The sequence below is a fragment of the Sciurus vulgaris genome (assembly GCF_902686455.1).
Source record: "Sciurus vulgaris genome assembly, chromosome: 3".
Classification (NCBI taxonomy): domain Eukaryota; kingdom Metazoa; phylum Chordata; class Mammalia; order Rodentia; family Sciuridae; genus Sciurus; species Sciurus vulgaris.
The window spans coordinates 24,031,414-24,317,573 of record NC_136463.1 but is presented as its reverse complement, the minus strand read 5'-3'; the positions used below and the strand labels follow the sequence as shown (position 1 = coordinate 24,317,573).

At 43.9% G+C, this 286,160-nt stretch overlaps 9 protein-coding genes and 1 pseudogene across 30 annotated transcripts in view; 4 read left to right on the top strand and 6 right to left on the bottom strand.

Annotated features, from left to right (window-relative positions):
* Positions 1–55,558, bottom strand: part of PLXDC1 (plexin domain containing 1) — a 65,619-nt gene extending 10,061 nt beyond the window's left edge. Inside the window, 12 exon segments of the mRNA XM_079132031.1 lie at positions 1,187–1,231; positions 1,234–1,321; positions 2,466–2,526; positions 6,186–6,267; positions 9,779–9,874; positions 21,708–21,807; positions 22,706–22,824; positions 23,367–23,489; positions 24,118–24,187; positions 24,465–24,608; positions 46,119–46,297; positions 55,339–55,558. Of these exon segments, the coding sequence (XP_078988157.1) occupies positions 1,187–1,231; positions 1,234–1,321; positions 2,466–2,526; positions 6,186–6,267; positions 9,779–9,874; positions 21,708–21,807; positions 22,706–22,824; positions 23,367–23,489; positions 24,118–24,187; positions 24,465–24,608; positions 46,119–46,297; positions 55,339–55,414 (1,183 nt within the window). The 5' untranslated portion in view covers positions 55,415–55,558.
* Positions 55,559–58,805: 3,247 nt separating this feature from the next.
* ARL5C (ARF like GTPase 5C) lies at positions 58,806–65,771 on the bottom strand. Of its 3 annotated transcripts, XM_079132008.1 has the most exons (6): positions 65,149–65,579; positions 64,507–64,567; positions 63,026–63,173; positions 62,260–62,343; positions 61,720–61,871; positions 58,806–59,619 (listed from the first exon to the last, which is right to left on the bottom strand). In XM_079132008.1, exons 1-6 carry the CDS (start codon positions 65,192–65,194, stop codon positions 59,571–59,573), a joined length of 540 nt encoding a protein of 179 aa, XP_078988134.1. In that variant the 5' UTR covers positions 65,195–65,579; the 3' UTR covers positions 58,806–59,570. The 3 variants fall into 3 exon arrangements, with proteins under 3 accessions (XP_078988134.1, XP_078988132.1, XP_078988133.1); XM_079132006.1 differs by having other exon boundaries at positions 58,806–61,871; XM_079132007.1 differs by lacking the exons at positions 64,507–64,567; positions 65,149–65,579 and adding an exon at positions 65,612–65,771 and having other exon boundaries at positions 58,806–61,871.
* A 1,888-nt stretch (positions 65,772–67,659) lies between these two features.
* CACNB1 (calcium voltage-gated channel auxiliary subunit beta 1) lies at positions 67,660–89,905 on the bottom strand. 4 transcript variants are annotated; one of them, XM_079131150.1, is made up of 14 exons: positions 89,589–89,905; positions 87,114–87,200; positions 84,007–84,126; positions 81,387–81,509; positions 80,698–80,834; positions 80,408–80,484; positions 79,088–79,107; positions 78,747–78,827; positions 78,266–78,324; positions 78,037–78,146; positions 77,741–77,892; positions 74,251–74,346; positions 73,627–73,812; positions 67,660–71,919 (listed from the first exon to the last, which is right to left on the bottom strand). In XM_079131150.1, exons 1-14 carry the CDS (start codon positions 89,670–89,672, stop codon positions 71,455–71,457), a joined length of 1,797 nt encoding a protein of 598 aa, XP_078987276.1. In that variant the 5' UTR covers positions 89,673–89,905; the 3' UTR covers positions 67,660–71,454. The 4 variants fall into 4 exon arrangements, with proteins under 4 accessions (XP_078987276.1, XP_078987277.1, XP_078987275.1 ...); XM_079131149.1 differs by lacking the exon at positions 79,088–79,107 and adding an exon at positions 79,873–80,027 and having other exon boundaries at positions 69,755–71,919; positions 89,589–89,904; XM_079131151.1 differs by lacking the exons at positions 79,088–79,107; positions 87,114–87,200; positions 89,589–89,905 and adding exons at positions 79,873–80,027; positions 85,723–85,821 and having other exon boundaries at positions 69,752–71,919.
* Positions 89,906–92,645: 2,740 nt separating this feature from the next.
* RPL19 (ribosomal protein L19) lies at positions 92,646–97,589 on the top strand. Its single transcript, XM_079134713.1, has 6 exons — positions 92,646–92,776; positions 93,682–93,788; positions 94,976–95,098; positions 96,310–96,430; positions 96,767–96,877; positions 97,399–97,589. Exons 1-6 carry the CDS (start codon positions 92,772–92,774, stop codon positions 97,520–97,522), a joined length of 591 nt encoding a protein of 196 aa, XP_078990839.1. The 5' UTR covers positions 92,646–92,771; the 3' UTR covers positions 97,523–97,589.
* A 5,180-nt stretch (positions 97,590–102,769) lies between these two features.
* Positions 102,770–116,483, bottom strand: STAC2 (SH3 and cysteine rich domain 2). 3 transcript variants are annotated; one of them, XM_079132047.1, is made up of 11 exons: positions 116,010–116,483; positions 109,129–109,435; positions 108,550–108,647; positions 108,293–108,383; positions 107,025–107,137; positions 106,857–106,929; positions 106,699–106,760; positions 106,312–106,409; positions 105,599–105,650; positions 105,145–105,282; positions 102,770–104,572 (listed from the first exon to the last, which is right to left on the bottom strand). In XM_079132047.1, exons 1-11 carry the CDS (start codon positions 116,097–116,099, stop codon positions 104,468–104,470), a joined length of 1,227 nt encoding a protein of 408 aa, XP_078988173.1. In that variant the 5' UTR covers positions 116,100–116,483; the 3' UTR covers positions 102,770–104,467. The 3 variants fall into 3 exon arrangements, 2 of the variants coding, with proteins under 2 accessions (XP_078988173.1, XP_078988174.1); XR_013762593.1 differs by lacking the exon at positions 105,599–105,650; XM_079132048.1 differs by lacking the exon at positions 116,010–116,483 and having other exon boundaries at positions 109,331–109,429.
* Positions 116,484–126,501: 10,018 nt separating this feature from the next.
* LOC306655683 (transcription factor CP2-like protein 1) lies at positions 126,502–134,559 on the top strand (annotated as a pseudogene). The gene is made up of 11 exons (XR_013767010.1): positions 126,502–126,505; positions 126,953–127,150; positions 128,061–128,222; positions 128,933–129,004; positions 129,128–129,201; positions 129,857–130,124; positions 130,592–130,842; positions 131,480–131,495; positions 132,036–132,248; positions 132,577–132,661; positions 133,696–134,559. The product of XR_013767010.1 is annotated as a transcription factor CP2-like protein 1 (transcript).
* A 3,010-nt stretch (positions 134,560–137,569) lies between these two features.
* Positions 137,570–245,297, bottom strand: FBXL20 (F-box and leucine rich repeat protein 20). 11 transcript variants are annotated; one of them, XM_079132024.1, is made up of 16 exons: positions 244,033–245,297; positions 205,949–206,073; positions 189,919–189,980; positions 174,274–174,328; positions 170,835–170,909; positions 168,763–168,857; positions 166,976–167,044; positions 161,344–161,439; positions 159,363–159,489; positions 157,290–157,364; positions 153,456–153,586; positions 151,091–151,151; positions 150,160–150,204; positions 147,923–147,979; positions 146,644–146,856; positions 137,570–145,229 (listed from the first exon to the last, which is right to left on the bottom strand). In XM_079132024.1, exons 3-16 carry the CDS (start codon positions 189,978–189,980, stop codon positions 145,122–145,124), a joined length of 1,269 nt encoding a protein of 422 aa, XP_078988150.1. In that variant the 5' UTR covers positions 205,949–206,073; positions 244,033–245,297; the 3' UTR covers positions 137,570–145,121. The 11 variants fall into 11 exon arrangements, with proteins under 11 accessions (XP_078988150.1, XP_078988151.1, XP_078988152.1 ...); XM_079132025.1 differs by lacking the exon at positions 244,033–245,297 and adding an exon at positions 243,220–243,467; XM_079132026.1 differs by lacking the exon at positions 244,033–245,297 and adding an exon at positions 207,118–207,452.
* Positions 220,515–221,589, top strand: LOC306658511 (cytochrome c oxidase subunit 7C, mitochondrial-like). Its single transcript, XM_079135565.1, has one exon. The coding sequence runs from the start codon at positions 221,397–221,399 to the stop codon at positions 221,586–221,588; it is 192 nt and encodes a 63-aa protein (XP_078991691.1). The 5' UTR covers positions 220,515–221,396; the 3' UTR covers position 221,589.
* LOC306658512 (DNA-directed RNA polymerases I, II, and III subunit RPABC4) lies at positions 221,588–221,955 on the top strand. The gene has a single exon (XM_079135566.1). The coding sequence runs from the start codon at positions 221,663–221,665 to the stop codon at positions 221,837–221,839; it is 177 nt and encodes a 58-aa protein (XP_078991692.1). The 5' UTR covers positions 221,588–221,662; the 3' UTR covers positions 221,840–221,955.
* Positions 245,298–245,433: 136 nt separating the features above from the next.
* On the bottom strand, positions 245,434–277,934 carry MED1 (mediator complex subunit 1). Of its 4 annotated transcripts, none has more exons than XM_079132012.1 (18): positions 277,693–277,934; positions 273,904–274,010; positions 269,546–269,624; positions 266,596–266,650; positions 266,358–266,490; positions 265,679–265,707; positions 262,522–262,593; positions 260,836–260,910; positions 259,522–259,595; positions 259,064–259,153; positions 257,678–257,789; positions 257,054–257,178; positions 256,638–256,756; positions 255,395–255,596; positions 253,411–253,506; positions 253,193–253,298; positions 251,691–251,831; positions 245,434–246,330 (listed from the first exon to the last, which is right to left on the bottom strand). In XM_079132012.1, the coding sequence occupies exons 1-18, from the start codon at positions 277,715–277,717 to the stop codon at positions 246,249–246,251; spliced, it is 1,722 nt and encodes a 573-aa protein (XP_078988138.1). In that variant the 5' UTR covers positions 277,718–277,934; the 3' UTR covers positions 245,434–246,248. The 4 variants fall into 4 exon arrangements, with proteins under 4 accessions (XP_078988138.1, XP_078988135.1, XP_078988136.1 ...); XM_079132011.1 differs by lacking the exon at positions 245,434–246,330 and adding an exon at positions 251,236–251,496; XM_079132009.1 differs by having other exon boundaries at positions 245,434–251,831.
* Positions 277,935–286,160: the final 8,226 nt, after the last annotated feature.

The window sequence follows — 286,160 nt, the reverse complement described above, 5'->3', positions numbered from 1 at the left end:
TTTTAGGACGACTGAATATTAATTTGTGCATGACTTTAGCAACCTACCCTCACATAGCCAGTCCCCCAAGATATTAACTCTTTCTCTCATGTCTATTCTCCTCTATGACTACCGCTCTGGCTAGGAGACCCTGACTAGTTCTCCAGTTCACTGGGTAATGTTTAGAAAGCAGTGGGCACTTCATGTAGGCCGGAATAGGACCTACTTTGCCCCTTATAAACTATTTCCTTACTATAAAAAGGATCGTGGCTAAATATTTTAAAATATTAACTCTTTTCTTCTTTCTTCCTTTCTGCTATTCCTTCCAAGCAGGTTGTTTGGCTTAGATGAGGCTGTAAGAGCTCATAATCTTTCAGTCTTTCCTTAAGGGAAAGGACTTTCAAATCTGGATGAGATGTATTGGAAAAGGTAAGAGAGGAATTCTCAGAGATAAGCAAATAATCCTGGAGGAGTTTGAGAGAAACTAAAAGATCTGGGGGCTCCTGTACTTGGAGGAGGTGGCACAGGGCCTCCAGGGGGCGGGAGCAGAACTACCCATGACCTCTGGCAGTTTCAGCCAGAGGCCTCAAGATAGCAAAGAAGCCCCGGGACTGTCAGGTAGGAATAGGCAGGATGAACCCCCGATGGAGGACATCAGAGGCCCACTGGGAGCCTCTGCTGGAGCAGGGAACAAGGCCAGAAGAGCTGAGGAGAAATTACCACTGCGTCTGCCAATTAGGGCCTGAGAGCCAGAAGTAAAGTTAAGTTACAGAAAAATCAGGCAACCTTTCTCTCACCTCTTAGTGTATGGACTTAAATTCAAACCTGCTGCAAGAATGAGACCTCCCAGCACCTTGAGGATTACTATCAAGATTAACTGAGGTTAAAAAAAAGAAAAAGATTAACAGAGGTGACAAATAGAATATACCTGGCACTGGGCCGGGACATTAATTCTCTCCTCTCCACAGTGAATTCCATCCCATTGCTCTGATGCCGGCCAGCATGGTGGTTAGAACCCGGGAGTGGTGCATTCTAAGCCCGCCTCTGCTGCTCACCAGCAAGCCAGCTAAGCTCTCTGGGCTTTAGTCCAGCTGTAAGAGGGCAGGCCAAGCCTGTCCCATGAGATGGTCCCTATGAGGGCCAGCAAGTTCTCCAGGCAATGGTTCTTCCCAGGTCCCTCCCCAGCCTACCTCAGCTCCCGCCTTACCTTCCGTGGTGAGGCTGTCAATGAAGAGGGAGGAGGAGGTGGTGTGAGGTCACCATCCAAGGGGCGCAAGGAGCTGTCAGGGGAGGCCGAGTAGTGGTCCTCATCCTGGAAGTCCTCGCATGTGCTGCCCTCTGCCTAAAAGAGAGACCCAGCCCTGCTGCCTGGCTAGAGTTGGGCCCTTAATACATTTAAACTTTCCACTAGTTGGGAAGCTGAGATGAAGGGTCGCTTGAGCCCAGGAGTTCAGGTCAGCCAGGGCAATCTAGGAGACTCCAGTTCACAAAAGAAGGAAAAGAAAAGAAAACAAACAAACAAACAAAAAAAACCCTTTATTTATCCTAAAATTGATTTATTTACAGGGCAATATATCTATCAGTCAGCTGCTTCAAATTCTTACTCATGCAAGGAGCTGAGATGCCAATCTTGAATAAATAGAGCAAATCTGAATATTCAGCACAGCCAACATCAGAAAGTGGAGGTTGGACAGTTTTTTTTTTTTTTTAATAAAGGCCAGAAAAAGACGTTAACATGCGACCCAGACTAATAAAAGAGGCCGAGGGGGTTCATGTTTTAAATGCTGATCCAGCACCTAGTAGCTGTGCGAGGCAGCCAGCTCATTCCATTACCCCCTCTGATCAAGAGGGGACTGGCCTCCAGCTTCAAGGTCAAGTTAAATAAGAGCAAGTGTAGGAGCAGCACAGCACAGTGCTTACCCTGCAAAAGGAGAAAAGAGGAGGGCTGCAAAGAAATTCTTGGAGAGAACTCTGTGCTAGCCCAGGATGAGAACAGGATGCTCCCCACCAAGAATCAGTGGTGAGTATGCTGGAAGTTCTAGCAATGAGAAGGAACCTGTAAGAGATTCTACATGGGTGGGGCCTAGAAAGACCCCTCCACACCCCCAGGATGATCGCCTCCCTCAAAAGCCAGAGGCCTAGAGCCTCGGCAGGTGCAGGTCAGCAGGTGCACAGCCTCTGGAGGAGCCAGCTGGGCTGAGGCCATGCTTCTGCAGGGACCAAAAGAGTTCCTGAGGAGCTGCTGCTCAAAGCCAGTCACCAGACGTGTTGTCTTAGGGACACACAGAGCCTTCTAAAACCTTCCAATGTGGTCTAATTAATTGGTTCAGAGTAATCTGGAAAACAAATCTTAGCAGGAGGAGGGAATAAAGGCAGCATGGGCTAAAGACCTGGAGAAGAGCTACCTGGGGAGGGGCCTGCTGGCAGACCTCCTTCCCCTCGCTGGCGCAGGGGCCACGCCACAGCAGATCACACCTGGTTCTCACCTCTTGGGCACAGCCGTAGGCCAACCACTCCTGACGATAGCGGTCAAAGCCACTAGAGCACCTGCAAGGGAACCAAAATGTTAGAGAGGTGAGGGGACCAGCAGAGAAGCCCTCCACTTTCATGTCCTCTATTCAGTACGTCTCTGATGACAGTGAGGAGAGGCTCAACTCACGGGCTGGGGTGGTCAAGCTCCCCAGGTACAGGGGAAGATGTTTGTGTATCCCCACCTTTCTTATGACCAGCTCTCAGGGATCAAGACCACATCTGCCCAGATGTGTGTGTCTGCTGGGATGCATGACCTCTAATGACTTTAAGTCTGTTTGTTACCACGGCATGGCTGGAACTGGAGGAATTCACGCTCATTCACCAGGCTCCCCATCATTCAGCAGCCTCCACTCAGAAGCAGAGGCTGGGCCAAAGGTGGGCATCAGCAGAGCTGGACAACATCTCCCTGTGTGAGCATTACAGGGCAGAAATGAGGGTTCTGCCAGAGGCTGGGAGTTATTAAAAACTGGCTGACAAGGGTCTCTGGAGAGGACACTGTGCAGCTCAGCTGGGCCGGAAGAGACCAAGTTTCTCCCTAGGGAAAGGGTGGGGGCACAAGGATGAACCAGAGAATGTTCTCCACGGCCTCAGGCTCAAATTTCCATTCTTCACTCTTTGGTGCCAGGGGAAGCCAGCAAACCCTACTTGAGTTCAGGGACATTTGCACCGGCAGAATAATATCCTGAACCACCAGGGCAGAAAAAGAATTCCCAGGACCTTAACTCCACATCAGCAGCCCCTGCGCATTAGGCCAGAGATGAGGTTTTCGGAGGACCTCCAGTCTTTCCTTCCAGAGAGGACTCCGTATGTTCCAAGCTGCTTCTCCTGAGCAGGGGTGGCTGCACTGCACCAGCCACAGGCTCCTTCTCTCAGGCCCTCCAGGACCACAACTTGGGGGATGGAGGATAAGGGCAGTTATTAGAACCTGGGGACTAAAGTTTCTTTTAGATCAGGCCAACTGATTCTTTCAAGGATTAAGCCTCCATTGTAGGTCTAAGGTTTAGAATGCGACCTACATTCTAACACAGACTCAAAGAAGGGCATGAGAAATGGCCATTCACTGGGTGTCTCTTGAACATCAGGTGCTGCCCCAGACACGGGGCATCTCTCCCATGCACCATCTCCTGGGACCCTCACAATGATGATGCAAGGACTATGACCATTATTTCCTAAGCTAATCCAGGACCTGAGGTCACCCTTAGACTCCAGATGGGCCTTGGGGGCTATTTTAGGATGATAAAAAGATACCTTCCATGGTAAGTGAAATCGTCTAAATCAGATCCAGCCACGAGCCAGGAGGGGGGAGCCCAGGAGGCTGCAGAGGGCTGAGCAGGTGAAGGAGAGGGGAGAGGAGAACCTGGGGATCCCCACTCTACCAGTCCTGTCCTCTTCCTCCATAGGAACCTGGGGTCAGCTCTCATTTGGAGCCAAGGATCTAAAGAGCTGGTAGGAAGGGCACGCATTAGAGTGAGCCCGGGGGTGTCTGGGGATGGATGGTTTGTGGCCCATGTGACCCTCATGCTCTCTAATGGAGTCTCTCTGTGCTGGACTGACTTAACCCCAGCAGGGCAGAGTCCACACCCAGAGCCTGTCCTTCCCCGCCTGACTGGCCGGTTCTGCTGAGGCAGGCCTCCCGGTCACGTCATGCTCTCTGAGTCTGGGCGTGGCCGCTAAATGGGGCTGTGGTGATACAAGGGTTTTGCTTTCGTCTGGCCCACTTTGCAGTTCCCATGGCTCAGTTTGTGCTGAGTCACGCGGTGGCAGCCAGCCCCAGGATCCCAGGGCTCTTCTCAGGTCATCTAGAGCGTCTCCCCGTCATGGAGACAGCGGTTCACTTTGAAAGCGCACAAGACGAAACACTCCAAAAATCAGACTCCTGGGATTCTGGTCCCAGCGGATCAGATTCTGTGGATTGTGGTCGGAGGAGGAGGGAATCTGGTTTTTAACAAGCCCTCCAGGTGATTCTGAAAGACTCGGTGGGCAGAGGACTCTGCCAAGCTCCTGTTCGGAACCAACCAGTTAGTTGACCAGCCTCATCTCCACAAATTCTGAGGCTGAAATTGCCTTTCCTGCCAAGACCCCTGGGTGCTTTGTAAAAATGCTGTTTGGCACTTGGGGAGTTTAAATAACAGTGTTTCCCTCACCCACATCCCCCCGATTCACATAATGCCACCCCATTTTACAGGGTAAACACACTGATGGCCCAGGAGAATGCACGAAGGTCCAGCTGGTGGGAAGAGCACCTGAGAGGCCTGATAAGCCCACCTCTTCCCCTGCGAGTGGAGCCATCCTGTCCCCGAGCATAGCAGGCTGACTGCGGAGGCCAGGGCTTCTATTTCTGCTCAGGGATGTTGGAAAGGAGCAGAGGGAACGCTGACAGCTGCATGGCAGCTGCATAGGAACTCGGAGACTGTAATTTTGCCATTTTCAAGATTGCCTTCAATAATAAAATTATGGCATTTGCAGGCAAATGGATGAAATTGGAGAATATCATGTTAAGTGAGATAAGCCAATCTCAAAAAACCAAAAGAGGAATGATCTCACTGATAAGCGGATGATGACACTTAATGCGGGGTGGGAGGGGGACAAGAATGGAGGAAGGAGGGACTGTATAGAGGGAAAAGAGGGGTGGGAGGGGTGGGGGAAGGAAAAAAAAATAATGGAATGAATCAAACATCATTACTCTATGTAAACTTATGAATATACAAATGGTATGCTGTTACTCCATGTACAAAGAGAAACAACATGTATCCCATTTGTTTACAATAAAAATAAATTAAAAAAAAAAAAAAAAAGATTGCCTTCAAGGCTCTCGGGGTTCCTAGGGCTTCCCACTCATACGAGAGCCCTGGTCCCCACAGGAATCCTTTTTCCCCCTCCTGCCATTTATTTATCTTGGACAGGAGATCAGAGCTTGAATTATAAATCTAATCTGCAAGGAAGTGATTTTAGAATAAGGAGTAGAAGATAAGTTGGGTTGAAGGACTTCAGCTCTGAAACTGGATCTCACCCAGAATTTTCTGTGCTTCCAAACTCAAGCATGCAGTGGTGTAGCCTCCCTCAACTTTCTGTGGATGCCCACAGTGTCACACCCCTGGTTTTCAGGAAACACTGTTGCAACCCAAGAAAGACTTGAGGTGGTGTTTTGGGGTCACAGGGCTCTCATCCAGAGGCAGTGGGTCTTCAGCTCATGGCCTGTCTCTGAGCTTGGAGTTCTCACACTTGTTTGTAGATGAGGCACTATGTTAAAATGCTGGCTCCTGGGTCCCCTTCCAGAGACCCCAGGATTCTGCATGCTTCACAGGAGATCTCAGTGACCCTGGGATGACCACAGCTGAGGCCTACTCTTTGAGAAGTCCTGCTCTAGAACCAACACCCTCACACCCTTCCTGGGTGTGAGGAGGTGTTTATAGCAGCTGGAATCCCTAAATGGTCTTCCAGAAGCTTAGCGTCACCCCAGGCCTCACCCTGCCACACGAACACCTTGGTCAGGTACAAGCCTCAGGGAGAAACTCTCTCCTGAGACATTCTTGTCCTGATGGTCAGAGAGGCACTGAGCAGAGAGCCTCCTGCTGGCAGACAGGCCCTGCGGCCTGAGGCAAGAGTGGGGCTTTGCCTCTGTTCTTCCTCCATGGTCCGCTTATGAGATTCAGTACATGACCCTGGGCACAAACCTCTGCAGGACATGGCACCAGCTGCAGTTGAAGGTCAGGTCTGAGGACATGCAGGTGTCACAGCTCCGATGCTGCAAGCAAGCTGCAAGAGAGGAGGCAGTGGAGGCTGAGCATCAGGACAATTCCACGGGCTTTATAGAGTCCAACTCCTGAGTTTTGGGTCCTTCCAGAACAACGGAGTCCCTGACTTAACAGGGACGCTCAAGGTCATTATTGCTATCCTCACTTCAGTCCAGCCCGTCTCCCTTCTTTCCTTCCCTCCTTCCATAACCCAGGAGGTCAGGTCCTGAGCTGGTGCTGGGGGCTCTACAGCAAGACCTAATCCCTGCCTTGAGGCTTACAGTCATAAGAGCAGACAGACGCTAAACAGACACACAAACAAAAACAACTACAAGTTGCATGTGGTGGTGCCTCCTTTTAATCCCAGCAACTCAGGAGGCTGAAGCAGGAGAATCACAAGTTTGAGGCCAGCCTCAGCAACTTAGTGAGACCCTGTCTCCAAATAAAAAATAAAAAGGGCTGGGTATGTGGTTCAGTGGTAAAGAGCCCCTGGGCTCAATTCCCAGTACCAAAACAAACAAAAAACATTACTGAGTGTTTACTGGTGCTGGGCAGTCCTGGATGATGGAGACCCAGTGATGAGCAGAAAAAGAGGAGATGCCCACAAATGGATAGACAAGTCTGCCTCAGGGCTTCTGTGGTGAGAGGGGCTGAAGAAAAAGTAGAACAGGACAGGAAGGCAGGAGAGTGGGGATGGGAGCTGCTTAGGGAGGCTAATGCAGGCCCTGGAGGGGAGAGCCTTTGGGCAGAGGATGAGCAGGGAGGGAGGGAGTGGGCAACTCTCCCAGGGGAGGAAAAGTTCAGGCAGAAGCGTCTGGTGTGCATGGCCCGGGGTGGTCCCAGGGCAGACAGAACCCCTAAGAGGCTGCACAGAGGAGAGATGCCAAAGCAGCAAAGAATAAGGAGAGAGCCGCTGCTGGGGCCAGCCCAGGGCAGAGAAGGAGCAGTGCAGGCTGCTGGAGGGCACATGGGGACCCTTCTTTCACTGCTCAGCCAGAGGAGCAGAGACGCCTGGGGAGCAGGGGGCCGGGGGCTGGATTCTAAGTTCTTCGCTTGCAACTGAATGCTGCCTGCTCCAGAGGGCCAGACCACCTCTGAGGGGCAAATAACTGGCACAAAGCCCAGAAGAGCTGCATGTAGTGCAAGGGCTCATCTTAGGAGTGGCCAGCAGACACCTTGGTAGCCACAAGAAGTAACTATGGAAAAATGACCACTCATTCGATAAACATTCCTTGCGTTTCTTCCTCTGTGCATTGTCATGAGATGACACCACAGCCTATCAATTAGGGAACCATTTGCTTCCATGGAGTTCTGGCAAGATGGCATTTAGGAACCAGTTCTTGGTGAATAGGCAAGAGGCTGTTGTGGGCACAGTGAAACCACCTTCAGTGGCTCTATGGGAGGGACAGGCAGTTGGCAGCACTGTGTCCATTTGTCTACCATGGTGGATGGAAAGCCAGGAGCAGGAAATAAGCAGGTACTGCCCTGCGGTGGGGCGGGGCAGCGTGCTCTCTATTTCCCTCCCTGGTGTACCCAAGGGGCCTAGAGTGCCCAGCATGTGCTATGTAGAATCCACAAGGATGTGCTCTTCTTATTCCCATTTTACAGAGGAAGGAACTGAGGCCTGGAGAGAGCCATGAAGCTTAAAGTGGCAGGTCTGGGTCTGAGCCAGGGTCTGTGTGGACCTAGAGCCAGAACCCAGCCTCTCAGTTCCCCAGTGGGTCCCTCCTGCCTCTGCCCCCAGCCTCACCCCAGGCTACTTTTCCATGACTGTCTCCTAGAAGAGGAGCCAGGAGGGACCCACCATGGAGTATGATGGCTTAAAGATAAGCCATCCACATTTTTGGAAGTATCTGGGATAAGAACACAGTGCCACACCCAAAATGTAATGGAGAAGCTGAGGGATGAAGAGTTTTCTCCCAACAAAGCCAGCTGGCCTCCTACATGGGCAGCCACACAGGAGTCTATGGCCTTGCCATTCTCGGTGACTCTGGAGGTCCCTGAACGACTCTAGCCACACTGGCCATGACGAAACCCTCTGGAGCCTTGTGGGATGTTCACAATGCCTATTGACCTGCATCTCATTTCTGATGTCCTGTATGCTATTAAATGCTGAATTCACTGGCGTCCTGCAGTGGCTTAACTAAACAGTCTCAGAAATGCATTCCCACACCAGGCACGGTGGTACGTGCCTGAAATCTCGGCACCTTGGAAGGCTGAGGCAGAAGGATCGTGAGTTCAAAGCCAGGCTCAGCAACTTATGAAGACCCTGGGGCTGGGATGTGGTTCAGTGGTTAAGCAACTGGGTTCGATCCCTGTTACCAAAAAAAAAAAAAAAAAAAAAAAAGGCATTCCTAGGCCAGCTTATGACTTCCACCTAGGCAGTTAACCCTGGCCTTGGATGTCCTTGCTCTTCACTGCAGCTTAATCCAAGTTTTAGGACTTGAAGTTTGTCCTTACCAGTCCCTGAGGAGTCCCTGAGGAATCCCTGTTTCTCAGGCCCAGGACTCCTGCCTCCTTAGAAAGTGACTGGGTTGGTGGGTGGGTCTGTGACCCACAAAGTATCTTAGCCCTGGGACTCCCTGGTGTCTGGGTCCTTTCCCTTTTCCAGGGGAAGATACCGGCTGAGCCCAGGCTGAGACATGGCCTGGCATTCAGGACCAACCCTTCCTCCTTCTCCTTTTCTTTTTCTATCCCCTGCCCCCAGGAAGGAGGAGGAAGGAGGAGAAAGGGAAGCAAGAAATGTCACGGAAGGCAGGCAGGCCATGGCTTCAGAAGGAAGCTGGGAGGAACGCTGAGACGAGAGAGGGAATTAAAAGCCTCTTAAGAATATCAGAATATGGGGCTGGGGACATAGCTCAGTTGGTAGAGTGCTTGCCTGCATGCACAAGGCCCTGCGTTCAACCCCCAGCACCACTGGGGATAAAAAAACAAAAAACAAAAGAGGAAGTGCTGTCCTCCTTCCTTCAGCCCCTCAGCTGCCCTGACCACATCCCAAAGAGCACCAAAAGCTAGTCCTAAGGGGTCCACAGTGTCAGGGGGCCTTGGTCACGTGTGTCTTCAACTCTAAGTGAGCAAGTTTTTGGAGGGCTTCTGCCTAAATCTTTTTACTGCCTTCTGCCCAGGGACTCCAGCATCACTTCCTCTAAGGAAATTTTAATGACAAACCATGGATTGTTCAGTTTCTGGGTTATTTTTCTTTGGGGCTATCTAAGCATTCTCAGGGGTATATCCCTCTGGGGTTTCAATTATACATAAATAACAATAGCTGTCATATACCAGGCGAAACACACTCCAGGCCTGGGAGTTACCAGTGAATGTCAGAGCTGTCATTTCTGGTTCTAGTCCTTACCACAGCTCTGGGAGGGAGGTGTTGGGGCCAGGTTACAGAGGAGAAAGGGAGGCCCAGAGAAGTTAGGTGACTGTAACCCCAGAGCTCAGTGGTGGGTCTGGCCATGAACCCTGTCTGTTAACTTTGAAGCAGGTTCCAAGATGGTGGAATGCCCCCGTCCGTGGGAATAACCCCCACTCACTTGGCAATGGGGTGAACTCCACGGCCGACGTGCTGGTGATCTTGCTGGAGTCCAGCTCCACCCGGTGGTATTCAAAGATCGTCCTTCGACGTGATTCTGAAACAGAGGCAAAGCCTGTTGTCAGAAGCCTGTCACAGCCAGAGGGCTTAGTATGCAGCCACTGAGGGAGGAAGTCAACCCACCAACGTGGGAGAGACAAGAGGACAGGAGCTGACCTTGAGAGGAGAGCCTTCTGTCACATGCAGGTTAAACTACCACCACAGAGGCTTGGCTGCTCCTGGGGTGAGAAGATGGGGACTCTTCTGCTGCTACGTGCCTCTGGGCCATCACAGTGCCGTTCCCTGATCCACAATGTTCTTTCACCCTTATCTCCTTGTCTAGCTCACTCATGCAGATCCTGCTTCCTCTGAGTGGCACCTCTTGGCCAGTTCCCTCCTGTTCCCACTCAGGCCATGTGTCCTCTTCCCACTGTACTCACCATGTCGTACAGACCTTCCAGGTATTAGATTGTGAGCCTCTGGTCCTGCACCTGACCCACAGTGAGTGCTCTGCTAAAGTCTCGCTCCACTTCGCTGACTCCTCTCTCTTCCTGGATGGAGGCCTGAGCAAGGTTCAGGGCCTGGAGCCACTCTTAAGTCCTACCTTGATCCCTGCAGAAACTTCCCTCAGTACTTCAGAGTCAGAAGACCCAAGTTCTGATTTGAGTTCTGCTCCTGACTTGCTAGCTAACCTTGGGTAAGTCAGTGGAGCCTCAGTTTCTTGTCTGTGAAGTAGGAAGATGGAGCTACTTGCCACACACCTTTGGGAGGAAGAAACTGGAACTGTAGATGAAAATATTTGCCTTAAAATGGCCATCTTAAATGAGCTGATATTTCCCACAATGCTACCATGTCAACTCAAGAACCAGGATTTGGAGTTGGTTTCCTCTGATTCTACAAGGCAGGCAGCCAGCAGCTGAACTTCCCCACAAGGAGAAAGGGCACTTAGTGTGTGGTCTTTCCAATGCCCTTCCTCTTTCTGGAAACAACATTCCTTTCAGGGAAACTGTGCCCAGCGCACTGGAGGTGCTGTCTTCCATGATCCGACCTCACAGTGATTGGTTCAGGGCTGGGTGACAGATTTGAGATGAACCAATCAGAAATCTTCCCTGAGACTTTTTTCAACTAACCAAGCCCATGAATGAGAGTGTTTACAGTCATCTTATGGGGAATAAAGCCATTTTATGAAAAGAAACAGGAAGTACTAGTGATGTTCCAAGACTTTCCCTGGCCCCTATCTTCCCAGACGTTCAGCCCTTCATTTAGTTCTTCTGAGTACTTCAGTATTTCCCAATGCACTCTACTTCCTGGTTAAGCTAGTTTGGATTGGGTTTTTAGTATTAGAAGCCCAGAGTAAGTAGGGAAATGTTCCTCACTCAACTCTAGATGGTTTCTAAATTTCCCAAAGGAACAGGAGAGCTACCATGTAAGGGAGGGCATCTAGTGCAAGTGCTGGGTGCCCTATTCCTCACCCTTCCTCCTGTAGGAAGAATATAGGGGAGCATCCACTGTTTAGCAGAATATCTCAGCTGTATGACATCACTTACTTATCCTCAATCTCAGAATAGTTCCCTCCTACTTAACCCAGGATTGAACCCCCGTAGGTCTGAAGCCAAAGTTCACTCTTTCCCCATCACACCACAGTGCCCTGTTGAAGGTCCTGGTGGACCCTGGGCCCTTGAAGCATTCAAGTCTGTACAACATCATTCTAACCAATGAGAAGGAAACTGCTCTGGCATTGGTGCTAGCAAAGGTCCCCAGAACTAAATAGAGACCTGAGCTTGAAATGTTGGTACTGCCCATCCCACTTTTCTAGGGGAATCCATCTGATACCCATGAATTGGTTACAGCTCTGAGCTAGATAGGAAGGGGAAGGGAGTTGGGAGAACTGATTGAGACATGGAGGAAGAGAAGCCCTGCACTAAGAATGACTTCAAAGGAAGGGGGAATGTCGGGGTTACTGTGACCAGGCAGATAGCTCTGTCCTTACCATCTGGGTGACCTTGGATGAGGGACATAGGCTTCATGAACTGCACCCAGAAATGAGACTAGTCATCTTCTACATGGGGTTGTTTTGAAAATTAGGCTACTTATATACATAAAGCACCTGGACCCCAAGAGCCACTTAATACATGAGTCCCTCTTTCCTCTCAATCCCAGCTCATGTGTGTGTGTATGTGTGTGTGTGAGAGTGTGTGTGTGTGTGTTTGTTACTGGAGATGGAACCCAGGGCCTCATACATGCTACACAAATGTTTACCATTGAGCTACAGCCTCAACCCTCATGAAATTTTATTTTTGAAACAGGGTCTCGCTATGTTGCTGAGGCTGGCCTTGAACTTGCAGTCCTTCTGCCTCCGCCTCCTGGGTAGCTGGGATTATAGAGCATGCGCCACCATGCCTGCTTTTTTGCTTTTCATGTAGCTGAGAATTCAGGGCACTTCCAGCAACTCCTAACCCTTAAACTCCTCCCTAAACAAAGTTTAATTTATAAACTTGAACATGGAGAGAAAGGATACCTCATTTCTTTCCCTTCCCCCGCACCTCTCTCTCAGCATGCTTCCTGTCTAAGACTCTAGTGGGCCCTGCAGCCCCACCACTGTGGAGGTTGCTGTGGACAGAGTGGAGATCCTCCATAGAGGTGTCTGACCATGACCTTCTGGACAACCTGGGTCCCCCCACTTCACTCTCTCAGCCTCAAATGCCCAGTCCTGTGGTCCTCTCCGTTTCCTTCGGCTGGCTCCAAGGCCCAGGCTGCTTGCTTCTGTCCCTGGGGCTGCCACCTCTTCCCTGGCTTCCCTTATTTCTTCCTGGGCCAGAGTAGATGCTGTTCCTTGCTTTTCTCCTTACTAGAGAATAAGGCAATAAGAAGAGCGGGGGACATCAAAGTGCTGAATGGGCTTGGGGGTGCTGGGGGTTGGGGTGGATAGCCCATGCTCCTCTGAGGGCTGCTCCCTGCCCCCACCCTCACATACTGACTCTCCTGAGGAGGCAGTGGGAGGACCTTGTCCTGGTCCTTCCTTTCCTGTCACAGAGGATGACTTCTCCAACCCTGAGGCACCCTCCCTGCATGGACTCCTAAATTGGAGCTAGCTGATTTGTGTTGAGATCCAAGCCTCCCCCTGCTTTTTTCTTCCCTGCTTCCCTGCCAGGCAGACCCAGGCATGGGGGTCCAGGTGGACTTGGTAGGTACCCACCAGGGGAGCCCTGCCCAGGTATGGGCTCCATCAGAGAGGAGATGGGCCCAGCTCTAGAGACTCAGACTTGTCAGGTTGAGAACTGCCAGAGAGCTAAGAAGTCACATGGTCCTGCTATCCACTTCACAGATGGGGAAACTGAGGTTCAGATAGATTAATCCATGGACTGATAAAATTTGGTATAATACATTATAATTTACCACACCTATCCACAGCCTTAAATGGGAAATATCTATAATAAATAAATGAGAAAACTTGCACAATAGCCCAGCATCATTGTGTACCATATTCACTTGCTCATTTAGCACACAGGTATGGGCACCTGCTCTGTCCTGGGGGGTCCTGCTAAGTCCTGAGCACTCAGTGACACAAAAGACAGACCTGGCACTGGCCACCCTGGGGCTCCTATCAGGAAGTTACCTGGATCTGAATCGTCCCATTTGCCCTCATGACATTCTAGGGTACACAGACAAGAAGTCACCAATCTCCCCATTTTACAAGGAAGAGGTGAAATCAAGGAAGGGACATTATCTGCCCAAAGCCACACAATTTTTTTTTTCCCCCACAGGCCAACTTAAAACTCAGGCCTCCATGCCAGGGCAGCTCCAGAATGTCATCAAAGACATCTGCAGAGGAATGTTCAATAGCACCTGGGGCCAGGTGGGGAAGGGGCTGAGGAGTCCCCACTTACAGCTCTGGCCAATTTCCATGGTGTAAATACTCCCACTAGTGCTGATTTCAAGCGGCCCATTTGGTGCTACTGACATGGTGTTGGGCAGAGAGGTGTCCAATCAGCTTATGCCCACCTCATTGCTTAGAGCATTCCTATTTGTGTTTCTAAGTCAGGCGGAAACATTTACTTATCTGTCTTTAAAAATAAGTAATTAAGGGGTGGGGATGTGGCTCAGTGGTTAGATGCTCCGAGTTCAATCCCCAGTACAAAAAAAAAATTAAGCCAACATCCAAAGGATTGAATGATTGTGTGTTTATTTTCCTCCTAAACCCTAGGAGGAAAGCCTTGGGGATGTCAGTCAGCAACTGCCAGCTATCTACACAGCTTCTGTGGTCCTAAGAGGAGAGAGCCCCGCTCAAGAGTTGAGGGGAGGGCTGGGGAAGTGCTCAGTGGTGGAGCACTTGCCTAGCATGCGTGAGGCACTGGGTTCGATCCTCAGCACCACATACAAAACTTAATAAAGTTATTATTTTTAAAATCCACTTAAAAAAAAAGAGTTGAGGGAAGTGAGGCACACACATGCCCCCTCCGTGAACACTCAGACACACAAGCATACGCACAACACACAGATTTGTTTTCCCAGGGCTCGTGATGAAACCCAGGGCCTTGCACATGCTAGGCAAGGGCTCCTCCTGCTGAATCACATCTCCAGTCCCACATAGAATTTTTATTTTTATTTTTGATACAAGAAAGACCCCTTGCCAAGTAAGAGCGGGATTTGACAGAGACTGAGGTGAGGAGGGCAGGTTATTGTAATTCATGTGTTCTGTGGGGCACCAAAGTCCCCCTGTGCTACATGGCACCCCCTGTGTGACACTCATGAGAAGGGGTCTGGGAACCTCTCTAAGGAGGACGAGAATGTTTTAGGCCAGCTTTTGGAGCTCCGTCCCCATCCACTACTCACAGGAGCCATCTTTCTTTCTGAAAAAAATCACCCCTTTCAGGTATCAAATTTGATGGGATAAAAAAAAAAAAAAAGGAATAGGAAACTCAGGTCTCCCAATTCTGCCTTCCAAGGGGCTTGGCTGTGGCCTCTGGAGTCCAACGGCAACCTTTCTTCCTTTTTCTCCCTCCCCAAGTCTGAAGGCTCAGCTGGATGGCCATGCCCTCCTTGAAGACTTCCTCCACCCTCAGGCAGTCGGCAGCCCCTCCTCTGAGCTTCACCACCCACTGTGCAATGTCCAGTGTCACCTATCACCTTGCTTGGTCAGTATTTCCTTTCCTGCCTGCCCCTCTCCCTACCACACTCTGAGCTCCTGAAGGATAGCGGGCGCATGGTATTTATCTGGGCACCCCTGCCCAAAACGCCAGGCCTTGTACTTAACAGAGCTTCAAGAAATGACTGTGTATGTATGAATGGGATACAGTCATGCGAACCTCAACAACTATTACAGCACTGGCCACAGTCCCAAGGAAGCACACCCTTCCTCCCCTGCCCACCACAGATTGTGGCCCTTCTAAAAGGGCAGTCCCCAGATGGCCACAGAAAACCAGACAGACCTCTTCCTCTGTTAGAGCCCAAAGAGGGAGCAGAGCTGGCTTTCAGGAGTCTCCTGCAGGGAGGGCGGGAGGCGGGAATGGGAGGCACAAAGGGACTCTGCACATAGGGAGACCTGAACTTGTCAAGGAAGCTGAGTTCAAGGACAGAGACAGGAGCAGCAGCCAGGGAGGGCAGGGCTCTGGGGAAACCTCCCACCAGGAACTAGGGTGGGGCAGGGGCAGAACTAGGGATGTGCCCCAAGCAAGGGTGCAGCCGAAGATGGCCAGATGTCCTCCAAAACCAAACACAGCCCTACCAGGGCCTGGAAGAGTGGTGGCAGGGAGGGGGATACAAGTGAGTGTGTGGAAATCTCCAGCTGAAAATACTGGCTTCCTCCAGCTGCCTGCTTGCACTGGTTGGAGTGCATGGCTTTGGTAATACTTTATTTTTGTAAACAGGATCCTTAATTTCCCTGCCTATTTGACTTTGGATCGTTTCACCAACATCTGGGGCTTGCCCAAGAACAATGACATCCATCTGCATTGCCAGTTGATGCTTTCCAGAACCAGCATGGGGGCTGTCCCAAAGCCATTTCTGGCAGTTTGGGACGTTCTGTTTTATCTCTGCTCTCAGTCGTTCAAGACATAGAAGACGCTGTTGTCCCATCAAGACATGTTAATGGCTAAAAAAAAAAAAAAAAAAAGAGGAAGTTTATGTGTCCTATTTTATTTCTACATCAGCTATTATGGAGAAGCATTGGTTCAGTCAGAAGAACCTAGGACACTGAGAGGTCCAGCCACCAACATCCCCCCAGAACAGGAGGTTGTGGTATAAAAAGAAATGTAAAATGAGGGGTCCCAACACAGCCTTCTTTCATTCATTCCTTTGCTCATCTAATTATTCATTCAGTAATCACGACTTGAGCCCTAGAAGGATCCCCAAGGGCCTTTCAGCCCTTGGGAAGGCAGGAGGGTTCCTCCTAGCATCAAAGCAAAATAAAAAAGGGACAGAGAAAGAAGAGACTAGACTCAGGAGCAGAGGAGTGGGGCAACCGGCAGAGAAAAGGGCAAGAGGGGAGGAAGACCCCAGGCAGATTCAAAACCTCCAAGAAGCCAGGTGGTGGCACACCTCTAATCCCAGTGACTGGGGTTGGCAGAGGGAGTGCTAGGCAGAAGGATTGCAAGTTCAAGGTCAGCCTCCGCAATTTAGTGAGGCCCTAAGCAACTTAGTCTCCAACTAAAAAATAAAATGGGCTGGGAATGTTGCTCAGTGGTTAAGCACCCCTGGGTTCGATCTTTAGTACAAAACAAACAAACAAACAAAAAAACTCCTAGGAAGAGCACTTTGAGGGATCCTTTATCAGGACAGATGAGAAGAGGAAATGAGCCAGATCTGGTGACCACAAGCCTTTCTCCCCCTCACATACTCCTTGGCTGGTCCCCCTCCCTTCTGCAGCCAGCCGGCACTGCCACCTCCCCCACTGACGGCCTGGAATGGAGGCACCCGCAGACCTCTGACACACATCTGGTCTTAAGTCTGCCTTGGAAAGGAAAGTTCTGGAAAAGGAGGTGGACCAGCGTGTTAGGGCCGTCCGAGGCCATTCTGGGGCCAGCCAAAAGGCAGGTTGCAATTTGGAGCCCTGGCTTAATCAAATCCTCACTAACCAACTCCACTAATTCAGAATCTCTGTCAGTTTAGACATTGGCTACCCTCAAGTTGTTATTATAGAGTTCAGGAAATAAAGAGTTTCTTAAGCCAATGAGTAGAGGAAATTCTACTGACTTCTGGTGGTTCCGCTGGGCATAGTGTCTAGGCCACCCCGGATGTTCTGAGCACCTCCACAAACAGATGCTGCTAACGGCACATGGCTTTTGTCTTCATCAAAGTCTGTTTTGCAGACTGCTCAAAATACGCACAAAGTTTATGTAAGGAAGTACTCGCAAGAAAAACTCTGGTTGTTCTCAGCATCTTCTTCTCTCAACCCCAGAAGGGAGACTTGGAGGCTTCAACCTCACTAGCAAAGGGTTGGGAGGGAAAGGCTTAGTGTTTGGGCCCCACACAGGTCTTGAAAAGTGGGGAGTCAAAACCCAGTCCTCACATCGTCCCAGGCAGGGAAGAGTCATGCTTGGGGACGAGAACAGAGATGCCACCCATTCTGGGCTTGGACAGTGGAAACACCCGTGGAGATAACAGGGTCTGCAGACCAGAGGGCTCTTCCTGAACATCTCATTCGAGCCGTAGTTATTTGGGGCTTACAGTTATTTGCAGCTCAACTTAAACCAAACTAATCCCCTACTTGCAGGGCTGAATATCAGACTCAGAGCCATCTGGCCTCTTAGCCACAGAAAATTCTTCATTCCCAAAAGCAGAGGTTTCGTTTTATTTCACAGAGGCCTGTTTTATTTTTATTTTTGCAGTGTTGGGGGTGGAAATGGAGCCTTCCACACACTACGTGGCCCATTTAAAAATCCAGTGAAGGCCAGAGATAGAGAGTATCCCAGAAAAACACACGAATGGGAATGTGTCCCACTTGCGTCTCACGATTCCACATACGGTTTGAAGAACTCCCAGACCCCCTAAAGGCTATGCTCACTCCCTGTACTAAACTCCGACAGAAAGGAATGTGATTTCCACAATGTGCCCAAACACATGTGGCATCAGGCGCCTGTTCTCACACTGAGTCACATCAGGGCCGAGGACAGGGTCTCTGCTATGCCATTCCTTAACAGGACAGCCCCTAGGGTTGGGGGTTCACAGCTCACAGGGGAGAAGGCAGCTGAGCGGGGCAGTGGGAGTCACTGTATCAACAGTGCAGGTGGAGGGCCTGCAGGGCAGAAGAGGAAGCAAAACTTCTGCCTGGAGGAGGCACCATGCGGCCAGACCACGATGGGTAAGATTTGGCCAAGAAAGGGTTAGGTGGAAAATATTTTCCACAAGGGAACTGTGTCACAAAGATGTGGCCAGCCCTGAACATGCTTGGAGAACACAGGGAACACGCACCAGGCTGCCTGGGAAGAGTGTGGCAGGTAAAGGGAGGGTTTGGAAGTGAGCCATATGCTGTGCCAGCTGTGCAGGCCCTTGGACGCCATACTGAGGATTTCTGTATTGATCCTGTAGGCAACAGGGAGCCAGAGAATGACATGATCAGATGTGGTAGCCGCACGAGTAGGGGATGGAAGGGAGGGAGACTGGAGGCAGAAGCCCTGGGGAAGGATATAGGGGTCAGGTGCCAGGCAGGTAGACCCAACAGCCCCTGGGGACACAGACTCAGCTGCTCCTCCAGAGCCCCGGGGCGGGGGTCCCTCCTGCCTCGGTTGCCTCCTCTGTTATTTCAGGTGGGCTGTGCTTCCTCCCTCTGCCCTCCAGCCCTGAGCACCCCCTCCGGGCTTGCTCTAAAATAGGCTTTTATTTCTGAATCATGGAGGAGTCTCAGATGCAGACCCCTGGGGACCTGACTTCCTCTACCTCACCCTCATTCAACAGCTTGATCCAACGCACACTTCCTGAGACAGCCTCGCACAAAGTCCCAAGGGAGATACAGATGAAACAGACCAGCGCCTGCCCACATTGGATTCCGCCATGTACACAGGACGAGGGGAGGGAAAGAAAGAAAGCCCAGACACAGAACTGTCCCCAGAGCCAGCCGGTGTACACATAAGGCTGTGGTTATCTGCGAGAGCCAAGAAAGAGTTCCTTCCTCTGGGTGGGATGGGGGCAGGTCAGATTAAGAAAACCTCAGTGGTGGGACTGGGGTTGTGGCTCAGTGGTAGAGCACTCGCCTAGCATGTATGAGGCACTATGTCCGATTCTCAGCACTGCATATAATAAATGAATAAAAATAAAGGTCTATCAATATCTAAAAAGAAAGAAAGAAAGGAAGCCTCAGTGGTGGACTCCAGGATTTAAATTGAACATCTGGGGTTGTGTTCTTCCTTTCATAGCTGTGTGGCCACAGGCAAGTTGATCCACCTCTGAGCATCTGAGTCCTCATTCAGAATAACACAAATGTACAGACATTACTCACCATATGGGGGGGGTGAGATTTAATGAGGTGCTGTAAAATTCGGAACCTGGCGATTATAACCAGCGTGTAGGAAGACTCTAAAATGATCTCCTGGTATTATACCTTCACATTCATGGTCCCATGCCCCAGTGTGGGTTGAACCTAGTGACCTGCTTCTGACTAGTAAAATGTGGCAAAAATAATTAATACTCAGTTATCTCGATTGCCTCTTCTGCTGTCTGATTTGCCTGTTCTGGTGGAAACTTGCTTCCATGTTGTGAGCCATCCTGAGGCGCGTCACAAGGCAAGGGACCAAGAGGCCTCCTTGTGGAACCGAGTCCTGCCAACGACATGTGCGGGCTCCTGGAAGCAGATTCCTGCCCCCTGCCCCTCCATCACTGGAAACTTGGCTAACACTCTGCAGCCTGTGAAAGACCTTGAAGAGGACGACCCAGATGAATCATGCTTTGCTTCTTGATTCACAGAAACCAAGACAGTATATTTGTTGTTTTAATTCACTAAATTTGGGGACAATTTGTTACACACTGTAGCTACTTACTACAATCAGGGTAATCTGGAGACTGTCACAACTGGTTGTCCAGGTGCTAAGCAACCTGTGTGGGTGGATGCTCACCGCAGTGATGGGGCTGATCCTGCAGCCCCGGTATTCACTTTATAGAGCTCTGGGGGTTCAGAGAGTTCTCATCTAACCTTTTCTGTACATCTTTTTGTGTCTTTTTAATTTCAGACCAGATACATTTATTCATGAAAAGAATATACAATTTTGCCGAGGGTCCCAGCTACTTGGGAGACTGAGGCAAGAATATTGCTTGAGCCTGGGAGTTGGAGACCAGCCTGGGCAACACAGGGAGACCCTGTCTCAAAATCAATGAAGAAAGAAAGAAACTACGTATAATTTTCTAAATGAAGATGAAAAACATTAGCAAATATCAGAAGAGTCGTTTGTAGAAATGGCAACAGTCTCAAGGGGGGAGTTCATAGGAAGGAACTCTGGGAAACGCTGTCTCTATGGCCTCTGATTTTTTTTTTGCCACTAACCACAAAAGCCACGTGAAAGTGCTGTGATTGTGGCTTCGGACCTGTGACACACCAGTGTCACCTGCTGCTACTCCTGCACCACTTGCTACAATCCCAGGTGCTGCCAGACTGTGAAACATGAAGGCCAGCAGCAGGGAAGTCACTCTAACACAGGACCCACAGTCCCTACGTGCCAGACGCTGAGCCTGGCACCACGCACACTGCCACCTTCATCCTCCCAGGAACTGTGGGAGTCAAAGTGCCACTCTCCTACCCCGACTACACAGATGGAACAGGACACAGAGAGGTCAGTGACTTGCCGGGGGTCACACACAGCTGGATAGTTGGACTCCAGCCCCGGCTTCTGGCTCTGAGCGGAGACACTGTGCTGACGGCCTTGCATATAGAAGGTGCTGGATAAAGCCCTACAACAGAAGCCCTGGTCCTTGAGGGGCAGAGGCTGTCGGAGGCTGAACGCCTCAGGCAGGACTTCCTTTCTCTGTGTCTGTCTCATCTGAGCCCAGTGGGCTTGACTGGCTTCCACCAATTCAGGCAAGCCAGGACGTTTCTGCTGGAAGCTCTAGATTCCACGGACTGGTGGTGCTCCCTCTACAAGAGGGAGCCTGGGTGGCTCCTAGGCTCATCCTCATCCAGCCTGGGGTGGCAGGCTGGAGTTCAGAATGTCCCCAGCCTCACCAGGCACAAGTGGGAGGGAGAAGAGCAGCAAGGGCTTCTCCCCAGACCTGCCTGGGTTCCTGCTGGTCACACAGTGAGGCTTTGGCACATCCAGCTCAGCAAAAGAGGCCAGGCCAGAAAGTCTCTGGGTCAAGGGTCATGAAGCAGAGGGTGGCAAGCCAGCAGCCTCCTTGGCTGAACCAAGACCCTTGTGGAAGCTGGCTTGGGGGTCTGGAGTAGGAGAGAAAGAGCTGTGATTCCTGGAGCTGTCAGCACAGGAGGCGGGCCCGGGAGGAAGCACCTTTTCAGTTACTACCCCATTTTACAGATGAGGCAACTGAGACTGGAGGGAAGATGTGTTTTACCAAAGGTCAGAATTCACTGTGGCATGACTGAGGCTGGATTCCCTGTTCCCTGAATGGCCCTTGAATCGCCTGGGTTGGAAGCCATTCTAGTTGTGCTCTGGGAGGCTCAAAAAACCCTCCCCTGGTGCCTTTGGGGATTTCCCAAATGGAACAGATGCAGAGGGGAAGGCTTTGGCTCTCCTTCCCCTCATCCAGACCAGTGCCTCCCACTGGACATTTGGTTGGAAAAAATGGTTCTTCTGCTATAACAGAGAAGTGCTGGAGCTCACTGTGCCCCTTCCTTCCTCAGCTGCCACGTCTCTACCATCCCCTACTCCTCCCAACGCCAGCCCCTGCAGCCTGACTTCCATCTGAGCTGGGTCCCACCTGCCCAGGTCTCTGCTGGTTCCCTGGGGACTCACCTGGTACGTCCAGGGATGGGTTGACAATCATGAAGGCATCTGACAGGCCTGCTTTGACGGGGTGCTGGGAGGAGCTGATTTCCAGGACGGACATGGGGATCTGCAGCAGAGAGAAGGGGCTCCATATACCCCCTAAACTCTCTTGGGCCAGACTGATTTTCCCCTCTGAGCTCCAGAGGGCTCTGCCTGCCCAGTGTCACCTCTTGGAGGACTCAAAGTCACCTCAAACCCAAACTCCCATCCAAATTCCAGGTCTTGCCCACATTACCTCCAGTCTGTTTCTCCACCTCAGTGAATGGCACCTCTGTGCAGCCGGAAACCAGCAGTCACCCTCTACCCTTCCTTCCTTTTCTTTTCTCCCTCATAATCCATCTCCCAATTCTATTTAAAAAAATTCCAGTGGCTGTCAAATCTGTCCAGTTCTATCTGTCTCTCTTCCCCAACCTTCCCTTACCTCTCCCCTGAGTCCACTCCCACTTCCTGAGCCCCCAGTGACCTGCTCCCTGCTCTGAAGCCAGAGTAGCCATTTTCAAAGGCATGTCTGGTTGTTTCTCTGCCTCATCCTGCCCCTCTCTTTCCCCTCCAAGGCTTGGTGCCAGCTCTGCTCTGTCCTGCCACAGGACCTCTGCACATGCCTGTCTCTCCCCTGACTATGCTTCTCTCTCTTCTTTAACTCCCATTCATCCTGCAGACCTCAGCTCTCTTCCTCAGGGAAATCTTTGGCCTCTGACAACATGAAGAGCTCCATGACAGGCTCTGCTAGCACTAGGCAACTCTACTCAGGAGCACTTGTCACCGTAGTGATTCTGCATTTGTCCCTGTAATTATTGTCTATCTCTCAACTATGGCTACTGCTCCACAAGGACAGGGCCCCAGGTAGGGCCCTCAGCTGGCTTATTAGCATCAATATGCCTGACACACTGCAGACTCCCTACAAATATTTGCTGGATGAAAGAAAGGCTGGAGATCCAGTTGCCTCTGCAGCTGGGCCTACTCACCTCTTTGTAGCCGAAGACAATGCGGCCGTCACGGTGCAGAGCTGCCTGGAAGGTGAAGCTGCCCCGGTCCTCCCGGCCTTGGAGGTAGACATGGTCCCACTGAACAACAAAGACTGTTCCTGAGGAGAAGAGCAGAGACCTGGCTGGACAGCCAGAGTGGAACTGGGCACAGGTTTTCTCCATTCTGGATGATGGGGGCAGTTTGCAAATTTGAGAAGGCCAAAGCTGGGCAGCCCATGGACATCAGCCTGGCTTCTAGGCTGTGGAGCCAGAAGCTTCAGCTCCCAGATCCTGCTTATCTCTTACCCCATGTGGGTGGGGCCCTTCCTTCCTGTCATCCTGACCCCTTGAGATGAAAAGGAAAGAGGAGATGTCTGTTCACCTGGGGTGGTGGGATGACAGTGAGAACCATCCAGGCCCCTGACATTGATTTCACCTCTACTAAGAGCAGGCACCTGTATTTTGTCATCCCACCAGACTTTGCAAGCAGCTGCATTTTTGTCCCCATCTTCCACATGAGGAACAGAAAGCTGAGGTGGCTGTCTGGCTGTGGGATGGTGGGCAAGGCCCTTATCCTCTCTGAGCCTAGGGCTCCTCCAAAGCTGGTGGACCAAGAGATCCCTGGAGCTTGGTGACTTACACTCTGAGATCTGCCTCTCACCATTGTCGAAGTAAGATACTGTGGAATTGTTGGAGTAGCCAGGGTTGAAATTGGCCATCAGGGGGGCCACGTACTGGGTAGCTGTGAGCATCCGATGGATCACATCGCCCATGAAGATGAAGCCTAGGGTGGGAGAGGTACAGAGGGGTTGCCAGAGATGGCCTCCAGGGGCTAATCCTGGGAGTCTTTTCCCCAAGGCTGGAAGACAGCCTCAGACCCCTATGTCCCATCCCCACCTGATTGCTCTGGGTCTGGTGTGTATAGAGTGGAAGGCCCCTAGTCCAAAGAAGTTTCTCCCTGTGCCTCCAGCTAGACACATAGTGTAAGAAAAGGAGGTGACTCCCACCTCCCCCCATCCCTAGGGAAGTGGGACACAGAACTGAAGTGCAAGGGAATCAAAAATGGGCTCCTCCAAGCAACAGGGAGACCGGTCCTAGGAACCCAGACTTTCAATGTGGAATGTAGTCTCCTCTTCCTCTCTCTCTGACTCAGAGACACAGGGACTGCCGGGGCCCAGAGGGACACACACACACACACACACACACACACACACACACACACACACAAAAGCAGTTTAGTTGATATGAAGGGGTTGGTCTGAGAGTCCTGATCTCCTTCCTAAGAATGGGGCACCCCAGACAGCAAACCTGGGTCCTCTCCAGTCCCTCTCTCAACCCTCTCTCCACTGAGACCCCTGCATTCAGCCTAAGATGGCCAAACCCTCCCCAGGGCCCTGCTGACTTTGCCTTACCTCCAGTTGCTATGGTAATCTGCCGCAGAGGATGTCCGTAGAAAGGGAAATCGAAGGACAACACCACTCTCTGCAGGAGACAGGAGAGAGTCAACATGGGCCAAGCCACAGGCCAAGGGTGGGATTCCCACACGTTCCCATGCTTGTCTGGACAGAGTTGGGGGAAGGTATGGCCAGGGCAGGCCCTAGGACTGAAGGCATGTACCCCCACTCTGGCTGAGACCATGAGATCCCCTAAGACGTCCCCCCTCCGATCATAGACCTCAGGTCACCCCCATGCCTACTGCCAGGTCCCCACAGTGCAGTCTCCCACCCAGACACACACACCGGGTACACTGGTCACTCACCGAAGCCTGCCGGTGGGTATTGGAAAGGATCCTGTGGACCTTCACTTGGTTCTGGTTGGCCTCACCCACATCCACCCACAGTTCCCGACTGCGGGGCTCACTGGGGCCATAGACCCGGGACACATAGTAGCTGTGGTTGTCCTCCTGCAGGTGCCCAAGACAAAATCACAGAAGGCATAAGGCATCAGGCAGGCCAGGAACCACCCTCTGCTCCTTCCCACTCAGTCTACAGGAAGCTGACCTTGATCTCGGGGAGGTGCTAGTCTGATGGTGGAGATGCGACATACATAAACAGAACACCCACACACAGGCCCTCAAGCAGAGTAATGCAGAACCCACTCTGGGGTCACCAGGGTTGGGTTTTTTTTTTTTTTTTTTTTTTTTGATACCAGGGATTGAAAAGGAACACTTAACCACTGAACCCTATCCCCAGCCCTTTTTTATATTTTACCTAGAGACAGAGTCTTGCTGAGTTACTTAGGGTATCAAACGTGGAACAAGGCAGATCACAGGGGGCTCCCACGTGGGAGCATCCCGGGCCATGGGGTTTAAAGGAGGCTGGAGAAATGGTTGACAGAAGAGTGGAAGATCCAGGGAGCAGAGGGATGTCATTGCACTTCTGGAGCTGGCCCAACAGCACCTACCTACGAGGCCAGGTGGCCAGGAGGCAGGGCGGGCAGGTTCCATTGGCAGCCACTGCAGAGATGCCCTGGGAGTCATGGGTCATTAATCAGGCTGCCCAGCAGCAGTGGCTGCAGACACAGCAGAGCAAACAATGTTGTTCCTGCCAAGCTGCCAGCTGCCCAGCCGGCTCTTGCCCCGGGTCCAGCAGGGACCAGGGGCTCCTGCATTCTTCACCTGCTGGGAGGCAGACTCTGCTCTTCTGCCAGGTGTCACACTTGGGCACCTGGGTCAGGTGGGCTGGGGAAGATGATGAAGAGACGTGGGGTGCAGTGGTGTGTTCCCACTGCCTCTGCGCCGCTCCCCCTCCTGCTTCCAGAGGGCCGACCCCTGCACCAACCCGAGCATGCAGTCAAGCTTCTCTAGAATGCTCTTGACGTCACATCACTCTGCTCTCAGCTACGCGGGGTCTCTGAAGACACTGCCCTTTGGGGTAAAATGCAAACCTCTGGGCCTGGCATGTGAGGTGTCAGCATGAGCCAGCCCCCTTCTCTGTGGCTTCACTTCCCTCACGCCCCATGCACCCCTGGGCACCCACCCACCCACCAGATCAGACTCCCTTGACAGTCTCAGGCCACCAGTGGTCGCTCTTGCCTTTGCAGAGGAAGAATCACTGCCCTTGTCTTCTCTCAGCGGATTCCTGTTTCTTCAATGCTCAGCTCTTATTGACCTTCTGACCCTATCTGCCCAGGGAGGACCTCCAACTCTTTCAAATGGCCCTCATTACCTTTGGTGATCACGGGTGACTGGTGTCTACTATTTTCAAGAGTCGCATGGGCCCAGGCTTTTTGGGTTGATGGATTTTACCCACAGAGCCACCACTCTGGGGTGAGGGCAAGTGCCCATGCCTGGGATGCTGCTTCCTATTGCTACCACCGCTGCCAACCCTGGGATTCTGGGAGGGTACCCAGAGGAAGATGCTCTCCAGCTCTGCCCACGGCACCAAAGCCACCATGCTTATGCCCAGAGCTCTCAGCCTCCCTGCAGAAACAGCAACTTCTGCCCCCTCCCTCTTCATCCCCGCTGCCCAGGGCTCATTCTCTCCCATTTCCACCAATCTCTGGTGGGCAGCCCCAGCTCAATCAAAAACAAAGCAAAGGAAAAAAAAAAAAAAAGCAAAGCAAAACAAAAACTACCAAAAATCACCCACCAAGACACAAAGGTCCATGCTCACCATGCAAAGGCAGGAGTACAAAAGTGGGTTTGTTGGTGCCCAACCTGCCTCCTGGGATTTCCAAGAGAGCCGTTTTTTTTTTTTTTTTTTTAATCATATTTGTCCTCAAAGCAAAAAATATATAGAGGGCCCTGGACAACACTATGCGTCTGACAGTCTGCAAACCCCCAGCTTTGAAGCTTTGACAACATGTCATAGTTGTGACTTCAGCTCACCTCCCCACCCCAGCCCACAGATCAAATAAAAATGTAATCTATGGAGCAGGGGATTAGCTCAGTGGTAGAGCACTTGCCTAGCATGTGTGAAACCCAGCACCACACACATAAAAAGTACTTTATTAGGGGACACCCGTTAGCCTAAAATTTTGAAGAAATGTAATCTCTTAAATGTCTGTTTCTGATGGGCACGGTGGCACATGCCTGTAACCTAGCAACTTACTGAGGCCCTAAGTAACTTAGTGAAACCCTGACTCAAAATAAAAAGATTAAAAAGGGCCAAGGTTGTGGCTCAGTGGTAAAGTGCCAAAGTACCCCTGGGTTTAATCACCAGTACTAATCAAAGCAAAACAAAACAAAACAAAAACATAATTGACAGAAGAAGAACCAATGGGTGAGACAAGTGTTAGTGAACACTGGTAATCCCAGTGACTCTGGAGGCTGAGGCAAGGTGGATTGCAAGTTGAAGATCAAACTCGGCAAGTGAACAAGATAAAAAATATCTCTCTCAAAATAAAAAATAAAAAGGTCTGGGATTGTAGCTCAGTGGTAAAGCACCCTTGGGTACAATTACCAGGAACCCCCTTCTTCCCCCCCAAAAAACAAAAAAACAAATAAATGTCTTTTTCTGCCTTAATTATGAGCCCCTGACATACTGGGATGGGTAAGGTCACCTCTGTGCCAATTACTCAAAGTTCTCACATGCTCAGCGCTCAAGAAGTATGTACCAGGTAAACTGAGACCTTGTGCCAGAAGCCTGGGCTCTTCCTTTTGCCTTCTGAGAGAAAAGGAGACTGGGATCAGGGAAGGACCAATGTCCTGCAACTGAAGTCTGGGAGGCAAATCTGCCTCCTTAAATCCTGGGCTGCTCTTCTGTGATGCATGGGTGAGGGAGAAACAAGTGGCCCTATTTAGTGAAGCCAGCATCTAGGTAGCACTTTAGTCCTTTTGCATGCTGTAGTGGGTTTAAATTGTGTTCCCCCAAAAGATACATCCAAGTCCTAAGCCCCAGTACCTGTGACTGTGGCCATTTTTGGAAATAGAGTAAAATCAAGTAAAGATGTGGTCACACCAGGTTTGGGTGGAATCTCAGTCCAACAAATGATGTCTTAATTTATAAAAATTAAAATTAAAAAAAGAGGGTGATTTGGACACAGTCGCAGACACACAGGGAAGAAGGACGCATGATGGCAGTTTACAAACCACAAAACCCTGAGGATTGCCAGGAACCACCAGAAGCCAGGAAAGTACAGGAAGGGTTTTCCTCTGGCCTTCAGAGGTAGCATGGTTTTGCTGACGTCTTGATTTCTCACTTCCACCCTTCCGAATAAATTTCTGATGTTTAAACCCCCAAATTTGGGGTAACTTGTTATGGCGGCCCTGCAGAACTAATACACATGCCTAGTTGTGTGTGCTGCTGAGGCTCACTTGGGACAACCTGCAGTTTTTCCCTCACTGCATGTCACTCCCCTGCTTAGAACATTCTGTGGCTCCCAAGCTGCACTCAGATCAAAGGTCACACCTCTTACCACAATCTACAAGGTTCTGGGGACACTCTGGTCACTGCCTATCCAACATCCATTCCCTTTTCTTCTTTACTAACAGAAAATTGATTTTTTGTAGCAAGCAGCCATGCAGCCAGCAAAAAACCCTTTGAAGGCATACTGGAAGGATGCCTCTTAAGTCCCTTGATTCAACTGTGACGTACAAACATAAATCCTTCCTGATCCCTCCCGATGCAGTAGGTCTGGCCCCTACCAGCACCTACTCCTCTCTCCCTGCTCTCCACGCTCCAGGCCTCAGTTCCAGGAATCACCAAGCCCTGGACTGCCCCAAGGCCTTGGTGCCTCCCGTCCTTGAAACCTCTTCCCCAACCCTGTTCAGAAACTGAGTCCTCCTCGTCACCCAGGCCTCAGCTCAGGGGTCACTTCCTCAGGGGGCCTCCCCATGTCCCTGGTAACTCTCCTCACCCCCTGAGCCTCTTAACATCTTAACCTTTCACATCTTGCCTATTTGTGATGACTGACTTGGCTTTTTTACTGGTCATCTCCATGTCTGCCTGTCCCATAGATGAAGTTCATTAAGAGCAGGGTCCATCTTCACCCAGGGTGCTTCAGCACAGGGCAGGTGCTTGGCTGGAGGATTTGCTGAGCAAAGAATAGTCATGAAGTCTAGGTCCCTGGAAAGCCTACTCATCCTTTGCTTGCTTTATTGCTACTACCAGGTGTTCTGCTTGTGACAGAATCATGTTACCAAGCGGCAGGAGGCAGCAGATGGGAGCAGGTGCTGTTCAGGTCCCCTGCTGGAAGCCAGCTGGACTCAGTTCCCACCTGGGAGTGTGCACGGGCCAGTGTTGAAGAGGCTACTTCAAGGCTGGAAGTGGGACTGGCTGTAGTCCTCCTGCTTCCTGGACTTGCAGGGTAGGAACTTCCCCAAACCTCCAGACACCCAGGTGCTGGGACAGGCGCCATGTTCTACTGCAGCAAAGCTCGAATAAACGCTGACACATCTCCTGCTACCTCCCCCAAGACAGCACAGGGAAGGAATATGGGCAATGCACCCAGCCTACCCGTTGCTTTGAGTCTTCTATGTCACACGAGGACAAATCGTCTGGTTCACAGCCCCTGTTTTTGCTGCTCCACCGAGGAGCCATGTGCCACCGTGTTCCCTCTCTAATGTCTGGGGGATCCTTGGGTTCATTTTGTAATGGCACCGCTTAGCTGATGCCAAGTTTGCATCCCTTTGGACTCAAGGAGCTGCCGCCTCTCTGAGCCCACTTGCTGTTACCAGTGACTCACTAGTACCAGCTGGGTGAGTTCTAACCAAAAAGGTTTATTTTGGCTTGTGGTCTGGTCAAAAGTTGACAGGCTGCTCCCAATGATGGCCATCTTGCTGGCTGAGTCCCAAAGTGATTTAGGGCATCGCAAGGCAAGTACAGGGGGTAGGTGCGCGCGCGCGCGCGCGTGTGTGTGTGTGTGTGTGTGTGTGTGTGTGTTTGTGTGCGTGTCCATAGTCTCTGCTCTCTCTCCCTCTTATAAAGCCAGCAGTATTCATTCATGGGGGCTCCGCCCTGGTGGCCTTCTCTACTCCTAATCACTTCCCAGAGGCCCTGCTCCTTCATAGTCGGATTTGGTTACGGCTCTCTTAATACCTCACAGTGGGGATTAAATTTTCAACACATGAAGCCTTCAGGGACACCCTCAAATCTTATCCAAACCACAGGTTGAGATTCTTTCCGATGGTCAGCAGAACCCAGGGAGATCAAGGGCCTCTATATCCAAAGACCCCTGCTCAGGCCAGCCAGAGTGAGGCCAAGACTGCTCTAGGCTTCACAATTGCCAAGTGCCAGGCAGGCATGGTGGTGCCTGCCTGTAATTCCAGCTACTTGGGAGACTGACTCAAGAGGATCACAAGTTCAAGACCAACCTAGGCAATTTAGTGAGACCCTTCTCAAGAGAAAAAATAAAAAGGACTGGGGGTATAGCTCAGGGGTAGAGCACCCCTGGGTTCAACTCCTAGTACCAAATAAACAAAAAAGTGCCATGCATAACTGGCCTACCAGGGGAGGGCTGCCTTGGGGCAACACCATGCAGAATCCACCTCAGGTCCCAAACACTCCCAGACCACCTCTTCCAGCCCAAAGTGATTTTGGTCACCCCAGGACAGTGCAGCGAGGAGCTGTATCTATTCAGAGCACTGGCCAAGGGACACTACATGGTGATGGGCGTGGGGGTGGGGACAAACTGCAGATGGAAGGAGAGGTGACTTGGAGACAGGTCACTCCTGGGCATAGTCAAGGACCAAGCCACTGGGGGAAGTGTGGTTTGGGAGGGAGGAGAAGCAAAGCTGGCCTTTGCTAGGCCAGCAGTGAGCCAGGCATTTTACAGTCCCTACTACCTGCAGCCCTGGGAGGTGAGCACTAATATTATTTCCATTTTCTAAGTGGGAAAACTGAGATCATATAACTGTCTGAAACCATGTCAATGTCATTTAAAGACAATGACCTTTGCTCTGTCCACTGTCTCTCAGGTCTTTAAGCAAGTGCCCCACTGGAATGCGACTTAGGCCACTTATCATACATGGGTTAAAATCTCTCACACCAGGAGGACAACTGTGGGTCCTTTATGAAGGAGGGGATTCAGGGACCATGGTGCAGTCATCTCCACACCCTGGTACCTGGTTCGGGATCTGCTTGTTAAATGAGATGAATGACGAGGATCCCAAAGCCAATGGATCCAAAGCCATTTTGAGAATGCACAGTGTGGGCCCAACAGGTGCAGCTTCCTCATCCAGCTCTGATGTCAGATGAGACGAAAGTCACTTGGGAGGAACCAGCTGCCTCCTCTTGGAATCCAAGTCACCGAGCGCGTTCCCATAGCTGGGACATTCTGAACAGGAGGGCAGCTCCAATTCTGTGAGCTCTTCTCTGAGGAAGTGACACCAGCAGAGAGATGCTTTCAGTGACAAAGAATAGGAAGCCCAGCTGGACCCAGCTTTGGCAGTGAGCTAGACCAAACAACCCAGAGCCCAGTGCTGGGCAGCACGTGTGGCACATGGATGACTCTCATGTCATCAGGGTGCCATCTTGAGTGTGACTGCCCTATGGTCCAAAGAGGGCTGCCTGTGGAAGCCAAGGCAGCCTGCCTCCTTGTTCAGGTGGAAAAGGAGAAACCCCTCACCCCTCTCAGTCACTTCCAGAGGGGTCAGCATGTGATCAACCCACATCTCCCAGGACCTGGGGAATCACAGTTCAGTTAGGAAAGAGGGGTGGAAGTAGGGTAAGCAAACCCCATGGTCATGATTAGAGTTGATTGGGAATGTGGCTTAGGGATAGTCAAGGCCAAGTTCTGCCAGTCTTTCTTCTCTGCCTCTCTCAACATGGGGTTCCTTCTAAGCCTAACTGACACATATCTTGGTCCATAGCAAGATGGGGAGAGTACACAGCTCCCCAGTCACTGAAGAAACCAGTGTACCTCGGGATGGCTGGGCCTGGGTCACCTGTCCCCTCTGTACTAATACCTACTGCCTTGGAAGCACCATAACTGAACAGCATCAGCCTCTCACCAGTGGGTGAACTGGATGGTGGTGCACACTCGTAATCCCAGTGACTCAGGAGGCAACGGCAGGAGGAGCCAAGTTCGAGGCCAGCCTCAGCAATTAGTGAGATTCTGCCTCAAAATAAAAAATAAAAAAGACTGGGAATGCCTTTCACTTTCTGGAGGCAAAGCTGTACAAAGGCTTGATTATCTGGCCAGTGTCCTCCAATCTGTCCCATGCCCAGGGAGATAAAATTCTGCCAACCACTCAGGGCTTGTGGAATAAAAGGTAAGAGACTTGGGTGGGAGTGGGGGCCTCATCAGTTGTCTCTGTCCAAGTTCTTTATGAAACTAGACTGTATTCAGGTTTCTCAATGATGCAATGACCAATGATGAAATTAAAACTGACCCCATTTACCTAGGGCTTTCTGAAACCAATCCTCTCAGTCTAGAATTTCTGATGCTCCTGGGAGATCAGTGTTGTATGAAGCCCTGCTCACAAAGATTCCTAGGTGGGCATCATATTTTAAAGGGTGTCCTAGGCCAGACATGTTTTACACAAGGACATCTGCTCCCCACCCACAGGTTCTGTGGAGTGACTGCACCCACCATGTCCGCCACAGGCTCCTGTGCTGCCTCAGCCAGGCTGATTGGACACAGGTGATCACATGATTCAAAGACAACCATCTATTGGAAGCCTACTTATGCATCCTGAGCCAATCGGATCCCTTTTCAGGGAGGGTAAACTCGAGCCACCGAGAGAGAAGCTAGATGCTTTAAAGCTGAGCTTCAAAGGCCATGGACACTTAGGAGCTGAAACTGCTGTCAGCTGAATCTACTGACTACCAAAGACTGTGGTCCCCAGAGGGGAGAGAGGATACCTTAGGAGCATCTTGGCTGAATGGATGAAAAGAGATGAGAACTGAGGGGAACCTGGCGAGGTAGGTGTGGCTACATGACTCTAGGTCTGACCAATGGAAGACGAGCAGAACCATGGCCCTTAATAGGAACGGGGTTTCTTCCCCTTGCCTGGGTGGAATGCAGATGTGATGGTGGGAGCTGAAACAGCCATCCTAGACTGCAAAATGGAAGGCACATGTTGCAAGGAGCTGAGCCACGAGACAGGAAACTGGGTCCCCAACACCATGAGACATTCTGTCCACCATTACATGTTAGACAATACGTCTCACACTTACATGTGAGCGTAGAATAGATTTCTCTTGTGTCTAAGTGCCTTGTCAATTGGGCACTTGTTACAACAGCCGAAACTTGTATCCTAATTAATACAAAGCCTTACTTGGCCTCTTCAGGTCAGTAAATCCCAGGGCTCATTCACCATAATGCATATCGTTGTGTCCTTTAAAAGGATGTAGATGCGGAGTGTGTTGGTGCACACCTGTAATCCCAGCTATTTGGGAGGCTGAGGCAGGAGGATCGCAAGTTCCACTGCCAGCCTAGGCAACCTAGTGTGACCTCATATTAAAACAAAATTAAAAGGGCTTGGAATGTAGCCCAGTGGTAGAGCACTTTCCTAGCATGTGGAAGGTCCTGGGTTCCATCCCCAGCACTTAAAAAAAAAAAAGAAGAAAAGAAAAGATGTAGAGGCTGTGCCTGGCAATGACCCTGCCTGAGGGAGTCCCAGCATCCACAGTCCATGACCACACATGACCTGCTGTCTTTACTACAGCTCTAGGCATAGCTACTGGAGGCTAGAAGCCTTGGTTAGAAGACTTGATAGGATGATCTCACATTAAATAGAGGGTCAGCACATGGGCATGGTGGTGCACACTTGTAATCCCAGTGGTTCAGGAGGCTGAGGCAGGAGGATCACAAGTTCAAAGCCAGTCTCAGAAACTTAGCAAGGCCTTAAGCAACTTAGCAAGACCCTGTCTCAAAATAAAAAAATAAAAAATAAAAAGGGCTGCGGATATGGTTCAGTGGTTAAGCATCTCTGGGTTCAATTCCTGGTATGAAAAAAAAAGGAGGGTCAGCACAAGCCAGACCCCTTGGCAAGTCCACCAAGGGAAAGTGGGTTTCTGCAACACGTGGTCAACAGTCCATGCTCACTCAAGGAGGCAGCAGACTGTGAATTTCAAACAACTCTGTCTGTACGATCCTTTCCTCCAACTAATCTTTCATGGCAGCACAACGAATTACAGCCAGCTTGGGGGAAAGAAAAAAGGTCTGAGGCCAGTCTGCTGTACTACCTCCTTCTCCACCACCTCCTCCCCACAGCAGCCCATGGAGCACCTCGGGAGCCCCTTGGTTTCTGTGGAGGACAATTTGCAAAACATGGCTCTAGGATCAAGTGCATGGGCTTTGGAGTCAAGTTCAAAAACTGGCTCCATTGCATAATAATTGGTACCAAGCATAACCCTCTCTCCGAGCTTCAGCCCTCTCATCAGGAATCTTCTTGCAGCGTTCCTGAAAGGATTAGATGAAACATATCAACATAAAGCTCTTAACCCACTGCCTGGCCCACAGTAGGCGTTTGGTAAGTGGAAACTATTACAATGATTTTGTTGGACCTTTCCAGAAAACATCTTGATTGTGGAAGCGGCCTCTTCAAAACAATTCCCTCTCTATCCTGAACGGCTGTCTGCTGGTACAGTGTCTCTTCTGCCTCAATTATTCGTGCCCGGAGGCTTGCCAGGCATTTGGTTTCTGACAGTGGGGCTGCATTTACCTTGGCTGAGTTCAAGACGTTTCTGAACAGGAGTTCTGGCTGAGCTGTCACAATCAGCCCATCACCTGCAGCCAACTGGCAGGTGGGGATGCTGGGGCAAGTGACCAAGAGTGTCCTGCAGGGCTGGCTGGAGAGCTTGGCCAGACAATCTTGTCAGGGTGGTACGGCAAGCAGCTGGGTCCAACCCAGGAAGTGCTACTGAGATGTCTAGGGGGAAGGGACATCCCAATCCCTGCTGTCACAGTTCCATGAGGTCTTACAAAACCAATGGGAATGAATGTGTTCTAGATCTCTGCTCCCCAAAGTATGCCTCAGGACCAGCAGCATCAGCGTTATTCAGGAGCTTGTTAGAAATGCAGACTTCTGGGCCACCCCAAACCTACTGAATCAGGATCTGCATCTGAAGAAGATTCCCAGGACTGTTACACAGAGAGAAGTCGGAGATCTAAAAGTATACTGTGAGCCAGGTGTGGTGGCACACACCCAGGGCCTCCATGTGCAATCCCAGCGCTTTGGGAGGCTGGGATTGCCAGTTCAAGGCCAGCTGCAGCAATTTAGCAAAACCCTGTCTCCAAAGAAGAACTGAAAAGGACTGGGTTGTAATTCAGTGGTAGTCCCTGGGTTCAATCTCCAGCACCACAAAAATTAATTAATTGATTAAAATCGAAGTACAGGGTGCAGCAAAACATCACTTATTTTTGTTCCTGAAGGAAATGGTGGTGAAGAGTTCAGACTCTGAATGCAGAACGACCTGGGTTCTGTCCAGACTCTGGCACTCATTAGCTCTGTGACCTTGGAAAGGCAACTTCACCTCTAGATGAAAAGGCAGTAAAGAGGTAGTTGTGTGGGTTCAATGTGAAGTTACAGAACGAAGCTGGCACTCAGGAAGCTCTCCTTGAACATCACCGGTTGGTATTATTTTCTCAGCTCTGAAGCTCATATTGAAATGTGGTCCCCAGTGTAAGAGTGTTGAGAGTGGGACCTTGAAGAGGGGCTTAGGTCATTAGGAGGGATCAATACGCTTCTCATTAATTATTGGCTAACACAAGAGGCTGTGTCACATTCTGAAGTGAGGCTGCCCCTCATATTTTCTCTCTTCTACACCCAGCTGCTGGCCCTTCTGTTTTGTTCTGTTCTTTATTGAGGAGCAGGGGTGTACTGAGGATTGAACCCAGGGGCTTCACTAAGTCACTTAGAGCCTTGCTAAGTTGCTGAGGCTGGCTTTGAACTCACAAACCTCCTGCCTCAGCCTCCCAAGCCCCTGGGATCACAGGCACATGCTGCCATTCCCAGCTGCCCTTCTAGTCTTTTGCCATGTTATGACGCAGCACCATGAGACCCTCACCAAATGTGGCCACCTGCCCTTGGACTTTCAGCCTCCAACTTTGTGAACTAAATAAGCCTCTACTCTTTGTTAATTACTGGTATTCTGTTATAGCAACGAAAAATGGACCTAGACATCACATCGTAACATCCAGCTGCCCTCTGGAGATGTTGGAACCTCGGGCTGCAATGAACCTGCACAGAGTACTCATCATCACAGAATTGCAGGAAGTGAGTCACCTGGTATAACCTGGGTTGGAAGGACCCAACTAGACAAAGAGGCTCTTGATTCCCTGGGGTAGGACAGTATCAGGGTGGGCGAGGCTGACAGATTTGGATTAGGCTTGGAAGAAGGGCAGCCTGGTTGGCTTTCCAGCCCAAGCACGCCTTAATGCCCTAAACACTCAGGGAGGTGCTGGTGCTGATTCAACACATGGGCTTTGAGGGGTATCAGCCCACCAGAGGGTTTGACAGTATAACCATGTACTCTGTAACCACAGAGAATTCCACAACAAGGAAAATCAAAAACTGCCCCCGATGCCTCATCTGGTCCTGTGTTGGCATATTTCCTTCTGGTGTTTTCACATGTATGTAATTTTCCATAGTTATGATCCCTCTGGTCATCCAGGTTTTTTGTTTGGTTGGTTTGGTTTGGGTACTGGGGATTGAACTGAGGGGCACTCAACCACTGAGCCACATCTCCAGCCTTTTTTTGGGTTTTATTTAGAGACAAGGCCTCCCTGAGTTGCTTAGTGCCTTGCCATTGCTGAGGTTGGCATTGTACTTGCGATCCTCCTGCCTCAGCTTCCTGAGCCACTGGAATTACAGGCCTGTACCACTGCTTCCGGCTGGTCATCCAGTTTTGTGAACTGGATATGACTGTCATGTTTAATGACATTAAAGGAGATTTTGATAGTGAATATGGTATTTGGAACCACGATCTGTAATGGTTTCATGAGAGTCCCCTCAGAGGAGAGTGTAACTATTTCCTTTTAACTGGGCATTTATGTGGCTTCCAATTTTCATGCTCTTAAATGTGATGAGTTTGGCCAGACAATCCTGGATGATTTCCTCTACTTGAAATCCTTTGCTATAAGGTAATTCTTCTCAAACTGGAGCGTCCTAGGAATTACCAGGGAATCAGATCTGCTTCTGTGGGTCTGAGAGTCTGCATCTCCCATCGGCTCCCAGGTGCTGCCAGTGCTGTGGGTCCCTCACCATCCGAGGGGAGAGGAAGGATGGTGACTGAGGTTTCAGGCCAGGGAATTCCCTTTTGTTACTATAATCCTACTTTTGTACTTTCAGGTAAGGTCTGGGAGGGATCTTTCTGGTTAACCTTCTGAACCATTTAGCTTGTTGGCTTTTTATAACAATTTTATGAAGCATTATTGCTCCCAATTTGTAGATGAGAAAATTGATTCAGAGTGATGATTTGGCAATGATGTGCTATAACAAAATACCTTAGACGGGGTAATTTATAAACAACAGAAATGTATTTCTCATAGTTCCTGAGGCCAGGAAGTCCAAGATCAAGGCATCGGGGGGTCCAGTGTCTGGTGAGGGCTTCATAGATGGCATTTTGTTGCTGTAGTTTTCCATGGTGGAAGGGGCAAGCACGCATCCTCAGAGCTCTTTAATAAGGGCACTGATCCCATTCATCACCCTTGTGACCTAATCACCCCTCAAGCCACCACCACCACATATTATTGTATTGGGGATTCCACTTCAACATATGAAATTGGGAAGGGACACAAACATTCAGACTATAGCAGATGCACCCGATCTTCCCTGGGACCAGTAACCAACTGTCCCAGTTTGCCTGGAGCTTACGGGTGTCCCAGGTGAAGGAAACTGGATATTCAGTGCTAAAACCAAGACTGTCCTGGGAGAACCAGGATGTGGTTGTTACCACAGACCAGAGCCTAATTCAGCCAGCTAGTGTTTATCATTCCCAACCCTTGCCAGGCCCTTCACGTACATGACCATACAACATCTTTGCAATAGCAAAGATGAAAGTCAGCTCAGAGGGTTGAGGAATTTTCCCAAGACAAACAACCCAATTTAAAACTGGGCAATGACCCCCCCCCCCAAAAAAAAAAAAGGCTGGCATAGGACTTTAATAGACATTTCTCCAAAAAAGGTATACAAATGGTCAATGAGCACAGGGAGTCTCAACATCATTAGTTAGTAGGGCAATGCAAAGCAAAACCACTCACTCCCACGTGGATGGCTGTAACAAAAAAAAAAAAAGGAGCCGGGCATGGTGGTGCACACCTGTAATCCCAGCAGCTCAGGAGGCTGAGACTGGAGGATTGAGTGTACAAAGAAGCCTCAGCAACAGCAAGGTGCTAAGCAACTCAGTGAGACCCTGTCTCTAAATAAAATACAAAATAGGTCTGGGGATGTGACTCAGTGGCAGAGTGCCCCTGAGTTGAATCCCTGGTACCCCTCTCCAAAAACAAGTAGACAAGTAACAAGTGTTGGCAAAGATATAGAGAAATTGGAACCCTCAGCCATAACTGGTGGGAAGGGAAAATGGTTCAGTTGCTCTGGAACACAGAGTGGCAACTCCTCAAAAAGTTAGACACGTAGGCCAGGCGTGATGATGCAACCTGGGAGGCTAAGGCAGGAGGATAGCAAGTTCAAGGCCAGCCTCAGCACCTTAGCGAGACCCTAAGCAACTTAGTGAGACCCTGTCTCAAAATAAAAAAATGAAACAGGCAGGGGATGTGGCTCAGTGGTTAAGCATCCTTGGGTTCAATCCCTGGTACCCACCCCCTCCAAAAAAAGTTAGACATACAATAATCTTATGACCCAGCAGTTCCTCTCCTAAGTACATACCCCAAAGAATTGATAACAGGTACTCAAAAAATAAGCTTCCACATATGTTCACAGCACACTATTCACTATTCACAATAGCCAAAGGTGGAAACAGGCCAAATGTCCATCAATAAATGAATGGATAAATAAATTATGGCATATCCATACAGTGGAATATTATTTAGCCATAAAATGGATGAACCTCAAAAACATTATGCTAAGGGAAAGAAACCACATAGACACAAAAGGCGTGGACACAAACTGTATGATTTGTATGTCATACACATAGGTATTGCTTATTTGAACACTGGGAATTCTGCTTCAACATAGGGATATTGGGAAAACATGAACATTCAGACAGGCAAATCCATAGAAATAGAATACAGATTGGCAGTTGCCAGGGCAGGGTGTGGGGGAGAAAACTGTTTAATGGACACAGGGTTCCTTTTGGGGTGATGAAAATATTTTGGAATCAGATGGAGATGGTGGCTGCACATTTTGAATGTTTTAAAGGCCACCAGATTGTTCATTTCAAAAGGGTTCATTTTAAGCCAGATACAGTGACCCATGCTAATGTCCCAGCACCAGGGAGGCTGAAGCAGGAGGATGGCTTGCGCCCACGAGTTCAAAGCTAGCTAGAACAACATAGTGAGACTCTGTCCCAAAATAAAATATAAAATTTAATTTTTTAAACATAAATCTCACTTGCAAAAGAAAGAGAAAGAAAGGAAGGAGCTCAAGGAAAATGGAAAAGAGTCAAGAAGAGGGACTAAGAGGGAGATACACCCGGGGCTGAGGAGCCAGGCAGGTGGAGTGGGGTGGGGAGACCACCTGGACTGTGAGCCACCTGGAGCCCCACATTTTGTTCTTGAGCCTCAACGAGGCAGATCAGCACTGACCACCCCTATTTGGGAAACTGGGAACTGGCAAGGGCTCACAAGAGTCCCAAGGCCACGCAGCTGGTATGTGTCAGGGCCAAGAGTAAGGGCCAGGACTGCCAGACTTTCCACAGCGCTGGAGACGAGACGTCTGGACTCCCTTCCTTCTCACAAAACCTCTTATCTTCTCTCTCCAAGTGTAGCTCATGACTTTTCTCTCCCTCCTCCTGCCGTGCGCATTCCCAGAGGTCTCCTGTCCGGGTCCCCCCTCATCCCTTGCTCTGTGTGCACTGGCATGAGGCAGCATTGCTTGCTGTCTGTCCCTGCTTCCCAGGCTCTGCAATCAACTGGGGGGCCAGGGTGGGGGGGTGTCCTGAAGGCCTCCCATGGGGAACTGCCTCTTTTGGAAGGTTGCAGAAACCAGGCAGGCACCACATCCACTTGTCTGTCTCTGCCCAACTGTCCTGGATGACAGGGTGCCTGCCTCACCACCAGTCCCTCGGCATTCCAGGCCTGCCATGATGATGCATGAGCTCAGAAGTTTTGCCTGAGCCAGAGAGGAGAGAGAATTTCTGGAAGCTGGGCCAGGGAACTATTGGGGTGAGAGGAGGAGATCTCTTCTATGATAGAGTGAAAATGGGGGACACTTTGAAATCTGAATGTTCTCTAGCTTGGTTCCTCCTAAAGCCTGGTTCTAGACATGATCCATGGAACCAAGAAAGCCTGGGAGTCGGCCTTGGAAATCCCGGGGCTGGAAGAGAAACTTCATTCAAGGCTTCCTTTCTCTTAAATAAACTGCAGTACGTCGGGGTCTCTGACTTTGCACAATGGCTTCCCCAACCACTAAAAGAAAAAAAAAAAAAAAATCCCAGGGTTCCCAGAGTCTAGGGACTAGACTGGACTAGGTGGAAAATCTCTGGAAATCCTGGACAAGAATCCTATTTCCACTGAGATGTGGTGAAGAGTGGGAGTAAATGTAGGGAGTAAATGGTGGCTCAGAGCCACCAGCTCATCCTGAGGATGGAGTGCAGGCTGAATATCTCAAAGCCTTTAAAGCAAGAGCTTCTGAGTTAGAAGAAGCTTTGTGATAAGGTGGCCAGGCAAGAGTCCTGGGCACAGGGGCTGAGCAGCGGCGCTGGGATAGAGGGGCCAAAACTACAGCTCACAGCCAGGAAGGTATTCTGAGGTGCTCCTGGGTAGGTGTGGGAAAGGTGTTGGGGTTTGTATCTGGAACGTCCCCCAAAGGCTTGTTGAAGGCTTGGTCCCCAGTGCAGCAATGTTCAGAGGCGAGGCTTTGGGGAAGTGATGGAATCATCACTAACCTCGTCAACGGATTATAGCTGAATGGACTACGGGGAAGAGGTGGGATCTAGTTGAAGGGAGTAGGTCCTTGAGGATTAGATCTTGCCTCTGACCCCTTCTCTCTCTCTGTCTTCTGCTTCCTGACTGCCATGAAGTAAGTAGCTTTTGCCATGATGTTCTGCCTCACCACAGCCTGAAAGCAATGAAGACGGCCAATCATGGACTAAAACTCTGAAACTGAGAGCCAAAATAAATCTTTGCTCCTTTACACTATTTTTCTCAGGTACTTTGTCATAGTGATGAAAAACTGACTAACACATAAGGCAAAGGGAACAGGAGCCCCTTCAGATGGCCCCAGAGCAAAAGTACCTAGAGTCTGGTTGCTGTGGCACAAACCAAGCTGTGAGACAGATGGTTGGTGGAAGTGTTTTTCTGTTGAAATCCAAGAAAACTCTGGAACAGACAAAAGCGAACTTGCTGTACTATCCTCTTCCCACACCCTGGCCTTGTCTTGCCCACCCTTTGCCACCAAGCCATGATGTAAAGCAGATTTCCTTAGGCCACAGGGCTGCTGAGCTCCCAGAGATGCAGGAGAAGCAGGAGTCTCTGCGAGCCTTCACTGGGCTCCACTGAGGCTGAGGCTGCCTGTTCCCCAGACTGGGGGTGAGGACTGGCCGAGCCAGGGGGTCATCAGCATCCTTGGTTGACACTGCTTTGGGCAAGGCCTAAGGGCTCATGGTGGGGCAGGGAATGCATGCAAGCCCCCTGGGGACCCTGGCACAGGGTCACCCAGTCACATAAGCTCCGTTGTGTATAAACACCAATGTTCTCTTATGGTCTTGAGGAAGAATCCAAGAGTCAGTAGAGCAGAGGTCCTCAGAGGCCACAGAGTCCAACAGCCCACCCCAGGCACCACTCTTCTCTTCAACAACCACATCTTTGGAGACCTCTGGGGATGGAGAAGTCTGATCCCTCCTTCCCTTGTTCCCTCGGAGGAGCACCTGCCCTGGGCCAGGCACTGACTGTGGTGACGGAGGTGACAGAGCAGCTCGAGGTGCTTATGTCGGTGGGGAAGACAGCCGACATAAACAAGTCAGTAGATAATTCAGCACAGGAGGTGATAAGTGACATGGAGGAAAATCAATTCTACTTTTTCTGCCCCAGTTGCAGCCCTGTGGCAATTAGAAAACAGGCACACTGGGCTAGGGGAGCAATCAGGGGCAGGGTGAGGGCCCAGCATGGGTGAGGCCCTGGGCGCAACGAAATAAAGATGGAGAGGGAGGGAAGAAAAAGAGAGAGAAAAAAAGAAAACAGCCACACCTCGAGGCTTCTCTATAGCCAGCTAGTACCCCAAAAGCCTCCCACCGTTCCTTCTAGGACAAGGGTTCAAGTCTCTTCACCATCTTGTCCATCTCCTCTGGTTTCTAGATAGCTGCCTGAAAGGGGCCACAAGCCCCTCAGCCATGGTCCGGCTGAGAAATAGCCTACAGGGTCCCCAGAGCCCTGACCCGGCCCCCCAGGTTTCCATGGGGTTCTATTAACGCAGCTGCTGCCCGCCTCTGTCCTTGGCAGCCACTTCATGCACCTGAATCACCCCAGTCATGGGCACTGAGCAGCCCCAAGTCTTCCCTCAGGAATTTTCTAAACCGCCTCACTCCCAACTTACTCTCCCCACAAGTGCCAGGGTTGGTATTTATCCAGTAGTTTCATCTGGCCTGAGGCTAATATTCCAGCTCAGTGGGGAGGTCTTCTGTCTCCTGATGTGAGTCAGAACTCTCTCTTCCAGACAGGCTACCTCTGAAAGTCTGATCCTGCATCTCTCAGGCAAAGCAGGGGACAACAAGAAAGGCAGAGGAGGAGTCTCCTCCTAGGTGGCCTTGCTCTTGAGTGTGGACTCTTGGTGTGCAGCTGCGGAGGGGTCATGAAGCCCAGGTGGAAGTTGCCTGTTCAAGTACCAGCCATGTGGCTCTTGAGAAAGCCCGGTGTTCTGGCCATCCATCTGCCAACTAATTGGTTTGAAATCTTACAGATTAAGCATTCTGGTCTATAGAAAATCATCAGAATTCAGAGGGGAAACTTTACTTTATTTTTTGCAGTGCCGGAGGTTGAACCCAGAGCCTCACACGTGCTAGGCAAGGGCTTTACCACTGAAACACACCCCCAGCCTCACATAGGGGACTTTCAAAGAAACAAATTTCCAGGCTCTATCTCATATTTCTGAACAGTTCTGTCCAGGGTGGAGCCCGAGAATGTGTTGCTGTTTCTTAAGCCCCTGTGTTATTGACTCCATACGGGCTCTTAATGAACCCACTGCCTTTTCTGAATGCCAGCTAGCAATTGCTTCCAGAAAGCTGCCACTCTGTGACTCTCTTCTGGAAGGTCCTCTTTGTAGACTGGGACATAGCCCATCGTGTCTGATCCTGAATAGGCGTTGATAATTTACCCAATGACACAACAAAGCTGTAAGGTGGGAAATGAGAGGTCAGAAATCTCCCACCTCAGGGATCACTCTGGCCTGGCTGTCAATTCCATCATTCCACCATGCCTGTCCTGTTTCTTGGTTCTTCAGGATCCAGAAAACGGGGCAGGGAGTGGGAATGTGTCCTCTGAGGTCCCACCTCAAGGCCAGTACTGGGGTGAGGTAAGTGAGGTGTTTACCTCAGGTGCAATATTCAAGATGATGTTAGAAAACTCAAGAATCAAGATAAGGAACATTTTGATATGACATTTTAAAAATCAAAATTACTGACAAAAACTGATGGTACTTTGATGAGCAAAATATCAAAATTTTAAATAGAAATAGGACCAGTCATGGTGTCAAAACATTTGAGAGCCCAAGGTAGAAGGAAAAAAACAGTAACAGAAGCAATACAGAGAACAGAAAATAAAAATCTCATAACTTTTTAAATATTCTCAGAGAAGATATTTCATCCATGACATAAGAACAAGAAGCTTTCTTAAGAGACGCTAATCTGAAAATAATAGAACTCTTAGAAATTAAAACTATGATAGTAGGAAAAAAATCAATACTTTATGGAAAAAAAGGTTGAAAATGATCGTTCAGAACATGGAACGATAATGATAACAAGCAAACTAACCAATAAACAATAAAAATAAATGCAAAGGAGAAGAAGAGAGGAATATTCAAGAATGATATCCAGAAACTGATGTCTAAACAGGAGGAACTGTAGAAAAAAGGCAATATGGGAAGGGAAAAAAACTATCAAAGAAAGAAAGCAGAAAAAATTTCCAGAACAGACTGAGATGGTCCATCAATGTCCAGGTTGGTGAAGGAGAGTCAAAGTGGGCAGTCCCCACACTTTTTCAGAAGGCTGGGGTTAGGGGGACACCCTGAAAGCTTCCCAAGGTTGATACAAAGATCAGGAACAAGAATAACATCAAATCTCTTCACAGTAACATCAGAAGCAAGAAGGCAATGGCAAGCCAGGTGTGGTGGTGCATGCTGGTAAATTCCAGAAGCTTGGGAGACTGAGGTAGGAGGGCTGTAAGTTCGAAGCCAGCCTCAGCAATTTAGGGAGGTCATAAGCAACTCAGTGAGACCCTATCTCTATTTAAAATTTTTAAAAAGGGCTGGGATGTGGCTCAGTGGTTAAGTGCCCCTGAGTTCAATCACTAGTACCAAAAAAAAGACAATGGTGAGATGCTCTCAAACTTGAAATAGAAAATTATTTTTAATCTAGAAGTCTATATTCAGCAAAACCATCGATCAAGTGAGCAGACAGGATAAAGGCATTTTCAGACCTGCAAGTTCTCAAGAGAATTTTTTTTCCTCCTGTGCAACCTCTCTCAGGAAGTTAAACAGCCAAGGGGGGTGAAGCTGGAAAGAGAAGACACACGGTCAAGGAGACCCCCCCCCCCCCCAACGGGGAATCTGACATAGGAGAGAGACAAAGGAGAAAAGGAGGCCTGGGGATGGTAGGTAGGCAGGTGAACAGCCCACCCAGGTCAGAGCAGACTCCAGGAAAGAAAAGAGGTTTCCAGGGGCATAAAAGAACCGACGAGTTTGACCACGCGGAGAATTTACATTTGAAGTCAAGGGAGACTGGGTGAGAAGACACAGCTGCTTGGCAAGCACAGAAGACTAAGGGGGTGGGAAAATGAAAAGGTACAAGGACTTTACTCTGCTTGGATCAGGTGAGAACTGGATTCAAATGATAATGACAAGACAGAAGTGAACAGAAAGATCCTAGAGGGAGCACAGCAAAGCTGGGGGCACTGGAAGAACATAAAAGTCAAATCTCCAAGTGGACGCCTGCAGGGCAGCTGAGAAGGCACCTGCTGAGGACATCAGCGGCAGCGGCTCGAGGGTGGGGCTGGCAGGACTGCTGCATTTGTTTTATGCTTGCAGCACTATTCTCTTTCTTTCTTTTGAACAGGGGTCTGGTGCTGCCCAGGCCAGCCCTGAACTCTTGGGCTTAAATGATCCTCCTGCCTCAGCTCCTGTTTGAACTTTTTGACTGTCTACAGATTTTTCTTCAAGAAAATTGTTCTTAAAACATAAAATAAAGAAGTTTATACTGATAATCACATCTTCTCAATGATTATTTATTTCTTTATTGGTACTGGGGATTGAACCCAGGGGTGTTTAACCACTGAGACACATCCCCAGCCCTTTTTATTTTTTATTTTGAGACAGGGTCTCACTAAGTTGCTTGGGGCCTGGCCGAGTTCCTGAGGCTGGCCTTCAACTTGCAAATCCTCCTGCCTCAGCCTCCTGAGCAGCTGGGATTATGGGCGTGCACCACTTCTCATTTCAGATTTCATTTATCCTGGGCCTCCACGCTCTTCGCTGCGTTGGCACACTCACGCTCTCACCCTCACACTATCACAGACACCCACAGCGCCAGACGCACCCTACACAGACATCATACTCAAACCTCCCTGCCAGGCACGTGCAAACACACCCTGCTGACACACATGTTCCCAGAAACTGGTGATTTATAGATTTGCTGGAGGACGCAGATGCCTAGTCAGTCTCCCAGAGAGCTGCTAGAGGGGCTTGCTCACTGCACCCTGCCCAGCACTGACTCAGGCCAGCGGGTTTTGTCCTGGAGCTGTAGCCTAACTGCAGGGTATCCTGTCCTTAGGTCAAACAGACCACATCTCTGCAGCCATTAACCTTTGGGGGCCCACAGTCTGCAGATGGTGCAGAAACAAGGGTAGGAAAAACCTGAACTGGCAGCTGGGATGTAACTATTAATGCCACCTTGGGCTTTTTCTTCCCTGGGTGGTGAAAGAATCCAATGTCGGGAACCCTGTGATCAGGCTGTGCACCCTGGAGCAAGTCGCTTGGCTTCCCTGGGTCCTGGAGGAGTAGGCAGCCCATCAGGCTCCGAGATGCTGTGACTTCCTGACACAGTCTGAGCTCTGCTTCCATCTCCCCTGGGCTCCGCCTGCACTCCAATCTCCAGGGCTGATTCCAGAGGAGATGCATGTTGCCCGTCCGACCACCGCACACGGGGCTCCTGAAGGGGCCCGTGCGCACTTCGCTCCCGCCCCACCTTCATCCAGCACTCACCACCACCCTGGTCCTGTTATCCGGCAGCGTGTCGATAGCCAGGGTGCCCCCACCCAGGTCCTGGCTCAGCTGGGTCCGGTCCGGCCCCGGCACCTGCCTGGGGCTTTCTTGAGCTCTCTGATTCCAGCCCTGGGTGGTCCCCTTGGCAGCCCATCCAGAACCTCGGCCTTCATCGTGACCTGGGGAAGACACAGAAAACTGAGTGTCAGCAGGGCGGGTAAAGACCCCACGGGACCAACCCGCTTCTGTAGAGGCCTCGACATCATGCTATTGTTGACTCTGGGGACACTTGAGTACCAGGGCAGGAGATACCCAACACGTCCTGAGAGCCCTGTGCCTAGTACCGTGCCAAGCAGCTCTGCACACGCTGCTTTTAACCCTCCTGTTAGTGCTCCAACATAGATACAACTGGGGCATTGTGCAGACAGGAATCAGAGGCTACAGGTCACATAACGGGTTAGACATGGTAAGTTAGGTTCAAACCCAAGTTGATCTGCCTCCATCCGGTGACTATTCTCAACCTCAGTTCACCCTGGAATCATCTGGGGAGCTTTAAAACTCTGGATGTCCAGGTCCTACCCTAGAGGCTGACGTAATTGGTCTATAGTGTAGACCGGGCATTAGATCTCTGAAAAGACCCGCAGGTAAAATTTAGAGAATTAGGGGAAATTTAGAGGTCTTAAAGAACTCTGTAACAAGCTGATCACAGTACCATATGTCTATAATCCCAGAGGCACGGGAGGCTGAGGTAGGAGGACCACAAGTTCAAGGCCAGCCTCTGCAACTTAGTGAGACCCTGACTGAAAAGAGAAAAATAAAAGAACAGGGGACGTAGTTCAGTTGTTCAGTGGTAGAGCACCCCTGGATTCAATTCCCTGTACCAGAAAAAGCAAACAAGCAAAAACCTCTGCAATAAGGGTGAGAACCACAGCTCTGAAATCCAAACCAGGTGCTTATTTATCTGCCAAAATTGCCACATAATCCTATCTCCCAGGGGAGCAGGGGACTAGAAGCAAGAGAGCAGAGATCTTTCAGGTCAGGGATTCCTAACCTTAGTACTATTGATATCTTTTTTTTTTCTTTTAATTTTTAAAATTGTAGGGAAATACATATAAGAATTACCATTGTAAGTATATCATCACCTCTATCCATCCCCAGAACGCTTTGCATCTGTTAAACAAACTCTGGGCCCCATCCTCTTGTGTCCCCAGTCCCTGGCAAGTATCCTACTCCAGTCTCTCTCCGATTTTGACTACTCCAAGTATCTCACGTGGAGGCAGGAAGGTGGGTCTCCCGCGGACAGAGAGGATAAGAGCCTTTGGATAGGGCAGGAGGGGAGGGGGACAGGGGTCTGAAGGACATCTCTGACCCCCCACTCACTGCCAGCAGTAACCACAGTGCCTTCTTCTGAGGTTGGGTGCTTGTCCCCATTACCCACAGCTGCAACCCCAGAGCCCTTCCTTAGTTACCCCTGCCTTTACCCCTCTTCTGCCCACCGCCTTTGGGGGGTTCTGCTTCTTCTCTGTTACGCTAATAAATCCTGTTACTATGCTCTCACCCTTGTGTCCATGGATTTTATTCCTTGAATTTGTGAGATAAAGAACCCACTTGCCTAGATATCGTTACAATATAAGTGGAATCCTAAATATTTGTCTTGCTGTGTTCAGCCTATTTTACTTTAGCATAATGTCTTCTACTTCCTTCCATGTTGTAGTGTATAACAGGAATCTTTCTTTCTTTTCTTTTCTTTTCGTTTTGTTTTTTTTTTTTTTTTTTTTTTTTGGTACTATGGTTTGAACCCAGGCGCACTTAAACACTGAGTCACATTTCTAGCCCTTTTAAAAATTTTTTTATTTTGAGACAGGGTCTCACTAAGTTGCTTAAGTCCTTGCTAAATTGCTGAGGCTGGCCTTGAACATGCGGTCCTCCTGCCTCAGCCTCCAGAGCTGCTGGGACTATAGGCATGCAGTACCATGCCTGGTGATTTTCTTTTTTAATGCTGAATAATATTCCATGCTATGCATATACCACATTTTGCTCCTCCATTCTCTGTCAATGACAGCTAGATAATTTGCATATTTTCGATACTATGAGTAATGCCGATGTGATCACAGGTGTATAGATACCTTTGAGATGCCGTTTTCAACTCTTTTGAGTAATACCCAGAAGTAGAATTGCTGGGTCACATGGTAATTCTATTTTTAATTTTTGGAGGAACTCCCCTACGGTTTTCCATTGCTGAGCTGTTTTATATTCCCACCGACAGCACACAAGGTTTTTATTCTCTCCACATTCCTGCCAAGGCTTGCTATTTTCTGCTTTGTTTTTGTTTTTTTGGTAGCAGCCATTCTGATGGATATAGTTTTGATTTGCATTTCTTTAATGACAAGTGAAGTTAAGTGTCATTTTGTGTGCTTACTGGCTATTTATATATCTTCTTAGGAGAAATGTCTATTTAAGTCTTTTGCCCTTTTTGGCAGAGTGGGGTACTGGGGATTGAACTCAGGGACACTCAGCCACTGAGCCACATCCCCGGCTCTATTTTTTATTTTATTTAGAGACAGGATCTCACTGAATTGCTTAGGGCCTCACTGTTGAGGCTGGCTTTGAACTCGCAATCCTCTTGCCTCAGCCTCCCAAGTCGCTGGGATTACAGGTGTGCGTCACTGCACCCAGTATTGCCCATTTTTAAATTGAGTTGCTTTGAGTCGTTGGTTGGAGTGGATAATTCTTTGTGGGGAGCTCTCCTGTACTTTCTTGACTATTTAGCAGTATCCTTGGCCTCTATCTCCTAGGTGTCAGTAGGACCTTCCCCTACCCCTAAGCTAAGACAATTGAAAATGTCTCCAAACATTGCAAATATCTCCTGGGAAACAAAAGTACCCCTCCTCCCCAGTGAAAACCACGGTTTTTCAGCCTCACGCTCCCTTCAAACACTGGGCAAGTCACTGTCCCGTTCAACAAAGGGCTTAGATACCATCTGGAATAGCGGACAGGTTTTGCCTCAAATGCCCTCTCCAGTGATTAGTGACAACCAGGAGCACTCTAATTGAGAAGAATTCTGAGGCTTCATTTGTGTTGCGCAGGAAAGACTGTCACCACCAATTAGAACCGTCAGTCACGGGCACAGGATTAGCAAGTGGCCGCACACAGGCAGCCGTTCCGAGACTCCACTTTCTCTCCCATTCCCTCTAGGTTGTTAAATTAATTCTAAATGACACAAAAAGCATCTTTTTCCATTTTGGAGAGATTTGCATCCCCCGAGTTGTGCCTCATATTGTCATTCTAATGATCACACCTTCCCTGGGTAAGACTTGGACTACCAGACGGATGGATATGAGAGTCCAGACCGCTGACCTTCAGCAATCTCAGGCCTGGTCTGTGTCAGATGCCCTCCTCCTCTGCTGCCTCACCCACCCCTCTTCCCAGAGCTCCTGGATGCGGCTCTCACCCTCCAGGAACCCCCAGTGGTGTGACTTCGCACCTATCTCTCTGGGAGACTCGAGTCGAGTCCCGGGACTCTCTCCACCTTCCTCAAGCAGTACCTCCCAAACAGTAAGTGCTCAAGCACTGCACACTCAAGGACATGATGCTGGGGATAACTTGAGAGAGGCAGCAAGGACAGAGTTTGAGACAAGGCTTGGCCAACACCAGGCCTGGCGCTGGGGCCAGGACACTGCTGTGGGGCTCTGGTTTGTCATTAGACATTTTATCCAATTAAGTCATTCTTGGCTGCTGGTGCTGCTGGCCCCTTGCCGGGCCCCTCTCACTTCTCTCTCCCTAATCACATCCAGATGCTCCTGGAGAATGTTGGGAGAGGGGCAGTCCCAGGACCCTTCCCTGGAGGCCCTCTGGCTGTCCACAGATGCCCAGAGCCTGGCTCTAGGACGGTGGCCGGCCCACCTCCCCTGCACCAGGGCGGCCTGCCCCGTGGACGGGGCCCACAGCTGCCTCAGAGATGGAACTATTTGTGCAGCCTGGCTCCTCCAGTCCTCCTGCAAGCAGCCCTGGGGCCTGGGCAGGAGCCAGAACTGGACAGAGCAAGTGGAGGAGCTCGGCTAGCTTGGAGGGGGCGCTGAAGACCTGCAGCTGCCACCCACCTGACTGCACTGGAGGGAGGGCGCTGGGTGGCGAGGCCTGAGGCCTGGGCAGAGCGAGCGATGGGGAGCCCTACAGGGAGCAGACAGGGAGGCTGTGGCACCTCGGACCTGTCACTTTACCTCTGTAGGCTGCAGCTTCCCCACTGTCAAAAGAGGACAACAAAGGTGCCCGTGGCCCAGGCTGCCGTGAGCATCAGGGGAGCAACAGGAAGTGAGGGTTTGAGCTCAGGGTCGGGGCACATGGTCCATGCCAGACATCCAGGAGCCCTGCCCTCCCCTGGCCTGGACTCCGCCCCCAGGTGTCTCCTCCCAGCAACACCACATCTGTCTCCCGTTCTCCTCTCAGTGGGCTGGGACAGGACGTCGCCCCTCAACTCATGAGAGGAGCCAAAGCAGCTGGCTGCTCACGTGCGTGTGCAGGGGCCACGTGCCTGTGTGCACACCCATGTAGACTGGCCCGAACGCCTTGGCCTCCCTGCCAGGTGGCCACACACATGTGGAAAACTACCTGGCCCTTGAGTGCTCCTGGCCCCACCTTCTGCCTCCCCAGTACCCATTCCATGCCCATGGGTGAGAGTTCCACTGTGCGCAATGTCAAGAAGCTTCTAGAACACACGCTGCCCATTCGCCCATGCATTCACTCACGGCCCCAGGTAGTGTACAGTCTAACCGATGCCATGATAACAGTAACGATGACAATCGTCGCTGAGGTTTAGACTTCTCCACCCACACTATCCAAGGGCTTTAAACACATTCACTCATTTAATCCCCACACCAACCCCATGAGGTAGGTGCTAGTACTAGACGCATTTCCTAAGTGGGGAAACCAAGTCACAAAGATGTTAAGATTTGAAGCAGGCAGGCTGTCTCCAGAATCTGTTCAGAACCACACAGAGCGTAATAAGAAGCCAGCAGCAACTCTCCGGCTAGGGTGTTCCCTAGGGTACAAGGGCAGCCGAGGGCAAGACTGGCACATGGGCTGGGTTCCTGAAGGGTCCCACCCTGGGTGCCATCAGGCCTACCTTGCCCTGGGGGACCACATCCCCTGGGACACAGAGGTAAGGTCTGGGGTGCTGCCCCTGTACCAGTACCCCAGCACTACCCCATTCCAGGGCACAGGGCCATAAGGCTGACTCCAGGAGGCCAGGTTAGACCACCCAGAGCCTGGGCCAGACCATACTCAGCCCACTCAGCACCTAAGCTTGCCCTTGCAGCCCCAGGGCCACCACCCAGTCCCAGCCACCAAGACCTCTCTCCTGATATTTACTTCAGACTCCACCCTAGAGTTAGTATCCCACACTCCAGCTAGAACAAACCGTCCAGAGGACAAACTCAATTCCTTCTCTCCTGCTTCCTACTCGCCACGTCCCTCCAGCTGATTTGAGGTCTTTTGTAACTGGGTCCCTGCGTGCCCTCCCCTGACCGACCCCCCAGCAGGACCCAGCCCTGATGCTTCTGGCCACAGGGATCCACACAAGCAGTGTTCCCAGCCAGGACCATGCTGCCCCACGAACCAGCCTTCCTGCCGACCAGCCCCTGCTCATTCTTCAAGTCTTACAAGAGGCTACTTCTTCCCAGAGCCTCCCCAGCACCTCTTCCCTTCACCCCAGATGCCTGGCCACACACGTGGTCAGTGAGCTCACAGGGACGATGGGAAGGGAGGAGGCAGCAATTGAGATGCCCTGAGTACCTGAGAGTCACAGGATGGAGAAGACCTTTTCCCTGGGACACAGCCCCACTGAGAACCCACACTGTCGTATCACAGCAGTAAACAAGTAAAGGCTGGGATTCAGATGAGCTCGAGGCTGACTCTGACTGTGACACTTACTGACCATGACACTGGACAAATTATTAAATCTTTTTTTTTTTTTTTTTTTTTTGGTAGCAGGAATTGAACTCAGGTCACTGAGCCACATCCCCAGCCCAATTTTGTATTTTATTTAGAGAAAGGGTCTCACTGAGTTGCTTAGTGTCTTGCTTTTTTTGAGGCTGCCTTTGATCCTCCTGCCTCAGCCTCCGCAGCTGCTGGGATTAAAGGCATGTGCCACCGAGCCCATCCAAATTACTAAATCTAAGACTCAGTTGGCACATCTGTAAGATGGGGATGAGGAAATCTTCACTCCACAGGTTGTTTTGAGTCTTTAACAGAATAATATACACAAAGCACCAGGAGGGTCCTAGGCCCCATCCCCAGCCCTGCCCCCTTCAAAGGGGACCAAATTTCCAGGGGCCTGGAAAAGGCTCTAGATGCTAAACTAAATCTTGCACCCTGGTTACAAAGTCCCCAACCACGCCCTGAGAGGACCCTCACCTGGGGAGAAGGATGGAGGCACAGGAAATGGCAGGGAGGGCCACTAGGCAGAAGAGAGAAAGGAAATCAGGACTTAGCTCCCTGGGAGTTCCCTCCAGGGGCAAGTTCAGAGCCTGTGACCACCTCTGATTCATGTGCTCACTCAGTTCATCCAACACACATTTACTGAGCCCCTACTCAGTACCAGGACTATGCCAGGTGCTGGGCAGACACAGTCACAGAGCCCCCAGGTCCTTGGCGGTGAGGGGCCTCTTGAGCTGATTGAGACCCGGCTGAGGAGCAGCTGAGGGGCAGCATCCTGGAAGGTGTTCAGAGGGGACCTGGGGAGGACAGGAGATGTGCAGGTGGGGGAAAGTCCCCAGTGGGTAGGGAAAAAAAAAGTCCCTGTGGGCAGGAAGGAAGGTGGAAGCAGATCAGGGCCAAATGGGTTACTAGGAACAGCATGGTCCAAACCCCCTTTTTAGAGAAGGAGAAACCAAGGCTCAGAGAAAGGAGGAAGTCATCGAGTCATAGGACCGTGCTGGACCTGGCCTCCGTCCTGCAGGGCTCTCAGGCGTGGATACCAGTTGCAGCTGCCTCTTCCTTCCATGCCTGTTATAGGCACCTCTGGTTCCAACTGAGGTCAGACCCTTGGTGTCCCCCAACTCCACTGTACACCCCGAAGCCATGTTCCTGTCAGTCCTTCTGCTAGTCTGCCTCTCCTGGTCTCCCCTGCTGCTTGATTCCACCTCTGGTCACTGATCTCTCCTGCTCCAGCTGTAATGGCAGATCAAGTGTCAAGGTTCTACCAAACAAACCAGCCACAGTGAGGGCTCCCAGCAGCCCAGAGACCCCAGAGCCCTGGGGCTGGCTGGCTGGTCCCCTTTGGGTTCTACTCCTGGCTGCCGCTTCAGGGGACAAAAGTGCTCCATTGGGAGGCTCTCTTTAGAACCTCTCCAGAATGTCCCACGCCTACATCTCCCCTGCCCAGAAGACAGCCCCTGCCTCTGTACAAGCCCTCCCTCAAATCCAGCCTGGCCCACCGACAGCGCTGGACCAGGAGTCAACAGCGGCTCCCCGCGCTTCGTGGGTCTAAACTTAATCTCTCCAGCTGCAGAGAAAGTCCACTTTTCTCAGCTGAATTCATCAAAGTCCAGAAGACAGGTATCCTCTCCTTAGAGAAGTGATTCAAGTCCCTGCTGTCCCTCCTCCTGCCCCCCGCCCCCATTGTCTGCCACCCCAACCCAATTTTGAAGAGATAGTACTCAGCCAGGCTTGCATCTGGTCACTCTGATCACCTCGTAGTCCCTTCTCAACCATCTCCGTGGTCCTCACAACCCAGGCAGAGGGTTCAGATCCAATTTATCAACCTGATCACACACTGAGCTCAGAAGACTGTGCCAGGCAGGGACTGCAGAGGACCTCAGAAACTAACCTGTCCAATCCCTTCCTGTTTATAAGGGTTAAAATGTGTGTTTATGTATGTGTGCATGTGCGTGTGTGTGTGTGTGTGTGTGTGTGTGTGTGTGAGACCTATACACATCCAAGAAGCAAAGACCATGATAAAAGAGAAAAAAGATCCTTCATAATCCCACAATCAAGACTCAAGGATTTTGTCAACTGACTCACTTTATAAGTGCAGAAGTAGGCACAAAGAGGGAAAGTAAGTCACCCAAAGTCACACAGCAAGTGACACCATAGGACTAGAAGCCAAGTCTCTAGCCATGCTTTGTGTGGTTCTGCTCCAGCAGCCTCTGGACACTTCCACTGCCCCCTCTCCCACTTCCACTATATCCTTCCTTCTCAAAAGGAATCCAGGGTCAGCTACATACTGGGTCCATGAAGTCCAGAATACTGTCACTGACACTTCTGTGCCTGCTGCTTTGGCACCCCTGAGGCACAGCTGCCAAAATACAGCATCCATGGACAGCCCCTTCCCTCACACCATCTGACAGGTACTAGGCCAGGGAGGCATAGATCTCTTCTCAGTTTTCTCTGCCAAGGGAGCTTGGCTGCAAATTACACATCTCCTCAACCACAGAGAAAGTCTGGGTGCATGAGGAGAAAGGAGGACATAAATTATATGTTGAAAGGTGGGCCTCATTTACAACATGAGGGATTCAAAGTAGAGTCCAGAAAGAACTTCCAGGTGGGAGAAATGATTTGGGGAAACTGATAAAGGGGGAAGAGGAGTGTGTAAATGGGAGCATCTCCCCCTATCTAGAACCAGAGCAGTTGAAGGCCAAAGGCGAGGAGGACAGAACAGAGCAGGAGGGACAGGGGGCCTCAAGGCTAGGGGCTGGAGGAGAGGCAAGTTGATTCTTCCTGGTCCCCTGCCTCCCTACTGATACCACACAGGTAGGGGAAAGCAAGTTAGGCTGTCACCACCTTTGCCCAGGGAGAGAGTCCGGGTCCCCTCCCTCCCCTGGGCGGCTCCCACCCAGTCGCCTAACGGGACTCAGACTCAGCCTGGGTCAGCGGGGAGGAGGCGGAGAAGAGCAGGGAAGGCAGCGCTGGGGAGGAGCCTCCCGGCCCCTCATCGGGAGCCTGGAGTGACAGGGGCCCCTTGGAACTCTCTCCAGGTCCCCTCTAGGGCCACAGACCTCTGCCTCCCGGAGTCGCCTCTCCCGGGGTCCCTCGGGCGTGTTCCAGGAGGGAAGCGGTCGGGCATCACCGTCTGGTGCCTCCACCCTCGCTCACGCACCCTCTGCGTTGGGAAAGTGGGGTCCCGTCCACCTGCCCCCAGCCCCAGCCCCTGGCCTCCCGCGGACGGTGCCCTCAGCGGCGTCGCCCGCCCGCCTGCCCGCCGGCCACCTGGGGCCAGTCCTACCTGCCGCGGGCTGGAGGCTCAGCGCCTGGGCAGCCTCCCTGAGCGCCAGCACCAGGAGCCAGAGCTCGCCCCGCATGGTGGTGGCGGGACCCGCTCGGCAGGCTCGCGGCGGCCGCTGGCGAGGAGCGGGCCGAGCGGGGACGCGCGGTCCGGCGGGCGGCGGGAGCGGCAGGAGCGCGAGCGGCGGCCAGCGAGCAGAGCCGCGGCGCTGCGGCCTCCGGGGACCCGGAGCCGCGGGGCGGGGAGAGGGCGGGGCGGGGCGCCGCGCCGGGAGCCTCCCAGCCTCCCAGCCTCCCGGGCCTCGCAGCCTCCCAGCCTCCCAGTCTCCTCAAGGCTCGGAAGCTACTTGGGAGTCAAAGGGCGAGGGGACCGGCGGGGACCCTGGACTGGGGGATCCCCCAGGCACCTTCAGTCGCCCTGCACCCCCACTTGGCTCCTGTCTCCTTTCCTCGCCCTTGGTCCCCCAGGGAAAGCCGGGAGAGAAACCCAAGAAGCGCCCATGCCATGGCCATGGGCTCCTGCCACCCGCCTCCTCCAGGCAGCGCGACTTTCTGAGCTGCTCCTCGGAGTCTGTAGGTTTCCTACGTTTTACTCAAGCGCACCCCTCGCACATCTCCCCTGGTAGCCGAGAACCCCAGCCTCTCCCCTAACAGAGGCCCGGGTCCCACTCCCCTGGCGCGGCTCCCCATCTTGCCCCTCCACACCCCATTTCCAGCACGGGTTTGCCCTCCAGCCCAGCAAACAGGGGGAGCAGGGACCTGGCTCATCCCTACCCTGAAATAATCTGCACCCCTGTCCCCAAGAAGGCAACTGAGGCACGCGCCGCTCTGGAGGCCGCTCAGGCCAGACCCAGTCAATGTTCAGAGCCAGCAGCTCCAGAGCGGGCAACTGTCCGTCCCATTGCCACCACACACGCGGCTATGGAGAGATTTTTTCTCTTTTCTTTCAGGACAGAATAAAAATACCCGCAATTTAGGAGATTTAATAGACAGCAGCGAATCAGGTCAGGACACGAAGGTGTCTCTGACCTACTTCGTGGGAGGGCAAGGAGCTGGGGACCCAAGACGGGCGAGGGGCCAGGGGCTCCTTGACTGCCACAGGTCTGGGGGCTAGGAACAGGAAGATTGCAGAGAGGAAGACTGGACATTGAGGTCCATGGGGGAAGAGCCCCTAAAAGGAGGGATTCAGCTGGGGACAGGAGAAGGAACAGTATGGGCTGGAGGAAGCAGATAGGCTGAACCTGAGGAAGGAAACAGGAATTAAAGACTCCTTAAATCTCTCAGAATCCCAATTCCTCCCAATTCCTCAGGACCCAAGATCCCAGAGACGACCTCTCCTCCAACCCTAAACCCTCTCTCCACTTACAATAGAAGAAAGCAAACCTGCCTGCCTGTGAGTTCTTCTTGATGTCTAACTTAAATCCTAACTTGACTGCCGCTCATAAGAATCAGATAGGTTGCTCTTTCCAGCTGCGGCTTCCTACTGCCCTCGAGTGGCCACGTAAGGAGCAGCTACGTGGTATTTATTTTGTGGTTCCCTTTGCATTTTCCGGCCCTCTCAGGCTCTGTGCCACGCGAGGGTCCATCTCTGCTCGCCCCTACCTCCCCGGAAGCTGGAGTGCGGGGTCCCAGGATGGACTTCCAGCCCCCGCCCCGGTGTCTCCGTACATGCGAGGATCTCGAGTGCCCGCGGTCTGTCTTATAAGGTCCCTGATGAAGGCTCAGGGAGAAACAGCAACTTCAGAGGTGTTGGAAGCAAACGACGTGTTCGTGTTTTAAACTCAAGCTTCTAGAACTTGAGCGTACATCAGTCACCTGGGGCGCTTATTAAAACAGAGTTCTGGCCTCCAGCCCCAAGTTCCTAATCACCGGGATGAGAAGAAGCCCGGGGATCTACATTTCTAATGGGTACCCAGGCGCTGTTGCTGTGTCTTGGAACATTAGGAAAGTCGCTGATCTAGAGGTTCCCACTTCCCCCACCGCTCCCCGACTGCCCCAAAGAGAGGTGGCGAAGGTAACACGGACATAAAGGGCGTGGAAGAGCCACGAAGCAGTTTTGAGGAAAACGTGAACCTGGGGGGGGAAAAAAAAAAAAGCAAAGCCCCAGGGGGCACCCGGATTTGAACCGGGGACCTCTTGATCTGCAGTCAAATGCTCTACCACTGAGCTATACCCCCTCTGCTGGCGAAGCAGCGCGGAAGGCTTCTTAATGCTAGCCTTGCGCAAGCGCAGTCGCTCATTTTCAGCAATATCCGGCGTTTACCAAAAAAGTGAAATAAAATCCCCGATTATTTTCTTGGAAGCAGAGGATGTGTTGTCTGAAGCTCTGAGCTAAAGATTCCTACTGATGGTATAATAAAATGTAATCAGAGGGTTGCAGCGGAACACGTTCGAGATCCTTCAAGATCCCTCATTTGGGGGGCATTCCTCTGGGGGCGTTCCTCTAGGCCGGAACCCCATTCTCCGGCCCCGCAGGAGTCCCCATACTGCTTCTCCGCGTCTCTTTCTCCCTCCCACACATTTCCGCGGCGTCCCCGGGCCTTTCTTCCCCAGCCCGAGCCCGGCCCGCTTCCTGGCGGAGAGGGGTTGGGGTCACTTGCGCCCGGGATGTGCTGCCTGCGCCCTGCTACACGTGAGAGGACTGACCCATATGACCTCCCGGGCTCGACGTGAGCAACGCGCCCCTCTCGCACTGCCTTCCACCCGTGGACATACACAGTAAGCGACCGGCAAGGTCAATTACTTCCTCACCTGCCTGAAAAAGACGGGGTAACCCCCCAGGGATTCGGCGGCTTTCCCGCCTAAAAACTAATGCAGTTCCTCTCAGTGAGCGGGGAAACAAAATACAAAAAGGAAACCCGGAGAGGGGGCACCCGGATTTGAACCGGGGACCTCTTGATCTGCAGTCAAATGCTCTACCACTGAGCTATACCCCCACCTCGTAAAGCTCTCTCATTAAAATGAATTTCTATGGAATAAGAACGTGGCAGGATTCATTTTCTCCTTCAGCTTTGGTCTAGGAGTTCTGTCAAGGATAACACAAAAGAAAAATATATAATATATACAATGAGGACGACTTAGAATTCCTGAGTTCTTTCTCCAATCAAATCTTGCAAAGATCACAAGATTAAAACCTACTTGTCACCAGGACCATTCCAGGTCTTCTAGGGAAATAGCACTGCTCCCTGAACTCAGAAGGGCAGTAGGGTCTCTCTCCTGTATCCAGCTTTACCTAGAGAAGGCTCCTGGACTTTTCCAAACCTGGGAATCCCTCCTCCTCTTCTCCATGGATCAGAATCAAACCAGGCCCTAGGCCCAGCCAAGAGCTCCCAGTTCTGGTTCATCAGGTACCAGTACCCTCCAGCCTGGTGGTGGAGTGCTGGGCCAAGAAGCCAGTCTCCTGGCCAGATAGACCCTTGGGGCAGGCTCCCAAGCCCCCATTTCCAAGTTGGATTTTCCTGAGAGTTTTGCAGAAAAAGTATGTGAACAGTTTTCAATGATATTTATTATTCCTTTATAAAAATATCAGTGCAATATAAAAAAAAAATCATCACACAAAAACAAACCAAATAAGCAGGTTCCATAGGAATCTGGGACAATTGAGAGGACTGGGGTTCACATTGGAAGAACACTGAGAATGAAGGGAATACCACTGGGTGGCTTAAAGCCTCAAAACTGGACAGAGTCAGCATCCCAGAAGAAATGGGAAGGTAAGGGTTGAGTGGGAAGTTCTTTCCCCTCCCAGGTTTTGGCCCTTCTCTCCTGCCTCCCAGCTAACCTCTTCATCCTTCTGGAATCTCCTTTGCTCCAAGGGAATGGGACAAAAATGAGAGACTGCCCAGAAAGCTGGGGAGGGTGGATACTTTAGAGAAATGAGAAGCAATTTCAAGGACCTCTTACTTCCCACGTGTTTCCTATAGAGAGGTCAAGGGCTGAGAGGGAGAGCGCTCCATTTTCTAATCCCCCAGCACATCATAGCTTCCTTGGTGTCTCCAAGAAGGACATCTGCATCCATGGAGTGAGGGGCAGTTTTTTCACCTGTCCTGTCTGTATCAACCCAGAGCCTGCAGTACAGCTCAGTGAGGGCTTGGGTAGACGGTGGCAATCTCACTGTCCACAACTGGCCCTGCTCCCACCAGAGAATCAGAGAAAAGTAAACTGGCCATTTGAGTTTTCCACCCATGTTGACCATGCAGAACCCCCAAAGTTTCTGGTTGGCCTCAGGCTCCGACATCATTTGGCAGTGGCCTGAGACTGCATCCACTGGAGCCCTGCCAGCAGCCTGCAGGGAGGAGAAACAGGGCAAGGATCAGCATTTCCCATAAAGATGATGGCCAGCAAGCCCAAGGCCTCTGCCCAGAGCAGAGGGAGAGAGTAGCCAAAGTTACATCAATTCATTTAGTCCACAAACTGACTTGAGCTCTTGAAATGCATCAAGTCTGCCAGGGGGCTGGAATGATTCTTGAGAAGCCACCCTGCCCTCTGAGGCTTACAGCATACAAGAGGACATAGAGAATAAGCGAATGGTCCAGCAAATAATTCCACAGCTACATACTGTGACTAAGGTTAAGAAGATATACAGAAGGTTCTGGTAAGTCTCCCATGTCCCCTTCCACCTGCTCTGTCACTAGGGGACATGGCAGAGTGACTTCAAAGGTCTGAGAAGAGGTTCCATATGCAAGTTTTCCTGTGATATAGTAAGCAACTCCAGAGCAAGGGTGGAGGCTTGGCCATCTCTGTGTCATCCCCAGTCCTCACCTGTCACAGAGCGTGACATGGGGGGTACTTAGGAAATGTTGGCTGCATTGAACTGACTGTGAGCTGGAGGGAGGGGAGGGTCCTCCTGACCCAGAAGAGGCAGGTACACTCCCAGAAATGTGTGAGCCCTTGCCTTGACTTGCCTGAAGTCTCCCCTTTTTCAAAACAATGAAAGATGTCTACAAGGTTGAGGGTATAGCTCAGTAGTAGAGTGCTTGCCCAGCATGTCCAAGGCCCTGGGTTCAGTCCCCAGCACCACAGAACAAAATAAACAACAAAAAAAGGTGTCTGCGTCTCCAGCCTGCTACCATTCCACTCGAGAGGGAGAGGAAAGGGAATTCTCTAGGCCCAAGGCAGAGCCCTTGCTAGGTGGCCTAGTCCACAATGCAGGTGTGTGCTCAAGAGCTACCTTCTCAGGAGCCCCTTCCTAAAGACCTCATTTAAAACTGCAACATTCAACTGGGGACACATGGTGACACTTGCCTGTAGTCACCAGCTTTGGGGGAGGCTGAGGCAGGATGACTGCTTGAACCCAGGAGCTCAAATCCAGCCTCCACAACAAATTGAGATCCCATCTCAAAAATTAACATTGTGGCTGGATGTGGTGGCACACACTTTTAATTCTAGCAACTTGGGAGGCTGAGGCAGGAGGATTATAAGTTCAAGACCAACCTTAGCAATTAGTGAGGCCCAAATAAGAAATAAAAAGAACTGGGGATGTAACTCAATGGTTAAGTGCCTCAGGGTTCAATCCCCTGTACTGCCCCCCACCAAAAAATCACAACATTCCTTCCACATACTTCCAGTCTCCCTTTCCTACTCCCCCTGCTTAACATTTATCACTTTTAACTTCTATACAGGTTCAGTTTTTTTGTTTGTTTGTTTGTTTGGCTTATTGTCTGTCTCCCCCACTGGAATGTAGCTCCATGAAGGCAGGAGTTTTTGTCTATTTTGTTTTTTGCTGTTTCACCAATACCCAAAACACTACCTGGCATGAAGTAGGTATTTGATAAAAATCTGTTAATGGAGTGGTGTCATGTACTCTTTGCAGAAACTCAAGGATAATGGCACATGCCTGTAATCCCAGTGGCTTGGGAGGCTGAGGTAGGAGGATCACAAATTCAAAGCCAACCTCAGCAACTTAGGGAAGCCCTAAGCAACTTAGAAAGACCGGGTCCCTAAATAAAACATATGAAGGGCTGAGGATGTGGCTAAGTGATTAAGTGCCCCTGGGCTCAGTCCCCTAAGTCTTTGTCCCCTGGGTTCAATCCCCTAAGTCTTTGTCCCCTAGGTCTTTCCATGACTGTCCCCTTCTCTTCATTTGGGTCTTGTTTGGGTCTCAGCTCAAAAACTACATCTCTAGGAGAGGCCATCCCTGACCACCAGAGCTAAGTCAGACCCAGCTTGCCCTTGTGCTGATGTGGAGGGTTACCTGTGCATTAGGAAGCCCTGGAGAGCAGGGACTCAGCTTACCCACCAACCCGATTTCAACAATTCAACCCCTTTCATCTGATTTGGCCCAGTAGCCAACTGTGAGCCAGATTCTGACAGGAGAGAGACAGGAGTGGGGTTCTGATGGCCCCTGTCCATTGGTGGATCAGATCCAGGTCTGGCAGCCACTAACCCTTCCCCAGTCAGAGCACAGCAGCCTTGTATGTGCCACGGATGGTCTCTGATGGCACTGAGAGTGAGGAACTGGGAGATCTCCACGGTGGTCATGGAATCCTTCACATCCTGCTTGTTGGCAAAGATCAGCACTGAAGCATCTCGAAGTGCCTGAGAAAGAAGAGCCATACCACTGTCAATCAGCCAGCCTCCTTCCTCTGCCCATTGGTCCTCCCCACTCCTGCCCTAGCCTCCCAGGCAGGCCTCACTCCAACAGCAGCAACCACAATCAACGACAGAAAACTCATGGGATGCCTCCAACCAACTCCCTAATCCTTACAACAACCTCATGGGGTAGGAATCCGTGAGTGAGAAGAGGGGATGGACCTTGAACCAGCAACTTTGACTTCTATAATCAATTCTGAGCGCACTGTCATCCTTCTTCAATAAACTAGCCCTCCCCGCACTGCTGGGATAACAATGAGGGTGTCAGGAATGGACCTCAGAGAAGCTGAGTGACTAGTCTGATGACGCACAGCTAGAACCACAGGAAGCTTACCTCATGGGCCAGCATCTTGTACAGCTCCTCCCGAGTGGTCGACAGCCGATCCCGGTCTGTGCTGTCAATCACAAGGATGACGAACTGGCCAGCAGAGGGGAGCCTTAAGTAGTGGGCTTTCTCTTTGTGAAAGTATTTCCTGCCCACATGCCAACTCCATAGAAAAGGAACTCAGCCTCAAGATCAGCCTCAAGATCTCACCAACCTGGTCCCATTTTAATTGCCTTTTCTATCCAGACAGAGGAAGTGCAGAGCACACCTGATTGTGCGCCAGAGGCTGTGCTAAGCCCTGAGTGCTCAGGACTCCATTTAGGCCTCACCACAATACTGTGGACTTGGTGCTGTTATTACCTCCTTCATACAAGGGAGGGTAACCTCAGTGAGGTTAGGGATCTTGCCCTTGGCCACACAGTTGGTGAGTGGCAGTACTGAAATTCCAACTGCTGTCTCACTCCAGAAATTAAACCACTGAACTCTACTTCTGCTGAGTGAGAAAGTAGGGCCTGGAGAGACTAAGGGCTCATGCCATCCAGTGCATCAGACTGAAAACTGCCAGAAGCAGACAGGGAGGATTAAAAACAAATCTCGACAGGCACTGTACTGGGTTAAGTATTTGACCTACATGCCTTAGCTCTTGTCTGGTTATTATTTAATTTCACTGCCACTCAAAGAGATCATTATTAGGCCACTTCACAGATGGGGGAACCAAGGTTAAGAGTGGGTGACTGGCTAACATCACACATCCCAGCCCTGGTGTCCTCCTCACCTCCGTGTTGGAGTAGTATGTACTCCAGGTGGAGCGCAGAGCCTCCTGTCCCCCGATGTCCCACATGAGGAAGTGGGTCTTCCGAAGAACAATCTCCTCCACATTGCTGCCGATGGTGGGACACGTGTGAACCACCTCATTGGTCAAACTAAGGAGGTAGGAGAAGGTTCTAAGACCTCCGTCCAGCCCCCTCCCAGATCTGGTCACCAGCTCTGGTCCACCCCCTGAGCAGCTGAGTCTAACTAAGAACTCCAACCCAGGTGGGCCAAGCACCTGCCAGGGCAAGGGAAAACGAAAACAGAATGAGGCCAAGTGTTGCCCAGGCTTAGGCCCCAGAGAGGATCAGTACTTTGGAGGCTCCATCTCAGTAGAGATGTGGGAAATTTCCCACATTAGAACCATCTCCTCAAATTTTAATAGGCAGTTGATTCACCTAGGAGTCTTGTCAAAATGCAGATTTAATCCAGTAGGTTGGGGCTGCCCAGGCCTTTGCATTTCTAACAAGCTCCCAGATGATGCTCCCGCTTCCAATCTGTGGACCACACTTAGAATCTCAAGGACTGAGAAAAATGAGATAGATACAAGTGAGGGTCATCAGAGAGATGAGATGTCTTGTTTAAGCAACATACACAGAAAACACCCTCATTTTTATCCGTGAAGAATGCTTCTGAAAGGTGACCAGGAAGTTGCAAGAGTGGTTGCCTGGGAGGAAGAAAATCGAGACCTCTCACTAGAGGGAAACTTACTTCTCGCTGTGTACTCTTTTGCTATTTTAATTTTTCTTGTCTGATTTTTTTTTTTTTTTTTTTTTTTTTTTTTTGTTCTGGGGACAAAAGCATATACATGCATGCATAGGGCCTCGCTAAATTGCTGATGCTGACCTGAAATTTGGGATCCTCCTGCCTCAGCCTTTGGAGTCCCTGGGATTACAGGCATTTTCTCCTCTAATTTTTTTAAATTTATATTTATTACTTTTTCAGGGGAAAACTTATCCTGTGTAAATAAAGTACTTTGGCGGCTCCATCTGGGTAGAGATGTTGTCCAGACCGTGAACACTGGGAAAGTTCCCACCTGTGGCTTTTGGCTCAGTTAAGACTTAGTGTGCAGGCTTTGCCACACCAGGACCTACAGAGCCTAACCAGATCCAAAGTTGGCCACCTAGAGCTGACAGTTGGTTTTGGGTTTCAAATGGGAGGTCAAAGCTAACAGATAAATGTAAGGTGCAGCACTGAGAAAAGAGGGACCTGCCACCAGGGGGGCAGACGGCAGGAGGCAATGGGGATTGAGGCTGCCCATACAGTGCAGGATCCGAATGTCAGGCCCACCGTCTCTACCAGGAAGGTCACACCAGTGGCCCTCATCACTACTTTCAGTTACTGGAGAGCCAGGGAACCAAAGAAAGGGCTCTGATGATTGGTCCAAATGCCTGTCAGTCTGGTGGGAGGCCCAGCCCTTTCTCTCCCCACCCGAAAGTCACTTACAACTGGTAGAGAATGGTGGTCTTTCCTGCATTGTCCAGGCCCACGATGATGACCTTGTGCTCTGGAGGCATCCGGGGAAGATCAGAGTCAGAGCCAAACCCGATGTCCAAGGGACTGTGTGCTCCCAGCAGGCCCCCCAGAAAGACCAGTGTTCCTAGCGGGCTGAGGGACCTCTGCCCATCACACCACTTCTACTTCCCGACCGGCCGGGAGGACCCCTGCACCACTCCCGGACAGTGGCAAAGAGAACTGAGCCCCACCTCCCTCTAGATTTCTAGAAGCGATTGCCTGAAGGATCCGGGTGCTCTGGGCTTGCCAAGAGAAGGGGTCTGGAGAAAGAGCTAAGCACTAATTGCAGGAAACCGGTAGCTGCACCCCCAGCCCTGCCGCCCGAGCGGTTTAGCGGGGAGGAAGGAGGCTCGCCCGGCTCTGCAGCACACCCGGGGGCGCACGCAAGCGCGGAGCCCCCAGAGAAACCGGCTGGGAGGATAGAGAAGACCGTGGAGCAGGCAAGGAGCGCCCACGCAGGACTCTAGTAATTCGAGGTCCCCCAGCACGTCTGCCCAGATGACCTCCGATCGAGGAAGCCCCAGGAGACCACAGGATCAAAGCGGTCGCTGGGATGCCCTATGTACCCCTTACCCTGGTTCCCAAAGATGCCCATCAACTTGGCGATCAGCTGTCCCATGGCACGTCCCTAGCTGGGTAGGTGCAAGACTCAGGGGCCACGGGGGCCAGAGTCTAACCCAGGGGTTCCGAACCCCGCCCCCGGGGGAGGGCCCGACAGACTGAGCCTGTGTGAACCGGGAAAACCCCACCTCGCAGGTGGGACCTGGGAAAACCCTGGGACTTCATTCCTCACGTGCCCAATGGACATTACAGTGACGATGAGCTGAGGTGCAAAGAACAATGGAGTCCCAGATTGCACTCTCCCCTTAGCCCTGAGAAAACTGAAGTTCTTTGTGTGTTCTACTCCCAGTCTGCAAATCAAGGGAGTCTAAGCACCGTGGTACCCCCAAACGATCCTAGCTCTCCCTCCTCTACCCGAAAGAGCAAAACCCTAAACTGAAGCAAAACCCCGAGGCGTCCGAACTTTTGCACCTACCGGTGGGACAAAGGATCCTCTCTGAGCTGGGAGACCATTCCAGCCTTTGGTCTTCTCTAGTTGTTTTGCTAGTGAGAGCCTTGTGGGCCCACTCCCCACAAGAGTGGACTCCCAAGGGAAAAGGCAGGGTCGCCCCTCCTCTTGAAGGTCCCTCCTTCTAGGTAACATCTGGGGAGAAATCCGGGCTTCTACAATGCACTGACACACCACATACTCCGCAGTTGATCCGAATAGTGGGTGTCTAGAGTCAAAGATGGAGCAAGAAGAAAAGATTCCCCAGCTAGAGACCCTGCAGTGAGTCCCAGATATTAAGACCCAGCAGAGAGGAAAAATTCTTTTTGTTTGTCTAGGTTTTTCTTTCAGTTTTATTTTTGAGACAGGGTCTTCCAGGGCTCAAGTGATCCTCCTGCCTCAGCCTCCAAAGCAGAGAATGTGAGCCTAGAGAGAACCAGGAGATCAAGCAGGAGAAAAGGGGAGATATTCTTGTTTGTGAATTTCCTTCTTTGCATAAACTTGGAAAAAACCAGAAACCAAAAAGAGAAGTGGGAAAGACAAGTCAACACATCAGAGTGCCTGCTTCTTCCACCCTACTTTCCCTGTCCCCCAGCCCCAGTGTGGCTCCCCTCCACTGATGTAGCAACTCTTCAACTGGCCAGTTCCTGCCTCCCCTTTCCAGGGCATCCTCCTCACAGCTCTAGTAGCCTCCTAAGAGCACAGCTCGGGATCTGTCACTCCCAACTCAGCCTTCAATGGCTCTCTAATGCCCTCTGGATCCAGATCAACTACTAACCTGTCATTCAAGAGCTTCCAGCAACAGCCCCACCTACCTTTGCAGGTTTACCTCCTGGGTTCTGCATCCAGTGGTCCTTGCCCATAGATGTCCAGCTTTTTCCCATGGTGCCCTTGCTCCTGCATTCCTTCCACATGAATGCCTTACACCTCCTCAGAAAGGGAAATGCCTGGAACTCATTAGCTGTCTTGCTATAAATGCCACCTATTCCCAAGCTCCCACCTCGTGAAACCTCTTTCCACACTGGGGCTATAGAATGGCCAAACTGCTTCACCCCTTGTGAGCCCTAGAGCCTGGGTTTTCAATCTTGTTCATCAGTGTTTGCCCCACTCCCTACCTGGATCAGTACCTGGCATACAGTTAGGAATGTGTGGTCATGGGGCTGGGGTTGTGGCTGCTTGATAGAGCTCTGCCTGGCATGTGTGAGGCGCTGGGTTCAATTCTCAGCATCACATATAAATAAATAAAAAAGGTCCATCACCAACTAAAATAAATAAATAAATAGGAATGTGTGACCATCAGGTTGACTTGGGATAAGTTAAGCTACAGCCTGAGAAAGTGCGCTTGGAGTATTAAAAAAGGAATATGGGGCCTGATGTGTGGCACACACCTGTAATCCCAATGTCTCAGGTGACTGAGGCAGGAGCATCACAATTTCAAAGCCAGCCTCCACAACTTATTGAGGCTCTGTCTCAAAATTAAAAAAAAAAAAAAAAAAAAAATTTTTTTAAAGGGCTGAGGATGTGGCTCAGTGGTTAAGTACCCCTGGCTCACTAAATAAAGACTTTCAACTCACCCAGCTTGGTGCCTAGAGTTAGAAGGCTGAAGAAGTGACCTTTGAGCAGATTAGGGCTGATTTCATTTCAGCCCTAGGAAAGAAGAGAGCTGGGTCTGGGGCTGGTAGGGGCCAGGAGGTTGCTGGAGGAAGCTACAGTGCTTTCAGTGATTCTACCATGTTTCCTGGGAACCTTAAAGTGCCTTCCAACCACATACACACACACATACCCAATTGCAGAATCGAAAGTGACACTGCAAACTGGGAGCACATTCAATAAACAGACAAGAGCTGCACTGGGAGGCCCAGGACCTGGCTCTCAGGAGGCATTCATTCATTCACTCATTCATCATTTTATTTCACAAATATAAGTCAAATACAACCAAGCGGCCAAGTCACCCAGCCTGGGTCTCCATGGACCCTTGAGTCTGGAGAGGGAGATAAACACACACACACACACACACACACACACACACACACACACACACACTCTGAGAGATAGCAAAGTGGGCCCTCTTCTCTTCTCCTAGGAAATAATTATTGGAGCTAACACAAGATATCTCTCTGGCATATTAGGCTGGGTCAACTCCCTTGTCCCTGGATGGCAGTGACTTCAGTTCAGCTCCCTTTATTTTACAACAGTGGGATCCTTAGTTCACACCTAGCACTGGTAGCAGAATCCACCACAAAATGTAAGCAACTAGCCAGGGAAGCAGATAAAGGAATGGTGCCAGGTTTGAAGGGTCCCCAATGCCTCAGTTCCTGAGGCTGTGGGGTGATCGAAGCAGCAGAGCCTGCTGACGACATGGCTGTTGAAATCCTCACATGTTGACAACCGCATGTGCTGACTGAGCAGCCAGCTTTGGTTAAGGGCTTGTGGTTACCAAGAAACAAGAATCTCTCCCCATCTCTTAGTATCTCCAATTAGAAATGTCCTTGTCTGCAACTTCTGAGCAAAGGTAACTTTAGGCAGAAGACACATGGGGAGGAGACAGAAACACTCAGACCCCTGCTTCCTTCTCCTCCCCAACTCCCTAGCCCCAATCCTTGTAGAAGCTGGTGCATCCTGGGGCAAAGGAATTAGCATCAGACTTGGGGGTCACGGGCTCCGTAGAACTTGAAATCCAAATGTCAATTTGATTCCTTTGCTCTATGGCTGTGTAATTACATACTAATAGCTTAGCCTCTCTGAGTTTTATCTGGAAACTGGAGTTAATCCCTGCCCTTGATTCAAAACGCCAAACCTCTCTGTAGAGCTCCAGCTCATTGTGCTCAGCTGTCTTCTCTTCTCCCCTCGAATGTCCCACAGAGAACCTTTAACCCCTTTATGCAAAGCTGGACTCATCACTTCTGCTTAAATCTGTTTTTTTTCACCTGCTTCGTTTGTCTAGGAAGACTACCATCCACCATCACCCTAGATGCCTCTTCCTCACTGGCTACCTCTACATGCTCTTCAAGAGCTCTGGATTCTAACTGCTAGATGTCACTGTGGTCTAAGGCAAAGCCTCCTTTCCATCTGTAGTGTCCAGCTGTTTCCAAGTAAGACCCTCCAATTCCTGCTCCAACCAGAGCAATCCTGTCATTGCTGCATATAATCCTTCAATCTCTGAGCACCAGCTTCAGGACAAAAAAACAAACCTTTTGGCGTTCAGCCGATTAAACCCATGAGTGGCCTACCACTGAGCGACATCCCCAGTGCCTTCCCCATTTTTTAGATAGGGTCTCATTACGTTGCCCAGGCTAGCCTTGAACTTGTGATTCTCCGGCCCAAGTAACTGGGATTACAGGTGTTCATCACCATGTCCAGCAAAAACTAAACTCCTTAACATGACTCAAGGCCTACTATGACCCGCTCCCATCAACCCCTCTTTGGCCACCACTTCACCGACATGCTTTGTTAGTGAAGTGCCAAAAACTTGTCATGCATGTTCCCTGGTTCCTCTGCCTTGAACATTCTCCTACTTATCTACCCCCACTTTGCTTCTAATCTCCAAGCAAGCCTCGCCTCCTCTAGGAAGACTTCCTGGATTTCCCCAGGTTAAGAAGGACCCTCTTCCAGATTCCCACATTACCAGTGCTTCCCACGACAAACAGCTCAGTGTTCAGTACTGAAATTGCCTGTGGCTCTCGCTTCAACTTGCCCCTGGTACCTAGGAGGTGCCTAATAAATGTATGTTCAGCGAATAAACACAGGAACAAATGATCGATCCCATGGGAAGGTGGTGGGAAGAGTACCAAGCTGGAGGCAGAGACCTGGCTCTCAACTTTGCCATCAACTCTTTGGGGTGCTCCAGTCAGCCACCTGACATCTGGGTCTGCCAGTTCCTCTTTGATCTGCCAACTTATCTGAAGGTTTTCCGGTGTCTGTTTCCTTCCACACACATATACACACACTTTGGGCTTCAGGAGCTCTGGTTCCCCGGAGTCACCAACCTCAGAAACAAGAACCAGGAGGGTGAGAGAACTTGCAGGTGCTACGTGAGGTAGGATATAGGTGATGGTAGTAATGGCTGGGCATTGTGGAGCCACAAGTTCAGTCCCCCTCCCTGAGATTCGGGGGGTCAGTGAGGCCACAAGAGTGGAACAAGCATGTGTCTTTAAGACTTTGCACTGAACTACACCCCGGGTTGCCATTTCCCCTGGCTCTGCATGAAGGGAGACAGGTAAGGTGCGGGCTTAAGACTGGCCCCCGCCGGTGTCAGGCTTGAACGTACTTCAGAAAGCCACAAAACCAAGCACTGTCTCTCCTGAGTCACCAACCCAGAGCACAGCTTCTTCCTGCACCTCTCTCCCCTTAACTCTTCGCTCTGGCAGCAGCTCTCTGTGCAGAGGCGGCTAGGCTGACCACTGTGTGGCGGGAACAAAGAAGCAGGCTGGAAGCTGGCCGCAAAGGACTGGACGGCGGTTTTTTATGTGGCAAAATACTTCTCCTAGAAGAGTACAGACAAGTAGACAGACAGATGGGGCACAGGACACCAGACAGGGAGAGGGAAAGATTGGGCAGTGGTGTCTTCTAACCAGTAAGTGGAAGCTGCACCCCACCCCCTGGTGGGGGCACGACAACATTGGCACAGGAGGTGGCGAGACAGGCCTGAGGTGCCCATCCCTGAGGTGGGCAGCCGGGCAGGGCCCAGTCCTCGTTGGCACAATCGGCTCTCTCTGGCCCAGCTGGGATGCTGGGGAGGGGCAGGGCTGCTAGGCTGTGGGGGATGCTGAGGCAGAGGGTACCCCAGGGGCTACCAAGGCCTCTCCTGGGAGAAATGGACACCAATGAAGGACAGGATCACAAGAGGCAAATATAGAGAAGCAGCAGCAGCCAAGCCCCCCAGGGAAGATCTGAGGTCCCCAGGTAACCAGGCAACCCCAGGATGGTGGTCACTTCTTGGACACCAACCCGTAGGGCCTCTCTCCTGGGGCCTCAGGATGAAGGTGAAGGAGCAGTTTTTTGGTTTAGAATGAGGTGGACCAGTGTTCCATGGTCTCCACACCCAATGGCATGGAGTTGGGGGGCTCAGATGCAGAGGGCCCCCTTCTTCTGATGGCAGCAGGCAGGGGATGTTGTAGGCAAAGCTCATTCCTGGGGTAGGTGAGAGCTGAGGCATGGAGGTGGGGGCGGGTAGCAGCATGTCGGGTCACCCACTCCTCAGGATTCTAGGATTCCAGGCCCCAGCATTGCCAGGGCCAAGAGGGCAGCTGATGCCTGTCAGTTTCCACCCAGACCCCTCCCCTCAAGGTGAGCTCCCTTCAGGTTTTCAAGCTATACCTTTCACCTACCAGACAATGCTGCCAGGAAGTGGGCAGGCCGGTGGGCATGGTGAGGGACCCTGGATCTGGGGTTTGGGGAAGAGAGCCCCATGGGGAAGATTCTGTGTCCTCCCTCTCCAAGAAAAATGCCCAACTCTCCAAATACCCCAGTTATGGAAAAAGAAGGGTCGCCCTATTTAGGACCTTCACTTTGAACCCGGAGTAGAAAGTTAAGGAAGTGCACCTTTTCTCTGGGAGAAGAGCCCCCTAAGATGGGGGAAAGGGGACACTTCAGAAAGGTGGGTATCCCCCATCCATCTACAGCAGGTAGGGATAAGCCTACAGCTGGGGCTCAAGGGCCTCTCAGGAGCTGGGATGATACCACCAAAGAAACCCCAAACATTGAGCCAAGGCATCTGAATGGAGGGAGACAGCGCCCCCCGGAGGCAGGACACGTCTCAGGTGATGAGCCCCTTTGTCCCTCCCCTCCCCTGGGCTCAGAGCCCTTCCTCTCACTGTGCGGCCCCTGTCCTCTCAGCGGATGTAGACGCCTCGCCCCCAGCCCTCCAGCTCATTCTTGTTGCGCCCCAGAACCGGACCCCCGCCCTCTGCGCAGTAGCGGGCCTTATTCCGGCCCCGGTTCCTGTTGTCAGTGAGCTCCTCTTCATACTCTTCTTCCTCATCCTCCCAGGAACCCTGCCGGGCTGGTGGGGTGCCGCCCCCTGCAGGGTCTCCAGGCCCTGGCCCCTCTGAGGGGTCAGTCTCCATGTCCACACACGAGTCTCCCAGCTCCGTGTAGGCAGAGTTTCGGCTGCCGGGGGTGTCGGCATCAAACGTGTCTTGGCGGGACAGTGCCCGCAAGGTGCCTGCCCGGCCTGGTGGGTGGCTGCTGGGGTAAAGGCCAGGGGGCTGGCCCAGCTCCCCCGGGTACTCGTGCACGCTGGCGTGCTCCCCGGTGGCCCGTTCCAGTGGCTGGTCCCCGGAAGCAAGGTAGGGTCCCTGGTTAGCAGACAGACGGCACACACCATGCAGATCAGGCAGGGGTGAGAAAAACACAACAAAGCAAGGCAGGTTAGCGAGGACACCAAGGCACCCAGCCTGGATGAAAGAGGTCGCTGGTTTTGGGAGAGGGGCACTGGATAGGGAAAATGGCTCTAAAGCCCAGTGGACAGGCCTCGGTGCATCTGCTCCTCTATTAGGACAGGATGCCCAGCTTCATCAGACCTCAGATGCATGAATTCTCCTGGTAACCATGGTAGGGAGCCCCTGAACAATTAGTCACCACTTCCTCAATGCATGTTATTAATGTCGCCTTGGGGTTAATCATCATTAACAGCTCATTAGTACTGCCACTCAGTGGTTGATTGGGTTAGTCAATGTCTCCAGTTTTCCAAATACAGTAAGAGATTTCAGCTCAAACTCACTGACCCCAGCTTCTTTAGCCCACATCAAACCTCAATCATAGACTTTCAAACCCCACGCTGCTTCTCCCATTCCCTACGAGGTTGATGGGATTCCTTCTCTACCCACAAGGACTCAAAGCAGCCAGCTGGGGAAGGTTGATGGGCCTCCTCCTCCAATGGAGACCATCAGATGGTCCAACATCCTAATCACCAAATGCCACATGAAGGTGAGCTGGTGGCCACTGCCACCACAGAGGTTGCTGGGTGGGGTTCAAGTCCTTCCCCTGCCACCACCTCAAGCTGTGTGACCCTGAGCAAAATGATTTCCCTCTCTGTAGCTGTTTCTTGGTTGCAGTGTGTTGGGAATTAGACTACAGCAGCAGTTTCCAACCTGTTTCCTGAAGTTGTAGGGTGGGGTAGGGAGAGCATAGAAGTGCTTCCAGGATCCCTAGGGAAGTGATGGGGAGGGCAGGGCCCTGGCTGCCTCTGAACTGAACAAGGATGCCTCATCTATATACTCGGCTTCCCACCAAGATTCGGTGCGGCTGTGGCTGAAAACAAATTTGAAAAGCAGCAGTCTAGAATGACTTCATGAATTTTCTCTGATGCTAACCTAGACCCATATACTTAATGGTGTATACTTAATGGTCTCAGAGATGGGCTGTGGCTCCCGTGGGAAGGAGAGGCTGGAAGGAGCACCCATAGGACAGCCTTTCCCGGACTCTGTTTAACTGGGAGAAGAACAGAGGAAGGCACAGCATCAACTCACAGAAGATGCTCCGTTCTTGGTCCCTCCTAGGGGCGTCCTGGAGTTAGGGCTCCAGGGGAAAGGCAGGCTCTCTGGATTTAAAGACCCCTGCTCTATGGGTTTCCCTGAGTCTAAGGGCCCCTGTCACTTTGGGGTCTAAAATGGGTGTGGAGTCCAGTAAATGAGTAGATCAGTCTTCCTCTTATTTTCTTCCTAGTCCCTGTTCCTATAAGCGGCCCCATTGGGCCTTACATCCAATGGGCAGCAGATTTAGACTTAGTTTTGGAACCAGGCCCAGGGAGGCAGCACCAGCCAACCCCAGTCCCACCAAAAACCACAGACACCAGAAGCTGCCGCTCACCACATTTTTTACAAAATGAAGCTCTTCCCTTCCTTCCCCACGTTCCCTGCACTCCAGGGTCAGAGGGAAGATGGGCGGAGCACCCGCTACATAGCGTGCTCCTGCTGCTGGGGCACTGCGCCGCCGCCCCGCTGCGAGGCCTCCAGCCCGCCCCAGAAGCTGAGGTTTCTCCTGAGGGAGGTGAGCACCTGTACCTGGAGGTTGGAGACGGGGGCAGGGCTGGCAGCCAGGGCTGCGGTAGCCATGGTGCGGTTCAGCAGCGGATTGGGTGGTGTGCTGCTGGGCGGGTGTGTGGCCTTCCAATACGCTTCCAAATACTCGGCCAGGTGCTCGCAGGCATCCTCCAATTGGTTCTCGTCCAGGATGATGTCAAACATTTCCTGTGAAGGTGGGGTTAGGGGCGGGGCTGGGATGAGCGGGGCGTGGCCAAAGGGTTGAGGGTGTGGCCTGGGTGCAGTGGGTGGAGCCAAGGGGGTTGAAGGATAAGGTTAAAAAAGGTCTCTGGCTGTACAGGAAGGGAAGGAGAACGCTCAGATGTACAAATTGGCAGAACAGCAAGAGGTCTGATAATCCAACTCAGCCCAACTCCCTCATTCTAGAGATAAGACAACCTAAGCTGGAAGAGGGGGCTTGGTTCCCCACGGAGAAGGGGTGCTTTCAGCCCACTCTGTCCAGCCCTCTTTCCTCCCAGACACGTCTGGACCTACAGACCTGGCCCAGGTGTTCCCAGTCACTCTGTCTCCAGTGCAGGCCAGAGGAAACCAGGTAAACCCAAATGCCCTCTCCCTCCCTTCCTTTCCCGAGGTTTGAGCGCTTACAGGGGGACACTGTGCCAGCTTCTCCGAGGCTGCTATTTGGACATTGAGGTGTTTGGACTGAGACTTCCCTCGGGATTTGATGAGCCTCTGAAGTACCTGGTTTAGAGAGAGGAGGAGGAGGAGTTACAGGGGCCCAGGCAATGCACCAGGTTAAAGAGGCACGTTCCGGTCCGAGTCAGTGTCAGGATGTCGGAATGTTCCATGTCACTCAGCCTTGAGCACCTCTGCAGAAATGACCTCACCAGCCCTACGTCCACCCTATTCAATGCTCAGGCTTTCTGGGTCTCATGACAACCTCTCCTTGAGAGCTACATGAAAGGTAGTGATACTATTTCCCCACCCCTCTACCCTGGTCTAACCTGCTGATTCTCCCAGCTCACTCCCTTCCCCTAACCCATGTTAGCAACAGCTGACATCCTTTGGAGGGTGCTTGCTAGGTACCAGCACTGTTCTATGCCTGTTGTGGGGGTAGAGGAGGCAGGGTCTCACTATGTTGTCCAGGCTGGCCTTGTCCTCCTGCCTCAGCCTCCCAAACAGCTGAGACGACAGGCACATACAACATCAGTCGGCTGTTCAGTGCTTTTTAGGTGATCAATTTAGTTCTGACAATAGCACTATGAGATAGCTATTCTTATTATTGTCATCCCAATAATAATGATAGTGATAATAAAATGAAAAACCTAAATCTAGTTATGAGAAAACATCCAACAAATCCCAACTGAGGGGCAGTCTACAAAACAGTTGACCTGTTTCCTCCAAAATGCCAGGGTCGTGAAAAGAAAAGAAAGGCTGAATAAAACAGACCTACAACTAAATGCAACAGGTGATCCCAGCTTGATTCCTGGATTAGGAAAAAGGTTGCCTTATTAAAGGGCATTATTGGGCCAACTGGTGAAAGATAAATATGAACTGCATTTTAGGTAACATTTCTAAAATTTTATAATTATGTTATGACTATGTAAGATGATGTTCTTGCTCTTAAATACATGCTGAAGCATATAAAATAAAGGCATACAATCTTTTTGGTTTGTGTGCTGGGGATTGAATCCAGGCCTTCACATATGCTATGCATGCACTCTATTAAAAAATAAAATTGGGCTGAGGGTGGAGCTCAGTGATAGAGCACTGGACTAGCATGCATAAGGCTCTGAGGTTGAGTCCCAGTACGACAAAAAAAAAAAAAGTTTCAATTAAATATAAAGACTAGACATGTGACTCGATGGTAGAGTGCATATTCCACATTCAAGAGACCCAGGCTTTAACCTCTAGCATCCCTCTCCAAAAATATTAAATTTAAAAAATTAGAGAATCTGAAAAAAAATTAAATTGTGCACTTGAAATGGCTAAATAAGTGCTGGGGATATAGCTCAACAGTAAGAACACTTGCCTAGCATGCACAATGCACAAGGCCCTGGGTTTGATTTCTAACACTTAAATAAATAAATAAAAATAAAATAAATGACTGAATGAAATAACATGAATTCTTTTTTTGTTGTTTGGGTTTTTTGTTTGTTGTTTGTTTTGGTACTGGGAATTGAACCCAGGAGCACATTCCTAGCTCTTTTTATATTTTATGTTGCGATAAGGTCTTAATAAGTTGCTTAGGACCTTGCTAAATTGCTGAGGCTGACCTCGAACTTATAATCCTCCTGTCTCAGCCTCCCAAGTTGGTGGGATTCCAGGCATGCACTACCATGTCCAGCTAATATGAATTCTGTCCTAATTAAAGCTGTTAAAATTTTAGTGAATTTTTGGTTGTATGTGGAGAAAGACATGAGGCTTTAAGTAACTTAGTGAAACCCTGTCTCAATAAAAATAAAGAAGAGTTAGGGAGTGTAGCTCAGAGGTAGAATGCCCCTGGGTTAAATCTCTAGTACCACTAAAAATGTTTTTAAAAATTAGTGAATTTGAGTGAAGGTATTCAAAGAACAGGAGTTCCTTGAACTTTTGTTGCAATACTTCGGTCAAGTTGAGATTATTTGAAAATAAAACATTGGGGAGAAGGTGCTGGGGATTAAACCCAGGGCCTTGTGCATGCTAGGCAAGCACCCTACCACTGAGTTACATCCCCAGCCCCAACAAAACTTTTTTTAAAAAAATAAAACAGATATACTGGGTACCACATATTTTGCCTGTTGTGACGAATGCATTTATTTAATCTTCACAACAATTATCTGAGCATGCCTATGTAGCAGATAAGGAAACTAGGGCACAGAGATGTTAGGTGACTTGCCAAAGGAACACAGTGCTGGTAAATGACAGCCTGGGTAGGAAATGCAGACAGTCTGGCTCCTGAGTCCCCACTCTTAACCTCAGTGGGCAAAATGAAAGCCTTTGTTACTTTCTAGGTCACAAAGTGTTTTTGCATCCATTATCTCATTTGATCCTTTCAACTTTCCCCTCCCTCAAATACTTAAATCCCATCACCTTATATCTCATTAGAAACTTAAGGACTCATAAAGGCCAAGTAACTGGCCCAGGATGCTCAGCTTATAAGAAGCTATCATGGAGCAATAATAGTTACCACCGCTGGCTGCCATCAGGAACCAAACAGTATGTGCTGGGCTCTTTACATCAATTAGCTCAGCCCTCTCAGAAATAACACTAGAGGAGCTGGGGATATAGCTCGGTTGGTGGAGTACTTGCCTCACATGCATAAGACCCTAGTTCAATCCCCAGCACCACAAAAAAAAAAAAAAGAAAGAAAGAAAGAAAGAAAAGAAATAACACAAGAGAGGCTAAGGGTAGCTCAAAGGAACAGCATATGCTTAGCATGTGTCAGGCCCTTAGTTTGATCCCAGGCAACAAATATAATAACACCACAGAGAGTATAACCCCATTTCGTAGGTGAAGAAATTGAGGTTCAGAGACTAAATAATTCCCCCCAGATCCCAAACTTAATAAAAACAACAAACCAACAATAAGTGTATCAACCAACCAGCACAAGGATTTGAACCTTGTGCCATCTTCGAACTTTAAACCCTTTGCCTAAACTCTTTTCCATGTTTCTCAAATCCCTACTAACATCTGGAAAGGAAAGTTCATGGAGCCACAACCTGACAAAAAAGTAAACCATCTTTCCAACCAATATTCTCTACCAAAGTCTGAATGAGGACAGTATAGCAGAAAAAGGCTCATATCAAAGACAGGAAAGACCCCACAACTGTCAAGAAGCTGAGTGACACTGGGACAAAAAAAACCCGATTTCTTTCAGTTTTCTGGTACAATCACAGTAGGCTAACCAAAGTGGAGACTGGGGATTGGCCTACATGACCCTAATAATATTAATCATAGCTAACACATGATGAGGTGTATTGTAGCAGACCCTCTGCAGTGCTGTCCTGCATCTTGGTAAGCATCTTCACGATATCTGCATGATAGTCTCATACAGAAACCAAAGCTCACGGGGATTAAGTCACCCAGGTAGTAAGGAGCAGAAGAGTTCCAAGCAGCCCAGCTTTGGAACACTCCTTATAAACCACGCACCCACCTTGGGAGAGGTGATCTTGATGTAAACAATGATGGGGGCCAGCGAGGTCTTGGAGAGCTGGGCCGGGTGGTTGATAGTGTCAGCATCCAGAGCCACCAACTGAAGAGTCCTGGCCAGCTCGAAGATCCGCTCGATCTCACTCTGCACCTCAGCTTGGGGGCACGGAGGCATGGGGAGGGGGAATGTAAGGCAGCCCCCAGGAAGTAGTGGGCGCCTCTGGTCTTTCCACCCACCACCCCTCACCCTATCCGAGCGCAGCCCTGAAGTGGGGAGTAAGGAAGACAGGCCCAGCTCACCCAGGCTGGAGCGTGTGTTGGAGCGCTCAATGATGATGTGCTTGCTGGGGTTGTTGAGAACGGAGCGCTTAGCTAGGGAAATGTCAGCCGTCACCCGTGTGATAGAGATCCTAGGGACAGGGAGGAGGAGGGAGTCAGGGACCCTCAGTCCAAGAGTCCCAAGACACCCTTCTCCTCCCAGCAGCAGAGAGCCATGGTGGGTGTAGGGAGATGGCTCCCAGCGTCTTACCTGCCATCAAATCGATGCTTTAAGAAGTCAAATAAAGCTTTCTGCATCATGTCTGTAACCTGGGGTTGGGTGTTTGGAGGGAGGAGGGAAGAGAAGTTAGGCATTTAAAGCCACTCAGGAGGTTGGGCTGGTGGGCATTTTACTTTCTTTTCAAATTCCTGAGATGAAGGGACCTCTGTGGAGGGGTCCCTTTTGGGTCTGAGGGGCCTCCCATGCAGTCTCTGATTCCAAAAGTCCTTCCAGGTAGGGCTCTGGGAGGGCTCTTCAGGAGTTTCTTCGGGGAACTAGGCCCTTCTGAATGGGTCTCCCCTGGGTCAGGCCCCTCTGGAGTTTTTCTCTGAAGGTCTGTCGCCCTCTAGAGATGACACCCTGGGGATCTGGGCCACCCTTCTGGGGGATCTCTCTGTAGTCTGAAGTTATTCCTATGGTGTTTCTCTGGAGGTTTGGGCTCCTCCGGGCCCACTCCCTCTAGGGTTCCTACCTCATAGCCCTTGAGCGACGGTCCCACCAGGATGATGGGCCTCATGGAAGGCACCACGTCATAAGGGGGCACATGCTCTGTCTGAGGGAAGCAGGGAGGGGAAATCCCAGAGTGGAGATGATATCAGAACCGCTCTTCCAGCCTCCAAGCTTCCCCCATGCATCCTTTCCTCCCCCTGGTCCCAGAGCCCAGATGTGGGGATCAGGGTGAGGATGGGTAGGGATGGCCATGGAGAACCAGGAAGGGTGGGGAAAGGGAGGCAGATATGGGAATGGGTGTTAGAAGGTCCCCCAGCTCATCCCAAGTGTGGGAGAGGGGACACAGAAAGCTGTGATACTCACCGACTTCTGCTTCTGTTTGGCTGGGTCCAGAGATTGCCAGGAGGGGGGAGGGGAAGAAAGAGGGGAGGGCACCCAGGCAGGGGCAGAGGGCAAGGAAGGAGCCAGGACAAGAGAGGGAGGGAGAGCGGGCAGACGAGGAGAGATAACAGGGCATGCGTGTTAGTGACAGACAGAGCCAGAGAGAGGGGACAGGTCCCCATGCCAAGGGGGAGCCAGAGGTAGCCCTGAACCAGGGTTGGAGCAGGACTGACAGACAGTCCAGTGAACTTGGTAATGATCAGACCCCCCCTTTCTGAGTCTTGGAAAAGAACTGGAGAAAATGACAGTCCCTAATTTGGTGCCCACCTCCTGTCCCCAGTGCATATCAACCTGTCCGTTTTAAGGGTTCCCTTGACTGTCTTGCTCTGCTGTCAGTGACCCCTTCATGTGCCCACCAATGGAAGTAGAAAAGGGCAAAGAAGGAATGCCATTCCATTTTCCTCTCAGAAGCCAGAGTGGAGGCATTCCATTGGTAATGAGGGCAAAGGTCAGGATTCATTACCACCAGACCCTGCTTCCTCAGGGTAGGCAGTCTTCCAAGGGCAAGAATCAACCCTTCCTGGGGGTGGGCCAGAGTGGGGCTGTGTGTGGAAAGGGATGTGCCCATTCCACACACCCCTCCAGCTCCACAGGAAGCTCTGAGCCCACAGGACAGGCTAACACCACATCTGGACCCACTCCAGCCCCCTCTCCCTGCCAAAAGCTGGGCCCTGACCATCCCCTCTTAAGAACCCAGCAAGAATTACCTTCTTAAAGAAGGGGATGCGTTTGCCATGGGGTGGCGGGGTGGTGACACTGCTAACACTAGTCTTGGCAGAGCTGCTCTGCTCACCAAGCTCTGCCTCCTCCTCCTCTAACTCTAGGGGGTCTAGTTCAAAGGCAAAGTTAGTCATTTCATTACCTGGACAGGAGTCAGAAGAGAGGGAGGAAGGAGGTGAGAGAAGAGGAATGAGATGGACGTGGAGACACAGTACAGAACACAGGGATGGGGATGGGGAAAAAAGAAAGAAGAAGAGGTGAATGGAACAGGGTTGGAGAAATGAATGGGGGCAGGGGCGGGGAGGGGCAGGTAGAGAGATGGAGCTACCAAAGAAAGGGGAGAGGAGAGACAAGACAGGCCCAGCTTGCATGGTACCCTATCGTTCATAGAGGGGGTGCTACTGCATGTGTTTTGGGGACTAAGAATTGGGGTGCCCCTACTACAGGGAAAAGAGGTCCAGACAGTGGGGAGACCACCCTCCAGGAGCTCCCCCCAACCCCAGGGCCGGCAGCATCTCTTACCACTGGCAGGGGGTGTGGGGCGGCGGGTGCCAGTCACCACGTCTCCCAGACTGGAACTGGAGTTGTCACCTGATTTGCTGCATGGGCAGGGAGGCAAACAGAGCTGGTGAGCAAAGGGGTAGGCGTGGGCATGGGGGAGTCTTGTCCTGTACAAGCTGCACCCTCTGGAGTTCTCCAGTCCCCATGGTGACGGCTCTGTGCCCTCGGGGTCAGAGTCAGCCCTGAGGCCCAGTCCTGGCCGATGGCCTCTTCTGGAACCCGGTGGGCAGTGCCCGCCCCCTGCCAGATACCTGGAGCTGAGTCGGTTCTGGCGAAGCTTCTGTTCCTGAAGCAGGCGCAGGCTGTCCAGTTTGACAGGGCTGGGGATAAAGCCAACCTCGCAGCCTTCCTTCACCAGCCGCCCGATCCACCAGTCATTATTGTATTTCTGAAAACAACAGCAGGTAGGGTGGGGGAGAGCAAAAGGGGAACTGGAGGTGCGAGCCAGCAGTCACCCTTCGTGGGAACCCCCAGATTTGCCTACCCTACTGGAGAATGGCACCCCTAAAGGTGCCCACCCGACTCCAGCCTCTGAAGATAGCCCTCCAAGTCTCAAGATAACTCTGAGACTAGCATTCTCTCTGGTCATGGGCTACCCTTCCCTTGGAGAGGAGGTGAGAGTCCCCCACTTCCTGCATCCCTGGGGACCACCCTGCTGCAGACAGACAGTAGAAGTAAATGCGCACTCAAGGCCCTGACACACTGCTGCTCTAGTTAGAGACCTCATGATAAATCAGCCTCGTGACCTAAGTATTTGGTCACCCATTTGCCAATGAAAAATTAGATGCTCAGAAAGGTGGAGAAATTTATCTAAGATCACACAGCAGATTCAGCCCAGCTCTGCTCAACTCAGAGGCTTTTTCCCCCACTGGTGCTCTGGCTGCTCCTCTCCTGGTACCCGATCCCTGCCCTCTCACCAGATGCCGAGCACTCTCCCCACCTCCTTGATGTGTAAGAAGTCCTTAGGCTCAAAGGTGATGGCCACTCCCTGCACAGGTACCTCATCCCCTGGAGATGGATTGTAGCCGACATTTGTTCTCACAGCAAATGCCACTGGCTTGGTCTAGAGGAAACACACAGGTGAGGGTCACCAGAGGGTTAAACTATACTGTGCTATACAACTTCCTGCCAGGAGTAGGGATTACACAGATGTTTGCTTTGTGACTTGTTCATTAAAACATATACTGGATCAGGAGGCTGAGGCAGGAACATTGCGAATTCAAAGCTAGCCTAAGCAAAAGCAAGGTGCTAAGCAACTCACTGAGACCTGTCTCTAAATAAAATACAAAATAGGGCTGGGATGTGGTTCAGTGGTCGAGTGCCCCTGAGTTCAATCCCCAGTACCCCACTCCCACAAAAAAGAGTATACTGGAAGAGCCAGGCATGGCAGCGCACACCTATAATCCCCGCAACTTGGGAGGCTAAGGTAGGAAGATCACAAGTTTGAGGCCAGCCTCAGCAACTTAGTGAGACCCTGTCTCAAAAAAAAAAAAAAAAAAAAAAAAAATTAAAAAGGGTTGGGATAAAGCTCAGTGGTAAAGCACCCCTAGGTTCAATCCCTAGTACCAACCAACCAACCAACAAACAAACAAATTGGGGCTGGGGTTGTAGCTCAAGGGTAGAGCGCTTGCCTAGCACGTGTGAGGCAATGGGTTCAATCCTCAGCACCACATAAAAATAAATAAATAAATAAAACAAAAGTATTGTGTCCATCTACAACTAATAAAACACACACACACACACACACACACACACACACACACACACACACACACTGGATGGTTTATTATGTATGCTAACTTTTAAAATAAAAGAAGGGCAAGGCCAGGCTTGGTGGTGCATGCCTGCAATCCCAGCAACTCAGCAGGCTGAGGCAGGAGAATGGTAGGTTCAAGGCACACCTTAGTAAATGAACAAAACTCTGTTTCAAAAGAAAAAACAAAAAGGGCTGAGACTGTAGCTCAGTGGTAAAGTGTCCCTGAGTTTAATCCCCAAGACCACAAAATAATAATAATAGTAATAATAGTAATGACAGTCACTACTGTTTAGTATACCTGGTACTGTTACAGGTTTCACATGCATTATCTCATTTATTCATCACAAAATTCCTATGAATTACTGTTATTATCTTCATTTAATTAATTAATTAATTTTTATATGTATGTCTTTCATCACTAGAAAAAGAATCGCAGGATTTTCCCTCCTATGTGTTTTCACTTTGCTTCTTTGTGGTCCAGGATGTCAGCTGAGGTTGTCAGAACAATGAAATCAAACTGATGAAAGCAGATCATGCTGCCGTTGTTCTCTTTTCCTCTCTTCTCTTTTTGAGACAGTTCTGCAACATTGCCCAAGTTGGCCTCTAATTCCTGGGTTCAAATGATCCTCAGCCTCAGCCTCCTGAGTAGCCAGGACTAGAGACACACATCACTGTGCCATTTTTCTAGATCTTTGAGCCACACACTGAATCTGAGGCCGACCACTCCACGCTTGTTTAACCTGCTGGGTGGGGGTTCACAATCTTCCTAGCTCCTTGACCATCGATAATTTTAAATCTCCAATGTAACCTCACTTCACCACCACAATTAGAAACCAGAGGATGACCTTGAAGTAGGACCTAATAAGAACCTAGCATTTCCTTCTTCCCAACATTGTTGATGTTCCCAAGAGCATTAACCAGGACATTTATGTGCACCACTGTGGCAGCAAACCAACACGGCAAAAAGACTTATCTTCATTTTAATGAATAAGGGAACTGAAATTCAGAAAAGAAGTGGCTAGTTTAATATCCACAGCAATTAAGAGTCGGGGTGGAAGCCAGACACAGTGATGCACATCTGTTATCCCAGCCACTTGGGAAGCTAAGGCAGGAGGATCACAAGTTTGAGGTCAATGTCCTTGACTTAGTGAGACCCCATCTCAAAATACAAAATAAAAAGGGCTGGGGGTGTAGCTCAATGGTAAAGTACCTCTGGGTTAAATCTCCAGTACCCCCCCGCCCCCCACAAAAAAAAAAAAGTCAGGCTGAGATTCCAGCTCAAGAAGTTTGATTCCAGGAAGTAGACATTTTTTCTTTTCCTTCCTTTCTTTCATTCATTCATTCATTCATTCATTCATTCATTCATTCATTGTGTAGTACTGGGAATCAAACCGAAGGACACTCTACCAGTGAACTGCATCCCCAAGCCCCCCACCCCCACTTTTTTAAAAAGAAGGATCACACTAAGTTGCTGAGGCTGGTCTTGAATTTGTAATTCGCCTGCCTCAGACTTCCAAGTTGCTAGGGCTACACATGTGAGCCACCATGCCCAGTAGAAGCAGATATTTTCAGCACTTGTCAAGTTCCTATCACATGTGGGAACATTATCAGGCGCTTCTCATACTGTATAAGGAGGCAGGTATTATACCCACATCATACAGGGGAAGAACCAAGGCATGTTGAGGTTTCAGGACACATAGCCGGAAGTGACCAGGCTAAGACTTGATCCAGGGTCTGTCCAGGCTCTCTGAGACCCCGGCGTGGGAGAAATCATGCCACAGCCCCTCCCCTCATCTTTGCTCACCTTGGCTTTCTCAAGCTGAGCTAATGCCTGGCGCTCTGCCTCCTTCCTCAAGGCTTCCCGGTCCTCTTCCAGAGACACGTCAGAGTCTGACGGGCGGCTGGTGTAGGACTCTGCTGAGCCCTGAAAGCAGACGGGGCTGGTTCAGGGCCAATGCACTCTCCCCTCACCCTGGGGACCAGAAGGCCTGAAGGTACCACCCATCATGGAGGTCTGAGGCCCAGTAGGATGCCACAAGCCTACAGGGTAGTATGAGGTGGAAGATGCCAAGGTTTACAGGCCCATGGGAAGAACGTGGCCCTAGAAAGAGTGACAGCAGCAAGCAGAGGGTTAAGGCATGTCCAAGGACAGCTGCTTGGAGTCCTGGGAGGGGTGGGAACCTGATAGGGGCACAGCACAAGGGAGAAATGCCAGGGGCTGAGTCTCCACTCCCTGCTCCTCCTTTCCTGCCCTGCCCCCAGCATCACTGCCCGAGGAGAATCAGCAGAAGCCCAGTGGCCTTCCTTCCAGGGACTGCAGCCACCAGTTGAGGCCTGGCTTTCTGCACTGTTGCCAGTGGGCAGCCTGCTCAGCATGATGGGGTCAACAGCATTTTTGCTATCTTCTGCTCAAGAGTAGGTGAAGACAGGACTCCCACCTCGTGGCCCTCTACCTCTAGCTGGCACTGTCTGAATCAGGCCACCCCACTCAAAGCTGACTCTCAATCTTGCATAAGATACAAAACAGAACCCGAGATTTCAGGGGTGGCACAGGCAGAAGTGGCAAGTTAAAGAGAAGAATATGAGACAGATGCTTTCCTATCCAGGTCCCAGGGTTAAGGCAGGCTCAGAAGTCTGGGAGTGCCAGGAAGCTAGCTTTGACCACTCTGACCAACCCGGGGCACTAGGGATTCCTCTAGGGGTGCACACCTATGTGTGAGACACATGTAGCCCATACAGACCTCACAGCCCAGGTCATGAGCATGCTGATTCATGAGTGCACCACAAGTGCTAGGGCAAGTGTGTTTGGGAAGGTGTGTCTATGGCATGTGCATAACCAAATGCACCCAGGAGGCCATGCCAGGTCTGTGTCCCTGTAGGTGGGAGGCATGTGAGAATAGGAGACAGGACTATGGACTTGAGTGTGACTTCTGGAATGGTGCAATGGGAGAGAATGTGAAGGAGCAGGACTGCAGAGAGATGAGGGACTTTTCCTGAGGGCATGAAAGGTCACTTGGCTGGGAATGTCCATTGGCTTGGTATGGAGGGGACCCAGGAAAGAATGAAGAAAAAGTCCTATATCTCCCCAGAAATCCCTGGTCATACAGGTGCCCACCCCTTTTCCCAGTCAAATCATAAAAATGGGAGATTTGCAGGGGAAAGAGTAGCCTGGGTGTGGAGAGGCACTACAAAGCGGCTAGGAAAGAAACACAAGCCAGGGAGAGGGAAAAGCGGCTTAGCCACCATTCCATCCCTCCTGATGGGAGCACTCAACGAAGGAGACAGACACCTAGAGAGGCAGAGAAACAGAAGCAGATAGACAGGCAGAGAGGTACTCACTGACCCAAGGCACCTGCAGACACAAACGCACACACCCACATACACACGTACGCACATCCCAGAAATGGCAGGAGATGGCAAACAGTGAGGAGGCAAGGAGACTGGCTGGCGTGGAGGCCCTCTACCAGTTTTCCTGAAGGGCTATCCTACCCACCCACTACCTCACCCCATCCCAGCTCACCACCACAAGGGTCCGGCTGGGCGCCTCCATCCCGGCGCCCTCGGTGCCCGGCCCCACTGGCTTAAGGGGTGGCCCAATGTGCCCGTCCCCCCAGGGGGCTCAGGTTACAAGCAGAGTTGCTACATGTGCAAACTGCTAGGGTATATTTAGCTCAGAGATGTGGCAAGGACTGCCCCCCCACTCCTGCCACCTCCTGGGGTCAGAGCTGGGAGCTAAGAGGAGGAAGTATTGGAGGCTGGGGTCTGACCCCCTTGGTTGACCAAATACTGAAGTAACCAAGCTCTTATCTTCCAAGAGAGGCAACAAAAGCACACCATTGTTCTTTCCAGTCCTGGCCCTGGCCCTGGCCCAGTTCTGCAACAGGAGGGATGAGGGAGTGATTGAAGAAAGGACTTTCTGTCTGTGTACTTAGGAGATGCTTGGACAAAGGCCTCCCTTCTGAATCTCCCAAATCAGGCCTGAGCCCATATATGTCAAGTGTAGAGACAGGAGAATCAAAAAGAAGGGTCTCACTCCAATCTTTCCACTACCCTCTTGTTCCTGGCCCAAAGCAAACTCACCTCCAAGGAACTCCTCCTCCCTACAGTCTTCTGCCCTCATGTGCCCTGCCTATCATCTTTTTAATGCACTCCTTTCCTTGTCTGATTCCAAGCCCCTCTCGCCTGTTTTGGGTACCAGGCTTTATTGAGATACTCAGTAGTCATAGCAACCACACGCCTCCCTCACTGCCTCTCTTGAGCCCAGGATGGCCCGGGGTTGAGAATTAGAAAAGAGGAGAGTGGCAGCTTCTGGACTGAGCACAGGAGACCCAGCAAGTTTTTCTCAGTTATCCCCTTCAGTCACAGGTGCTGGGCCACAGTCCTCTCTAGAAACAAACACCTCCCGCCTATCCCCATCACACTTTCTCTGAATGTTAAAGAGAGCCACGATTGGATGTGGGGAGCTCGTTTCTGACCCACACCTCAACAAGGCTCCAAGGACTCAAATGCCCTAGCTTTTCATTTCCTAGCACCTGCCTCCACCCCACCCTGTCACAGATTCTGGGGGAGGACATGGAAGCAGACAGCCGGCAGGGGGAGTGGGTGACAGCCCGAAGCAAGCTAGAAGGAGGCAGGCCAGGCTGTCCCTGAATGAGATGACGCAGGCAGGCAGGCAGCAGGGGCTGGTGCCTGGTGCTGGGGGAGGGGCTGGGCGGGGGCGTGGGCTGAGGCAGTGGGTGCAGCTGCCAGCATATCCAGGAGAGGTCATGAGGAGTCGGGGTGTTGGGGTGGTTCCAGGCAGGTGACAAATGACACGGGGAAGGGTGCCTAGAGAAAGCCGCAGACCAGCTCACCAATGCTGGCCTCCACCAGTCAGCCACCTCCCTCCTCTCAGCCCAGCTTCCCCATTACCTGGCGGACAAAGCTGTTGGATGTTGTATCTGAGGAAGTGCTCCCATCAGAGCGTTTGAACCGTCCTTTCCTCTTGCTGTATTTGCCCTGGAGAGGCCAGGAAGGAACAAGAGTGGAATCAGAAAAGGACCTTTCCCAACCCTCAACCCACAAGATCCACAGCTACTGCCAAGTCTTGGGAATATCGGTCTCTGATCCGCACAGCCCCACCCCCACTCCCCTGTATCTTCTTCTGGAGGTGGTACAGCCCGAGGGGAGAAAAGGTCTCCCATCCCGCTGAGAGAGCCCAGAGCACAGTCATGCCTAGGGAATAGTGCAAGGAGCCTGGGGGCACACACAGAAACCCCCAAAACAACCTAGAAGCTGGGGAAGGGGAGGCCTGAAAAGCAGGAGGCTCATTAGGCAGCAAAGCTAATTAAGATGCTGGGCAGGCTGCAGAGGCCTCCAGGGAAGGGAGAGGCTGCCTGCAGTGCTGGGGGGGCGGAGGAGAGAGCAGGGGAAGTTCCTTCCCACACCCCCTCAGCTGGAGCTGAGGGGTCTGAGTGTGCCAATGGCCTCCAGAGAGAAGAGGGATCACTGATCCAGGGCCCAGCTTGGCTTCTCCCGTGAACCCAACTCTTCTCTTCCCCCAGAGTGGGGAGGAGATGGCAGCTCTGAGCTCCTGGAGGCCCAGAGCTAGATTTCTGGGAACCATATTTTTAAACATCCAACCCCAACTGTGGCTTGCCTTCATGGGAGCCCATATTGCTCCCCACTCCCATCTCTGCCCTGGCGGGTCTTTCTCTCAGCTCCTCTCCTCACAATCAATGGCCATAACTGCTCCCCAAAGGGGCAAGAGGGATCCACTCTACCCTTCAGCTGCCACTGCCCATGTCCCATACTCATGGTACCAAAGTGACTACATCAGTCTGAAGGCTCCTTGGCTCCTCCCCAAGGCAAGCCTAGGACACAGTCCCACAGGTCCCAGGGGTAGTAGGCTGGTGGCCTCATTGACTGAGCTGGTGACCTGGGTGGAACATGTATAGTCAGGCAGCCAGACATTCAGGTTAAGTCTTCAGGTATCTCCAGCCTCCTAAGAGGGAGTTGCTTCTTCACCCTCCCCCAACTCAACATAAACACTCAGCCCCAGTCCAATCCAGAATGGGCAGAATGATGGAGGGCTCAGACCTCCAAGTCCCTGCCCCCAGACTCCAACCCAGACTTTCTTAAGCCAAAGAACCTAGATAAGCCAAGACCAGACTGCAGCTCTGGCTCTGGGGACCTGGGTACAAGAAAGATGGATGATGGGAGAGGACACCTGGGGAACCCTTCCAGGATCCTCCCTCCCCTCCTCTTCTTTCAAACTGGACATATACCCAAAGTAGTTTTGCAGTTCCCTACAAACCTAAGAAGATTCCACAGTGAACCCCAGACTTTCACGCTACCACCACCATCTCAGGCTGGGCAAAGGGAGTGGCGCTCAGAGAGACAGGGGACAGCTGAAAGGAAGGCCCTAGTCAGCTGCCTCCCAGGCTCCAAGGGGCCTGGGGTGGAGGATAGAGGTATTTTTAGGTCTGACCTGACCCCCCTACACACCCATCAACCACATTACCGTGGTGGTTACAGTTGCTCCAGGATGACCACAGCAATACAAGAGTTAATGCCATCCTTGGGGAAGGACATGTCCTAGAGAAATGCCCTGGTATGACCACCCAGACTATGCTGGTCACTCTATGGGAATTCACCACTCCCAAGATTGTCCCTCCCTAGGAGTATTACAGGGGCATGGGAAAAGTGTGCCAGTGGATGGGGCAACAGATCCCCTCCCCCAGTTAAAAGCTTCCTCCCCTCCAGGAGAGTGAGTTGGCATCCTTCCAACTTTCCAAACTTTGGAGGCATTTTCGGGGCTACGGAGGAGGGATAAGCCAACGTGGGTGTCAGGGAGAGGGGAACTGGTCCAATATACAGATGGAGTGAGGTGGCTGGAGGGGGCCCTGGGCCAGGGATGGACCCTTCTACACCCTAGAGGACCAGGGTCTGAGGCTTGGAAGGCCTGTTGGCACCGCCCTCTGACCATCGCCTCGGCCATCTCCCAGTGCCACCTCCGCCCCACCCACACCCGCCCGGCTCCCCCAAACGTGCTCTGCGTCGCCCCCTTTGCCTGGTTCGATCTCCAGCCTCCCTCAACCTCCCCTTCTCAAGGCCCAGATCCCCCAACCAACACCCCCACCTCAGCCACTGAAGCCGGTACCCGAGCAGCAGGGACCGTGACGCGGGGGAGAGGAGGCGAGGGTGACAGGCAGCCCACCCGCCCCCTCCCAGCACCGCAGCCCAACTCCGGGCCAATCATTAACCCGCAAGAATGAGGGGGAGGGGGCCCGAGCACCCCTCTCCCCTAAGCGCCGGGCTTATGACCCTTTCCTTCCGGGGTCCCTCCAGCCGACCCCAAGGACCGCGGGTGCGGCCCTCTTCCCTCGGGCCGGCTCCACACCTCACCTGTGGGCTGGGATCGAAGACCTCCATGGGAATCTCCTGGGAGGGTGGGTAAGGGCCCCGGGACATGCTGCTCTTCTGGACCATGGAGAGGAGCCTCCCCTCCGGCCGCCGGCCCGGCCCAGCCGGGCGCCCTCAGTGCATGGGAGAGGCCGTCGGAGCCGAGGGGAGAGCAGCGCAGCGCAGCGCAGCCAGCACCGGCGCCAGCCACCCAGCCGGGCCTTCGGCCGTCCGCTCGATGGCTAGCCTGGCTCCCCGCTCGGGCTCTCTCCTCTACCTCAGCCGCCGCCGCCGCCTCCGCCCCTGAAGGCTCAGCATCTCCCCCCGCCCCCTCTGCTCCCCCGCCCCTCCCTTGCTCCCTCCCTCCGCCCTCCGGCCCCGCCCCTCGCAGCCGCTCCGCCTGCTCCACTCAGACAATGGGAGGGCAGCGGCGGGGGTGAGCCCTCCGCACTCTGGAGGTCGACTGCTGTCCTTCGATTGGCCTAGGGTGAAGGCCGCTCTTGGGGGGCGAGAGGGAAACCGGCCTGGGATGTGGGAGGTGTGTATGTGGCGGAGAGGAGGGGTTACCAGCGTTTGCCAAACGATAATGGAAGCGAAGCGCAGGTTGGCATGGCTGGCAGCGCCTCCTTTTCTGTCTTGAACCATTCTGCCAACGGGTCTCCCCTACCCTCTACGGCTTGGGCCACCAGAACTTCCCGGTCCCGGTGATCTGGGGACCTGACTTTAATTCCTTTCTCCCCAGTATGGGGCCCAGGACTCTGAACCAAGCAAAGTGGCCCTTCCCTTTCCGACCTGGCCCTGGGGCTGTTGGTACCTGGGATCAGGGAATTGTCCAGCGGGAGATCCCAAGAGACAGCAAGAAGAAATCCCAAGGACCAATGAATGTTAATGAACTTATCAGCCCCTAGGCTCTCCCAGGCTTTTCCAGTAAGCAGAAATGAAACTTGGTGAACTCTCTGTTCCCTAGAAGAGAAAGGAAAGAGGAGAAAGAAATAAAGATGAGCAAGGAGATCCTGGCCAACATAGGCCTTGTGACCTTTGACCCAGAGTTGCTCTCCTTTTATCCTTTTTTTAAAATCTATTTTTTAGATGTTGATGGACCTTTATTTTATTCATTTATTTTTATGTGGTGCTGAGAATCAAACCCCAGTTTGCTCTACCACTGAGCCACAAACCCAGTCCTTCCCTTTATCCTTGAATGGGAATAAATATGCAAGGCCTGGACCCCACCCATCCTAACTGGTGAAGAGGAGCAGGGGATTCTGACACCTCAGTGCCAGTTTGGTTCAGGCTCTGTCTCCTTATGTGGCCCAGAACAAATCACAACACGTCTCTGAGTCTTGTTTCCTCTCTTTTAAAATGAGGTTTCTTTTTTTTTTTTAATTAAAATATTTTTTATTTTTACAAACACATTTTAATTCACTGTACACAAATGGGGTACAACTTTTAATTTCTATGGTTGTACACAATGTAGATTCACACCATTCATGTAAGCATACATATATGTAGGGTAATACTGTTTCATTCTACTGTTTTTCCATCCTCTCCCCCTCCCACCCCTTTTTCCTCTACACCATCCAAAGTTCCTTCATTCTTCTCTTCCCCTCATCACCCGCATATTGTTATGCACTTATCAGAGAATATTCGGCCTTTGGTTTTTTGGGCTTGGCCTAGTTCACTTAGCATGATATAAGATGAGGTTTCTGATACTGTGGAGCTTTGTCACCCGGGATTATTGGGTGTCTGGAGATGCTGTTAAGGTGCCAGTCATGACAGGAGAACCCATTTCTTCCCTACTCCATACCTCTTCTGTTCCATAGAGAGAAATAGACCATAGACTTGCCTACGTCAAGTGTCCCTAAAATAAGACTAGTTTGCAATGTTGTGCTAGAGGGAAGGCTGTGTAATATGCTGACTTTAACAAATGAACGGCCACTTATTTCTTTGATCACATCACCTTAGGGGAGGGAGAACAGTAAATGAGGATGTAGACCAGTAGTACTATTGTTCCATGCACACCTCCAACCCTGGGCAGGGTTCCACCTGCTCGCTGCGGACAAGAGAGCCTGGCATAACAGGGAAGGCATGGGCTTTGCAATCAGAACTTGTGTTTTAAATGTTACCTTGACTATAAAATGATGGAAAAAAAAATGTGTGTTGTGACGCAGTAGCATAAAGGTTGGTTTTATTTCTCCTTTTAATCGTCGATGTATTTAGCAGCCACGTAAAGTTCAGAAGAAAGATTGATCAGCTTGAACCAAGCAAAAAAGAGTTGGGAGCCAGAATTCTTGAGTTCAGAACACTCTCCTCAGTTTTTTGTTTAGGATATCCAGAGCCATTGGACACCTCCAAACTTGGCAGTCATTCACTCAGCCAACGCGGTACTTCTCAGGTGTGCACTACTTGCAAGGGCTCGGTGCCTGCTGCAGTACACAACAGTGTGCGCCAAACAAGTCTTGTTCCAGCCCTAAGGTATTTACTGTCTTAATGTCTTTCTTTGCAAACTTGATCTCACGTGAATTCACAACTGGACAACAGGAATACAGAGATATGGTCCATTTTACAGAGGAAAAACTGAGGCACCCACAGAAAAAGGACCGGCAGTGCCACAAACAAATAAGTCTTTTAGTCATCTATTCAGCGATCCAGGGGAATAAGGATAAGAAATTGCCTTTGACAATCTGTCATCACTATTGTCTCTAGCTTCATTCCTAATTTTCCCTCTTCTACTAAAATATCCTTCCACAGAAACCTGGACGCGTGTAAAGAAAAGGCTACTCAAGCAAGAAAAAAAAAAAAAAGAAAAAAAGAAAACTTAAAAACCCCCCCCCCCCGCCCACGCCGCACGCCGCACGCCGCACGCCCAACACGACTTCCGGCCGCTTGGTATTCACGTGATCTAAAACTCTTACTGCGCATGTCTACTAGGAAGTTGGACTGTACCACTTTTCCCCACGGACGATGTATATTATCTATGTTTTAAAGTTTAAAACCGATTCTTAATATTAGACTTTTATTATTCCAGGTCTTTATTAAGGATATAAGTGGGCCTGAGGTGACAGAAGATGAAGTGACTGGGCAGGAATGCGAACAAAAGTGGAGTGGCGTTTGGGCTCTCCCCTGTACAGATAATGGGACAAACCAGGTCAGGGCGAGTTCTTTCCTTTCGCTGTCGCAGCCGCAGCCATGAGGTGAGGGCGCGCAGCTCTCTGGTTTGAGCTGACGTCGTTTGGCTGGGTCCTCTAGCCCTGGGTACTGCAGCCCCGGGTGGGGAAGAGGAGATGGAGGCAGCTCTGAAGCTGCGGGTCCAGGAGCTCGGTGTGGACCGGAGCCCACTAGGCCGAGGTCCCTAGAGGATGGGGGTGGGGGAGCGTCTTAGGAAGAGCCGGGAAAGGGCTATCCCCGGCCCTAGGCCCCACATGTGTGGCGACCCACGCGAGTATGGCGAGGGTGGTCGAGGGAACTAGGCAGTGACACTCTTGCTGAGCGTACCTGAAGCCAAGCGGATCCCTTCTACCATGTGACGTGGGATAAGCCTTGGGCAAGCCCTAGGCCTCCCACTTCTCAGTGAGGCTAGGCCCCTTGATGCTTGTCGCCCCGTTTTCTGTTTACAAGAGGAACCTCTGAGGATGGCTGAACGTAGCTTACTACTGTGAGAAATCTAGGGAATGTGCCCAGAAAGTAAAGGAATATGTCAGCATTCCTAGGTACGCGGTCTGCGTTACAGTCAGGTCCCCTTGATCCCAGATACTGAACTTAAAATGCTTTTTACAACATTCCAGGTTTGTCCTTAACAGTCACAGGGAGGCAAAGAGAGGTTAAGTCATAGTTTGGACGTAAATTTCCTCCCGGGGTGGCCACTTGAACCACGCATGGCTTTAACACAGATCTTGATTTGGTGAAGAATGTTATTTGGAGTATGTGTGGGCGGCAGAGTCTTGAAGGGGTTGGGTTTGCCCTTAATAGTAAATGTATGTATTCCATCTACTTTATTGTATTTCATGATATTAAAAAACTTTGGAGGACGGATCTTTGGAGTCTCATTTTTGCTGAGAAATGACTGCCATAGCCTGATAATGTTTACTGTATGCCCTAGTATGCTCAGGCTGCAGAAGAGGCTTGCCTCCAGCGTCCTCCGCTGTGGGAAAAAGAAGGTCTGGTTGGACCCCAATGAGACCAATGAAATCGCCAATGCCAACTCTCGTGAGTATTTGGGCTCTCCCTCCCTTTCCCACACCTTTTCCTTGTTCTGCATCAGGTTAATGTTAGCCCTTTACAAACCTAGGGGACCTATAAAATGGAGGACTGGAAAGTATGGAGATACCAGAGGGTCACCTTAATGCCATTTGCCTGAAGGAAGTTGGTGGAACCATCCAATATTACATTAATAAACTATTTTTGAAGCAGATAGTCTGTTTTATAGCCACATGGAGCTTTCTGTAAAGGAAACAATAGTACTCTAACATTGAGGATTAGAGAGATGATGAAAAGGAGTACAATTGGGAAGACCTGAGGCCTCAAACTTAGAATAGATCTGTTATATGATTATTCATGGCAGTTAAACAGGTGAAAGTACTGCAGGTTACCTGCACACTTCCACACATCAGGGACCCTTTTTTTTTTTTTTTCGTGCTAGGGATTTGAACCCAGGTCTTATGCTTGCAAGGCAAGCACTCTACCAACTGAGCTATCTCCCCAGCCCAGGGACATTCTTTTTAGTTTGCTGTGGAACATTTAAAAGGTAGAAATGTTTTTTAAGAGTAAGAAATAGGGGCTGGGGAGATAGCTCAGTTGGTAGAGTGCCTGCCTTGTAAGCACAAGGCTCTGGGTTCGATCCCCAGCACCCAAAAAAAAAAGTAAGAAATAGGAGCTGGGGATATAGCTCAGTTGGTAGAGTGCTTGCCTCGCAAGCACAAGGCCCTGGGTTCAATCGCCAGCACCGCATTAAAAAAAAAGAAAAAAAAAATAGAGTAAGAAATAACCTGAGTTCAATGGTGCACATCTATAATCCCAGCAACTCCAGAGGCTGAAGCAGGAGGATCACAGATTTGAAGGCAGCCCCAATAACTTAGCAAGGCTCTAAATTAAAAAAAATAAATAAGGGCTGGGGATGTTTGGTGGTTACATGAGTTCAATCCCTGATGATGGTGAGTATCTGGGTTCAATTCCTGGTACCAAAAAAAAAAAAAAACACCAACAAAATCTGGGATGTAGTCTCTGTGATAGAGTTCTTGCCTAGCGTGCAGGAGATCTTGGATTCAGTCTCCTTTATTACCAAAAAATAAACATTCCAGTGTTTCCACCACTGAGCCAGCCATCTGAGCAGTGTCCTCACCTCCCTGCCAAGTCCACCCCACTCCCCCATAACCAGGTGCTTTGTGCTTTTCCAGGTCAGCAGATCCGGAAGCTGATCAAAGATGGGCTAATCATCCGCAAACCAGTGACTGTCCATTCCCGGGCTCGATGCCGGAAAAATACATTGGCTCGCCGGAAGGGCAGGCATATGGGCATAGGTAAGTATAGTCTTCCCTTTTCTCTACAACTTAAGAAATGATAGGTTCAGGGCTGGGGGTGTAGCTCAGTAGTAGAGAGCTTGCCTAGCATGTTGGGAGCCTTCAGTTTAGTATCCAGCACTGCAAATAAACAAATAAGATGCTGAAATCTAGACTAAAATACATTTAGACTCTTTTTCATATTCTGTCTCATATTTGCCTTTTTCTTATTGCATGATTTTTATTCTGGGTTTTACCTGTGTGCAAATAAGCAAGTTGACACTAGCATTGGAGTTGAGAGTTGATTGTATTCTTGATAGAAAGAGGTCACATTGAGTCCCTACCCTATGCCAAAGGTTCTTCTGGGCATTTGAAAAACCATAAAACCTCTTTGTAGTGTCAGGATGTTTTGTTTGGTGAGTTGTTTTGTACTAGGAATTGAACACAGGGGTGCTTTGACCACTGAGCCATATCCCCAGTCCTTTTTTTTTTTTTTTTTTTTTTAAAGACAGGGCCTTGCTAAGTTGCCGAGGCTACCTTCAAACATGTGATCCTCTTGCCTCAGCTTCCTGAGCCTCTGGGATTCCAGATGTGCACAATCAGTCCGTTTCCAGTTTGGTGTCAGGATGATTTAAGGAGATGAAATCAACTTCCAGCATAATGCTCAGGACATACCCTTTCATAGCCATGTTCTGCATGAAGTGAATGGGGAGTGATTAGCCTGTTCACGTTTCCTTTTTGAAAAATGAGTAAATAAGCCAGGTGTGGTGATGCATGCCCATAATCCCAGCTACTCAGGAGGCTGAGGCAGGAAGATCACAAGTTCAAGGCCAGCCTCAGCAACTTAGCAAGACTGTCTCAAAATAAAAAGGGCTGGGGCTCAGTGGTTAAGCAACCCCTGGGTTCAATCCCCAATACAACACTCCCCCGCCACTTTTTTTTTTTTTTTTTTAAACTAAATGATGGGGTTGGAAGGATAACTTAGTGGTAGAGTACAGGCATAAGATGCGTGAGTCCCTAGGTTCAGTTTACCAGTACCACCAGAAAACTTTATTGCTAAATGAAAGAAATTAATATTTAGAATTATGTGTAAGATGGAAGTATTACTATTTAAAATGAAATTGTGAGAATTGAAATAAAACCCCGTCGGCTGGCTCTCGTAACCAACTTGAAGCACGTTGAGCTTTGATGGGCCTAGGTAATGTCTGATTCCTAACTCATCTTACCCGTAGGTAAGCGAAAGGGCACAGCTAATGCTCGAATGCCGGAGAAGGTAACCTGGATGAGGAGGATGCGGATTCTGCGTAGGCTGCTCAGGAGATACCGTGAATCTAAGAAGATTGACCGTCACATGTAAGCTCCTCTGTTTGACCTAAGCCCCATTTGCCATTTGATGGTTTATTCTTTGAAAGAGTAGAATTTGTTGTAGTGAAAAGAAAAGCAGAGTTCTCACAGAGTGAGAGGGAGTCTGATAGTAAGTTTTCCCCTGATCTGTTTTTCTTTGTTCTCCCATATGCCATCGGAATAACCCAAGAATTGAATTTATTTTCCATACAAGCTCTTCTGTCTCGGAACTGCACAAAAATGTTGGTTTGGGGAAAGTAGCCCCTGCAGCAATAGAAAGGAGAAAAGGAACTCCACAAACTAATAGGGACCAACTTCTGAACCTTCTGCTCCCCAACCCTGCAGGTATCACAGCCTGTACCTGAAGGTAAAGGGGAATGTGTTCAAAAACAAGCGGATTCTCATGGAACACATCCACAAGTTGAAGGCAGATAAGGCCCGCAAGAAGCTCCTGGCGTAAGTTTCTTCAAGAATTAACCTTAGGCTGAGTGTGGTGGCACATGCCTGTAATCCCAGTGACTCAGGAGGATCACAAATTCAAGGCCAACCTTGGCAACTTAGCAAGGCCCTGTCTCAAAATTAAAAACAAAAAGGACCTTAGGGATGTAGCTTAGTATTAAAGCACCCCCCAGTACCAAAAAGAAGAATTGCCCCTAGTATCATAGGGGCAGATTTTATGACCTTCATTGTAAGGATTTTTCTGAGATAAAATGTGCTGATGACTGACTCTTAACTCACATGCAGGAATACAGCTATTGCCTTAGAGGTGTGGGCTCCTTCATTCTGTACATACCCATACCACCTGTCCATGATTGTTGGGGACGTAGGTTTATCGAAGCAAGGGTTCTTGGGGGCCCCAGCAACTTGTTTCTCAGGCTTACTAGCTCAAAAAGTTTAGAAGTCTGAGACTGTGCTTCTGTCTCCCCAGCATCTTGTTTTTCCAAAACTGACACATCTTTTTTCTTTACCCTTACCAGTGACCAGGCTGAGGCCCGCAGGTCTAAGACCAAGGAGGCACGCAAGCGCCGTGAGGAACGCCTACAGGCCAAGAAGGAAGAGATCATCAAGACTCTGTCCAAGGAGGAAGAGACCAAGAAATAAAGCTCCCCTCTTGTGTCTGTACATAGTGGTCTCAGTCCTTGAAATAAAAACAAGCTTTATCTGTTTACTCTGCTTCATGTGAAGTTTTTAGCTGTTCAGTAAATCTTCACAATTTGGATCCACAGTAGAGCCTAGAATGTGGGCCATTTCCTCAAGTCAAACTTAAACCCCCTCCATCCATGAGAGTTACTTTAGTGGCATATAGGGTCAACTTAGAAGAAAGTCTCAAAACTACCCTTTAACTCAGGATGCTGAGGCTGGAGAATTGCAAATTCAAGACCAACCTTAAAGACTTTGCAACATCCTGTCTCAAAATAAAATGGCTGGGGATATGGTTAAGTGACCTTGGGTTCAATACATGGAACCAAAAGAACACAACTGTTAGCTAAACGTGACATGGTACATGCCAGTTGATCTCAGCAACTTGAGGCTCTAAGCAACCTAGTGAGACCCTGTCGAAAAGGGTGGGTATAAGCTTAAAAGGACGGGATGCAGACCTCAATGGATTCAGAGAAGCTTTTATTCATTCGCGGACTTAGGCACTGCCAGGGCACATTTTCCGGTTGGGAAAATGACCATCAGTTACAGAGGGGGGTTTGGTTTTATAGGGTACAATGAGGATATAATTATTGGAAGCTGTGCACATGCAGCTTTGACCGTCAGGGACTAGTTGTACAGGTTAAAGCCAGACCCCGAGGGATGAGTACTCAATTCCTGCCCATTGTTATTTGCTATGCTTCTGTTTAGGACTAATTGGCCATGGTGGTAGGTCAAGGTCAGTATCTATCTGCCCCTTTCCTTTAGGGCCCATAGTTATCAGGAAAGAATTTGCTGGGAGGTTAAGTGATGAGAGGAATAAACCAATCAGGGTGGGTAGAGTGGCTAGAAGAATTTAGGATTTATTGAGGGTTTGGTGCTTAGGAGACAGATGTCTAGTGGAAGGAGTCAGTCAGACAATACAGGGATGGGGATGGGAGGTTATAGAGTGCAGTTAAGAGCTCTGGGTTGGAGAAGACGGAGAAAGTTGGGCAACTTGGGCCATCTCCTTACTATTCCTGGTTACCTACCTCCCCTCACCTCCTGAGAAGCTCTTGTCTTGGGTAACACTTAAGGGCATCACCCTTTAGGGACTATATGGGGCAGATGGGAAAAAGCAGCATGCAAATGGGAAAGGCAGGGTTCTTCAGCTCTGTCTCCGGTGTTCTCATTATTGAGTTAGGGCAAGGCAGGATCAGAAATGCCCAGATCTCCCCGCTCCCGCCACCACCACCCATGCGCGCCAGAACCTGCGGCAAAGGGAACACTGATTTCTGGACTCCCATGTTCACTGTACCAGCCTGTGCATGCTTTATCCCTGGGCACTTGCTCTAAGCCTTTGCCATTCTAAGAGGAGAGGCTGAGACCTAGAAAGGGAAGGGTCTTGGCCAAGTCCCCAGCTTGGTGTGAGAACATCTTCCCAGGCCTGAACCAGAGAGGAAGGTTGTTGGAAACCACCCCAAACCAACTCCTCTTCAGAAGTAGAGGACAGGATCCCAGGAAGAGAATGATGTAACCCAGGAACTGGTTCTGCCCTGGACCAGAAGATGGTGCTGTTGCCTCGCAGGATGCTGTGGGTGTAGGCTGAGGGCTCATGGGTTTTCGGTTGATTCTCTGGTTGGGTGTTTTGGAAGGTGGAGGGGGAAGGAACTGATTGGGTAGAGGAGGCTACCTCTTGGGGAACCTTGAGTTTCATCCCTTTTTTTCTCCTGCATGCTAGGGAAGGAAGTGCTCTACCATTGACCTCCAGTCCCACCTCACTTCTTTCTGAACCTCACCCTAGTCCTGGATGTAACCTTTTTCCACCATGATCTTCCAAACCCTTCTCAGAAAACCTCAAGGGGGAAAGAACCCCTGCAATAACCATCTCTTCCAGATCCTGAAGCCTTGTGGAAAAAATACAACTTTAAGTTGGGCGTGGTGTCACATGCCCATAATCCCATAATTCCAGCAATTTGGGAGGTTGAGGCAGGAGGATCATGAGTTCAAAACCAGCCTCAGGGGACCAGGGCTGCAGCTCAGTGGTGGAGTGCTTGCCTCCCACGTGCAAGGCACTGGGTTCTATCCTCAGCACCACATAAAATAAAATAAAAAGATATTGTGTCTATCTACAACTAAAACATTTAAAAAAAAAAAAAAGAAAAAAAAACAGCCTTAGAAAGGCCCTAGACAATTTAGCGAGACCCTGTCTCAAAATAAAAAATAAACAGGCTTGGGATGTGGCTCAGTGGTTAAACATCCCTGGATTTGATTCCTGGTACCAAAAAAAAAAAAGTTTTAATATGTCTTGGCAGCAGAACACAGTGGTTCATGCCCATGGCTATAATCCTGACAGCAGAACACAGTGGCACATGCCTATAGTCCCAGCAATTCAGGAGGCTGAAGCAAGAGGATTACAAGTTTGAGACAAACCTCAGCAATTTAGCAAGGACCTAGGCAACTCAGAAAGACCCTGTCTCAAAAATTAAAAAATAAAAAGTGCTGGGTATGTAGCTCAGCGATGGAGTGTCTTTCTAGCATGTGCAAGGTCTGGGTTTGATGCCAAGCTTCTTGATCCCCAGATGGTATGCTTTCTCACAAGAGCATACCACTGTCCCCATCATATAATTTTGTATACTTTTTCAAGGGGTTAATGGACCCCCAGGTATGAACTCCCTGAGCAAGCCCAAACTCTTTTTTTTTTTTTTCCCAGTCCTGGACATTGAACCTAGGGACACTCTATTACTGAACCACATCCCCAGTTCTTATTATTCTTTATTTTTGAGACAAAGTCTTGCTAAATTGCTAAAGCTGGTCTCAAACTTGTGATTCTCCTCCCTCGGCTTGAGTCACTGGGATTACAGGTGTTCACCACTGTGTCTGGCTTCAACCCCTCATTTTCTAGATGAGGAAACTGAGACCCAGAGGAGCCATTAACTCCCCACAACCTCAGCATTGCCCAAACCCTAGCTCTGCTTCTAATTTCAGCTCTGCAGTCTCCAGCGTGGGAGGCTGTCATTCAGAGTAGGATCTGCAGAGGCACAGAGTATAGCACAGAGTATAGGAGCAGGTAAAGGGGGATAAGGAGGCTTTGGCCTCCTTCTTGGTGCTGTCTCTGAGGCTAAGGTAGGAACAACCTAGGATGGCTCCTGCGAAACACAGGAGGGTCAAGGCTGGAAAAGTATATGGCCTTCCTTGTACTTTCAGCAGGTCCCCCAGCTGGCCTAGGCTGAAGAAGGTGTAGGGGCCACAGAGAGAGGGCCACTAGATGGGTGGGATTGCATGGAGGGGCTTGTCCTATGTCTTCCTCTACCTCTAGTATTCACCTCTCTGCCCTTTTAGGCCTCCCTGTCTCTGACTGAGACACTCACCACTTTCTGCCACTCCCTTGCATCCAGGTAACCATTACCTAAACCCAGATTAAGCTCAGGCAGAGGTGGGGGGAGGAAGGGTACATGTAGATCAGAGACTGCCAAGCCAAATAGTGGCTGACACTGCCAATGGTTTCCTGGGCATCCTCTGTCCCAGGCCAATGGTGCTGCTGGTCCAGAACCTCAAGAGGAGGCACAGAGGAGGGCAGAGGCTATGGTGGGGACACCAGCTGTTCCCAGCCCCTAGGCTGTGAGCATGCTGTCAGAGACTCAGCCACCCGAAAAAGCTGCTGTGTTCAGCAGTGCTGCAAACAGGCTGGGAGGAGGGGGTCCACACCAGCTGCCTGCTGGTGGCTGACACTCCGTGTACAGAAAGCTAGACTGCATGGTACTCACTATCGAACCCCTGGTCCAGCATCCCAGAGTATTTTTGTTTCCATCTTGATGATTTAGAACATTGAGGGACTCCGTAGGAAGGAGAAAGAGCTAAACGGGAGGAAAGACATCTTTTCTTTTCTTTTTTCAGTGCAGGGCCTCAGGCTTGCTAGGCAAATACTCTTATCACTGAGCCACATCTCCAGCCCCTAAAGACATGTTTTCTAGGAAGGTCTTGACCACTGATTTGCTGGTTGACCCTGGACAAATTATTAGCCTACTCGGGACCTCGGTTTCTCCATGTATGAAAAGGGCAGGATTGAACTGTGCAATCTGTATGCGCTTGGATAAACTACTTACCATCTCTACGCCTCAGTGTCCTCATCTGTGGAAAGGGGACAGCACTGCCTTACTTGATGGGTCACCAAGAGAATTAGATAAGATTTTCCGGGCAGGCTCCCCTGCGTGCCTAAGTGATTCCTCTCTCTTTAAGCCTTCTAACTCGTAGTATGACCCCTTTTTCTACTCCTAAGGCAAGGGATCCTAAGAAGGGAGAGGGCTGCCCTCCCTTCCCTGACTTCTTACTTCTAGAACCTTCCCTGGGTGAAACTACCCAAAGAAAGCTCAAGGAGGGGACCCAAGGTCTGGTGTTACCGGTCATCCTAGCTCAGGGGGCGGGAGGAGCTGTGGTTCAAATCCAGGTGGAGGAAGGTTGCTGTCAGAAGGGGCAGCCCCCACCCTTCTGCAGCCTGGAGTACCCGCATTGCCCTGGCACCCCAGCAGCCTGCCTCTTGCTAGCTAGCGCTAGCCTCCGCCTAAAAATAGCCCTGGACGTATTCGCCACGGCCGTGACGCTGCCGGGCAGGCAGCTGGGAAGGAGGCCGCTCCGCCAGAGCTGGTGGGCGGCGGGCCGGCTGCTCCGGGAGGGGCGCACCGCCATCAGCCCTGGTACCAGGCTCGGGATGATGAAGGCGCTGCTGAGTCATCTCAGGGACCCAATGTCCGTGACTGTCCCCGTCGCCAGAGTCTTTGTCTCGGTCTTGAGGGCTGCGGGGCAAGGCTGATTTCGATGCGTGATGAGCCCTCTCAGGCCAGGGTAGGTGGGTCACGAGGGCATCTCTGAGTGGGAAGCGCATCCTGGAGGTCCTGATGGTCCTGACGCGGCGAGGTGTACTTCTGCCCCTGCGCGACTCAGGTGCGCAGCTAACCGGAAGGTGACCACGCCCCACCCTCTCCCTCCAGCTTGCCCAAACCTCAGTTTCTCCCCTCCTCCGGCCCCTTCCGCATCCTTTTCTTCTTTCGGCTCTCCCAGACCCGCCCTTTTGGGGCTGTCTGCGCGCAGGGAAGCGAGGAGGCCTGGCTCTGCCCTGTTAGTGCCAGCCCCAACGCCCTCCGCTCAGAGGCCGAGGACTTCTTCCACCTTCAGGTCCCACCCCAACTCCCTGTCCCTTTCCTTTCTGTCTCAATCAGACACCCAGAGCAGACAGGCTGGGACAAGAAACATTTACTTAGGGCCCTGGGGCTCAGCAATGCCCCAGCAGACCCATCATGCAGCCTCGTGTACAGTGGGCATCGGGCCCGCCCCTGGGGTACTGCTGGGGGGGGCCTCGTGGCAGCAAACAGGGCAGTGTGGCTTGAGCCCCCTCTGCAGGGGGAAGAGTGGGACAGGGTCCACTGGGTAGGAAAATCTGTGTCCCTCTCACTGCATGGAGAGTGTGACTGTGCCCAGGATGGGGGGTGGCATTGGCTGGGGCAACCAAGGACACAAGAGGAGGCTCTGAGCTTGGGGGAAGGGGCTGGCACCAGAAAAAAAACAACAACAAAAAAAAAAAAAAAAAAAAACAGCCTGCAAAGGGGAGATCCTCTGTATATGCCGGGTCCATCCCAGGGGTTCCTACTCCCTTCCTTTCCTGGTGGCCAAACAGGACCTTTTTTTTTTTTTTTTTTTTTTTTTTTTGGTACCAGGGATTGAACTCAGGGGCACTCGACCACTGAGCCACATTCCAGCCTTATTTTGTATTTTACTTAGAGACAGGATCTTACTGAGTTGCTTAGCACCTCACTTTTGCAGAGGCTGGCTTTGAACTCATGATCCTCCTGCCTCAGCTTCCCAAGCCACTGGGATTACAGGCGTGCCCCACCTCACCCAGTCAAGACAGTCTTTCTTGTCTATCTCTTAACCTTTCTTCCTCCTAGGGTTCTGTGTCTAAGACAAGGGAGCAGACACAGGCAGAAAAGGGACTTCTAAAACACCAGCCCCGTGCCCTGCAAAGCCTTAGGGAAAGGGGGTAAGGAAGGTCAGCCCTGAGGGTGGGGCTCCTGCAGGAACGGGAACTGACAATCCCAGGTTTCTCTGACTGGTGACTGGGGCTTTTGGAGTCCTGTCAGTGAAGTGGGGTGTATTGACCAAGCATGAGCCAGTCTTGTTCTCAGTTGTTTTTGTGTCCAGACTGCTCTTGGGCACCCTCTTCCTGTAGACATATGTAGGCTGAGGCGACTTTGTGGTGATTGTCCTACTTGAGGGGACAGTCTCAGATTTGTCACACACTTCCTAGACCTCAGCCCTCCCCCACTCTGTTGCTTGGGTTTCAAGTAATGGGAGAAATTCCTGCAGAACTTTCCTGAGAATTGACTGAGTGACAGTTGGCAAGACTAAGAAGTGGACTCAGGGCCCTCCCATGGCCCTGGATCCCCTCTCAACCCAGATAGAGGGCTGAGGGATCCAGAAAAATCCCTTCCTGAGGCCCCACCCCACTGGCAAAGGGGCAGACACAACATAGACCCAAGCAAAGACTCCGTGAGCAGAGGGGGGTCTGGCATGCAAAGGCGGTGTAGGCAAGTGGAGACTCCCTGGAGATGCAGCAGGGGATTCCCCAGGGACCTTCCCCAGGGCAAGACTCAGTGTGGCAACTGGACTGGGGGTACCAGGGCACTGGGTGGACCTACCTGCAGCTTCCTCATTTCTTCCCACTTTCTCCTCCCCACTCCCAAGTCCAGGAAGATCAACCCACTCAGGGCACCCCACCCAAGATATAAAACCCTCCTCAGTGTAGAAGGCTCCTAAGCTGTGGTGGGTGGAGCCTAGGAGAGGGACAGAGGGAGAAAGGATGTGGCCAGGGCACCTGCTCCCCTCCCCAGCCAGAAGCAAGGGCCAGGGGTGACATCTGGGTTCTCTTGGCTCCTGTCAGATCTCGGTCAAGGCATCAGCTGGCACCAAGCCCCGCTTCTTGCCGCTGCTGACGCGGATGAAGCCATCAGCATCCTTGCTTCTGCCCACACCCACACAGATCTGAGCGGGAGACACAGAGCTGAGGCCTGGCACCACCTGCAGCCCTGTCCCCAGTCCTGCTGATGTCCCCAGGGGACCCACCCGGGGGGATGATGGGACTAGTGTCAGATGTGGATGAAGCCTGAGCTGAGCTGATGGGAGCAGATCCCATGAGGGTACAGGCTTAGCTGCAAGATCAGGACCCAGAGGATACCAGGCAGCACTTCCACACTGACCCTGGAGATCAGTTGGTCCAGTGCCCCATTCCACCACCATTTCACAGAAGAGGTAATCAAGGTTACCCAGCAAGCCAGAGGCTGTCAGCATTCAAACCTGAGCCTCTGGACTTCTAGTCCAGTGCTCCTGCATTATCCCAACTGCCTCTAATGTCATTCAGGCCCCTGCCTCTGTTGGCCACCAGCCCGAATTCCACAACAGAGGATGATGGGAAGACCTTGCCACCCCTTCACGTCTAACCTGCTTTCCCTCCTGCTGCCAGGCTGCAAGCATCCTCCTCCAGGGCACTCAGCCCTGCCCTGTCACCTCTCTCCCACACTCCCTGCAGGGCCCAGGTCAGGACCCCAGAGGCTCACCTGGTTCTCCTTGAGGCTCATGTAACCCTGTTCCTTGTTCCCAGAGAAGGGCTGGCAGCAACGCCAAACATTCTCGCCTGGCCTCACCCGCTGCACAAAATTGGCTGGGAAGAAGCCAACCCGGTCACCAATCTTGCCCTGTGGATGAGGTTGGCATTGAGCCCCAGCACAAGCCCCGACTCAAACTGATTTCTCCAGACCCAGTTCCCACTCAGAGCTAGTGCCATCACCCTCCAGATCTGGGGCTCTCTTTTTATTCCAACCCCCAGCTGCATGGCTTCTGGGCCTGGAAGGGCATGAGGTAGGCGGAGGGACAAAGCTGAAGAGGAGAGGGTCAAACTCATGGCAAGGCCCAAAGTTTGGTCCTGGGCTTGGCTTGGGTCAGTGATTGGAGGAAGGGAGGTCTTCCCAGTGAGGATGAGGGCTCCCTCCATGCCCCACCCTGCCAAGTCACCTTCCACCAGTCCTCATTAGAGTCATCCACCAGCATGATGCGATCTCCAGGCCTGAGGAGGAGAGACTGGGGCAGCACATGGGGTGCCTGGACACCCTGCACGTCCATCTCAACTGAGAACAGTTTTTGGTTTTTTTTTTTTTTTTTTTTCAGTGCTGGGGATTGAACCCAGGGCCTTGTACTTGCAAGGCAAGCACTCTGCCAACTGAGCTATCTCCCCAGCACCAGCTTTTTTGTTTTTTATTTTTCCTTTGGAACCAGGGATTGAACCCAGGGGTGCTTAACCACCAAGCCACATCCCCAGCCTGTTTCTTAAATATTTTATTTAGAGACAGGGTCTCACTAAGTTGCTGAGAATGGTCTTGAACTTGGAATCCTCCTGTCTCAGCCTCCCGAGCCGCTGGGATTACAAGTGTGCACCATGCCTGGCTTAAGAGCGGCTTTTGATACCCTCAGAGGACACTGTAACCTGGTACAGCAGGCTCTCTCCAAGACAGCCCAGAACGGGGGCAGGAGACAGGACATTGCACCAATCACTCTTGGACCCCAGGTAGCTTCAGTTCCTGTCTGGGCTCAACAGCCTCAAGTATACAAGGAGAAGGTTCTTGAAGGTCCCCCTCATCCTTGTGTTCCAGGCTCAGCGAGGTGGGGAGCGGTCCTGAGACGGGAGCCCTGCCTCTGCCCAGTAGGGCTGGACCACAGAGAGGACTTACTGCAGAGCCAGGTCATTGTTCTCCTGGGGCAGAAACTTGTAGAGTGCAACATAGGAGTGCATGGCCCCCACATCCTTCCGCAGGGGGACCTTGGGGGCCTGTGGGAAAAGCTCCGGGTCAGCGATGGGTGGGCGACACCCTTGCTTCCCCCACTCCCCACTTACTCTGGGGACTGTGATATGCGACCCAGTGGGTCCTGGGTCAGTGATCAGGAGAAGATCCTCCTGCCTGCTCTGCAGGCAGTCCCCCTGCCTCTGTGCCTTTCCTCCTGACACTGCCTGATCCTGGGGACTGAGGACAAGTGCGGGAGTAGTGACTCCCCCACTCACCCTGTTCCCACCCACCTGTGGACCAAAGCCAAGGAGGCGCCATGCAGCATGAGCTCACCTGCTGTCCAGGGCTCCTGTCCTCTGGTCCTGACCCTTCATTCTCCGCTGGGGCTGTGAATACTGGAGATGCCAGGGTGGGCCCGGGTGTGAGGTGTCTGCAGCGGCCCCCCCCCATTGCACCCACTCCTGCCCTGGTTCCTTCCCACCCTCACTCACCACTGTCACCAGGCCCCTCCTCTGAGCTGCGGATGCTGCCTTCCCCATCTTCAGTCAGTTCATCCCTCTCACTCTAGGGACAGGGAAAGGGGTGGGCTCAGTCCCTGGGCCCACTGTCACACTCAGACGCCCCTTCCCCTGAGGCTCCCCTTGAGCACACAGCATTACCAAGCTCCGTGTGGGGGACTCGGACGTGCTGCTGAAGCTGGAGCGGTTCATCAGTGCCAGGGAGGTGCCATAGCGCAGGGTCTCGTACACCGGGTCCACCTTCCCACTGGTCCCTGCCAAGCATCCACCCTCAAGGCCTGGCATCCAGCTCATGGCCTTGCTCTGTCCTGCAGCCTGCCTCTCCAGCCCTGGCTGCCTGGCCGGGACTAGCCACTCAGCATGCTCCAGGCTGAGCTCCCTTCTTCCCCTCACCTGCCCCTTCCTGGCCTTTGCCATCCCAGGGGCAGCTACCACGGTTATCCCATGGTGTCTTCCCGTGGGTCCATGCAGACATCTGGACTTTCCTTGATTGTTCACAGACCTTGCAGCCCTGCAGTCACTTCACACCTCATGCCACCTCCCAGCATCCCTAGCATCTGACCATGTCTCTCCATCTCTACTGCCTGCAGCCTGGTTCAGACTACTAAACTCCTGGCAATTGTCTCGGCCTCCCGCTTCCGCCCCAGCCCCTCCAACCCTTACAGCAGCCAGAAAGTTCCTGAAAAAAAATAGTTAATTATTTCTCTTAGAGGAAATCCAAAAGACTACTCTAAATTGGACTTCAAGGCCCGGAACCCATAGTCTCATTAGAGTCCAGTCTTCTGCTCTCACTCCTGGCCCCCGTTACCTTGTCTTGGTTTTGGCTTTTTTTTTTTTTTTTTCTTTTTTTCTTTTAGCAGTGCTGTGCATCAAAACCCAGGACCTCATACATGCTGGGCAGGCAAGTGTTCTACCACTAAGATACATTTCCCGCTCTTTTTATTTTTTCTTTTCAGATAGGGTCTAGTTAAGTTGCCAAGACTGGCCTTGAATTTGTTATCCTCCTGCCTCCAGAGTTGCTGGGATTACAAGCCTGCACCACTGCACTGGCTCCTATCCTTCTTGTTTAAGATACTCAATCACCCAAGTGGGAACTGATTAATGATTTGTGAGACTGTCTATTTAATTTCTATCTCTCTCCTTTGTTAGACCATAAACCCTATCTTTTCCAGTGCTGTGTCTCATGTCTAACACAGTGCCTGGTACTTAATAGTTGCTCAATAAAGTGACTGAAGGCTAGATGAATGAATGAATGAAGCCTACATCAGGACAAGAACATCTAGAGAAGGAAGTGGTAAGAGTGCCAAGAATTGGCAGTGCCAATGTGACTCAGGTGCCCGTCTGAGAGATGTGTGGATTTGTCATCACACCACTAGAGGCAGGGGCCATGGGATGGAAGGGACACTCACCAGTGGGTGGGGACTCTCTGCTCATGGCACAAGCTGGTGGTGGCTCATGCACCAGGAGTGGGGAGCTGAAGTTGCGCCGGAAGGAGGTGGACTGTGCCAAGAGGAGGCAGAGAAAAGGTATGGGAAGGTTACAGCCCATGGAGAACTTGGCCCTTCCTGAGCCCAGGGACCCTTCCACAGAAGGAAGCAGCCTTGAGGGGTTCATTCACCCACCCTGCAGGGCAGTCCCAGGGGCACCACACATGATCCCCACTCACCGTCTTGCCTGGGCATTGCTGGTGGGAGATCTCCTCAGAGCACCAGAGGTGGACGCTGACTTTGCACATCTTACATCGCAAGGCCTGCTTAGAGTTTCCTAGGAAGAATTTGGGTTCAGCAAGGGAAGTTGGTCAAGAGGTGACATTCCCATGGACAAGGGGGCAGGGCATGGGGAGCAGCCACAGGGCGCAGCATCTGGGGTGTAGAGTGGCACTGGAGTGGAGGTGTCAGTGAAGACAGTACCCGACCAACCCCACCACACGGATTTTGGGGCCTCTGGAAGCTAGAAGAGATGGTTATTTCAGTTACTCTTTTTGTACCTGGATGTGTATGTGTGTGTGTGTGGGGGGGGCGGTGTGTGTGTACCTGGGGATGGAACCCAGGGCCCCCTGTCTTGTAGGGAGCTCTCCACCACTGAGCTAAAGCCCTGTCCCTGGGGATGCTTACATCTGCCCAGGGAGAGGCATTAGTATACAGGAGTCCCGCACAGCTGGAGCACACCAGCAGGCAGTTCCATGGCCCACTCCCCTAAGCCCACCCAGCCCCTCCCCCATCGGCTTCAGGGCCCAGGCACCTACCCACGATGAGCTGATGGCACAGCTCACAAGGGCTGGCTCGCTTGAAGACATGCTCCTGGAAGCTGTGCAGCCTCACTGGTTTGAGTGCTGCCAGGGGGCGTGGGATTTGGCACGGGGAGGGTGCTGGGGTGGGCAGGCCCCTGTCGGTGGATGCAGGTGGTGGGGAAGGAGGGGGTAGTGGGGTTGGGGGTGTCAGCAGCACCTCAGTCGGGCACTTGAGCTCGGAACCGGAGCGCAGAAAGAAGTTCTCCACGCTCTTACTTCGGAGGATGGTCTTGAGGGAGAGCGAGCGCTTGAACCGCTGGAGCTGGGAAAGAGGAAGCTGTGGGTGGGAGGCTGGAGGAGGCAGCCCCTGCTAGGGTCCCTTTCAGGGTGTCTCCTGCTGCAGCAGTGGAGGCTGAGGGCCAGGGATGGAAAACAAGCACTAAGAGAGGCTCCTGAGCTCCAGTCCTCCTCAGGAGCCAGACAGGGTCCTCTATGAAGCTTTATGGGAGTTCTGGCGGAGCAGGTATATAATCAGGAACAGTGGTAGATGATCAGATGGCCAGGGAGTCACTGCTGGTCTCCCCAACTGAGGCTAGTCCATAAGGCTGGCCCAGTATTGCCATATTTTCCACTTTTTGGGAAAAACCTAGGCTGTCATGTGAAATTGGACAGAAATGATTTGAAAGAGTTTTCCGTTTTTCTTTTCATCGTTCTTTTTAATAGTCACAATATTTTATCACATGGATGTACCCTTTACTCCGGTTAAAAAACAAAAACAAAACCAAGAAACTCTTTGGGGGTCAAGCAAAATACACAGGTTCCTCAGTTTTCCACCTGTGTTCTCCAGCAGGCTGAGGAGAGGAGAGACTGATTCTCCCTTGAACACATCTCTTCAGCCAATTCCTCAGCCACCCCATCCCTGCCTCAGTCCTGGCTCAGTTCAGACTGGGAAGGTACAACTCTAGTCTGGCTCAGGACCTCAGCACTCCGCCTTGTGTCCACCCATACCCCACTCAGTACAGGGAATCCTTGACCCTGACAAAGACTGTCCATGGCCCCTCAGGGCGGTCCAAAGCCTTCACCATGAGACTGTCCTGCAACTTGGGCAAACCCATCCTTCCCACCCATGCCTTCCAGCTGCAGCCCAGGTGTACAAGGATTCTCAAACTCATCCATGCTTTAGGCCTCAGGACTTTGATGTATTTGTCATCTTCTCTGCCTTATCCAGTTAACACCCTCTTTATTTTTTCAAAACCCTTCCAAGGCCGCTTGTCCTCCTGGGGAAGCCAGATCTGCAGGAATTGCATTCCCACTGCACCTGCGACAGTACGGACACATCACAGCTCTGGTCAGGTTGCTGTCACCTAGTTCTCACCCCCTCAGGGGTCAAGCCCTTGAGGGCAGGCACTGTCACCTCGAATGCCCCCGCAGGGCCTCATCACATAGTGGGTGGTCAGCCAGTGTGCCTCATTTGAATACATGATGAGCAAGTGACTGGGATCTTTTTTTTTTTTTTTTTGGTGGTGCTGGGGATTTGAACCCAGGGCCTTGTGCTTGCAAGGCAAGCACTCTACCAACTGAGCTATATCCCCAGCAGCCCGTGACTGGGATCTTAAGTGGAGCCCATGTTTGTAGTGCAGGGTCCATTCTGCAGTGAGGCCAGAGTTCCTTCCCCTGCTCAACAGAACACACCTTCATTGCGTCTGCCCAGAGCAAGATCTGGAGACCTCTCTACCCAAAGCCTTGCCTGCTCCCATCCTGTTGAAAGCCACCTTACCACTGCCCAATCCTTTCCACCAGCAATGAAAAAGGGGGCCATAGGCCTGACTCCAGACAGGAAGACTTGGCCAGGGTTCCCAGCTGGCATGCCAGGCAGCCTGTGTGCTGTGGCTGCCTGCCTGCCTGGCAACTGTGCCAAAGGGATGGAAGTGATGGCCCCTCCATCCTCCAGGAGGCCAGCCCGCAGCAAGACAGAGTGGGAAGCAGAGGGAGATGTTTGGGCACAAGGCTGGTCCTGGTGTGCCAGCTGGGAGTCCAGAGCCCAGGGATGTCTGGCACACTGAATTGCTTAGCTCCTTCCAAACCTAACTTCCTGGACAGCACTGTGGACTTCTTTGTGCATCTATGAGAAGTTCGGCCCCAGGCCCCTGGTGCCTGGGCATTGGAGCAGAGGTGGAAGGCCAGAGAGATAATGAATTAGAATACAATACACAGCCTAGGTCAGGTTGTGGGCCATCCGGGTCTAAGTGTGGCTCTGTTGGCCCTGATGGGCCTCAAGAAGCAGATGAAGCTTCTACTGTTCTGTCCAGGGACCTCAGGCATAGAATACATGGAGGCAAAACTAGGAGATGTGCTGGGAATAAAACAAAACTAGAGCTGGGCGTGGCACATGCCCATAGTACCAGCAGCTCCGGAGGCTGCGGCAGGAGGAGTGCAAGTTCAAAGCCAGCCTCAGCAGCTTAGTGAAACCCTGTCTCAAAATAAAAAAAGGAAAAGGGCTGCAGATGGGGGTCAGTGGCTAAGTGCTGCTGGGTTCAATCCCTGGTACCAGGGGAAAAAAAATCGACACCTGCTGCCTGAAGGCAGTCACTTTACTTCCTTTCTCTGAGCCTCAGTTTCTTCCCAACCAAGAGGAGACTAGACACACTTTGGGCAATACAAAATTCAGGGGCCAAACCAACCCACTGACCCAGAAACTTGCCTACAAGGGGCTGCTACTCTCGGATCACTGGAATCAAGGTAGCACTTATTTATGCAGCATCTCATTAATCCTGATGCTACCCTCTGAGGTAGTGACAATTTTTGTCCCTCTTTCAGATAAGGAACTAAGGCTCAATGGGGTTAAATCACTTGCCTGTAAGTCCTCACCTGGTGAGTAGCAGAGTCAGGACCTAACCGTGGCTCTGTGCAGAGCCCTAGTGCCCAGGAGCATCCTGCTTCTCTGGGTCCTACCTTGGCTCCCAAACCTGCCCTCAGCTGTGCGATGGGCTTATCCACCAGGTCAACTAAGGAATTTAGGGGTAGATGGGACCTGAAGACCTAGCTACCTAGAGCAGTCCCCACCCATCATACTGTAATGCTCTGGCCACATCCTGTCTGAACACTGTCTCACTGTTGGTCACCTCCTGGGATAGGAAGTACAACCTCTCTTGGGACAGTTGCTCCATCTTTGGGCAGCTGCAATCACTGGAAAGTGCTTCCCTATATAGAGCTGAAACCTGCTCCCTGTAACTTCTGCCTATCAGCCCTTTCTCCTTCCTTGGCTCCAGCAAGAGCTACTCCCTTTTAGATACATAAGCCCTTACGATACATGAAGTCATCGATCATTTTCCCCTTCTCAAAACCGTGAGCCTGTGGGGTGAGATTTCAAGTTCCCACTCTCCTGCCTGTGTCCTTTCCTGATACTCCCCACTCCAGTCTCAGTGCCAACAGTCACCTCTGCAGGGTACCAGGGGCCTCTGGAACACAATGTTCCCCAGCACTAGGGCAGCCTGGACTTTGCCACTGACTCCCTGACACCATTGTAGGCCACAGATCCCAGGAGGGTAGAGAAGTAGGAAGGAACAACATGCCACCTGGGGTGGTTGGCAGGTGCCAAAGGCTGTGACCAGAGGGCAAGATGGAGACACCTTTGCCAAATGGCTTGATGCCCATCTACTCCAGACATTTGGCTTGGCTACTCAGACCTCATTTTGACTTTACTAGACCAGGTGATCCCGCTCCTGGGACTCCCAGCTTCTGCAAGAACCTTGCCCCATCTTCCCATCAGCAATTTCTCCCCACTCTGGCACTGGGGATTGAAGCTAGGGATGCTCTACCACCAAGTCCCATCCCTAGATCTTTTTTTTTTTTTTTTTTTTTTTTTTTTTTTTTTTTTTTTTTTGCAGTACCAGGGATTGAATCCAGGCCCTCGTGCTTACAAGATTGAACCCAGGGCCTTGTGCTTACAAGGCAAGCACTCTACTAACTGAGCTATCTCCCCAGCCCCCTAGCTCTTTTTGAGACAAGGTCTCATTAAGTTACTGAGGCTGGCCTAAAATTTGTGATCCTCCTGCCTCAGCCTTCCAAGTTCCCAGGACTATAGGTAAGTGTCACCATGCCTGCCTCCCAATAGCTATCTTTTTTTGTGGTTTCACTGCCCTGGGACCCATTCCTCAGCATGCGGAAAGTTGCCACGTACCCTGGCAAGTCGGACCACCCAGATTCTATTTTCACTCAGTGCATCTGGACTTGTCTGGCTTGGAGTCTGAATTATAAGATCTGTTCTTCTGAACCCCCTCCCAGAGTCATGGCCTGACCTGCCTCTTTCCTTCCCCACCTGACCCCTTCCTTGAGGCCCCTTCTTTCCTCAATTTCTCACAGCATTTCCTGAAAAGGTAGGCAGGTAGCTGGCAGTGGGTGATGGTAGACACGGAACAAGCTGGTTCAGATGGCAGAGCTGGCACAGAGGGATCCTCCCAGGGATGGCACACCAAAGGGGGATGAATAGCAGACCTAGTGTGTCAGGGTGAGATGGGGTCCCAGAGAGGAGGTCAGCCCTTTAAGAGGCTCCCTGAATAGGTACAGGGCTGAGACTCAGGCTTCGGGTAAACAGAAGGTTGGACTCCACTGGCAAGAAATGTCCAGGGGGCACCAGACTGATGAGAAAGCCTGGAATGTTGGCTTCGCTGCCTGAAGAGTACCAGGTCCCCTGTTGTACCTGCCTCACACTGAATTGGGTGGGCTGCTGCCAGCTCCCTTTTCTTCCATCTCCCCATCTCCACAGTCTCAAAACACAAACTTCTTTGCGTCAGGTGAGCTAGGGGTTGAAGAGAGGTTGCAAGGTCCCTGAGTTCTCTCTCTGCCATGTGGAAGAGCCCCTGATCCCTCACAGCCCAGCTGTTGCCACTTCTGAGCCCTTCTTAAGGCTGAATAGGGGAAAAGATCAGGGCTTCAATTGAACTGGCACAGAAAAGCCAGGTCAGATGCGGAATCTCTCTCCTCTGCCCCTTGGACCTCCCTGGCTCACACCCAGGGTGATGACATTGGAGGGTCCTTGGGCTGGGAGGCAGGGTGGTAGAGATCTGCCAGGCCCTAACCTCCCCCTCCTCACACAGCTGAGCTTGCAGCATGCTGGATTGCTGAGGCAGCACTGCCCAGGCTCGACCTGCCCTGGGGAGCTCCTGAGGTGGGGGTTGGACAGACAGGCCTTGGCATGGGAAGCCTTGGGAGGGAGGTCCCTGGGAAGCAAGCAGAGGACCATTTATGTCTGCCAGGGTGATTAGAGGGCAGCTGAGTAGGTCGGGGAGTTGGAACTCAGGTGGGGCTCTGACCTGGGACTCAGCCTAACAGAAGCTGGCACAAATATTCCAAGAAACATTCTCCCACCCCGCCACCTCATTCCTTTCCCTGGATAGACTTAGATTTCAAAGGCAGACTTAACTTTGTGGTCCCAGAGGCAAGAGGCTCATTTTCAGGAGGCAGGAGAAGGTCAGGTGTGCATCTGAACATTTGGCTATGGATACCCCTTGGGTCCCCTAGTCCAGGGATGGGGAGCTACCTGGGGTACCTCAGTGAGACTCCACCCTATTCACCATCATCCCTTCACTCTCTTGATGACTTTGACCTTGAATTAACCTCCTATTCTGAGGGGTGGTCAAGATGGGGTGAGGAGGAAGAGGGACAGTGGGAAGAGTCACAGATTAGCTAGTGATATCAGGAAGCCCAAGACCCACCCATTTCTGGTCTTCACTGTACCCCTTCTCCTCAGGTAACCAGAGCAGGATGGAAACAAAACACCAGGTGCAAGGGAGAGGGAATGAGGCCTTGACCTGAAGTCTGGGGAGGGACAGGGGGCACCCTGGGCACAGCGCCTGGCTCCCTCCCCATCCCCAGGCCCGCTCAGGTTGCTTCCTGCAGAATTTCTTGAGCACCTAGAATTTGGGGAGGGAGCAGACAGATTAGAGGTGAGGAGGTTGAAAGTGAGGGATGGCCTTCCCCCACCCCTTTGAGTGCCAGGAATCTGGGCTCCGCCTGCCTTCACTGGGGAATAATTTATTCATTGTGACTCTCGCAGGAGTAACAATCATACACAATTAGGGTTAATTATGACATTCATTAATTACAAAGACTTCTTTTGCTTCAGCCCGCCCCCATCCCTTAGGCCCAGTCCCGGGGTGGGAGGTGAGGTTGCTTCTCTTGCAGTTCCTGGAGACGCGACATTCAGGGGGGTCCTGTCTGCAATGGACATCTGAGCTGCCGCAGCCCCCAGCGCGGTCTCGGAAGATGCGCATCCCGGGTTGCGGTCTCTGGTCCCCGAGTCTAACCCGGCTGGGAGAGGGGAATGAATGCAAGATTGCTGTGGGGCAGAGAGAGACGCCCAGAGACTCATATAAACCCGTAGAGGGACACCGAGAAAAACCGGGAGATTCGCACCGAGACGACACCAATATACACACAGACAGTTGTAGAGATATTTCAGAGAGATACGGGCAAAGAGAGACAAGACTGAACTGCAGACAGACCTGGCCGCCACGGGAGGGGGTGCGCCTCGCACGCACACACGCGCGCGCACACTGGCCGCACGGCTACACACCGCTACACACTCCCTGCGCCTTCGCTGCGCCGATTCCCTCCAACAATGCCGAGTTACAACCTCCCAGGAGCTAGCGAGAGCGCGGCCGCTCATCTCGAGCGCACTGGCGCGTCCTGGTCGTGTGACTGGGGACTCCTTGAGTCCCCTCTTCTCAAACCCACTCCTCCCCGCGTGTGGCGGCGTGCAGTCTTAGGATCACGCGGGCCAGGGTAGCTACGTTGACCCCAAAGCGCCCGAACCCACGGAGAGGAGCGCGCGGTGAGGAGGGCGCCCGGGCTAGGGGTACCGCGGCGGGGTCCAGGCCTCGCGCCCCCTGAATTACCTTGGTTTCCTGGAGGGTGGAGACGGTTCCCGCAGGGGTGTGGGTGGCCGCGTCATCCGGCTCGTTCTCCTTCTCGCTCATTTCGGTCATGGTTAGGGGACAGGGGCAGAGAGGGTGCTGAGACCCGACGGCAGGCCAGCCGGGCGTAGGCTGTGGGTGGCAGGCGTCTCTCTGGGACTCTGAAGCCCTTCTCCAGAGACTGTCCCCCAATGAACCCCGGGAAAAACCCTCCCAGGCAAAGCAGCCCCCCACCCCCGGGCGCGGACGGAGAAAGTTGCCGGGGCGGCGGGGGAGGGGGAGGCAGTTACACCCAGCAGAGGAAGCGGGACGACCCCAGTGGCGAGGACCGAGGGTCTGCAGAGGATGCTGCTCGCAGCGAAGGGAGGAGGGAAGTGGGGATGCAAGAATGAGTCGAACGAGGGAGAGATGGAGCTGTCCGAGTCCGGCCCGCTCCGCTGTCCTATGCGCCCGCCCCCCATCCCCCACCCCTCCCCCCGCCGGCCCCAGCCGGGCACCCGGAGGCCCCTCCGCCCAGTCCTCGCCTCCCAACTTTGATTTAGGAGGTCGCTTGGTCCCTCCCCCTTCTCTCCGCCACTCCCCCGCGCCGCTATGCAAATCAAGCTTCTCAGCTATTGGTTGCCTTGGTGGCCAGGAGGGCGAGCTGGGTGGAGTGTTGGGGGGGCTCGACACGATGGGGTGGAGCTTGACATCCTGGGGAGGGGCTTGAAGGGTAAAGAAGTACAGGAGGTAGTTTTACACTGAAAAACCTGGGATGGGGGCGTGACAAGATTGAAGGAAGTCTGGAATGATCATAGTAGTCTGGATGGGGTTGCAGAAATAGAAATGAGTTGGAGCTGCAGCAAGATGGCTGAGCATGAGATCGAAGTAAGGACTTCCTGATAGCGCAGATCAGAAGATGCACTGGTGAAGGAAGACTGAGGATCCGTCCTCCTCATTAACTGGGTCCCTCTCTCCCCTGGAGAGGCTGTTTTCAAATATACATACCCCTGGACCATGACTAGAGGTTTTCTGAAGCAGAGAAAAGACCGCTTAATGGGCCAAAAGCTAGGCCAGACAATCCTTGTGGATGGAGAGCTAGACAACTATAAGCCTTTCCAGTCTTGGTGTCTGGACTTCAGCAGGGAAGGGTTCTCTCAGTCCTCATACCTAAAGTCCCCAAACCTCTCTAAGGGGCATCCTCCTAAGATCCCACCAAGACTGGGGTTAGATCAGGAATAGGGACCATGGGGGAAGTGGTCTTCATTTTCCAAAGCATCCATTCCCTGCTTAGTCTGAAGATGTTTCCAGGGTACACTGATTCCCCGGGACGATCTTCCCAAGTACTCCCTCACCTCCAGCCCTGCTTTTATTCTGCCCCTTCCACTAATAGGTCCAGCTTCATCTCTTGGCCTGTCCAAGAGAGAGACAGTTGGTGTTGCAGGTATCCCTTCCCTCGGTGTGGGTGGAGAGGCTTCTGGGTTGAAGTCTGCCTCCCCTTCTGCCGAGGATGGCAAGAGGAGGGATAGTACTCAGTGGTCCTGCCTTTATACAACCCCTGAAGAACAGGTGCTGACTGCTTCTCCACCCTCAGTCATCCGCTTGATGACTGTCCTCTCAAGGATGAGCTCACCATTGGAGTATTGCTAAGGGTACTGCCTCTAGGAATAGAGGGGTTTTCGGTTTTTGTTTTTTTGTCTTTAGCATAAGTGGGACAAGGGCGGATGTGAGGGTTTGCGGCTATGGGGGATTGGTCCCCTCCCCCTTCAGATCCACCGCATCTGCAGACTCCCTCTGATTTTCACCTTCCCTGAAAGGAGCTGGGGTGGAGCCCATGAACCCTGAGCTCATTCCTCAAACCAGTCTCCCCAGAGGCCCACTCAGTACCAGCCTCCTAAGAATCTCACCCCTCCTTGCCCTGCTCAGGCCAGCCTGACTTCTCCTTCCTGGGCAGCTCAGCTTACAGTGCTTGGAGCACCTAAGATGGGGTCATCAGGCTGTGTCCCAGGCTGAAACAATCAGGGGCTTTTCTTGGTCTGGAGACTTCCTGTGGAGATACCCCTCTCCCCCATCCCAAAGAGATGGGGTTTGGGGTTCCTCTGGATCCAATCCCTGTAGAGTCACTGAGGGTGTGTGCTGAGGCAGGTAATAAAATCCTTTAGAGCCTTGATTCCTTTATCTGCAAGATGGTAGCTGCACCATTGTAACCTCGTTGCTGGAGCATGCTGGCAGCTTGCAGGATGGCACTCAGCCCAGCCAAGACAGCCACGGAGAGTTCTTTTTTTTTTTTTTTTTTTTCTTTTTCCTTCCCCCTTTTCTTTTGGGAAATTTGTACCTTCCCATTACTTTCTGTGAGGCAGGAAGAAGAAAAATGACTTCCTTCCCTCACTTTTCTTGACTATTTGGAACCTAGCATTCCATGGAAGAACCTATGGAGAAGAGGCTATCCATGGACAGAATTCCCAGGGGAACCAGGGGTAACAGCAACCAAAGAAAGCCAGGGAAGTTGGTGGGCCCTGGGTCCATCTGGTCTGAGCATTAGAAGTCTGAGGTGGGGCCAACATGGAGAAGGCAGGGGGCTGGATCCTATGACCTCTGGATGTCCTTCCTGGCTGCAGCCTTTGTGTTTCAGAGCAGTCTTTCATGAACTAAGTCTGAGTCATTGCTCTCAGTGCCGACGACTCCCACTGCAGTGGCTCAGAGATGGCAGCAGCAGTCTGGCCCGCTTCTCCTGGGGAGGGAGGACCCCGTCCTCTCTCAGGTTGGGAGGGTAGAAATGAGGTGTAGGCTAAGAGAGGACCAGGCACTCCACGAGGGGAAAGGGCAGTCACACTGCACAAGGGCTTGCTCAGAAATGGGCAAAGGACTATTTGCCTTTTACTAGGAGAGCTGAGCCAGTGAGAATGTTCACTGAGCTTGGGGTGCCAAGAGACAGAGGGATGGACCAGATGACCTCAAGGCTGAGTGGGGTGCAGTATCCCGCACAATGTCTTCACCTGAGTTCTTCACCTCTTTTTCCTATTTTATGACCTTGGGCAGAGTGTTCATCTCTGGAGGGACTTTGGTTTTCTTCTGTTCAGATTGGCAGAGCTGGATTAGAGTATGTGGAAATAAGAGGTGGATTAAAATAGGGGCAAAGCTGCACAGTGGCGTGGGCCTGTAGTCCCTGCTACTCTGGTGGCCCAGGCAGGAGAACTGCTTGAACCCAGGAGGTTTAAACCAGTCTGGACAACATAGTGAGACCCTGTTTCAAAAACAAAAACAAAAATGGGGTTGGGGGTGGGGGCTGGTGCACAGTGAAGCAGGCCTGTGATCCCAGTGACTTGGGAGGCTGAGAGAGGAGGATTGCAAGTTCAAAGCCAGACTCAGCAACTTAGTGAAAACCTAAGCAAATTAATGAGACCCTGTCTCAAAATAAATAAATAAAAAGGGCTGGAGATACAGCTCAGTGCTTAAGTGTCCCTGGGTTAAATCTCCAGTTCCAGAGGTGGGGGGGGGCAATAAGGGTATATCTCTTAGTGTTCTTTTGATATCAAATGAGTGAATATATGTAAACAGCTGGACCCAGTAGGAATACAATAAATGGATTTTTATTTATTTATTTGTTTATTTATTTATTTATTTTGCCAAGGATTGAACCCTGTGCCTCACATGTGCTAGGCAAGAGCTCTACCACTGAGCCACAACCCCAGCAATAAATGGATATTATTATTGCTGTTTCTGGGGATGCTTAACTTTGTGGCTGAGCTTAAGGGAATCATGAACTCCTTGAAGCTGGGTAAGGTTTTAGGAGATAATAAACATTTTCTGGGAGAAAGAGCAGAAAATGGACAGCAGGTGGTTTACCTGTCTCTTAGAGTTCAGAGCTTTCATCTGCTTTTCAGAGAATCCGAGATCCCCAAAAGATTAAGAACTACTGGTCTGAATGACCTTTAGGGGCTGTCCCTCTACTCCAAGTGCTTGAGATTCTCTAACGTGAAGAACTGCTTCTCCTTCTCTTGAGGACTGACATCTTTTCTCCCAGAAACTCCTCCAAGCCCAACTGCTCCCTGCTAGACCTCTGTTCCATGGGTCATCAAGGTCAGCCCTAGCTGAAGGAAGAGTGGCTAGCTTCAGCACCGGGCATCCAGGGTGCAGTAGTCAGCCCTGGCTGTGAGCAGAGCCTGGGTTCACATCTTCCCGAGCTCACAGGGCGGGAGGCAGAGGGCACAGTGAGAGTCCTGGCCTCATCCCTGTCTTCTCTACCAGTCCCACTGGCCCTCCTGGGGCCCCAGAGGCAGACACTACTCTAATGAGCTAAGGCCCATGGCAGGCAGCTGTAATTATGATTTTATGGAAATACAGAAGGCTCTTACGCAAGTGCCTGACACACTTCCCAGCGGTGGCATCTGGGACAGCCAGGTCCCCAGGGGCTGGAGGGAGGCCCCCACCCCCTGCTGCCACCAGCCCCTGGCACTCAGGTTGCTGGCATACAGCCGCCCTCCTACTGCCTGTGGCACTGTCCCTGACACACCCTGGGTGAGCTGTTCCCTCTCTCTGCCTGGGGCTTCCTGGAGGGGAACAACATGGACTTTGGTGTGTGCACCCTCCTCCCCTGAACCTCACGGCCCCCACGCCCACCACAAAGTCCAGGCTCCCCAGGAGACCTCTTCTTGTGTGAGACAACAATGGTGTCGTGGATGTTTCCTTCTGTTCAATGAAAAAAATCTCTCTCTCCAGGGAAGATGACGTCCCCTCTTTTCTGTTTTTTTTCTCCTTGAGGTGGGATAGGACTGACAGTAGTCAGTGGGTCATGGTCCTCACTGCCCTTCCTGCCCCGCATGCCTCTGAGAGTGTTCAAAACCCTTCTTTCCTTCTCTAGTCCATTCCCCCACCCACCCACAAAGTACTTGTTACCAAGGTAACAGTTATGTCATCAATTTGGGGTGAGCAAGCTGACAGAGCTAGTTAAGGAGGGATGATTAGGGGTCAGAATTTTGGAGAGATGAGCATTGTGGGTCCTCAGAGTCTCCAAAGAGGATCGTTTTCTGGAAAAAAGGCTGGCACAGACTGGGTGGGGCTGCCACCGAGGAAGGACAGTGAGGAGGGTGGATGAAGTGTGGGCACAGCTGGGCCTGGTGTAAGAGGCGAGGGTGTCCCTGGCTTACTGTGGGAAGAAGTGCAAGTATCCTGGGAGGCATCAGGGTAGAGGATGGGCCTGCCTTCACCTCCTCCCTCAGGGCTGGCTCCTTGGAAAATGGTCTCTGGCTGGCAAGATCTGGGCCCAACTGTGGCTCAGCAAGCCTGGGGCCCATACTGGCCCCTACAGACCACACAGGAATCAGCTCTAGATGTCCTCCACGTGAGTCCAGGCGTTTGAGGGTCTACATTAAGACATCCAAGATATGAGGTCCTATCACATACTTGGAGTGGTTCTGGGCACCAGGGATGATTGGTACCTATATTCAAGGTCCTCCTGTAAATCCTGACCCAGGAAGTACTGTGATATAGAAACCTCTTTGAGTCAACCTGGGGTATACTTCAAAAGTGGCTGTCAGGGGCTGGGGTTATAGCTCAGTTGGTAGAGTGCTTGCCTCGCATGCATAAAGCCCTGGGTTCAATCCCCAGCACCACAAAAAAGAGGCTGTCAAATGGACTAGAAGGAAGAGGGGACTAGAATATTCTAGAACAGAGGGAAGAGCCTGGATGAATGATCTCACCCATTGGGCCAGGAAGCTGGGTTTTCCTGTACAAATAGAATTCTCAAACATACTCACTGGAACCCAGCTGGAACAATCTAGAGGTACCATGGGCTAGGGAGTGGGGAGAAGGCAAAGTGGTTCACTGAGAATTTGAAAGGAATTTAAAGACATGACTCTAGCTCAGTGGTAGAGCACCTACTTAGCATGAGTTTGTGGCCCTGGGTTCCACCCTCAACAGTGCAGAAAGCAAGCAAGACATAACTCTATAGTAAACATTTATGCAAGCCTTACATTTGACTCCATATTGGTTTTTCTAACAAAATATTATTTAAGCACTAACCATTATGTGCCATTGCTGGCCTAGAAGACAGGCCATGCTCGCTCAGGGGCTTCCTTAGCGCAGTTTGAGAATGGTGCTGAGAGCCATTGGGGGCCATGGAGGGCTCTCTACAGAGGAGCGACTCAGCCATTCCTGTCTCAGGGAGACCCCAGCGCCTCCTAAGAACAGTGCACCGCACACACAGTAATAGGCTCCTAGTGCTGCTGTGGCCAAGGCTGCACCATGGGGATGGATTAGATGCAGCATGGTACCTTGGCTTGGGTAATTATGTAGATGGTAGGTGTGCAGGACAGTGAGGTGGCTCGGGCTCCAGTCCACTCCCTGCTAGCTTGGGACCTTGGACAAGTTACACAGCCCTTTCCTTATCTGTAAGTGAGATCTATCCTAGCTCTCAAGGTAGTTGAAAATGTACAGTGGGGAGCTGGACCCAGTGGCGCATGCCTGTAATCCCGGTGACTTAGGAGGCTGAAGCAGGAGGATCCCAAGTTCAAGGCCAGCCTCAGCAACTTCATGAGACCCTGTCTCAAAATAAAAAATAAAAAGGGCTGGGGAGGTGGCTCAGTGGTTAAGTGCCCCTGGGTTCAATCCCTGGTACAGTGTGACAGGAGCTCCTCCAGTGGATGGTTCAACCCAAATCCTCAGGGCAGGCTCCTCTGCTTGTGGGACTCCCCCTTCCTGCACACTCCACGGGCTGCTCAACCCAAGGGAGTCCCAACTCAAGCTGGATGCCTGTTCAGAGTCCATGGCCTTTAGGATAAGACACAAATCCTGTTTCCTACCCATCTACCATGTCATCTGTCACAACCACAGCAGCCCAGCCACATCTCTCATGTAACTCATCCACAGGGCCCAGAGACCAGAAGTAGGGGTACCCAGGAAAGAAGCTGCCCCAGAGGCTGCCTCTTTGGGTGTTGTTGAATGAGTGAATGAATAAGCGAGAAATGTTTTTTCTCTCAGTCTCTCTTTCTTTGGAGGAGAGGTAGACCTCCCCTTCCAGCTTTTCAGATTAGACTATTGCCTGGGACTTGTTTTAAAATCCCATGGTGTACGGGCAACATCCCCAGGCCTTCTTATTATTTTATTTGATTTGATTTGAAACAGGGTGGTTGGCTTCAAACTTGTAATCCTCCTGCCTCAGCCTCCCAGGCATGAGCCACCCAATCCAGCATGAAGCAAGAGTATTTTAATATAGAGACCAGCCTCCACAACTGAGCTAGTCCCTGGGTCAAAAATAAATAAATAAATAAATAAAAATACATACGTAAATGAAAAAGGCCAGGGATGTGTCAGAGTGGTAAAAGCACCACTGGGTTGAAGAAAAAATAGTATTTGCCACACAAGATAGAACGTTTGCAAGGCACTCTGAAGTCATACTGAGCACTGAAGAACTGTTTATTAACTAGACAGACCTTCTACATGTGTTATTTTACGTAAATAAAACTATACTTTATCCGGTGCCACTGACAGCAATTGGGAGGCTGAAGACGGAAGACTGAAAGTTCGAGGCCAGCCTCGGCAAGTTAGTAAGATCCTTTCTCAAAATAAAATCAAATAAAAGGGCTGGGGACACAACTCAGCGATAGAGTGCCCCTGGGTTCAGTCCCCAGTATCACAAAAAGAAACAACAAATTTTTTTTTTTGTTTTCCGTACTGGGGATGGTTGAATCGAGGCCTGATTGAACCAAGTGGCTAAGTAGGTGCTCTCCCACTTGCCCCCAGTCCAAACCCGTACTTTTTTATTTTTATTTTTTTAATTAAAAAAATTTTTTTTAGTTGCAGAAGGACACAATACCTTTATTTTATTTAATTTTATGTGGTGTTGAGGCTAGAACCCAGGGCCTCACACATGCTAGGCAAGCACTTCACCACTGAGCCACAACCACAACCCCCGCAAAACGTGTACTTTTAAGTGTTAAATAACCTATAATGTATCAGGCGCTAGGAAAAAGATAACGCATCTCCAGAGAGCTCCATTAACGTCTCTATCCATGGCAGAGAGGCTCACATTGTCCCTCTTATAGTTACAGCATGAGGCTCAGAAAGCCAAGCCCACACAGTTGTGCATGAACTCACAGCGTGTGTCGTGGAAAACATGCGCTTAACGCCAGCGCTGGTGCAGCTTAGTCCCTACCCTCAAGGCATCCCCACTCTGGTGGGAAAACAGACATTACACAAAGCAGACAGAATGAACTGCACATCTATAACTTCCACAACAGGATTCGGTACTACCATGAAGCACAGCGACAGGGCGTGGAGAAAGCAAGCGCCACGAGGCTGAGATGTAGGCAGCAAGTTAGAGACAGGAGCGGAGCCTTCCGGAGCAGACACTTCCCGGGGATGCCGGGCGGCGAGGAGTAGGTGGAGGGTTTGAGCAAGGCCCGCGCGCCGTCTGCCTCCAGAGGGCGCTAGTGAGCGCCACGGTGCCCTGTGGATCTCCACACACTGGGAGCCTCAGAACCACTGACTGGGAGGAGGGGCTGCAGACATTTGCATACACAGACATGCAAACCACAAGGTGATTGCCATAGGGTATTGTCAGCGCGCGCGCGCGCGCGTGTGTATGTGTGTGTGTGTGTGTGTGTGTGTGTGTGTGTGTGTGTGTGTGTGTGTGTGTGTGTGTTTTCCCCCACCTCATTGTGTCCGAAAAATCCCACGTGACTTTTTTCCTTTTAATTAATCCTTCCCCACGTGCTCTTCTCCACTCCTTTCTTCATCATTTTGAATGGAACTCGGAGCCCAGTCCTTCTGGCCTCCATTGTGGGGAAGCAACAGGTATCTGAGCTCAGGAGAGGGCAGGACTCCTGGGCACACGGTAGCACTCAGGATCATTTTGTTGAATGAATGGATGAATAAGAAATGCTTCCCTGTTTTTTGTTTGTTTTTGGTACTGGGGATTGAGCCCAGGGGCACTTTACCTCTGAGCCCTTTTTATTTTTTTTATTTTAAGACAGGATCTTGCTACATTGCTTTATGCCTTGCTGAATTGCTGAGACTGGCCTTGAACTTGAGATCCTTTTGCCTCAGAATCCAGAGAGACGGGAATTACAGGTGTGGCCCACCAGGCCTGGCTCTCAACTGTTTATCTGTGAGTGTAGACCTCTTTCTCTATGGTTCTCTAGATTGGAATGTTGCCTGGGACACAAAACAAAACAAAACACTTTGGTGAGAGGAAAAGGACGTTGAAGTGTTATTTTTCATCACTTTTTACAGATAAAAAAGTCACTGTGGTCCTGGGGCTGTAGCTTATTGGTAAAGTGTGCTCTCAGCATGCTGGAAGCCCTGGCTTTGATTTTCAGCATCCAAAAACAAAACCAAAAAAGTTACTTTGTAGTCTTAGGGGTCCCCCTAAAAGCGTGTCATTAGGATGGAGTTAGGTCAAGGCCTAGAAAATGATAGAATATTTCATTAGAAATATTCTAATGAATATTAGAGTCCATTAAAAAAGAAAAGCAGGACTTAAAATAAATCCAAAATTTCTGATCAACCATTAACATTTTTAAATTGTAACTTTACCTTAAAAATTAAAATTAGAGCTAGGAACGGTGGTACACACTTGTAATCCCAGCAGCTTGGGAGGCTGAGGCAGGAGGATTACAAGTTCAAAGCCAGTCTCAGCAACATAGTGAGGCCATAAACAATTTAACAAGACCCTGTCTCTAAATAAATCATTTATTTATTTATTTATTTATTTATTTATTTATTTATTTATTTCTACATACCAGGGATTGAACTCAAGGGCACTCAACCACTCAGTCACATCCCCAGCCTTTTCTATATTTTATTTAGAGACAGGGTCTCACTGTGTTACTTAGGGCCACACTAAGTTGCTGAGGCTGGCTTTGAACTCATGATTCTCCTGCGTCAGTCTCTGGAGCCTCTGGGATTACAGGAATGGGCTACCATGCTTGGCATCTAAATAAAATATATTTGAAAGGACTGAGGATGTGGTTCAGTGGTTAAGTGCTCCTGGGTTTAATCTCCAGTACCAAACCAAACCAAACCAAATTAAAATTAGAGCCAGGCATGGTGGTGCATGCCTGTAATCCCAGCAGTTCCAAAAGTCAAGGTGAAAGGATTGCAAATTCAAGACCAACCTCAGAAACCTGGCAAGACCCTATCTTAAAATGAAAAATAAAAAATAAAAAGGGCTGGGGATGCAGCTCAGTGGTTAAGTATTTGCCTAGAATGCCCATAGCCCTGTGCTCAACCCCCAATAACCCCAAAAATTTATTAGAAAAAAATTGCATCAAAAATCATCCTTAGGGCTGGAGTTGTGCCCCAGTGGTAGAGCACTTGCCTAGCATATGTGAGGCACTAGGTTCGATTCTAAGCACCACATACGAATAAATGAATAAAATAAAGATCTATCCATATCTAAAACAAACTTTTAAAAAATTGTCCTTAAAATGATCTGTGTGAGTGGAGTTTCTGAAATTGTCATGTCTGTACCCCAGAATTAGGCTCTGGTAAGGACATGGGTATCCTTGACTCCACAGGATTTTCTTGAATCCTCACTGCCACATGAACAGGGATGGAGGCCTTGCCCCTGTTTTACAGGTGAGAAACTATATTCAGAAATATAAAGAGTTAGCCAGGTGCAGTGGCACACACCTGTGGCTCAGCTAGCTGAGGCAGGAGGATCAAAAGTTTGGGGCTGGCCTCTGCAACTAAGGGAGGCCCTAAGCAATTTAGTGAGACCCTGTCTCTAAATAAAAAGATAAAAAGGGCTGGGGATGGGGCTCAGTGGTTAAGTGTCCCTTGGTCCAATTTCTAGTAAGAAAGGAAGGAAAGAAAAAAAGGGGGCGGGGGGAGAGAAGGGAGGGAAGGGGGAAGGGAGTGAGGGAGGAAGAAAGGGAGGGAGGGAAGGAAGGAAGGACGGGCAGTCTGGGCAGTGCCCCTGCCTCACTTTGCTTGCACCCTTCCAGGGTCTGAGCCTCCTCTGGCCGAAGGATGGGTGCTTAGACCCCATGCTGTGCCTGACCAGAGTGCAGAGCAAAATGAGTGGGATGGGGGCTGCAAGCAGTCCAGCATCCTCTACCTGGTGCCCAGGTTTTTCCCCTCGACAGAGGGCCAAGGAGAGCTGGGAATAGGCAGTGACACTAGATGGGGAGACCCTGAGACAGGTGGGAGGAGGGTGCCACAGAGACTGAGACAATATAGAAGCTTTGGAGAGGGCCCAGGTACCAGGAGACAGAGGTGCCAGCCCAGGGGTCTGGTAACCTCTTTGGCTTTTTCTGGGAAGAGGCTCCCAGAATATAGAACTTAGATAGCTAGGGTCACATGAGAGCAGGCCATGTTTTTGTAGCCCTGTCTCTGCTCTCCCCAAGGGCCTTGGTGGCAAAGGAGGCTGGGCTGTCTGTGCACAGTGAGAACAGGGGCTGGCTGTATTTGTCCATAAACCCAGTCGGTTCCATGCCCCAGGACAGGGAAGGAGCAGAGACCAGTCCCACTGTAGCTTCTGGGCAATCCCCTCTTCTGAGCACCCACTTCCAGTATTTCCACAACGAGCTGGACTGTGTTCTGTAAACTCTAGTACCCAGTGAAGGACAAATGTCCTGTCACCACTGTGCCTGTGTGTGTGTGTGAGATCAGGTAGCGGGGGAGCAGGGAGGACAGTGGGTTCATATGATGCTGTGTATTGCTTGTCCTGTCTGGTAGAGTGGACAGGTCCCTCTTGTGGGGTCATGTGAAGGTCCAGGTCCAGGAGCCTCCAGGATTCTTGTGTATCTTATGGATCTGGGGGCAATCTTGAAGCTTGAGGGTGCCCCTCATTTTCTTGGCCTCTTGGGGACAGTAGGGGAGCAAGTGTCCATCTTATGACTTTGTTTTGCTGTACTACCATCTCCTCTTTCAGTTAATGGTGGTGGGGAGCTATGGGGACATCAGCTCTTGATTCTCTCCAACTTGGGCTGTCCCAGCAGACCCTGACTTTCCCAGAACCTCTGGTGCCTAGTCAGGAAATAGCCCCAGCCTGTGCCCTACCCTCTCACGGGTTTGTGTATAAAGGCTGAGGCTGAGGCCCAGTGGGTCCAGCCCAACGCTGTGCTGATCTGCTACCCAACTGGCCTTATTCCCTTCCTAAGATGCTGTTCTGACACAACCAGCCAGAGTACCTATGGCCCAGTCCTCAGGAACTGTACCTGGGACTCTCCAACAGATCCCTGTCCCCTCTGAAGTCCCTTGTCAAACATTGGGGCAGATATGTAAGGCAATCCATTTCAAGCCAAGGGGAACAGTCTTCCTGCTCTTGAACTTTTTTGGAGGTAGGGAAGTGGTCACATGTCCTGGCATTGGTTTGTTCTATAATCCTAGCTACTCAGGAGACTGATGCACGAGCATCACAAGTTTGAGGCCATCTTAGGGCAACTTGGCAAGATCCTGTCTCAAAATAAAAAATAAAGAGGGTCGGAGATGTAACTTAGTGGGAGAGCACTTGTTTAGTATGTGGGTGGCTGGGGTGGGTATTTTAATCCCCAGAGCTGGAAAAAAAAAAAAAATGCCACTGGAGTTTTGTAGGTCCTGGGGCATCCCAAACACACTGACCACCCAGGATGTTGCTCTCAGGCATTTGCTGGGTACCAGGCAAGCCTTGGGGTTGCAAACCAAGTAATTAACAGCAGCCATTCAGTGAAACATCTGGAATTAGCATCTTCACGGAGGTCTCCTGGAGGCCAGGGCACTGGAGAGGGCCCTCAGACCTTGCTGCCGCTTGGGCACTGCTGCAGGAAGCAGTGTTCCTTGGAGGGAAGGGCTGGCAATAGTCAGGATGGACAGGGCAGAAAGCTGGCAGTGCCCTCCTCTCCTTGGCAAGGAGCCCCTGCCCTTGTCTTCCTGGAAATAGGAAGAACTTCCCAACATGCCCAGTGGGGAGCCACCCTGCCCCCCCCACCCCCCCCCCGTTCTAGTGTGTGCTCTGTGCGCCACCTTGGCAGCCATGAAGCAGCAGCAGGAGGACTGCCTCACCTACGTGGACCAGGGTATGCTGGCCAGGGGAACGGAAGGGGAAGAAAGATCCAGAAGCAGGGCCCAGTGTGGGCTGGAGGGCATAGATATTACTCTGCCCCTCAGTGGGACTCATGCAGTCCCTTAATCTCCCCCAGGCCAGCCCCATGAGGTGTGGGTGTTCTATACCCCCAAACTGGATGATGCTGCTCAGTGCCTCCGGCTGCTCAAGGTAGGTAGCCCCCTCCCCAGAACTGGCAAAGGCTGGGCATGACTGTCTCTCCAAACAGAAAGCCAGTGCCGTCACTGTGATGTTGTCGAGTAGAACACCCTGGACTCTATTATTTAATTTGACCCTTACAATGGTTCAGTGGGTAGGAATCGTTGAGGAAACAGGCACAGAGAGGTTGAGTAGTTTCTGAAGGACACAGAGCCAGTAAGTAGCCAAACTGACATTTAGAAATACATTTACAGTGTTATCCGTACACATGAGTTTTTCTCACCAATTTAGACTGCATCCTCTGCCAGACAACGTTCTGAGCTAGGGATTCGGCAGCTCCTTCCTCAGGAGGCCTGCATTCTACTAAGATAAACAAGAAATTACATGCATCATACACAATGGCAAACAGTAATACATTCTGCAAAGAAAGGGATAGAGTTAGGAAGGGTGGGAAGGCACTACCTCTTCCACTTTGCAGACAAGGAAGCAGAGGCTTAGGGTCTCTAGGGACCTTTCTGATTTCCCAGTTTATGAGTGTCTGGGGATTTGAGGTCCCAATGTCTTCTGGCAATGAAAGTGGGAAGGTTGGTCTACCCAGGCGAGAGGACCTGCTTCTAAATGCCCTGGCCCCCTGTGACCTGTGGGCCTCACCCTCCTGTGACCACAGAGTATGGTGCTTGTGTTCCATGATGGGCGCCTGCAGTACCCAGAGCAGCAGCAATGGGGTGCATGGAGGCAAAGCCAGCCTGGGGACTGCATCCTGAATATCAGTGAGGAGAGAGGGGCTGGGGGGCCTTTTAGACCACTTGCTGGTTTGGCCTGTATCTTGCTGGCTGCCTGCCACCCTACATCTGCAGATGTGCCACTGTCTGTGGGAGTGATACCAAGTGCTGCCATCCCAACTGGGACCCAACCAAGAGAGCTTCTCTCTGCAGGTGAGCCCGACACTGGGCTGGGAGGAGGCTGGAGGTGAGATGGGAGTACAGATGCGGGTGGGAGCAGCAAAGGTGGGAAAAGGTGAGCTCAGGTGGAGGTGAGGGGACAGTAATAATGAATTACTGCTATAAAGTGCTTTGAAGAAAATTTGTGTTGGAGTCATGGGTAGGCTGGTTAGGTGGGCTGAGTTCACGAACGGGTGGGGAGCGACTGCCTTGCAAGCCCCGACTGGACTCTGAAAGTACTTGAATGCCAGGACTAGAAGTTCACTTCCCCTCCTATAACCATGGGTGTCACTGGAGGATTTTGAACAAGGGAAAGAACCTAATAAAGTGAGGCTTTAAGAATAGCCACTGGTTGAGAAAGGGAAGTTGCTGGGATGACTGACAGGGGACCCTCAGGGTTAAGAGTGGAAGCGCTCCAATGTGTGGGACCTGGAATTATCATGCTTTCTTCTCTACCCCAGGGAATTTCCTCAGTCCTGAGTTCACATCTCAGAAGAAAGGTGTCCCTTTCTGCCTCCAGATCAACAGCTTCAAGTCCATGGACAAGGGGCATCTGACAGAGCACCTGCATTTGGCTGGTTGCTTCATCAAAGTGTTCAAGGTATGGGCAGCCTGGGCCCTTTCCCCACCCCTGGCCCCACCTTGCTGTGGACTGTCATCATTCCATGCTTCTTCTTTGGGATTGTCTCCTTTTTTGTACACAGAGGGATGGGTTTAAGGTAGGCAGGGAAAAAAGGGCCTCTGAGGCTTTCTTATCACCCTTCTGGAGCCCAAAGGAGCTGACCAGAAACTGAAAACTGACCAGGAGAAACAAACCCTGCCTGAGAGAGACAACTACTGGAGCCCACAAGGGCATGGTCTTCTTGGAGGTGCATGTTGGGTAGCAAACGGGGGTATACAGTGGGGCTACTGAAGCCCCAAGGGCTGCGACTGCTCCAGGACTCCACAGCCAAGGGGTTTGCTGTTTCCTGTGGGCAGCCTCCACCCTGGGAGCTGCAAAAGGTTTCCAGGAGCTGATACTTCCAGACCACCCATCCATGGCAAACCTCCTCAGGGAGCACCTGGCTTACCTGTGACTGTTTCTCCAGCCCAGCTCCTCCCAAGACTGGTTATGGTTTACTTTTCCTTTGTGCCGAAGCTCTCAGTTAACTTGCTGGAACCTCCCTCCAGCGCGGGAGCCAAGTGTCCCTTGTCGGTTTTTTATTTTTTTCATATTGGGGCATGAACCCCAGACCTCACATATATTAGGCAAATGCACTACTGCTGAGCTACACTCCCAGCCCTTGCTAAGTTGATGAGGCTGGCCTTGAACTTGTGATCCTCCTGCCTCAATCTTGTTAGCTCTCAAGAGACACCTGAAGGGAGGTGAGCAAAGGCTACCACTTGCTCTGTGTGCCCACAGTGTTCACCCTTGCCAGAGTTCACTGCAGGGCCTCAACCTCCCACTCTGACCTTGGTATGGTGGGATGTGGGGTGTGAAGAAAAGCACTCTTTGGTCAGGCATGGGGGGAGGGCAGGGCTGGGGGTACAACTGATGCTTGGTGAGGAATGAGAGGCAGGCCTCGTGGGACACTTGGCCATGCTATTCTGCAAAGGCCCTGAACCTTCGTTCCTCACAGGCATTGTTTTTAACCACCATTCACTCTAGGCACCTTGGGAGTCTTTCCTTTCCAACACCCAACCACCTCTTTTTTGTTTCTAAGATGTTTTTCAGATGGATTTGTTTAGATGTTGATAGACCTTTATTTTCCCAGTGCCTCACACATGCCAGGCATGTTCTTTACCACTGAGCCGTAACCTCAGCCCCAGCAAAGCCCTCTTGAGGCTTCATCTCACTCTCTAGGACAGGATAGCTCTGCTCCCTGGTGGCCTCATTTGGTATGGCCACAGGATATAATTGACCAGATAGAACCTGGCAGGAGCCTCTGATTTGTGAGCCTCCAAGGGGAAGGCTGATTCCCCTCCACCTTTCTTTCAGCCATGGGTCTCCAGGTGTCACCTGGGTAGCCCTCTTTATGCCTCAGGACCTGAACCCTGGCGCCTCCATCTCAGAGACACAGAGGGGGTTGCATTGGCAACAGTTCTCTAGCTATTGCCAGATGCTGGCCAACTTCATTGGTGAAGCTTGCATCTGGAAGGGATCAAGGGTGGGACACACAGGCAGAAGGCCTGTCTTTGTCTTGACTTACTGTATGTCCTTCAATTAACTTTTATTAAAGGCAGTGTTTCCTGGCACTGTGTTAGGCTCCCTTGGCATGTAATAGCCCAAATATATACCACCCAGGGATATACAGCTAGCAAAGCGGCAGAACTGAGATTTGAACTGAAGACTGACTTCTATGTCTAGGTCTACTAGGGCTATTTGTAGAATAATGGACCGTGTTCCTTGCCTCCCACACTTAATCACAGGCCTCATTCTGTAATCTGGCCCAGTCTGACCCTGCAGGCACTGATCTGTTGAAGCTTACCCGCCAGGACCTTATCCAGATCTGCTGGCTTCTGATGAGATCTGCCTTTTCAATACTCTTAGAGCTGGATACTGACAAAAAGGGACCCTTTCCCACTACAGTGGTCCTTACCATCTCAGTTAGCAGGTGTGTTCCATACAGTGTTTGAATCTGATGGCAACTTAAAGACCACTTTTCTGCTTTCTTTTTACAGAGAATCTCAGGCCCAAGGAGGATAGTGACCAGTTCAAGGTCATAGAGCAAGATTGTCAGGCTGGGTTGAAAAGTTAAGCTTTAGGGCTAGGGGTGTTGCTCATGGGTGGAGAGCATGCGTAGCGTGTACAAGGCTGTGGGTTCAATGCCCAGCACTGCACCCCACAACAAACAGGTTAGGCTCCTGGGACCTTTCTGTGGCCATCCCACTGGCAACACTCCATTTCTGAGGACAGAAATGGGGTTTTCCTAATTTTTTCTCTCCCTACCCCCACTGTCAGCATTAAGTGCCCAAAGAACTGCTTAGTGACCTCCTTCCCTAGGGGCCTGGGAGGAGACTGGGTTCTTCCTCAAGGATGGAGGCTAGAAGTGGGAATTAAGTTCAAGTATGAAGGGCTAATACAGTTTTCCTGGCCTAGGCCCATGTCCATCCATCACTAGATGACTTTGTATGTAGCTCAGGATCCTCTAGGCAAGACAAGGTTCCTAAGAACCCTGACCAGGTGAGGTTCAAGTCTCTCTCCAGGTGTGGTTGCATGAAACCTCTCTGGTCTGATCACCTTTTCTTGGCATTACCCTGCCTTCCATGACCAGATTAGTTCTCTCCCCTTCCAGGATGTCTCCATGGGTTTATTACACCATGTTCTACTCCTACCCCATTCAGTTCCTGTCATTCCATTAGCATCTGCGGTTTAGTCACTCATTTGTCACACCTCTTTTAACAGGAAGCTCCTATCAGTCTATGCTATCCCAAAGGCGAGAAAGGAAAGCTCTTTTTCTTCCTTACTCTTTCTCTTCTTTACTACAGAAAGCTGTCACCTCAGCTCTTCCTTCCTCCAGGGGTAGCCATTTTCCTGGCATGCCCAGTATCCTCTAGGTTGGTCTCTTGCCTGCATCCCCAATGATCCTGCTTCTGTGCTGCCTGCCTCCCCCAACACCCCTCCGCAAGCTTTTACCAAGAGATCTCTCTGGATGAATTCAGTGCTCTGGAGCTAATGGGGAAACTTGATGAGTTCTTGGTCCTTCCAGCCCTTCAGATCCCCCATCTTTTTCCACCAGGGTCCTGGGGATACCCTCACTCTCCTCAGTGACCAGGTGAAAGAGCAGGTCGTTTCACAAGTCCCCATGTGGCCCTATTCACACCTCTGCCTCAGGCCCAGCTTCTTTTTATTTTTTTCCTGGTTTATTCTGTTTGATTCTAAGAACAGAAGTGTCTTCCTGACCCTGTTTCCCTTACAGGTGGTTCAGAACCTGAAGGATGAGTCATACTTTATGGCTGTAGTGAAGAAACATAAGGTTAAGAGGGAGAGGAGTGTCTGTCATAGATTAAGAAGATTGTTATGCACATATTCTCTTAGTTGAGATCAGAGGGAATAATAAGGCCCCCATTTTTCTCCACCCCTCTCCGCAACAACCACACCAGGCAGATGAGCATGTTTGCTGGACATACCTGGTAGTGCAGCTCTGACCAGTCTGCTTGTGGTCTGGTCATTCAAATGCCTGTGTTATTTGCTTCCTACCTTGGCAGTGCTGCAGACAAGGGAGGCCACGAAGTGGATCTGAAGTGGAATTGTTAGAACACCTGGTTATGGTGGATACACTGCAGCCTGCTTGGAGGGTGGGGACCTGCCTCATCCCAGTGGTACTCTTTTTACTGCTTTCAGTGCAGAATCCAGGTGGCTACTATTTGGTTCTGACCTGAACAGATTTGATGTCAGCCTGGTTGTGAGTGCATCAGAAGCCTTGTTAAAATGTTCAGCTGATTCCCCAGGGTCCCAGTGAGGAGCCAAACCATCTTGTACCTTAACACCTGGCAGGAGGCAATAGAGTCTCTTCATTAGTGTAAAGGCATCATACCCTGTCACTCAAGTCAAACCTCCTTCTCCTTTACCAGCCTCCCACCTCTAAGGCAATATAGTTTCTAGCTTCACTCCTTTCTCCTCAGGAGCAATGGTTGGAACCCTGGACAAGCTTCTCTTGCCCATTCTTCTGAGCTGGTCACATGAGGAGCAAAAAAACTGGCAACATGCATAAGGTGCTTTGCAGGGAGCAGTGTTGGTTGCTGAACACTATGTTAATTTGTTTAAAATTTTACTCACTCATCTCTTTTATGAAAGCTTTAGATTAATAAATTTTCAAAGGTATATATTTGGGCTAAGGATGTGGCTCAGTGGCAGAGCATTTGCCTGGCATGTGTGAGGTCTTAGGTTTTATCCCCAGCACTGCCAAAAAAAAAAAAAAAAAAAAAGTATATGTCATTCAATTTTGTTGGTTTTAGGGAGTCCCTGAGGGGAAAAACCAAGGGATATGGTCTAGGACCAAGAAAAAATAAATCCAGCTGGATTCCTTTCCTCTCCAATTGGTTTAGGCAAAAACTAAATACTAAAGGCACCAGAAGATCAGAAAATCATTTAACATTCAAATCACTGTGTATATTTAAAACTATAGTTCTAGAGATTTGGGAAATACCATTAACTGTCCTCTAACACTAAATATTTATTTTTGGTACTGGGACTTGAACCCAGGGATGCTTAACCACTGGGCCATATCCCATTTTTTTTTTTTTTTTTTTTTTAATTTTTTTTTTTTGCGGTACAGGGGATCGAGCTTAGGGCCTTGTGCTTGCAAGGCAAGCACTCTACCAGCTGAGCTATCTCCCCAGCCCCTCCCCAGCCATTTTTAAAAAATATTTTGAGACAGGGGCTAGCTAAGTTGCATAGGACCTAGCTAAATTGCTGAGGCTGGCTTTGAAATTGCAATTCTCCGGCCACAGCCTCCTGGGATTATAGGCGTGTGCATCAATTCTGGCCTAGGAAATCTTTAAAAAAAAAATCTTTTTTATGATGCTAGGGATGGAACCCAGGACCTCACACATTCTAAAGCAAGCTTTCTATCACTGAACTACACCTTTTGCTTTTTAAAAATTGCAGTTGAATTCGCTAATCCTTTTCATCATTTTTTTTGGTACTGAGGATTTAACCCAGGGGCATTTTGCCATTAAGCTATATCCCAACGCTTTTCATTTTAGGTACTGAGGACTGAACCCAGGGGTGCTTTAACACTGAATTACATGCCCAGCTCTTGAGAGTTACTGAGGGTCTCACTAAATTGTTGAGAATGGCCTTGAATTTACAATCCTCCTGCCTTAGCTTCTCTAGTTACTAGGATTATAAGCATCTATCACCATGCCCAGCTCTAATCCTTTCTTTTTCATACTGGGTAACAAACCCAAAGGCATGTTAATGCTGAGCTACAATGACACATTTTATTTAGAGTCAGGGTCTTGCTAAGTCACTTTGGGCCTTGCTAAATTGCTGAGACTGGCTTTGAACTCACAATCCTCCTTCCACAGACTCCCAAATTGCTGGGATTACAGAAGTGTGCCACGATGCTTGGAGATAAGTGCTTTCTTAAAAAGATAAATGGTATTGGATATTTTTTCCATCCTATTGCAAGTCTTATAGTGAAAATCTTCAAATCTACAGAAAGGGAAAACCTAATATGAACCTTGAATAGAAGACAGGCCAAGGTATTCTCATACATACTTGCAAAATTACTTACTGATCACCTCAGTTGTTATATACCAATCATCTTTGGTGAATCTTAAACCAGGTGGCCTCTGGACAGGCTAAGAAGGAGTAAGGCTCTAAATACTTGCAGAACTGATTAACTCTGGATGGGGAAAGGGAGATCAGCTTAACCTGTTCAAAGACCTAGAAAGTACTTCCTTCCAAAAAATTCAGGGCTGACTCAGTTAATATGGACAGCTCAGCCGACCTCTGCTTACATCTCTCAAAAGGGCCTGTGTTGGCCCCAGACGGTTTGTAACGTATGCAGGATCCACAGGGCTCCTCAAGAGTTTTCCGAGTCACTGGGCACAGTGGTACATGCCTTTAATCCCAGCAATTCAGGAGGATGAGGCAAGAGGATCATCAAGTTTGAGGCCAGCCTCAGCAATTTAGCAAGGCCCTCAGCAACTTAGCAAGACCCTGTCCCAAAACAAAAATAAAAAGGGGTAGAGATGTAGCTCAGTGATAAAGTACCTCTGGGTTCAATCTCCAGCATAAAAAAAAAAAAAAAAAAAATTTTTTTCATGTCATTGTAGATAACATGAGATTTAATCTTCAAAGCTTCATGCAGTAGATATTGTTATCCCCATTTTATCAATGAAGAGCAAGCTGAGACAGGAGACAGAGGAGTTATTTGAGCTCTCAGGGGAAATAAGTGGAATAGCCTTGAACTCAGGCAATTTGACTTCTGATCTTGTGTGTTTAATCATTATAGTAGTCCACCTTTATCCCTTTATAGTCCAAATAAGAGCATGAATGCTCTGCATGGAGATAAAGGACTCAGGTTGAATTTTAACCATCAGTTAATTAAGGCAACTCTATTTATGTCTTTCATGTTTTTTGAAGACAAAAGTTGTTTGGGATATTAAATAATGGCTACTAAGAGTATTAAATAGAGGTTATGAAATGAATCAACAAATATTAAATAAAGGATAGTAGCTGGTCATGGTGGCATGTGTCTATAATCTTAGCCACTTGGGAGGCTGAGGCAGGAGGACTGAGTATGAGGTCAGCCTGGACAACTTAGCTAGTCCCTGCCTGGAAAAAAGAAAGAAAGAAAGAAAGAAAGGCAGGCTAGTAAAGGGTATTAAAAAGTGTTAGATGCCAAAGAGAAGTCCTTCACCCTTAGGTGTCTTTGTAGTTCTACAGTTCAAGGAAGTTAGTAATCACAGCTCCAAGTCAGATTATTTCCACAGGAAAATGAAAAGTCTTCACAGCTTATTTCCTTTAATTACATCATAAAACAAAATTAGAACATACAGGAAACAATAATAGTTACATAACAATTTATATATTTATATATAAAAACATTTCTTTTTTAGTCCAAAGATTTTAAAGCAAAAGGAATCCTCTACTGCCACCTCAAATTTTATTTATTTTAAATAACTCCCCCCCATCCTCAAGTGCCAAAAATATTGGGTGGAAATCCAGTCACTTTGACAGCTAATGGAACCCGGTATTAAGTCACCATGTAGGGACTGTGCTGGGCCTTGGAGCAGGTTCTGTGGAGAAACAAGCAAGCAGCAGTTCCCACACATTGAAGCACTCCTGAGCAGATTGAGTGGTGTGACCCACTCTGCATTTCACCTCTTAGGGGAGGGGTTGGAGTGGGATGCAGGAATCAAGCAGCCTGGTTTGAAAATAAGAATTTCTCCAACAGCACCATTTACCCATCCATCTCTGTTCTCAAGCAGAGTCTGACAGGCATGGGTAGTCCTCACAGTTCTCTGAGCTCTGCACAGGCCACATCACCCAGGTCTGTGCTCTCAGGGTCACTGGAAGGTGGGCAAAGGTGAGCAGAGCAGCTGGGAAATGTACGCAGCAGGTTAACTGGAAACAATTCCTAGGAGGAAAAGGAAGGAGGCCAGAGTGGGAAGCATCTGAAGGCTGAGTGATAAAACAGGAATGGAGAAAGGCAAAATTAAGAAGCCTCTCTCCCTATACAGTAACCCTCTGCAGTGGGTAGTCACAGATCCTTGGGGGCCAGCTCTGGGGCTGCAGCATGAAGAAGAACATGGTAAGCTTCTGATGAGCCTGGCCCCACAGTTCTTGTACATGTGCTAACAGGCTCCAGGAGTTAAGGGTTAGTGTGTGATGTGGGGGTGGGATGGGGAGTAGGAGAAGAAATCACAGGCTCATCCCTTTTTGTATTCATTAGAAATTAACAGTCATCAGAGAAGTACAGAAAAGAAACTATTCTTGAGAAGGGAAGAACTTGATGTAAACCCAGGGAAGTAGCAGCAAAGGTTTCACTTATTAAAGATTATATAGCACTAAGAAAGAAAATTATTTGTCTTGGGGTAGGGAGATAAAGTAATTAACCAAACCATACCATTTAGACTTTTTTTCAAGTTAGGATTTTCTGTCTTTAGGTTCTCATTCTCTTGTGCCATAAGAGAAAAATAGTAGATTAATAACTTCAGGAGCTAAGAAGGGTTAAGCTAAGAAACACATATGTGTGAGCAGCAGTGTGGCACAGATCTGAATTAATAACTGTAAGTACTAAGTGGGGCAATGTTTTCTTCTTCCACAACAAATAACAAAACAAAACAAACACATAACTTTAAAGATTTCCCTGTTTTGGGGGGGTGCTTGGCAAAAGAGAAGTACATGTTTGGACACCTCATTTCTGCCATCTCTTCCTAGCGTTAGGATTCTAGTTTACTGCTCACATGCTCTTGTCCTGGTACTAAAGCCATGTCCAGAAGCAGCTGGGAAGCCCTGGTGTTTCTTTCAGGGGTACCAATCTTCATCTAGTTAGAGGTGTAGAAAGAAGCCCTCATTGCCAATCAAGGGCATGGAGTTCATCAGACAAAGAGGAAAGTAAACCCCTCCAGGTGTGAGGCAGCTCAGAACACCTACTGATCCTGAGGCAAAGTACCCCAGTTCTAGAACTGATTTGTTCCTCTCTTTTGAGCCTTTCATACCATTTCCCCATGCCAAGTTTTCAAAATAAGACACTGGAAAACACACAAAATAAAAGGGTTTGCTTACTCCCGTTTTTCCCTAAAAGGGCAAGAAACTACTCTGGCTAAAGAAAAACTGAGACTAAATATCTGTGAACTGAACTCTACAATGACTTAAGCAAAAAGCATGTGAGGCAGAGATGGACATTTTCTAGTATTTCACAGGAGTTTGTCCAACAAATTTTGTTTCTCCTGAAAATTAACTGTAATTCTCTTGGAATCCTAAAGTTCACTCAGACTCAGCTGAGAGGGTACATACTGACTTTTCTAAGAATCAAAGGGCTTCAGAGGCACAGATTCAATGTTCCTAAGAATAAAAGTGGAAGCCAGGTGTGGTGGCACATGCCTGTAAACGAAGTATCTTGGGAAGTCTGGGCAAATTAGCAAGACCCTGTCTTAAAAAAAAAAAAAAAAAAAAAAAAAAAAAAAGGACAGAACAAGTAGGACAGGTATACTTGGCTTGAGCAGGAAGCTGCAGAAGACCTTCATGCAAAACACTTGCCTTATATGGTAGTTTTTCTGCCAGGTAGAAAGTTTGTCCCAAGTAAGAAGGCAGGGTTAGAGCAACTGGTGCTTAAGTAGCCTATGCACTTTGCTGGAGAATAAAGACGTTAAGTTAGGAAATTTGATATAGCAATTTACAGTCAAATTTCATTCTCAGATTACTTGGGTCAATTACATGCTATTGACAAGGTCATCAGCTTTCTCTTTCAATTAAAATTTACGATAGAAAGGTAAGGAGAGGCTGGGACCAACTTTGTATTCCCCTCAACCTCCTACTGCTTTAGAATTCTTTGGTTCAAGATCTAAGAGGGTTAGGAATTCTACCTCAAGATTTTCAACCAAACATTCTATACTTCCTCTCACAGGAGACTTGGCTAACTCACAGTGCCTGGGGTTGAGGTGGTTAAAAACCCTGGAACTGGCAGGCAGAAAGAGGAGGAATTTTTTTGTAAAATGCTCCAGACTCAAGAGCATACCAATTAAAGAGTCTGTCAGCCATGAGGCACCATAAGAAGGGCACTTTCCTTTAGACCCTTTCTCTCACTGGCGGCAATTGGTACCAGCAGTCTTTGAGGTTCAGTGCAATAAACATTGTATGTCCCAAGGACCGATCATGACCCACAAGTGTTCTTTTCCCAACAACACTGCCGCCTAAGGATATGCAGTCCACACAGGCAGGCAAGAAGTCACCCTCTTCAGTTACCACTCTCACACTTCCCAACAACTTCAAGCCAAGACAGGTTCCACTGCATATGTTGTTTAGTCCCCTATGGTGTCAGTAGGCTATCAAACTAATAACAATGCACTTTACAAGGTAATAAGAGATGGGTCACTGTAGCATTATGGCTATACTGACAAATTCAAATAGTCTAGAAAGCCACACACACACAAAAGCATCATAAAGTTATTCACCAAGTTCCCCTCTAAAATATTTGATACAAGGGATATGTGAAATTTCTGACTTATATGTCTGCTAAAGCAACTTAATAGATGTAGAAATCAGACTGGAAATTTACAAAAACAATTTCTGGAATACTTTTATATCTAGTAAAGATGAAAGCTGGAAAGGAGGAGAAAACATTTTAAACCCAAAGTACAATGTGCTTTTGCATTCCAAATATTGGAAAAATCAAGTCAGATCCTCTTGTTTCTCATATACAACAGTCTGATTTTAAACCCAATTAAAATTCAGTAAGCAAACACCAAAACCCACCCAGTGAAAAATGGTCCAAGCCACCTAACAGCTACTAAATTAAGGCTGCCCACAATAGTTTACCTGAATCAGGACGACAAGAACTCAAAGAAGCAGCTAGACTGGAGACATCTGAGAATAAATCAGCAGCATTATTGGGGGGCAGATGGAGGCTTTAAATAGAGGACCAGGATGGGTGTGGGAAGGAAGGATAAGGTGAATCAGTACCAAAAAAAAAAAAAAAAAAAAAAAAAAAAAAAGCTGGAATCACCTCAGAGGGGTTGATGAATATTATGTAAAAATACTGATGTAGCAAACTCCGACAGAAAATGAAATGGATAAGACTAGAAGAAGGCTTTAATAAATGAATGATCTGGATGTTCAAGAACTTTCTCCAGAGACAGTGTAGTAATTCTTCTTGCTCACCTGTAGGCTCACAGCAACAGCTTTGAGGGAAGCTTTTTACTTATTCTAAATCTCTTCTCTCTGTTTACTCTGCATTTTTTCATCATAAAAGACATATTTGGGAGTGGCTATGAAATTAGACAAATGGACCAACAAGCTTTTCCTAAGGAAAATTTTTCCTACATGAAGCTTTTTTGAATTCTCAAAAGCATTTCAGAGCTGGATGTGGTGGCACATGTCTGTAATCCCAGCTACTTGAGAGGCTGAGGCAGGAGGATTACAAGTTCAAAGCTAGCCTCAGCAACTTAGTGAGGCTCTAAGCAACTTAGCAAGACCCTGTCTCAAAAAATAAAAGGCTGGGGATGTAGCACAGTGGTTAAGTGCCTCTGGATTCAATCCCTGGTACAAAAACAAACAAAAAAAGTACTGTAGCTTAGTAGTAGAGTGCTTGCCTTGCATACATAAGGCACTGGGTTCAACTCCCAGTACCACAAAAGAAAAAAAAAAGGTATTCCAAAGGCTGAGGACAAATGTATTCTGGTATCAGAACCCTTTCCACCTGACAAAACTTACCATGTAATCCTAGCATATTCATCAGCTAGTATAGGTGTAAGTCGACATAAAAAAATGTATTTTCTTCCAAGTTTGATGGGACTGAAGTTTCCTGAGAAAGAACAAGGCTCCTACCTGACCATAAGTCAGTTTTGCATCCCCCTGGACTTTTGTTCTCTCTCACTTGATGTTTGCTCTTGGCCCAGATGGGCTGAAATTTGCCTTCATAGCAGGTAACACCAGGGTAAGCCTAAAGAAACTGCATATGGGTACCCTCTTTGCATAGAGAAACAGCATTTTCAAGACTTTTGATACATCAGTGAATAATAGGGACGCTAAAACTTTGAAGTAAAGAAAGAAGTATCTTAATAGCCTCAACTCAGGCAATTCAAATCCATATTCACTGATCGATCTAGGTTTTATTGTCAATTTGCTCAGGCATTAAAAAAGTAGATATACTTTAGAGCAGATGACCTTTAAATAGTTCTCTCTTTTAGTTCTGTTTGAACCAATGACCTAAGGATCTGAATATTATCAACCACATCTGGAAGTGAGTGTATGCATGTAAGTATTTGTATGTGTGGAGGATAGCCAGGAGAGTTAGTCTCTAAAAAATATATTCCTGTGAGGTACTGGAGTACACACCTTTAATCTCAGTGACTCAATGGGCTGAGGCAGGATCACAAGTTCAAGGCCAGTCTAGGCAACTTAGTGAGATTGTCTTTAAAAAAAAAAAAAAAAAAAAAGAGGACTAAGGATATAGTTGAGTGGTAGAGTGCCCTGGGTTCAATCTCCTGGGTTCAATCTCCACATAAATAATAATAAGAAAAATAAATAAATGTATTCCTGCTGGACGAATTGGTATGAGCCCATAGGCCCAGCTACTTGGGAGGCTGAAGCAGGATGATCATTTAAACCCAGGAGTTCACAATCAGCCTGGGTAACAGTGAGAAACCCATCTCAAAAATACAAGAGGGAGAGAGAGAGGGAAGGAAAGGGGAAGAGGGAGGGAGAGAGAGAAGGCAGGGGAGGGAGAGAGGGAGGGAGGGAGAGAGAGGGAGAGAGAAAATATAAATATTCCTTATAATTTGAAAAAAGGATAAGGGGAAGAAGGAATGAAAAAAAATGATTCGAACTTTTAAAAAGGCATAATAAAATAGGATTTAAAACATATTTAATGTGGTAAATGATATTGGGTAGTATAGACTTCTAGGACCCTTTCATTTGATCATTTTCTACATCAATGGAAGAAATAAAGCAGACTTTCTCTTATATATGCTGGCAGAACTAGTACCTTCAGCATTAAAAATAAAAGCCTTTAAATAACATGGATCATGCAAAAGATGATCTAAGATCATAGTGGATTGCACATTAATGTCCTAAAAGACACCTTACCCCAAATTATCCAATTAAAAAAAAAATCACGCAAGGCTTCTAACCTTGGGATTCAGAAATCTTCTTATGTGTTAGAAACTAATTTTATTTTCCTCGTTCTCAATGATTTTTTTTTGGTGGGGGGGAGGAGGCTTTTTCTTGGACTCTGAATCATGGGTTCTGAACTCCTTCCCTCAGCTCTGATGCCTAGTGACCAAGCTGGGAAGATACTGAACTCTATTTCCTCTCAAGGTGCTCTTTTAGTTGCCCCAATGCCTTCACCTGGCTATTTTCACACACTATTCAGAGGAAGTCAGGAGCAGAGAGAGGAGAGATATGGTTGAAAGATCAGGTCCTTTGAGGCACCAACATTAGATATGACACTGTTAACACTGACATATAGCTGGCTAGGTGTTATATGGCCATTCTTGTATCCCTGATGAGCTGAAATGAGGGAAAAAAAGAAATTGGCTGGCTAGTCTGCACAGCTCCTCTAGCAGCATTCCTGCTAACCCAAATAATCTCACAGACACAGGTTAGGTGATCACACCTACATTCAGTGAACATATGATAATGTTAATCATTAATGTCTGAGCTTGGATGGTGGGGACTTTCAGGCTGCTTTGGAATCTACCATCTATTCTCATCTACTCTTCACTAACTGTATTTCTCTTTTAATAAGTTAGTGGAGTTTGACAGAAAAAAAATTGCAGGGGGAATACTGGGGACATCATGCAAATTATCACGTATCATCACAAGATAGAACAGAAACAAAAGGGCAAAGTTTGTTTTCATCAAAATAGTTTTAGCTCGATTTCTTCTTGTAACTTTTCTTACTTTTGTTAAAATTTCCCTTCAGATTGGCAAAGATTCAGGCAGGGTCCCCTAATGGTAAGATTTAGTATTAAAAATATTTATTGATAATGTTTTTTTTTTTTCAAAAATGTTTGATAACCCCAACTAATCATCCAAAATGCAAACTGTAAACACAAAAGAGCAAAAGAGTAACAGTTGAGTGTGAGTAGACAGACTATGAACAGGTGTGACAGACTGAGAAAAGTTTAAGAGGGAGCAACAGAGAAAGGAAGACAGGTGCATAAGTGTGATACAGATAAAGACAATTTGGGTGAATAAGTAATCATGTTTGGACCACAGTGATTTCAATGTAGCCATTTAAGAAACTTCTGGGCCAAATACTAAAACACAAGAGGAATGGACAAGCCTTCTCTGTGAGCATGCTCAGCATGTTGGCATAGAAACAGGAAGCACAGAAGCTCTGTAGCCATCTTACAATGGATGGCTACCATTTCTAGGTTGCAAATAAATTTTCTTTCTGGTCCCTGGATATATCATATGTTGTTTTTCCATGCTTCCCTTGACTCTGGAGGACTGCAGTTACTGTTCTAAAATTCCCAAAGAAACCCTTTAACAAAATAAAAGAAACCACAGTAGCAGTAACAATGGGTTTGCTGGAATGCCCCTCCCTCTGTCTTGGCCTATGATTTTCTTCTGGGCATGTCCAACAGGAATGGTTAAGTTTTACCAATCCACTTAAAGCCAGCACAAACTTTAGTCCCATGGTCACAGAGCTAGAGTGGATGTGGGTGAGGGTGTGTATGCATATGTACGTGTGGCTCTGGGGATCTGAACACTGCCCTCACTTTGTAATCCTTGCCCAGAACACGGGTTGCTTCCTCTGGAGAGACTCCACGGTAACTCTAGAAGTGTCAGTTAAATACTCAGTTCACCAAGGTTGACCACCTCCATTGTCATAGGATGATGCAGCATCTGCAGAAGCGCTGTCTGCTGCCCCCTACTGATGGGGGTGGAGTGACAGGTGCGAAGTAGGCATGGACTTTAATATTGGGTAAGTGGGTCTGAAACAAGACAGAAACATTACTAAGATAGAGGGCTTACACAGAAAGAACAATGTTGCTTCTGAGAAAAAACACTGAGGGGCTGAACAGAGATGAAAACAGGGCAGAAACTTTGTTACTTTCTATGCTGTTCTAAATAATCAAGTTAACTCATAACTTTTTTTGTTTTGGTACCAGGAGTTGAACCCAGGGGTACATAATCACTGAGCCACATCCCCAGCCTGTGTTATCTTTTATTTTGAGACAGGGTCTTGCTAAGTTGCTCAGGGCCTCACTAAATTGCTGAGGCTGCCTTTGAACTTGCAATCCTCCTGCCTCAGCATCCTGAGTTGCTGGGATTACAGGTGTACACCACTATACGCAGCTCAACTCATAACTTTCATACTTATTGTTTTATGGTCACCATTTATTAGCAGGAAATGGGTCGACCACTTCTGCTCTTTGGTTGGTCAGCAGTCATGGAGAGGATGACTGCCTGCTGTGTGCTGCAGGTCTTCACTTCCATGCCCACCTGCCTTCTGACTTAGGGGATGAAGGTCACGTTTATTTCCCACTGGCAAGTTCTGACCCCAAGGGTATTATGGCAACAGCTCACTCAGGTTTCAGAGTACCACTTTTCACAGAACCAGATAGCTTTCCACTGAGTTTGCTACCTGTTTTTATAGTAACAATACTGGGGGATTCAGGGGCAGTGGTGTATGCATGTAATTCCAGAGACTTGGGAGGCTGAGACAGGAGGATCACAAGCTTGAGGCCAGCCTCAGCAACTTAGTGAGGCCCTAAGCACTTAGCAATATCCCATCTAAAAATTAAAAATAAAAAGAGGGCTGGGGATATAGCTCAGTTGGTAGGGTACTTGCCTCACAAGCACAAGGCCCTGGGTTCAATCCCCAGCACCGCCAAAAAAATAAAAATAATAATAATAAAAAATAAAAAGAGCGAAGGATATAGTTCCACAATAAAGTGTCCCAGGGCTCAATACCTAGTTAAAAAAAAAAAAAAAGAAAAGAAAAGAAAGAAAGAACTGGGGATATAGTTGAGAGGCAAAATGCTCCTATTATTTAACCAAACATTCTTTCTTTCCTTTAGAGCCAAAATATGGCATGTGCTTTTTTTGACTTGGGGGATGTGATTAAGCTCTGGACATTACTGGACAAACTGCTGGGAGGAGACCTACTTTATTCCTTCAGTGGGCATTTTTCTACTAAATTTCCATCTGGAACCACAGGTAAAAAACTATCTACCCTTACATTTTCTCTCCATTTTTTTTCTCCTTGCTAAATGTCCAAGTAAATATAAAAACCAGAGGAATCTGAATCTGGAAAAAGAAAAACAAAAAGAAAAGAAAACAAAGGAAAATAAAAGAAAGGGTGCTAAGAACATTAGAGCTGGAGAGTGATGAAGCCATTTTTACCCTGAGTCTCTTGATTCCAGCCCGTGTGATTTGCTGGCAGTCATAGAGTTCTATCCGCTCAAGGCTGTGACAGCTCTTCAAATGCTCCAAGGATGCGTCTGTGATTAGTGGGCAGTTGTCCAGCTCAATCACCTCCAACTGGTCATGGGCACAGGCCCCATTTCCTAGGTGACGAATTCCATCGTCTGTGATCAGCTCACAGTGAGATAGACTCTGTGGCCAAATAGAGCAAAAAATGATGCTGAAATATCTTCTGATAATCTGTTAGCCAGAGACTTGTGTAAAATCAGAAAGATGACCTTTCTGTTTTGATTTTGATGATTATGGAACCATCACTAGATCCATGTGTGATGAAATAAAGAATGCAAAATACAGTTGCTGGGGTTCTGCTTTTGGCAACCAATGACTGATACTTTTGTGTGTGATTCTAAATATATTTTGTAAATTCACATGACTATGAACTAGTTCATAAACAAAGTAAGATAACTTTAAAAATTACCCTCTACCCAAAGCAACATTATTCTTCTCTAGGGGGACAAATAGAGCTCAAAGTTTTTATGCACAAAATTTCCTGATATTTGGAATAAATGCTGAATATCAAGTGCAGGGGCATGACCCAACAATTAATTAGCTGAAGACAATTTTGACAGCTGTTAGATGTGACCTCTCATACATAACTCTTCATCAATTTTCCTTAAATTTCTGATTTTGAGAAACTTGGAACCTTTGACCCAATTTTGGATAGGACCATGCCACCAAACACACCACAAATGAACCTGGATACAGAACCGTCAACCAAAATGTCTTTCTGGAAGTAGTACCTAGGGTAACTCCCCCTGTAAACCTGACTTTTTTCCCCTTCACTTAGGTCTTCCCTAGATCCTCTAGAAGTCGGCAATTTTGAGAACCATATTTTACCAAAAATCGGTAGCCAGACACTAAGAGAAAAACAAGAGCTGGTATCTTACTTTAACCAGGACTATAGTACTATGTGTGTGTGTATGGATTTTTTTTTTTTTGGGCAGGGGGTACTGGGGATTGAATTCATGGGCACTCAACCACTGCGTCACATCCCCAGCCCTTCCCTGTATTTTATTTAGAGACAGGGTCTCACTGAGTTGCTTAGTGCCTTGCTGTGGCTGAGGCTGGCTTTGAACTTGCAATCCTCCTGTCTCAGCCCCCCAAGCCACTGGGATTACAGGTGTGCACCATCGCACCTGGCAGTACTATGTTTTGATTAAACCAAATAGACACATAAAACCTTGAAAGTCAAACTCACCAATACTTGAAGTCGCGGACAATGTATAGAAAGTTGGATTAATGTGCTATCTGTTATCTGAAAGAAACACATGTTTATTTTAGGTATAATTCTAAATAAAACCACAGGCTACACCTCATTCTTGATTGTATTTGTAGTCTAGACATAATCAAATAACAGAATCTTTAGGTTTAAGTCTAATAGGCTACCTGAGTCTCTTTTGTAAGAACTCCCCCAGGCTAGACTTGAGCACATTTAGGTTTCTCTAATCTATCCTTCATCTTTTTTTTTTTTTTTGGTGGGGGATGGTACTGTAGATTGAATCTAAGGCCTTGGGCGTGCTAAGCAAACATTCCAGTACTGAGCTACAACCCCAGTCCTTTGAAAATTTTGAGAAAAGATCTTACTATGTTTTCCAGGCTGGCTTTGAACTTGTGATCCTCCTGCCTGTTTCGTGAGTAGCCTGGATTACAGGCGTGCTCCACTACATCTGGTTCTAGTCTTCATCTTTGGACACTTGTTCAAAATTCTGTTTTATTTTTGAAATAAATCAAAATCTGTCCCCTTGTTACTTCTATTCACTGGATCTTGTTCTACCTTCTTGGAAACATCAAAGAAAACAATCAGAAGAGTGCTGAGTTGGGTGTGGTGGTGCATGCCTACAATCCCAGTGACTCAGGAGGCAGCTGAGGCAAGAGGATTCCAAGTTCAAAGCATCTCGGCAACTTAGTGAGGCCTGAGACCCTGTCACAAAAAATAAAAAGGTCGGGGATGTGGTCAGTGGTAAAGTGCCCTTGGATTTGATTCTCAGTACCAAAAAAAAAGAATAAAGTGCTCCATGAAAAAAATTAAAATCAAAGCATCCTCAAATTTTTGGATATTTGGCCTATTTTTTATTATTCATTTATTTTTGTACCATTAGGGAATTAACCCAGGGGTCCTCTACCACTGACCTTTATCCCTCGCTCTTTTTTATTTTAAATTTTGAGACAGGGTCTTGTAAAGTTACTGAGGCTGGTCTTGAACTTGCAAGCCTCCTGCTGCAGCTTTCCAAGCCACTGGGATTATAGGCGTGTGCAGCCTGATTTGGCTAGATATTTGGCCTCATTTTAGTAAGGCATATTGCAACTCAGAATTGATAACATGGGAGTCATTTATATTACCAAGGGTGGCAGACAGGCACTGCTAGAATCTGGGTGAACTATGTACATTCAGGAGGAAGAAGGGATTTTCTTAAGTTATCATATATATATATCATGTATATATATACACGGGACAGAAAGCAAATCAGTGCTTCTTTTCAAATTCATCTTCAACTCTTTAAGAAATGGTGGACAGAGCAGGTAGCCATCCATTCAGGACTCACTGTGGAAAGGACACAGAAGACACTCAGGCATGTACAAGTGATAAGTAGAGGTTAGATGTGGTGGCGCAGGCCTGTAATCTCAGTAATTTGTGGGGGCTGAGGCAGGAGGATCACCAGTTTGAGGCCAGCCTCAACAATCTAGTGAGACCCTGTCTCCAAAAACAAAACACAAAATAAATGAACAAAGGGCTCGGGATGTAGTTCAGTAATAAAAAGAAAAAAAAGTGATCTTTATGTAAAGTTACAGAAGTACTTTTCTTTCTTCATTTTTTTCTTTTATTTCTTTATTTTGGGGGATACTGGGGTTTGAACCCAGGAGCACTTTTATCACTGTGATACATTCCAGTTTTCTTTTTCTTTTTTTTTTTTTATTTTGAAACAGGGTCTTGTTGCTGAGGTTGGCTACCCTTGAACTTGGGATCCTCATGCTTCATATTCCTGAGTCAATGGGATTATAGGTATACCCTGCTGTGTCCAGTTTTTTTTTTTTTTTTTTTTTTTTAAATATGGTCTGGCTATGTTGTCCAAGCTGACCTCAAACTCCTGGGCTCAAGAGCTCCTCCTGCCCCTTAAGTAGCTGGAACTATAGAAGTGCACCACTGCACTTGGCAAAAGAAAATACCTTAACAGCTTTGTGGTCTGAACACTTGGGTGTCCCTTCTAATGGTAACACGACTGATGGCATGTATTTTCATAGTTTTTTTTTAACACCTATGCCATGAGCACGTCTGCCTCGTGTGCCTGGAAGACACCTCAATAAATAAAGAATCAGCAAGGCTGCCAGGTATTTCAGTGTCCTACACTAGGGTAAGGAATGGACATTCTGATGTGCATGTATTATGTAAGTAGTTTCTATCACACTGCATTTGTGAATACAAATCCATAATCTTACCTGAACACATTCTTCCAGGTCCATCTTTTCAAGTTCATGGCAATTCTACAAAGTACAAAACCAAACAATACAGTACAAACATTTTAAATATGGGAAAACTTTTAAGTCCAGAAAACTGAGAGGCTATATTAAATATACTGATGAAATCTTAGTGTTTCAGGGTTGGTATCATTCTAGTGTGACTTTCTATTTTATTACATTAATTACAATTATGCTTTGATCACAGTGAAATTTCTCAATTATTCCACATTTAAATATCTAAAATCTTAAACACATTTGAGGGAATAAATTTGCTGATCATTAATATTGGGCCAATACAGAGAGCCTTTCAATCATAAATAATTTAATAAAAACTGTTCCTTGGGAAGAGAGGAAGCAAGCTTTATGCCCTCCTTTAGTTGGGTGTACTGGCTTTCACCCAACTTCATTAATCTACCTGAAAGCAAATGACCTTCCCTCTGTTTTATAATGTTGGTCAAAGTCAGTATAATTTTAAATGCTATTATTTTACAGATTTATAAACCATTCCAAGTATTTAAATCTTCAGAATACAGAAAATATCTTAAAGCCTCTCCATTTAAAACCAGGCTTTGAACTCTACTCTCACCCACTAGTCACATATCAAGTAACAAGGTCTTTCACCTGCTTAATTTATCATCTTATGAAACTATGGAGAACTTAAGTCTCATGGAGGAGTGTCATGCTCGCCAATGCATGTTTGCCTTTCCAGAACAGTTTGTCTTCTTACTGGCATTGGTAAACCTGTAGCTGTAGCATGAGAATGCTCAGGACACTAGCTACAGAAGAATGCCCCCTTCTCACACACCCAATTCTGCTATGCTACATTTCCCTTGCTGCTTGTTCTTCTGTAATAAAAATAACCAACAAAACATACGAAAATAAACCTATGGAACCTGGAGAAAACACTTACTCTGGCCAGAGTGGTAAAGCCCACATCTGTTAATTGAGAACATCTTGCCACTTCTAATATTCTGTAAAAAAAAAAAAAAAAAAAAAAAAAAAGTGGAAGTCAAGCTATTGGTCCCTAAAAATTGGTTTTATTAAAACAAAATTTAAGAAAACAATTTACTATTCTCTAAGGATTTCATAATATAGAGAGATATTAATAGTTAAGCAAGTCTATATACAGATCTTGCTATTTATTGTTGTGGAGTCATCATAAAGTGGTCCTATAAATACCACATTTCAAGGTGACGCAATCAAAGAACACAGAGGAATAAAATTGAAGCTTGTAGTTATGCCAAAATGCATTAAAAGCCTTCTTGATGGCATACTGCTTACCCCCAGAGGGCAGCCTGCTCCTAGAAAACAAAGGAAATGGCAATAAATATTTTATTTTATTTAATCTGTTCCTGAAGTAAGATTTTCTTTCCATTTTACATGTAGATTCACTCAGATTTCAATATCTTTTAAATAATGTAATGAAGGGACTGCTTAATTTACAGGTATGTCCCAAATATGAAATTCTATACTTAGAAAGCTTTCTGCTTCCTCTCATAGGCTCCCAAGGGGAGCCAGTGAAGATGGAAGCTGGGCTTGTAGCCACTCACCTATTTACCAACTGCTACTCACCAACCTAAATACCAACTAAACACTGGGGAATCAAAAGTAGCTCTTTTCTGTGAAAAGTTTGGTGACACCGGTACCATACAATGGTACCAAGTAACACTTAACTTATTTGCTTACAAATTATTTACTATAGTAGTTAAAAAAATTAAATCTGAAGTAAAGAAATCATCGACTGAAAAGTAAGTAGAAATGAATAGTGCATTCAATGAGAGAGCAACTAACTGAAACACAATTTGTGATGGTCACATTTGACAGCCTTTACAATCTAATAATATAATGAACCACACATGAGGATAGAGTTGAAGAACTCTTGCTTTAAAATAGAAAAGGATAGCGTGTAATATTTTAGAGAGAGGTCTGGTTACTTCCCTGTCTCCTCAGAAGTACTCTGTTCTAGACTTCTGATATTTCCTTTTTGTGTGTGTGTATATGCTGGGGATTGAACCCAGGACCTTGTGCATGCAAGGCAAGGACTCTACCAACTGAGTTATATCCCCAGCTCCTGATATTCTTATTTTGATCAAAATAAATCTATCATCTATGAAGGAATTTTGATACCACAGGCAAATGTTCTTTCAACAGTTATGGTAATGCCTATCACCAGCTAAATTTTTTTTAGAAAATTTTATTGCTTTATGACTATGTGTAAGAAAAGTAGTTTCATAGGCTCTGGAGCCAGACTGCCTAGCTTTGAATTCTTGCTCCTACACTTACTGGCTATGACACCTTGAGCAGGTTACTTCATCTTTCTGTGCTTTGATTTTCTCATCTACAAAGTGATGGTAACAACACTGATTATATGATGTTATGGAGATTAAATGAATTAACATTTGTAAAGTACCTAAAACAACGCTGAACTCCTAAGTTTATATAAGTGATGTTTTTTAAAAAAAAGGTACATGGGGATCATCCCCATTCATTACAAGACTCTTACGTGCTCCTTACAAAATCAAAATAGGTTTGATAGTATATTACACACTGATACAGAGTTCTTAGATAACCAGCCAATCCCATATCTGAGCAAAAAGCAGAAGCCACAGAGAAATACAGAAGAACATCAGCACAAAAGAGGTCCTCCTATAAAGCTGTTTCTTCTTTTTGAATACTATCTGCTATGTACCTGGCATCATAACTACAATATAAATGGCCTGAGGGTGAGTCTTTAAAATTTTCTTTGAGAAGGAATTATATGAAAGCATAAATTAAATATCTTTATTTCATTCTTTTTTGGTACTTTTTTGGTCCAGCTACTGGGGAGACTAGGGCAGGAGGACTGAACCCTGGGGTGCTCAACAACTGAGCCACATCCCCAGCCCTTCTTACATATTTTTTTGTTGAGTTGCTAAGTGCCTTGCTAAGTTGCTCAGACCAGCTTTGAACTCTCAATCCTCCTGCCTTAGCCTCCTGAGCCAATGGGATTACAGGCATGTGCTGCCGCGTCCAGTGTATTTCACTCTTAAGTAACGAAAATAAATGGTGTTTTGTTTTTTTTTTTTTTTTCTTTTCTCATATGGGTAGCAAGTAGTAGAATTTTGGGACCATTACACATAATTGGGGTACAAAGCAAGAAGGTGGGCATCTAAGAGAACAGTGACTTCAAAGTATCTATCTTAAAGTTTCAAAGTTCCAAAGAATAAATATGGGTGAAGTAGACTCTTGTTCCTTTTCCTTGATTTTTTTTGCGCTGCTAAAGAAGAAATGTTTACCTAAGTCGAGGGCAGTTCTGACCTAGAGCATTCAGGATGGCATCTGTGATGTTGGAGCAGCCAGAGGCACAAAGGGATTGTAACTTATGGCACCCTCTGCAAATAGTAATGAGACCTTCATCTGTGATTTGCTAAAAAAAAAAAAAAAGAGCAAAAAAAAAAAAATCCACAGATATTAGTAATTTAGTAGAAGAAAAATAAGGAAAACCAGTACCTCTGTGAAAATAAGCACCAAAAGAAATCTAGGCAGGTATGATATTAATCAGATAGCAAACCTAAAACAAAATGAACACTTTCTTTTTTCAATTCCTTTTGATTTAGTTGCAAGAGAATCTGGGTTCACTTTTGGCACAAAGGCAAGAAGCTATAATGGATTCTTTTAACTTATTAAGAACAGTAACAGCATGGGGCAGATTCAATTAAGTGATTTTAAAACCTAGAAAACAAACAAGAACTGCAGTATTTTAACAGTACAAACATATTTATAAGTTCAAAGTGAAACTGGCTGGAGGAAAAAATAAGTGTGGCTGGGTGTGGTGGCGCAGGCCCATAATCTCAGTGACACAGGAGGATTCCAAGTTTGAGGCCAGTCTCAGTAACTTATTGAGGCCCCAAGTAAAATTGCTGGGGATACAGCTCAGTTGTAAAATGCCCCTGGGTTCAATCTCAAACAAACAAAAACAAAACACCTGTGGATGATTGTTGCTATTTTACAACAGCATCCATTTTTCTGTTTGAATTTTTTAGAATATAAAGAACATTCTAATTTATGGAAACAAATAGTTGTGTTTAACTCAGATATAATTTTATATTATTTTTAAATGATTTTATTTCAAATTACTTTAGAATGAAAAAGAACACACATTTAAGGATGTTATTATAAAAAAGTTACATATAAATACCTAACATGATAGAGTCTATCAGCACCTCAATTTGTCTTGTCAGATTCCCTAATTCTGTGTACGCCTAAAAATAAAGCTCCACTGCCATCACTATTGAATCAAGCAATGTTGTTAAACAGCAAGGACAATTGCAAAAAGTAATAAAAATAAAAACCCAACTTTTAATATCCACCATTTAAATAAGCATCTTCTCAATATCATGCAAACAAAACAAATACAGATAAAAAATCTGGATGTTGCTGGGCCTGGTGGCACATGCCTATAATCTCAGAGACTCAAAATCCTGAGGCAAGAGGATTCCAAGTTCAAGGCCAGCCTAGGCAACTCTGTGAGATACTGTCTCAAAATAAAAAAGTAAAAAAGAGCTAGGTGTAGTGGGACACACTATAATTCCAGCTACTGGGGAGACAGGGGCAGGAGGATTGAAAGTTTGAGGCTAGCCTGGGCAAGTTAGCATGCCCTAAGCAACATAATGAGATTCTGTTTCAAAATATAAAAGGGTTGGGGATGCATTTCAGTGGTAAAGTATCCCTTGGTTCAATCTCCAGTACTGGGGTTAAAAAAAAAAAAAAAAAAAAAAAAGGGATGCCAAGGCAGATACACAATTTGTCATCAGTATAAAATAATCAGATTTATACATAGGCGAAAGTCCCTGAAAAAGTGCTATACAAATGATATGATGCATCATTATCACTAGACAAGCAGGAATCAAACATGTAGATTCAGTAGGACAATGAAATTTGTGACATACAATATAAGCAAGTATTTGTAGGACTGTGCTGCCCCTTTCTTCCTATGTTTTAAAGTCTAACTGGGCACGGTGGTTTATGCCAAAGACCCAGCTAATCAAGAGTCTGAGGAGCATCAATCGTCTGCAAGGAATCGGGGCCAGGCTTGGCAACATAGTAAAACCATCTCTTAAGAGAAAAAAGTCTATGTGGCAGTACTGAGGAAAATTGCATTGCCTGTACTTTAACTAAAATTTTAAAAATAGTAAAATTTGCCAGGTGTGGTGGCACATACCTGATCTCAGTAACTTGGGAAGCTGAGGCAGGATTGTGAGTTTAAAGCCAGCCTCAGCAACTTAGTGAGGCCCTAAGCAATTCAAAGAGACCTTGTCTCAAAATTTAAAAACACTGGTTAAGCGCCCCTAGGTTCAATCACCAGCAATAAGTAAATAAAATAAAATAGTAAAATTTATCCAACTATTATTGCTATTACTATTATTATTACTAGGGATTGAATCTAGGAGCACTTAATCACTAAGCTATATCCCCAACCCCTTTTTTCCTTTTTTAAAAATTTTCAGACAGGTCTTGCCAAGTTTCTTAGGACCTCACTAAGTTGCTGAGGCAGGCTTTGAACCTGTAATCGTCCTGCCTCAGTTTCCCCAGTCACTGGGATTAAAGGACTGTGCCACCATGCTTGGCCCAACTTTTATTTTTTCAAATTAGCCAACAAAGGGCAAAAAGTCAAAGACTGTACTTTAGTCATATTTTGGGCAGAACAGGACAGTTTTCCTCTAGAACTCTAAAATGATAGTACCATGTTTATAATTGTTGTGCTTACTCTCTCAGGTTAAACATTTTAGCTTTATAAATGAACTTAGGCAAATTCTGATAGTTAGCAACTATGGCTATCAGAATGATACACACACACACACACACACACACACACACACACTATAAATAATGGTCAGAATTAAGCTGCTGAGGTTGGCTTCAAACTTGCCACCCTCCTGCCTCAGCTTCTCAAGTCACCATTCCAGGCAGATGGTCAGAATTAAAACAAGAAAAGCTGGTATGGTTGTGTGTCCCTCTAGTATGAGCATTTTGGAGGCTGAAGTGGGAGGATCACTTGGGCTCAGGAGTTCAAGACCAGCCTGGGCAACATAGTAAGACCCCACTCAACAAAACAAAACAAGATAGGGATATCATTCTTTTAATCCAATTTCTAGGAGCAAAGTAGATCCTTATCAGTACCTTTCCTCAAAGGTGGAAGGGTGGGTAGCTTAAACTGCTTAAAATGTAGTCCTTTAAACATCACCTATAAACAACCACTTTCAAGTTCCACGTGTAATCAGACAAGAAGGAGAGGATATAACAAGCAGAAGCACATACAAGGAGAACCCTTATCAACTGCTTTCTTTGCTATGAGGGACTTCTGTTCCAAGGTAACATACATGTGTAAATTTTCAGCCAAGAGAGAAAAGCTAAAGTATATTGTCAATGTTCTAGGTCCTGAATAGTTTCAGCAATTATTTAAGTAAAATTTAGGTGTTTTGGGGTAGACACAAAAAGGTTGATCATGGGGCTGGGGAGATAGCTCAGTCAGTAGAGTGCTTGCCTTGCAAGCACTAGGCCCTGGGTTCGATCTCCAGCACCCAAAAAAAAAAAAAGGTTGATCGTGTGAACAAGCCAAAGTGTCAAATATAGACATTACCTAAAAATTATTTAAAGGATACATACTGATTGCCAACTTTTATTTTTTATTTTTTCCTGGTACTGGGGATTGAACCCAGGGGCACTTCACCACTGAGATACATCTCTAGCTCTTTTTATTTTAAGACAGGGTCTCACTAAATTGCTCAGGCTGACCTCAAACTTGTAATCCTCCTGCCTCAGTTTCCCGAGTAGCTGGGATTACAGGCCTTTGCCACTGCACCTAGCTTGTTTGTCAGTTTTAGGTCAGTGTTTTCCCACACTTGTAACCCACTAATACATAATAATTAGTTATAAGGTGTGACTGTAAATTTTTAATACTGAAGTTTACTTTTAATAATAAACAGTTTTTCTTAAGTAGATAAAAGTCATCTTTGTGTTTACTGGATCCCTTGGGTTGTAATGGAAAAATCACTAGTATTGATGAAATTCTTAACAATATTACTGAAAGGAATTACTAACACAGAAGCATTGTAGGAAAGGATGCTTACTAAGCATGTCTGTAAGTTCAAAGTCACCAGTTCAGGACAGTGTGCACCTATGTACTTGAGAGCTTCATCTTCTAGCTAAATAGATTAAAAAAAACAAGAAAAAATTATTACTAACATTGTTTCAAAGGAGAAAGATTTAAGAATGTACACATTCATCAATACATTCTCAATATAGTGACCCAAGTTCCAAAGGAACAATGAACCAGAAATAATAAAACCATAATCACATAACAAAGTAATTCCTATTAGTAGTAGGGTTATCAGTATTTTCAAAAATTATTTCTTACCACCTCAAATTCACATTATTATCATCAAACCAAGGAAAAGATGAAATAAAAATTGCTTAGTGTTTATGGATTTTACTTCTAATAAATTAAATGTACTTCATAGTACTTTGCAGAGGGATTAACAAGCTAAAATGATTTTCACACTTCTATACCACCTATAAAGATTTTTAAAAACAAATTTTGGGGATAGAAAGCCAAGAAAGGAATCCATCATGTTTATCTGTTGCTGGAAGATCAGTGGCATGCTTACAGTGCTGAGAACAGATGGTAAGTAATTGATCATAATGATGCATTCCAATCAATATTTTTCAGGATTCCATAAATAACTAGAAGCTCAAGCTGTTGTTTTAAGGCAGTCATACATCCAAAGCTCAATTTCGAACAACAAAATTCCTCCTATCGTGGTAAAAGAATGAGGGAATTTTTAATGGAATCCAAAGTATGGATTTCATACCATTAATAAAATAAGACAGAGACAAGTCCTACTTTATCAGTCACATTTAAATTCACTTTTTTTTTTTCTTTCCCTTTTGAAATAAGGTCTCATTAAGTTGCCCAGGCTAGTCTCAGACTCTTTTCCTGCCTCAGGCTCCCAAGCAGCTGGGATTACAGGCATGTGCCACCATGCCAGGTTTAAATCCATTCTTGATCATTAGGTGCTATTTGGCCAATTCCTTTCCTTTCCTCACTGTAAAACACGAAGATTGTTTAAAAAAAAAAAAAAAAGTTTTGATTTTTACAGGTGGTACTGGGCACCAAACCCTGGAGCACTCTACCATTGAGGTATATCCTGCCTTTTTCCTATTTCTTTTGAGACAGGGTCTCAATAAATTGCCTAGCCTTTTTCCTATTTCTTTTGAGAAAGAGTCTCAATAAATTGCCTAGGCTGGCCTCAATTTTCAACCTCCCCTGCCTCAGCCTTCCAAGTAGCTGGGACTACAGGTGAATGCCACGGTGCCTGGCAAGACTGCACTTTTTTTTTTTGGTAGTACTGGGGATTGAACACAGGACCTTATGCACACTAGGCAAGCAAGCTATTGCTGAACAACATTCCAAGCCTCAAAACTATAAAATTTTTAATGACAAAATATGTTGAATTTGTGATGTGACTGGGAGGGCGTAAGTATCAACACTATAAAATGCAGGTTGCTACATACTTGGCATATTTAAAAAGATGGGCTGGTGGTTAAGCAAGAGAAAATTTCTAGGACTGTTTCACTTGCCTAACTGGTTTGAAGTATTAGGTAGTAAAGAAACTTACTTTCTGGTACAGATTAAATTGTATGAAACCCTTCTTGTCTATGGTACACCTTCAGTGTTAGTTTGTCACCCGACTCTGACCCTGCTGCAATTTATCTTTGGTCGGATGTTAATTCTTCTCATTCTTTGATTTTAGGAAAATATTTTATCTTTGATAAGCAAATATCTTTGGGTTGGGGCTGGGAATATATCTCAGTTGGTAGAGTGCTTGCCTCACAAGCACAAGACCCTGGGTTCAATCCCCAGCACCACAAAAAAAAAAAAAAAAAAATCTTTGGGTCAAAAATATACACAAATGGGGCTGGGTTATAGCTCAGTGGTAGAGTGCTTGCCTGGCATGTGTGAGGCACTGGGTTCAATTCTTAGCACCACATAAAAATAAATAAAATAAAGGTCCATAAACAACTAAAAAAAAAACCTTAAAAAATACACACAACCCACATTTCCCTCAAGACAAACATCTTGGTCATGACTACAAAAAGCTCATGGTTCTTCTGATTTTTATAAGCATTACATGGAATATTACCTGTGTGCAGCCTTTTAAGAATAAGGCCTTGAGACCCCCACAGCCTCTTACTAGTGCTTGAATGCCATCCTTGGTTACTTGGTCACACCAGGAAATGTTCAACTGCTCCAACAGTGGACACCCCTCACTTAGAATAAAACAAAATGAGACAAGCATATCACTACATCCAATTCCAAAGGCACTGGTCTCATTTTTGCGATGTTCATGTGGAACTTTTATCAACAACAAGGTCACCTCAAATCCAGCTTTAACAACTACAAAAGCACAGTATTCTTTTTTGACTATAGATAGGATATGGAAATTGATTTGTTCAAGTTTATAGAGTAATTAAAAGTTCAGATTCAAACCCAGGTTCTCCATCAAGTAATAATGAGAACTTTTAAACTTTGAGTTAAAAAAATTGCAAAGGCTCTGTATATTTCCTTATCTGGGACATTTATGCAATATTTTTTTTCCAGCAGACTGAAGTTAGTGTATATTGTATTGAATTTCTGTCTTTAGCTTCATCTTGATCTCTTCTGCCCTTATCAGTTTAGTTTCACATTTGGACCTTGAAAGAACTGCACATCTTCTTTGGAAACACTGAACCCTGCATAACTTTTACAGAAGTCCTCCCTCCCCACCAGCGCTAGGGACTGAACCCAGGGCTTCACGCATGCTACATAAGTGCTCTACAATTGAGTCACACCCCCAAATCCACAAACTTTTAAATATTCCTGCCTACCAAAAAGATCCAGAAAATAAAGACAGGAGATTCAGGTTCAAGTTCATTTTTCAACATTAATACTTTGACTCCACAGAAGTCACTTTAGGAAGCCTATCTCAACCTCTTGGTCCAAGATTAGCCATAGTCCTTTCTATGTTCTTCCAAAATTGAGGTACTCACTCCTATCATAAACTTATTACATAGTAATATGATACACATTTAGAAGTCTTTATCTCCTATTTGACTGAGCAACAACATCTTATTCATAGTTTTCTCTCATAGTTGCATTAACAGTCCTTGGCATTTGTCAACTTTATATATATACATATATATTTTAATCTGTAAATGTCTGTTCTATATACTTCACAAGGCTTTCAAGTAAATGAGATCATTTATATGAAAACATTTTATAAATATTGTCATACTCATTACCCTACCTGGCAAATAGTCTTGGATATGTATATTGTTCAATATTCACAAGAAAAATCTAAAAGGAGTCACATTTTTATTTTTGCAGTACTGGAAACTGAAACTAGGGGCACTTTACCAGAGAGCTATACCCCTAGTCCTTTTAATTTTTCTATTTTGAGAGAGGGTCTCACTAAGTTGCCCAGTCTGGCCTTGAACTTGCTACCCTCCTGCCTCAGCCTCCTCCAAGTACCTGTGATTATAGGTGCATACCACCATGATTGCCTTGAAGTTATTTTTATAAAATAAAAACTGCTGACTATCATTGGCACAACTTTTTATAGTTTAGCCTAATATCTTGTTGAATCCTAATAACAATGCTATGAGATAACAAGGAAAAGTTCAGAAGGACTGTGTTCACCCAAAGTACCTGGTAAATATCCTATTTCTAGAACCATATTTTAATCATTAAGCTATAATAACATAGGCCATTTTCTTTTCTTTTTTTAAAAGTAAGCCTTTATAAAAATCCAATACTTTAAAACTGTTCTATGCTACTCTGTTCAGAAACCCTAGCTACCCCTAGTCATTTCACTTGAATATACCTGTAATTAAAACTTGGGAAAAGTGGTAAAATAAAAGACCTATTTGGAACTATAGTATATATGAATAAAACAGTTACCTTCAATTCCAATTTCATCTCCGTTATTTTCTAAGAAATTCTTTCTTTCTTTTTTTTTTTTTTTTGTGGTGCTGGGGTTAGAATCTAGGGCCTTGTGCTTGCAAAGCAAGCTTTCTACCATCTGAGCTCTATCCCCAGCCCAAGAAATTATTTCTTAATGGACATGCTTATTATAAGAAATTTACCTCAGAGCTTTGAGAGACATGTTTGTTATTGATGTACAGGAAGCCAAGTCAAGGTGCCTGAGTTTGGAACAGAACTTGCTGAGGCTAGTACATGTACTGAAAATGGAAAAAAGAGAAAATAATGAATAAATAAAATAACACATCTTTACTGAATCATACGCATTTCTCAGTAAATACACACGCACACACGTGTATGTGTGATATATAAAATATCTCAGAACTGTAAAATTTCCATACCTTCCAAAAAGCAGCTATAAATATTGAAATCTTTCCCACTGAAAAAGAGGCAGATACCATTCACAAAAAAGGACTATGTTGTATATGAGAATTTGCATCAGAGGAAGAAGGTGCTTCATTTACATTTGGAAATATCAATAGCTATTAACAGCAAAATATTTATGTGAACTGTAAGAGATCTATGTGTACTCTGCAGATTCAGAAACACCAGAATGCTAACAAATTTCTGCTATATATGGTCAAATATGAGGTCCAAAAGCTTTGCCTCTGCTCTTTTACTTAAACATCTACTGAGATATGGCAGTAAGGAAAGAAGTGGATTTTTGCAAGGTATACAAAAATGAACTACATTGGGTAGGTCAAAAGAAGTTATCCTTTGTAAATTATTTAGCAGTGCTAGACTGAATCCAGGGCCTCATGCCTGCTTGGCAAGCCCTCTAACACTAAGCTACATCCTCACGTCTTTTTCACATTAAAAAAATTCCAGGGCTGGGGATAAAGCTCGGTTGGTAGCTTGCCTCGCATGCACAACGCCCTGGGTTCAATCCCCATCAACACACACACACAGACACAGACACACACACACACACACACAAAATTCCAGTATTTTTATTTTATCTACTCCCCCTCCTTTTTTGCTCCAGTATTTAATGCAAATCCCAGACATATTATTTCACCTGTAAATACTTTAGTACTTTTTTATTGCTCACTTTTCTCTTTTTCTTTGTGTGGTACTGGGATCCAAGTCAGGGGTGCTCTACCACTGAGTACATACCCATCCTTTTTCATTTTTCATTTTGAGACAGGGTCTCAAATTGCTGGTCTCAAATTTGAGATCCTCCTGCTTCAGTCTCCTGAGTCACTCGGACTATAGGCACGTGCCACCACAACTGGAATTCTTTATTTCATGTTTGAATTGCTTGTTGCTAATGTATAGAAACAACTTTTTTTTTTTTGTATATTGATCTTGTATCTAATGAGCCTATTATCTTGTTTATGAATTAAAGCATCTTTTGGTGGTTTCCTTATAATTTTTTACATATAGAATTATAAATTATGTTACCTATAAATAAAGCTTTACTCTTCTTTCCTATCAATATGCATTCAAAAAAAAAAAAAAAAAAAAAAAAAAACTTACTGTACTGGCTAGATCCTCCAGTACAATGCTGAACAGAAAGAATGGTTGGGCTGGGGATGTAACTCAGTGGTAGAGAATGTGAGAGGCTCTGGGTTCAATCCCCAGCACCAAAAAAAGTATAGTGATTATTTTTGACTTTAGTAAGAAAGCATTCAGTTTTTTTACCCATTAAGCAGGATGCTAGCAGTGAGTTTTTCACAGACTCCTTTGACTGGGTTGAGAGAATTTCCTTGGATTTTTTTTTTTGGGGTGGTGGGTACTGGGGATTAACTCAGGGGCACTGGATCACTGAATTCACATCCACAGCTCTATTTTGTATTTGGTGCTTTTGACTTTTGCTGAGGCTGGCTCCCCATCCTCCTGCCTCAGCCTCCCAAGCCACTGGGATTATAGGCATGTGCTACTGTGCCTGGTTTGGAATTGTTTTTACCATGAATGAATGTTGGGTGTTGTGATATGCTTTCTGTATGTAATAATAAATAGTTACCTATTTTGTGTGATCAACTATTCTACAACAATTCACTTAAGACAGTAAGTGTGTTATTTCAGTTTTTATGGTCAGGAATAAAGGCAATTTAGCAGGGCTCATCTGATTTAGGATTTCTGACAAGACTGCAATCAAGGTGCTGTACATTGGATGCAATTATCTCAAAGATTAACTGGGTTTAGATCCCTTCTAAGCTCATTTAGGTGTTTGTTAACAGAGTTCAGGGACCCAGTCCAGCTTATTCTCAATTTTTGGCAGATTTCAGGTCCTTGCTAACTATTAGCTGGAAATATTAGTTCCTAGTCACATAGGCCTCTCCACAGAGGTACCATAACAGGGCAGCTTGCTTCCCTGATAGCCAGAACCCCAAGAGAAAGCAGAGCAGGATGGTAATCTTTTTGTAACCTAATCTCAAAAGTATCATCCAATCTCTCTTGCAGTATTCTATTGTTAGAAATGAGTCACTATGGTTAGTTAACTTTCAAGGGGAAAGGATTATACAAGGGTTTAAATACCAAGAAGTGTAGATTATTTGGAGGCCATCAAACACTGAGATGATCATGTTATTTTTGTCCTTTATTTCAGAGGTAAGCAAACTATGGCTCAATTATGGCCAAACCATTCCTGCAGCCTATTTGTATATGGCTCACAAACCAAGAATGGTTCTTACATTTTTTAAATGGTTGAAAAAAAGTTGAAAGAAAACACCACTTTGTGATACGTGAAAATTATGTGAAATCCAAATCTTAAATACTAAGAAAAAGGGCTGGGATGTAGCTTAGCAGCAAAGTATTTCCTTCACATTCACAAAACCTTGGATTCAATCTGCAGTTCCAAAAGAGAAAAGATGAAAAAAAAAACCATATTTAAAAAAAAAAAGAAGAAAAAAGGAAAACACCCAGAAATAGTTTTATTGGAACACACAGCTGTGCTTATTTATGTATTGTCTATGGCTGATTTTACAATTGTATTTGACATAGTTTTAACATATTACATGGGTCAGGAAGATTAAAATATTTATTTGGTCCTATTTCTGGGATAAATTCTGCTTAGTTATTATCCAAAATCCTTTTTTTGCGGGAGAGGTGTTAGGGATTGAACCCAAGGGTGCTTTATCACTGAGCTACATTATTTCCAAGTACTTTCTAAATTTTTTATTATGAGACAGTCTCACTAAGTTGCTCAGAGTCTCACTAAATTGCTGAGGCTGGACTTGAACTTGTGATCCTCCTGACTTCAGTCTCTGTGTATCACTCTGCCCAGGCCATCAGTTGTTTAAAGAAGAAATGCCAATCTTCAATAAACTCATTCAAACAAGAGAGGAACGCTGGGTGCTATAATCTCAGCAACTCAGAAGACTAAGGTAAAGGATGGTGATTTCCAGACCAGCCTGGCCAACTTAATGAGACCCTATCTCAAAATACAAAAGGGTTGGAGAACTCACTCAGTGATAAGAGTGCCCCCAGTTCAAACCCCAGTCTTTCTCTCTCTCTGTCACACACACACACAAACCAGCTGATGCAATTCACCAGTAAAAATCACTTAGGTTTGTATGCTTCCTTGTTAGGACAGTTTTAAATCACTCATTGAATTTACATGTTATAAGCCTATTCCAGAATATGCATTTTTTTTTTCTTGAGCCAGTTTTGGCAAATTATGTCTTCCAGGAATTTGTTCATTTCATCTATACTGCCTAATTATTATTCATGATAGTCTGTCATATTTCTTTTAATTTCTGTCTTTTGGGTAAAGTATTTAAACTTTTTAAAACTTTACCTTCATTCCTGTTGAGGGTTTTTTGTTTTTTTTTTTTTCTCCTTTCCTTTTTGGGTACTGGGGGTTGAACCCAGGGGTGCTTACCACTGAGCCACATCCTCAGCCCTTTCTATTTTGAGATGGGGGTCTCACTAAATTGCTGAGTCTGGCCTTGAACTTGTGATCCTCCGGCCTCAGCCTCTCCAGCAGTTGGGATTACAGGCATGTGCCACTGCTCCTGGCTCTATTTTATTAGTTTTTGGTTGGTATTTCCTATCTATCTATCTATCTATCTATATCTATCTATCTATCTATCTATCTATCTATCTATCTATCTATCTATCTATCTATCTATCTATCTATCTATCTGCCTATCTATCTATTTATTTTGCAGTACTGGGGATCGAACCCAGGGCCTTGTTTGTGATTGCAAGGCAAGCACTCTACCAACTTAGCTATTTCCCCAGTCCTTGAAAACACAAATAAAAAAATTAGCAGTATTCATTATTACAAACAGTAATTATTTTTATTCTATTCATTATAGCCTTGTACATATATATTTCTGCCAATATGCCTTTTGGATAAGATAGATTCCTAGGGGAAAAAAGTATCAATTACATATTATAGTTATATCTTATTATATAAAGAAGAGTGGGGGAAGGAGTTAGTATATTGTTTCTCCTATTAAAGGTTATCAAATCAATCTACAGAAATAATATTTACTATAATAATTCTCTCTTTTTTTTACTAGGGATGGAACACAGGCTTTATGCATATAAGGCAAGTTCTCTATCACTGAGTTATATCCTCCCCCTATTTCGTTGTAACTTTAACGAAAGAAATAAAACAATGTGTACTCTGTTCTTGGGTCTTCTGCTTTCATTCAAGTAATTCCAAAGACCCCATCTTTTTCATGAGGACTTTTTGAAGAAGAACTCCATCAACAACCCTTATCCTTCTCTGTGTAAACATGCTTCTTTAATGGCTTCACTTTCCTCTACAATGGGCAAAAGTTTCCTCACTATTTACATGTTATTTGATTCATTATTACCAATGTATATCCTTGCATTGAATTTTTTAATGTCTACCTTTTATATCTAATGTCGGAATGTAAGCATCTCAGTGAAGAAGGATTTTATTTATTATTTATTTATTTATTTATTTATTTACTTACTTACTTACTTATGGTGCTGGGGATTGAGCCCAGGGCCTTGTGCATGCAAGGCAAGCACTCTACCAGCTGAGCCATATCCCCAGCCATGTTTAATTTCTTTTATATTGTGACACAGCACATTTAGTGACTCATTTTCTTTCATTTAATAATTGCTCTCAATACTAATTAACAAACTGTTCAGTCCTATGTTGAAGAGTTTAATCTTTTCATAGAATTATTTGTTTACTGTGGTCTTTAATTATTATCCCTCTGCATCAATACGGATTATGATTTTTTCTTTTGTGGTGCTGAGTAACAAACCTAGGGCCCCCACATACTGAGCTACACGTACCTCAGCCCAAATATAAATTTTAAGTTTTATTTTAAATATCAAAGACAGGATTTCAAGATAAGCTTATTATTCTACTTCTACTTTCATGTCACTTTTTTCTTTTAAAATACCTTTCCTTTATACAAACAAGATGAAAGTTGCTAAATATATTAATCTTCATTTACCCACTAAATCCCAAGTTTTCAATTCTGCAAATTTTTCAATGAAATTGATATAGGTGCATCAAAATAGGTTGTAAATAATAATCTAGAGCTTATTACAAAACTTACTGTCATTAATAATATTAATACGAATGAATAGTATCACTAATTCACCTATTACTTTTCTCAAAAGAATAAAACTCTAAAAAATATATTTGTTTATTTTAAGGTTATCATAGGTGGTATATTTGTTGCTCAACTTACGTTTTTTAGGTGTTTCATGAATGAAATGATGGGACATGATGGGTTAGGTTGATATAGCCCAGACATATGGACAATGACATAACCTTCTAAAACATGTAATACTTACGCATCTGTAGTCTTTGTACACCCATTTAGATTTAGTACTTCAATGTTCCTACAGTTCTGAGCAAAGGTCCTTTACAGGAAGAAAAAAAAAATGACAAGTTTCAAATGAATGGGCAAAATGCCAAGCATAAAAAAATAAAAGATATTGTTATTGGTAATACTGATTGCTAGTACCTGTGATACTGTGATATGAGAAATAAATATTTGGTCTTCAACCCTTCTTCCTGGCATAGAACTCTTAAGACCCTTGTAATTTTCTGAGTGATAAAGGACAGGAGTATCTTTTTTTTTTGTGGTGCTGGGGATCGAACCCAGGGCCTTGTGCTTGTAAGGTGAGCACACTACCAACTGAGCTATCTCCCCAGCCCAGGAGTATCTTTTGCTATAATATTTGGTCTTCCAACTATGCCTACAATAATGCAGTTTTCATAGAAACCCCTAAATAATGGGGATTAGAGAATTTCTGGGTTGGTGAACACAACCATAAATCACATGTTAGTTTATGTCTCAACTATAGGGACAGAAGTTCCTGTACTTGGGACCTTTCTAAATTTTGTTCCATGAACCTCTTCATCTGGCTATTCATCTGTATTCTTTACAATGGTAACAGTAATAAAGCACCTTCCTGAGTTGTATGAACCATTCTAGCACATTACCAAACATGAGGAGGGGACCACGGTAACTCCTGATTTATAGCCCACGGATCAGAAGTACATAGCAATATGAGACTTGAAACTGTTATCTGAAATAGAGGCAGTTCTTTGCACTGAGTCCTTAGCTTATAGGGTCTGAGCTAATTCTGGGTGGTTAGGGTTAGCATTGAACTGAATTACAGGATATTCAGTTGTTGTCTAGAGAATCAGAGAATTGGTTGTAGGATGGAGGGAAAAAACCCACACATCTATCGTCAGAAGTATTGTGAATAAGAACACATAAAACAAAGTAGTTGGTAATTATAAATAAATTTTCAACGGTAAGCTTTTTTCAAACTATATATATATATATATATATATATATATATATATTTTTTTTTTTTTTTTTTTTTGTACTGGGGATTGAACCCAGGGGTACTTTACCACTTAGTTACATTTCCAGTCCTTTTAATTTTGAGACAGGTTCTCAACAAATTGCTGAGGTTCTTGCTACATTGCTGGTTTGGCATGAAACCAAACTTGGATCCTCCTGCCTCAGACTCCCAAGTCTCTAAGAGTTTAGGCATATGCCACCACCCCTGGCTGAACCATATATTCTTAAACACTGAACTTTGTGCCACCAAAGTTAATTTTATCCTATCTTTGAGTAAATAAAAATTCACAAAACAAAATAAATTTTCTTGAGGCTCTAAAATAATCATTTATGATGGAGAATATGCCATTTGGGGGAAAGTACTCATTTTTTTCTTAAAACAATATTTTCTATTACCTATTATTTTGTTTTGGTACCAGGAACTGAACCCAGGGGCAATTAACCACTGAGCCACATCCCCAGCCATTTTGTATTTTTTATTTTGAGAAAGGGCCTAAATTAGTTAGGGCCTCACTAAATTGCTGAGGCTGGCTTTGAACTTGTGATCCTTCTTCCTCAGCCTCCCGTCACTGGGATTACAGGCGTGTGCCTCCATACCCATCTTACCTAATATTTCTGTGCTATAAACAATATACAAATGATATATTTTCATAGTTTAGGGATTTAAAAACTACTTTAGCTTTTGCTGGGTAAGATTGTGCTTTTCTTTACTTGAATCAAAGAGATTAATAGCATACTTTTTTTAAACAGTTATGTTTTTACCTTAATGCATTGTCTCCTACTCCAAGACACCCACGAAGACTTAACTTTCGTAAAAAGCCCCCACATCGTTTTGAAATATTCTCCACTACTCGACCCTATAAAAAGAAACAAGTAAACAAAAAGATGACCATCCTGACTGCTTTTGTAAAGAATACATGCTCATTTTTGACAATTTATAAATAAGAGAAAAAAAGTTTCTACTTGTTTCAAAGATGTAATTAAGTAGGAAAATTTTGACTTTCTTTGAGAACACTCTCCTGATTAACCAAGCTACTTGAAACATGCTTGAACTCTATATCTTTATTTATTTGTTCAATTTGTAAAGTATTCTATATTTCAGGAATAGTATTCTCTAGTTCTCTTATGGCACTATATGCATGTATATTGCCCACTTGGGTTAAATCACAGCTATTAAAGGATAACAACTACATTTATCTTTGTATCCTTCCTAAAATATTTACTATAGTATTCTGCATATAGCAAGAGTCTCAAAGAACACTTAAAAGGTTGCTAAGTGATTCTGTGAGCTGTGCTGCTTTAAGTATCTAAACATCCATGAAGATCAAAGAATTGCAAAAAACAATTCAGTATAATATTTGTAGGTTTTATTTTAAAAGCACCTTGTGAAAATAATGGAAGGTTCATGTAAGGTTTATAAAAATTCCTCAAGTGGACCCTTACGAGAATTTGTTTCTGCAGTGAGTGAGAAAGAGAGAGAGAGAAAGAGAGAGAGAGAGATATTCTCACTTAATCTTTTTGACACTATGAGGAGTCTCTTATTTTTGTTCTTCTGAAGAGAGAACTAAGGACTACAGAAGTTAAAATTCAGGTTAGAGTAATCTGAGCTTAAGTCATCATATTTTCTATTTTAAAGAATAGGTTATATTAACAGATGAAATATGGGGACCTAGGGGATGAGCAAGAGGAGGAAAAAAAACCTGTTTCTAGCAAAAACAATTTAATGAATGACATTGGTTTAATTCATTTTCCATTCTCCATAAAAACTATTACCTTTGGTTCACCAAGAACCAAAAGGCACATCTTAAGAATAATAAAGCTGGGCACGGTAGTATGCGCCTGTAATCCCCGCAGCTTGTGAAGCTGAAGCAGGAGGATCATGGGTTCAAAGCCAGTCTCAGCAACTTAGTGAGGCCCGAAGTCTCTAAATAGAATATAAAAAAGGGCTGGGGATGTGGCTCAGTGATTAAGTACCCCTGGGTTCAATCCCCAGTACAAAAAAAAAAAAAAAAAAAAAAAAAAAAAAAAAAAAAATATATATATATATATATATATATATATATATAAATTGCTGCTAGGCATGGTGATGCACCCCTGAAATCCCAGCAGCTCAGGAGGCTGAGACAGGAAGGAGGACCAAAATTTCAAGGTCAATCTTAGCAACTTAATGAGGACTTAAGCAACTTAGTCTCAAAATAAACAATAAAAAGGGCTGGGGAAATAGCTCGGTGGTAAATTGTCCCAGGGTTCAATCCCCAGTACCCACCTCCAAAAAGTAAGAAAAATACGTGCAGCTGGGTGTGGTGGCCTATACCTGAAATCCCAGCTACTCAGGAGGCTGAGGCCAGACTTGAAAATTTAGCAAGGCACTATCACAAAATAAAAAATAAAAAAGATCGGAGATGTAGATCAGTAGTAAAGCATCAGATTTAATCCCAAGTACCACAAAATGAAATGAAAAAAAAAAAAAAAAAATTCAAATACCATCTCCCAATAAGTTATAATTCTACTTGTTCTTCAATAAACAAATACAAAATGACTTCTTTAAAACAAGCAAACACAAAACACAAGTTCACATTTCTACTGCAAAACCAGAAAGTTTTTAGTACTATTTCAGGACTAAAATTGTTCTAAGTAATTTAGTATCACTTCAGTGAAATAATCCACTTATTCTCAAATATTCAAGAAACATGAGGAACTTTAGAGGCTATTATGAAGTTTGAAAACAATAGTTTCTCTCTTGAGGGAAAATAAGATTTATATAGCTGAGGCTAATTTGTCCCATGTCATAATTACTAGCAAGAGAAATGGGACAACACACCACACAATTATACCTCAATATCCCTTTGGAAATCGAACAGGTCAATTCGCTGCCAGTTACTGCCATCCAGAGCCAGAACATTCCAGGCCTATTTTGAAGAAAAGAAACAGAATAAGCAAAACTTGAAATGAAGAGAAAAAACAATATTCAAATTCACAATTCAACCAACTAACTGAAATGGATCAAAAAAATTCCTTAGGTCCTACCATTACTCCCAATAGATGTGCCTTAATCCTGGATCCATGCTTTACTCTCCAATGAGATTATCTCATAAATGAGCAGGTACAGAAACTAGCAGCTACAAAAGATCTTAAATTAGGGAAGTTGAGGAAATAGCAGGTTGTAATAACCATCATAGCCACAAGATATTTTAAAACTGCAAGATGCCAATTTCCATTCTCAAAATGAGACAGAATTTTAAGTGGTAAAAAGCAAGTCTTTGCTCCATCCCTAAACTGGGAACAAGATGAGGGTGAAATCAAAGGAAGGGGACAGTACATTGAATGCTGCTCTGTTTAATACATATCAACTATGTATAGTATCACTTGGTTAGATCTGAAACTGTGATATGGTGATTTGGGACTTGAACATTATACATTTCTTTATATAATTTCTCTGTATTTCATGTTTTCCTCATTACCAATTTGCTCAGTCAGGTAGGTTTTTCAATCAATCATTATTCCATCTCCAACTTGATTCAGTGGTAGTTTTATTTTATTTTTAACTATTTATTCACTTATTTTTGCAATACTGAGAACTGAACCCAGGGATGAACTACCACTGATTCACAACACCAACACTTTTTTATTTTGAGACAGGGTCTTACTAAGTTGCCCAGGATGCCCTACTTGTGAACCTCCAGTCTGAGACTCCTCTCAAGTCTCTGTGATTTAAGGCATGGGCCACCTCACTCAGCTTCAGTGGAAAGTTTAAGATTTTCATATATCTTAAACAAGAAAAAGCAAGAAAGGGAGAAATGAGTCCAGGGGGAGTTAATTTGTTGTAAATCTATATTTTCCTTTAAAAATTTTCCCTGTTAAATTAAAAAAATAAAAGCTTTGGGCTGGTGGTGTAGTTCAGTGGTAGAGCACCTGCCCAGCATGTACAAGGCCTTAGGTTTGATCCCCAGCACTGCAAAATGAAAACAAAAAAATTAATAAGCAAAAGAAGTCTTGGGGCTGGGGATATAGCTCAGTTGGTGGAGTGCTTGCCTTGCAAGCACAAGGCTCTGGATTCAATCCCTAGTACCGCAAAAAAAAAAAGCAAAAGTCTTTATTAGAGTCATAAATTTAAGAGTATTATCTCTTACCATAACAAATTTTAAAAGGATTTAATATTGATTATACTTATAGCTATTTCCCTGAAAATTTAAAAAATAATTTTTGGATATACTTATAAGCCTTAGGGTAACTGTCACACAATCAACAAGAGTGATGTCAGGGGTATGAAGGTAAACAAGTGGTAATTATAGAAATAGCTGCAGTTTCCTCAGAAATTTAATGTTACTTTTCTTTTTACTGCTTCATTTTTACAATGGTTTAAGTGGTTAGTCATGGGAGGCAACAAATAAAACATTTAAAGATTACATGTTTAATAGATTCTTGGGCTAAATGTATCTCTGATTGATATGCTATTTCTTATTTCCTGATACTACTTTCTCCAGCAAGCAGAAAACATGCAGAATTCAGACTAAAACTATAAATGACAGATTTCTCTCTAGAGTATGTACTAAAGAAAAAAAGTTCAAGCATAGAAAATAATGGAATATAAACCTGGCACAGTGGCCCTGTAATCCCTGAAACGGGAGTTTGAGACAGGAGGATTACAAATTCAAGGTAGACCCAGTAATTTAGTGAGACCCTCAGCAATTTGGTGAGACCCTGAATCAAAAGGAAAAAAGGCTGAGGATGTTGTTCAGTGGCAAAGTGCCCCTGGGTTCAATTCCCAGCACCAAAAAAAAAAAAAAAAAAAAAAAAAAAAAAAGAACATGCTAGGTGTGGTGGTACATGCCTATTAATTCTAGTGACTCAGGAGGCTGAGGTAGGAGAATCAAGTTTGATGTCAGCCTGGACAATTTAGCATGACCCTGCTCAAAATAAAAGAAAAAGGGGAGAGAAGGTCATTTAGTGGTAAAACACCCTTGGGTTCAAAACACAGTAGGGATGGGGAAAAAAAAAAAAACAATAAAACAACTATAAATGTATGATTTTCCAGATTTAATGAAAAGTGACATTGTGTCTTCCTTTTCTCAATGTTAACATATATTAAGAAGTGAGAGGAACCTGCAGATGAAAACAATAACTCTAAGTCAACATTGCTTGGGTAAGGCTGTGTAACTAACAGGTTTAGACGTTGTTCTGCATATTTTGTTTCTCAACGATGACCTCACCTTCACCTTTCCTTTCTGACTAGAAAGGAAAATTCACTCACTTGTAAGTGGCCATGTCTAGAGGGACCACAAATAATGGAGATAAAAATGTGAAAAAAGAAATCATCTAAACACCAGGGTCCTTTCCAAAATGGCTGATAGGCATATTAAGTGTGGTTTTCAGGATGCAAAAATTAAAATTAACATAAGGGGAAATTCTCTATATTAAGACTTCTTGCTGTTGTTGTCTTTTTAATTTGGTGCTAGTGGTATGAAGGGACATCTGGGCCCACCTACACAGACAAACATAATACTTTATAGTACAGCCATATTACATATCAGTACCTGGTAAACAGTAGGTTCTCAGTAAATATTTGTTAAATGAATGAACAAACAGAAAGCTGGTGTATAATTTATAAAAAGATAACAATTGTAGGTACATGTTCATTTTATTACTGATCATATATCTGTATTACTAAAGTGGTTAGAAGTAGTTCATAAAGCAATTTTTCCACAGTAGAGATCTACCGTTTATATCCGTGGTAGCCAATAAGATTAATGTATGTCCATTTTGTCACAGCAATGTTAACTGACAAAAATGGAAAGTCAAATGTAATGTAGAAACCGACTTTAGGAATAAAGTGATTTGTTCTGCAACCATTAAAAAAAATTCTGTCATCTTTCAAAGAAAGAACATGGGGGTAAAATAACAGAATTAAATGCTTGAGAATCTTTTATATGTATATGTGTTTGTATCAAATGAACAAGGAAAACAATAAAGCACAATTTCATTACAATTCTGAGTCAAGGGTAGCCTTTTAATGTGCATGTTCAATGCCTCTGCACTGAAAATATTCTGTTTATGTTATGTAAATAAGATTTACAGAAGTGTTAGAGGTATAGAATATATATAGAATTCCACTGTAGAATTACATGGGAAGGGTATGGCATAGATGGAATAACAAAACCCTTTCAAACATAACAACATACAAGTAACACCTAAAATAAATGATTAGTCTAGTTCAAAGGCTGCCATCCTTAGTATCAGAAGAGGTTTCTCTGTAACCATGTCAATCATTCTTACCCTGGAGACCTGAGCACAGCGACACAAGGTAACAACATCCAGAAAAGAAAATATCCTAAAAAGAAAAGAGAGGGAGACAAACTTCACTGCATGATAAAGTAGTTTCTCTTGATTTTAGCCTTTAAATAACGGATTACATACACACACACACACACACACACACACACACACACACAGGCAGTTCTTTCAAGCAAACAAAAAAAAACTTAATCTTAAAAAAAAAAAAGGAAGAAAAAATGTGAGCAATTTACAATGGTAATACTGCCCATATAAAATAGTAGAAGAAAGTAATCTTTTAGCAGGGTGTGGCCATGCATGCCTCTAATCCCAATGATTTGGGAGGCTAAGTAGGAGGATTACAAATTTGGAGCCTCAGCAACTTAGTGAGACCCTGTCTCAAAAAAATTAGTAAAAAGGACTGAGGCTCAGTGGTAAAGGGTAAAGTATCCCTGAGTTCAATCCCCAGTACCAAAAAAAAAGAAAAAAAAGGTCATTTCTTAATTAAAAATGTACATAAATGCTATACAAGTTCAATCATATTGAGGAATGATAAATGATTTCTAACTGATACAGACACCTTGAGTATTATAAAATGGAGATCATGAAGCATTAGTTTGGAGAAGAGAGGCTACATTTTCTATGTCATAGTTACCTGAAGTATGAAAAGCTCCCTAGGATAGCTTAAAAAAACGAAATTTGGTTGTTTAGTTATCAGAGGCTATCAGTTATATTTGGAACTTGTAATATGCTGTTAATAATTATATTAGACAGAAAGTCACTGGCATGTTATAAATATGTTCAGTCTTAAAAAAAAAATGTGGTGGCACATGCTGTAACCACAGTGACTTGGGAGGCCAACACAGGAGGATCACAAGTTCAAAACCACCCTCAGCAACTTAGGTAGCCCTAAACAACCTGGTGAGAGACCCTGTCTCACAATAAAAAATAAAAAGGGCTAGAAATGTGGCTGTCATTAAGTGCCATTGTTCAATCCTAGTACCACAAAACAGCAACAACAAAAACCTGTGAGCACACATGTGGTACTGCAGTTCAGAGTCATGAAGTACTTGCTCACACTGTTAAGACAACTATCCCCACTAACCAAATCCAAAGCATTTTTCATCTTCCCAAACTGAAATTCTGTACCCAAATAACAGTAACTTCCCATTACCTCCCTCTCCCAGTCTTTGGCAACCAGCATTCAACCTTCTGCTCTGTGAAGTTGACTGTTCTAGGTACTTAATGTTTTATCATTTGTGTCTTGCTTATTTTACTTAGCATTATGTCTTCAAAATTCATCCATATTGTAGCAGGTATCAGAATTTACTTCCATTTTAGGGTTGAATACTATTCCATTGTATATCTATTGTTGTATATCTATTATAAAACAATAGAATACAATCTATTATACGATCTACACAATCTATTATAGATTTTGTATATCTATTGTTGGACACTTGGTTGGCTTTAATCTTTTGGCTATTATGTTTAGTTTTTAAAGGAACTATCAGGCTATTTTATATAGAAGTTGCAACATTTTAAATTCCTACCAGCAGTATATAAATGATCTTAAATTTTCCATGTATTTGTCAAGACTACTTTTTAAAAATACTGTTACTAATGGATGTGAATATCTTACTATGGTTTTGATTTGTACTTCTCTAATGATTAGTACTGTTTTCATGTGCTTCTTGGTCATCTATATATCTGCTTTGGAGAATTACTTCAGTTCCCTCCTCACTTTTTTTTGCAATAGTGGGAATTGAACCCATGGGTGCTTTACCAGCTACATCACCAGCTGTTTTTATTTTACTTTTTTGTACTCTCATGTAGGGTCCTGCTAAGTTGCTAAGTCTAGTTTCGAATTTGCAACCCTCCAGTCTTAGCCTCCACAAAGTCACTGGGGTTATAGTGATACACCATGCCTGGTGAGTCATTTACCCATTTTTAAATCAGGCTGTTTGTTGTTGTATTATAAAGTTATTTATGGATTCTAGACAATAATCCCTTATCATACATACGATTTGCAAATATTTTCATTGCAGAATTCTCTAATGCACAAAATTCTTAAAATTATGATAAGTTCAATTTGTCTATTTTTTTCTTTTGTTTTCTGAGTTTTGGTATCATATCCAAGAAATCATTGCTAAGTTCAATTATCAGAAAGATTTTCCCCTGTTGTCTTCTAATAATTTTGGGGGGGGGTACTGGGGTTTGAACACAGGGGTACTTTACCACTGACCTAAATTCCTAGTCCATTTTAATTACTTAGACACAAGGTCTCACTATATTGTTGACAGAATCTCACTAAATTGCTAAGACTGGCCTTGAACCTGTGATCCTTCTCCCTCAGCTTCCCAAGTCCCTGGATTACAGGTGTGCCTGTCTTTCTTCTAAGAATTTTTATAACTTTAGCTCTTATGTTTAGGTCTTTGATCAACTGAGCTGATTTTTGTATATGGTGGAAGGTAGTTCAACTTTACCCCTCAACCCCCTTTTTTTCGGTGGTATGGGGGATTGAACCCAGAGCCTCAAACGTGCTAAAGCATGCACTCTACTACTAAGCTACATCTCTAATTCAACTCATTCTTTTGTTATGGGGATACTAAGTTTTCCCAACATCATTTGTGTGTTCCTCACTAAATGGTCTTGGAACCTTGATCAAAAATCAACTGACTGGGCTGTGGTTATAGCTCAGTGGTAGAGCGCTTGCCTAGCATGTGTGAGACACTGGGTTTGATCCTCAGCACTACATAAAAATAAATGAAAAAAATAAAGGTATTGTGTCCATTTACAACTAAAAAAGAAAAAGTCATCTGATCATGTGTATGAGGATTTATTTCTGAGTTCTCTATTCTATTCTTCTGGCCAGTAATGTCTTATGCCAATATCACACTATTTTAAATATTTTTTAGTTTTGAATCAGAAGGTGTTTTTCATTGAAATATCTGCATGATGTAAAAAAAAAAAAAAAAAAAAAAAAAAAAAACCTAAAACTAGGAATAGCAACTAAATTGGTTACAAAAAACTTCCCTTATGGTTTTTTACATATTTATCTTCTTTTTTAGAATCTGATATATTTTGATATGCTCCAAGTATACCCCAGCTCATGTGAGGGTCTGATTAAAACTGATAAATGAGCTGGAAGAGTTAAACTAGGGGCAACATAGTAGGTAAATGTAACTGACTTGTATCCTGTGATCTCAGCAAGATAACAGCAAGGAACAGAAAAGTCATTGAACAAGTCCAAAGAACAAGGATGGTGAAATAATAAAATGAAAAATTTTAAAAAGGTATCTGTAGGCAATCTACAGAAATAAGAATATGTAGAGTATGTGCCTTCTCTAAGGAGTACCAGATGTGTGAAGAGAAGGAAAATAATGGATTCATACTTAGAGGGCGGTAAGTTTCACATATTCATTCAGAAAATATTTCTATAGGCATTGTTTTAGGTCCCTGAAGTTAAAGTAGATCATGGTCTAGGAGCTGCGGGTAGACATAAAGTAAGTAATATGTGAGAAAATTTTAGGAAGTAAGGACTGTGATAAAAATCAAATAGCAAAGTAATATGATAAAATGGTCATGGAAAGCCTTTCCTAGGAGTACATATTTTATTTTAGACCTCAATAATCAAAGGAAACAGAACTGTCAAGATCTAGGGAAAAGAACATTCCACATGAAAGAAACAGTGAATGTGTGATGAAAGCCTGTTTGAGGGTTAAAAGAAGCAGTGAAGTTGGAGTATAGTAGTAGAACCACAGTCCTTTAATGAGTTGTTATGTGCCAGGTATTATTTTAAGTCTTTACATGTGCAATGACTCCTTACAACAATCCTACAAGATAGGTACTATTACCATTCCCATTTAAGGAATAGGATAGTGAGCAAAGTTCAGAAAGTTAGATGGGGCCAAACTAAGAAAGTTTTATGGTCATAGTGAACTGTTTGGATTATATTCTAAGTCTAAGAGAAGCCAAAGGTGGTTTTAGGTCAATGAGGGATATTATCTAAGTTATATTAGAAAAAGATCATTATACAGTGGGTCTGGTGGTACATATCTGTAATCTCAGCTATTTGGGAGGCTGAAGCAGGAGGACTGCAAGTTTGAAGCCAGCTGGGGCAACTAAGCAAGACCATCTCCAAATTTAAAAAATGGAAAGGGATGAAGCTCAGTGGTGAAGTGCTTGCCTAGCATGCATGAGGCCCTGGGTTTGATCCCTGGTACCACAAAAGACATAAACAAACATCAGTACAGCAGCTATGGGGAGATCAGACTGTCAGAGCACAAAAGTGGCACCAAGTCTATCAGTTAAGAGAACACCACTAATTGTCTAGGTGACAGAGGCTTAGACCAGATCTATTACCCAGGAGATAAAGAGAATAGGGTAGAACTTAATGATGGACTGGGTGAGAGGGTTTGAAAACACACCACATTCTGTGGTTAATCAAAACTTTGGGGGCAAGGAATATAGTTCACAAAGCCTTGGGTCAAATCCCCAGCACTGCAGAAAGAAAAAAAAAAGTTTTGTTTTGGATATGTTATATGCGAGTAGAAATACCAAGAAAATAGTTTGATCTACAAAAGACTACAGATGTAAGACCTTTAACTTTTCCATACAGCTGCTGTAATATTTTATCTTTTCTTTACCTGCTTTACATTAATTATTTTCACTTTTATTATATTTTGCTTTTTTAACCATTTTTGTTTTTCTCCCTTATTTCACTTCATTATTCCTATGTTTTTGTGGATTATCTCCTTTTTTTCCCCTTTTCAGTTTCTAAATGGCAGGTAATGGTAGAAAAGAAAAGCTGGGTACCTTTCTAGTTCCCTTGAAGCAGACTTGATACCATTCTGATGACACTTCTTAATGTAAATTAACCGTATTTTAAAATATTGATTACCCACTCTACTCCCAAATAAAAACACTGTATATACTCTCAAGCTATGTACCTCAATAAAATAATAAGCTATTTACCTCAGAAGACAATAAATCATCCTAATACAACAAATATTCTTTCATTGCTGAACTGTTTCTTTTTCCTGTCATTCACTATTCAGAATCTTTATGTGGAGTTTTATAATCTAAATATTCCTATGTTTACCCTGAGTAATTTTCACCATAAATATAATATTACATGGGGGTAACATACATGGAGCCAAAGTGAGAGGCTTTCCAAGTATTCACCTTAGTAGTCTTTTGTAACCTTTCAATAGAAAGACTCTCCACAAAAGAGAGCAAAAAAGACAGACATGAAACATTGTGTTGGTGGTCAAATGTGTGCAGACCCAGGAGCTTTTTAGTCAGCTTTTCTGTTGCTGTGACCAAAATGCTTCACAAGAACAATTTAGAAACCATTTATTTTGGCTCACAGTATCAGAGGTCTCAGTCCATAGTGGACCAATGCCATTGCTCTGGGCACAAAGTGAGGAAGAACATCACAGAGGTTTGAGAGTGGCAGAGGAAAGTTCCTCCCCTCATGGCAGCCAGCAGGTCGTTTGGTCGGTCTGTCTGTCTGTCTGTCTGTCTGTCTGTCTGTATCTCTCTCTCTCTCTTTCCACCAGAGATTAAACCCAGGGATGCTTAACTGTTGAACCACATCCCAGTCCTTTTTTATATTTTATTTAGAGATGGGGGCTTGCTTAGTTACTTAGTGCCTCGCTAAACTGCTTGAGGCTGGCTTTGAACTCGTGACCCTCCTGCTTTAGTCTCCCAAACCTCTGGGATTACAGGTGTGTACCACCGTGCCCAGCTAGGTTAGAGTTCTATTAATCCAATCATCTCACCTCTGATTATTCCTGCATTAACAGGAGTTTTTTGGGGACACTTCATATCCAAACCATAATACTCTATGAAGGACAACATCCCAGTAATCACAATTCTGTTATTAGAATACACTAAAGGAAGCAGGTAAGGTGGCTCACGCCTATAATATAAGCTACTTGGGCAGCCGAGACAGGAGGATTACAAGTTCAAGGTCAGCCTGCCTCATAAATAAATAGATAGATAGATAGGGTGGAGGATGTAGCTCAATAGTAGAGTGTCCCTGGGTTCAATCCCCAGTACCACAAAAAAAGCAAAATACTGAATGGGGTTCTAAATGTCAAGATTCCAAAGAATTAGCTTTTCACCTTGACTTCGACATTATTTTTTTTTAAGAAGAGAACAAATATAATCACTGTGCTCCTCTATTCCTAATAAAAGCTTAGTCCTTCCAGTCCTAATTTGCCTCTCTTAGGAATAAGCCTCAGTACTTGAATTCCTTCTATCACTCCTCAAGCAGTCAGTCTGTCTCCACATTGGTTATTATTTAGTAACTCCCTGACTTCTATTTTTTTTTTTTTTACTCGATTCTGGAGACAATTATTTTTAGAAATCTGAGAATAAGAATTGGTGGGCTGATCATGGTAGCACACACCTGTAATCCCAGCAACTCAGGAGATGGGGGCAAGAGGATCACAAGTTCAAAGCAAGGCCCTAAACAACTTAGTGAGATTCTGTCTCAAAATAAATAAATAAATAAATAAATAAATAAATAAATAAATAAATAAATAAATAAATAAGGGCTAAAGATATGACTCAGTGGTTAAGCGCTCCTGGGTTCAATCTCTGTTATATTAAAAAAAAAAAAAATCGGTAGGGTAGGTGGGTACAGTGGTGTATACCTTTAATCCCTACAGTTTGGGAGGTGAAAGTAGGAGGATTTGAAGTTCAATTTAGCAAGACCCAGCCTCAAAAAAAAAAAAAATAATAATAATAATAAGGGCTGGAGATATAGTTCATTGTAAAGTACCCCCTGGTTCAATCCCCAATACAGCAAAACAAAAACAAAAGCAAATCAAAAAGCTAGAAACGACTTTAATATATATCAATAAACAATGCAAACTATGGTACACTCTTCTTTTAATGGTCTACAGCACTTAGCAGCCATTACAAAGAAAGAGACAGCAGGGTACAGGCACATGCCTATAATTCTAGTAACCTGGGAGGCTAAAACAGGAGGATTTTAAGTTCAAGGCCAGCCCCAACAACTTAATGAGACCCTGATAAATAAAAACAAAATAATAACTAACAAAATAAAAAATAAAAAAATGACTGGGAATGTGGCTCAGCAGGGTTAAGCACCCTGGGTTCAATCCCTGGTAAAAACAAAAACCCGGAAGTTATGTTTATGGAAGACTATCTGAAGAATATTCATGATTCCTTTAGGTATGCTACATTCTATCTGTAGTGAGCAATGTGACCAACTCACCAATATTAGGTCCATCCAGTTGATTAGCCTAAGCCTCTTGCAGTGATTAATTTAACCTAGACCTATTTGGCTAAGATATGAGAAGAAACTTTATTTGGGCATCAAGGATAGTCCATCTCTCCCTTGAGAACAAAAAAGGAAACATGCAATCCATTACTTTTTAAAACTATATTTTGTTTTAGATAGATGCAATACCTTTATTTTGCTTACTTATTTTTATGTGGTGCTGAGGATCAAACCCAGTGCCTCACACATGCTAGGCAAGCGCTCTATCACTGAGCCACAACCCCAGCCACCGTGTAATCCATTATTTGCTGGCGTCTATCCTGTGCCCATAAAGAAATGCAGCTTTAGGACCAAGGTGATGCTGTTCTTTACAGAACACAAGAAGAAAATTGATGATGACACTGAGATTCCCTAAACCAATCAACCCGATTACTTGGTTTATCTCTGTATTTCCTTTTATGTGAGATAATCTCTCTTATTGTTTAAGCCAATTTGAGTTGGAGGTTTTATAACTTGCAGTTACAAAAACTGCTTAAAGAGTTATTAAAGAGTTATAATTATAATTAAGTATAATTACTGACCTCCCATTAAATCTTTTCCTCCTATTTTCCCTATTTTAGTGACTGCTCCCACCATCCACTCACTAGAAAGCAAAGAGCATGGGCATCATCCTTGACTCCTTCCCAATATCCCCATTATAATCACACATCAAAACAATCAACAAATACATTGCTAATCTCATCACTTAAAAACCTCTTCATTTGGGGCTGGGGAGATAGCTCACTGGTAGAATACTTGCCTAGCATGCCAGAGTCACTAAGGATGATTGGGGGGAAAAAAATCTCTCAATTGGGTCCATTTTCTTTCAAGATTCAGTAACACTACCATGGGGTTCAGACTATTATTGACCCTCACAAAGAAAACTGCAACAACTTTCCAATTGCTTTCCTTGCCTTTTAGCAATATGGTTTTTTGCTAAACAAACAATTATAATACCTAAAGTAGGAACAAGGAAAGACTTCATTCCTCAATCCCATTCATCAGAGGTAACCAGCAATAACTTAAATAATGACTACAAAGAAATGCACAGGAAGGATTCACTGTTAATAAACTAATGACTACAAATCATCCAATGGAAAAAAAAAATCACTTGTGAGTTTACCTTCATGTTGTGTTTAGGAATGGTAATATCATAGAAAGGAGATATCACCATTGAAGAAAAAAAATCCACAAAATTTTTGCTACAACCTAAATCAGAAAGGGTAGGATAAGGCTTTGGGTCAGCCAAGTCCTCAGTGTGTAGGGTCCTGCAGAGTGAAGGCTTAATTCAAGACTTTGGCAAAACACCTGAAGTTCACTGTCAGGACTGTAATGGTACAGGAAGGGAACGTGGAAGAGGCTACAGGACCCTAAATAGAATCCTTGCCATCTAGGGCTCACTGAGGACATTAAGTGGCAATGATCCTATGACAAGCATTGCTACCAGGCAAAAGAAAAAGCTGTAAAACCTGCCAACGGATCTACAACATGGTAATGGCTCAAAAGATCAACTTTTTTCTCTTTTTCCTGGTGCTAGGGATTGAACTCAGTCTCACACATGACATGCAAGTGCTCTACTATTGAGCTACAACCCCAGCCAGAAAGAACAGCTTCTTGATGCAAAAGAATTGGGTGGATCCATATCAAGGCTCCTAAGGCCTGTGGATAGGAAGTCCATGTTCAGTTTTTTATGTCCACCTCTTTTCTTTCTCATTTCTCTAACCCCATTTTGTTGCCTTTCTTATTTTTGTTTGTTTCCTTTCTCTATGATAGACTCTATTACATATATGCAGAAATAGAAAAAAAGAATAAAGGAAGGAGGGCGGGAGGGAGAGAGGGAGAAAGGGAGAGGGGAAGGGAGGAAGGGAGGAAGGATGGGATAAGGTCAAAGAATTACTGAACATGCCCACATCAGCATAAATCATGGGCTTTTGTTTTTTTAAATATATTGGCAGAATTTGCTGTAAAATTTACATTTCTACCTCTACCTCTATCCATCTATCTACCTACAGAGAATTTACATACTATAAAACCTAACTTCTTTTTTGGGAGGCAATGGGGAGGGAACTCAGGTGTTTTGTGATTGAGCTACATCCCCAGTCCTTCTCAATTTTTTGCTTTGCAGGGCTTGCTTACTTGCTGAGACTGGCCTTGCACTTCGAGTCACTGGAATTATAGGCATGTGTCACTGTATTCCTCTTAAAACTTATTTTCTAAAGCACATAATTGATTCCCCCACCCCCCACAATTCTTTTCTTTTTTGGTGCTGGGGGTGAAACCCAGGGCTTCACAGGTGCTAGACAATACTCCATCACTGAGCCACATCCTCAGCCTTCAAAGATTTTTAAAAATATATTCACGATGTTGTGCAACCATCATCACTAACTCCAGAATTTTTTTTTGTAGTGCTAGGGATCACACATACTATGCAGTACTCTACCACTGAGATCTACATATTTATTATCCTCAAAAGAACCCCTCCCACTTTCCACCCACCACTCAACTCCTAACAATCACTACTCTACTTTTTATCTTCATTGATTTATCTATTCTGGATATTACATATAAATGGAATAAGGCCTTTTGTGTCTGGTTTCTTTCAATTAGCAATTATGTTGTAGCACATATCTACATTTTGTTCCTTCAATGGCCAAGTAATATTCCATTGTATGGATATACTGTATTATATCTATTCTTCTGATGGATGACTGGGTTATTTCTACTTTTGACTAGTATGCAAAATGCTGTTACAAACATTCCATGTTTTTGTGTGAATTTATTTTCAATTCTCTTAAATGGAGGAGTGGAAATGCTGGGTTATGTGGAATTTCTACATTTAGCTTTTTGAGGAACTGCCAAGCTGTTTTCCACAGTGGACATACTTGTTTGTGAAGCCAAGTTCCGGGAAAGTTCTTAACTTTAACTCTAAAATCTTCTGTGCCATTATATTTTCTGTTATGAATGTCTTACTACAATTTTACAAAGTAACAAAAACCAAAAATCTTCTGTGCTATAATGTTGAAATGGATCATTGGCAACATCTTCCTGTTTCATGTTAAACAAACCCAAAAATCCCCTAAAAAATAACCTCACAGCAAAATGCGATCTGAGATCTCAGGACTCAAATAAGTTATCTGCAACCTAAGAACCAGAAAAATTTTTATTAAAATATGAAAAAGAATGCTGCCTTGAAAAAAAAAAAGAATGCTGCCTCTCAGAGCACTACTGTGTAAGAACTGTTTTTCAAATTTCAAATAAAAGCAATTCCATATTCTAAAATTAACTTACAAAACTTCCACTAAAATATGACAAAGAAGTGATATTTTTAAAAGAATAGCAAAAATGTAATTTTTTTTTCCTAGTGGTACTGTGGATTGAATCCAGGGGTGCTTTTATCGCTAAGCTGAGCTACACCCCCAGTCCTTTTTATTTTTTCTTTTGAGACAGGGTGTTGCTACACTGGTCTGGGACTTGTGATCCTTCTGCCTCAACCTCCCCAGTAGCTGGGATTACAGGCAGGTGCCACTGCACAGGATTGAAGGATTGATTTTAGTTAAAAAATACACAAATGCTAGGGGTGCACACCTGTAATTCCAATGACTGGGAAGGTTGAGGCAGAAGGATTGCAAGTTCCAGGCCAGTCTCAGCAATTTAGTGAGACCCTCTCTCAAAATAATAAATAAATTAAAAAAAAAAAAAAAAAAAAAAAGGAATGGGGATGTAGCTAAGTGGTAAAGCACCCCTGGGTTAAATCCCCAATACCAAATAAATAAATAAATAAATAAATAAATAAACAAATAAAACTGACCAGTCTTCAGAAGTATCAAGATTATGAAAGGCAAAGATTTAAGGAACTGTCCCAGATTAAAGGAGACTAAAAAGGCATACCAATTTAATGGAACCTGTAATCCTATGTTGGATACTGAGCCAGAAAAAGGATATCACTAGATCAGTTAAGGAATTTAAGTAAATAGGCTCTGTGTTAATGCTAATTTCCTAGTTTTGATAACTGTATTATTGAAAAATAATATGCTAAGACTTGGGAAAAATGGACTATACTTGAATTCTTTGTCCTATTTTTGCAACTTTTGTTAAGTATGGCATTTCAAATGAAAAAACAAAAATAACATCAAAAAGAAAGAGAAAAGCACAGTAAGTTTTTCACTGGTGGAGTGGTACACACCTTTAATCCCAGTGGGAAGATCACAAGTTTGAGGCCCCTGGGGTTCAATCTCCAGTACCATTCACGCGGAAAAAAAAAAAAAAGTTTTTCTTCTATGCCTGTTTTCCAGCAATTTCCTTTCCCTTCCAAGGGACCTGGCTGTTTCATCTTTAACTGTATACTTTAATTTTGTGTGAGTGTGTGGTACTGGGAACTGAACCTAGTGTCTCATCTACCCTAGGCAAATGCACCGAGCCACTCTCCAGCTCAAATATTTTAAACTTTTAAGGGAATATTAAAATCAATGAATTTGTTAAAACTACAAATGCCCCAAACTGAACTTATAACCACTCACCAATTTTTTTTCTAAATGTTTTTATTTGTTGTTGATGGACCTTTATTTTATTTACTTATTTATACGTGGTGCTAAGAATCGAACCCAGTACCTCACACATGCTAGGCAAGCGCTCTGCCACTGAGCCACAGCCTCAGCCCTGACCAATTGTTATCTATCCAGTTTAATGTCAAAAATATTATGAAAGCCTCTTTCCAGCCATGCATGGTGGCACAAACCTGTAATCCCCATGGCTTAGGAAGCTGAGGCATAAGGATCAAAAGTGTGAGGTCAGCCTCGGCAAGTTAGCAAAAACCTGTCTCAAAATAAAAAACAAAGGGCTGGAGTTGTGGCTCAGTGGTAGAGCACTTGCCTAGCATGTGTGAGGCACTGGGTTCAATCCTCAGCACCACATAAAAATAAAGGTCCATTGACAACTAAAAAATATTAAAAAAAAAAACAAAAAATAAAAAGGGTTGGGGATATAGATCAGTGAAAAACCCTACTGGGTTCAATACCCACTACCTTAAAAAAAAAAAAAAAAAAGCCTCTTTCCTCTTTGGCCTCAATGATTCCATGATTTACACCAATATTAAACTACTTGTTTTATATACTTAAGTAAACTAATAAGTAGTATGTTTTATGGTTTTTAAGTCAGTTTCCCTCCTTAACAGGATATCAATTTCATCTGGTCTCCAATTTAATAAGGAACTTTTTTTCAACTTTAAGTTCAGAATTGGTTGTTTGGAACTCAACTCATTTCCCTAAAGAAATCCTAATAGTAGTTAGGTTTCCTGCTTAGCTTAGAAAGGAGCCAATTTAACCTATAATGCACTCATCAGTCAGTACCAGTATGATAAATATAAATTAGAACCAAATTCTCATTGACAAAAGTGTTACTGAGGAAAAAATATCTCTGGTGTTCCAATGTAGGAAGTCAAACACGCATCTTCTTTCTTCAATCTCCTTTTCCCAACCACTCAACTAAAGACTACCTAGAAAGGATAGATATTTCTAACTTTTCCCACTCCCAAACCCTGGCATGGTTGGTAGTGTGCTAAGCTGAGAGGCAGGAGCAGTACTAGGATACAGTTACATAACTCTTCATTCTGCCCAGTGCTGAAGAGTGAGAACACGTAGAATTAGAAAATTCATATATATCTGTGTATACATGATAAATGCATATATATTCACAGAATCCCTCCCCTATATATTTTTCTACTCTATCAATGTTAGGCTTGGATATGTGGCAATGGAACACAGATGAACATGAGATATAAACCACACATTTAAGCAGAGGTGTTTCTGAGATAAGCTCTTATTGTGTTACCCAGATTGGTCTTGAACTCTGGAGCTCAAGTGATGCTCCCACCTCAGCTTCCCAAGTGCTGAGACTACGGATACTTGCCACAATGCCTGCTTCGAAGCACAGCTTTAAAATCAGTTAGGTGCTCAGATTTATTCTTTTTGTGCACTTGCCTTCAGCCTTGAGAAAAAGTCACTGGAATTTGAGAGGAGTTGGTGGTACAAAAGCAGATGATTTAGGAATTTATCTTCATCTGATTCATCTATCTGGTAATAAAGACCTATAGCTCATCAACAGGTACTATAGAGGTGTCAAAAATAGTAACCAAAGCTAGAAAGAGCAGAGGAAGGCAGTGCTGTACTCTAAAGAATTACAGAAATTGTTTTCTCTAGTACCCTTATATCTTGGCTAAATTACTTTTAATAACCTTCTTATTGTTCCCCACTCCTATCCCCGAATCTGGTTTTCATATAGTAGTCAGACTAACCCTTTAAAAATATGCATCAGATTATGTTATTCTATTGTCACATCATGAGGGATCTTGCAAGCCACAGTGTGGAATCTGGGTTTCATGGTGAAAACAAAATCTAAAATTAATATAAAATCAAGATGTAAACCACAACAGGGTGGGGCCTGCTACCAGAGTCAAGTAATTTCTTTAAAATATTTTAAGTTGTAAGTAAACTACTATAGTATAAAATAAGTATATTCAACTTATAGTATAGTAAAGAACATAATCCATTTAAAAAGTATTTCTCAGGCTGGGGGTACAGTTCAGTGGTAGCACTTGCCTATCATGCTCAAAGGCCTTAATTTGATCCTTAATATGGCAAAACAACAAAACAAAACACACAACTATTTAAGAGGGCTAAAATTTAACTAAAAATTTGGGACTACTCAAGATATGCAGAAGACATTCTGCATAGACTCTAAGTAGTCTAATGATACAATATTATACAATGTAACTATAAATAGTCTACAAGAAGGCATTACTTCCATGAAAAATTTATTCTAAATTCAATTGTTTTCTTCTCAGTGAATCCAATGTGAAAGATTTATAGGATATTTCATAAGACACTAAATATTTACATGATTTAGTTCCTGTTTGCAAGGATCTTGTAATCTAGTAGAGGATTCAGACATATAATATTTAGGAATGCCAGGAATACTCTACTTTTTTTAAAAAAATTGTTGTAGTTGTAGATGGACCAAGTGTTTATTTTATTTATTTTTATGTGGTGGTTAGGATTGAACCCTGTGCCTCACACATGCTAGGCAGACACTGTACCACTGAGCCCCAGCCCCAGCCCCAGCTTCTTCTTTACTAGCAATGGAACAGAAATTATATTCTACAATGAAGCAGGCATGGGGCTGGTAATAGGCTAGACTGCAATAGCTCCAAAGAAGCCGATGCCCCTGAGCACAGTAACTTGTTAACTCTTAACATTTGCAAAAGAGAACATACCTCTTTCCCAGTCATGATATTCTACATAAATGAACAAGGAATGTCATGATTAAGTGCCCAAATAATGAAGGGATTCTGAAAACAACCTAACAGCCAATTTCTTCTTAGGTGATTCCTCAATCAAATGTTTTTAAGTTGGGGGTGGTTTTATGTTATGGATAATCCCAAAATATAATGTTTTTACATGTTCAAAATAAGTAAGGTAAAATCATAAGTATAAATTGGGTGTGGTGGCACATGCTTATAATCCAAGTCACTTGGTGGCAGAAGGATCCCAAGTTTAAGGTCAGCTTTGGCAATTTAGTGAAACCCTAAGCAATTTAGCAAGATCCTGTCTCAATACCACCTATTTCACCATATATACAAGAATAGGGCAAAGGTAAATTAGTAAACAAAATCAAATATAGGTGTAACTAGAAAAAAAACTCTTACTAAATTAAACTTTCAAATATCCTGACTCACTCCTAAAAAATATAGAATAAGATAGCTTAAAAAAAGAATCAATAAATTTAAAAACTCAAGCCATCTGGGTGTGGTGGCACACATCTGCAATACCAATGACTCAGAAGGCTGAGGTAGGAGGATCACAAGTTTGAGACCAGCCTTAGCAACTTAGTGAGGTCCTAAAGTAACTTAGTGAGATGCTGTTTCAGAATTAAAAAGTAAAAAAGGGCTGGGGCTTTTTTTGTGGCTTAGTCCTAAGCAAACGTGGTTTCAATCCCTGGAACAAAAACAAAACAAAACAAAACAAAACAAAAAAATCAAGCCAGGAATGGTGGGTGCTTGCCTATAATCCTAGCTACTAGGGAGGCTGAGACAGGAGGATCACAAGTTCAAAGGCAGCTGTGGCCATGTAATAAGACTTTGTTCCAAAATAAAAAGGGCTGCAGGTATAGCTCAGTATAGAGTACTTGACTAGCATGTTTGAGGGGAGGCCCTTGGGGACTGAAACAAACCAGGTAATACAGATACTATACGTAAATGAAAACTGAACAAATCTAAAAAAATTTTTAATACAAAAATGATATATATCCCCCAAAAATCATCCCCCCCAAAAACCCCCAAAATTAGCATTCAGACTTACCGTAACAGGAGTTCTTTGGGAAGTTTTTTATTGATTACAGCTTCATCACTATTTGAGAACATCTGCAAAAATAAAATCACTGTATCAATTTTGTTGTGTTACTTAACATTTTACTATATTCAATTAATAGTTCAGAGATAATCCTCTCAGGAGAGAGGTTTAAAAAAATCATACTGGGTATTTTAAGCCTAAATAGTATTTTCAGAGATACTTTGGGCTTCAAAAAAGTTTTGAGGCACTTCATTCCATCTTTTGAGATAGAGAACTAATAGAAGAAAGTGCTAGGGAGTGATATCGGCCAAATTATATTGTTATATTATGTAGATGTACAAATAAATAACAACAAATCCCATCATTATTTACAACTATAATGTACCAATAAAAGATGGGGGAAAATGTAAAACTTGAAAAATAAAATATAAGTGGGAAAAAAAATAGAAGAATAGTATGTGCCAGATACTGTTGTGTTTTTCATGTATTAGTGTTTTTAGTCTTCATGCCATCCCAATTTTCTTCACTTTAAAGATAAGGAAACTTGGGGCTGGGGTTGTGGCTCAGTGGTACAATGCTTGCCTAGCATGGGTGAGGCAATGGGTTCCATTTTCACTATCATAAATAAATAAGTAAATAACAAAGGTCCATCAACAACTAAAAAAATTTTAAGAAATAATAAAGGTAAGGAAACCGAATTACAAAAGGTCACATTACTACGGAGTGATTATTTTAAAATGCTCATATCTGGCCTGCATTTAATTTTTCAAGGAGATATTCAGAAACCTGGAACAGTCTCTTTTGTGTTTAAGATACAACATGTAGAAAATTGATAATGCTTCATAACCACTGCCATAAGTATTCACAATGGGTACTTTTGCCACAAAGGTGATCATGAATCCAAGCTTGCCTAATAAGACAATGTAAAAAAGCAAATACATATACCCAGTAAAAAGTACTATAAAATCAGTTAATACACATGGCACCAAAGCCAATTTAAATTCCATCCCTGCTATTAGTACTGCAAAAATTCCTCAACTTCATGTAATGAACATTAGTTATTAGAGATAAGTGACAAGATGTATATCAAAATAAAGGACGGGACAATGTATTCTGCCTGCAGATATATCTAAATTGGTTCTTAAAAGAATATCTGAGCTAATTAGGAAAAAAAGGGAAGCAATAACAACATACAAACAAGAGATAACAAGGTATAAAAGTGTCATATAAAAAGGTCCTGGTAGTTCATTAAGATTCAAAGTAGAGAAAGTAATGGAGGGGAAGCAGATGGGAAGGAGAAACAATGAGTAGAATATACTACCCCCATCTCAGATATTTAAAGAGTAATTATATAATAAATATTTACTAATAATTTTAATAACCTACCTTCCAGATAAATGGAAAGCTCTGGGAGGGTAGGGAGTATGTTGTCACAAATGCCTTATTTCCAGAGCTGAGTACAAAGCCTGATATGTTGCTGGAACTCAGTAAATCTAATGAATCAATTGGTAAGTCATGGTGGGGCTACATCATGAGGAAACTTGTATACCAGGCTACAAATTTGAAACAACAAAGTAGGGAAGAAGAACTTGAAGAAATTAAACTGAACTCCAGACTGGTAATGAGGAGATATATTACAAATTCACTGAAATTATAATATGAGTAAAAGATGATGCTGGTCTCTATAAGATTACAGGGGCAGTGAGAATAAAGAAAAGAAACTGGAGATAAGTATTCTCTCTTCACCCCATACTGGGGATGGAGTTATACCACTGAGCTACATACCCAGTCCCTTTTCTTCTTTTCTCTTTTGAAACAGGGTCTGGCTAAATTGCCCAGGCTGACACAGTGGTGCACACTTGTAATCTCAGAGGTTCGAGAGGTTGAGACAGGACGATCACAAGTTCAAAGCTAGCCTGTGTTCAAAGCTAGCCTTAGCAACTTAGTGAGGCCCTAAGCAACTCAGTGAGACCCTGTCTCTAAATAAAATACAAAAAAGGGTTGAGGATGTGGCTGAGTGATTAAGTGCCCCTGAATTCAATCTCTGGTACCAAAAAACAAAAATAAAAACCCCACAATCAAGTCTAAACCATTTGATTTGTCATATATTTGCATAGATTGTTGACTTACATAAAACTCTAATTTTTTCTACAAAGTGTGTAGCTGAGGAATAGAGTTTTGAAACCACTTGTCCCAAAATGGTATTATATCATTTTATAGAGAGAAATCTTTTTTTTTTTTTTTTGTCATTATTTTAGGCATTTCAGTGTTTTCAAATCTGACAGCATACTTTGGGGCTTAGTTTATTAACATGACGAATTTGAACACTTAGCACACAAAGACCCAAGGAACAATTTCAAGGGTTTTAAAGCCAGAATTGGTGGAAGAGGGTGGATAGAACACAGAAACAAGAAAGAAATATTTGTTCAACAGTGACCCCTGCTGCTCAAAATCATGAAGTCCTAAACAGGATATTAAAAGATTAACACCCTGATATTTACAGGGTGTCAGTAAAGCCATTTTACAATGACTGCCAGTTAAAAACTTCATATCTGAACTTCATATAGGAGAAAATAAATTTCTGTGATTTTAAAGCTACTTTTAATTTCAGTCCCTGACATATGCAACTTAATCTACTAATTAATCCCAATACACTGGGATTACACATGTATGCCACTGCACCCAGCTAATATTTTGATTTTAAAAGGTCTCTTATTTTAGCTGGGCATGGTGCTGCACTCCTGTAATTTCAGTCGCTCAGTAGGCTGAAGCAGGAGGATCTCAGATTCAAGGGCAGCCTCAGCAACTTACCAAGGCCCTAAGTCACTGAGTGAGACTGTCTCTAAAATAAAAAATAGAAAGGGCTGGGAATGTGGCTCAGTGGTTAAGTGTCCCTGGTACCTTAGTGCAGGTGCGGGGGGGGGCGGGGCGCGTGTCTCTTTTGTAAAATGAAGAGTCCTGAAGACTGGTTGTATAACCTTATGAAAGTACTTGATTATATAAGTACTTATATAATCAATGGGAGGAAACTATCTCTCGAAACTTTTCCTAATCTTACCTGGATTCCTAAACACCAGTTCTGAACTGGCATGATGTCCTTGATACAGACACAGGAAAGGGACCTTGTCTGTTTAGTTCACCACAATACAGTCAGCAATCAACAGTGCCTAGAGATTGCTGAATCAATGAATGTTATTTATACTGTAGGAATCTGGAGGTAGTCTAATCCCTCTTTTTGACTGTAAATTCCCAGCAGGCTTCTGTGGCTTTTTAACTCTGTATCTCTATAGTAGAGTGTCATGCAAAAAACAAAAAACAAAACAAAACAAAAAACTACAATAAAAATACTGAATTAATTGAATGTTATCCACCTGGCAAAAAAGATGTGAAGGACTGTAGTACAGACACAAACAGGTTAAATATCATTACAACAATTAAAATATTTGAAGAAATAAACAAATGAAAATACAATTATTTGAAGAAACAAAAGTTTGGAGACCTTGTTTATGGCTCATTCATTTCAATGGATGTTAGTTACATTAAATTTTTTATTTAATTTTTAAAAAGTAATGCTTGAAACACTGGGCTCATTCCTGAGCACAATCCTCCCAAAATAATAATTACTAAGTTTTCACTGCCCTGTAATTTCATGTATATACAACATTTTAAAAATAGTTTTACTGGGGTATAATTCACATACATAAAACTCACTGGCATTAAGCATAAACTTTAATGATTTTTAGAATATCCACAAAGGTTTGAAATCCTCACAATTCTGTTTTATAACATTCTATCACTCCCAAGATCTCTTATGCCCATCTGTAATCAATTCCAGGCTCCTCCCCAGTCACAAGCAACCACTTCTTTGCTTTCTGTCTTTGTAGATTTTTTTCTTCATATATCCATGTAACTCCACAAAATGAAATTATACAATATGCCATCTTTTGTATCTGGTTGCTTTTACCCTTCATAATGTTTCTGAGGTTCTTCCCTGTTGTAGGGAAGATTGTTCCACTTGATTGCCGAATAGAATCCCAATGCATGAAATAATTCTATGTTGGTTGTTCACTAATTGATAGACATTTAAACTGCTTTCAGTGTTTGTTTATTATGAATAATGTTGTTATGATCACTCTTCAACAAATATCTGGGTAAAAATGGTTTTCACTGCTCTTGGATAGATTCTTAAGTAGAGAACTGATGGGTCATACAGTAAGTTTGTAATAAACTTTTGAAGAAACTGCTCAATTATTTTCCAAATTGGCTGCACCAACCAGGTATACTGAGCAAAGTAGTGGTTACTTGTGGCTGAGGAGGGGCATGGGAATTGATTACTGATGGCATAAGAGATCTTCAGGGTGTTAGAAATGTTATTAAACAGAATTGAGGGTTGTAATCCCAGTGACCCTGGAGGCTAAAGCAGGAGGACTGAAAGGTTGAGGCCAGCCTCAGTAATTTAGTGAGATTCTGTATCAAAATAAAAAATGCTGGAGATGTAGCTCAGTGGTAAAGCAGCCCTGGGTTCAATCCCTAGTACCAAAAGGAAAAAAAAAAAAAAAAAAAAAAAAAAAAGCCAACCAAAGTGGCCATATAGTTATTACCCTTCTTTTCCTTTAGCCTAAGGTTGGCTTCCAAACTTGCAATCCTCCTGCCTCCACCTCCAGAGTTGCTGGAATTACAGAAGTGTGCCACAGAGCCCAGATGAATCTTGATGCTACATATAAGAATTCTTTACTTATACCAAGGTCATAAAGATTTTCTCTCTTATCTTATTCTACAAGTTTTATAGTTACAGTCACCACATCTGGCACTATTTTATTCTTTTTGTGCTACTGAAGCTATTGCGAATGAAACTTTTATTTCACTCTAGGATCGTTCAACTCTAGTATAAGTAGTATAATACCTCATCTTTCTATTATTTTATTTTCAACCTATTTATACTTTTGAATCAAAGTGTATTTCCTCTACACAGAACAAAGTTAAATCTTTTTTTGATTTAGTCTGACAAATATGCCTTTTGACTGAATACTTAACCCATTTAAAATTGGTTAGACATATCCCTCATTTTACTTGTTTTATAAATGTCATATTTTTTGTAACTCTGTTTCTCTTTTTTTAATGTTCTGGATTTTTTAATACCTTTATTTTATTTACTTATTTTTATGTGGTGCTAAGGATTGAACCCTGTGCCTCACATGTGCTAGGAAGCACTCTACCACTGAGCTACAACTCCAGCCCCTCTGTTACTCTTTCACTTGCCTTGTGTTTTAAATAAAAATTTTCTAGTGTGCCATAATTCTTTCACTGTTTTTTTTTTCCCCCCCCAATTGAACCCAGGGTCTTGTGCTTGCAAGACTGTAGGGGTGTGTGCCAGGCTAGCTCAGGCGCAGGCACACACTCCTACACAAGACAAGCACTCTACCAACTGAGCTATATCCCCAGCCCTGTTTTTGTTTTTTAAATGCCTGTATTTATTTTCTTAATGGTTGCTCTAGCAATTACAGTGTGTATCTTGTCATAATCTTTCAGATTACTAAAAAAAATCAATTCCTGTAAAATACAGAAACTATGCTACAAAAGGATTACACTTCCCTTTTTTGCTATTATACATTATATAGTTATAAACACAACTTCATAATTTTTAATTACTGTATTATACAAATCTTTTAATAGTTAAAATAAAAGAAGTTTATTTATAGTCTTCTAAATTTACCTCTGTAATTAACATTTAGTGTTTTTTCTTCAAGTTACCATCTGGTACCATATCCTTTCAGCTTAAAAAATCTTACATAGTTCATGCAAGGCAGATCCGCTAACAACAAATTATCTCAGTGTTTTTGCCTATTGGAAATGTTTTTATTTTGCCTAAATATTTGAATAACAGAGTATTTTAGGGTTCTCCAGAGAAATAGAACCAACAGAAGGTGGGGGGGGGGGGGGAGAAGGGAGAGATTTATTCTGGGAACTAGCTCATAGAAAGCCACTTAATTCAGTTCAAGTCCAAGAGCTCTGATGTCCAAGGGCAAGAAAAGAGAGATGCCTCAGCTCAAGCAGAGAGAATTCTCCCTTCTTCCTTGTTTGACACAGGTCCTCTGTGGATTAGATGATGACTACTCACATTGGTGAGGGCAGATCTTGTCTACTTATTAAAATGCTAACCTCTTACAGAAACCTCTCACAGACACACCAGAAATAATTTATCTGCTATCTGAGTATCCTTTAGTCCCCTAAAGTTGACACACAAAATTAACCATTTCGGTTGATACAGAATTCTTTTAAAAACCATTTTTATAAGAAATTCATATAAACAAAAAGAACCATTTTAAAATATGTAATTCAGACTTGAGTTGTAGCTCAGTGATAAAGCACTTGCCTAGCATATGTGAGGCACTGGGTTTGATCCTCAGCATCACATAAAAAATAAATAAATAAAGATATTTTTAAAATGTGTACTTCAGTGACATTCATATTGTTCTGCAACTACCACCTCTTTCTGGCTTCAAAACTTTCTCATCTCCTCAGAACTTTCTCATCTCCCTGCACCCATTAAATACTTCTGAGCCCTATTTCTCCATATCCCAAGATAATATCTAGTCTGCTTTCTGCATAAGGATTTCCCTATTCTGGATATTTCATATAAGTGGAATCATTCAGTATATGACTTTTTATGACTAGCTTCTCTCTTTTTCTTTTTGAAGTACTGGGTTTGGAACCCAGGGGGGCATGCTACTTCGTAGTTACACACCCAGCCCTTTGTATTTTTTATTTTGAGATAGTATTTTGCTAAATTGCTGGGGCTGGCCTCGAATTTACAATCTTTCTGCCTCAGCCTTCCCAGCTGCTGGGATTACAAGTATGCACAACCACACCTAGTTTTATCTCTTTTTATAATGGTTTTGAAGTTTATTTACATTGTTCTAGGTCTCAGAACTTTGTTCATTTTTATGGTTTAGTAATATTTTATGTATGTATACCACATTTTGTTTACCCATTCACAACTCAGTGGACACCTGGGTTGTTTGGACCTTTTGGCTCTTATATTATTGCTATGAACATTACTATACACGTTCACAGTATGTGAATACTGTTCTAAATTCTTTTGGTACAGATCTAAGAGTGGAATTATGGTCATATATTTTTATAACTTTTTAAGAAGTCACCAAACTGTTTTCCATTCTACATTCCTATTAGCAATGTACAAGAGTTCACATTTCTCCATATCCTTACCAACACTTGCTTTTTTCCTTTGTTAAATGATTGCCACCGTAAGTGGTTGTGCTGAGGCATTTCACTGTGATTTGAATTTGCACTCTCCTAATGATTTGTAACGTTGAAAATCTTCTTATGTGCTAGTTAGCCATTTGTACATTTTCTTTGGAGAATTATCTATTAAGATCTTTTTTTTTTCTTCTTTCTTTCCTTGTGGTGCTTGGGATGGGACCCAGGGCCTTGCACAAGCTTGATAAGCACTCTACCAGTGAACTACACTCCTAGCCCTAATTCAGATATGTTACTTGTCCCCTCCACCCCTTCCTGATATCGGGGCCTGAAACCAGGAACACTCTACTAATGAGATAAATCCCAGGTATGTCAACCATTTTTTGTAGTACTGAGAATTGAACCCATGAGCTCTACCAATAAGCTACATCTCCAACACTTTTTACTTTGAAACAGTCTTGCTAAGTTGCCCAAAGCAACTTGTGATACTTGTGCTTGTTTCCTGACCTTTTGGAATTACACCCCTGCGCTACCAAGCCCAGCAAATTCCTTACTCTTAAAATTGGATTTTTTTGGAGGGTGAGGGCTGGTTCCAGGGATTGAACTCAGGGACACTCGACCACTGAGCCACATCCTCAGCCCTATTTTGTATTTCATTTAGAGACAGGGTCTCACTGAGTTGCTTAGCACCTCACTTTTGCTGAGGCTGGTTTCGCACTCCTGATCCTCATGCCTCAGCCTCCTGAGCTGCTGGGATTACAGGTGTGCACCACAGAAAATTTGATTTTTTAAAAATAATTTTTATTTGTAGATGGACACAATACCTTTATTTTATTTATTTATGTTTATGTGGGGCTGAGAATTGAACCCAGTGCCTCACACATGCCAGGCAAGTGCTCTACCAGTGAGCCACAAACTCAGTCTCCAATTGGATTGTTTTATTGCCTTATAAGAATTCTTCATATATTCTGGATACAAAACCCTTATTAGATACAAGATTTGTAAATGCATGTTTCCATTTTATCTATTCACCTTCTTGATGGTGTCAGTTACTACGTGGGTACAGAATTCTTGATTGATAACCTTTTCTTTCAACATATTTGATATCATTCAACTGCTTGCTGGCTTCTATTATTTCTGATAAAAAGTTAGGTATTAATCATATTGATGTTCCACTGAATCTCATGAATTGTTTTTTTCTTGCTTTCCAGGGTTTCTCTCTGTATTTGAGTTTAAACAATTTGACAACAATGCAGTCAGGTGTAGATATCTTTGTATTATCCCCCTTGGAGATCAAGGTATTAGTATGTGTGAATCCAATGCTTTTCATTAAATTTGAGAACATTTCATTATTTCATCAAATATTTTTTGACTTTTTTAGTCCTGAAACCATCCAATTATAATGGTTTTGTTCATTTTGCTTCATTCCTTTCAAAATGGATCATTTCTATTGATTAACCTTCAAGCTCACCAATTCTCTGCAATCTTCAATAAACTACTGAGTCCTTTTTCATTCATTATCATTTTATTTCTATTTTTAATTTTTTTTTTATGTAAACGCAGGGCTGGGGATTGAAAATTCAGAGCCTTGTACATGCTAAGTACATGATCTACCACTAAACCACTCAACCAGTCCTCTATTATTTTTATAATGCCATTTTACATTCTCTGCAAGAGGTCATCGTCATCATGCTTTCTTTCAATTATTTGTTTTATTTCTATGAACACATTTAAAACAGATGCTTCAAAATCTTTTTCTGTGAAGTCCAATGTCACAGCCCTTCTCAGAGTTTCTATTTACTATTTTTTTCTTTTGTGGTACTGGGGAATTGAACACAAGGCCTCCTCATGCTAAGATAAGCACTCCAACAATGAGCTATACCCTCATATACTTTCTTATGAATCACATTTTCTATTTATTTTCATAGCTATTACTTTTTGTATTGAAGATACGACATTTTAGATAATGTAACAACCCTGTATTCTGATTTACACTTCCCAGGGGGTTGCTGATATTTGTGTTTTTTGTTGATTTTCATGCTTATTGACTTGCCTGGACTATTTCTGGTGTCTGTTTCCACTGCATTATGTAACTGATGATATCTCAATCAATCACCTTATTGTTGTTGTTGTTGTTATTCTTTTTTGGGGGGTCAGGGCTTCCTGGGGACGTAACTCAAAGGTGCTTTACCACTGAGCCACATCCCAGTCCTTTTTATTTCTTATTTTTGAGACAGGGTCTAAGTTGCTTAAGGCCTTGCTAAATTGCTGAGGCTGGCTTTGAACATGTGATTCTCCTGCCTCTGCCTCCCAAGCCCCTGGGATTAAAGGCATCCAGCTACTGGTGTTATTCTTGTTTTTTATTTTCTCCTGGTTTCCTAGGATCTGTCCCTGGGTCAACATTGCTTGTTGATCAGAGGTTTAGAGGTTGTGCTCCGGCATCTAGAGTTTATAAGGCTTTCACTTTTTGCCATTGTGTGGGGGCTGGGAATGCCTCAAAGTTTAGCAGTATAAAAATCTGTCTCAGATTTTACTCTCTTCTGGGCTTTCTTATGCCTTCTCTGTCCGTATAAAATGTCTCACATTCAGTTAGAGAATCAGAGACCTCTCCAGTGTATACCGAGTGCATTCAAGTCTTCTATACCACCAAGGATACATGGGCATCAAGGTTAACTAATGGTTACCGCGTTCCCTGGATCTCAGAATTCGATTTCTATCTATTCACCTAATCTGTTGTTTGCTTCAACCATGATCACAAGCTCAGACTAGCTGTAACACTGATCGTTCCCATTTGTTGGTCATAGAGAGTTCAACAATGCCCAGGAATATGAAGTTTTTGTGCAGTCTGCTTCAAATTAAGTGAGCTCTCAGGCAGCACAGCTACTGGTTTTCATGGCTTGTTCTGTTCTTGGGATAAGGATGATGCAAAGCAAAACAATCCTATGCAAAAAACGCATCAACTCTGTTGACTCCCACTGTTCTTACCAGCGGTTCAGTAGTTTTTGTTACATAAACGTTTCTCAGTTTGACAAATGTCTGGTCAATTTCCAGTCTTGAAATATATTTTTTAATTTGTCCAGTTTTATCATTGCTCTTTGGGGAAAAGATGTGATTCCTTGGCTTCTATCCTTTATCACTGGTAGTAGACTGGAGTTTAGGCTTCAAACTTTTAGCAGAAATACTATGAACGAAATGAAAAGGCAACCCACAGAACTGGAGAAAGTATTTTGCACTTCATATAGCCAATAAGGAGTTAATATCCAGAGTATATTAAAAAAAATCTACAAATTCAAAAACAAAACTCCCCCCAAATTTGTGGTACATGCCTATAGTGCCAGTTACTCAGGAGTCAAAGGAAGGGAGATCACTTGAGTTTAGACGTTTGAAATCAACCTGGGCAACACAGCAAGACCACATCTCAGAAATAAAACACAAAATGAAAATCCACAACCTAACTAAAAAATGAGTAAAGGGCTTAAACAGACATTTCTCCAAAGAAAATATACGAGGGCCAATAAAGACATAAAAAGATGCTCAATATCACTAATCATTAGAGAAATGCAAATCAAAACCACAATGAGGGGCTGGGGATGTAGCTCAGTGGTAGTGCCTGCTTAGCAAATGGGAGACGATCAGTTCAATCCCCAGCATTGCAAACAAACAGAAACCACAAAGAAGTACCACTTCATACTCATTAGAAAAGTTATTATCCACACAATAGCAACAACAAAAACCAGAAAATAAACACGTCTTGATAAGGATATGGAGAAATTAGAAATTCTATGCATTGCTAGCAGGAATGCAAAATGGTACAGGTGCTATGGAAAACAGTACAGTGGATCCTCAAAAGAGTAAAACAATGATCACATAATCCAGCAATTCCTCTACTGGGTATATAACCAAAATAATTCAAATAGGTATTCATACACTTTTGTTTATTGCAGCATTATTCACAATAGCAAAATCGTAGATGTAAACCAAGTATCCATCTATAGACAAATGAACAAAAGACATACAATGTACTCATACTGAATATTAAAAAGGAAATTCTGATATATGCAGAATTAAAATTATGTATTTATTTATTTTTGGTACCAGGGAAATGAACACAGGGGTATTCAACCACTGAGACACATCTCCAGCCCTTTTTATATTTTATTTAGAGACAGGGTCTCACCAAGTTGCTGAGGCTAGCCTTGAACTTGTGATTCTCCTGTCTCAGCCTCTTGAGTAACTGGAATTACAGGTGTGCACCACCACACCCAGCCTCACAATTAACTTTCTTTTAAAATATTTTTTTAGTTGTAAATGGACACAATACCTTTATTTTATTTATTTATTTTTATGTGGTACTGAGGATCAAACCCAGTGCCTCACACATGCTAGGTGAACACTCTACCACTGAGCCACAAACCCATACCCATGATTAAACTTTTTACAGAGGAAAGGACATGGTGGTTGACAGGGTCTAAGTTAGAGGAAATGAGAAGTTAGTTACTGATTACAGAGTTTCAGTTGGGAGATGAAAGAAGATCTAGAGACAGATGGTGGTAAAGGCTGAACAATAATGTGATTGCACTTAATACCACTAACCTCTACATTTAAAATTGGTTGAAGTTGTAATTTCTATGTTATACATACCTTGCCAAAATAAAAAACAATTTTAAAAACTGATGGTAGATTTCTTACACCTTCAATGTTTAAACTTTTAACATTTAAAGTCATTTGGTGGTAGACTGTGCTGAATCAATTTGATAAGACGGATCTGATATATCCCAGAAATTTCATTTATAAGATTTGGAATAGGAGTTAAACGAAAATGGAGTAAGATCTAGAAGGTAGAGTGAGGCACCAGTGAGTACATTTTAACAATCTTTCCATACTCAGATGCAGGGAATGGCTTTCAAGTTCTGTTTTGTCCTCTGCTCTACATGTAGATTTCTTTCTGAATATTGGTCCTGCTGACCAACAAATATCCCCAGAGTGATGCTGAGGATCAAAGCAACAGAAGCTACATAGAACAATAGTCTCCCACAGACCTCTCCATAATCTCACAATTAAGAGGCTGCTATGATTTCAATATGGTTTGAGTGTCTCCCCCAAAGGTGTATAAGCTTTGTTGCCTATTTAGTGATATTGAAGGGATGGAATCTTTAACAGGTGGGGCCCTGGAGGGAGGCTGGGTTATGACTGCTGGTGTGAAGAGATTAATGCTGGTGTCCTGGAGTGAATTAGGTGTTGCAGGAGTGGAAAGGGCACTTATAAAAGAGTAAACCTGGCCCCTTTCTGCTCTCTTGCTTCCTCTCTCAAAATGTGATCTCTTTCCTAGGTGATCCCACTATGTGATGCCATTCGCCATGTTATGACACAGTCAGAAGGCACTCATCAGAGGTTTACCAGAGGCTGCCCAAGCCTGGATTTTCAGCATCCCAAACTGTGAGAGAAACATATTTTCTTTATGAATTACCCAGTCCCAGATCTTCTATTATAGAACACAAAACAGACTAAGAGTACTTTCAAATTACAAAAGTACAAATTTGCCTTTTCAAAATAATGCCTATAAATCTCCTTACCCAGACCACCAGTTGTTACCACAAGGAGTGTTTTAACCAGTTGCTTCATAGCTGTATAACGTGAGTTATCCTTTTTCAGATTCCAATAGCATTTCCCACTATTCTTCCACCCTTTACCTCAGTCTGTGTCTGCTACCTGTGACTGATTCCAAAGTCAATGCCACACTTCAGAGTTTTATTATTGCAATATCCTATTTCTGAGTTACCAATTTCCATATCAAGCAAGGTTTAGTTTGGACGACAAAGCCATCTGAGTATTAAGAAATAGTGGATAATTATAGGAATTAGACGACAGCACAATTTTGGAAGGACCGAGAGAAGTAAAGTTTAGAAGAGGGAGAAAATAGATCAGAGAAGGAACCATCAACCAATCAATTAAAAAAGCCAACCATACACAGCTGCTATGGTGAGGATGTTATGAATGAGGAGTTTGTGGAGAAGTCTGCAGTAGGCCATTACTCTATCAACCGCATATGATAAAGTGATATTAAAGATAAAGATTAAACTACACAGTTTGCAAAGAATTTGGAAGAAATGTGGACAGCACAGCACTTACTCCACTAGAAAACAAAACTATCCTTCATTTTCTTTTTCCTCAAGTCATTAAGTCTCAAGAAATGCCCTCAGGGTAAATATCTGATCAGAAGTATTTAAGTTCCTTTTAAGACCTCACCTAGTTGATTTTCTCAGACAAAAGAACTTAAGGAAATTATGCCACAGGACCCTGACAGGACCCAAAGTACACAGAAATCTGTCAAGTTTTTTCAGACTTGACAAGAACCACCTGGAGAAGAAAGTTTATTTGGCACTCAGTTTCAGAAGTCTTAGTCCACTGTTGGGAAACTCCAGAGTTCTGGGTCCAAGGTGAGGCAGAAGGGTATAGAGGAGGAAAGCAGCTCAAAACATGGCTGTCAGGAAGCAGGGAGTTCCACTCACAAAGGCCAACATAGAACATCCAAAAGTATACCCTCAACCTCCTCCAGCTATATCCTACCTGCCAAGTTAATCCACAAGTGGACTGATGCATTGATTAGGTTAAGGTTCTCATAACTCAATCATTACAGTTCTGAACTTTCTTGCACTGTCTCACACGTGAGCTTTTGGGGGACATCTCATATCTAAATTATAACAAATTAGTTATAGATAGTGTAGTTTTGGGGACATGGAATAAAATAAATCAGATTCATAGAAATTCCGTAACATTTTCTAGAAATATGTACCAGTTAGATTAAAAGGTACAGTTCAAAATGAAAAGTAGCCTCTGAACCTCCAACTTTCTATAAAAAGTAAATACAACGAGAATGGTGTTTGGTTTCAAAAGACTTTTTCTTATATAAAAGGAGACTTCTCAGGGCTAGGATTGTGGCTCAGTGGCAGAGTGCTTGCCTAGCATGTGTGAGACACTGGGTTCAATTGTTAGTGCCACATATAAATAAAGAAAGAAAGAAAGGAAGGAAGGAAGAAAGAAAGAAAGGTCTAACAACAACTAAAAAAAACTTAAAAAAAAAAAAAAAAGACTTCTCAGAAGGCAGAGACAAAACTATAGAGAACACTGGATTAGGAAACCATTTCTGAGAGAAGACAACCTCAAATGAGGGAAAATTTCTTACTCCTGGAGTAGGTAATTCTAATGACATGTACCACTTGCATTTCAGAGTTGATATGTACCAACAACTGCTATATGCCTCCCCTTCCTATTCTTTTTGAGTGGGAATGTCTACTGTCATCATTCCATGCCTATAATAGTGAGAGAGACTACAAGAATTAAGGATGGGTAGCAAGCAGACAAAAGGGAAGGAAAAAGAGAATGTAGCTGTAAATCTAAAAAAAGCCCAATGATCAGACTTATTTCCTAGCCCTGTTTTTCTTCCAGGCTGGTCACTCCCAAATTTCTGAGAAATATACAAATCTTAAGAGTTTCTATAAATTTATTCATGATGAAAAACTGCCTTATTTTGATTAAAGTTTGCATGCACTGTTTGCTTACACAGTGTATTTTCAGATTAGATGAAAATAAAGGAGATGTATTTTAAGAAACCTATAATATAGGCAAATTCCAAATGTTATCTAGGTAGAAAAGACAATGTTAACCTCAACCTAAAGATCATGGAGAGGAGCAGATCGTCATAAATGTCTTGTGATCCATGATCCAAGAACTGAGTTTATCAGGTTGATGTCACTCCCACATACCTTCCCATACCCACCCCTTGCAAAGTTACCTTTAAAAGAAAAGCCCAGTGTACTTAAATTTAAGGTCACTGACAAAACCAGCCAAGCAAGTGTGACTTACAAAAAAAAAAAAAAAACAACGAACAAACAAAAACCCTAAGACCCCCAAAATATGTCTCACTGTGGAGATAGCCTGCATTCTGCTCTAATAATGTATATCTTCACTTTCACTTTCTGATAAAGCTTTTATTCTTCAATAAAACCTGATGCAGACTGTGATGTCAGTCTTAAGGGCAGCCTCTGGAGAGCACCTCAAATCCCCTTATGGTGACATTTATCTGGTAAGTCAGCTCAGGAGGTAAACTGAGGATAGTAGATTCCTGGTGAGTGACCTGAGGTGCCTTACTTGTACTCTCATAAGAAACAACTTCTTTTTCTGGCACTCTTCCTCTTCTGAGTCACAGAGCATAATCTCAACCTGCCCATGTGGTCCTGGCTCTCCCTCCTTGGAGGGTGGAGGACCAGTTGCTTATATGAAGTAGATCCAAGCACCATGTGGATGATGGGGCCATCCTAGGGGTTTGACTGAGAATCACAGTTCCTAGCCAAGCAAGAGTTTACTGGCATGTTCTCTCTCTTTCCCTTCCTCCTCCTAAAATCCTGCAGATTCCCTCTTTTCCAGCTTAGGGAAACAACAAACGTTGATTATAAAGACACCAAAAAAGCACTCATTCCCTCCAACCCGACCAGGTACAGAAGTTGGGGGGAATACTCCAGGACATGCAAGTGCCTGATAGGAAAAGTCCCAAAATGAACACAACCTATTCCCCAGTCAGATAGAATTCAATGAGCTCATCTGGGAAGACACACATGATGGCTGATCACCCAGTGTCTTAAGCAACCTCATGTTTCATCAAACAGGCAGAACACACCCTAGACACAACAGACTGGCCGTATGATGACACCTTCAGAAATGACTTCCAAAACCAGCACTCAAAATGATCCAAAACACACAGGTCCCTTCATAATTAGGGGAATGGCAAGTAATCTTCTCTTGTAATCCTGTTCCTCATACTCACCTCTTTTCCTTCTCTGTGTATTTTCAAAATACAGGCAAGCTTTTCTATTCGGGCAGTCTGCTACCCTTCTTCTGCAGTAGTTTCATCATTGCTGCTTCCTCTCTTCACTCCTTACTTATTGCCCCCTACAAAAAAGATATTCCAAGGTTTGGGAGACCATGATCAGCAGGGATCCCACTTTAAGGGCCCCCTTGGCTTTTTCCACCACCTTTTAAGTTAATTTAATTTTGTGATACTGGGGATTGAACCTAGAGAGCTCTACCAATGAGCTACATCCTCAGACCTTTAGTTTCTGAGACAGGATCTCTCTAAAAGTTATACAGGCTAACCCTGAACTTAAAATTTTCCTGCCTTACCTTCCCAGAGGCCAGTAGATATCTGAAAGTCATTTGCCTTTTGTTTAAAAAATGTCTGCCCCTGAGGAATTAGTCAGATTTTATTTAAGAAATTCTACACATGAGGATTTAGAATAACTTACAGAGGAGATGCCTTGTGGTTATCCTTTGCCTCATTTTAAACGGGGTCATTTGAGATGATAAACAGAGAGCAGATCATTTTTATCACTGTTATCAGCACTCTCCACCTTCTATGGTCTTTTTATTTTGATAGGTACCATAAGGTCCTACCCAATGATAGATGAAGTATGTTTTCACTCTTTCTTATTTTATCTCTAGACCAGAAGGACACATCTGCTACTGACATCTCCAAATGGATAACACCCTCCTCATAGCATTTGGGGAAAAGTCTTCAGGATATTTGTTTTATTGCTGTGTTAACCCATATGAGTAATTGTGCTTACCTGCATGAGACCAGAAATGAGAATCACAAATTATAATCTAGACCTTCTTGAAAACACAATTTTTATCTTTTTCTTCAGGACCCTGAAAATATGATTTGATGGATCCTGCAGGACACTGAGAAAGTTCAGTGGATCCAGCGCCCCAAGGATAGTCGGGTGTTAAAATGTTCATCAAATCCAGAAATGTCTGACCTCTAATGCAATGTACTGTCCAAGAGGTTGGCCCACAGAAGCACTCTTGCTTCTGGTGATAGAGAATCCCTCTGAGAGGTGGAAGCAATTGTTTCTTTTTTCTCTCAGACATAAGAAGGTTGAAGTTCTAACTCATGCACAAGCTAAGATTTTTCACTTAAATAAATTAACACCTCACCCATTCTGGCAGGTTCTCCATTGGGTTGCACTTTAAGTAACTGGAGTGCCATTGAGGTTGATGACCTAAAGGGTAAAAAAAGGCTGATTTTCTTTTATAATACCACTTGCCTCAATATAAGCTGAAAAGTGAGAAAATGTGAACTTTTTTCTTTGGTATTATAGATTTAACCCAGGGACACTTTGAACTGCATCCCTAACTCTTACTACTTTTTGAGACAGGGTCTCACCAAGTTGCTTAGGACATCTAAGTTATAGAGGCAGGCCTCAAACTTGAGATCCTCCTGCATTATCCTCCCAAGTTGCTGGGATTACAGGCATGTATCACCACACCTGGCCTGACCATTTCTTGCAAATGGCTTCAAGATAATTTTTTTTTTTTTTTTTTTTTGGGGTGCTGGGGATCGAACCCAGAGCCTTGTGCTTGCAAGGCAAGCACTCTACCGACTGAGCTATCTCCCCAGCCCCTCAAGATAATTCTTAAACTACAGTTCCAAGGTTAACATAAAGGCTTTTAGTTTTCTATACGTCCTTTTTCTTTTTTCCTCTATTGTAAAAAAAAAAAAAAAAAACTACTGAACTACTCCTGATTGAAAAGCAGGTATACAAGGATAACTCTAAACTCACTTCAGACTGAAGTGGGTGGGCAGGGGGGTTACTTCCCCTTTAGAGGGTCCTAAAGACGGGGATAAAAAGCAGTGTGGTGGATCCTGATCTGCCTCATGGAAAACAAGCAGCCACCTGAACAATCCTCAGTGTCAGCCATGACACTGAAGTTGGCCATCCCCAACTGTGTGGGCCTCCCCGATATGTGTGCCCTCTATTCTATAATCTTTTATTCTTATTGCTCACTGAGTCACACAACAGACATCTGTGACATGCACTGTTTTGATTTTGGAAACTGATTTGGATTACAAACTGATCAAACCATGACAGAGGTCTTTGCTATGGTTTCTAAAAATCTGTGGGCTCCATTTTGGTTTGCTGTGGTAATCACAACAGTTAACTTTTTGAAAACTGGGAAATGATGAATCTACATGAAAGCCATAAAATCTTTGTTTTCTATTTTTTGTAAGCTTATGTATATGCAGGTATAATGTGTTATGTCTACAGGTATATTTGTGTTTATAGTGTACCAAACTGGCTAATGGATAAATGAGTTCTCATAATAAGAAAACATATATCCAAATGCTTTTAGTTCACATGACTTAGGTAAATCTTACAAAATATGTTAATTTTATGTTATCTAAAAACAGCTATTAAATATAATTTTAAAAAATAACAGTTAAAATAGGTAAATTAAGCTATAAATCGGGTCTGGTAAAAAAAGTTATAAATGGGATAAAAAATCTATCAATATTTATGTTAGAGAAAATATCTAAGTTGTTTATAAGTAAGTTAAAATAGTAAAGTATTAACTACTAGATATAAATTCAAAAGCTTTTAGCTTCTTGAAATCTATAAGACCATATATTTGGGTCTATCAAATGTGTTTTCATACATATGGAAAACAATAAGACTGCTTTCTTCCTGAGTCTCTATTACAATACGATTACAGAGAGTTAAAATTATAATTAACACATGCAAAGAATATAAAATAAGCTATAAAAAACTATAAAAAGCATATATTATTAAGAAAAAAGTAATTTTTTAAAAGAACTGTATAAGGATTGTTTCAAAATATAAATTTAGCTCAGTGTGGTGATGCACACTTGTAATCCCAGGGACTCAGGAGGCTGAGGCAGGAGGAATCCAAGTTCAAGACCAACCTCAGCAAACTAGTGAGGACTTAAGGATTCAGCGAGACTATGTCTCAAAATAAAACATTTAAAAATGAGCTGGGAGCTGAGCACAGTGGCACACACTTGTAATCCCAGAGGCTTGAGAGGCTGAGACAAGGGGATTGGGAGTTCAAAGCCAGCCTCAGCAAGGACGAGGTGCTAGTAACTCAGTGAGACCCTATTTCTAAATAAAAATACAAAATAGGGCTGGGGATGTGGCTTAGTGGTCAACTGCCCCTGAGTTCAGTCTCCAGCACTCAAAAAAAAAAAAAAAAAATAGCTGGAGATGTGGCTCAATGGTTAAGTGACCCTGGGTTCAATTCCTGGTACCAAAAAAGAAAAAAATAAAGTACACTGAAATAATGTTAAGGCAAAAGAAAACCAATAAATAAGGAGTTATAGGTATGAGGATGTATTTTGGAAAGGAAAGTTAAAAGGAGAAAAGAATATTTTTGGATTAGAAAGGATTTTACATATAAAGTAAGATTATCGTCATAAAATAAAATAACTAGATTGTTCCAAGATGGGAAAAGGGAGGAGGGAAACAAGGATGTAAATAATTGGATGCAGAAGATTTCTAAAGGACAAATACTGGAGAATTTATATGATTAAGTATAATTCAAAAAATTATTTTAAAGGGTTTTTTCCTAAGGTCAAAATTTAATACACTAATATAAAATACAGAGATTCTAATTCTCCATGCTTAACACAAGGTTTTCAGTTCTTACCATTTACAAAACAAAAACTGACTTAACAAAGACTTTGTATTTTATCAGGATCATCTCTTGTGCTTGTTTTCTTTGACATCTGATAACTGAAAGTCCAAAGACTCCCCACTGGGCGCTTTTTACCTTTATTACTGCATGTTATATTTTACATAAAACCCTTACACCCAAATGATAGTTGGAAAGCATGCCCCCAAGTGGTCTTGGACCATAATGTCCTCCATGTATAAGGCACACTGTTCATTTCTTTCTAATCCTATATAATAAAAACTCCTGAAGGTCCATTAAAGATATTATGCTTCAAGCCAGGCTCAGTGGTGCACACCTATAATCCCAGCTAAGAACAGGAGGACTGCAAGTTGGAGGCCAGCCTCAGTAACTTAGTGAGGTCCTCAGCAACTTAAGAGAGACCCTGTCTCAAAATAAATAATAAGGGGGCTGGGGCTCAATGGTAGAGCACTTGTCTCGCACATGTGGGGCACTGGGTACGATCCTCAGAACCAACACAAAAATAAAGATATTGTGTCCATCTACAACTAAAAAATATAAATAAATAAATAGATAGATAGATAAATAGGAGTGGGGATGTAGCTCAGTGGTAAATCACCCCTGGGTTCAATCCTCAGTGCCTGGAAAAAAAAAAGGCTTCAGATTCTATATAGCTCACATTATATTCTAAGAATGTGTGTTTCCACTTTGACTTTCTAGTGAAGCTACTTTGCTTTGCTAAAACCTGAAGAGTCCTTAAATTATTTTCTGTAATGTGCCAAGAGCCTGGAAGGTCTGAGTAGCGGTCTCTTCTGTCTCTGGAGAGACTACCTTGAACCACCTTATGGTGACACACCATTGTATGCTGGGTGTGTAGGGTAGCTAACCTTATGATTTATAAATATCTGGATATAAGAACTACACCTGAGGAGCATTCTCTGCCTCTAAATTTGATGAAGATAACAAGGTAAAAAGTCTTCAAACTAATCTGTTTGGGGGTAAGACCATGGGAAGAGATAATTTTACATGCAGTAAGAATCTAAATCTTTTGAGCCGGAAGTCCACTGTGGTAGAATATTATAATAATGACCCCTATTAGGCAAAAATACCTCAATAAAGCTGGAAAAATTAAATTATGCCTCACCAGGCATCCTGTAGTTCTAGTTTATGGGCTTGGTAGTTGTTAAGGGGAAACTGGTAATGGGGAGAAACTATAACAGGAAGTCACATTGTGCTTTCAGTCTCTGGAACTAAAATAAACCCATGTAATATTGTGAAATAAATATTTAGTCTTTCTCCTCATTTCCTGGTATATAACTCCTAAAATTCTTGTTATCTCCTAAATGACAGTTTCTTTTTCAAAGCTAATGGTTAGATATCATGGCTGGCAGCCCCTAGGTTGCTTCAGAATGGCAAGTGGTCACTGGAGAAAATAAGGATGGATTAGAGGCCTGGGACTTTCAAACCCACACCACAATGTGAGGAGGGGAAAGGAGATAAAGGTTAAATGGAGCCAAGCACAGTGGAGTCTGTAATTCAGCAGAGGCAGGAGAATCGCAAGTTTGAGGTCAGCATTAGCAATACAGTTAAAAAAGAAGGAAGGAAGGAAGGAAAGGAAGGAAGGAAGAAGAAAAAGAGAAAAAGAAAAGAAAGAAAGAAGGCTAAGATGACCACCAGTATCCTAGAATTGAATCAATCATGCATTTGTAATGCAGCCTTCATAAACCCTAGGACAGGGTTTGTACAGCTCTTGCATCGCTGAATATAGAGGTTCCGGGAGGGCGGCAAAACCAAAATGAGCAATGGAAGCTCTGCATCCCTTCGCTCATACCTCACTCTATGCATCTCTTCATCTGTATCCTTTGAAATAACCTTTATAATAAACTAGTAAATGTAAATAATATTTCCTTAAATTCTGTGAGCTGCTCAAATAAATTATTGAAGGGTTCTAGGAACTCTGGTTTATAGCCAGTTTGTCATAAGCATTAGGTAAAACAATCCAGGACCTGCAATTAGCATCTAAAGAGTGGGTGAGAGGGAAACAGTTTGGAGACTGAGCACTCCTCATCTGATGCTATCTCCAGGTAGACAGTATCAAAACTGAATTCAATCAAAGGACATCCAGTGCATACACTACAGAACTGAGTGATCACTTGGCTAGTGTGGAGAAATCCTCACCTCTTTTGAGCTCACAGCAGTCTTCTGTGTTGATTGTTATGTGAGAGCAGAAGAAAAGAGGTTCATTTTTCTATACAACCCCATCTATCATAGCACAGCTTAGAAACACTAATTCAACAATAAAACCATTAATTCCAATTAAAAAAGAAATTTTTATAAGTCTAGTTCCATTGTTCTAAAAATTACTCTAGCAAGCTTTTCTTAATGAAAATTTCATTCTACTTACAGATAATCCAGAACGGTACTCAATGTCCTTTTGCATTCTTTATAAATATATTTACAAATTAAACTACATACATACTGATGAAAATAATAAATAATGGCCAACAATAAATCCTATCTCTTGTAACAATGTCCGTTTGCAATATGGTCTTTTTTTAAAGAAATTCTTTTAATACATATATTTTTTTTAGTTGTTGATGGACCTTTACTCTTTAAATTTATGTGGTGCTGAGAATCAAACCCAGTGCCTCACACATGCCAGACAAGCACTCTACCACTGAGCACTACCCTGGCCCCTGCAATATGGTCTTGCTGCTCCTCAAATTACTTGCATCTAGGTTGACCATGATGATTGATCTGACCAAAAGAATGTGGTAGAAGTAATGTTGTGTGATTTCTAAGTTAGACCTCAAGAAACACTAAGGCTTTGTTTGCCCTCTTGAATCATTTCTGTTGCCATGTTAAGAAAGTCTAGACTAACCTGAATGATGAGAGACCATGTAGAAAAAGAGAACAAGCTGACAGCACCCCTGAGACCCTGGACTATAATAAAGGATCTCTTAGATATTTAAGCACAAGTCAAGTCACCAGATGACTGCAACCTCATGAATGACTTTGGAGAGAGGAGCAGAACTGCCAGGATTAATCATTGTTTTAAGGCACTAAATTATAGGGTTTAAGGTTAAGGAACAGCAAGTACTGCAAAAACAGTTTTTTGCCGGGCATGGTGTGCACACCTGTAATCATAGCTACGTGGGAGGCTGAGGTAGGAGGATCACAAGTTCAAGGCCAGTCTCTGCAACTTAGTGAGACCTTGTCTCAAAATTAAAAAATACAAAGGACTGGGGATGTAGCTCAGTGGTTAAATGCCCCAGGGTTCAATCTCCAGTACCAAAAGAAAAAAAAGGTTCTGTAGGTTGAAAGTTTATGACTCACAATCTCACTTTCACAGATTTGAAAAAAAATTGTGACATACAAAGGTAGCTAACATAAATCAAATGCAAGTAAGAGAAAAATTCTGGGGAGAGACAAAGTAAGAATTTTTATTTTTAAAAAAATCAGAATTAAAATTGCAGAAATTTTTTTTAAATATTTTTTTCTTATAAGTAATTTTTACTGATTATGCCATTCCCTTACTCAACCAACACCAGATGTTTTTCCAATTGGTTGATTTTCTTGCCAGAATCTAAAAAGGAAAACAGTTTTGTATGGCTAAATAAATCTAATAAATAAATAAATATATAATTTCTCCACCCAACATGTTGTCTCTAATAGAAATAGCACTGCTTTTTAAAAGCAAACTATTACCACTGCATTATCATGTCATAAATAATATATCTCCTAAGAAAGACAACTCTAGATAAAAACATCAAGGGACGAATACATTTAGAAAACAGACATATTACTTAATAGGTCAAACTTTCTTCTTTGGCACCTTCTAACATCTGACTCAACATCCCAAATTTTCTTTTATGCTGACTTCTGTTTTTGTTTACTTTAACCAAAAACTATGTCCATTCCTAATTCACTGCTCTCAGTGCAGAAGTAATTTTCACTGACTATCCATACACTTTTATTCTGATTTATCTTGAGCATTTCCTCTATTTATTTGGCATTCTCAACAACATACTCTGAGCTCTATGAACTTTCATGAACTTCTGGATATAATTGGATCTCAGTTTGAACTGGTGCTACTCAATTCTGAAAATGTTCCATGCCCTAACAAAACTACTTTTGATGTTATGAGTAAAAGGAAAAAAAACTGAAAATTCACAGTGGCAATATAATTTCATATCCATCTCCTCTCTATTCCCAGTCTTATTACATATGAAAGATCAAGAAGTAGACACTAGAAGACAATAATGGGATTTGACTCAGGATCAGCAAACATTTAACCCAATCCCAGATTCCAAAATGCCATAGAATTGGTAAATCAAGAAAAAGTAATTTCATGTCCTCATGTACAAATCCTAGTAGGTATGTCAGAAATTGAAAACTAGCAGAATCCATGGAATTTTCCAAGACATAAGTCAGATAGTCATTTTATATTTCACTCACAAATGCACATCCTACATCACCTTACTGCTATGGAACTAGTTCCAAAGCAACATTATTTTAATGTATCAATGCTATTATTTGTAGAGAAAGTATTTCCCTGCTTTAGAGGACATAAAAAACTCGTATGTACTACCCTAGATTTCTTAACTGAATGCCAGAAATTATACTTTTGATTCACAAAGGAACCAAAAGAAACAAAGTTAAATAAAAACAAAAATATTCTTTAAAGAAGAAGGGAAGAAAAAACTTAGAAAGAAAAAAGGGAAAGTAATATCAAATAGACCTCGTAAATACACTATAGCTCTTGGGTCATATAAATGAGATAATTGTACTATTAGAAACAAAACGATAAAAAGGGTTGGGAAAATGGTTCAGTGGTAGCGTACTTGCCTAGCATGTGCAAGGCCCTGGGTTCAATTCCCAGCACCACAAAATAATAACAAATAAAGAATGTATGATGTAAGTAGATGTTTGATATTAGTCAGCATTTCAATGGATATCTATTTGGAAGGAAATCTCTAGAGCATGCAATAGACAACCAAACTGAATATTTTAATATAAAAAGACAAAGAGATTTGAGAATTCTATATAGTAGGGTTCTCCATGTATCTACTTTCAAACATTTTACTGTTGGGTGAGGGCGTTATTACATGTTTTATTTTCAAAAGTTATTTTATATCTGTTCAAAGATTTCTAAAAAATAACACCCTGTCCTTCTGAAGATGCAAATACCTCATTTTTCGGAGAGTATTACCCGTTCTCCCCACTGCGTCCCCATCCCCAACCTTTTCCCTGCCATGATTTTTTTTCTTTTTCCTTTGTTTGCTTGTTTGACCTTTTTTTTGGGAGGCTTTTCTCAACTATCTGGTTATCCTTGGTGTCTACTATATTCATGGTGTTAAGACACTAAATGAACAAACTTCCTTCTTTTAAAAATTTTTTTATAGTTGTCAATGGATCTTTTATTTTATTTATTTATTTATATGCAGTGCTGAGTATCAAACCCAGAGCCTCACATATGCCAGGCAGGTCCTCTACCACTGAGCCACAATTCCAGCCCTAAGGAACGTTCTTTGTAATTTCAATGATCCACAGTCTATAAGCAGATTTTTACTTAGCTTCCTTGGCCCCATACTCTAACCTCTTCACATATCTGATGTTCCTGGATTCAGAATCCTAAACCTTCATTTCCTCGGAGGAAAAAATGGAAATAGGAGAGGTAGGAATATGCACGTGACTTAACCGCTTCATAAAAAACTTCTAATTGTTACCTGCTTTTAAATCTCAAATCTCATCCTTGTCTCATGTTATGCTGCTCAAGCTGGTCAGTCTCAAACTCCTCCATTCAAGTGATCCTCCTACCCTCAATCTGCCAAGTAGTTAGGATTTACATGCACAGGTCACCATGCCCAGCTTATCCTTGTCTTATATAAGCTTATATACTATATATAAAATTTATAATTTTGTTATTTATGATAAATTATATAAATGTATATATTTATGATTATTTATAACATATAAACTATATATTATATACATTATATATAAGCTTATCCTTATCTCATAAGATCTTTTGTGAGGGCTGGGGCATGGTTCAGTGGCAGAGTGCTTGCCTAGCATGTGTGAGACCCTGGGTTAGATAGATCCTCAGCACCACATATAAATAAATAAAATAAAAGATTAATAGAAAACTAAAAAAAAAATTTTTTAAAGATATTTTGTGACCGAGTCCCGAGTCCTTTTGGAGGTTACATTAGGTATACTTGTTTTCACTGACAGAACTCTCTGCAAATAACTCAGGGTATAGCTTCTTCCTATTGGATAAGTCATTTAACACCCATTTCTCCTTATTTTTTTGGGGGTAGGGACAGTACAAGGGATCAAACCCAGGGCCTTGAGCATACTAGGTAAGTACTCTACCACTAAGTCACATCCCTAGACCTACCCATTTTTCTACCTTCAAAAGAATAGTTCAACTTTCTCATCTACCATCCTTTCTTCTTCCACTCATTTTTGTCCCTGCGATTTTATTCCTTTATTATAATCTGAGTACTAGTTGAAGGAAACCAGATGTATTAGGTCAAACTACCATGTTTATCTAAAAGTCCCATGCAACAGTTTTAAATATCTTAGCTAAAATCATAAAAGTATAATTACTAATCTTGTGGAGATTACAAAGCTCATTAGCATAAATAATTCATCAGATAATAGGATTGGAATTCAAAATATTCCAATAGGATGGTTTCAAGAGGAAACTGAAGACAAGTAAGTTTTAAAATCTTGCATTTAAACAATTACCAGTTACTTAAACACAAAACAGAAAACCTGGTTTCACAAAAAACTTGAGTTTTAGTTTATCATGAGCTTGTTATATGACTTGTAACAAATTTTAAAAGAAAAAAAAAAAAAAAACTTTAGGCTACACTAATGGGAAACAAAGACCAGGTAAGAGGTAATTACCATCCTATTTTGGATGATCAATAGTAACTCTTAACATCACATTTGAGAAAAGTAACTGCTAAATATCATTGAAAAGATAGATCCTGGGTTGGGGTTGTAGCTCAGTGGTAGAGTACTTGCCTTAGCATATATGAGGCATTGGGTTCAATCCTCAGCACCGCATTAAAAATAAAATTTAAAAAAAAGATACTGTCCATCAACAACTAAAAAGTATTTTTTTTTAAAAAAAGGACAGATTCTAGCATAGTGAAAGGTTCTTAAATGAAGCCTTAGGGGAAAAAAGGTATTAGCGATGTTAAAATTCTAGAATGGAAGAATGTTAATAATGGTTTTATCAAATATCTTTACATACTGAAGAACTGTCCTCTTTATTACTTCTGATAACCAACCTAGAAGAAATTGAAACAATTTATATTAAAACAGATTTGGCCTTAATAAATTTGTAAAGAGGTAAGCTCTCTCCATTATTGGTCAAACAGTTTTCTCAATAATAAGGATATCATAAACTGAATTTTTAAAAAATTGTTTAGTTGTAGATAACACAATACCTTTATTTAATTAATTTATTTATTTTATGTGGTGCTGAGGATCAAACCCAGTGCCTCACATGTACTAGGCAAGTGCTCTACCACTGAGCCACAACCGCAGCTCACATAGACTGGATTCTTATATTAAGAAAAAGCTTGAGCTAGATAAACTTAAGGTTCTTACCAAAAAAAGAAACAGGAAAAATAAGTAATGTAATTTACATAAGGATTAAGATAGGTCTAATGGGGCTACTGGCACACACCTGTAATCCCAGTGGCTCAGGAGGCTGTGGTAGGATATGAGTTCAAAGCCAGCCTCAGCAAAGCAAGGCACTAAGCAACTCAGTGAGACCCTGTCTCTAAATAAAATATAAAATAGGGCTGGGGATGTGGCTTAGTGGTTGAGTGCCCCTGAGTTTAATCCCCAGTACCTTAAAAAAAAAAAAAAAAAAAAAAAGAAAGAAAGAAAGAAAGAAAAGCAACGTAGATACCTATCTGGGATTGAACTCAGTGGGTCTCACTGAGTTGCCCTACCCATTGCTGAGACTTTCTTTGAACTCACAACCCTCCTGCCTTACCCTCCCAAGCCACTGGGATTATATACAGTTACTTTCCTTAAACATAAAAAGTATCAAAATTAAAATCCATGCAGATGCAGGAAAAAGCAGGCCAGTGTCATCATTGAACGTCTGAATAAATTAGGAGTTAGAACACAGGCTTAATAACTCTGTTCTTTGGCCTAACTGTAAACGGTGGTGATCCAAGACAAAGGGGAAAAAAACTAGGACAATGATATTTTTCACCAGGTATGGCGGCACATGCCTATAATCCCAGGTACTTTGGAGGCTGAGGCAGGAGGATCCCAAGTTCAAGGCCAGCCTAAGCAATTTAATGAGATCCTATCTCAAAATTAAAAAAAAAAAAAAAAAAAAAAAAAAAAAAGACAGAGGCTGGGGATATGACCAATGGTAGAGCATTTGCTGCCTACCATGTGTGAGGCTGTGGGTTCAATCCTTAGTGTGTGTCTCTCTCTCATTTTCTCACACACACAGAAGATATTTTTCATAAATCTACATGCATTCCTTTTTTTGTTTTATTTTGTAGTGCTGGAGATTAAACCCAAGGTTACTCAAGCATGCTAGATAAACACGACGATATGATTTTAAAAATGTTGGCAGCCTTAATTAGTTAGCCCCCTCCCTGTATGCCCCCCATTTCACTAATCCCAGGCTTTTGTAGTTTTCTAAAACCTGAATAGTTCTATAGTTTGGTTATGAATAACTTTGTGAGGCAGTCTGCTTATATAACAAAAACATGTTTATATATGTTTAAAAAAATAAACACAGGCACATTCCTGTTAATGCATAAACAGAATTTTTAAATGCAGCTATCTTTATTCTCTTATTGTGCAAAAAAAATGCTCTAATCTTTTACCTGGCTGCCAGCATTCAGGAACTGGATGAGGGGAGGAAAATGGAAGTTCCACTGTACAAGAGAGTAGACTTCTCACTTATTTGGTTCCTGTCTCCCATTTTCAGCACAGCATTTTAGTTCCATTCTCCTCTGGACATGGGGTCAATTCTTTCAAAGAAAAAAAAATCTCCTAAACTCCATAAAGCTGATAGTTATTGCCCAACCACTAAGAGTGGGTAAAGTGAGAGAGTACTGAGGAGGTCTCCCATTACAGACTTTCAGAAAACAACCCTGTTCTGGTATCTTCATCTTATCCCAGCCTTCTGTGGTATTCAGACAAATCATGACCTGTCTCTTGCCAGTAATCTCTTCCATAGGAACTTGGGTTTGACCTCCTTTCCTCAGCTACGTCACTTACTAATGCTTTATTTTCTCTTTCCACACAAGAAGGATTATGTTCATTCTCATAATTTCAAAGATGGATCTTATATACCCTGCTTTTAGGTAATTTTCATAAAGAGCCTGGAAATAATTTTACTTTGCTGTCTTAAAACCAGAAAGGGCTGATTCAGATAACCTTTTATGTGGAATATCCTTGAAAATGAGCCAATCACTGTTCAGGAACTAAATGTTCAGGTTTAATAATTAAATTCCAAATGTTAACAAAACTGAAATTGAGAACTTCAAATGCTCAGTTACACTAGATCTTGTCACATACTTCTGTACTGTGTGTCTTCACACCTTCTATCTAGAAACCTATACATTTTTTAAATACTTAGCTCCAATGTTACATCCTCTGTGAAACATTCTCTAATCCTTTCTTTTACAGGGTGTCTCTTTCTTACTCCTGTTTTAGATAAAGAGGAATTTTAAATAAAGAGGTTATTTGTTTTTGTGGCATGGGGGACTGAAATGCTAGGCAAATGCTCTACTACTGAGTTACACTCTGTACTTATTTATTGAGATGTAGTGACCTGACTGGCAAATCCTATATAGAAGAATGAAGCATAACTTGTCTTAGCTTTGTAGTTCTACCTTTTCTGAACAAGGGTTCTCCAGGGTCAGACTCTCCCTTGCACACAGTGAAGTTTGATTCAGTATAGCACTGCTTGGGGTGAGGGTCATCAATCTACCTGACAGCCTTCAGTTAACGGGCACAACTTGGCTCACATACTGAAAGCCATATCCTCCAACCTGGTTTCAACTGTAATGAAATTAATATTTTGGCCCCTATATGCCACTCCTACTTTCTCCATTTGTCCAGAACTTCAGCAAAAATGAGGGAAGGTTCACTTGGGCCCCTTCAGAAATCATAATATTCACTATGTGGGTATTTTCTCTTACTTCCCTATAATCCATAGCACTTTGATTTTGGTTCTATTAATTTTTATCTTTCTGTGTTTATTCTTTTTAAATTTTTTTATTTGTTCTTTTTAGATATACATGACAGTAGAATGTATTTTGACATATTATACACACGTGGAGTATAACTTCCCATTCCTGTGGTTGTACATGATATGGAGTTACACTGGTCAAATATTCATATATGAAAACTGGGAAGGTATATCTGATTCATTCTACTATCTTTTGTGTTGATTCTCTTTTAACCTATTAGACTGTAAGCTTTTAGAAGGTAGATCAGCCATAGTGCCTTACACAGGACAAGTCACACAATAAATATTTGTCAGATTAACTGACAGAAGAGCTAAATGTTTCTTTAATCTAAAAATAAAGATTTTATGGTTTCTTATTTCTAGTAATACTCATTCTAAAGTCATAGACAGCAATCACCTATATTCTTAGTGCTAGATTATAACTAATCTTGAAATGAAGATTTTATTTTTCCTGCCAAATTTCTTCTACAACATGTTGTAAAGGAAAAGGAGTTAAGTCACCATTTCTGTTCCTTGTATTCCTAGGATTTTTGAAAGCTAATCATACAATAGCAGTAACTTAAACATACTGAATACATATTGTGCACATAGCACTTTTGTAGAACTATTTATTCATCATTTAACTCTCATAACAACCCTAAAAAGAAAGATTCATTTTTATCTCCGCTTGATAAGAAAACTGTGGTACAGAGATTTTAAGCAATGATCTCAGACAAAATTTGAACGAATAAAGAAATTAACTTTACACCAACTAAGCAGGGTACTGCATGTTAGTAATTAGAAAAGGGTTAGAAGCTTTTCTTTTTTCTTTTTTTTTTTTCCCTAGGTGGGGCTGGGCCTCACACACATACGAGGCAAGCACATATCCTAGTCCTTTTGATTTATTCATTTTTATTTTGAGACACAGTCTAAATTGTTGAAGTTGCCCTGGAAATTGCAATTCTCCTGTCTCAGCCTCCCAGGTTATTGGGATTACAAAGGTAAGATATTTAGAAAATAGCAGATCCTTAATGTTTTATTGGACAAACATTTATGGTCCCTTTCAAATGTATTATCAGCCCTTCTGAAGTTTTCTGTCATGACTACAAAGTCCACCTTCCCTTGACCAGCTGAAAATCACTAGGTTTTTCCTTCTCTACCTAAAAGTCAGTCTTTCTGATTGTTGGTTTTGTCAATCTACTTGAAGGTCTTGAAGCAGTTCCTCCTCTGTTGCTCCACAATTTCATATTCACATATAAAAAGATTAATTTTCTCATGGAAAGAAAAGGTATTCTGGTCCTCAGTTTGCTAAGTACTTCTCTCCCTTTCAGTAATGCAGTTTTCCCCCACTTGTTCTCACACACTGAATGTTTATAAAAACTAATGATGTACTTGGTTTAAAAAAAAAAAAATCCAGGGCTGGGGTTGTGGCTCAGTGGTAGTACGCTTGCCTAGTGTGAGGCCCTGGGTTTGATCCTCAGCACCACATAAAAAATAAATAAGTGACGCTTTTCTTCCGCCTGCGGTTTCTGCGCTCTTCTGCCCCAGCAGCGCCATGTTGGGACAGAGCATTCCGAGGTTCACTACTTCGGTGGTCTGTTGGAGCCACTATAAGGAGGGCCCCGAGAAGAATTTGCCATTTTCAGTGGAAAACAAGTGGCGCTTACTGGTTATGATGACCTTATTCTTTGGATCAGGTTTTGCTGCACCTTTCTTTATAGTAAGACACCAACTGCTTAAGAAATAGGGATGGAGGCCTAGACGATTGGGGTTCTGTTTGGAAACGCGGGGAAAAGTCTCCTTGCCGTATAGGTACTAGGAATGGACACCCAGAAGGACGTTCAACCCCCAAAGCAGCAGCCAATGATATATATCTGTGGAGAATGTCACACAGAAAATGAAATAAAATCTAGGGATCCAATCAGATGCAGAGAATGTGGATACAGAATAATGTACAAGAAAAGAACCAAAAGATTGGTGGTTTTTGATGCTCGATGAAACATGGGAATTCAGAGGAGTGTCTTCCTTTGTACTTGGATTTGACCCTTTAATGTTTCTCATTGTTGTACAGCTTTTCATTTAGCACACTTATGAATACAACTATATACATATGATTTTCACTTTATTTCATTTCATTTTCCAAACCAAATTGTGTTTAGATATCAATAATTTGTATAAATATTTTTGTTTAATTAAATCATTTAATTTTATTTTATTATGTGATCTGACAGAAAAAGTTAAAATTGCTTCCCAAGATCACACTTTAATCAGAGGCTTGTTAGAAATGCTGGTTTCTAGAGTTCTATAAAATTTTAATTAAATAAGTTCCTTGGAAACCACAAAAAAAAAAAAAAAAAAAAAAGAAATAGGGATGGTTGTAATTGATCCATTTAATAGATATGAAGAATGTTTTAAGAGGTGCAGTCTCTGAAAAATGAACCAAACTCGGATTCACAGCATACTGGATATGTTTGTAAATAAACTAACAACATGAATGCTCAATGCATCTTCTCTGAAATAGGAAATGAGATAATTGAGTGTGTGCTTATTTTATTTGAATAATTCCCAAGTTTTTTGTTTTTCTTTTTTAAGTCCAGAACTATATATGATAGCTTGTTTTGGTCTGAGGATATGGCTCAATGGAAGAGTGCTAGCCTGCCATGTGAGGCGCCTGGGTTTGATCCCTAGCAGCACACACACACACACCAAAAACAAACAAACAAACAAAAACCGCTTGTTTCATACCCTTAAATTATTAGTTTTTTATCCCAGGGAAGGGCCACCTTGGTTATTTGTCATAAAAGTGTAATCAAAATTTTACTTTGATGATCCTATAACAATTTTAATTGTTTTTTTTTTCATTAGTTATAATTAATAATGAGAAAAACCAGTAGTGCATACAGATTAAAGTTCTGACTGGTTAGGTATTTGAAAGCTTCATTTTTTTTTCCTAGACCTAAAACTTAAAACAAATTTTAGTCTTGACAATTGTACTGCTGACAGTAATTAGTCCTGTTTGAATAAAAGTAAAATACTTTCGATGGAATGTAACAGCATATATGGCATAATAAAGGATTATTCCTAAATTAAAAATAAATAATAAATAAATAAATAATATAAAGGTATTGTGTCCATCCACAACAAAAAATATTTTTAAAAAATCCAAAAACCAGGGCTGGGGATATAGCTCAGTTGGTAGAGTGCTTGCCTTGCAAGCACAAGGCCCTGCATTCCCCAGCACCACACACACAAAAAAAAATCCAAAACCCCATTATCATTTAAGCTGCTAAAATGCATATATCATATATAACATAATAAAATTATAATTTTATAATTGTAGAACATTTTAAATATAGGCAGGAAAACATGGAGCTGAGATCTGAGTCCAAGCAGTTGGACTGGTGCTACAGTTTTGCTTTAAACATTAAACATACAATCCTTTGAATTTTTTATATTTATTTTTAATTTTTTTAATGTAGCACTGCTTTCTCTTTTAAATTTATTGTGTCCACTTATAACTAAAAAAATGTATTTTTAAAAAAGAATCCATTTTGATATAAATTATACAAGCATGGATAATTCTAGTTAAGAGTCCTGTTCTTATGGATATATGTGGTGCTGGGATTCACCTCTTATGGTCCAAGTCAGTATTATCCAAAGTGTAGTACTCAGACCAGCAGCATAGGTGTTACACTTTAAGCTTCTTAGAATGCAAATTAAAGAATCAAGGTGAGGGGCTGTAGCTGTAGCTCAGTGGTAGAGCGTTTGCCTAGCTCATGTCAGACACTGGATTTGATCCTCAGCACCACATAAAAATAAATAAATAAAATAAAGGTATTGTTTTCATCTACAAGTAAAAATATTAATGAAAAAAAAAAAAAGAATGTGATTTGCCAACCTTCGGGTGATCTTTAAACTAACTGAAGTTTAAGAACTACCTCTGTAAATTATAGTTCTGGAAAAGCTCTGCTCTAAACTCTTATGAGATAATGATCACTGTATCAATTAAACCACTAAAAAGGTGAAAATATTCTAACGGGATACAAAAATGAACATAAAAATCAACAGGCTGTAGCAGAAGGCTCAGAAGTTCAAGGCCAGCCTGGGCAACTTAGGGAGACCCTATATGGAATAAAATGAAAAGGGCTGGGAAAGTAGCTCAATGGTAGAGAACCTGCCTGGCATGTATGAAGCCCTGGATTCAATCCCCAATATTGTAAGAGAAAAAAAAATCTACATACAAATTTCATAGTTTTCTAATGATGGTTAATCCAATCACTTACATACTTTCAAAATACAGGCTGAGTATCCCTAAACCAAAAATCTGAAATGTTCCAAAATCCAAAACTTTTTAAATGCCAACAAGACCCCATAAGTAAAAAATTCAACACCTGACCTTATGTGATGACCACAGTCAACATGCAAACATGCAGGCACATTAGAAATATTATAGAAAATGCTGTCAGGCTATACAAAAAAAAAAAAAAAAAAAAAAAAAAAAAAAAAAAAAAAACCTGTATTTATGAAACATAAATAAATCGCAAGTTTAAAGTTGGGCCCCATCCCCAAGATATCCCAGCCCAAGACTGATGCTTTCAAAATATAAGTTATATCATGTTCCATATCTACTCAAAGATCCCTATAGCTTACCTTGTCAAGAATAAAATTCAGAGCTTAAAAGGTCTACAAAGTCTTTCACAATCTGCCCTAATCTCCATCTACTCTCCATCCCCACCTCCAATTCCCATTAATAACTCTTTGATTTCATCCCTACTATTATACACCAACATCCCTATACTCTGGTCACATTGACCTACCACTGTTCTAGAACACATCAAGGACACTCTCGTCTTCATTTTTTTGTATTTACTACACTTTGCCAATAATGGTCTCTCCTCAGGAAAATACATGCCTTCCTTCATCATTTCTTTAAATGTGCTCAAACATTATCTAATAGTGAGATCTTCCTTCACCATTATATATAAAATATGAACCATGCCCAACCTCTGACCCCCTTTTTGCATGCCCTTTATTTTTGTTCATAGCAATTATTGTCATCTTGCATATTATATATATATACTTTTTATCTGCTGTCAATCTCCCCTCACTAGATTTTAAAGTACATTAGGACAGGAGTTTGTATTTTGTCCACTTTTACAACCTACCATTGTAACAATACCTGGTACATACAAAGCACTCAAAGTATTTGCTGAATAAATTGATTAGAAAATCTAACAGGAAAAAGAAAACTCATTTGTAAAATCAAAAAATTATTAAGTATGTAGAAATAAAACTAACAAAAACTGTACAGGATCTTTTATGTGGTAAAGGTAGTAGGTACTGAGGTTTGAATCCAGCGTCTCATTCATGCTAGGCAAGTACTCTCCCACTGAGTTACACCACTGGCTCAGTGTAGGAACTGAAAGGAAGAATACTAAATATTTGCTGATTGAGCCGGATATAATGACACATGCCTATAGTCCCAGTTACTGGGAAGGTTCAAGCAGAAAGAATGCTCTACCACAGAGGTATGGGTTCAGCCTGGTAACATAGCAAGACCCCATCACTTATTTAAAAATTTAAAAAAATGTTTTGGCTGATAAAAGCTAAATAAACATGATACATTCATGAATGGGAAAGAAAATGTTGTGTAGATATCAGTTCTCTCAGATTAATGCATAAAGCCAATTGAGTAAAATTGTGGTATTGGCAATACAATAGAAGGAATAGAAACCAGTTCAAAAATACACTCACGAATGTATTTTAATTAGTTTTATGATAAAAATGGCACTCAAAACCAATAAAGAGACTATGAACTGTAGAAGTATTATAACATCAACATGAGAAGAAAGTTCAGTTTAAAATCTACCTTATGAAATAAACTCCAAGTCACTTGGGACATAGGTCAATGGTGAAGCACTTGCCTAGCATGTACAAAACCCTGGGTTTGAACCCTAGAACCATTAAATAAATAAATAATAAACTCCAAGTAGATTAAAAACAGGTATAAAAAATTAATACAGATTCTGTAGGCTGAATGCTTGTATCCCTTCACAATTCTGGAACTTAAGTCTCATGAGGATGGTATTAAAAGGTAGGAGGAAAAAAAGAAAAAGTCGGGGGGAATGCTGGAAGATTATTAGGCCATGAGCACTTCAATCTTATAAACTGGATTAATTCCCTTATAAAACATGCTTCAGAGAGTTGCCCAGAATTTTCATCCCTTCTGCCTGTCAGGATGCACCTTGCTCTTAGACTTCAGTCTCCAGAATTGTGTGAAATAAATTTTTACGGTTTATGAATTACCCAGTCTGTGGTATTTTGTTTGGTGACCAAGAACAGACTAAGAAAATAGCAAAACTTTTTTAATATTATAAAAAAATACAGAGGAATATATAATCTAGGGATGGGGACACTTAAAGACAAAAGGCAAAAATAAAGAGAAAAGCAATAAAAAATAAAAGAGACAAGCAGATAATCATTTGCAAATGATTTTTTTTTTTTTTTTCACAGTGCTGGGGTTTAGAACCCAGAGTCTTGTGCTTGTAAGGCAGACACTCTAACAACTGAGCTATCTGCCCAGCACCTGCAAATGATAATCTTTGCAAACACATAGGAAGGCAAAAGAGTTAGCATATAGTAAGTATAAGAATGCTGGAGCTGGGCACAGTAATACAGCAACCTGGGAGGCTGAGGCAGGAAGTTGTTCACAAGTTCAAGACCAATCTCAACAACTTAATGAGGCCCTAAGCAACTTAGTGAGACCTTGCCTCAAAATAAAAAATAAGCACGAGAGATGTAACTCAGTGTAAAGCACTTCTGGGTTCAATCCCCAGTACAAAAACAAAAACAAAACCCCCCAAACACATGTACTCTGCAAGGGTAACCCCCAAGTTTGTAAAAGTTTTTCATAGATTTAATTTTTATCCTTTTCTGAGATGAGGGTCTAGCCATATTGCCCAGGCTGGTCTCAAACTCACAATCTCCTGCCTTGGCATCCCAAATAGCTGGGTTTATGGCACGTGCCTCCAAATCTGCTAAATTCTTATTTTTTTAAGTAGAAGAGGCAGAATAGAGAAAAGTTTGAGGTGGTGTCAGAAGGAATTCTATCATGCTTAAATGTTTCAATATTTTATGTAAAAAGTCATTAATCTATTACTTATGCAATTTTTTAAGTGGTCTGGGGATCAAATCCAGGGTCTCACTCATGCTAGGTAAGCACTGTACCACTGAGCTACATTTCCCGTACTTTTTAATGTGTTTTTGTACGTGATTTGCCAATACTTTATTATTTTTCCATGTATGTTCATCAAGGATATTGGTATAAAGTTTTCTTTCCTTGATGTGTCTTTGTCTGGTTTTGGTATCAGGGTGATACTAGCTTCGTAGAATGTGTTTGGAAGAGTTCCCTTCTTTTCTATTTTGTGGAATAATTTGAGGATGGGTATTACTTCTTCTTCAAAAATCTGGCAGAACTTTGCAAGAATTCATTCAGTCCTGAAATTTTCTTTGTGGTATGCTTTTGATGACTTCTTCAATTTCCTAACTTGTAATTGGTCTGTTTAAATTTTCTATATCCTCCTGGTTCAATTTCGGTAAGTCATATGTCTCCAGGAATTTGTTGATGTCTTCAAGATTTTCTATCTCATTGGAAGTATAAATTTTCAAAATAGTTTCCGATTATCCTCTGTATTTCAGTAGTGTCTATGGTGACATTTCCTTTTAGAATGGGTTTTAATAATTTGAGTTTTTTTCTTTCTTTTGGTTAGCCTGGCAAAGAGTTATTCAATTTTGTTTAGTCTCTCAAAAGAATCAACTTCTTGTTTGATTCTTAAATTGTTTTTTAATCTCAATTTCATTCATTTTGGCTCTGATTTTAATTATTTCCTGCCTTCAATGGATTTTGATGTGGATTTGTTCTTTTTCAAGGGTTTTGAGATATGGATAATACACTACAGTTCCTGATGCAACTGTGATTTATTGCAAGGTATCTGAAAGGAAATTGCTTCTTGGTATGGTTTTCACAAAATATTTGTTCATGGTTGTTTAGGTGAGTTACTTAAACTGGCTAGAAGATATTCCTAATATGCCAAAGCATAGGTCTAAGCCTTATATTTTGCAATGTCAACATCATGAACTTTGTTCAACTCTATAGTCACAAACTGATGTGTTAGTCAATTCTAACCAAATATTTTATTAATGCCTGCTATGGGTCAACAGAGGAATGAGGGAGTTAGATGTGAAGGTGCATGCCTGTAATCCCAGCAAGCTGGGAGGCTGAGGCAGGAGGATTGAAAATTCAAGACCAGTCTCAGTAATTTAGCAAGGCCCTAAGCAACTTAGTGAGACCCTGACTCAAAATAAAAAATAAAAAAGGTCTGGCAGTGTGGCAAGTGCTTAAGGGCCCCTAGTTCAATCACTGATAATCTAATAATAATAATAACAACAACAACAACAAAGAGGAGGAGGAGGACAGTTGGGAGAGTGGTTCACTGGAAAGTGCCTGCCTATCATGCACAAGGCCCTGACTTTGATAATCATTCTAACAGAGAGAGAGATGGGGAGGCAAGGTGAGGGAGAAGGGGCAAATAATTCAGCAAACTCATTCTCAGTCATCATATGCTAGGGACAAATATAACAGACTAACTAGATTAAACTGGATTAAAAGTTATGGCTCGTAAATTTAGCTATTTAATGTTGGGGAAATAACAGCCTTTTTAAGTACCTGCTTTCTTATATGTAAGATAGTAAAGAAATACCTTCTAACATAAAAGTTTTATTAATTTCAAATCATAAATGTGAACTTTTTTTGTTACCTAAATATTTTTTTATTAAAAATCATAAATTTACATAGGGCAATGTTTTTTTTCCCATTTTTTTTATTAAAAATCATAAATTTACATAGGGCAATGTTGTTTGATTCATTGTTATTTTTTTTCCTTCCCCCCACCCCTCCCACCCCTCTTTTCCCTCTACACAGTCTTTCTTTCCTCCATTCTTACCACCCTCCTTATCCCTAACCCTAAACCTAACCCTAACCCTAACGCTAACCCCTCCTACCCCCCATTATATGTCCTCATCCACTTATCAGCGAGATCATTCGTCCTTTAGTTTTTTGAGATTGGTTTATCTCACTTAGCATGATATCCTCCAATTTCATCCATTTGCCTGCAAATGCCATAATTTTATTATTCTTCATGGCGGAGTAATATTCCATTGTATATATATATATGCCACAGTTTCTTTATCCATTCATCAACTGAAGGGCATCTAGGTTGGTTCCACAATCTGGCTATGGTAAATTGAGCAGCTATGAACATCGATGTGGCTGTATCTCTGTAGTATGCTGATTTTAAGTCCTTTGGGTATAGGCCAAGGAGTGGGATAGCTGCGTCAAATGGTGGTTCCATTCTAAGCTTACACAGGGCAATGTTGTTTGATTCATTCTGTTATTTTTTTTTCCCTTCCCCCCCACCCCTCCCCACCCCTCTTTTCGCTCTATACAGTCCTTCCTTCCTCCATTCTTACCACCCTCCTTATCCCTAACCCTAAACCTAACCCTAACCCTAACGCTAACCCCTTCTACCCCCCATTATATGTCCTCATCCGCTTATCAGAGATCATTCGTCCTTTAGTTTTTTGAGATTGGCTTATCTCACTTAGCATGAACATGTTTTTTAATATGTAAAACACTACATTATTTGTTGCTTGAGATAGTTCAAACTAGAGTTCACCAGATATTCCATGAGGTATATATGAGGCACATCATTATGCAGAATCATTCATAAATAGCTTTAACAAGACATTTATTTTTTGTCTTAAAAACTAATAGAGGGGGCTGGGGTTGTGGCTCAGTGGTAGACTGTTTGCCCAGCATGTGTGAAGCACTGGGTTCGATCCTCAGCATCACACATAAATAAATAAATGAAAAATAAAGGTCCATCAACAACTAAAAGAAAATATTTTTAAAAAACTAAATCAAGGTATTAGCCAGTTCAATCAAGCTCTCTGGAGGTTCTAAGAGACTCCATTCCTTGCCTCCTCCAGTTCTGTAGCACTCTGTGCCTTGTAGTCGCCTTACCCAATCTTTTTTTTTTTTTTTGTACAGAGGATGAACCCAGAAGCATTTTACCACTGAGCCATATCCCCAGCCCTTTTTATTTTATTTTGAGACAGGTTCTTGCCAAATTGCTGAGGCTGTCTCAAATTTGTGATCCTCCTGTCTCAGCTTCCCCAGGCACTAAGATTATAAGGCATGCATCCCAACACCCAACTAAGTGCTAATATTTTTCAAGAGGAGGATTTCATTTTCTTTTAAAAGCATTAAAGTGTTTTTCATATGAGCAATGTGAGGATCACGAAAGTACGAAGACTTCTCATGAAAAATGGTTCTTATCATTTTCACATACATCTACCACAGCATTTACCACAATACTAGATTATTTTTCTTACATATAATTCTTCCTAACTAGATTACAAACACCTCAAGGTAGAGACAACATCTTAGAGCACCTTTATACACCCAATGCCTATCAATCTTACACACAGTATGTACTAAATAAACAGAACTAAACTCCTACTGAGAGAGCATAAACTTGGTTTTTCTGTACTTTGATTTTCTGAGTTCTAAACAAAGTCAGATAAACTATGAAACCCAAACATATTTGCTCTTGGTAGCTTAACGGCAACTTAGTGTGGCATGGTAGTTTTATTTATGAAATTGAATGTATTTCATCATGTAAATAAAATACCTATACATTGAGTATGGTACATCAGATACTGTACTTTGTTCCTAGGACTAAAATATTCAGGACAGAAACTTGTGAAAAGTAGAATGCATGGTATATAAATGTAGTTCCCTTGGAGTTCAGGATGCAAATATAAGATACCTTAGTCTTTCTTATCCCTATCCCAGTATTTTTTTAACAGAAATTGATATTACTATCTCTTAGGGATCTTACATGAAACACACAAGTCCAGATCTACTCCTAATCTAAGGATGGGGTAGTTTCAAGAGATGAGAATTGTGCAAAAACCTTACTGGTAGTTTTATAGGTCACCCATGTTACCAGTTTATCTCTACAAGGGGCTCCGGACACAACAAATAATTAATGAAATTTGGTTTTAAATATCTCTCCTTAATAATGTTCCCTTAACTCAGGGAGTATTAGTAACAAGCAAGAGTTTGGGGTTTGATTTTTAACTAACATTAATCTAATTCCTATTATGATAGGGAAATAGATATTGAAAATGTTCCTTTAAAGCTGTAAAGAGGAGCTGGAGAAATAGCTCACTGCACGCCTAACATGTGCAAGGTCAGTGGTTCGAATCCCCAGCCCCTCAGAGAGGACCAAAAACAAAACAAACAAACAAACAAAAAAAAAGAGCTGTAAAGAGAGAGTGATAAGTGGTTTTCCCCAAGGCTCAATGTGAGTTCATAGTAGAGCTAAAATTAGGTCCTTTGGGAAAAAATTTTTTTCTTTCTATATTGGGAACTGGACCTAGAGGCACTCCCCTGAGTTAACATTCTGAGCCCTTTCTGTTATTTTGGATATGGTCTTGCTAAATTGCCCTTCCACCTCAGCCTATCAGGCCACTGGGATTACAAGCCTGGCTCCGAAATCTTGGTTCCTAAATATAGGCCAAACTCTTTCATCTGGAAGAGAGACCAGATGAAATTTATATCAATTAGGGCCTATAATCCACCTTTCAAGACATAATCTAAATACAATTATTCTAGGGTCCTTGCCAAGCATGTGTGAGACCCTGGGTTAGAAGCCTAGTACTATACTCCCAAAATTAACAACAAAAAAATTAAATAAATATAATTAATCTTTCTAAGGAATATGTTGACCTCAGTAAAGTTGCAATTTTTTTGTTGAGCTTTAAAAAATTATATCTAGATTTGGCAAGCTTCTTTGTATAACATGAGTCAGCTGTGACTAAGAATACTGAATATTAATGAAGCCTCTTATCCAGAAGTTACAATTAATGATAATGTGCTAGGAAAGTTACAGCATTAAATAAATGTTCTAATTAACCAAGAAGAATTCCAAATATACCAGTTTTCTTTTCTATATGTGGGTTGCAGAAGTAAGTTGTGATGAATTTTTTCAACATGTGCTTCCTTACATTAAGGATATGCTTAAATTTTCAAAAACCTAGTAAGAGTATTAGTAACACCACCCTTTTTAATAAATACATCTCTTCTTGTCTGTGTTCAGTCACATCATAACTATTTTCTACAAATCAGAGAAGAAAGAACAATCAGTTCTAGGGGTAAAAGCTGGCTGATCCAGTATCTTAAAATGTCAATTTACAATTTGGTGCCAGATTTTCCACTTAGGAGACATTTACCCATATCTGCCTAACAATGAGTACAATAACAGCTGCAGTAAACTTCAGATTGAAACACTGATAAATTATTACTGCTCAACTATACTGATTAAAACACAAAGATGTTCTTATTTAATAAACCTACCATATTACTCAGATGAATAAAGAAATGATAAGCTGCACTCCTCCCTTTGTAAAAGGATTTTGTATTTAAATTGCATGTTCTTTTAAAAGATTTAAAATATTGAAAATGTCTGTTTGCAAACGTTTCTACACAAATATAACAATAGGCATCAATTATTGAGCTCTTATTGTATGGTAGACAACTTACTAAATACTATACAATCATCACAGAATTTAGTAGATATTATACCCTAATTTAGAGACTGAAAAATCTGAAACATTAAATAACTTGTCCAAGGTCATATATGACTGAATAGCAAAAGTAGGGTTCAAACCCAGACTTCAAAGCTAATGCTCTTTTTTTTTTTTTTTTTTTTTTTTTTTTGCTGTGCTGGGGATCAAACTCAGGGTCTCGTGCTTGCAAGGCAAGCACTCTACCAACTGAGCTATCTCCCCAGCTCAAAGCTAATGCTCTTAAAGATATTCTACATGTAAATATAAATTCCATATATTCTAAGAAACTGAAATCATAGCACACCTCCAGGATAAAACATAATCATTACATCCACTTCTCATTCCCTTGGCAAAGATGTTATTGACCGTTATTGTCTGCTTATACTGCAGATTTTCTCCCATTGTCAGCCTTTTGTTTTGTTTTGTTTTTGTTTATTTATCAGAATTCAGGGCAGAAACAAGCAGAAATCCAAAGCGGTATATAAGATAAAATTATAAAGGTTAATTAGCTTTCTTTACTAAAAGTTGGAAATACATTAAGAACACCAGTAATGGGCTGGGGTTGTGGCTCAGTGGTTGAGCTCTTGCCTTGCACGCGTGAGGTACTGGGTTTGATCCTCAGCACCACATAAAAATAAATAAAGGTATTGTGTTCATTTACAACTAAAAATAATTAAAAATAATATTTAAAAAAAAAAAAAAGAACACCAGTAATAATTGACCATCTAATCTCCTTAGAGAATCACAGAATTTTCATAAATAGAAGGAATCTTAGAATTGAGATAATGGATGTCCATAGAGTTAACTAACCTAAGGTTACATAAGTACCATAACACTAGAATTTCACTAGAACATATTATATGCACAGAAATATACAAATGTATATGAATACTTTTTAAGCCAGGCACAATGGCATACACCTGAAATTCCAGCTATTTGGGACACAGGAAGATTGCTTAAGCCCAGAAATTCAAGGCCAGCATGGGCAACACAGCAAGACCCTGTCCAGAATACTTTTTATTTCATAATTAAAAAATGAATTATTTCCTTTCATAAAATTCTGTTGAAATGGTCTTTCCTTCTCTTCTTACTAAAATTAATTTCTTTTTTAAAATATATTTTTAGTCTTTAGGTTTTTTAAAGATATATTTTAGTTGTAGGTGGACACAATATTTTATTTTTATATGGTGTTGAGGATGGAACCCAGGGCCTCATGCATGCTAGGCGAGCACGCTACCACTGAGCCACAACCCTAGCCCACTAAAATTAATTTCAAACTTAGAATATTAAAAGATATAGACGAGGGCTGGGGAGATAGCTCAGTTGGTAGAGTCCTCGCCTAGTAAGCACAAGGCCCTGGGTTCAATCCCCAGCACCGCAAAAAAAAAAAAAAAAAGATACAGACGAGCTGGTTCAAAAACAAGATAAATAAATACAATTTTCTAATACTAGACAAAGGTGCCAAAAATATGCAATGGAGAAAAGATAGCCTCTTCAACAAATGGTGCTGGGAAAACTGGAAATCCATATGCAACAGAATGAAACTAAACCCCTATCTCTCACCCTGCACAAAACTCAACTCACAATGGATCAAGGACCTTGAAATCAGACCAGAGACCCTGCACCTTATAGAAGAAAAAGTAGGTCCAAATCTTCACTTTGTTGGCTTAGGATCAGACTTCCTTAACAGGACTCCCATAGCACAAGAAATAAAAGCAAGAATCAACAACTGGGATAGATTCAAACTAAATAGCTTTCTCTCAGCAAAGGAAACTATCAGCGATGCGAAGAGAGAGCCTACAGAGTGGGAGAATATCTTTGCCACTCATACTTCAGATAGAGCACTAATTTCCAGAATATATAAAGAACAAAAAAACTCTACACCAAGAATACAAATAACCCAATCAACAAATGGGCTAAGGAAATGAATAGACACTTCACAGAAGAAGATGTACAGCAATCAACAAACATATGAAAAAATGTTCACCATCTTTAGTAATAAGAGAAATGCAAATCAAAACTACACTAAGATTCCATCTCACCCCAATTAGAATGGCGATTATCAAGAACACAAGCAACAAGAGGTGTTGGAGAGGATGTGGGGAAAAAGGTACACTCATACATTGCTGGTGGGGCTGCAAATTAGTGCAGCCACTCTGGAAAGCAGTGTGGAGATTCCTTAGAAAACTTGGAATGGACCTACCATTTGACCCAGCTATCCCACTCCTCGGCCTATACCCAAAGGACTTAAAATCAGCTTACTACAGAGATACAGCAACATCGATGTTCATAGCTGCTCAATTCACAATAGCCAGACTATGGAACCAATCTAGATGCCCTTCAATTGATGAATGGATAAAGAAACTGTGGTATATATATACAATGGAATATTACTCAGCTATAAAGAATAATAAAATTATGGCATTTGCAGGCAAATGGATGAAATTGGAGAATATCATGCTAAGTGAGATAAACCAATTTAAAAAATCCAAAAGAGGAATGATCTCACTGATAAGCGGATGATGACACGTAATGGGGGGTGGGAGGGGGGCAAGAATGGAGGAAGGAGGGACTGTATAGAGGGAAAAGAGAGGTGGGAGGGGTGGGGGAAGGAAAAAAATAACGGAATGAATCACACATCATTACTCTATGTAAATGTATGAATATGCAAATGGTATGCTGTTACTCCATGTACAAACAGGAACAACATGTATCCCATTTGTTTACAATAAAAAAAAAAAAAAAAAAAAAACAAGATAAAAGAGGTCTTGTTTTGTTTTGTTTGTTGGTACTGAAGACCGTACCTAGAAGCGTCCTACCACTGAGCTACATCCCCAATCCTATTTATTTATTCATTTATTTTAAGATGGGGTCTTTCTGTGTTGCACCAGCTGGTTTTGAAATCCTGGGCATTAGTGATCTTCTTACTTAAGACTCCTGAATAGCTGAAACTAGAAGTCCATGCCAGGCACCACACCTGGCAAAGAGGATAGATATATTCTAACTCAGATCTCTGGAAATCCTTGCAGCTAACATTTAACTTGTTCATATGGTGGGAAATGCAAATGCCTTCACCCTTTTTCTTTTCTCCACCCATTGCTAAAGAAGAAGAGGAAGAAAAACAAAACAAAATAAAACTAGTTCTTTCTTGGTAGCAGTAATTCAAGATACAGTGAGTTGATGATTACCTTCCTTGGGTCTGTCAACAAAGGGTCCTATATGCATAAGAATGGTAACTCTACATTTAACGTGTCTTTTAAAAATCTTACTCTTTTCTTTTTGCCAACCTCTCCTGCCACATAAAATGCCTTACTCTGCAAACATGGAACACCCAGATTAGCTAGACCTACGGCATATTATTAATGCAAATTTTAAGTAAAACTGAGAATGCTTTTCCAGTTTTCTCTTTGAAATGACTGAAATTGTATCAGCCAGCATTCTCCACTAGATCAGAAATTCACACCAACAAACACCAGAGTACTTTATTTGGTTCATTTGGTTGTATTAAGTTTTGGCAAGCATCTGATATACTGCCAAGCCCCACCTCCATATTCTTAGATATAATTTTTGACTTAGCACCAAAATAATGCCTAAAATTGATTCACTATTTACTTTCATGGAATTCTATTTCCTTTCTTTAGTTTTGACTAAAAATTCCTGACATTAAGGACAAAACAAAAAGAAATCACCAGTAGTGGTTTTATATTTGACCAAGTCCTTGCCTACCTGATCTAATAGGTGATTTTTTTTTTTTTTTTTTTTTTTTTGCAGTGCTGGGAATCGAACCCAGGGCCTTGTGCTTGCAAGCACTCTACCAACTGAGCTATCTCCCCAGCCCCTGATCTAATAGGTGATTTTAACCTTCTAGCAACTTAAGAAACTTAACAAAAATGCACCGAATTAATTAAATTTTCATCTGATTACAACTGTCACATATAAAGCTTAGTAAGGTCAACAGAATATCATAAAATCAATCTGAAAAAACATTAGACAATAAAGAGGTTGCTTAACCAATAGTTGTAACTCACATGCCTATTACAATAGTTATTTGATATTTTCCAAAAAATAACTACCCAGCAAAGTCATTCTGTTAACAGAAAGTCTTCAAAAGCTAATGGAAATTTGTTACATATATATCACATTTTAATATATTTGAATACATAATTCAAATTGACAAATGACCTAAAACTTAAAAATAAGATTCTAAAAGTGTTATTTGTTTTTAAAGTTATATAATTAAGGGAGATGAAGCCAAGCGCAAATCCTACGGCATAATTCACTTATCACTGCCTATTGTTAGTTGTAATTAAAATAAAATCATTTTATTAAATGGATTCAAATGCATTGAGACATAAAACTATAAAATCACAGTTGGATACCTTTGGGTGAGGGTCTAATCTAAAAATTAACTAAGGTCTGAATGATCGAATAGGAAAACAGTGTAATGATAATTACACAGAAGCAGCTAAATTTGGTCAGTGTAAGAGCAATCTTCTCCTTCCCTCCCTTAGATTTTCCTGGTGTCACGGAATTTTTTTATTTTGAACATCTAAAAATACCCTTCTAAAACCACAGTAGTACACTAGTCAACTCAGTTTCCAATCTGTCACCAGTTGGGAAACAGTAATCTAAGGAAAAGGAATGAAATCCTCAGTCTATAACAAAGGTACCTGTTAATCTGTAAGGAAAAATGAGACCATAATTGGAAACAAGACAACCATGGAGTTTAAATAGAAGGATTTTTTCCCAGCAACTCAGGAGTCTGAGGCAGGAGGATCACAAGTTTAAAGCAAGCCTCAGCAATTCAGTTAGGCCCTGAGCAATCTAGCGAGATCCTGTCTCAAAATAAAAAATTAAAAGGGCTGGGGATGTGGCTTTGTAGTTAGGTGAACCAAGATTCCAGTCTGTATTTTTAAAAATTCCACTCTTTTATCCTGCTCTGCATAACTCACCAAAAAGCCCTAACTAGTTCAATCGCTGGTACCAGTTTATGATGCTGCTGCTGCTGATTATGATGATAATACTAATAATGCAAAATAAAATAGAAGGATTTTAAAAATTAAAACATAAAAGTACAAGACAAAGTGTTAACCCTCTAACAGAAATACTGATTCAATGAATGAAAATCTTCAATACCAAAAAAGATTACATCAAAGAATGCAGAACTTAAATATCAAGAATAATTTTGCAAAGTTTTTGCAGTGAACACTATTAGATAATTGTTTTCAAACCAAATTTTGTTAACAAAATTCCTTAAATCTACTAGTACTCTTTCCCACTGCAAGGCCTTCTTTTTTTTTTTTTTTTTCTTTTCTTTTTTTTTTTTTTTCCTAATTTTTTTGTAGTTGTAGATGGACAGAATGCCTTTATTTTATTTTTATGTGGTGCTAGGAATTGAACCCAGTGAACCCAGTGCCTCACACAGGCTAGGAAAGTGCTCTGCCACTGAGGTACAGCTACAGCTCCTCCCACTGCAAGGCGTTTTAAAGAATGAAACAAGTCCAAGCTATGTTGGTGCCTATAGCCCCAGATACTCAGGAGGCTGAGGAAAGAGTATTACTTAAGCCCACGAGTTGGAGGCTGGCTTGGGTAACATACGGACTCCCATCACAAAAACAGCAAAAAAAAAAAAAAAATAGGCCAGTGAGATGGGGCACACCTACAATCCCAGTCACTAGGGAATCTAAGGCAGGAGGATCACAACTAGAGATCAGCCTCTACAAACTCAAAACCAGACAGAGTGGTGCACTCCTCTAATCCCAGCAATTTGGGAGGCTAAATCAGAAGAAGGCAGGAGTATCACAAATTTGAGGTTGGCCTGGGCAACTTAGTGAGACCCTGTCCCTGTCTCAAAAACATAAACACGCGGTGCACGTCTGTAATCCCAGGATCTCGCGAGGTTGAGGCAAGAGGATAACACATTCAAAGAGGCCTCAGCAAAAGTAAGGCACTAAGCAACCCAGTGATACCCTGTCTCTAAATAAATACAAATACAGGGATGGGGATGTGGTTCAGTGATCAAGTGCCCCAGAGTTTAATCACCAGTACCAAAAAAATAACAAAAAAGAAAAAAACATAAACCTAAAAAAAAGGAGGACTGGGGATGCAGCTCAGTGGTAGGGTTCTCCTGGGTTCAATTCTCAGTACCAGGAAAAAAAAAATCACGATTTATAGGATTCTGGAACAAAAGGGACTTAAATGATTTATTCTAATTACCTTGTTTTGCAGAAGGAAATTAACAAGTCAGAGAAGTGAAAAGAAATAACTAAAATCCCAGTTAATCGGTGGCAAAAATCACGATTAATGAATATCCAGGTCTCTTAAATCCCAACGTAGTATTTTTTTTCTTTTGGCATTCCACCTTTTATGACTTCTGTTATTTTAGATAAATTGAACTGGCAAAGAATTATGATAGCCTAGTGTTACAGAATGTATGTGATATTACAGATTTACAAGAAAGGCAGTAAAGTGTAATGGGTAACAATAACGAACATGGATTTAAAATGCCCAAATTGGAGCATATTGCTTCCTAACTTACATGAGCCTTAACATCTCCAGGCACTGATTAAATTTTAAAATGATATGTAAATGTCAGCTAATATTACCACTATAACTTTTTTTTTTCTACCTTTATTTATTTTTTTATGTGGTGCCGAGGATTGAACCCAGTGCCTCACACATGCTAGGCAAGAGCTCTACCACTGAGCTACAACCCCAGTCCACCACTATGACTTTAAAAAAAAAATGTTAGTTTTTTTTTTTAAAGAGCCCTAGTAAGACAGAACTTCCCCTCAAGAGTGAAAATGGAGTTATTAAGAGTATGATGAAGTGAAAAAGTTTAACTGAAAAAATTCTAAACTTGAATCTGAGGGCTAGTCAAGATATTTAAACATCTGTCACTAATCCCACTGGGTGTTAATATAATGTTATTTAATACACTTAAAATGAAGGGTAGACTTATTCTTTTTAGAGTAACTACAAAACAAAATATACTGGATGAAGAACTTTAGGAAAGCACATTCCCACACATTTTATGGGCTTTTTGGTGAGTTATGCAGAGCAGGATAAAAGAGTGGAATTTTTAAAAATACAGACTGGAATCTTGGTTCTTCCACTTTTGAGCTGTGTAACTTGAACATATCTCAGGCCCTCACTTTCCTCAACTGTAAAACATTTAACTATGAGAAACAGAACTGAGTGGGGCTGAGGATGTGGTTCTGTGGTAGAGCACTTGCCTAGCATGCATGAGGCCCAGTGTTCAATTCCCTGCACCACCAAAAAGAAATAACTGAGGTAAACCATTTTGCTCAGTGCCTGGGATGTGAGACCCATTCAATAACTATCACTAAATTTGAAAGGAAATTATCAAAATTGGCAAAAAAAGTTCATTATAGGTAATAGAGTAAATATTTGAATGATGAATTTCATTTAAGTGACTACACAATTTAACATATACTCTGTCAACATATTAAAGATATTTATTGTATTTATTTAATGCCAAGGTAAAAGAGGAAGGAACATCTCTAGATCTCTTTAACTATTCAACAGTCATCTACTCTGGTTATTCTACAGAGCGCTACACATCTGGCTTCTCTCTTGGTTTTAATTTCCATTGTTTTTCCTGCAGTTCTAGGCCTATGTGTGAGATTTAAACCATGTAGCCTTCAGTTACAACATTCAAAAGTATACTGAATGAAACATTTCCTATAAAATGACTAGAATGAATCAACTATGGATAGATCATAAGTTTCAGTTATCTTCTTCCCAAAACTTTTGCTTTTTGTATTAGCCCTAATTACTATTTGAAATTAGTTATTATTATTTGCTAAAGAGGTATAAGATTTCCTGCACTCAGAAAAATTCTCATTCACAGATTAACTATTCACTATCATAAAATTATCAGCTCTTTAAAAAGCAGTCTGTAATTCTGAGGTTAAAAAAATCATGTTTGGGGCTGGGGTTCTGACTCAGTTGGTACACTGCTTTCATAGCATGTGTGAGGCACTGGGTTTAATCCTCATCACCACATAAAAAAATAAATAAAATAAAGATATTGTGTCCATCTACAACTAAAAAGAATTTTTTTAAAATCACGTTTTAGGGCTGGGGATATGGTTCAGTGGTTCAGCATCCCTGAGTTTCACACCTAATACCAAAAAAAATCGTGTTTTAGACATGAAAAGCCTATTTTATTTACCTACATCTTTTATTGAAAGTAAATATTTGAAATATTTTCAATAAATTATCAATATATGTATTACTTTATAAGAGGCCTATAATGCCAGCAACTTAAGGAGACTGAGGCAGGAGGATCCAAGTTTGAGGTCAGCCATAGTCAGTGAGGCCCCAAGCAGCTCTATAAGAACATGTCTCAAAATAAAAAATAAAAAGGACTGGGGATGTAGCTCAGTGGTTAAGTACCCTTGGGTTCAATCCCCAGCATCAAATAATAAAATAAAATAATAATAATAAGGGTTACTTATAAATTAGATAAATAAAGAGGTAAATAGTCTTAAGAAATACCGATTTTAAATACTCCTTAACAGATAATCTAGACATTTTTCATTTTATTCTGGCATGGAACACTTCACATACTAATTGAATAATATTTGGCTTACAAACACTGTAATCATAAGCAGTATAAAAGGTTCAGGCTGACGATGTAGTTCAGTGGTAGAGTGCTAACTAGCATGCACAAAAGTAAAAAGAAAAGGAGGTTTCTCACCTTCTTATTTTTACCTTCTCAGATCATACTTAGAAAGCTTTAGTTGCCTGCTACATAGTAATCAAGGTAAACAAATATAAAGCAATAAATTTTCTTCTTATTTTTAGTATGCCACCACTACAGATGAAACTATAAAACTATCATAAAAATAGGAAATAGCAATGCCATTTTAAAGTACATACCAACAAGAGAATTCTTTCCAACAATTCAACAACCTAAAGTGAACTGCAAAATGATAAAAGAATAATTGCACTGGCAAAAGGCTATCTAAACCTCACTCAATCTTCAGGATTTGGAGCTTTTGGGTCCCGTTAACTGCCAAATGTGTATTCTGTAATTTTAATGACATTCTAGACTTTTACAGTAATGAAACCACCATAAATTAATCTTACTGAGCTTTGTACATTAGGGCAACACAACATCCTACTGAAGTAACACCACATAATATTTCCTCCCATGATTAAGTCATATATGAAAACTCTAAGCCGCACGCGGTGGCACATGCCTGTAATCCCAGCTACTGGGGAGGCTGAGGCAGGACCATGGCAAGTTCAAAGCCAACCTCAGCAATTCAGCAAGGCCCTAAGCAACTTAGTGAGACCCTGTATCTAAAATATTAAAAAGGGACTGGGGATGTGGCTCGGGGGTTGAACACCCTTGAGTTCAATCCCTAGTACCGAAAACAAAAAACAAAACAAAAACAAAAACAAAAACAAAACCCTCTAAGGCGACCAATTCCTTAATTTTCCCCATTTCTCATCCACAACTTAATAGTGTAGCTCTGGATTTAAACTTCCTCCAAATGTATCCTATCTAATCTTTCGGGATAATTTCAAATATTTTCGTCAGAAGCATTTAAAGAAATGAACAGACTAAACTGAAGACCTTAAGTAAGATATTTCATCACCTCCGCGGAGTTGGCGAAGTTTCCTAAAGCTTTTGTCTCATCCTCTTACAATTTCATCTTTCGAGTGGAAATGAAGAAAAAACACCAAGTGAGATGTACACTGAGCCCTGAGTGATCCCAGGTCAGCCTGATTCTCTGCCAGAAAAAGGCCAGATAACATTTAACTCTTCTTGTGTAAGTTTCTTTCTCTCTTATCCTCTCAATGAATCTTCCTGTACATGATTATACTATTGTTATTCATCAGTAGTTACAATACTTCACTTTCAAAGGAATCCCTCGGTGACTAGTCTCTAAAGATACATGGAGACTCCACATTTCCCAAGTCCATGACTGCCTATAAACCTCGCTCAGCGGAGGAGGAAAAGTTCCTAGGAGACCACGAGACCGAAAAGGATTTTCTAAAGTCTCTCAGATCTTCGTCCCAATCTCAAAGCACGTAGACATCTAAGGGTTCCCATAAACAATGAGCTACAAAAATCCAGACTAAACGGAATGAAGAGGAAGTATCAGAACAATACCCAAACTCAACACAGGATCGAAAACCCATAGTCTCCTCCATCATCCCAGTCGGCTACCCCCACTTCCCTAGTTAAATCAAGGTCTTAAGCGAGAAATGGCCCCTCACTGGTCATTTCTCCGCTCTACCGACGGCAAACGATTCACGAAAAGTGGCAGGAAGAAAAAGCTCGCTCCGGCCGTTCGGGGCCGCGATGCCTTTGCTGCCGGGTGGAAGGAGGCAAGCCAAGGGTGTGTAAAGAATGGAAAACTGAGTGATCTGGGGGGAGGGGGGAATTAGGGCGCCAGGGCTAATCTCCCGCCGTGGCCCTCCGGTGGGAAGGGGCAGCAGGCGAGCAGCCTGGAGAGCTAGGCAAACCGGACGGCGCTGGCTTTCGGGTAGTTAGAAGGGGAGTGAGGGCTGGCAGCCCGGCCGGTGGTGGGTGGCGGCGCCAGGCAAAGGAGGAGGCTCGGAAGAAGGCTCAAAGCGGAGCGAACGTTTCAGGGTAGGAGAGCGGGGCTGGCCTTTCTCGTCGCCCGAGCCCCCCGAGCTCACACCTCAAACCTGCTCTTGGTCACTCCGTTCACGTCCCTCCTCATGGGGCCGGCGGGTGCGGCCCGGGCCGGGCGCTGCGGCGTGCGGAGTGCAAATACAGGGGGCCCCGGGCAGGCCCGAGAGTTCCGGGACCGGGAGGCGGCGGCAGAGGGGCAAAGCAGGGGACGTCGGACGGGCAGCAGAGACCACTTGGCTACTGCCGGGCCTCCACCACCTCCCGCGGCTCCCACGGCCGCGACGACTGCTCGTCGCTAGCTCTGCTCTCTCCTCAGCCTCAACTTCAACCCAAAACAAAAACACTCCCCACCTGCCAGCAACGCCGCTCCTCATTGGGCAGAGCCGCCCGGGCCTCGGAACGCCGGGGGAGGGGGAGGAGCGCGCGGCGGCGGCGCGAGACCGCCCCTCCCCCACCACGGGCGCAGCCCCTGACAGTGCGCCCGCGAGCAGCCGGAGCTCGGCGGCGGCGGCGGCCCGACCCCCTCCCGCCTCCGAGGCAGGCCAGCCCACCGGGAGAAGGCGAGGCAGGGAAGTGCCTAAGTGTCTATGTGTTTGTGTAGGGGGGATGTGGGGCGGGAGCGAGTGCGCGCGTGCTCGTGGACTCGTGAGGGACAGGAAAGCAGGACAGCACACCGCACGGGAGCCCCCTCTTTTGGCCCTGAACCCCTCCCCTCCGCGGGCAAACAGGCACGCACCAACCCACACAGAACCTGAGCTTTCGGCCTAGTTCTCTCAAGCCCTAGTCTTGTCACTTCTTCCTCTGAACCCTGGCTTACGCATCATTTCTGACCACCCAACTCCCATCCCCTATCACTCACTGTCGCCTTGAACCCAAAGTGCAGCAGGCGGTCCCTGCTCGGAGCCATTTTCCTCCTCTTTCTGGATGTCTCTAGATTGGGGCAGTGCTGTCGCCGCCGCCGTCGCCGCTACCGTAGCTGCTGCTGCTGCCGCCGCCGCCGCCACCACCTCCCCCGCCCCAGTGGATTGCATTACGGGGTGCTGCAGGGAGGCCTGGGGGGCCGCTGCGGGGCGGGTGTCTCCCTGTGCATGGCTCGGGAAGGCAGGGCCTAATTGAGCTCAGGGGGAGGCCGAGTGCCCGGCTGGACTGCGGGGGTGGCCGCGAGGCCACACCTCAGGCCTGAGGGTCCGGGGGTGCAGTGCTAGAGCTAGGCTACCCTTCCTCCGACAGGGGGAGGGGCGCGCATCCATGGGGTAGGGGCGGGCGAGGCAAAAGGACCTTTGGCTTCCCCGCCCCTCCGGCGCTGCCGGCGCCCAATGGGCTGTAGCGCCTGTCAGCCCTCCAATCAGGGCTCTGGTTGGTGAGAACCTGAGACTGACGCAACTTTGGCGGGAGAAACAAGCGTGTAAGGGCGAGCAGGCGGGAGCGTTTGCCCAGTTGAAACTGACTTTCATCACTCTTGGGCGCATTGTGTAGAAGTTGGTCCGTGTCACCATACCTCTATATTTTAACAACTACGGCCTTCAAGGTGCCAGGATTTGTGACTGATTTCCCACGAACGGAGACTCAAATCGAGTTGAGCTGCCCCTTCAAAAAGAAACAAAATTAAGAATGTCCCAAACATGAAATATTAGAAACTGTATCAAACTCCAGCAGTCCTGGCAGAAGCAGCAGTACTGCTTCTAATTGTATGCTCCCAAAGCAGTTATGAGTGTGTCTTCACACCCCTTTTAATTAGTAGTTTTAGTGACTGTCAGGCTTGTTATGAATCTGATTAAGAAATGAACATTTAAGAGCACCAAGCGCTGCACATCTCTAAGGATAAGCATATTTTAGCTAGCTTGTTACCCAACTCTTAAAGCACTTTAATAACCTTTCGTTTATATCCCAATAAGCAAGGAACCCTAGCTTCAGAAAACCTCGGGTCCACAAACCCAGACCTAGATGTTATAGTCCTCTCTGGTCTCATACTTTCAATGTTTTTACTTCACTTCCGCCTTTAAATTTAGTCACATCTAAGAGCTGTTTTCTCCCAGCAATAACTACTGACTGATCCATTTGGTAGTAACTGCAAAAAGCAGAAAAACTGACACCCAGAGACAAATCAAACAATGTAAACCGTCTCCTATGTCTATGAGGTATCCATGCCTGTGAACCTATGTACTTAGGGAAGACATTACTTTTTGACTTCTTTGGTTATTTTTTGAGAAGTTGAACAGGTGAAAATTACACAAAGATTAAAATATCACACAGAGGCATATTACTTTTTATCAAAGAAATTTATTTGCATGTAAATAAACAGGTTTTTTGTAATGTTTTGGGGGGGAAAATCCCACAGATTTTGTCTACTTTCAAAAAATGAAAAACCCCAAAGTATTTACAGAACGGCCATACACACAGAAAATCAAATTTGAAAGATTTTCTTTAGAAAAGACCCTCCCCACTGCTCCTGATGTACATTTTTAAACTCAAAATTTAAAACTCAGCACTTAAGTTGAGCATGTTTCCCAACATGGTTTCTGAAATATTAAATACTTGCCGCCCCTCCAGATACTAACTCCAGGATAGAAATGGGGGGCAGAACAGAAATGAGGAAAATTTCTGAAAATGAGATTGCCTAGGGACTGTGAATGTTTCCTATACTGACATCTGCTTTAAATGACTCAACTGTGGATACTGTATGACTCACTGGCTCCCTGAAAAAGTTTCTTCTGAAAATTCATGATATTGCTGCCCTAGATTTTCAGACCTAGGCCTGAAAAAGGGTAAGTCTTCAAAAGTCACCAACCTCAAGCCTGGTTTTGGCAATTATATCCCATTTGCTCTCCCCTCCCCCTTCAAAAATACTTAAGACACTGGATTTGAATCTGAAATCTTCATGTACATCAGAGCAGATTTTGACCAAGAACCCCCAACATGAAGCCAAAAGACAGAAGAGGAATCAGGTCAAACTGAGAATACATAAGACACCAGCAGCAGAAGAAAGGTAGAAGTTGACTTCATGTCCTTGCCGTCTTTTGAAACAGGAGAATGAGTACACCTAGACAGGAGGGAGTTGTCCCAGGCTTGGTTTATTCAGCCTCTTCTCCTCCACCCTGTGGAGAAATGCAGTGCTCCCTGGTTCTCAGGCAGGGTGAAGCAGTTTAGCCCCGGCTCCCTGTTAAGCAAGTTCAGATGCTGGGTCAGTGTGTGGGGTGTGCCCATCATCGACAATTCAGGGGCTTATCCTTCATCCAGATCCTAACTCGGGATTCTTTGATCTGGGATGAAGACAGAAAGAGAGAAAAAGCTTCCCAGTTTACTCATTTTGATATTTGTTGGCTCTGCTTGGGGGAGCTGAGCCCCTGATACTATGCAGTACATTCCCCACAAGATTTTCCCCACCCAAAACAAACTCAAAAACCATGTAACTTTTTAGTTTTCCTGCAGAAACCAACGGGACAGGATTCAAAACTAGGTGACAAACTTTTGAGAAATCCAACCTGTTGTATGTCTGAGGCTGCTACTGTATCAGCATCACAAGATAAAGCACTCAGGTATCACCTTGCCCATGTCCTCCTTAGTGTCACCCAAGACATTTGACTCTGATATGGTAACCGATAACTTTTCTTGTTCCACTTTGCAATGTTTCGTTTCCTACTTCTTATTACGTTGGGACTTGTACAAAAGTGGCAGAGTTGTTGAGAGCTGATGACCAGTAAAGGGAGAACACTAGAGGAAATGAAAGACAGTCAGGAAAGAAAGCCAAAGCAGATTTTCCAATTCTATGCTAACTCCAACCTGCAGAAAGAGCTGAATATAGAAATCTTCTTCCACATCTGATGAAGTCACTCCACTTATGACACACACACACACGCACATGAATCACCTGGCTTTTTTTTTTTTTTTTTTTTTTTTTTTAAATCCAGAAGTGTTGTGCTGGGGATTATGCCTGCCCCGCTGATACAGATCCTGAATGGAATCATCAGGAATGGCACAGTGCAAGGTGTCAAAATCAAAGTAAGGCCGCAGAATTTTGAGAGAACCCTCCAAATACTGAGAACTTCTGTTGCACTCAAAACGGTCTCCTGGATTTCTATATTTGTGAGAAGGGCTTCTTATTGATGTCCCCCAGAATCCAGATTCAGACCTGTTTCTCCAAAAAGGTCCAAATGTGTTGCTACATAGTAGCAAGGGTTTATCTTCATGCTCACCTAGCATTCCAGGCCCCCATTACTTCAAGTGAGCTTGAAATTGTTTTAAGTGAACTATGGCTGCAAATTTTTCACTGTCTTATCTCAGGGAGCATACAGTGGAGTGGTTAAAGTCTGAACTCCTCCTTGTGATGAAGAGAAACAAAGAGCCCAGCTCTTAGGAATGGCATCAGTTCTCCTGCAAACAAAATGCTGGAATGCGGACTTTTGGCACATTGTGGAAATAGGAGAACTATTAATTCTATAATGGTTTTCATGCCAGTGGGTCAGGAAGGCTATCCCACATTATACCTTACTGCATCTGAAAATATGTTTACATCCCCAAAAGCCACCCTAAGTTTTTTTTAAAGGAAAAAGATAAATCATTACTTCCATAGGGAGGTAACTCCTAATATTCCTATGATGTCTGAACCCTATGAAAAACCACCTAAAATAAAAATGTAATTTTGTTTTTTCTACTTAACTCCAAAGACAGGCTCTGACTTATTACTCTGCTTGGGCTTGATGCTAAAGTATCAGCAAAGCTACAAGCTCCCTACCATGAAATAAGCCTTCCTCTTTCACCTCCCATTATTTTGAACCCTGAACCTCATAGATTTAGAAACACTGTATAAAAACAAAGGGTTAAATATTACAAATAAATAGCTAAAATCATCTTCCCTCTCCAATCACTCCTAAGAAACAGACACCAAACATTGCTTAAGTGTCCAAAATGACCCAAGTCCTTCATTTGCCCATGCCTCAAATGGACAACTACCCAAAGGTGAACAACCTTCATGCAAATGCATCAAGGAATGTATTGCTTTTTCATTTTCTGCCCAGCCCTTCAAATACATGCACTAAAGTGAGTTTAAAACATGGCCTAAAAATGGAAAAAGGGAGGAAAAAATATATATGAATATTTCCCAGAAAACTGTTTTCCCACCCTTCCCTCTCCTTACATCCCTCCCACCCCCCTCCCTTTCTTATGCACGTATTTTTAACATTTGCTTTCTGGTAAAAGAATAAGGAATTCTTGATAACCAGAATCAAACCCTGTGGTCTCTTTAGTTGGGTCTGGATATACCTTTCTGAATTCACCCAGCTTGATGTCAAAGCCATGACTTCTAGGATTTTTAAATCAGACCTGTCTGACTCATCCCTTGTTGTTGGTTTACATATAAACTTATCATTAGTTTATTCTCTGGCTATGTTTAGAAACCAAGGTTCCTAATTGCCAATCAGGGCCACATCCATAAGATCATCATCTTCCTCCCCAATCATAAAGTCAGGACTGAGCCTTGAGGGCCTATCTGCAGATAAGATTGTGTTACTTGTCATAGACAAGGACTGGTCTGAAGAGATGGGTGATTTAGACCAACTCTCTGGCTTGATGCTATGAGATTTTTTCTTGTCTCTGTCTCTGTCTTTGTCCCGGTCTCGGTCTCTATCTTTGTCTTTTACTTTCTTCTTTTCCTTTTTGTGCTTCTTATGCTTCTCTGTGCTATATTCTGGAAGTGGTCGGATACCATCATCTGAGCTAGGGCTGTTCTGGTAAGATTTCTCTGCTATGGAGGAGCCTGACTCACTTTCACTGTCCAGATTCTGGGGGGTATATGCTGGTGACTTACTATGGCTGGGAGAGCCACGTTCATGCTTTGGAGTAGAACCACTGATTAGTGGAGAGCCATAGTTTTTAGAAGAGGCCATCTGTGGTCTAAGGCCTTCTCCACTACTTTCCCCAGGTTTCTGCAAAGTCACTTTGGCTTTAATACTGGGGGAGCCTCCATCATGCTTGCTGATGATAATTTTTGCCACACCGGTGCTTCCCACATTTTTTGACTCTGAGGTCTTCTTAGAAGAATCCACTGAGCCCCCAGAAGTGGAAACCTTTGATTTGTCTTTATCACTTTTCTCACGTTTGCCCTGGAACTCTCCTCCTGACATATTATGTTTTGAGGACATGGGATGGCTAGAAGAATTTGTGCTCACCCCCATCTGACCATCCATTGGATCTTCACCCCCAGGTCCACTGGTGACAACCCCATGCTTCAATTTATCTATGACAGCTGTCAAAGATGGCTTCTTATTTCTGCTGGGAGATTTCCCTTTGGAACTCCCATGCTGGTTCTGAGATGACATGGAAGAGCCACTTGAGGAAAATGAGGAGGAAGATGCTGTACAAGAATTTGATGATGGAGGAGTTTTCTGAGATAATGAGCCTGAGGATCCTAACCCTGAAGATGACTTCATGCCAGAGCTCGAACTAGTTCCAGACATATGAGAACCACCAGAACCTGAACTGATAGGGGACTTGGCTTTAGAGGATGGAGGAGTCCCAGGAACAGGCTTCATTGGAGAGGCAAGCTTATCAGACCCTCCAGGAGGCCTTGAATGAGAAGGGGATATGTTTGGTTTACTTAAAGAAGGATTCATAAGTGATGATGGCTTGCCTTGAGGTTTCATCTTGGTACTGCTAGAGCCACTGCTCAGTCCATGCTTGGTAATGGGAGAAGAACCTGGTTTTCCCCCAGACTGAGATGAATTTTTGGACTGACCGGATCCAGAAGACCCTTGGCTAGAATACATACTGCTACTTAACTTGGAACTTGATGAGCCTTCTGATTTACTGCTTTTCATCTTGCCTAAGGTGGAAGCAGAAGATGAGGAAGAGGAGGAAGAAGAATGGCTATGGTGGCTTTTGCTGCCTGAGGAAGACACAGAACCACTGCTGGAATACTGACTGTGTGAGGAAGGCTTGCCCACCATCACTGTTCCCTTAGGAATCTGAATAGTGATTTTGGGAATGGGAGGTGTGGAAACACCTGGGGGAGTCTGAGATCTTCCTGAACTGCCTGGAGATTTGGATCCACCTGTACTGGTAGGTGGGGTGAAAGGTCGATTAGAAGAACTGTGGGATGGAGACTTTCCCTCAGTGTCTGCCTTCTTCCGCTTTGGAGGCTTATCTTTGCTTTTCCCATCATTAGAAGGGGTCCGGCTGCGCTTTCCTGGTTTGCTGTCTATTCCTGAGCCTGATAGACTACTATTACCAGTACCATTGCCTTCTTTTATCCTTTTTTGAGTCTTTTCTTTCCCTAATTCCCCAGTGGTCATCAAAGGACTTTGACTACCACTGTGATGCTCCATAAGATCTGCAGGACCCAAAGCCTTACCAGCTACTGATATAATACTGAAATCAACAGTGTCAGCTTGGCTACTGCCTTTAAATTTTGTTTCCCCATTATCACCTCCAAGCATTGGCACCCCCAAAGTATTTAGTGCCTGAGATGCAAATCCTTTGAAATCATCATTATCCCCACTTTGGCTGCTTTCATCAAAATATTCTTCTCCAAAACCACTTTGGCTCTGACTGTTCAATAAATCAGGATTGAAATCTACTCCATCAGGAAAAAAATGATTGGTAGGAGAGTCACTACTGGGGCTTCCAGCAGCATCTGCAATAAGGTCAGCTGGATCAGTGTATGGATTTTCATTATTATTAGTTTGAAAGACATCAGAGTCAAAGAGGGCACTCTGAGAATGCCCAGAACTTGAAGAATCTCGAACAGGGGTGCCAATGGGTGGGCAATCATCACTAGTGCTGGGAAGCTTAGAGGCTTCTTCTGCAATGTCTGAAAGGATATCAGTTACATCTGGGCCAATGCTGTCCGAACTAGATAGTCGGACCATCCTTTGAATACTGGGTTGGGGGTGAGGTACTGGTTGTGGATAAGTTGTTGGAGGAGTGCTACACTGGCTTGGAGCTGGAGTAATGTGTGGCGTATCCAATGTGTCAGCTGTCATATTGACATCAAAGATAGGGTTCTGTGAATCAACATCCATTGAAAATAGCTCCCTCTGAAAGTCATCTTCAGTCTGGTGCTTGGGTTTGTCAGGTGGTAATCTAGATGACTTCTTCTTCTTGGTCTTGTTGCTCCCCGGGCATATTTCCATCCGGGGTGAGCCAGAAGAGGAGTTCTGCCTTTCTAAAGGGCTGCTTCCATAAAGGGTTGAGAAATCCTGGGCAGGATTATCTTTAAGAAGGTTCATGAGCATCGGGTGGTTCTTGGTGTTGCCGGCCATCGAAGAGACAGGTGGCGGCGTGTGATGAGGAGGGGTCGGACTCGAGCCAATGGTAGACCCCCCGTTCCCTGTGATTTGCAACAAACTGGTAAGAATTGGGTTCTGAGACACCTTGCTGAAGTCCTCCCCATGGCCCACCGACTCATGCCGATCTTTGATGCTCATGCTCATATTAAACAAGGTGGTAATGGGACCCCCCGGAAAGGTGTTGGTTGGTGTAGTGGTACCACTCATTGGGTTGTTGCCTGTGGTCATGCCATACCCTGGGCTGCTAGCCGGGGGCAGGTTCTTTTTCACCATGTCTTCAACTGTCTCTGCAATGAGGGACAGTGCTGGGGTGTCAGCCTGAATGGTTTCAGCCTTCCTCCGAATAGCCCTCATGGTCACAGGAATGGACATACATCTGTAAGAGAAGATGGAAAAAACATTTAATACTGCACTAGCTGCTGAGTGAAAGTCATTTTTCATTTGGGAAAACAGGCTCTAATTTTGCCTGACACTTAGATAAGCCATCACAAGTTTGCAATAAGCAAGTTTCAGGTAAGACAAGTAATCTGTAAGGCAAGAATAGCTCTATCAAATGCCAAAGCTTTGGATATATTCATTCTAAAAAGAATCTGACCCAGTAGGCACTTGCTAACCTGTTAATGAAAACATACCAAAAACAAATCACAAACAAGAGTCCAAATAATTAGATTCCATATTGAGCTAAAAGGAAACTGGTAATAATAATGGAACTCAGTAATAGAATACTTTACGTTTAGGGCATTACATATTAATTAATGTGATATGTCATTTTCTTAGTGAACCACTAAAAAAGTCTCTTGATCCATCAAGTTCTAAACCTTAATGGCTTAGATCATCCCAAAGTTGCACTGTTGTAAAAAGTGCTACAGCTGATATGAAATCTTGTTTATTTTAAAGCAAAGCACCTTTAACTTTCCAGGTAAATCAGTATTTTTTAAATATACACTTGAAAACATTTTACTCTACAACATAAGTCAGAAAACTTTCCTTATCCCACCGGACTGTAGTAGTATTGGTTTTGTAGGCCATAGGTGTTCTGTCCAACTACTCTGTCATCTTAGCTTAAGAGCTGCCATAGACATGTAAAATGAACATCAGTGTTCCTGCTTTAGGGAAAAAAATCTCAAAGTTACATATTAATGTTTCTGGGAAGATGACTGGCTTAAGTATATTCTCTCATTGCCATTTAGTATGATATATCTCTTAAAAAGTGGCACAAGGGGCTGGGGATATAGCTCAGTTGGGTAGAGTGCTTGCTTTGCAAGCACAGGGCCCTGGGTTCGATCCCCAGCACCCCCAAAAAAAAAAAAAATGTGGCACAAGATAGGTGGAAATAAATGTGCATCTCGGGGCTAGGGTTGTAGCTCAGTGGTAAAGCACTTGCCTAGCATGTGTGAGGCACGGGGTTCAATTCTCAGCACCACATATAAATAAATGAATAAAATAAAGGTCCATCAACACTTTAAAAAAATTTTTTTTAAAAAGAAATGTGCATCTGACTTCAGCTCTCTCCCACCTTTAAGTACCCTAATGCCTGACCTAAAATTGCCTACCTTATTTCCTATTACTCCATTGTGACATTAAATTAAAACAAATAAGTTTAGATCACTTTTAAACCCAAAAACAGAGAAGAGTGAATTCAAAGGAATGACTGTGATTTTCTCCTTTATTTCCAATTCATTCTTAATACTGAAAACATACTCTCAGTGGACTCTGATGGAAAAGGGTCAGCGCTACCTTTGAACAACTTTGGCAATGAAGTCATCTGTGCAGATTAGTGCATCTGAGAGTCCCTTGTAGAGTTTACAGCTCACATGTGTTGAGTCCTGCACATCCATTACCACTGAAAGATAAAACATATAGGAGATATTTGTGATCATTTGTTTCTGACCTTCCAAAGATACAGGGATCAAAGTGCTCCCCTAAGAGAGGTGTTAGCCACCCACACAACTCACCACACACCAAGGAGTCATTCACAGGGTGCTGGAAAGATACACTGAAACGGGACTCTGAGAGGGGACACACTTCAAACTGGAGGAGCCCAGGAGAATCTAAAAATCAAAGAAAAAGTTCATAAAACAACCAAATATAAGACATGAAACCAATAACAATCCTTAAATATACAGAGTAAAATTTTTTTCCCTCCCTTTCGGAAACTAAATTTCTCTCTCTCTCTCTCTCTCTCTCTCTCACACACACACACACACACACACACACACACACACTCTTTCTAGGTCAATCACAGATGACAGAAGGAATCAGATTCCAATAAATTCCAGTTTATTGCTGAATTTCTCAGCAACAAAAAAGTAACTAAACTTTCAAATTTCTAAGATGAAGATATATGATACCTTTTTTTCTTTTTTTCAAGCACTAGTGATTGATAGGTGAGTACTGTACCAGTGAGCTACATCTCTAGTTATATATACTTCCTAAGCCAAACATTCTAGTAGCCCAGGCACAAAGGTCACATACTTTCTTAGGAAAAATCATGCAACTCTATAAGGTTAGCTCCATTACTCTCCAGTGAAAACTCATTTTTAGTACCCTGAAGCTATTTGGAGAATTCTCCTAAGATTCAAACACATGAAATGCTCTATGTCATTACTTCCAACTCTTGAAATTTTCTTTGTTACTGGGGAGTTAACTAGGGCGCTTTACAACTGAGCTATACCCCAAGTCTTTTTTTATTTTAAAACACAATCTCATAAGGCCCAGAGTTCAATCCCCAGCACCGCAAAAAAAAAAAAAAAAAAAAAAAAAAAAAAAACACCATCTCATTAAGTTGCTTAGGAGCCTCACTAAACTGTTGAGGCTGGCCTCAAATTTGCAATTCTCTTGTCTGTCTCTCAAGAGTCACTGAATTATAGGTGTGTGCCACCACACCCAGCAATTTACTGATTTCTAAAGCAATTTTCATTCCCATAAATGATATCTATCTACCTTCCCTGTTTCTTCTTGCCTACCTTGTACACTGATACACTTTTATAGGAATACTTTATGACCAAGTTAAAAAAATTAATCAGCTAGAGCAGCCAAAATTTACATTGAAACATCTAATAGGGCTGGGTTGTGGCTCAGTAGTAGAGCGCTTATCTAGCATGTGAGGTAATGGGTTCGATTCTCAGCACTGCATATAAATAAATGAATAAAATAAAGACCCTTCAACATCTACAAAAAAATATTTTAAAAAATTTTTAAAAACATCTAAAAGCTAACTGTTTGAAAAATATCAGAATTTTGGAATCCTGAGAGAGAAGAAAGGGGTACAGATCTCCCTTTTCAAACCATATGATAACTGGTTGGTACATGCCTGCAATTCCAGCAACTCAGGAGGCTGAGGCAGAGGATCTCAAGTTCAAAGTCAGTCTCAGCAATTTAGCAAGGCAACTAGCAACTAGCTAGATCCCCTCTCAAAATAAAAATTGAGGTGTGGCTCAGTGGTTAATTGCCCCTGGGTTCAATCTCCACTACCAAAAAAAATAAAATAATTAAAGTCATACATGATAAAGTTCTCCAAAGAATGGAGATAGATAATATACTAAAATATACGAAATATACTGGAAAACACTGTCCTAACAACCTAAAATTTAGATATCAATAAATTGTCTCACTACAAGGTACCTGCTGCAATATACAGGCTTTAAAATAACCAATTACATTACAAGGTTTAAGAAAAAGAGTTAAGATCATGGCAAAAAAAAAAAAAAAATAATGGTTTCAATGCCAATTTGAACACATTGGTCCCATCAAAATCATTTGTTGTAATTAGATTTCCAACTCTTCCCACTGAGGTTTAATTCAATTCATCCAAGTGTGAAAACAAAACATCTGTAGCTTTAAAAGCTCCACAGTGTTTTGATGGGCAACCAAATTCAAGAACCCCAGGAATAGTTACTTCCCATCTTCCAGTAAGTATATCAAAAGGAAAGGCAGTACCTTCTTTTAAAATAGTTCTTTTGACACAGCTTCCAATTAGGGTGTTATAGGCCACCTGGTGTCTGATTATATTCAGAATAAGAGGAACTCGACCAGGGTGCTGAAAGGTGATTTTGCTAACAAGTGTTCCCTGTAGACTTCTGCCATCAGGAAGAGGAGCATCCTTGTTGAGGAAATAGCAGTGCTGCTGACCTGGAAGAGCCTGGGTAAAAAGAATAAAGTAAATGAATGTTATTTACCAATCCATTGTATTCTGAGACAAACCACCCTGGAGAAAGTCTACTGCCCAAAAAGTATAGCGAAGTCTTAGAAAGTAATACAACTCCACAGTAAATTCTTTGACTAGCAGACATGGTAAATGTTAATCAGTTACTCATCTGACTGAAAGGATTCCTTTTTAGGAAATGCTCTGTGCTGGTGGGATCCTAACTTAGCTAACATAAAAATTCCCAGAAATGTATACTAAAGAGGTTTCTAAACCATAAAGGCAATAGCTGTTGTGGCTTTTACTTTCTTCTTCTTCTTTTTTTTTTTTTTTGGTGGGTGGTATGGGATTGAACACAGGGCCTTATGCATACTAGGCAAGTACTCTACCACTTAGCCACATACACAGCCCTTTTTCTAAAAATTTTATTTTGAGACAGACTGGCCTCAAACATGTGATCCTCCTAACTCAGTCTCTCGAGTAGCTGAATTACAGGAGTGCACTACTATACTCAGCTCAAAATCTGTATTTTTAATAAAGCATCCTTTATAATTACAATGTACCCAGAATTTGTGAACTACCGTTCACCTAGAATATCATCAAATATTCAAATAAACTCAAGCCCACATGAGGTTCTGAACCTTTCATAACTGAGTCATCCCAACATTTTGCTCTTTTATGTACTTAAAGGATTTTTTCAATTATAAACTCATGGCACTTGAAAGAATGAAAACGATAAGAATTTTTAACATCTGGTTATAAAGCTTGTAAAAATTCAGAATGCCATTAAAATCTTTCATCTCTTTGAAAAATGTCAACAAAGAAATATGCATTTCTATTTCCCAACTCGGAAGCTCATAACCTTTTTCTTTGGTATGTTTCAGAGACTTTTGTAATTTTTTGCCTGAGTGAGGAAACAGATCACAATCAAGCCATCTAAATGAAAGCTGTCAGACCTCAATAATGCTATAAAGGAAGATTCTGATTTTGGACCTAAACAAAACTTACAACATTCTAGCTCCACAGGGCCTTACTTACAGCATAAAATCGCATGTTGTGATTTAAAGGAATGGGGTCAGGATCCTTTGACAGCTCAAATTGAGTGATCAGTTCATAGAGGGGTACATAAGTTGGCTGAGTCTCAAATAATGGAATTCCTGGAAAAAGATTATTATAATGATCACATTAAGATCAAAATGTTCACAGTTCAATTTTCCCTTCACAAATTTTACATTTACCTCTTCATTTAAAAAGTACTTATTAAGCATTTATAAAACACTATTAATATGTATACCCCTGGGTACTTTTTTGAGGTCTACAAGATTGTAAGCTATCCAAGGTAACTGAATTTGAATTTTCCTGATCACATTCATACCAAGTTTTAGCTCTTGTTGCTCAAAACTTACCAGCAGTTTGGTAAGGACTTTAAAAAAAATGATAAAAACAAAACTCACCTGTGCAGTTCTGCAGTTTCTGAACAAACGTTCTAGATACTGGGATTGGTTGGGGAAATTTCAAGAAGAAACAGGCAGGAAGATCAACACTGTTGGCACTGGTGATGGAGGAGAAGGAAGGGGTCCTTCAAAAAAAGGGTGGGGGAAGAGTTGGATTTTGATTTGATATGAAAATGAAAACTCCAAACACCTATTGTTAGACATGTATCACAGACAAGTATTTACAAGGTCTATCAAAGGTCATTCTTTGAATTCCCTTCTAACAATTCCGAAACATTATCTGTTAGTGCTAAAGTTTTTACTCAGAAACATTTATCCTGGGGCTAGACTGTAGCTTAGTGATATGGCATATGTGTTCAACATAGTCAAGGAGCTGGGTTCAATACCCAGTACCAAAACTCAAACCTAAAACAACACATTTATTCAAGACAGAGAATGTTGGTTATACGTAGACCTTAGAAGACAAATATTCAAATAGATACTGAACAAAAGGGAAATTAATGGAGAAAACAAGTAGCCAAGCTCTAAAAATTGAAGTGGTAAGAGCCAAGTGAAATATTGTTTCACACTGGTATTAAAGTTGAAAAAATGGACTTTGCTTTTCTAAAATTATGTTTAACTTACCATTTGTTGTCAACTGGATGGGACCCCATAATTAATGGTGCAATTGGGAGTTTATACATAGCCGATGTTCCTTCAATTGTCACTGATGCATTCATGCCCAAAGATCGAGGAACTAGAAATAGGAAAGAAAAAAGATATTCTTCAAACTAACACAAATTATGTGGATCACAACATTAAAAAAAAAAATCAAAACTGCATTATATAATTATATATCAGCCATAATTTATCAGATACTCTAACTCCTACATAATTTATAATGCTAGAAATTATCTTTTTAGCCAATCGCTATTAATTTCTGTCAGTAAATAATATAAGAAACAATATAGAAAGAAAATTTTGAGCCAGGCACAGTGGCAAACACCTGTAATCCTAGCAACTATAATTCCGATTTATTGGGATTACAGGAGTGTACCATCAACCCTCGCTTCAGGAAGAAATTTTTTGAAAGGGCTTGTTAATGACACTTATTTTTTTTTGGGTGCTGGGGATCGAACCCAGGGCATTGTGCTTACAAGGCAAGCACTCTACCGACTGAGCTATCTCCCCAGCCCCAATGACACTTATTTTATCCAACTTCAGAACACATTTAAATATGATTATAATTATGCAATAGAGTCAATGATTCAAGTTACAAGGGGGCCTAATGAGGTATTAGGCCATTTTTCATTATCTTTTGTTATATTAAGTTCAAATAGAAAAGAGCATCCATTACTATAGTTCTTTAGTAAGTTGACTACTTTGTTCCCCTCTTTAAAGAAATGAGTAAAGGCTGGGAGAAGTACCACACACTGGGCTGGAGCTGTAGCTCAGTGGTAGAGCACTTCCCCAGCACGTGTGAGGCACTGGGTTCAATTCTCAGCACCAGATATAAGCAAATAAAAAAAACAAATACAAATAAAAGTCCATCGACCTTTATTTTATTAAAAAAGAAAAAAAAGAAGTACCACACACCTATAATTCCAGCAACCTAGAAGACTGAGACAAGAGGATTCTAAATGTGAGGCCAGCCTCAGTAACTTAGACAGACCCTCAGCAACTTAGTAAGGTCCTGCCTTAAAAAGAAAAATTAAAAAGGACTGGCAATATAGCTCAATGGTAATGCACCCGAGTTCAATCCCCAGTACTGAAGGGGAAAAAAAAAAAAAAAAAAAGGAGTAAAGCTTTTACTATATATGTGTGTATATAAGTTTGTGTGTGTACATATTTATATATGCACATGTGTAGAGATGTGTGTGTGGGTGTGTGTTTAACCAGGTACAAATGGTAAGGACAGAAAATTCATTAAGTACCAAACCAAAATTTCAAGCAGGTTGGGCATTCAAATTTTACAAGTATTTTTAAAAATATTGGACAAAATCTTCAGTTATTTTACAGCTAAAAACTTACCATTATTCTCATGCAAAATGATAGGAGATGCAGTCTTATCATCCAGAAGGTCAGAGGGAGAGGCATAATACTTCATGTTCATTAAATGACCTATGGCAAAAAAAATCATTACTGCATCTTTAGTATATTACAAATAAAGAACAGAATTCACAGGTATATAAACCTACATACAAGAAAATAGTTTCATAGATATGAGGAGCCATGCTCCAAAGCAGCTTGCAAAATATGATAAAAGTTTAAGTATTAATTCTGAAAGCAACAATTTACTTCACACAATTGGAAAAAAAAGAGGGGAGGGTAGTGCAGGTATTAACATCTTAGAATGCATTACAAAATATAGAAGAAACTGATATTTTTCTCCTTCTGCTTATATCTTTATAAGCCCAAGGTGAAATTAAAAGTAATGACTCTGAAACTAAAATTGGACATTTTTCTAAATAATTAATAGAAAAACCTACCCCCACTCCTGGGAGTGAGATAGCCAACACTTCCATGAAGAATCTTATCCAAGGGACCAGCATTAGTTGCTTTCCTGCAAAACAAATTATCTATGTTTGCTTGTATTTAGGCACAGAAAGTCTTAGTATATAGTGTGATACTGACAGCAGCCCTTAAAAGTGCCAGGCACAGTGGTGCATGCCTGTAATCCTAGCAGCCCAGGAGACTGAGGCAGGAGGACTGCAAGTTCAAAGCCAGCCTCAGCAACACAGAGAGGCACTAAGCAACTCAGTGAGACCTGTCTCTAAATAAAATACAAAGGGCTAGGGATGTGGCTCAGTGGTCGAGTGCCCCTGAGTTCAATCCCCAGTATGCCCCCAACCCCAAAAAATAAAAGTCTTATAATATAACTGGGCACAGTGGTACATGCCCATGCCTACTATCCCAACAACTTGGGAGGCTAAATCAGGAGAATCCCAAGTTCAAGATTAGCCTGGGCAATTTAGCAAGACCATTTCTCAAAATGAAATAAAAAGGGCTATGATGAAGCTCAGAGATAGTGCTTCTGGGTTCAATTCCCAGTACCATCAAAAAAAAAAAAAAAAAAAAAAGACCTTATAATGAAAAATGCATTGGTTTTTCTTGTTTGTTTGTTTGTTTTCGGTACTGGGGATCAAACTCAGGGCCTTGTGCTTGTGAGGCAAGCACTCTACCAGCTGAGCTATCTCCCCAGCCCCACATTGGGTTTGATCCCCAGCACCACAAAAAGAAAAAAAGAAAAAAAAAAAAAAAAAAAAAAGTCATATAATAGTACCCTAATGATTCTGTCCTTTAATTGGGGTATATCAAATATATTTCACCTTCAAAATAAATGGATTGGGCTGGAATTGTGGCTCAGTAGTAGCCCTGGGTTTGATACTCAACACCACATATAAATAAATGAAATAAAAGATCCATTGACAATTAAAAAAATATTTTTAAAAATCTAAAAAAATAAAAAGAGATTATTTCTAAGGACACACCATTATGTAATATGGTGAATAAAAATTACAACTATACTACTACGTATCAGATAGGAGTCCAAGTATGATAAGTTTGCAGATAAACCATATGGAATACCAAACAACAACTTAGTGATACTGATACTTATAAGATGGAACACAATCATCATTTAGAAAGGGAAAGCAATGATCAAGATGGACAGTATTTTGTTATGTATAATATAGATGTATAATGTAATAATACACATCCATATAGATATGTATAAATAATAGGATAATCCCCTGGATGAAAAACCAAGAGTCACATAGAATTGATTCTTTAGCCAGTCTTACCAGTACATAATTGCCATTTTAGATAGATCTTGTTCTAAGGATTGGAGAGCCAAGTACATTTTAGTCTTCAGTTTGCTGGAGAGTAGATGAGGATAAAATGAGTTAAATCATTGAATGTACATGTATGTGTATGTGTGTGTGTGTGTGAACATATATAAGGGTGTGTGTGTGTAGACACAAACACACACTGATACAGAAGCACAGCCCTACAACCCAAACAACTCAGGAGGCTGAAGCAGGATCCCAAGTTCTAGATGACCTTCAGCAACTTATCAAGACCCTGTCTCACAATAAAAAAATAAAAAAGGCTGGTCAGTGGTAAAGTGCCCCTGGGTTCAATCCCCAGTACCAAAAGAAAAGAAAGAAGGCCTAAAGGGCAAAAGCATGTTGGAAGCAACTAGATTTTTTTGTTTTTGTTTTTGTGGTGCTGGGGACTGAATCCACAGTCTTATGCATGTTAGGCGAGCACTCTACCACGAGTCACATCCACAGCCCTAAAACATTTTATTAAAAAAAAGAATCAAGTATGGGGACTGCGGTTGTGACTCAGTGGTAGAGTGCTTGCCTGGCGCATGTGAGGCACTGGGTTTGATCCTCAGCACCACATATAAATAAATAAAGGTAATAAAATAAAGGTATTAAAAAAAAAAAAAAGAACCAAGTTTGGATTGGTGGCACACACCTGTAATCCCAGCTACTTGGGAAACTAAGGCAGAAGGATCCCAAGTTTCAAGCCAGCCTCAGCAACTTAGAAAGAAAATATTGAGCAAACTAAAAATTAAAAAAAATAAATAAAAGGAGCTGGGCACACAGGACAAGGTGGCACACACCTGTAATCCCAGCAACTCAGGAGGCTGAGGCAGGTGAATCACAAGTTCAAAGACAACCTCAGAAATTTAGTGAGGCTATAAACAACTTAGCAAAACCCTGTCTCAAGATAAATAAATAAACAAGTACATAGGGCTGGGGATTTAGCTCAGTGGTTAATATCCCTAGATTCAAAACCTCAGTACCAAAAAAATTTTAAAAAGAGTAAAAGTTTTAGGGCTGGGGAGATAGCTCAGTTGGTAGAGTGCTTGCCTTGCAAGCACGAGGCCCTGGGTTCAATACCCAGTACCGCAAAAAAAAAAAAAAAAAAAAAAAAAAAAAAAAAAAAAGTAAAAGTTCTAAAATAACAAGTTATTATTTCCACAATAACTAATTCCTTTCATCCTGGAAATCAATATACTGAAGGCATGTTAAGAATACTGTATTTTAGTGAGGCATGGTTGTGCATGCCTGTAATCCCTACAGCTTGGGAGGCTGAAGGAGGATCACAAGTTCAAAGCCAGCCTCAAAAACTTAGTGAGGCCCTAAGCAACTTAGCGAGACCCTGTATCAAAATATATAAAAAAGGCTGGGGATATGGCTCAGTGATCAAGTGCCTGAGTTCAATTCCTGGTACCAAAAAGAAAGATAGAAAAATAATCTGTATTCTGGCTTTATAACTTATTAATATAGATATTAAAGATCTTTAAAAGACATAGAAGTCAAAAAGTGAGCTACAGACTGCACTACACATACAAATCAGTAATGATCTATATTAGGAGAGTTAGCAAATTTCTAAGCACACAATGACTTACAGACTTATATACTGGTTCTTCCAAAATGCAAAAAGTAAATAAATTTTTAAAAAAAATTACTTACTTGTCTCCTGGAAGGTTATACAGATTAACAAGGCCCTTAAGATGCTTAGAAAATTCATCAAAATTTTTTTCCCTAAAAGAGTTTAGGGGAGAAGGGAAAGAGAATACAAAATATAAGTATTACTCAATCTTATAAAAAAGTGCCAAAAATTGACTTTCATAATCTGCTTTAATTCTTTCACCCCAAAGTTTCTTAAAGTCAATAATATTAAAAGAAGAGGAAGTAGAGTCCTTTCTCTTTCTGCCCCATTTTTTCTGGAGAAACTGTTAATAAGCAAGATACAAGTCAATCAGCTGGGCACAGTGGCACACACCTGTCATCCCAGCAGCTTGGGAGGCTGAGGCAAGAGGATCTGAAGTTCAAAAAGCCAGCCTCAGCAAATTAGCAAGGCCCTAGGCAACTCGATGAGACCACGTTTCTAAATAAAAGCTTTAAAAAAAAAAAAAAAAAAAAAAAACGGAAATGTGGCCCACTGGTTAAGCACCCCTGGGTTCAATTCCCAGTACTAAAAAAAGAAGCCAATATAAAAGTCAAAAGGACGACTAGGGTTGTGGCTCAGTCGAAGAGCACTTGCCTAGCACATGTGAAGCACTGGGTTCAATGCTTAGCACCACATATAAATAAATAAAATGAAGGTCCATTGCCAACTAAAAAATATATATATTTATAAAAAAGTCAAAAGGAAGAAATAGTCAAAAGACCTGATAATTCACATATTAATTAGCTCCTAAATAACAAAACCTAGGGGGCTGGGGTTGTAGCTCAGTGGTAGAGCACTTGCCTCATATGTATGAGGCACTAGGTTCAATCCTCAACAACACATAAAAATAAAGGTGTTGTATCCATCTACAACTAAAAATATGTTTAAAAAAAAAAAAGAAACCTAGTTTAGGAGAATCATTTTTCTTTCCTTTGAATATTTAACCAAGACTGAATGCCAATAGAAAATAAAATTTTGAGCCAAGTGTGGTAGTACACACCTGTAATCCCAGGAACTCAGAGGAGGATCCCAAGTTCAAGGCCAGCCTCAGCAATTTAGCAAAATCTTCTCTCAAAATTAAAAAAAAAAAAAAATGTGGGGCAGGGAGAGACTGGGGATTTAACTCAGTGGCAAAGTGTCTGGATTCAATCTCTAGTACCACAAAAATAATTATTAAAAAAATAATAAATTTTTATAAAGTTTCTGATTGTAGAAGTAATGATGAGAAGCATAAACTAGGAATCTTAGCCAAATGAGCCCTTGTGGGTAGGTTTACGAATCCCACACATTTAAATAATTCATCTCTTTTCAAACTTAAAGGGAAAAAAAGCTCTAGAAAGCTAAATAGCCATGATAATCCCAAGCATTTTATCAGACATGCTCTGAGCATTTACTGATCACTTATAATCCACAGTGTTATGAAGACTGCAAAAAAAAAAAAGGGGGGGGGGCTGGGGAGATAGCTCAGCTGGTAGAGTGCTTGCCTCACAAGCACAAGGCCCTGAGTTCGATTCCCAGTACTGCAAAAAAAAAAATAATAAAAAAAAAAAAAAGACAAGCAGCAACAAAATATGTTCCCTACCTTATATGTTCCCTACTTATATACTAAGTGAATGAAAACATCACATACAGGTTAAGATTCATTCTGAGGTTACCAATTCTGAATAGGCTTATAAAATAACTTTAGAATATCACCAGTTCATAAGTTAGCACAGTCTCCTACTACTCCAGAAATATTGGCTCTTTCTGGAGTGTGATGGTATTACACCTTGGCAGAATTACTGATTCAATGAAATTATCAAAAGGTTATATTTTTCTAGTGCATTATAATTTTTAAGAACTTGTTCAAATTTGGCTATAAGCACATTATTCTTATGACTGAGAAGGCTTAGTGCAAAACTTCCTTTCCTTGACCTTAACACTCTAAGACATTGCCCATGTGGTATTCCAGTACTTCAAGTTTAAAACAAAACTAATATAACAGTTTTCTTAAATTCCCAGAAAATTTTAACCTGGACTTATATTTATGCATGGAAATTTTCACCTAATTCAAAGGTAAAAACAGGTCAACAGGAAAAGCCACAAACTGATGATAAAAGACTGTTTTCAAACCTACTACTTTTACCTTGACAGATTATTTTATATATATATATTATATATGTAATATAATTTTTTATTATATATATATATAATATGTATTACCTTATATGTAATATAATTTTTCTCAAAATCAAAATGAAAAGTTGTTTTCAAGAGTCAGGCTCAAATTTTCTCAAGCCTTTTCTGACTTGATGATTAGGTTCCATTTATTTTTGTTCCACATAAAATTCCTAAGGCTAGCTCAGTAGCTCTCCATCAGGATGATTTTAGTCATCCATCACAACATTTGACAATGTCTGAGAATATATGTTTGTTTAGCTTGGCACAGTGGCGCATGCCTGTAATCCCAGCAATTGAGGAAGCTAAAGCAGGAAAATTGCAGGTTTGAAATTAGCCTCAGCAACTTAGCAAGGTCCTAAGCAACCTAGGGAGACTCTGTCTCAAAATAAAAAATAAAAAGAACTGGGAATGTGGCTCAGTGGTTAAGCACCCCTGGGTTCAATCCCCAGTACCAAGTAAATAAATAAATATTTGTTTGTTTGTTTTTGGTAGTGCTGAGGATTAAATCCTGGGTCTTACACATGCTAGGCAAGTGTAATGCTCCATTCCCCAGTCCCTGGAGATATTTTTGATTGTCATAACTGAGGGGATACTACTGGCAACTACAGGAGAGGCCATGGATGCTGTTAAACATCCTACAATGCACTAGGTAGCCCCTAGAGCAAAGAAGTTTCCAATCCAAATGCCAATAATATTGAGGTTGAAATCCTGGGACAGAATGAGTAGGGTTAAAAATCATGCTAACTTAATTCTGAAAGTAAATAGGTACAGAATGAAAAATCTTGGCCAAGAAAATAAATTTCTATAGCAAGAAACTAAGTTCTAGTCTTTCTCAAAACCAACTATAAAGAAGAGCAGTGGCAATGTCTATAAGTTCTAGCTACCTGAAAAGGTAAGGCAGGAGAACAGTTTGAGCCTAGTTCAACACCAGTGCAGGCATGATAGTAAAACCCTATTTAAAAAAAAAAAATTGGGGCTGTCAGTCAGTATCAAGAAATATAAATGTTATTTGCTCACCTTAACTGTTGTACAAGCTCTGGGCAGCTCTAAAATTAAAGAAAGTACATTAAAGCATTAAACTAAAATAACTTTGAAAACATCAAAAGTTTTTTATTAATAGCACATGCTGTATAACAAATATTAAACTACAGAAGGCCCTTATATTAAGATATCAAAAAGCAGCTTCTTCCTACTTGGTGAACCATGGGATTGGGGCGGGAAATTAAAAATGAAAATATATGAAATAGTTTATAAAGGAATCAACTTTCAGTAGCTTGTTTAAAACATTAGGAACTCTCTTTAATGACATCCCTGGAATTTATACCAACTGACTGGTTACACACATTTAACATTCATTTCTATTACAGGATTTTTCAGATTATCTGTCCTTGATTTTAATCTCTAAGGATGGGATGGTATGATTTATTTATTGTTCAACTGCGGCTCATGTTTGTTGATATAAAATTAAAAAGGTTCCTCTGGTGTTTCCAGTTATTTTCAAAGCCCTTGGATGATGTCAGAGATGGACCCACATTACTCTAAATTTCATTCTAAAGCTACTGATGTAGCCCATCACATCATCTTTACAGTGGCTCATGAAAAAACCTATACCCAAACTAAACCCCAACAATTCATTTTTAAATCAATGTTCCTATGTAAACCCCATAGATTCCAGTGAAATATCAACAACACATACCACAGGATTCTCCCCATGGTGAGCCACTTTTACATCACAAAGCTGTCCTGCAGGATCTAACTGCACTTCCACATAGAACATATCTGACGTGATGTAACATTCAGTGCCACTGGCACTGAGATGAGAGCCCAGTCTAGCAGGAACAAATCAAAACAAAAATTAATAGAAGACACAGAAATAAAGCCACCCAAAGTTAACACTAAGTTAAACATTTCTGCCTACAGATAAGGCTACATACCCATTCTGTCTTGCTATGGATTCCAAACGATCAGTCATTGCTGGTAAAGATGTTACTATGAAAACATGAAAAAAGGAAATTACAAAGAATGTTCCAAATAAATGGTCTTATTCTTCATAGGCAAAAGCATACTAAAGAGTATATACATCATTCCGAAGCCATAAATACAGTCAATAGTTCAAATACCTGTAATTTACACAAAGTTCATTGGTAATGTTTCACTGTGAGGCAAAGATAGCAATAATAGTAAAATAAGACCTATGTGAAAAACTATTAATCTTCCTCTTTTCCCTTTTTGATTACTTCTTATTTTGGACAAGTTGTCTTTAACTGAAAGAAAATACGTTTATCTGTTAATGATGTTAATGCAAAGTGAAACACAGTGGCATGCCTATAGTTCCAGCTGTTTAAAAGGCTGAGGCAGAATTGCTTAAGCCTAAGGGTTTGGGGCTAGCCTGGGCAATAGAGCAATACTGCATTTCTTTATTAAAAAAAAAAAAGCGGGGGGAGGGGGCTGGGCTTGTGGCTCAGTGGCTGAGCACTTGCCTTGCATATGTGAGACACTGGGTTTAATCCTTAGCACCACACACAAAAATAAGCAAATAAAATAAAGGCATGCCGTCCATCTACAACTACCAAAAAAAAAAAAAAAGAAAAGAAAAGCCTTTTTCCTACCTGCAAATGCTAGAACAAGGAAGATAACACCAAAGTCAATATAAAGGGGATTGGGATAGAGCTTAAGTGTACTTAACATGCATGAGAGCCTGGATTCAATTCCCAGAACCAAAAAGAAAACAAACAAAAATTCAACTGGGCTCAGTGATGCACACCTGCAATCCCAGCAACTTAGGAGACTAAGCAGGAGAATCCAAGTTCAAAGCTAGCCTCAGCAATTTAGCAAGGCCCCAAGAAACTTAGCGAGACCCTGTCTCAAAATAAAAAAATAAAAAGATGTGGCTCAGTGATTGAGTGCCCCTGGCTGGGATAAATCCCTGGTACCAAAACAAAAAAACAAAAAAAAATTGTGCATGTGTGTACACACTGGATGTGTGGGGTGTTTATATGTATATATAGACATATACAAACATATATACATATACAAATAAGTGTATGTCTGCACACATACAGGTATATGCATATACATACATGTACACACATATGTCTGTATATACAGGTATATGGATAAACAAATACCCTGGGCTAGGCATGAAATAGGCCCTGGGTTCAATACCAAGCTCCTCAAGAAAAAAAAGGAAAGCTGAGTATGTAGCTCCGTAGTAGCATACCTACCTCTCATGTGTATGGTCCTGGGTTCAATCACCAGTACCCCCTCAACACACACACACACACACACAAACACACAAAACTTCAATATTCACATTATTTTTTAAAATATTTTTAGTTGTCAATGGAACTTTATCTTATTTATGTGTGGTGCTGAGAAATTAACCCAGTGCTTCACACCTGGTAGGCAAGCGTTCTACCACTGAGCCCAAAATTCACAGCATTATTCACAACAGTCATAAGACAAATAGGACTGGGGTTGTGGCTCAGTGGTAGAGCGCTTGCCTAGCATGTGTGAGGCACTGGGTTTGATCCTCAGCATCACATAAAACTAAATAGAAGGTATTGTGTTCATCTATAACTAAAAATATTTAAACAAACAAACAAAATAAGAAACAACTGCCTGGTGCAGTGGTGCACATTTGTAATTAAGGCTACTTGGGAGGCTGCAGCAAGACAATCCCAAGTTTGAGGCCAGCCTGGGCAACTTAGCAAGACCCTGTCTTACATAAAAAAAATAAAAAGGACTGGAGAATATAGCTCAGTGGCAGAGTGCCCATGGGTTCAATCTCCAGTATGAAAAAAAACAAAGGTACTTACTGAATTATATACTTAAAAATGGTTAAAATGGCAAATTTTAAGTTATATGTATTTTTTAACATACATTAAAGAAAAAATATTCAGGTGAATCGTGTTCATTTATGGTGGATCAGAGCAAAATCTGTGTGTGTGTGTACATCTACATCTGTGGTGCTTGGGACTAAACTTAGGGCCTTGTGCATACTAAACATATACTCTACCACTGAGCTACATTCAGAGCCCCTTAAAATCTGTTTTCACTTTCATGTCTCCCCCAAAACAGAATTGGTCATTATAAGCAAGAATAATCAAGCTCATGACTTAAATTTTATGTATGCTTTCCTGAAAACTTTCCATAAACATTTTGGACAGTTAAAATGTCCATCTTCTGGGCTGGGGAGATAGCTCAGTTGGTAGAGTGCTTGCCTTGCAAGTACAAGGCCCTGAGTTCGATCCCCAGTACTGCGGGGGGGGGGGGGGGGGGGGAAAAAAAAAAAAAAAAGTCCATCTTCCGGGCTGTGGTTGTAGCTCAGTGGTAGACCGCTTGCCTAGCATGTATGAGGTACTATGTTTGATCTTCAAAACCATATTAAAATAAATAAAATAAAGGTATTATGTCCATCAACAACTAAAAAAAAAATTTAAGTTCATCTTCCTATATATTCATTAATTATCTTTTAAGTCCCTATCAGCCTCCAAAATAAGATCACACACAAACGTTTCAAAAGAGGCAGGTGCAGTGGTGCATGCCTATAATCCCAGTGGCTCAGGAGGCTAAGGCAAGAGAATCCCAAGTTCAAAGCCAGTCTCAACAACTCAGTGAGACCCTGTCTCTAATAAAATACAAAAAGGGGCTCGGATGTGGCTCAGTGGTTAAATGTCCCTGGGTTCAATTCCCACTACCAAAACAAACAAACAAACAAACAAAAAAAAAAATCAGGAAAGAGCTTATTTCAAATCCATAAATGAAAGCAAGAGATACATATAGCACAGAAAGTTGACCTACCTCAATTTGTATTCCTCCTATTAAACAGACTTTCTTAAATGTTTTTTTTTTAATCAGAATATTTCAAAGGTATTGACAAACCTTTGAGAGCCTTCTGTAGTGTCTCCAAACAGCTGACCAAATGTTGATGCCCTCCAGAACTCATCACAACCCTCTTCTCCTGTATCAAGTGGGAAAACAGTTGGTGTAAAAATCAATGAAGTCAACCATGTTTAAGGTTAACATACATATTATCCTGATAGTAATATTTTAGGATAGTCCATAAAGTCTATACAATCTACAGCCTCAACTATTGCTGTCTTATCCATCAGCAGAATATGGTATTCCCAGATCTAAAGAAAAATAAAGCTTTAGGGAAAAATCAATGGGAGTGACTACCACTTAAGATTTAGACAGCTAAATGACGTGGCTCACAAGAATTGGGAATTCCCAAATAGACCAAGGTAAACTGTATGCAGCCTGAGAGATACAAGCAAATCTTTGTCAAACTAGATTCACTCTAGGAAACAGAATATGTAGTTCAGAAGAGAGACTTCCAACCAGCTAAAAATTTAACTTTACCTAGAGAAAAAGTATCTGCAAGACATTCCAGTCCCCAGATAGACAGGATGACACACTCTGGAGGCTAAGACAGGAGAATTTCAAGTTTGAGGTCAGTCTTAGCAACTTAGTGAGGCCCTAAGCAACTTAGCAAGACTGTCTCAAAATAAAAAATAAAAAGGGCTGGGGACATGGCTGAGGTTAAGCACCTCTGGGTTCAATCCTTGGTACCTGTCCCCACCCCCCCTACCAAAAAAAAAAAAATCCCAGTCCCCAAAAATGTGAAGTTTTATAGTACAAAGAAAGATTTTCAGATTTTCTTTCATGCCCTAATAAATCTCTCTTTTCTCTAATTCCATCCTCATAAAATACCCGATTTATTAATAATCTGGCTTCCCTTGTATCTTGAATAGAGAAGGAGGTTCTGGACAACGAATACCAGTATTTTGGAAAGTAGAAAAATAAATCCTGTCATAAGTTAATAAATTGGCATTCTGATCTCCATGTTAATCTACTGAGATTTGGTTAGTATGCCAGCTGATGAAAATTTATGTACAAATAAAGTTATGTTTATTTTTCTTTTCCTTTTCTGTGTGTGTGTGTGTGTGTGTTGCTAGGGATCAAACCTAGGGCCTCACACATGCACTAGGAAAGCACTCTACTACTAAGCCACATTTCCTGACCCATAATTAGATTTTTGAACTTGTACAACTGAGAAAAGTACAGAGGGAAGCCATGGTTATGAAACCAAAAAACTTGTAGCCCAGGAAAGGGAAGCCCTTAAGATCTACCGGGAAACCCTCTATCTCATGTTACTTTAATGACAATATCATTTATAGAATATATTTCAAACAAGAAATAATTGCCTTGGGGCATTAAATAACTACCCCTGAATTTCCAGACTGGAAAAACTGCAATTCACTTAAGACACTTATTTACAGTTACAGAAATCATTTAGATATGTGACATTTTGATATCCACTATCTCTTTGGATCCTTACAACAAAACTATATGGAAAAGCAAATTGTCATTATGCACTTCCATTTTTCTGATGAGGAAGCTGAAATTTAAAGAGGTTATATTCATATGTTCAATGTCACACAAGTAGTAAGTATTGGAGTCAAGTCCAAATCCAAGGGAATATTTTTTTTTCTTTTTTGTTTTTGCATTATTACAGACCAAACCTGGAGCCTAGAGATGCTAGTAAGCAAGTGCTCTAGTACTGAGCCACATACCTACTGCCTAAAGTTCAAGTCTTTTGACAACAAATTTAATTTCTTCTGCTACTACTGATATGATCATTTTAAACACTAAATCAACTAAAATGCACTTACTCTGAAACCAAAGTAAAATTTGGTAGGGAGGAGAGAGTAATAACACTGAAGTATAACATACAGAAAAGTTTTATTTTGGTTTTTGTTTCTGTTTTGGTACTGGGGATTGAACCCAGTACTGGGTGGGGTGCTTTACCACTGAGCTAAGTCCCAGCCCTTTTTATTTTTTATTTTGAGATAGGGTCTCATTAAGTTGCTGAGACTGGCCTTGCAATCCTGCTGCCTCAGCCTCCTACTTTGCTGGGATTACAGGCAAGTACCTCCAGGCCCAGCTAGAATACACAAATGTTAATAAATCACAAGGGAAGCAATCACAAAGTGATCATATCCATATAACTACAACGAAGGTCAAAAAAGTGGGAATAAGGTTTCCTATGTCATGTGACTACAACAGCAATTATACAAATGAACTGTTTTTTTGGTACCAGGGATTGAGCTCAGGGGCACTTAACCAGAGCCACATCCCCAGCCCTTTTAATTTTTTACTTTTAAGACAGGTCTCACTAAGTTGCTTAGGGCCTCACTAAGCTGCTGAGGGTGACCTCAAACTTGCAATTCTCCTGCCTCAGCCTCCCAAGTCACTGAGATTACAGGCATGCACCACTGGGCTCCCCAAATAAATGAACTTTTAACGCTGAGCTTTAGGGGCTGGTGTTGCGGCTCAGTGGTAGAGCGCTTGCCTAGCATGTATGAGGCACTGGGTTCGATTCCCAGAACCACATTTAAAAAAAAACCTAAATAAACAAAATAAAGGAATTATGTCCATCTACAACTAAACATATTAAAAAAAAAAAAAAAAGACACCACATTTGAGCCTTGAAACAGATCGCCACATACCCCTATCCCATCTTCCACTTAACTGGCTAAAGGAGCCCTATAATGAAGAATAACTAAGGAAGAAACAGCACTGTAAAGAAAGAGGTTATAGACTGGGGTTGTGGCTCAGTGGTAGAGCACTTGCCTAAGGCATAAGGCACTGGTTTCAATCCCCAGCGCCACATAAGCAAAAGAAAGGTATTGTGTCCATCTACAACTAAAAATATTAAAAAAAAAAAAAAAATGATAACAGTAAATAGGTGAAAACCTAAAGTTCTCCTGTATTAAAAATGAATGAAGGGCTGGGGATATAGCTCAGTTGGTAGAGTGCTTGCCTCGCAAGCACAAGGCCCTGGGTTCAACCACCAGTAACACACACACAAAAAAAAAGAATCAAGGGCTGGGACTGTAGCTCAATGGTATAACATTTACCTAGCACATGTGAGACGCTGGGTTAGATCCTCAGCACCACATAAAAATAAATAAAATAAAGGTATTAAAAAAAGAATGAATCAAAAATTCTTGGTACTGTATAAATACAATAAAGGTAATATCAAGTCATAATGAAGGTGCTTGACAGAATGTCTCTTAGGTCAGATGCAGTGGCATACACCTATAATCCCAGTGACATAGGAGGCTAAGGCAGGAAGATTGCAAGTTCTAAGCCAGTCCCAGCAACGTAGCAAGATCCTCAGCAACTTAGCAAGACCTCACAAAATAAAAAATAAAAAGGACTTGGTTGGGAATGTAAGTCGGTGTTAAAATACCCAGGATTCAATCTTCAGTATCAGGGAGAAAAAAAAAAAAAAAGAACATCTCTTAGCCAAACAATAGTGATGCACACCTATAATCCCAGGGTTTCAGAATGCTGAGGCATGAAAATCACAAATTCAAAGACAGCCTGAGCAACTTAGTGAGAGTGTCTCAAAATAAAATGAAAAGGGCTGAAGATGTAGCTCAATGATAGAATGCCCTGGGTTCAATCCTAGGACCACAAAAAAAAAAGAGTGAGAGAGAGAGAATATTTCTACACCCCAGTGTATCAGATGTGTCCCTTGTATGTGTATTTCTTAGCACCTTTGCATGAAATAGCCCCATGTATTCTAACATAATTTTATAAACACAGTCAGCACTCTGTATCTTCAGACTCCACATTCTTGCATTTAACCAATTATAGATGGGAAAAGCCTAGTGTGGTGGTGCATGCCTGTAATTCCAGCAGCTCTCAACTGAGGCAGGAGGATCGCAACTTTGAGGCAAGATCCTAAGCAATTTAGCAAGCCTTGTCTCAAAATATAAAATGAAAAGGACCAGGGATATAACTCCAGGTAAAGCAATCTTGGATTCAAGTCACAGTACAAAATTAAAAATTAAAAAAAAAAAAAAAAAAAAAAAAACACTAAATAGTGTAACAAATATTTATATGGCATTTACGTCCTATTAAGTATTAAGTAATGAAGAGATCATTCAGAGTATCCAGGAGAACGTTAATTGTTTATATACAGATACTTCGCTATTTTATGATAGGGACTGAGCATCCATGAATGTTGGTATCCCTAGGAAGTTCTAGAACTAATCCCCCACAGATACTAAGCAATAAATGTATACATTCTTCCTCAGAAGATCTCTGTATTCTGGCATTTATGATAAATAAAACAAAAGACACACTACTAAAAGCAGTTTGAACAAATCCATGTTGCAAACAGAGCTTCGTAAGTAATTATCAAAGTACAACACCACAATCCTCACCATGACTTGACGCACAAGCTTAATGGTCTCACTCCAAGGTCTATTTTGGTTAAATTTTGCATGGAGCCGTTCCAAGAGAGAACTCATTTTACTCAGCTTTTCTGATTCTGCAATATAAATTGGAAAACATTATTAGAAATGCTTTTATCAAGACCTTCCACAATTTTTCTTACAAATGTAACCCCCATTTTTTATCTAAGAATTCAGTTAAAACAGTTTATCATTTACTTCAAAACACAAAGTTATTTGTTTGTTTTGTGGTACTGTGGACTGAATAGGAGTACTCTACCACTGGGCCACATCTTTTTGAGACAGGGTCTCAATAAGTTGCTGGCCAATTCTGGTCTCAAACTTGCAATCGTCCTGCCTCAGCCTTCTAAGTAGCTGGGATTTCAGGCACGCACCACTGCAACCTGCAAGACCCTATCTCTTAAAATAAAACAACAATTTAAAGCCAGGCACCCCTGGGTTCAATCCCAAGTACACTCTCCACCTCCCACCAAAAAAAAAAAAAAAGAGAGAGAGAGACAGAGAGAGAGCGAGGGAGAAAGAGACAAGACAGACACAGGACTCATATTCACTGGGCTGGTCTTCAACTTATCAGTTCAAGAAAATCATTCTACCTTAACCTCCTGAGTAGCTGGGACTACAGGTTCACCTAGATTAAAAGAACCTTTGATAGCAAGAAGACACATTATAGGTCTTCCATAATGAACATCAAAGAACACAGTTCTAATAAGAACCAAAACACAAGCATCTCACAGGGCACAGTGGTACACACCCATAATCCCAGCCACTTGAGAGGCAGGAGGATCACAGGTTCAAAGTCAGCACTGGCAATTTAGAGAGATCCCATCTAAACTAAAAAATGAAAGGGCTGGTGATAGGTAGCCCAGGGGTAGAGTACCCCTGGGTTCAACCCCCAGTGCAAAACAAAGAAACAAACAAAAGCCCATCCCTAACCATATTAATATTCATTAAATTCCTTGCATGACATATTTTGAGCATACATTTGAATTTACCCTTTCTATGATTGGTTACTTTTCAATGTGAAAATACTGATTTCCTTAATTTGTAGGGGTGGGTACTAGGAGTTGAACCCAGGGGTGATTAACCACTGACCACATCACCAACCCCTTTTATTTTTTGTTTTGAGACAGGTTCTCACTAAATTGCTGAGGCTGGCTTTGAACTTGAAATCCTCCTGCGTCAGTCTCCCAAGCCACTGGGATTGCAGGAGTGCACCACTGCACCCAGCCACTTCCTTAATTTTTTGTGTGTGATAATTTTAAGAGATAGGTTTATAAGTATGATTTAAAAAAAAAAAAAAAGGCTCTATTTGAATTCTAATTAAAATTATATGGATGGGGAACATGGTGGTGCATGGCTCAGGAGGATTCCAAGTTTGAGCCCAACCCGAAAACCTTGCCTAAAGGGGCTGGAGATATATCTCAGTTGGTAGAGTGCTTATCTTACAAGCACAAGACCCTGGGTTCAATCCCTAGCACCACCCCACCCCCCAAAAAAAACCCTAAAAATAAAAATATATAAAGGGCTGGGGGTATAGTTCGGTGGTAGGGCTCCCCTGGATTCAATTCCCAGTAGTGGGAAGAAAAAAAAAAGATAAAATTATATGAACAGGGAAGAAATGACTAATCAACGGATAGATATCAGCAGAGATAAGAGAAAGACAGAAAGGTAGAAAAGACTGGCGTCTGGACTGAACTAAGCATGTAAACAAACCTCTAAAGTCTTCCAATCTTTTTTTTTTTGGTACTGGGGAATTGAACTCAGTGGCATTTTATCACATGAATAAACATACTATGCCTGAGATGACTTTTGTGAGGAAGTGGTATGGACAAATAAATGTGGAAATGACTAGTGAAATGCAAAATGAGAAATACTCTTAAAGAGAGACATTAAGTCAGGCAGAGTAATGTACATCTGTAATTCCAATGATCCGGGAAGTTTCGGTAAGAGGATTGCAAGTTGAGCCTCAGCAACTCAGCAAGTCCTAAGTAACTTAGTGAGACCCTGTCTCAAAATAAAATAAAAAAGTGCTGGGGATGTGGCTCAGTGGTTAAGCACCTCTGGGTTCAATCCCCAGAATCAAAAAATTAAAATAAAATAAATGAGGCATGGTGCTACATGACTGTAATCCCAGCAACTCCATAGGCTGGGGCAGGAGGATTATAAGTTCCAGTCCAGCCTCAGCAATTTAGAGCATTCCTAAGCAACTTAGCAAGACCATGTCTTGAATTTAAAAATAAAAAGGTCTGGGAATGTAGCTGACTAGTAAAGTACCCCTGGGTTTAATACCCAATACCAAAATAAATAAATTACAATAAAATCTGGCAATACTGGGGATTGAATCCAGAATCCAGGGATGCTTCTATCACTACTTTCATTCAGTGGTAGAGCACCCCTAGGTTCTTTCACCAGTACTGCCGAAAGGAAAAAAAAAAAAAAAAAAAAGGCATTACTACTCAATATCAAAAGAAGAAAAGGTTCATGGTCAATGGTGGGAAGAATACAGAAAAACAACTAATGTTGGTACTGAAAAATGAATAGAATAGATTAATTAGAATTAAGGTAGCAAACTTTCCTTCTATGCTTTCATTTTCTGGAAAACTGGTTTTGACTGTGTCAGTCAGTGTACAGTTGTGAACACATTTCTACAATTTTCACTTTAAAGTCATTCACTCAGGCACAATTATAAATGCTGGGGATACAACAGTGAAAAAACTTGACAAAAACAGCTGCCTCCTGAGGTTTCCATTTACGCTTGTTATCCCCTTGCACCTAGGAAGTGTACTTTTCTTCTTCCCATTCAAAACATACATCTGATTTTTCTTGAAATGCCTGCTGGTTATCTGCGATGCTCAAATCAAACATTTTTTGAGCAACTACTATGCACTAAAGAGTACACATACATGAGCAAGACAGGGTCCCTGATCTAAGCAGCTCAAAGTAAACTATGAAAAACAAGTAAACAGTAACTATAAAGTGAGCTGTAGCCAGGTGCGGTGATGCAGGTCTGGAATCCCAAGAACTCAGGGGACTGAGGACCTAAGCAACTTAGTGAAACCCTGTCTCAAAATAAAAAATTAAAAGGGTTGGAGGTGTAGCTCACTGTTTAAGAGCCCCTTAAACACAGGCTCAATGCCTGGTACCAAAGGGAGGAAAAAAGTGAGCTATAGCATTAAGTATGCCCCAAATGCTAAGAAAGCATTTACACGGGAACGTGGAAATTTAGAGAATCTGAGTAAAGTTCCAAAGGAAAGTTATTTTTCAGCAGTTCTGACTTACTCCGATGGAAAGGACAAAATCCAGCGCAGTTTTCAAATATACAGTAGCATAAGATCTGAGTACTATGACATTCTAGGGAACTGCTAGCTTTTAATATCATTTCACTCACACCAAAATATTCTCCAGTAACTTTACACATCGTTTGTATTATTGTTTCTACGTTATTTAGACGTCTCTTCCGGATAGAAGGTTTTAGATTCACTGGCCCTCTCTCCCACCACTTTAGATCAAAATTGCCCTCAGGCCAAACTGATTGTCCCTAATTGTGCAGAAAACCTTCACAAAAGTTCGGAGTCCCCATCACCCAAAGTCGGGGCTCTATATTCATTAAACACGACATGATCATAACCTAAAAAGCACATTCCGCCTCCTGGACGTTCTGCCCTCTAGAAAGTGGCCCTCGTGGGACATCGGCACCCACCATCTCTTACACTTTGGCTCCACCAGTTGTTTCCGCCCCCTCCTTTTGCTCTCACTCACCCTCGGTTTCCCCCTGAGCCTTCATCCTGACGGCGGTGAGGGCCTGGGTCTGCCACAAGAAGATAAGCTTTTCCCCACCACCAACAGGGGAACCAAGCTGACTCGAGCTCCCGGGACGCAGGGAGCCAATAGTCCCTACTCTTCCCGGGAATGCTCAGTCTGAAGTCCCCGGCGGCAAGAAGAGAAGGGTGCTCGCGGCCGCCGCCATCTTCCCCAACGGAACTTCCCAAGAATCGCGAGATTAGCCAGGATCCTACGAGATAGAGGAAGAGTGAAGGATACAAAATCTCGCGAAAATTAGTTAAGGTGTATATCATCACGCGAGATCTCTACCAACCCATCCTTCCCTTAGCTGCCAGTTGTTTCAGTTCTCACACTGCTCAGTATTGAACTTGCGGGCAGGTGGGGTTAGGTCTCTGTGCCTAAACCTGCATTTTCAAATAAAAATATGTAACTCTGACCCTCAGCAACTTAACGAGACTCTGATTAAAAATAAAAATGAGGATGTAGTCTAGTGGTAAACGGCCCCTGGGTTTAATCCCTAGTATCAAAAAAAAAAAAAAGAAAGAAAAAAAAAAAAGAAAAAGAAAAAACCTCTGGCTCTCTTTACTGAAAGACTTGTTTTTGTTTTTATTTTGTACTGGGGATTGAACCCAGGAATGCTTAACCATTGAACCACATTCCTAGCCCTTTTTATTTTCATAAAGTATTTTTATTTTGTTACAAGCGCCTGCTAAGCTGACGAGCGCTTGCTAAGTAGCTGAGGCTGACCTCCTGAGCTTCCTCTTTCAGCCTCCTGAGCCGCTAGGATTACAGGCGAGCCCCACAGTGCCCAGCAAGACTTGTTTTTGAAAAAAAATAAGATAGTAAATTTGGGCTGGGGGTGTACCTCATTGGTGAAGGGTTTACTCCACAAAAAAAAGAAGAAGAAGAAGAAGGAAGGGAGGGAGGAAGAAAAAAAGAAAAAGAAAGGGAAAAAGTTTCCATGAGCAATAATTATATTGTGAAAAAGATAATGGTGTTTTATAACATGACTGTCAAAGCTGACCTAACACCTTTTTTTTTTTTAATGATATTTCTTCAGTAATATTCTTGAAGTTCTGTGAGATTTTGGATTAAGGTAAAACTGCTAATATGTAGCAGTCAATGCAACTAATGCGATCAGTTAATACTTATTATTTATCATTGTGTTCCTTTTTTATGATCCTAGTGACGAAAAGCAGCTTCACTTTTTCACTATACTGGAAATTAAAAATAATGTGTGATTATCACTGTGTCCATAAATTCTCACAAAGGGAAATTCAGAGTAATGCTGAGAAGTTCCTCACCATTGGAACTGAAGAACCAGACTAAAATACAACAGTGCTAGCAAGGGGTGCTTAACCACTGAGCTGCATCTCCAGCCCTTTTTTGTATTTTATTTAGACACAGGGTCTCACCTGCTACCTTAGGGCCTTGCTAAGTTGCTGAGGCTGGCTTTGAACTAGTGATCTTCATGCCTCAGCCTCCCAAGCCGCTGGAATTACAGGTATGCACCACTGTGCCTGGTGAGGTGAATCTTCTTAAGGCTACTTTTAGGTTTACTTTACTGATATACATCTTTTAAAATAATTACTGCTGAAAAGTTGAATTTTACCTAGTTTCCTCCAAGATTTTTTTCTTGATACCAGGTATTGAACCCAAGGGTGTTTAACTACTGACCCATATACCTAACCCATTTTATTTTTTTATTTTGAGGCATGGTCTCACTCAGTTGCTTGTGGCCTAAGTTACTGAGGCTGGCATTGAACTTGCGATCCCCTTGCCTCGTTGCTGGGATTGCAGGCCTGCACTACCACACCCTTGCTCCAAGAATTTTCTGCAGTAAATTACTATCTCAGATTTTTCCCACATTTCAAACATCTCCAAAGCAATCCAGCAGATACCGCAGTCCAGGTGAACAGGTACAGCAGTATAAATTTAATAACTCTTTGGGACTACCTGGAAAATTGTTTACTGCCACAAATATATTATGACATGCCCCTTGAAAGTACAATGCAAATTTTTATCAGTTGCCTATTCCTTATTCTCATTCCTTAGGGCCACTGAACAGTGAATTGTCTGTGACAGAAATTACCCATTGTTTCTGAATCCCCAATACCTAGTACTATACCTGGACCTACTGGGCAAATCTTTTCCTGGGCATAAACACTCTGTTAGACCCAACTTCTCTCCTTTGCCAATTCCCAACCACATTGGCTTTTTCTCTCTTAAAGAAAATACCTGTATTCCTTCCTCTTCTAAGATCCTTCAACAAGCCTTTCTAGCTGCTAGGAAGTCTCTACTCCACCTGCCTCACTTCACTAATGCCTTCATTTTTTACATATGGTGCTGGGGATTTAACCCAGGCCCTTGCTAAAATGTTAGGCATGTACTCTTATCACTGAGTTACATCCCCAGCCAAGCCTTCTTAGTTCTCAATTTAAATATCCCTTCCTCTAGACAGGCAAGGTGGTGCACACCTATAATTCCAGCTATTCAAGAGGCTGAGGCATGAGGATCCTTGCCATTTCAAGACTGGCCTCAGCAATTTAGAATAAATATCCCTTCCTCTAGACAAGAGAAACAAGACTTCTCTGATCTCTGAGTTCTTCTGTTAAATTACTTCAAACTTTTCTTCCCCCAAACTTCTTTTTTGTTTATTTTTTGGGGTACCAGGGATTGAACTCAGAGGAACTCAATCACTGAGCCACATCCCCAGCCTTATTTTATATTTTATTTAGAGACAGGGTCTGAGTTGTTTAGGGCCTCACTTTTGTTGAGGCTGGCTTGGAACTAGCTATCTCCTGCCTCAGCCTCCTAAGCTGCTGGGATTTCAGATGTGTGCCACTCCCCCAACTTCCCAGATTTCTTTTTTTTTTTTTTAATATTTTATTTTTTAATTGTAGATGGACACAATACCTTTATTTATTTTTTATGTGGTGCTGAGGATCAAACCCAGTACCCCACGCATGCTAGGCCAGCACTCTGCCACAACCCCGGTTCCCCAAACTTAATAGTAATTTCATCATCAGTATGTGTTGATTTGTTTCATGTCTCTCTTCCCTGCTGGAGTGTCAGGCTGCACTTGATCTATCACTGCTATCTCCCCAGTGCCCAGTACAGCTCCTGGCACCTGTCATGAACTTAATGCATGGTGTTGGAATAAATTGATGGGGATGTCAGATAAAATAGACATTAACTTAAATTTAGACATTAACTTAAATTTGAATTTCAGATAATTGAATATTTTTAGTATAAAAGTATGTCCCAGATATTATATAACATAAATATTATATAATATGAATCTGACAACTCTTAGACATACAGAGAGCATTTATCCAAGCAAGAATTTTCAAAGATGGTTAATATTTAAAATACTGTACCTTTCTTAATTGTCAAAATGTTCTCATTCACTATGAAACATCTATGAAGTCCTAACTATGTATGTGTTGGGAACTGATAATATAAACATAAAAAATAGCCCTAAGCCTCAGTGGACTCACCTCATTCAGTTTTGAAAATATGATTGGTCAACATAATCATATTAACTCAAATTTTTGTTTTTAATTGTTATGCGCAAAGTGCCAGTGTCAATTAGATACACAGCTATGCTTTATTTTCTAATGGAAATTTTTTTTTTCTTTTGCGGTACTGGGCATGGAACACAGGGCTTGTCACATGCTAGGCAAATGGTCTACCACTAAGCAATACCCTCACCCTGTGTTCTTATTTTGAGACACGGCCTGGCTAAGTTGCCTAGACTGGCCCTGAACTTGTGGTCCTCCTGCATCAGCTTCCTAATTAGCTGAGATTACAAACATGCACCACCTCAGCTATCCAATGACATTCTTTATACAAATCAATAATGTCTGTACTAAGTTTAGCTGAGACAATTTAAAATTACAAAGCTTATAAGTAGAGCAAACCAAATTTTGGTTACAGAATAGAATGAGAAGTTATTTCTCATTGTAAAATGCAGATAAGCGGACACCAGTGAAAAATTTGTATTGCAGTGGCACACACCTTTAATCCCAGCTACTCTGGAAACTGAGGCAGGAGGATTGTAAATTTGACCAGCCTCAGCAATGTACGGAGACCCTGTCTCAAAATAACTGGGTTATAGCTCCCCCTGGGATTAATCCCTAGTTCAGGGTTTTTGTTTTGTTTTTCTATTTTTGTATCATAGAAGGAAAGATAAGAGAGAAATATCACTCAACGTGGGAGGTTTTCACAGCTATGGATGTAGCTCAATGAAAGAGCACTTATCTAGTGTGCTGAAAGGCCCTGGATTTAATCTCCAGCAACGCAAAGAAAGAAAGGAAGAAAGAAGTAAAAGAAAAAAGAGAGAGAGAGAGAGAGAGAGAGAGAGAGAGAGAGAGAAAGAGAGAGAGAAGCTTCCTAGCAGCTGAGGAGGATTTCAAGTTTGAAGCCAGCCTCAGCTACTTAATGAGACCTTAAGCAACTTAATGAGACCTTGTCTCTAAATTAAAATTAATTAATTAATTAATTAAAAAAAGGGCTGGGGATGTATCTCAGTGATAAAGCACTCTTGGGTTCAACCCCTGGTACAAAAAAGGAAAATAAAAAGACAGAACAATCTTCAAAATGGGTATAATGGATAAATTGTAAGCAACTAACCTCTGAGGGAGGCTCTAGAGGATTCTTGAAATGTAAAATCTACACTAATTTTGGAAAATGGAGGATGTTAAAAATATAAAATACATCTGGGCATGGTGATTTACACCTGTAGTCCCATAAACCCTGACTAGCAATTTATCAAGATTCTGTCTCAAAATTAAAAAGGCTGGGAATATTGCTCAGTGGTAAAGTCCCCACTACCACATAAATAAAAACAAACGAAAACCCAAACCATTGGTGAGGACCTTTATACCCAAGCTCTCCTGCAATGAAAAAGGGATTATCATATGTGAGTTCCAGTGCTTAATTCTATCCTTTTTTTCCCCATTCTTTTTTTTTTTTTTTTTTTTTTTTTTTTTAAGCATTTATTTTACTTCTACAGATTAAAAAGTAGTCATGAGGAGGCTGGGGATGTAGCTCAGTGGGTAGAGTGCCTGCCTTGTAAGCACAGTAGGCCCTGGGTTCAATCCCCAGCACCACAAAAAAAAAAAAAAAAAAACAATGGTCATGAGGAACCGGAGCACTTACCTGGCATTGTCAAGACCCTAGATTCATCCTCAGCATGGCAAAAAGAAAATAAATCATAGAAAATAATCTTTTAAATTTACAACCAGGGCTGTTTGTGGTTCAGTGGTAGAGTGCTCACCTGGCATGCATGAGGCCCTGGGTTCAATCCTTAGCACCACATAAAATAAAATAAAGGTATTGTGTCCACCTACAACTAAAAAACAAAATATTTAAAAAGATTTACAGTCTAATGCCAGGCGTGGTGGTGCATGCCCGTAACCTGTAATCCCAGGGATTAGGAGGCTAAGGCAGGAGGCAGGAGGCTTCCAAGTTCAAGGTCAGCCTCAGCAATTTAGCAAGGGCCTGTCTCAAAAATAAAAAATAAAAAGGACGAGGGATATGGCTCAGTAGTTAAGTACCCTTAGGTTCAGTTGCCAGTAACAACAACAACAACAAAAAATTTCAGTCTTTATTTATGGACTCAAGGGACACATGTGTGAGGCACTGGGTTTGATCCTCAGCACCACATAAAAGTAAATAAAGGTATTGCGTTCATCTACAACTAAAACAATATTTTAAAAAATTTATGGACTCAAACATTTAGATTAAAATATTTTTCATACCAGTGAGAGCAAAAGCTAAAAGAACATTCTTAGGGAATGATTTGAGAATGGATTCTAACATTTTTCTGGTCTCTGATTAACTGATTTTCTTTTTAAAGGGTTTATTTGGAGCTCATGGTATCAGAGGTCTTAGTCTTTTTGTTCATAACCAGCTGACTGCATTGCTCTGAACCTGAGGTGAGACAGAACGTCATGGCAGAAGGGCACGGTAGAGGAGAGTTGCTCAGTTTATGGCAGTTGGGATGGAGACCCAGTGCATGTAAAAATCTAATCAGTTTTCCTGGCCCCACTCAAATGCCCCTCCTTTTTAATTTTTCAAATTAGTTTATGTTTTGGTAGGTTGAATGTTCTCTCTGATCTGTGGATGCTAACACACAACAAGGCAGGGAGGAGAAGAATAGAAGTTCAGTGCATTAGACAAAGGGGAATGAAGGGAAGCAGGAGGGATAGCGATAGGAAAGACAATGGAGTGAATCTAACGTGACTGTCCTATGTACATAGATGAATACACCACAGTGAATCTCAACATCGTGTACATCCGTAAGACAGGGATCCTAATTAGAATAAGACATACTCCATATTTATATAATAGGTAAATAAAATATTAAATAATGTAAATGCATAAACTCTACTGTCATGTTTAAACTCAAAAGAACTTATAAATAGGGGTTGGGGAGATAGATCAGTCGGTAGAGTGCTTGCCTTGTAAGCATAAGGCCCTGGGTTTGATTCCCCAGCACCCCAAAAGAAAAGAACTTATGAATACAAAATAAGGTACATGAAAAAGTTGTTTTTTGGTAATGAGGATTGAACCTGGGGGCACTTGACCAGGGAGCTAATCCCCAGTCCTTTTTTTTTTTTTTTTTTTTTTTTAAGTGTCTCTCTTAATTACTGAGGCTGTCCTTGAATTTGCTATCTTCCTGTCTCAGGGTTCCCCTTCCCTCCCAGTTACTGGAATTGCTTACATAAATTGCCCCTACTTTCTTTCTTTTTTTAATGTACTGGGGTTGGAACCCAGGGCCTCCAGCATGTTAGACAAGCCTCTACCACTGAATCACACTCCTGGCCCCCAAAAGCTTTCTCTCCCAACCACTTCTGAGCATCCAGTGCTCCATGTCATTCTTACAGCATTTATTAACCTTATATCTTTTTTTTTGTAGTTGTAGATTAGTTGTAGATAGAATGCATTTGTTTATTTTTAATGTGGTCCTAAGGATCGAATCTGGTGCCTTACACATGCTCAGCACGCACACTGCCACTGAGCTATTGCCCCAGCCCATTTCCCATTTACCTTCTATCTTATGAGACAATATACTGTCTATATTCTACTTGAAGGCCTATTTAAGGAGAAGGGTCTTAAAGTTTCAAATATTAAATATTTATTTATTTACTTATTTTTTTGGTACCAGGGATTGAACCTAAGGGTGCTTAACTACTGAGTCACATCCCAAGCCCCCACCCCCCTTTTTTTTTTTTTTGAGACTTTTTTTTTTTTTTTTTTTGAGACGGGAGCTCGCTAGGTTGCTTACAGCCACACTAAGTTGTTGAGGCTGTCTTCTAACTTGAAATCCTCCTGCCTCAGCCTCACAAGCCACTGGGATTACATGTGTGTGTCACCACACTCTGCTTATTTATTTTGTTGTTCTGGTGCTGGTGATAGAACCCAGGGTTTCAGGTATGGTAGATATGCAGTCTACCACTGGGGCTGCATCCCCAGCTCTTCATATATAAATTTGTCAAAGGAAAGAATGAAGAAGCTTGGGTCAAGCCACCTCTCTGTGCATTCGTCTTATCACTTACACAGCCCTATTTTAGCATTGCAAAGAAGGAATGGGTTACTGAGTGGTGAAGTTTTGAAAAGTTAGAGACCAGTGTAAGGTATTTTCTTTTCTTATTCATAATTACAATATTTTGCATGAGCATAAAAGGCTAAATTAGGGCTGGGGATATAGTTCAGTTGGTAGAGTGCTTGCCTTGTGAGCACAAGGCCCTGGGTTCAATCCCCAGCACAAAAAAAAAAAAAAGAAAAGAAAGGCTGAATTATCCATAAGAGCCTTGGGACTATTTTAAAAGTGGACAAACTTTAAGACTGTTGGATTTGAAGAGTGCAGAGAGGTAGTGCCTTACAATAGAAGTGCTTGTGCTTTAGTATCAGAGACATGACTGATTATTGGCCGCAGCATTTGCTGGACTTCCTGTTACCCTAAATTATTTAAATTCCCTGAATACGGGATTGCATTATTTGTAAAATTGATGAGGATGTCATGTCCTGCAGGGCAGTTCTGAGGATTAGAGATAACATAAGTAAAATGCTTGGCATGTAGCATACACTATAAATATGGGAAGCAAACCCGGTGCGACTACGCATGACCCTAATCCCAACTACTCAGGAGGCCTCGGAAGGCCTCAGGAGGCTGAGTCAGGAGGATGGAGGGTTCCGGTCCAAGACTGGCAAGATGGCGCATGCCTGTGACCCGGCGACTCTGGAGGGTGAGGCAGAAGGATAACGCAGAAATTTAGCAAGACCCTGTCTCAAAATAAAAAGAGCTGGGGGAGCTCAGCAGGAGGGTAGTTGCGCTCCTTCCTGGTAATCCTCAGAAATTTGGTGAGAACCTGTCTCAAAATTAAATGGCTTCGTCAGGAATGGTGGTGCACACTAGGAATGAATCCCAGCTACTA

What these genes read in the sequence shown, in the direction of transcription:
- MED1 (XM_079132009.1), bottom strand. Translation starts at nt 277,717, where the DNA reads ATGAAGGCTCAGGGGGAAACCGAGG. An exon ending in GAGCTTGTACAACAGTTAAG is followed by an intron (nt 262,594 to 265,678) that starts GTGAGCAAATAA and finishes AAACTCTTTTAG; the next exon opens with GGAAAAAAATTTTGATGAAT. An exon ending in TCTCACTCCCAGGAGTGGGG is followed by an intron (nt 259,154 to 259,521) that starts GTAGGTTTTTCT and finishes TTTTTGCCATAG; the next exon opens with GTCATTTAATGAACATGAAG.
- RPL19 (XM_079134713.1), top strand. An exon ending in AATCGCCAATGCCAACTCTC is followed by an intron (nt 93,789 to 94,975) that starts GTGAGTATTTGG and finishes GTGCTTTTCCAG; the next exon opens with GTCAGCAGATCCGGAAGCTG. An exon ending in GCCCGCAAGAAGCTCCTGGC is followed by an intron (nt 96,878 to 97,398) that starts GTAAGTTTCTTC and finishes TACCCTTACCAG; the next exon opens with TGACCAGGCTGAGGCCCGCA.
- LOC306658512 (XM_079135566.1), top strand. Translation starts at nt 221,663, where the DNA reads ATGGACACCCAGAAGGACGTTCAACCCCCAAAGCAGCAGCCAATGATA.
- LOC306658511 (XM_079135565.1), top strand. Translation starts at nt 221,397, where the DNA reads ATGTTGGGACAGAGCATTCCGAGGTTCACTACTTCGGTGGTCTGTTGG.
- STAC2 (XM_079132047.1), bottom strand. Translation starts at nt 116,099, where the DNA reads ATGACCGAAATGAGCGAGAAGGAGAACGAGCCGGATGACGCGGCCACC. An exon ending in CCACCCTCCAGGAAACCAAG is followed by an intron (nt 109,436 to 116,009) that starts GTAATTCAGGGG and finishes CCTCTTTCCCAG; the next exon opens with CTCCAGCGGTTCAAGCGCTC. An exon ending in AGCAATGCCCAGGCAAGACG is followed by an intron (nt 108,384 to 108,549) that starts GTGAGTGGGGAT and finishes CTCTTGGCACAG; the next exon opens with TCCACCTCCTTCCGGCGCAA.
- FBXL20 (XM_079132023.1), bottom strand. Translation starts at nt 244,080, where the DNA reads ATGGCTCCGAGCAGGGACCGCCTGCTGCACTTTGGGTTCAAGGCGACA. An exon ending in GCTGTGCTCAGGTCTCCAGG is followed by an intron (nt 170,910 to 174,273) that starts GTAAGAATGATT and finishes TCTTCAAAATAG; the next exon opens with GCCTGGAATGTTCTGGCTCT. An exon ending in GTAGGAGACAATGCATTAAG is followed by an intron (nt 167,045 to 168,762) that starts GTAAAAACATAA and finishes CTTCCTGTAAAG; the next exon opens with GACCTTTGCTCAGAACTGTA.
- CACNB1 (XM_079131149.1), bottom strand. Translation starts at nt 89,672, where the DNA reads ATGGTCCAGAAGAGCAGCATGTCCCGGGGCCCTTACCCACCCTCCCAG. An exon ending in CCAACAGCTTTGTCCGCCAG is followed by an intron (nt 84,127 to 87,113) that starts GTAATGGGGAAG and finishes GTCTGCTTTCAG; the next exon opens with GGCTCAGCAGAGTCCTACAC. An exon ending in CCCCCGTCTCCAACCTCCAG is followed by an intron (nt 71,920 to 73,626) that starts GTACAGGTGCTC and finishes TCTGCTAACCAG; the next exon opens with GGACCCTACCTTGCTTCCGG.
- ARL5C (XM_079132006.1), bottom strand. Translation starts at nt 65,194, where the DNA reads ATGGGACAGCTGATCGCCAAGTTGATGGGCATCTTTGGGAACCAGG. An exon ending in GGGCATCTTTGGGAACCAGG is followed by an intron (nt 64,568 to 65,148) that starts GTAAGGGGTACA and finishes GGATGCCTCCAG; the next exon opens with AGCACAAGGTCATCATCGTG. An exon ending in ACCACCATTCTCTACCAGTT is followed by an intron (nt 63,174 to 64,506) that starts GTAAGTGACTTT and finishes CTACCTCCTTAG; the next exon opens with TTTGACCAATGAGGTGGTTC.